Raw genomic sequence first — 226,845 nt, forward strand, 5'->3', positions numbered from 1 at the left:
AAAAAAAAAAAAAAAAAAAAAAAAAGGAAAAAAACAAAGACTTCTTGCCTCCATGTTTCAGGAGACTGACTGTTTCCTTGCTGTCATGTTGCAGGATATGCCGTACCACCGCTCCCAGTTTAAGAAATGTGCAGTGGTGGGGAACGGAGGAATTTTGAAGAACAGCAGATGTGGCCGGGAGATTGACAGTGCAGACTTCGTGTTTCGGTAATCACCACAGCACCATTTCTTTCACCTATTTTAATAACAAATAAAGGATTGCAAAGCTATTCTCTCTCACACTGAAACATGGGATTTGCCAAACTGGCCGAATCAATAGTCTGCTTCTTGAGCAAAATGACACGTTTCAAAAAAAAATCACCCCACTGTATAATATGTATTCAAAAATGACACTTTGGGGGCTTATTTGTCCCTAACTCTGCCTGGTTAATCATTGACTTATGTCGCAAAATTTAATGCCCTTATTCAGCCTGTCCTGTTATTCAGGTTGTGGACATTAGCCACGGGAGCAGCACCATGTGAACATGGCTATATTTTCCCAGGGCTCTTTTCTCCTCTTTTGTGTGGTATGCAGCTTGGCCAGAGCTTAATAACTTGGTTCTGGCGCAGCACACATGCCTTGGACCTGTATTTCTGAAATGGTGCTGTCACTTTGGTTGCATAGCACAAATCCCAGATTATTTATTAAATCAGACTCAGCACTGTCCCTTTCTGTATCTGGCAGCATAAACCCAGGGTCAGGAGAACAGTAGCTCCATGGAAAAAGCTGGAAGGTCGAAGAAGGTGTCTCTATGTTACACTTTCCAAGTCCAGTAAGGTTGATTAGCTCAGATAAGAAAAAAAGTGGCTGCAGAGGGCCAGCTCAGTACTGCCATTGCGGGTTACACTAATCAGTCCGGTAGACTCCAGGGTGTTCAGAGACACCCAAGTGACTTCGAAGATTGGGTGTCTTTCTGCAGCTCTTCCCACCATATCTGGTATTATCCAGGTTTTGTGTTGTCTGGGATGTCCCACTTGTGTCGCCAGATTATGGAGTTTTATCATCCTTAATATATATAGGAAGGATGTTATTATAATTCATATGCATGTCTAATCCCTCTCTGAAACCTGTTAAGCTCTTTGCCTGGGTCATGGCATATGACAGCTAGCTCACAGGTTCATGATGTATTTTGTAAAAAATGAAAAACCTTTTACTTCTGCTGGCCCATTTTCTGACCTTAGGTACACTGCTGTAAKTCTAGAGTAACTGTGCATAGATCAATGAATTTCTCTGGTTTCGTACTAGAAAAATTAGGTCAGATTTTGGCTCATTGCTTTCTTAATTTAATTTGGCATCAGATGAGAAATAAGAATATTTTATAGGTCCTACCTTCACTATTAATATTTTCAGAGCCTTTGTGTTTGCCTCTGGGGCCCTCTTTATAGAAAGCTAGTGTCCTAATTTTAATCTGTAGCGCAGTCCAGGCTTGACATAATTTACTTCAGTTTAAAAGCCTAGTATAAACTATATACATTAAATAATTACAGTAGATTCCCTTCTACTATGCTGGATCATAACTATCGGTGTGGTTGAAATGAAAGGTACATTTTGTCACACATGGAGGTGACAAACTGTTGGGAAGCACCATCTTAGTTGCCAACAAAATGACTCTTTATCATACTTCAAAAACAGTCTATGGAGCACAGCTAAATTCATTGCTACTTTCAGGATGCTTGTGTAAGCCTTTTAATATTGGCAGGAGGCTGGTGGTTAGTAGGATGCAACCAAGATTTTTCTGTAAAACAAATTCGGATAGCAATTAATTATATTACAATAGAATATATAAAATGCATACACATAAATAACATTTACTAGTTGTTATTGTCTATCTCCATCTACTGGCCAGAGTGGAGATTTATGATGAAACATTGGGTACATTTGGAGGCACAACTGCTCCCTTTGCATGGATGAATTTTTTTAAGTTCTAAGACAAAAATACAGTTTATGCAGATTGTATAATTTTTATAATAAATTATCACTTTCAATGAATTTACTGTTTCTTAATCCTGTCATGAGTTGAGTGTTTAACCAATATTGATGCTGAATATTTGAAAACCTTTTTTGAATGTAATCTTATGAATGCAATGCCTGGTGCTAGGTGTAACTGAGGACCTTGAAAGGACATTGCATGAACTAGCAGAGAAAAGTGCTGGAAATAACTTTGCCCTTGAGAAGGACAAGGTGATTTAAAAAAAATTCTCTGGCCTAATAAAGAGGGACTCTCTGGGAGGTAGATGTGAATCKCCTGAGTCTGAGAAGGATGTTGAAGGATTTTTTGCCTTCCTCTGCTCCCCCACTCCCCTCCTCCTAGTGATGGAAGAATTGTATTTTAAGGGCTGGGAGCCAAACTGTAATATTTTGAAAACACTGAGCATCGCTTACTCTAAGTGTCTTCATAGTTCTCTAGTGTCCGTCCCTGATGAAAAGTATTGAGGTGTTTGGGAGTTAGGCATGGTAGTATTTTTGAGATGGATGATGCGGGTGCCTAAGCAATGATGGCTTTTATTGTGGCTTGTAGGAGCACTTCAAAAGGTTTTGAAAATTTCAGTTGAAATCTAACACCAGTTTGAACTGAGTGGAAGACCAGCAGCAAGGCCACTTGTGTTGCTGCTCCTTGTTCTTCCACTGATTGTGCATGCTGAAGATTTTTTTCTAATCCGTGTTTCCTATGGAAGTGGAGCTTGTGTGATAGCTTGTGTGTGTGTTTGTGTGTTTCGATTGCTTCAGCATCTCTTTAGGGATGCTCTAAATTTTGTAAGATGATGCATCTGGGCCAGTGGGTGAGCGGAGGCTGGGCAAGGTCAGGGTTTGCAAACGTTCACAAGTTTGCTCCTAACAACATTGACATCCTTTGGCGAAGCTGTACAGTCAGAATTGCAGCTTTCATACTGTGCTGGGAGATACTTATAAGGGGAAAAGGAGGGAAGCAGATTGTTTTAGTTTAATTAGGGAATTGGACTGGTTTAGTTCTTGTGGAGCATTTCCCATCAATTCACTAGGTTGAGGAAGTCTTTGATTTCAGAGGTTGATTGTCCTTGCGGTTTCTTCCAAACTTTACTGGTAGTAAATTGCCAAACTAAATAGTTGAATTGCTCTTAGGGAAGCAAAATGAGTGAGTATTGGCTATATCTGCAAAAGGGGTCAGCTTTGACAGGCTCAGGGAAGAACGGTGGTCTTCTTACAGCCCCTAAGAACGTGTTACTTTAATACACAGTTTGGGCAGCAATGTGTTTTGCTACAATTATAAATCTGCAAACTGTTTCTAGCTTGAAAGAAATGCTTAAATCAAATCTACTTTCCAGTCCTGAAAAGGTGCAAGGATTTGTTTAACTTTCTCAATAATTTCTTTCCTTTATAGGTGCAATTTGCCTCCTATATCTGAGAAATACATTACGGACGTGGGGGTAAAGACGGATGTGGTGACTGTCAATCCCAGTATAATTACTGAAAGGTCATTTCTCTCTGTTTCTTGTGTTTTCATCTCTTACTGCTTTTCCAAATCTACCTTTCACTAAATTCTAACTCTTACAGAGAAGGTTTTTTCAATATTACTTAAAACTGAAACTGTTAATCATATGTTTCTTTCTGAATTGAAGTTATTCGGTATAAGGAATCAGTAACAACCTATAGAAATGCCTTAATCACTTAGACCTGTACATCGATAATGGAAAGTGGGAAGCTGATGAGCTGAAGTCATACTAGCAGAGCCATCCTTCCCCTGGAAGTCCTGTGTTGTCATGCCTGCAAGCCGCATGCAAATATCTCGCATGTGTTAGCTTGAAAGCAACTGGATGCCACCCTAAATGCTTGAATAAAGTAACACACGTGGTTGTATGTTTTTAAAAAATATCAGTTAACCTTTGTAGCTAGGATTGACAGAGTGATTTTCATTTAAAAATGTTTAATACCATTTTATTTTCTGGGTGGGTACAAGACCTGGAGGCTCCAGGCTGTTGCAGGTTGAGCATYGTGGCCCCAAGGCACCAGACGGGCTAAGCTGATGGCTATGTCCCAGAGCAGGCAAAACCAGATACTAAAACTAGATGGATCCTTGTGCCTTCCTGTGTGCCTAAAGCTAACCAGTGAGCATTTGGGGTCCTGGGGCTAACTAATTTCTGCTGACCTTTCTTGCCAGGGGAGTGTGTTTTCTTGAGCAAAGGGAAGTGATTGCTTGCGTGACAGTTTTGTTTTAAATTCTACAGTTGGACATGTTACAGATGGTTTTGCTTCGGCTACATTTTTATATAGTCCTGCACTGTGAAGTGCACAATAAAGCTGATCAAACCTTGGAAAATTTACATACTTTTGATAATTAAATGAGAGATGAAAAAGGGCCAGAAATGTCTACGAAGTTTGTCCAGTGTTCAATGAGTGTACTGCAAAAAGAGGGGAGAATGTGTTTTTTCTCCCCCTGCATTTTTGCCCTACATTTCATGCTGATGCTTTCTTTTAACTACAGATCTAAGTATATTCCTGTTCTTAACTGAAACATCATTTCAATTACCTCCGCATCAGAAATGTTTCGGTACAAATCCAATGGAAGTTTCTTGTCTGTTGGGTCAAAAGTGAAGTTCATGCTGGTCTGATCCTTCCTTGCATCCTTTTCCTTTTAGATTCCATAAGCTGGAGAAGTGGAGGAAACCTTTCTATGACGTGCTCCAGGTCTATGAAAATGCTTCTGTGTTGCTGCCGGCTTTCTACAACACTCGCAACACAGATGTCTCGATCCGGGTCAAATACGTCCTGGATGATTTTGAATCTCAGCAAGCTGTTTACTACTTTCATCCCCAGTATCTCATCAATGTCTCGCGCTACTGGCTCGGTCTAGGGGTGCGGGCCAAGCGGATTAGCACGGGACTGATCCTGGTGACTGCTGCTCTGGAGCTCTGTGAAGAGGTCCACCTTTTTGGTTTTTGGGCCTTCCCTATGAACCCCTCAGGGATTTTTATAACTCACCACTACTATGACAATGTCAAACCTCGCCCTGGTTTTCATGCGATGCCCTCAGAAATCTTCAACTTTCTCCACATGCACAGCAAGGGGATCCTGCGGGTTCATACGGGGACCTGTAGTTGCTGTTGACAAGGACAGTTCTTCCTCTGACACAAAAGTGCAAAGGGAACTCAATGCCTGTGTACGGTGTAAGAGGTTTTATTACACCCTGAAATTATGCAATAATTGTTTGATATAAATTTCCTCAAGGCATTGCATCCCATAGGATCTAGGATACCAGCATCTTTCCTGCTAGCAGAGTAAGGGTCCGTAACAGTGTGGGTAAAGCATAACTCCTCTGTCCCAGGATATGCACTGCCCTGGAAAGCAAGTCAGATAAGAAGCACATTTCCAATAGGTTTAGCGATATACAGAGCACATTAATATAGCTATCCTTTCACTTTGAGGAAAAGCACCAAACTTTTGAGAAGAATCAGTGGTGGAGAATGTTAGCGTAGACTATTTGACTTCACAAAGGTTTCTGAATTGAATACCTTGGGGCACTGCTAGATTTTATTGAAAGTACTGTTCTCTGGCATTTGGGTTTTTTGAAAATATTCTTTAGCATTATAGTTCTAATGGCAAGTGTATAACTTGAGGTCTGTATTCTGTAATTTCAAAAAGTATTGGTGAAAAATTGCACTTAGATGTGATAGGAATAAACTAGATCACTTTATGAAATTTTTCAGCAGAGGTAGGAGAGAACGTTATACTCCCATTCCCAGCAAAAGGTGACTGTGTTGATCATGGTGTGTAATTGTTTTAGAGCTTCTTCTTTTTTATTTCTTCCTGTGTCTCATAGTTCTGGTCTCCTCTGCTGATGCTGTTTTCTTTCTTATAGTCTGTAATACTTTTCTTCTAGCTAACACACGAGCAATGTGTGTGCTTTCTCCTGCAGTGACCGTCTCAGCTTCAGACAGGAGTCCCTGCTGAAGAACTGTGCTCCTTCCTGCTTCAGCAAGCTTTGCTCAGGCTGAAAAGCAAGGAGACTGCTCTAGTTATATTTCCTGAGTTGGTTTTTGTGTTCAAGTGTCACAGCATAACACAGTAAAAGCTTTTCCTCTTTGTTTTTTATAGAAGTCTTTGTAAGAGTATCTGAATGCTGATCGACTGTTGTGCAGGTCAAGTTAAATATTTTTAGGCATCTGTGATAAGTACTTGCAGGAAATGAAGTTAAAAGATAGTGAATATATTTTGTGGTTTGGATTATGATGCTTGTTTTAAAAGCATGCATCTCAAGACCTCAGATGTCTTAATGTGGCATTTATTTGTGTTGAGAATGTTATTATGGTAGGACAATAAAAGGGCTGGTATATTCTTTAAAAAGTTACCAGCATGACTCCATCAGTTAGGCCAAGCTTCATTTTTCACCTGATATAGTTAAACTGGCAAAATCCTGATGGAGAAAAGATACCACATATGGTTGCAGTTTGTTTTGGGTGCTGAACCACAGTGTGGTAGGCTGCTGGTACATGCCCTTTTGTGCTGGTATGACTGCATGCACGAGGGTGAGGTTTGCTGTTTGAGCTGCACTGACATAGATAAATGAGTGGAGTTTTTTAGTATAAGGTCTTAGACTAAAGCACTTGGGCTGTTGTCCAGTGCCTCGTCTTGTCTTTCTTAGATTATGAGATCTTCGATCAAGGATTTGGAGTTTCAAGTGCTGGTCCTGTATGAAGGATACTTTTCCGTCTCAGGAGAGGGTTTAAATCCAAGTCAGGACTTGGATTTTCATYTTATAATGCATGAATGCACAAGGCTTCTTTAAAAGCCTCTGTGCTATGTTGACAGCTGTGAAAGTTGCTCACACTATGTATAAAGTGATCAGAAAGGAAGCGAAGCACTGTGGTCACCATTTCAGAGTCCCTACTGACCAGTAGTGGCCTGGATGGCATGAGAGTGTGTATTTCTTTAGCTTTACACTGGACTCCAGATTACTTTAAAAGCAGCCCATGTCCTTGATAAAAGTGTCAGAGCTTACTTGGAAAATACCAGCCAGAAGTGAGAGAGGGATCTGCGCTTAAGCTTTTTATATTTGTGYCGTCGTGCTTTTAGTCCTAGAGCTGTACCGTGTGTTAGTAAACACCACTCCGTATTGGCTAGCTGTAAGATAACGCAGCACACTAAGAATGAACTTGTAGATGAAATGTGGTTTCCTTGATTTAATATGCAAAAGAGATCTTTGTCTTTGCTGTGTTTTGTAAGTTAATGTGCAAAGGGCTTTGATAATGAAGTGCTGTAACGAAAGTGCTATATAGAGAGCAATGCGACCCACTGGGTTGGCCATCTTGCTGTGCATTAAGCTTTATAATAATGGGAATGACGCTGAAGCCTGTACCTAGAGCCCTTACTTCTTATTCTGCCTGAGTAAGGATCTGGCAGTGACTTCAGCATTGCTTTGTTGCTGCTGCTTTGCTAAGGATACTTTCTTTGGTAAGGTTTTTTCTTCACTATGTTGATTGAGGTGGACAAAAGTAACGGAAAGGATCCTCTGATGTGTTGCAAGAGATACTTAAAAAAGATGGGAAAGCACGTGAGAAGCATCCACATATTGGAAAGAAATGGTGCAGATCCCTCTTTTAATTGCAAAAATCCTTTTGGACTCTTTGGACAGGAAAAAGGATAAGCAAAACTGTAACAGAGTCACAGACATTTCCTTTCCTTTGTTTGCTTCATACAAACGAGTAATGTAACTTCTCCTAGGCTATACTGTAATAAGTGCGGTTTTACTGTGTTTAGATTTTGATTGGTTATAAGTCTATAGCTACTATATTTTTTTAATGATTTAAAAATGTGTGTGCAGGATACTCACACATACACACCAAAGGCCCAATCCTGCACCGTTTATTTGAAAAGAACTCCCATTCAAGGAGATGGGTGTTTTATTTGCGTAGGAACTGCAGAAACAGGCCCAGACATGTCTGTGAAGATGTATATAGGTGTATAGTTAGATATAGGGAGCGATTTGCAAGCCAGAAAGATCTTCAAAGAAATATATATAAAGTAGTCCTTTAAAAGGCATGCATATTGCGACATGTTTACTTTCTTGTTCATTTTGCAGACATTGCTCAAAAAATGATTGAAGAAAAACTATGGCATTTTTGTCAGAAATGCCATAAGTATAAGCTTTCATATTCTTCTTGGCCTCCGTACTTTGCACTGGGCTCTSTAAAATCAGATTCCTGCTGCCGTGCTGCACCTTCTGTGAAGCACCGTGGAAATGGCATGGTTGCAGCTCGCAGGAGCAAGGTCCCAGGATGGACCCCACCAGCCGTTCTGTTCTCTAGGAACAGCAAACAAATACTGCTGGGGAAATTTCAGCTACGCAGTGTTCGCTACCTGCACAGCGTCACTGCAGGGTGGGTGAGCCAGCATCGACTAGCTCAAGTTTCTGGCTGTCCTGTTTAAAAGGAGGAAAAGAAGGGCTGTTGCAGAGAGGAGGACTCTCCTTGTTTGTCACCATTGAGTACTGAGCTTAAGAAAATGTTCCCTTGAAATCAGGATGTTATCTGAGCTTGAGGCTATTTTGTTTTCCCTTCTCCCACATAGTCAAAGCTCCAAAGGTCCAGTCTTAAAGAACCCTCTTTTTAAAGGTGGGATGCCTGAGTGATAAGAAACCACAGGCAGGAAGCCAAGTGTTTGCGGCACGCTTTTCTGGCACCTAAAAGGCATGCTTAACATGTCGTGATTTCCCACAGGAGAAGCTGCAGGCCCCAGAGAAATATCCCTGGTGCAAAAATCTGTCCGAGAAGAAAGGCTGTCAGCTCTCTGATATCGCTTCCTGAGCTCAGACTGTGATACTGGCTCTACTGCTGGGAATATGAAATCTGAGACAGGGAGAGAGAAAATTGTAATATAATGGGTTAATCACTCACTCCTGGTATTATTGTGGGTTAATCACTCACTCCTGGTATTATTGAGGAGACTCTCTTAGGAAGTTCCTGAGATCTGCGTACACTGGCAATGCAAACTGAGTCAGAAAAACACAGCTAGGACTGCTTCTGCTTTATTGTCAGGTCAACAGAGGAGGCTTATGGATCCGCCAAGGCTGTTATCAAAGGGAGGGAAGTATTTAGCTGAAATAGTATAGCGTCTTGCTTTTGATCTGTGGAATCCAACTCTGCTGTTGGCCAGAATGGATTAAACAGTGATGGGTCCATATTTTAGCATACTTCTGTGGTCGCACAAGAGTTTGGAAAGTCAGCTCATGAACTGCGAAGTGGGGAGCCATGCTGTGGCAGCTCCTCTCATTGGGATTTCTGGGAGGAGACATACCATGGCCGGTTGGTCTGCAAGCTCCTGAAAAAGTCATGTAAGGAGAATAGAGGAGATGATTGCAGTCATGATGCTGCTCCCCAGGCTTTAATAACTTGGCAGGAGGTAGGCTGCCCATGCTAGATTGCAGATGGCAGGAGGAAGCAATCTCTGGTTTGTGTGTAAGGAAAACTGGGGTGGACACGTTGAGACGTGGAGTGGGAGGGAATTTCTCCTTTTAATCTTCTGAGACCTGGAGGCTTGTCGTCGAGGCTCTGATTTTACAGAGCACAAGCTCAGCTAATGAAAATGGAGAGCTCTGAAATGATCCTTTCACCCTATCTGTTTTGCATCCGAGTGTGCAGAGAACCTTGGAGCTTTTACACATAATTTAAGAAGGAAACATTGCAAAATTCAGCAATCCTTAGGGGCAGAACTCCCTGGGAAATACTGGAGAGAGCTGATGTTTTAGGAACGAAGGTCCAGCGCTCAGCTGGAGTCAGTATTTATGCTTAAAGTTTTTTCCAAAATCCAGTGACGTCCATGGAAAGTTTGGTGTACTTCAGAGCAAGCCTCCACAGCTGGGCCCTGATCTTGGGCAGGAAGAGCAGCCTCTTGTTTCTTATTTACTTGTTTTCAAATATATTTTTAATACATTGTAGATATGGTGCAGTAGCAATACTGTGTTTTTAATGGTGTGTGTAAAGAACAAACTTATCTGGAAGCAGAAATGTTGTGACTGTCACGCTCCCTTCCAGATTTCTGCACTTTCATCTTTTCAACAAATCATCTATGCAAAGCATTTCACCGTGGCAGTGTAAATTGCCGTTTCAAATCACAGGCGCTATGAACCCTAATGAACCCTCTGTACCTAACTGTGTGTGTATCTGAATCACATGCCTCGAGAAAAGAGGTGTTTTCCTGCTTGCTTTAAAACATCGGTGTGGAATTCATCAGTGATGTGAATGTTATCAAGGCAGGGTTCAGCCCTGTTCCCTTGGAAGCCAGCTCAAAGTTTGCAGTCGGCTTTGATAGAAAAAATATTGGGCTCAACGCTTGTAAGTCAAGCCAATAACCCGTATCTCTGAAAAGACCCTCCCGGAATATTATCATTTTATGTCTTGTCTAACGTGGGTGAGGCTGCTGGGCGTCACTGTGTTGTCTGCATGGTATTCAAAATCTACAAGCAATTGTTCTTAAGTGCTTTTTTAATAACCTTAAGGGAAATCCAAGCATACGGGAAGCGTTAGAGTGAGGGAGCCTGTGTCCCAGGCCTCGAGCGCCTCGAATGCATCCCGCAGCCCTGAGTATTTGAGGAGCGTCAGAAACGAAGGACGGGGCCTTAGTGGGAAACTTAAAAAAAGACAAAACTGCCTCAACTGTACAAGGGTTGAAAGTTGTAAATATGCTAACGACATGTCTGACTTTCCCTATAGAAGCCATAAATGTTCTTGGTGTTTGATCTTTGGATAAGTTGTACATTTTTAACTGTACCAATCACTGTAAAATGTGTTAGCATGTAGAACGGTAACAAATTAACCCAGCAAAATCAGATACTGTGCTGGCTAGATCTTAAATTGTCTGTTCTAGCAGAAACTATCTGCATTGAGATGGACCAAGACACTTAAGTATCTCCATTGCTCCATACAGCTTATGAAGGCTATGATTATTACCCGTTTCAGTGGTTAGGAGCAAACAGGATTAAATTAATCCCTATCTGTTGTACCACCTGGTGTTGCCAAAGTGATACCCACTTATTCATGTGTGACACTAGAGCTTGTCTCTTTACAGATGAGGAAAACTGCTTGTACCTGCTCTATCTAGGACAGGACAGGGTGATTTTTGCTTCATTTCGGGGTCCTCCTTATTGTAAACCATGAGGTCTCTGATGAGACATCCATATTCAGCCTGTGTAAATTTTACTATGTTCAGCAGAGACCTTCTGTTGAATACGTCCCTCATTTTCACCTGGAAGAAAACAAATTTTTGATTTGCAAATGCTGGAGCAAACCTATGGGTCTTCGTGCTAATGAAGCCTGGGTTATTGCAAAAATAAAGGTTGTTTCATTTTCGTTATTTCYGTATGGTGGTGATGGTGGTGGTGGAGAAATCCAAGGAGAGTCACTCTAGTTTCATGCTGCTGTTAATGCCATCTTGTCCATTAGTTCACCTTTCTTTTTTAAATCTTCCACTGTGTGATTTTTGCTTATTGTTTCTGTAGCTGTATTATGGTTGTAATAGAAAGCCTAACAATTGATGTAAGCCATAACTAAAACAGTAATCAGGGTATTTTTTTTGTCTGTGTCACTGTGTTTGAAAGATGATTTAATTCTATTGAATAAACCACTCAAACAGTTTTATTTGAAAGGCAAGCTCTGAGCCACTTCTTGTGCCTCCAGACTTATTTTGTATCTCCTGCTGTTCTGCATCTCTGCACAGAGAGAGCTCGAAGCTCGGCTGATCGAAATTGGTCCGTATAAGTAGAGACTACCACTGTGGAGTTATATCATCAGCTGAGAATTCGATATTTTGATCGCCGGACCTTGCATGTTAGATTCCGGGTTGTAGTCTACAGTACGTATGGACAAAATAAGGTAATTTATTGTGAGAACTAGCAACCTGTRCACAGACAACCTGTGCGAGCCACATTTTTTTGCCTAACTATGCATTCCTAACAGCTCTGCCCTTTACTGTCTAGGCGCTTTATGTARAGTAACGACTAACATCACTGCTGTGTGCAAAAGTACCATTTTCCTCACCTCTCTCTTGTTCCGGCTCRTTTTCCCGCATGGGATTAACTCCTGGCGGTTGTCCTTGTAGAAAGGAAACTTTCTTCAGGCTGCTGCAGCTGCTGTTAGGGYAGTTGCGTGAAGAAGGGAGGAATTTTGGATTATCCTTCAAAATTAGCACAAGCTGGAAGTGTGCACACCCAAACGATGTCTTTTATATTGCTGTCCTGGCAGGCTTGATCTCATCCTGGTCCTGGACCGGGGATTCACTTAGCTTCAAACTTTTTCCTGAGGGCACCCGCTTCACAGATCACAGAGACTTTCAACCCCGCAGAATAAACTTTGCCTRACTGCCTCTCTTTGCATGGACAATACACCTGTCCCCGTTTCTAGATATYGCCTGGCTCGAGCCAGACTCCTTAGGTTAAATCAGTTCTGGAAATCTGCAGTTCAGCTGTCTGCATTAAAGGGCCTCAAAGCCACGTAATGCTATGAATTAAAATAACACTGAATAGCCTGCAAGATTACCTTGACATGCCTGACAAGTACTGTTTCCTTACAGCACGTCTTTACGGTGACTTGAACTCAGCGCTGCGTGGCAAACATATGAGCAATTTCTAATACAGTGATAAGCAAATAACTGGTTAATGCACAGGTTGGTTTACAGGTTTGGCACCTTAGAGAGAGGAATAATGCAGAGTAAATCCATCTTCCTTGTTTCTGATTTATTTTATCTAGCCACCGTGTTAGAAGCTTACACTTCCATCAGTGTTCTCAGCATCAGGGGAATGAAAACATAATTTTAAAAGCATTTGTGGGAATACAGAATAGTAGCTGGAACAAGCATATATTTTATTGAAATTGGATATTTTCTTGTGGATTTCTATTGTTCCAGATTATAAACCAAAACAGATAGAGGTGATGATAGAAATAATATGATCTTGCTATTAACAGGCTGCACTGCTATAAGGAACATGTAAATTGCTTTGAAGATGCAGAACTGTGGTGAATGCTGGAGGAATCAGCTCTCATTCTTGCTGACATTAAAACTGATGGATGTGCTTCCTTCCTACAGCTGCTTGTGATTATTGTTAGTGATTATTCAATCAAGAAGAGGAAACATGTGGAGAGGGAGAAATGAATAGACAAATTTACACCGTATGATATAATTGCTGTCTATCACATTGCAAATTGCTCAGCTAAGCAAGCAATCAAGAAATGGTTCATTTCCTTAAGATTGCAGCATCCGTCATTTTCCTTAGTGGCGTTTGCAGCCCTTGCTCTGAGAAAGTATAAATAACGGGACCCGGGGACTTAAATCAGTGTTTTGCTCTGTCTCTGACAGTGCCCAGGAGTGGATACTTAAGGTAAGAGTATAAGAATCAGGGAAAATAATGAATGGTCCTTCCGCTGGTATTCCCCCACAGCCTCCCGATTGCTGGGTTATATTTTTGATCTCAGCAGTGTTCTGTAGCAACACATTTCATATTTTAACCCTGCATTTGGGTGACAAAGTGATTCCTTTTGCTTTCTTGGACTGCTGCTTTCTCACTCCCGAGGGCCCCCAGGAAGATGCCTCTGGATTGTGGGAGCTGCTAGATGGAGCCAGCGTAGAGCCTGGCCTCCCTCCTTCCATTGCGGGCATCGGCTCTTAGAAAAGATCTTCTTATGAATATATGTTTCCCTTTTCTGTTTTTTTCCCAGCCAGCTCCAGAGCTGTGATAAGCAGTATTAACCAGAACCTATTCCTAGATAGCGAAGTGCTGGCAGTCAGATAATTTCTGTCATTTAGCTGTTTTACAGCTCCAGGGCTTCACGCATCTCTAAGCCCTCCCAGTGAGTCTGGGCAAAAGAATAAATCATTTAAATCCATAATGGAGCTATAGTTCATCACAGAGAGGGAATCTTACTTCAAAYGCCTATTGCTGCTGCCACGTGCACCTTTTCAGGTGCAGAAGACACTCTGGTTACGAGGACATCAGTGCCAAAGCTGCCTAGACGTAGAAACAGATCCAACTAATCTTCTTCCACACCTAGAAACTATTAAGTTAACAACTTCAGGCCTTAAACAGGAGTTGGGAGCATAAGTATGTTGTTGAGGCTGGGGTGTAGAAAACAGATGACCATACAGACCTCACATACAAAAGCACAGACCTCAAATCATTCCACTGAAACAATATAAATGCTACGTGAGGACATCTCACTAGATACCTTCTAGTAACTGTCACAGGCCCTAAATAGACATCTGTAGATATAAAAGCAGAGATGCAAACCAGAACTCTGCTATCCTCTTCCATGGGACGTCACAGATTTTGAGTTTTGTAAGGCATTCAGCATGGTTTCACATGAGTTTCTCCTCAACGAGCTGGGTAGCTAGATAAATCGGTGGGAGTTGGATAAGTTGGAAACCACTTCTCCAAGCGTGGTCATCAATGACTGGGCAGATTTATGCAGGCTAGTGTTCACCAATATTTGCATTAGCAGCTGGGATAGTGGAAGTACATGTGCAGATGACGCCAAGGGGAGACGTGGAGGACTGCAAGGCTACGAGATAGCCCTCACAGGCTACAAGGAGATCTGTGTTCAACAATTAAAAAAAAAAAGGAAAACTCGGAAAGATGAGGAGAATTCAGCATTGGGAAAGGTTTCTGGGAAGGCATTGGAATTAGTCAGTTCAACATAAGCTTTCTCAGGTCTTCTTTGGATCTTCAGAAAGGAAAAAGGGCTCAAATTCATCATTTTCCTTTCATGGGGCATTTTTTGTTTATTTTTTGCAAGGAGTGGAGGACGTAGAATAGATCTGTCTTCCTTCTTGTGAAATGCACTCACTGCCTCAACTGATACACTGTTGGTTTTAGCAGTCTTGCTGCCTTGCTGGACTTACAGTACATTTCTGGAAAATGAAGTCATTCTTTCCCCAGATGAGGTAAATAAACTGTTCTTAAAATGTCTGAGCTGATGCCTGCAGCTTCACATGGGTGTTTTTCATTTCACTGCCTGTTTGCTTAGCTGAACTTGATTAAACTCTGGGCTGTAGTTGGGTCAGGCAGTCAAATGCCTTTCAGGCAGCGGAAGCTAATCTCGGCAACATCCATGTTTCTGAGCGCGTTATTTCCCTTGAGAAAAGCTGAGGCACTGAGAGAGTCTGTCTGATAATTCTGCAAATAATTTGCCATCTTTGCTGCCTGATGCAAATGTCATCATGTGATAAAATAAAATGTCTTTAATAATTCGCTCCGAAACTTTGCTTCACCTGGCAACGTATTGGAAAGATTATGCAACAACAATGGATTTCAATATCCTACTGTTTGGAAGGCTGATCGAACAGGCTCTTTGAACGATGCTGAGAATGAAGCTTAACCACAATCAGGTATTTTTCTTTCGCCCTTATGGAGTATCAGCCCTTATGCAGAGCTGTTGCTATCCCTGCAACCAGAGATGATCTCCTCCCTTCAGCTTCTGATGATTGAAGTAGCCCATAGATAAAACTGGTTAAATTCAACATACTTTGGAGAAAGGATAAACACGTCTCTGGAGCAACGAGTGAATTTGCTTGAATATCCTTCTCTGCTGTGCCCTTTTTCTCATCTGGGTTGCCTCCACTGAAGGTCCCCCAGATGGTGGGACCCAACTTTGCACCCTGTGGGCAGAGATGCCCCATGGGTGTCAGTGGCTTGTCACTCCTGTGTGTTGAGCCCCTGTAGCCGGGTGCTGAGGCGGCTCCAGGTGCGTGTGGTCTCTCTCGTGCTGAGATTTAGGGTGGGCACCATGTGCTGCTACCCGCGGCGGAGAGGGAATGCTAAGGAAGGCTGCTCTCCCAAGGGGGATATGGTTTTGCTTGTATGATTACATCTGATCAGTGCACACCCTTACTGACCGGTCTGAATAAAGCATAATTAGTAAAAATTAATTTATGCAATATTTTACAGAAAGCAGGTCTAGACTGTGTCTATGTAGGCCTATTGTTATATAAAGTAAACCCTGCTGGCACCACTGTATTTAGATAGCGCCTGCCCATAAAGCACGTACAAAGGGATCCGATAGCTTTTGCACCCACAAACTGAGTTTTGCTGCTCTGCAGATCACAAATCTTCCAAAATTATCACCATCTATTTGCAAATGCATCATTAATGCCTTGTCTCTGGTACCTCCCCCAGATGCCTTTGGGCCACTTTTTTTGGCACTGCTGCCACAGGAGRTGGTGACGGAGCAAGCGGCAAGTCTCCCTGATGCCTGCGGTGCTGCCGGCTGAGCTGCCTGTGATTTGCTTTATCCAGCTTTAACACGGAGCCTCCTGTGAAAGGCTTGCTGGTAGCAGAGTGAAGCGGTCACACCAGGCTTCARCAGGAATCATGCTTGTCTATGAGCTAAAAAAATCTGAAGCGCATCCAAAATAGTCTTGTGAGCAGTGGAGCTGAGGAAAATTGTCTTTCTCTGGATCGTGGTGGGCAGACTTTATTTTTTGTTTTTTTTAATATGCAGCAAGCGCAGCAATGGGCTTATCCCATATTAGACCTTGGAGGACTGACTCCACAGAGAGATGTTACGAATGCCCAAACAGAAGAGCTTAAACCAGATTTTCTGCCATATTAGACACTAGAGAACCCACTCCCCAGCTGAGATTTCTTCCCTCTGCGAGCTCTCCAGTATGTGGTAAAGTAAGYAGCAGCCAGAACAGCTCTTCGTTTTGGACTTTGTCACGTTCCCTATAACTTTTCATAAATGGTATAGGAGAAGGCTGTCTCTGAGGGCGCTAACTGGCTGTCAGCATTCATTGGAATTCAGCATCGGAGCCGGATGGTGCTGGGGAAGGACTGACAGACCTGACAGATGCAGGCAGGGGCCTGACGCCAGCCTCCTTCCCATAAGGGATCCTGCCAAGGAACGCTCGCGACCCTAAACATTAAGCACRCCCACCTAATAACTTCTCTGCTATTTTAACATTCTTTTTCCCAGTGAATTCACAGACACTTTGCTAAGCRGATGCCAAACAATTTGTCACGCAGACCAGGCTGATAACACGCATACAAATATAACTCCGTGGCTTAGTCGCAACCCCTGTTTTCTGTGATTTCAGCTCGTGAAGTAGCAGGCACTTTGCATCTTGGCAGCTCTGATCTTTAAAGGTGCCAGGTGAGGTGCAGAGCGGCTCATCAGAGGCCGAATGTCTTCCGCCAGGTGCTGCGGGCRCCCGGCTCCCGTGCGGGGACCCTCTTTGCGGCACGGGTAGTTCCCATCTTGCGTGCTGAGAGCTCCTCTGACCACCCACGGTGCAAAGTTTTAGTGAGCGTTGCTGAACTTCAGCTTAAAAATATGTATTTTTGTGATTAGCAAACATCGTAATTTCACAGAGCGGTTGAAAGTGGTGGCCACATAAATCAGCTTCTTCCAGAGAAAAGACAGTACAGCAGTAGCTAATGGGGAGGCTTCAAGCATTCCTAATTTTCAGGAGAGTTTTATTTTCTTTAAATGAAACAGAASCATGAATAGCTGAAAAAATAATGTCAAACGTAGCAGTAGATCTAGAGTAAAATACCTTAAGCAACACTTTGTGCTAATGTGTCCATCTCTCTTCTGTGCCCTGGACCAGAACATCTACTGACAGCTTGGCTGTCTCTGCACAGCACTGCGGGAAAAATAGGAGAAACACATTTGGCAGAAGAGAAGAGATTTTGATGTACCGTATTGAGTTGTTTATGCAAAAGCATGTTGATGTGCTCCTGCATTTGCTACAAAATGCTTTTTTCCATCCTCTTTCTGCAGCCTGAATTAAGGGTGCTCAGCCGAGCGAAGGATCCCCACTTCTCAGAGTACTTTGCTAGGAAACCTGGATTGCTCCTCTACAAGAGGCATCTTCCAGCTCTATGAATTACTTTAATTTTGTGCTAAAGAACACTAGAAATATTACGTAAAAATTTTTATTAGCTTTTAAGCTAAGGAATTCCAAAATAGTTACTACTATTTTTGTTAATCTTTGTGTTAATGTTATTTACATTAGCAAAATAGAAGATGACATTTACTGCATGTATTACAGCAAAGTGGCCACTTTGGGGTGAAACACTCATGTCTTTAACAGTAGGCAGCAACATGCTGCAACACTGGAAGATGCCCAGTAAAATGGCATAACGCCTGAACTGTAGGAAGACTTTGTCAAGCAGAAYAGTAACTGGAAGTTGATGAGGAAAGTCATTAATGCCACACTATTGCATTGCAAGGTCTTAACAAATCACAAGCACTGAATGCATCTCGTTTGGACCTCAGAATTACTCTTTTTCTGTTGGTAYGTGTAGGTGCCAAATACTTAACATCAGAACTCATGCTTTCAAAGCAGGGTATTGCATTAATTATCTGATGGAGAGAGAAATAAGCAGATTATTTTTAATGTCAGAGTCTCTAAATCAATAGTTTTCTTCTCCTTTGCAGTCTATGAATATACTTTCCACTTTGGCTATCAAACTCAATTTTTTCAAATATACGGTTGGGTATTTCTTAAACACAAACATGCACTTAATAGAGTTCTCCATTAATATTAATGTGTCTGTGAATACAYATACTTATTTAGAATGGATGCTTCAGAAGCCATTAAAATAGCTTGGCACTACTCCCTTGTCCAAGCCAATATTATTTCTATAACTCTCACTGAGGGGCTTTCTAATTTGTGTTTATTGCTTTCTGCTGCATAATTTTGTACCATGCTTATGGCTAATTAAAACGGCAGGAGGATTATAGGCTTTGCTTGCTGCAAAGGACAGGTATTTGATACAGGCTCCCAGCGATCCATCCATAATTCACTTGGACCAAGACTGGCCCAGTCGGGTTGTCAGCCTTGGGTGCCTCTTTTTAAGCTCAGTCATGATCTTCACACAAGAAGACTGAACAAGGCTCATCTCTGACTGTAAGGTTTCATCACTTTTGAGGGCCAGTTGAGATCTCTGCCAAGTGGCAAAAGGCTTGGGCCAAAGCTGAGGCCAAGACCTCGCTCATTGACTGCATGAAAAACAGCCCCAGCGTGGAAAGGCTCTGAGAAACGATGAGCAAGAACTTGTGTCGTCTTTTTGGCCGGCGGCCTCAAACAGCTGGAACAGCGTTAATGAAATTAGCTGTGCGTTGTATTCATATTCTCGGCTCATAGATGGAAAAAAACAGGAAGAGAAAAGTGTTGAGTCTGCACTTTTTTTTCTCCTGCAATTATGAACCTCTTACAGTAATACTTGCATGAAATTAATCTCTCCCAGTTTTAGGCATCTCCACTGTAGAGCCTGCAGGTGAGCTCCATGCCTGGGCTCTGTTTATAGTCRGTAGGGAGAAAAAGGCCCCAGTTTACCAGTTTTCTCAAATGACTGGCACACATGAATGCTGGTAACTACATTTAGCCAGGTGAACCTATCACTGGAGTCCATGGCAGGCATAAATCCCTACAAAAAATCAAGCCACTCACTTAAATGCTGGAGAAACCTATTTATAGGCTCATGCTTTTTCTGAATTTTGGCCTAACTGTTGGATCATACAGCAAACCCTGCAGATATGGGAACATATCTTTAGCCTATATCTTAGCGATGATGTTGTCTTAATGTTCTTTCTTGCAAATGTTCCTTTTGCTTGTATTTGACACTAAGACTCAACCTTGCAGCTTTTGCCGTGGGAAGCTTGTAGCCAAGTAGAGTTCACGGCACACTAGACTTGGCCAACGTCGGCCTCTTGCGAGATAGTTCGTATGACGGAACTGAATGGTGGAGCTTTCCAAGAAGGCAGGAGACTTGGGGGAGGTTCTGTCTCTGTGTCAAGGATATCAGCTGTGTTTAGGACCTGGTGACTGTTGACATGACTACCTGTCCTTCGGGATTTTTGTCATCGTGGTTTAAGCTGCTGGATTTTACCTCCTAGTTAAGGTAGCAAGTGGGGCCTTCAGCCCTATCACCGAATGGAGCAGCTGGAGCCACCGCAGAGCTGCTGGCGGCAACGAGAGAGGAGACCCAGGAGGCTGCAGCGGGAGCAACTTTGCATCCCTCCTCCAAAAGGGGCTTCAGAAACCTCCCACCTTTTCTTTCAGATCCCTTTTCTGTGACACTGGGGTTTTTAACAGCTATATTATCTTTGTGAATATGAGCTGGGATGGCTGAGCACTTTCTGGTCTCCTGTCTTTGCTGTACTTTTGTATTTCCCCCAAAAAAAGCTTATTTCCAAAGCTCTTGGATGCAAGTCTGGTGCTCCTGCTCAGAGAAATTTGGACCAGCCTGGAGTGAGCCTGTCTAAGGCCAACGTTAGGTTTTGTTTCCCCTGAAAGCCGAGCTCATGTCCTTAGAGAGATCTACTAAAAAAAAAAAAAAATCAGGCTGATATTAAACCTGGAGAAGAGTTTCCTATTTTGCATAACTACAGGAGCAAACTAAACATCTCGCTGCCCTGTAACACTATAATTTTAAAAAGACATTCATCCCAGTAGAGCCGGCTTGTGTTGCAGGGCAGTGTGTGCTCCTGATATGGGCTCCGATATTGGGACTTAATTGCTTTTCTTATATCCATGTATTATTCACACTATGCTACTGTTGCAACCGGTGGCAAACTCCTTTTGACTCCGGATGCGCTGTTACGGTAATGTGTTTATTAAAGCGACGCAAGGTCAGGCCGACCTCAGTTACTTTACTGCAAATGACCCTACTGAAACCAATAGTTTTTGTGCTGTAAAACCAATGTAAGCGAGATCCAAATCAGGACTCTAAAGTCTTAATTTACTTTATTACCGTATCTTGATAGATGATTATTAAGTACATTAAGTATTAATGCTACTGTTTTATTTATAATAGAGATATGTCTTACACGTTTCTTAGGTGTTTCTTTAGATGAAGGGCTTGAAGGGAAAACTGAGCAAGGCGCACTTACCAAAGATAACCATGGCTGAGCAGACATTAGTCTTCAAGCTCTCGCTGGGGTCACTTAAGACCTTTGCAACCCATGCTCCAGAAATTGCTTATATAAAAATATGTCCCTGTGGAAAACTGCGTGGGAGACTACTCTGATTTTGCCCCAAAGGCAGTGAAATTACAGACTGTGATGGGCTGCAGGAACTTGTGAGAGAGGGTCCCACTTCCCACGCAGGTCGGAGCGAAGCTGCCCTAGCTGATGGCCTTTGACCCTTCCACCTTTAAACGTCCGTTCCCATTTTTCTCTTCCCGATTCACTGAGCCGAGGCACCCCCCGTGGTTTGTTTTACTGGACTGTCTTCTCCTCCTGCCTGGCTTTTTTATTTTGTTGGAATTTCTTAAAAACTGAGTGTCAGCGCTAGGAAAAGGGTAACGCCAYGCTATTCTTTTTAAATGTAGTCTGGGCCCTGCTACGCACAAATTTCTCTGCTAGCTTTTTCCCCATGCTTTCTTCCTTTGCTACCAGGACTGCTTTTGCTGTGGTAGCTAGGATCGGTCCCTGGAACAGGGTTACATGGTTTAACTTTGCTCCAGCTCTGCCGAGAGGCTACTCGCCTTCAGTAGTCGCYCTTGCCATCTCCAGCTGTGTCAGGCCGTAGAAGCTTCATTGCTCCTTCTCTTTAGCACGGCTGGACCCACTGTGTTCAGGGAGGTCACTGATGATCTGAGGTCTAGGAGCTGCTTCAGAGCAGTTATGAATGTGCTCCTGGATAAAAATTGCGAGGCGGTCTCCATTTATAACACTCTGAACTGGAAAACACAGGTGCCCTCGTGTCCTTCGCACCTGCCTGCGTGCTCAGCTAAATTTGCATCTACAGTGTGAGCGAATTAAGTGAGTAATTGCAGCATCAAACTTCACCTGCTTGAAATCTAAGGCAAAATATAGCAGTGGCCACCTCTCTGTTAGCTGTGGTAGGAGGTGGCAGGGCTGGCTCAGGCAGTGAGAAGCACAGGGAAGATGGTAGCAGAGAGGGCCAATATGCAGAGATGGTTTTGCAAGGCTCTGAGCGCTGTTGCCAAAGCGTCACATCTGGCTAGTGGACAGCAGAGCAGTTTGCTACCACTATAAAGACAGTCTGTCCTCTAACAGATGCATTTTAATTGCAAAACAAAGCCGCAATCTGCATTCAGCTCTTGCCAAACTGTTGTCCAGATGTTCAGGGAGTCTCCAGAGCTCAGAGATGGTGGACTTCAGGGATTCACACAACCTCACTCTTTTGTTGTAAGTGCTCACGGGTCTGAAGTGTTTGCGGGTTCACAAGATCTGTGTTGTGGCCATCACTTGTAATTTGCCCTGTCCACATTTGAGACAGGTAGTGTCTCTGCTTACCCACCCATAAGCTGCTTTCCTTGCTTTAAGCGCATCTTTCCTGCCTCTGACTTTCCAAGAACACTTCCTTCAGCTTTCTGTGCTACCTAGAGAGCCTTAAATCACACAGTGGCAATCACTGCTGTCATCGTTTGAAGCGTTTGATCATGGCTTAAACTAACTGATGCGCATTCACTGGATATAAATCTTAGGTGGGAAGTCAGATCAGAAATCTTGACTCTTAGCTCAGGTTCAACAGGTCTTTACCAGGTAACCAAAGAGAGATGTCCTATTACGTGCTCCAGCAGTAACAGTAGTTCTCATTGCTGTGGCTACCTGGTAGAGACCATCATGGAGAGGACCTAGTCAGAAGGTCACTGTGCCTGTTCCCTTACTAGCTCTGCTGTAACCTCCTTTGTAAACATCTTCAGCTCCACGCTGAAGCCAGTTGGATGTCATGTCCCATTCCTAAAAGATTGCTCAAAAAATTGATTCTTTTTGTCTCAAACCTTCCCTCTAATTTCCAGTGTGAATCTATTTGTGGGGAGCCGATGCTAAAATTTGCCTTCTGTCTTAAATTACTCTTCTCTCCTTGCTCTACTTAGCAAAAATAATCATATCTCCAGGCAGGAATTACTCAGTTCCTCTCATAAGATGAGCTCTCCCTTCCTCTGATCACCCACTTAGTGCTTTTTGGTGTCTGTCTCAGTGTGAATTAATCGTATTACTTTTCTGTGATCAGAACTGTACGTAGTATTTCTTGCTATTGTCATTGTCAATAGTGGAATTAATACTTGCCTTTCTCATCTGAAAATACCTTGTCTAATATGTCTGGGAGCATGTTTTCATTCAAAGGAATGAAAAGACTTTTTTCTTCATATTGATGATTCCTGTAATTTTCTTAATTAGACCCATATCTTTTATTTTCCCCCTGGCTTCCATAAGCTCTGGCTTATTTATTTTCCTTTCAGCAGAACCCCTTGCTGTCTCCTCTTCCCTGCCTCACAATGCTTGAATAATCAGTCCACACCTTGTACAGCTGAATTAAATGATTTTCCACACAGCAACCTATCCTGTAACATACTGACATGCAAAATATGAGAGCTGCCACATCTTCATTTTTTAAAAATAGCCAATAATCAGAGAGAGAATTCAAGTTAGTTGAGCACCCTCTGTGTTTAGGAAATCCACGTTGCAATTTATCTTATTCTTTATTAACATCCACAGTCCAACTCCGCTTTGGCTTTTGGAATATCTCTCCCATCCTTCCCTTTGCTTGGGATKCATATCTGAAATAATACACTTTGGACTTTCCCACTGAAATTTTAATTTCAGTGGAAACTTTTCCTTTCTAAAAAGAAAGTGCATCTGGTGAGCTGAGGAAGAACTGCAGGAGGTGTCCTCAGACCCAAGTTTCTGGATCAGCTTTTCCTAAGACTTCTCCACTGGCCCAACGTTGTTCCAATTGCAAAGCAATGATGAACTGCCTTTTGGTCTGATGCAGGTGAAGCTGGCCACCATGGGCAGTTCTTTCCAATCATCCATTTATCCCTTTGCCCAAGCAGAAAATGCTCRGGAAAGAGGGAGGAAATATGTAGTTCAGAGAGGTGTGAAGAGCCACTGTGCCAGGCAAGAGGAATTACAGCTGGAAGCAGAGAYGGTGGCTCAGTGCTCAGGTAGGGAATACTGAGCAAATCCAGTAAKTCTGGATACTGAAAAGCAAAATAATAGTCAAATGGACCTCATGGTCCATTTAGCTTCAAGACCCAAGATATTCTTAGTTATGTAGGATGGAATTCATCAAATAAATCTGATCTATGCCTTGAGAAGATGCTTTTACCATTCTCCATACTTATGTTAACTTAAACAAAATATTTTTTCTTTTCTTCCCTTGTACAACTATGGATAAACCCTGTGATGGCAGATCTGCTCAAAGTGCAATTAGTCTCTCTCTCTCTCTTTTTTTTTTTTTTTTTCCTGTTATCATCTTCCCTCTGTGTTTCTGAGGCTGATAGGTCCTTGCTGGCTTCATATTTCTTCAAAGCCCTCATTAAGTCTGAAATGGGTCTCAGCTGACTTAAATGCCCAAGTGCCGGCTGGTGCACCCTGGCTTCCCTCCTGGCTGCCCAAGGTGGCACACCTGTGACCTCAGGAAGAAAGTTTTCTTTCCCAACAGGGTTGATTAAGCAATCTGCAATCAGCACCTGAGTGAGATAAGTTGCAATGCAGGGGGAAAAAAGAGCTTCGGTCTGCTGGTGGGTGTGCTGGTAGGATACAGATTTTCATCTTTTGTCTTTTATGCTCCAAACTGTGGATGCATATGACCCTCTTTTCCCCTCCCTCAGAAACTGTGCAAACAAGATCCAATGGGATCAGTTTGAGGTTTATCTAGAAGCTATAACATGATTTTTTTTTTTGTCCCCAAAATTGCAGAGCTGAAAACCAAATCTCATCTGAAGCTCCTTTTATCTCCATAAAGAAAAAGTAGGTATAATATGCAGATAAAATGTCCTGACATTGAGGTTGGAGGCATGCAAAGAAATGCTGTAAACAGTTTCCATTTATCTTGAGCCTGAAGCCAACATTTTATAGCCAGGTAGAAAACCTAAACTAGCACCACATTGGCTGAGCAGTTCTGCTTGCTCTTCACAGTCTCACCCTGTTACCCTCTGCGGGAGAAAACACATGAGATTAAAAATGAGTGCTGTTCTGTAATGCAGGTGCAGGATATCTGTACTAATATGCATAAATTGGCACAAAGATGGGCAAAGTGCCCTGTTCATTCCCCTACTACAGCTTCACCCACAGAAGAACTGAATTTACCTAAGTTAATAAACAGGAGCTTAAAAGCTAGGTCATGTTTTGGTAGCTTGTGTTTATAATAAACTTCCCTAAGTCCGTATGGGTGTTGGGGGCATCGGCTGTTGCTGCAGTGTGAAATAAGAGGTTTATTGTTTAATAATCTAAATGAAATAGTGCAGAGCATGACAGCTTTGAAGACCTGGCCCTGGTGATGAGGGCAGAACCGTGCTGAAAATCCTGGCAGTAAAACTGAAATGGAGTGAGGAGCCTTTTGTGCTTTTATTGCTTTATTTCTCTTTATTTATTTGCACATGGAGTGGTGAGTTAGTAAATCTTACAAGCCTCTGACAAATGACCAAGAAGATTTATGCTTTCACAAGCCCTTTATTAACTGTATGTTTGAATTGTTCTGCTTTGTAGCTTCTCGTGAAAAGATATATGCCGTTTAAATAGCAGCATGATTAGTCCCTTGTGTGCTGGAGACAAACTGTTGAATTTTGGGACAATGCTTTATTTATTTATTTATTTATTTATTTAAACAGCTCTAATGTCACTGCTGAAATCCCTAATATAGGTTTAGACCCTGAGGTCTGATGCACTAGTGGGCTCCAGAAGCACGGACTTCCCTGGGAACAGCACTGCCAAGCCTGGCTCCTGGGTTAGCCGGGAAGGAAAGACCCGGCAGATCCAAGGTCTTGCTATGAGAGAGAGACATGATGCCCTGGTTCAGGTGATCAATGCTGTTGTCATCCTGACAGAGCAGGAAACTTCTTCCGGAGAGCCCGGGAGCCACCTCCAGCCCCTGCGGCTCTGGCTGCAGGCTTGAAATTAAGCACAGATCCAGTGTGGGCTGGAAACGGTGCTGGGGGCAGAAGCAGGGGGTTGTATGTTCCTAACCAATTACTGCCCCTGCTGGGTGGGATCCGCTTGATCCACCATGATGCTTAAACAGCTTAACTCAGCGTGCCCCTGCTCCAGCGAGACTGCTGGCAGGCTTATGGTGAGGGAGACACTCAAGCGTTTTGGTGGGTTGAGCAAATTAAGCCCCAGGTCACAGGAAGCCACACCTGAGACGCTAAGGTTAGCGACCACGCTGTCCGAGAGCTGCTGGCTTATTGCAGTACGTGTTTGGAGTGGTGGGAGCTGCAGGTGTCCAGCTCTGTTGAAAATGAGCACAAAACATGCCTCGGTTTGGGACACTCGCCTTTGGAAACTTTGGCCTTGTGTGACTTCTTTGAGATGGGAGTAGGAAAAAATCGCATGAACGCTTTCTCTGTTCCTTTCTCATTAGAGCTGAAGTGTCTGTCTGGCTTCAAGGAAGCCCCTAAGCACTCATGATGTCCAACAGGTGAAACCCTGCCTTGATCTGGATCAGTGAGAGATGGCTGTTAAAGCCAGGATTTTACCCTGTGGGTCTAATTACACACGTAGAATTGATCAGCTGTTAAAGTGCTTTCTGAACTGAGCCTTTTTCTCCTAGAAAATGCTGGGAATTAGATTGCTTTCCGTTTGCTTTTCAGTTCAGTTAGTTGGCAGAGCCAGCCTTGGCATGGATTATGACTGACTTAGTGCTCCCAGAATGATAACGGGGTCATAACGTTTCCCTCTTCATCCCTTCTCATAAAGGTGCCCTCTAAATTTTCTGTAGCAAGTTATTTTAGCTGCTTGATATTGTGCTTTTGTCTGGTTCTTTCCTGCTCATCCTTGGTGTGATATAGCCCCTTGCAAAGACAGCGCCAGCAGGGCTGAGTTACTCCTGATTTTTCCTTTATGTTTGTGTGTGTGCTTCAGTTGCTGTTGATCCTTGCTTCCTGAAGTATGCTGGAAGCTATCTTTGGTCCTGTCACGTTGCCCCTTTCTTTTAGCCGGTAGCAAATACGAGTAACTGTGTCACTCTGCTCTTGTTTTTGAAGCTGAGCTACACGGTAACACGGTGCTTCTCAAATGCATGGAGCAGTAGGGATTTCTCCCCAGTTACTCCTGCGTGCAAAGTAGGCCAGGACTGGAAGCAAACCTGGCCAGGAGAGTCCAAGCTTCGAGAGATGTTTTCAGTTAGGGGCTTTTGGCTCTCGATCTACAGTTCATGGGCTGAAAAATCTCTCTCTTTGCTGAATACATGCAGTGACACAAAACAACTTCACAGATGTATAAGCAGGTTAAAAATGGGCCAAGTGCCCTGGTGACCTGGGAGTTATCCCTGACTGGTAATGCTTTCTGGTCCCTGGTTCTGACACATGTGGTGTTTAATCTTCCTGTCCATTGCCTGGAAGAAAACATGAAATAGTGACTTGCAGAAGAAAGTGTAGTAGAAAAACAGAATCAGAGACTAGAGAATAAAAGAGGGCAAACACCGGGAAGGATGATGGGACAATCTATCTCCATGTTACAAGCTGTCATAAGCATCTGCTCTTCATTTTAATAGGAACAAACATCTGGCTGTATAGAAGCAGGGTGCGCTTAGAGAACGAAGCGCTCTCATGGGAAGAAGCGACCGGTGGGAAATTGGAGGACTATCGTAGGTAACCTGCTGACAGTGAGTTCCTGCCGAAGCGTTGGTGCAACGTGTCTAACTAAGGGGAGCCAGAGTGGGAACAGCCCTGCGTGGCTCTGATGTAATGCCCCTGGCACAGTCTCGACGTCAGACATGCAAAATATTAGAGTTCAAAGGAGAAGGATTAAAAGCTTGAAAAATATGCTTGAGAGCTAAGAAATCAAGAACCTGAGTTCGACTCATTGCGGTTGCTGTGTGCCAGCGYCTTCGTGGGGAACCAAACTCAGTAATGCCTCTGTCTAGCAGGCATCCAGCAAGTTGTAAAGTTATAGCTGGAAGTCAAAGTTAGGCAAACTCCAGGAAGAATGAAGGGGAGATTTTGATCACTGGAACTGGTAAATTATTATTGTGACTGTAATGACTTCTCCAACACTGGAAGTTTTGTTTTAAAACAACCATTTAGCTACAATGCGCGTTGCCATCCAATCTAACATGTCTCCATGCTATATGGGCAGCAGGACCTGGGATCACCAGATCAAAATCTAGCTGTTTGCCACTGTAGATAGAAGTGTCAGTGCAGATAAGTGGTATAGCTGGGTTGCCATTCACCAGCACCATAACACAACAGTTATTAAAGTAGTTCTGCTAGCAGAAGATAGGCAAGCATGTGTGCTCTTGACACAGAGAAGATGCTTTATGKCTGGATGGCCCATTCAATATATAACAGTAGAGGATGATTTGTTATCAGAGGGGGCAGGGAAATCAACAGAGCTCAGAAATAAAGATGGAAATGGGCTGCTTTTCTGGTTCACTAATTTTACAGGCAGAACTCAGCACTGACACCCTTCACTGAAACAGGATGGGGAGCTCTTGTGTGGCTGGGGACAGAGGAACCTGTGGACAAATAGCATAGAGGATACTGGGGAGGAATTTCCAGTGATGTGGTGGGTCCTGGGGAAGATTATTTGCATACTTACAGCCACTTGCAGCATATACACATAAGGTATAGCAAGTGGCATCTCCTGCAGGAAATAACTAGATCAACTATGACAGCATGAAAGTAAATCTGTGGCCCAGAGGGATAAGGGGTATTAATATTTCTTGGGTTAGGTCTGGATCCCTGAAACTTGAAGAGCTTTTCTGGTTTTATGTCAGCTTAATAGGAAGTTTTGTATTTATTTTGTGTTATCTGGGCAAATTCAGCTGCAATTATTTTGCTTTCATCCTTTCCCAGGGAGATGTGTACATCCTCACCATCTTGTTTCTTGACAGCCTGTAACAATGTCTCTAAGCCTCTTTGGCAGAAGCTTTCTAAACAAAATAATTCTCTTAGCAAAAATTTTTGTTGGTGATTTTTTTTCCCCCCTCCATCCTTGCATCAAGAATAAGATAGTCTGAGCGAAGAAATGTAGGCTAAAAGATGACTTTCTTTCAGTCCCTGTCTATGCTAGTTTGCTGCAAAGCCTTAATTCTTCTTCGAGATAAGGGTCCTTGGGAGGAGGAAGGGGAAATTGTGCCAGATCAGCAACGCTACAGGGCGACTCTGAGATTCAGTGTGAATAAGAGCCCCAGAAAAGAGGAATGAACTTGCTGGATGACAGCTCTCCARAACAGCCTCCAGCCACCGTTGCGCTGCCTGCCAAGGACAGAAGGATGAGGCAAGGAAACGGTTCATAAATCTTGGTGGCTTTGGGCTGCTTTCAAAGGCCCTGAAGACCAGGAGCAGCTTGTCTTCTTCCAGAGGGATCCTCGTGGTTCCTGGGGGGAATCACCAACCTCTTCATCTGCAGGTGTGCAAGCAGACCTCATAAATACAATGCCAGGAGGTGGCACTTGAAGTGGAGYACCACAGTCTGGGTGGGTTTTGTAGGCTGATAGTGTTTCTAGCCTGTGGAAGCCCTGTAGAAGGCTTCCTTCAGGTCCTTCCTAACAACAGGTCTTTGGAGAGTCAGCTCTTACCTGGGGAATATCCCAGAATCGTAAGCTGGGGATGATTAGTGTTTGAAAGGGTGACAAGATGAAGAGAAAGCAGGCACTTATGCAGAACCCCCAAAACACAGCTTTAACTTTATTTAAAAAAGGGGGRAAAAAATCAGCAGATCTGCAGCTGTTCTCGACTCCTTTCTGCGGTTAGAGCAGAGTTAACAGACAAGATTTTCAGCTGCAGTGTGATCAATGGCTGATGCGTTATGCTGACACCCAGATCTTCAAGAAAGGATGCCAAATGCTCAGTGCACCTCATTTCCAAGGTGCTCTGCAAAGAAATAGTAGTTTTAACAGCAGAAGCAGCTGACAAGAGGATGCMCTGGAAGAGGATGCTAGCTCTGCCCCGGGCTTTAGGCAAGACATTTGGCCTTGCTTCTCTGAGTCCCCTGTCTGGGCAGCAGTGTCATTATTACTGTTTTCATATCTCTAGGATTTAAAGATGACAGTAGCTGTGCAACTCTTGGCCCACTACTGGGTGCCAGCAGATGTGTAAAGTATTTGTAGGATTTTTGACCTTTGCAGAAGTAAGTGACTKCTGAAGCAGGCCTGAGGGAAGGCTCAGTGCTGCCAAGACAGATGGTGGCTGAGAAATCAGTAATGCTGGAGCTGGGGAAAAGCAGCCCTCAAGCCTCCTATGGCGTATTTATTTTGCGAAATACCACGATAATGTCACCTGCTCACAAAGGGATTATTTTTGGAAGGGCTGGAARGGACCGTGTGCATCTAGTCCCAGCTGTGGCACAATGAAGTACTTGGTCCATGGAGGTCCCGAGTCCCTGCGTAATCCAGATGTGGGACTGTGCCTACTTCTGCTTTGGGGAGGCTGTTTGAGAACCTCCCTGCCCTGATGCCTGAAAGCCTTCATCTTGTATGCACCTTAAATTGGCTCAAGACCACTCTGTTCACGTGCCACCACTGCTTGAATCCTGCTTTATTTTGGTGGCACCTGTCTCCTTAGATAGTAACTATGTTCCCTCTGAGCCTGTTCCCCTATGCCCAGGAAGCTGAATGCAACAAAAGATGCCTGAAGGCAGGAAACTCCATTTTTTATTATTATTTTTGGGGGGTGCCTATTTTTTGCTGGCAACCAAGGGCTACTGGAGAAGAACAGGTAGCAGGGCTGGAGCTGGGTCCGTTCCCGGCTCGGCTGCTGGGACCTGCTCAGGATCTTTGCCACGCTCCTAGCCTTGTCCTAGCGGCCCAGCATCTCGCTCGTCTAAACGGGGTCTTTGGGGAAAGGAGCGTCCCTTTCGATGTGGTTGTGTGCAGAGGTTTCTCTGATGCTGACTATGTTGCCAACAACTGTCTTAAAGTAAATCATCGTTTATAGCACAGTCAGGACTTTGGCCGCTATATAGCGATAAAACCCGAGTTGATCTGCGCCTTAATCATTGATCAGGGCCTTAATTATTGCTGCTATTCTGGTCTCTCATACCCAAGTCTGATATGCAGGTCCTGGCTTTTTTCCCGCAGAGGTATAACTCAGTTAAAGCTGGAGGAGACACATCAGGGTCTGTCCATTTAACAGTCATTATATCGATTATGGGTCTGAACTCTGCAAACATTTACTCCTGCTTGCTAATGTCAACAGTGGTATTGGATTCACCGGCAGCGGTAAATCCTCTTAGGGATCATATAGTTTGTATTAAATGTATTTAGATTTAGCAGCCTGTGTGCATAGGTTTAAATAAAAAATTAAAAATAATGTTCTTCAGTTGTATAACGTTAAGTAAACAGAGCGGTAGAAACATCTGCTAGTTTTGATTTTAATTTACTGTATAATAGCTTACATCATAATAAATGATGTGTGATCTGGATGTAATTTTGAATTTGTCAGGAAGCTTGCAGCCAGATCACTGAAGTTAATGGTAGTTCTGCAATCAGCTTCGCTATATGTCAAATCAGAGGAGCCATTATTGAATTTTAAAAGGCTGAATTACTGTGTTGTTAGCATTAAATCTTAATGTTGTTTTGGATAGCGGTAACATTTGCCCTTGGAGGTATGCATGAAATAGGGTTTCTGTTCCCAAATATGAAAACCAAACAAGGCTTCAGTGCGATTGCTTGAATTCCAATTTCAAAGGGGTTAGATGTATCCAAAAGTAATTTCAAATCTGTCCTAAATGAAAGAGTATATTTCCCGTGTTGGATATATTGTTCTAGTGCAGTCTTTTTTGTGAATTAGGAGAATTTAAATCATATGCTGTCATGCTACTCATTGTTCTAAAACTAAATCCCAGCACCAAGATCCACATCACAGATAAAAACCAATGGTTATTAAACCTGACAATTAAAAAAATAATGTACTGACACAGCTGAACTTTTAAAAAATGAAAACATATTTGCATTTCTCCAGGGCTGGCAAATGAAAGGGAATTGTCTTGTTGGACTTGCTTGTCTCTGAGCAGTCTCGCTTCCACTGACTGCTACRGCGTGGGCTGCCAGGGCTCCTTGGATGGGGGGAGAGATAATAGACGGGAATATGCAATACCATTCTTACACTTASGTGTGTGTGTGTGTATATATATCTATATATATAATTTTTTTTTCCAAAGCCTCAATTTGGATTAAATGAAGTCTCTTTTAAAAAGTCGGTGTCCTAGACTGATTGTGCTTCTAGCCCCTTTCTATTTCTAAGCTTATATTTAAAAAAAGAAAAAAAAMCTGATTCCATAAAGTACTTCTGGTGCTGAGACCGTGTAACATCCCAGAGATGCACAGCAAAAATGACTAAGGCCATCTGTCTCCATCACGATTCTTTGTGTTTTATTATTTATTTATTTATTTTTTTATGGAGATGATGTCAACGGGATATTTCGTAAAACAGTTGCCCCGCCTGATCTCCGCTTGTTTCCCTGAATGCAGTCTGGACAGGCTCTCTCTTGGCCAGGATAACTAACCCTCCCTGGGCATTTAATGCTACAAAACAGTCTGAGGTTTTTAAATAATTTTCGTAGCTCTTAGTTAAACCAGCCTTTCATGGGCTGCAACATCTTCTAGTGGGATGTCATTTGGATTTTATTTGCTCGTGATTTCCCGCAGCAAATTGCTAGCTGGTGGGTTTTCCTTTTCGTGCTCTTCCTAAAATTATGAACTTGTTCTAGGTGGCCCTTGGCCCGGGGAAACCTTTAAATCTCCTGGACCGCTTGGTCCCAAGGCGCTGCTGGGAGAGCTGTCCCATATCCCTTGGGCAGAGCGTGGCAGCGATAGGTATAATGGACTCATCTGGATAATTAGTACTTGCCTGGCGTCTCTGGTTTCCCTAGCGGCGCTTCGTTCACGCTTGACTTCCTCACCTCTCATATAATAAAGGAAAGAGGTTTCGCCTTGTTGGCCACGCTGGCTTTCGGCCCGTTACCTCTCCTGCCGTTGTGTCCTCCAGCAATTCAATCACCTAGTTCCCTGGCTCGCTACCTAATGAAAGCCATTAATTAAGGTGCTTTCCTAAAAGAAGAGGTGTTTTTATTCTTAATCCGGGGGAGAAGTGCTGTCGTTGGCGTGCACAGGGAACGGGTGGTTGCTCCGCTCGGCGTTCCTGGTGGGGTCCGCCACGCCGTGCTCTCCTGGGAAGTGTCGCTGGGGGATGTGGGAAGAGCCGAGGGATGCTGGGTGAAACGCAAGTGGCAAGCACCGGCCCATTTCCCCTCTCTTCTTCCTCCCCGCCTTTCTGCATGTCTCCAGGCCTCTGTGGCCAACCCCTGCACTAGCTAGGCCTGCAGGTGATTGACGTTTCTGGCCTCTTGACATCGTTTCTCATAGCCTTTGACATGGAAACCCTATTTTACGCATTCTAGCCTAATGCTGCTGCATGGTCCCTTTGCTGTGTGATCTTCCACCAGYTTTTAAGTGAGAAGGTAAGTTCAGGTGGAACGATCTGCCCACCCTGGTGCTCTCTAAACATGCCCTTGCAGCCCTGCATTGGGTGCTAGRTGGAGAGCATCTGTCTGAGCTCTTAATGTCCTCCCCCTGCGGCAGCCCAGGGTGCAGAGGAGTTGTAAACCCAAGTGCTGATGTTTCTGCTTGTGCTATAAATCTCACTGCGCTCAATGCCTTGCAAAGCTGCCTGCTTTGGGCTCGCCGTGGTGCTCAAAGCCAGCTGCTTCTCTCCTGGTGCCCCCGTCATCTGGGTGCTTCCGCTTTGATCTCTTCTCTGTGGTGTCCTTCAAGGGGGGGAAAAAGTATCCTTTGAAATCCTTAAAGCTAATGTGAGTCACAGTCTTTTTAAAAACAGCGGATTTTATAGCCTTCTGGCAGAATAGATATGTCAGAATAGTCTGGGATTCAAGGAGGTAGGTCGCTCCTTCCTGGGGGCAACTTAAATGAAGTCCTGCACAAGGAATTCATCTGCTCAAAAGGAATAGATGAATTAGTCTTGGGGCCGAATCTCTCATTCTTTTGGAATCAGCAGGGCTCGAACGGCGAGTCTGGAAGGGAAAAGTCCCTCTAATGGGGGAACCACGTGCCTTATTATTAACTGTAGCTCACATGTTAATTAGGGCTGGCTGCACAGCTGGAATAAACAGAAGTAACTTAAGTTATTTAGAGCAGCTGGCAATCTGGTCCCTTACGCGTTGGAGTGCATCTATGTCCACTTGACATAGATGGTCTCTGCAGCGCTAATTTTCCGTTGCTCTCCGAAAAGGCAGTCGGAGAAGCAAGTRAAAAATGCAGTCAGAGCCTTTCACGTTTTCTCACGTTGCAAAACTCCCTTGAAGACGATGACTTGGATTATATTCTTCCCAAATCCATGCTGCACAGCTCCTCTGGTAATTGAGTGTGATGCTCTCTGTAAGCTTTGAGACGCCTCTSTTCATGCAAAAAGCGGCAGATAGAGATTTTGAGCATCTTGTATTTGCTGAGTATGCGTGGGCTCAGCATGACTTCTTAAGGACACATGATAAGCCATAATCACAGTTCAATCTATTTTTAATTGTCGCTAATTAATTCTTAGCCCAGCTTAAACCTTGTGAATTAAATTGATTAGAAAAAAAAAAAAAAGGCATGTCTTTCGCCAGCATTACACATTTGTTCTTGCAAGGGAGCTGTTTTATATCGGCAGCATGAAGAACACTGTTCCTGCCTTGGCTTGTAGCTTTCAAAATAGCTCATGTCTGTGAATAAGCTTTGATGGGTTAGTGCACGCATAACTACTAATGAACCTTGCCAGCTGCAGATATCTGGAGTAGATCCTGGAGTTTGGTAGGTGCCCTCAAAATCGGAGGAAAGCGCTGTCCCCCGGAAAAGCAGCRTAGTAGAGGAGGGCATTGCAGTTTTCCACCTGTTCTCGAGAGACTTGGTATAAATGTCTCGGTTTGGCTTTTTCTGAAGTTTGACTCCTAACGGCGTTGGCGCAAAAGGATGGCGCGATCCCTACCGGTGCAAGGGTCAGAGCCCTCAAGCTTTATCGCCGCTTTTAAGGCTTTTGCTTATGACCTTGGCTAAGGCAGGTTCTCCGCTCTGGAGACGGAGATGCTATAAAAGAAGCCAGGGCTCCGGGTTTGCAAGCGGGTCCCCGTGCCGGAGGTGCCGGAGGGCCCTGGCACCGGGGATGGTGGCTYCTCTCCGGCAGCACCTCTAGCAGCTCCTCCTGGGTTTTGCTAGGAAAACATTTCCCTCGGCTAAACCCCGTTTTTGCCAGCAGAGGCCGTTATGCCCATGCGCTTGGAGGCAGCGCGCTCCCACCGAAGCCTGCGGGCACGTGAAACCGTTTGGAGACGGGTCGGGATCTTACCCCAATATCCCAAACCGCCGTTGGGTGAGCTCGTGGGCCGATGGGATTGCGATGCAGATGCACAGGTAGTTTTTTTTTTGGTTTTTCTTTTGTGTATTTTTTATTATTATTATTATTTGGAAAAAAATTAAAGTGAGTACCGACTGGGGCTGGAAGAAAAAGCAAAGCTCTTGGTCAGCACTGTTAGGTCCGATTCCTACCTGTAAGGACCGGTGCTGCAACACGGGCCAGTGGCTCCCACAGCACCTCCTCTCCCGGTCCTGCACGTTGCTCATGCACATGGGAGGGAAACGAAGCGACTCCACTAAAGGAAACCTTTAGTGTTTACTGCTAAATACACTTATTTTCCAAAGGAGACGTCCTGCATGTGTATGGCATGCTGGGCTGAGTACTTTCAGCCCCATCGCATGATGCCTGGGTCCAGGGTGGCTGGATTTTACAGCTATAATAAGTGCTGCATAGAAAAGAGCGAACTAAAGAAAAGGTATGTTCTTCCCTTGCCTTAAGTAACGTGACTATTGCAGCGCTGTGCAAGTTTTAGCAGCCCAGGCAAAAGGCTACGGGTGAGTCAGGACCTGAAGGAGCCAAATTTTGTTCTCTGGTATTGCAGCAAGTCTTTTGTAATTCAACAAGTCAGCCGCGCTCTGGTGGGTTCTGGCTCTAGTCCTTTATTTTTTCCTCCTTTTTTTTCCCCCTTTTTTTTCTTTTTTAGGGAATCTCTTGCCGCACGCGCAGCAAGAGTATATAGCCTATAAACCCGTATAAATACTGTTGACAGCTTTAACTAATGGTTCTCACCGATGGCTTGGTTGCTTTCCCAGTCGTTCTTTATGCACCAATAAACCCCATTGTTCTGCGCCCAGCTGTTATTCACCAAAAGAACAAAAGCGAGCTGGAACCTTCTCGGCGCGTTTCTTTAATTAAAGGACCAAAAAAAAGGAAACACACGGAACAAAGTTTGAACAAGACAYGGTAAATTCCTTCCCGCTCCGCGTTGTCCGACTGGTGGTTTTAGCGCCCCAGATGTTTCTCCCCAAAACGTGGCTCCAGGACGCGGCGCATCGCTGCAAGCGCCGATGGGGACCGCAGCTGCGGCGCTCGCTGGGGCTGCACGAAAGCTGTTTTGGGCTCGAAGGCACCAACTTTTGAGTTGGGTTCCTCGCTCTGAGTAACCGTAATGCTCCCTTTTGGCCTTAGGCGTCTGCGGCCGTCTGCGTTTCACTGCATAAAGCCGGATTTGGAGCTGCTGGGAGCAGCAGTGTTCAGGGATTCGGTTTTGATGAAGTGTTTTCATCGTAAAAGCACAGCAGAAAGAGATGACTTTTGGCTTTCGCAGATATCCTGTGACTTTTTGTTTGTTTGTTTGTTTGTTTGAAGGCAGATTCTTCTTCTGTTTTTCTTTTTTGGTGGCTTTTCTGCCACCGTGACTTAAACCCAGCTCCCAGTTTTAAGCCGGAAAGCTTGTGCCTGTGGTTTCTGCTGTGGGCTGATGGTTTTCCCAGAGAGGGGGGGTAAAGTAGCGATTATTAATATAACGTGCTGACCTCTTATGCAAAGCTTTTGTGGGGGAAAAACCTGCAGAGGGGGAAAAGCTGCTGTGTGCCTTTCTGCTGTTTTACAGCAAACGGAGACCTGAAAGTCTGAGGTGCAGGCCCTGCAGTGGTGACATCCCAGGCGTCTGGCAAGTGAAAGCGGTGTCATTAGGAAGGACAGTGGTTTTTTTTTAATATATATATGATTTTTTTTTTTTAAGAGAGAGCTTAGAAAAGCCATTCTTCTTGAAAGCTCTCCCTGAATAATTCATGCGGTGATGTTTAAAAGTACAATTTCCTTTCAGTGATAGAAGCAGCGAAGAGTCTGGTGCATTTGTTTTTGTAATTTTTTTTTTTTTTTAAATTTAAAACAAATTGCTGGAGACTGGTGCTGGCTGAACACCCGGTAAGGAGGGCGCCTGCCGGATGGGAACGGAAATATAAAACGCTGCTATTCCACCCAATGGGATGTTAAGGATCGAAGTTGCCCTTGGGTACCACTGCCGAGTTAGTGCGACTGGCTGCTCTTGGAGATGTTGGGTGTTTCTTTTTCTATTATACTTTTAACCCCGTAGCATACGCCGCAATACTTACCGCAGCATTAATTTGGGCAGCGTATCGCCAAGCACGCTGCACCTCATTCATCATTTGAGGAGCTGGTGGGCAGCGCTATGCCCTTAATGGTAGCGGTTGGTAGCAGGAGGCTGCGTATTGTGATCCARCAGCCCTGCCATAAATTCAGCTCTCAGTTCTTCCATTAGCGTGATTTAGTGCCAGGGCAGCTGCCCTGCTTGGTTTACATACACTTGGGCTACGCTGGAGAAATTCAATATAGTTTTCCATATCGCAATTTTTTAATTAAATTCCATTTTCTATGACAAAACCCATCAGAGCACCTTTAAATAAGAAGAGGGATGATTTTTCTTCTTTTCCTCGTCCCATTTGCAGCTAGATTTTAAATCATCCACTCCTGACTGCAGCGGAGATTGACCTAGTCTCATGTTATTTGTCCTCCCCTCCCCTGCCAGGAGAGAGAAAGCATCCTCYGTGGTGGGGCTGGGTGCAACCCAGTGCAAGTGCTCGGAGCTGTACGTCCGTGCCATCGTGCAGCTCGGAGCACGGCTGCGCTGACGGTCCGGATGGGGAAGAGGGGCCGTTACCAGGGTATCTTGGGTAAAGCCAGTGCAGAGTTTCTCTTTTGCCTTTATTGAATGGGGACATTGATTCAGTTGGAAGTATGGCACAGTTTCTAGGGGACAGAGGAGCTGGACCTGGAGTGCGTTGCTGGCACCGTGGAGGTCTCCATGCAGAGATCCTGGAGATGCTTGTTTTCTCTGGTTGCTGACTGGGCTGGCAAAAAAAAAAAAAAAAAAAAAAAAATCCATGTAAAGTTGAGACCTTTGTTATCGGTAAGGTGATCCCGACACCATGAATAATGGAGAGGAAATGCAGACCAGTACGATATGGTTGCTTGGCAGGTCTCCTTTTTCACCTGCCCATCTGTTTTGTAATCACATGACTCAATAACACTAATTTTTCATGAGGCTTCTGAAGCTGCTACAGGTTGCGAGGAGGAGAAATGCCTTTGTTTCCCCCCCTCCGGAGCTGGCGTGTGAAGGACAAGTAGCGACTTGACCATGTGCCCTCCTCTGACCGATTTTCCAGAAAGCTACAACCTTGATTGGCGTGTCCTGATACCGTAGACCCAGATTGTTAACTGACCCCRAGCGGGGTCCGAGGCAGTACTGAAAAAAGAAGAAAGTTGTCAGCACAGAGTGATGAATAAATAATAGTACAAAAAAAAAAAAAAAGAACCCAAAGACAAGAAGAGACAGAAGGACACGAAAAGGAAGGTGCTTCAGTTAAAGAGGGGGAAGGAAGGCAGGACAAGTCAGAAGAAGGAGGTGAGCTGACAGCGCTTGTGGGTCAGGAAGAAAAAGGKAGTCTAGAACATACTTAGACTGCGCTGGGGAGGAGGAAGGGCAGTGAGAAACGAGAGCCTAGGCAGAAGAAAAAGGACAGAAGGACTCTACTGACAGGTGAAGGAGCCAGAGGCAGGTGGCAGAAATCAAGTTGAGGCAACAGTAGTGTGTGTTGTTAAAAGCTTGGGGAGAAAAAACAATAATGACATGAAAGAAAAGGCCAAAAAGAACAAAGCAGAAGAGGAGGAGGAGGAGGAAGAGGAGGTAGTGGAGGAGGAGGAAGAGGAGGTGGTGGAGGAGGAGGAAGAGGAGGTGGTGGAGGAGGAGGAAGAGGAGGTGGTGGAGGAGGTAAAAGAGGAAAAAGAGAAAGATGAAAGCCTAGAGAAAAAGACTGAAAATAAATCAAAGTCTGAGAACTCTGAGGATGATGGGGAAGTGAAGAAGAAAAAGAAGAAGAAGAAAAAAGCCAAGCGAAGAGAGTATAGCAGTGAGGATGAGGATGACTATGGGCACAGAAAGAAAAAGAAGAAAAAAGGCAAAAAAGGCAAAGAAAAGAAGAAGAAGAAAGGTGACAAATCCAAGAAAGTAAAGGATGACAATTTTGTGGAGATGTATGAACAGGAGCTTCGGGACTATCATTCAGACTCCTCCAATGTGACAGAAGATGAGTACAACAAAAAAAAAGGTCAGCTCCATCATTTCTTATCTCTCCTTTTGGGCAGGCAGTTACGGTGCTGGGCTGTTGCGAGCTCTGTGAAYGCCCATCTCAGGACCCTTCCTAGAGGTGCAGGCACTTGTCTTTCCTATGCGGAGAATATCTTTAAATGAGAATTTTTACTATATCAGTGTCACTGCACTGATGGATTGTGCCTGCATGAGCTCTTCAGTTTGTGAAGTCACTTTGCCACATGCATGGTGCTGCCGTAATTACATTCTCCTAATTAATATTATTTGCATTGTGGTGAGGTCCAGAAGCTACAAGCAGCAGTTAGACACCCCTTGTGTAAGCAGGAGACACGGCAAAGGTGCACATCCTTGCTCAAGCATGTGCAGCAGGAATGTGCTGGTGATGGCTGCAGTCGGATGAGCAGGCAGTGGGCCGGTTAGGATTGATGTAGAAGCAGGAGGTGACAGAGCACGGAACAGGTTGCCCAGAGAGGTTGTGGAGTCTCCTTCTCTGGAGGTATTCAAAACCCGCCTGGACGCGATCCTGTGCAACGTGCTCTAGGTGAYCCTGCTTGAGCAGGGCGGTTGGACTAGATGATCTCCTGAGGTCCCTTCCAACCTCAACCATTCTGTGGTTCTGTGAGGTCCAGCCCACCATCTCTCTGGCTGTTGTAAGTAACCAAAGAAACTGGGGATATATAGCTAGTCCTCTAAACCTTAATACTGCCATATTATAAACAGTCCATTTGAAGTATTTTAGAATATTCACCCCATGAATTCAGTTTTCAGAAGATCCACTGATCTGAAGAGCATAGCCTGCAGAAGGACTGTAGCCATCAAACTTGCCTCATCTAATATCTCCCGGATTAAAAAAAAAAAAAAAAAAAGGGCTCTGCTGGGTGGCAGTTAGTAATCCCTCTTGCACTGGGCTGAGTTTTGGTGCTGCCCAGCTCAGCAAACCTACAGTGACGTAGCCAAGAGGCAAGAAGACCACGAGGCAAGTAGTAACAACCCGTGGCGTAGCTCCATGTTTGAACAAGCAGCCCTCAGGAGATGGGAGGGTGCTCCCAGGTGCAGCAAGGTTGTCTCCGTATCAAAGAGGTGGGCGAGGAAAAAGTAATGGCCTGCTAAGGGGTGGCACTGTTCACTACCTGCGCAACTGGATCTTGGCGAGACTGGGGCAAATCACTTAACCTCTCTGCGCTGTGGTTTCCCCATCGGTTAATTAGGGTAATAGCACTTGCGTCTTGTGCGTGGCAATGCTGAGAACCGAGTGCGCCTAACGAGTCTTGCAAAGCATCTCACCCCTGCAGCATGGTTATGGGTTAACTGTAATTGATGACTTCTGTAACGGTGTATGGCTGTACTGGGAAAAGAAAAATGATTYAACCATTCTGATTCAGGAGAAACGAGGCTCTCCTAAATATGCTGATATGAGCGTAATCTGACCTCAATTCTGATGGCTCTTGGTGAGACATCTCCCCTCATACCACAATTTTTTTCGTGGCAGAGGAGCAGTAACAGCTGCACTTTTCAAAGGGAGAAGTTCCAACAAATGCCTGTAATAACCTCTCCATGGTCTTCCGCTCACCTTGTCAACAATTTCTGCAGTGGCGGTGGTACCTTGTGGTTCAAACACACTGGGAAATCACTAAGCAGGGACTTGACTCTCATAGCCTCTATCAGAAATTTAAAAACTTGGACCAAAACCTGTCACGCTCCCTGTGAGAAGGGAAACTGGGAAGAGGGGAAGGGTGCTGTGTAGGAGATATGCAACTGATGAGTAACTGTGGCTTTCCACCAYGGAAAGACTGGTCTTCTGCTGCTGGGGCACTTGGCACCAAAAAAGCAAAAACTTAGGAGCACACTACCTACCTTTTCTCTTTGCTTGAGTTGCAGCTATTCCCTGTACCACGCGCCACGTTGCTTCTCTTCGTATTTTCGTTCAAAGCGGCAAATTCCTATTTTGTGTGATCTGGTTCTGGAGATTATTGCTGCTTTTCATCCATAGGACTATTGACTGAAGGGACCGGTGTCAGTCAGACATCAGAGAAATGTGTAACTTMTGCAAAAAAAAMCACAAAAAAMCCAAAAACAGAACAAAACAAACCTTCCAGGAGTTTTAGGGATGTCAGCTACCTTTGGTACCAGCGAATATTCAGCAGAGATGTCTCTCAGTCCRCAATCAGTGATTCCTTCTGCTGTAAAAAGAAAAGAGGGGTGTTGTAAATGTTTTATAAGCAGGCAGTTGACGGTGTCAGTGTCATCCAAAGTCCTCTTTATCTTATTGTATTGGCAAACAGGAGAAGGGATCCCCCCGCCCCTTTGTCGCCTTCGACTGATGACTGAAGAACAAGGTGAATCCAATTCCTGGGGACAGGAAAACAAAAGATATAAAGTGACTGGGTGATAGTGTACCTGAGGAAATTATAGCAGGGGTAACGGGCATTTTTAACTAAATTGCAGCTATTGTCCATTCCGGTGATCCTGGTGTTAACTAGGTTAGTTATTTATTAATAGGTATTTGCAAAGTTACTTAATACCRTATGTCTTCAATTGACAATAATACTGCAAACAGGGCACGCTGCATAGTTTAAGGTTAATCAGGGCAATCAGTAGCCTTCAAGAGAAGCTGGCAGCCATAAACTATTGATACTACAGCCTAGCTGCCTATCCATGAGACTTTAAAGACTTTATCTATATGTACCAGCTGCCTATGTTCAGCGGGGATGTCTGAGGGCCTGCAACCCAACCCTTTGCAGAAATCCCTCCTTTTTCTCCGTGACTTTCTCCTGATATCTCCAGTCTTGTCTGCAGTAGGGAAGAGAGAGATTGGCATGATTGCTTATCTACCCACTCAGGTTCGGGGGCCAGAGGAACCTGAAGGAAATGGCTAGGTATCACCACCTGCTTTCTGGGTCGCTTTCCCCAAAGCCATGRATGTCTCTGGGTTGGCAGGAAGAAACAAAAGGTTTCCTGCCCCARACCTGCTTTTATGCTATTAACTGAGTCTTCTCTCTGGCTGAGCTGGTAGCTGCTGGCCAGGTGACTGTGGCATTAAGGTGCTGCTGCTCAAGAGCTCCCAGGACTTTTCTTTTTGCGTAGCTGTAGGTTTTTCTTTTTCTTCCAGACCTGCTGYGCAATGCTCGCTTTGTCAACAGCTCCAGGGACACAGTTCCCACCACTGTTTTATTGAGGATGAAAGATAAGGCACTTCCATACATGTAGTCTCCTAAATGACTGGTTCATGTGACAGTAAAGGGCTAGAAAATCTTAGGTGGCTCGTAATAATAAAGACACTGAAGATGTCCATGTAAAATGTATACTTCCATGCCAAGAAGCAAAGCCCTGATTAGCTCCCAGGAATTTAGTACTTTGGGGCTGCAGTGGTCTTTTGCAGGGACAAATTCTGAGTACTTTGTRACTGAAAGAAGATATGTTAGAAATGCATATTTTTGTTGATGTATTGATGTCTTAAATGGTGATATTTAGGGGGGGAATGGCCTGTGTTGATTTGTAGATAGAGGTATAAGCCACTCATCCTTTCCTTCAATGTGCGCCATCAATTTTAYTGTGTTACATTGGGTGCATAATACTCCTTTGGCAACTGCAGCAAAGGTTTAGGACTTAGAAATAAACTCAGTGTGTCCTGAATGCTAGAAAGAACATTCAGGACACACTGAGTTTATTTCTAAGTYCTCTTTTAATGCAGTTTAGCAGTGGAATTGAGAAGGAAAGCAAGCGATGTGCAATTGCAAGCTCTCCCTGTGCCTTGTCCAAAACTGGAGGGACATATCACGCTTTCATGATAGATGATCCTTAGTTGCAAAAATACCTCATCTGGGCCCTGGGCCCAGTGATCCTTCTAAACTGAGGCTTTGATTAATATTCCAAACTGGAATGAGAAAGGAATCTGCCTTGGAAGACAGATTTTATTATTATTATTATTATTTTCCTCCTCCCCACTAAAATGAGCTTTGGTTTTAGGCATAAAACATTCAGTGAAGAGTTTTGTACCGGTGGCAATTTTGTCTTGTGATCCAGTGGGACATCCCTGCTACCGAGGGAAGGTGGTGTCGTACCCGCTGTGAAGTTGTAGYGAACTGCAGGTTTCAAACTGCGGAAAGTGCTGAGATGCAAATGACCTTATTAAACATAATTTTTAAAAAGTATAGATCACTTCTGGAGTGTGTTAGATGAGTCTGTCTAGGAGCTATCGGCTTGTGTGGCAAAACTAGCCAATATTAAACTAGCTGTGATAGTGAAATGCAGATGAAGCTGCAAGAGCATTTGCTAGCATTTTACGTAGGCACCTAAAAATCTTTGGGCCCGGTTTTTAGATACTTGGTGAAGAGTTAAGCTTGCCTGGAAGTGTTGTGTTGAAACGAGGCGTTACTAATTAGAAATTAGCGGAGGAAACTCTGTGGATGGTGCTTTGCAAGCAACCACAGCGGCTCTTCACTGCCGTCCTCTACCACCAGCCATCGCCTAGGGCTGCTGCTAGTAGAAAACCAGCACGGTCRTGCAGGCGAGCGCAATCACGAAACACTTCCGAGCAAGCCCTTGCTGAGACTTTCCAGCCTGTGAGTTTGGGCCCTTGCAGCCCATTCCCGGGTGGGAGCCGAGCTTGCCGGCCGGAGCCGGCCTCCCGGCGCTTGCGCGCGCTCTCGCCTTTCCCTCTCCATCCTCTCCGCGGGCAGGACCCAGCGGTCCTGAACATATGTAGGAGGCGTCCTTGTTACACACATACGAACCATCTGGGGCGGCTTAGCCCAGCTGGCAGCACCAARAGCAGCAGCGAGGAACAGCTGTACRCGTGAGGCTGCCAAACACGTTGTGCAGCTGATATGATGTCCGAGGCCTGGAAAACCTAAGTGAATAAGGGCCAGATTCTTCTTTTTTTTTTCCCCCCTCCCTCCAAGCATTGCTGCCTTCCTCACACCTGAAATATGTAAATCTGAACGGAATTGCAAGTTCTGTTTCATATCCTTAATTGTCTGTGRCTTCTCTGCTTCGTGGCCTTCACCAGAAAATATCTGAAAGTGCCTAAAGAGAAACAGAACGAGACTTCACTGAGAAGCAGCTGTTAAGTAGAGATTTATATATCTTGTTCTAGAAGCATTTCCCTGGATTTAATTATCTGTAGCATCCACGTTGCAGGGCAAGGAGCCTTCCCTGGGGAAGGTGACCTTTAAAGGATGCAGGGCTAGAACTAGATCACACTGGAATAATTCTACGTGTGGGTTTTTTTTTCTTTCCTTTTAAGAAACTAATTCCGATTACCGCATTTTTAGGAAGTCCAAGCTTTGCTCAGGTAATTTTTCATTCTCTGGTTGGAGAGAAGAAAACTGAGCAACTGCTTTTGCTCAGAGGTATGGCAGATCCCTTGTGGGTTCAAACTCCTGATTTCTGGATTGCAGGGTTTTTTGTTTGGTTGTTTGGTGGGTTTTTTTTTAGGATCGTTAGCTCTGTTCCCACTTATACTTTGCCAGATATATGTCTTCCTGGCTTTCCATGGAGCTGTTTATCATCCTGTCCCTGGGCGCTTGGACTAGCATCCAAATACTGTGAAAAAGAGGGAATTGCTTCCAGCTGGATGGAAAGCCTGGAGAGAGGATTTTACTGAGCTCCAATGGACAAAACAGAGAGGGGGAACTGGGACAAACTGTGGGTGTGTTTGTTTGTTTTTGTTYTTGTTTTAATTCTGGCTCAGTTCAACGCCCCACTCTGATCCATTCCTGCCAGTGCTGGTGGGACACGTTGGTGATTCGTCCTTCCTCGCGGGTCCCTGGGCCGCCGTGGTCCAGAGAGCTTCCTGAGGACGCATCGCTGAGCAGTGCCAATGTCGCCAGAGCCTGCAAGGCGATGCTTACTTTAAAAACAGCCTGCCTTATAATAAYTATAATAATAACCCACACGTATTGCGGGACTCATTGGGCAGATATTGGGGTGGCAGTTCGTCATTTCTGTCATCTGCTGTGCTTACTGGGTGCTGTCAGTGTTTCGCATGCTTCACCCCCAGTGTTCAAATCCGGCATATTTTTCAGCATCAGTTTGGTGCAGTCACTTTGCTTTATACGTGTGTGTGATATCTCCACCCATCAGACCTCTCTGTGAGCTCTCAGTGTTAATCGGAAGCTATTTGTAWAGAAGGAAGAAGTAGGAAGTGGGATGGTCATGCTTTACATCCATTCATATTTGTTTTTTTTTTTAAAAGGATTTTTTAAGGTGCTGTTTGAATAGTGACCATTTTTYATAAATGGTTAAGTTAGGATATTTGCTGTTGTGATTCATTTATAAAGACAGGTAACAAAGTGCGTTTAAACTTACGTAAAGCGTGCCACTTGTATTTATAACAAGCTTCTGACGGGTRTCAGTCCTTCCCCGTGCAAAGCATCAACGTGGCTGGAAATCGGGTCTCCTGGGCAAAAGGCGCTGGTTGCTCAGCAGAGAGGTGCAAAGGGCATCGTGTTGCCCTCCCCGGATCCACAGACGGCGTACCTGCGGGTGGGCTGGCTGTCACTGTGTGTGGGGTGACCCACTCCACGGGTGCCCGTGACTTTGCCAGCTGTTAACTCATTGCGCTGACGCTGATCTGGCTGCATTCCTGGCTTCAGGCTGAATGTTTTTGAAACGTGTATTTTTTGGCATGTTTTTGTCAGCAAAAATAACTCCAGACCAAACTGGGAGGAAGTATGTCTCTCTGCCCCTGTTGGAGAACATGAAGGATGTCCCACCTTGTGGTGTCTCCAAGCCCAGACTGGCTGGGGACTGCGGGAGGTTTTTTGTTGAAATTGCTTTTCCTGATACTTGGAGCCTTCTGAATATTGGGTATCAGAGCTGACACAAGGAGAGCCTCTCTCCTTGGTCTCAGTTATTCTGCTGCCAGATCCTAGACCACTAGGAGAAAGTGGGGCTGTTGTGTGAATTGGGTCTATTGCTTTGCTCCAAGACCAAGGCAATTGCTCCCAGTTGCATTTTGCAGACGTATTGCTCTGGCACAGACTTTGTTTGCTCAGTGTTGCAGATAAAAATCAATATCATATTTTATCCAGACTGCATTACACACTTTCCGTTGGGCAGTAATGTCTAATGTCGTTATCCAGAGCCATGATACAGAGACACCCCATGTCCTGGCAGCCCCTATGCTGTCTCCAAAAGGTAATGAAAGAAATGGAGCAGGTTTTTCCTGCAAACGTCTTTCTCCCCTGAGGCCCGGTGTTTTCCTCCAGAGCAATTTCAACGCAAATAACAAAGACGTCGATCACTAAGCTAATTCTTCTTTGTTGTTCCAGCAAAGAACTGAGATGTTTTTTTCTGGTGGTACTAAGGCAAAAGCACTTTTATCTAATAGCTGGAGCGCCAGATGAATTGAGTTTGGCTTCCTACAGTGCATCAGAATGAAACGCTGATTTTGCAATAGCTGATGAAGCATAACAAACTCCAGACTGCAACTATTCTGCCTGTGGGAGCAGGTGGGACCAAACTCAGCTTCAGATTTGTATTTTAAGAGATAAATGATGTTTCAGAATGCAAGATAATGCTATCTCTGTGTACCAGCAGTAAGTTCGCAAGAAACCTCCCTAATTAATGTCTAGGAAGTCTTAAAATCCAAGATATTCTTAATTCTGCAATTCTTTTTATAATCTATGAATAGGAAAAAAATGGATAACAGTGCGTTACTGGTCCAAAGATTCATGGAGAAAAATCCTTCTCCTTTGCTTTGAATAATTAATTTGGCATCCATGCCGGATTCAAAAACTGCTTTTGCTAGAGCATATAAAGAACGAGCAAACTCTCGTAGCGTGTGCGTCCCAAGTCTGTTTGCAGTTATGCCAGTGTGAATACAAAGTCATTGTGCTCAAGTCAATGCAGTTGGTTGGGATTTGCCCCAGAGTGAATGAGAGAAGAATTGGACTTATTTTGTATACGACAAGAGATTATTGCTCAAATTGTGGCCTGATGAAAACAAACAAGTGCTGATTTCAAAGGTCCATCGTCACAGTGGGTAAATGATGATCCCTTTGATAAATATTTACTATGGTTAGTGTTTTAAGTAGTGTGCCTGCACAGAGCATCATCTAGGCAACGGTAACCTTTGATGGCCAGCACAGACCCGTAAAAACTTGCAAGTGCTTTACAGAAATGTCAAGGTATACTTGAGGTGCTCAAAGATAAACGTATGCTGAAGTGCTTCAGGAGGAGCCAGAGTGATTGGTGCTTTGCATGAATCAACATTAAGTGAATATTTAGTATAATGAGTGAATTCCCAACTGGAAATACTGTGAAGTGCAAACAGCTATTACAGCTACCAAGGTAAACGCATCCTGCTAAACAGATGTGTCTCTGAGGGTAACTCCGATAGCCATAATCTCAAAGTCGTTCGTATTTTTTTGGATTTATACTCAAGATGAAGGCAGCATCCTGCCATTTTTTGGTGTTTGAGGGCTTAGTTTTTGCTTACCTTGCACAGGCAGCATTGAAGCACAGGCTAGAGTTTGCAGATCTCTTGGAGGAAGCATGTGATGAGGAGATTGAAGCAGGGGATCAAATAGGCTTGAAACAATCCTGTTTGAACCTTTTTATTTTTATTATTATTATTCCTTCAGCTTTCTTCGGTTTACCTCTAGGTAGACAAAAGCTAGGCAGAGTCATAAGCTCCAGCTCAGCTCTTGATACTCACCATCTAAGTACGTGACCTGAAGGAATCCCTGTTGTAATTGGTGCTAAGCATGTTGTCAGAGTCAGAAAAACCTGACTATATCAGCCAAAGCACTTATCCTCTCGGAAGACGTTCCCTCCTTGCAGAGCTAAGGAAGTTTTGCGTGCTCTTGCCTAGAGGATTTCAGTCTCCGCTTGTCAGTCTGTACGGCATGACAATAATTTCGGGAACAGTTCTGAAGCGAATGTTTCTCTGCTCTAGCCGTTGAATGGCCAGGTTAGTGCTGTCAACTCTTTCTGCAAGACAGGGGAGCAGATGTAACTTCTTCACGTGGTGTTCCAATGTAACTTAATATTGATTTTACGCCGTCTATATCTTGCTCTTGAAACGACCGTGTTTGAATACTTATTTTCAGCAAAGAAGCTACTGAGCTACTGTACTGTCTATTTTGTCTTTTTTTTTTTTTCCTTTTGAGCTTGTGTATGCCCAGGAAAAGCAACAATGGGTTTGCAGTCCATAACAAGTCAGTTCTGTTTAGCCTGCTGAAATTTTCACCGATTTCTGGAGTCTTAATGCCAAATAGCTGAACAATGGAGTCGGCTGGGGATTCAGTGTCTACCAGATGAGATAAATGAACTAAATTCCACTTGATTGAGATAATATTTGGAACAGGAGAGTCTGTATCAGCGTCTATATTAAAAACTGTTCTATTGACTTTGCCTAGCCCACTGGGAGAAAAGCAAAATTTGGAGACTAGCCTGGAAGTCAAGCATTCCCATACGTAATGCTGTAGATTAGCATAACTTGGCCAAGTTCTGGGCACCCAAAATAGACTTACATTGACCTCAGGGGTCATATTCAGTTTCCTGATTAAAAGCACCTAAACGCAGGTGTCTTTCTACACAGACCTGCAGATCTCTTTGAGGAGCTTAATGGTTTCCCATTATAACTCTTACAGATGTCAGACAGCTAAAAGCAATGCTATTACATACAGATGTCCCATCAATTATTAAGGGGAGAGGGAGGTTTTGTGGATACACTTGGAAGCTTCCAGGGTAACCGCAGGAGTCCTACTGATGCTCTCTTTACTTGCCTTCTGTGACTGTTCCCATTGAGCCAGAGTCTAAATAGTAGGATATAGCCAAACCTGGCATGATTTACCAAACCCTCATTCTCTTGCAAAAAACTTTGCTATGGTTTGTCTTCAGCTGTTGGACCAAGCAACAAACCCAAGAGACATCCTGATCTATGAGCACCAGTGTCAAGGATGAGTAAATATCAACCTTTGCAAGTTATTAYTTTGCAGAGAAGTACCGCAGTCTTTGTTTACCCTTCCTTTTGACAAAATAAACTGGATGGTTTGTTCTTCTTTATTCTTCTTTTGCCTGGTAATAAGCATTTATTACATGTGAAACTGATACAAGTGGAGGATAAGAAAAGTGAATAGATAAACAGGTGGCCAGACTTATTTACACAGTGCCCCTGCTCAAAACAAATTGGMAGATTCTGGAGAATTCAGGTGCCTATTTTCCATCAAAAAAAAGGGGTTTTAAAGGCTGACATTTTTGCACCATAGAGGCAAATCTTAGGTGAGCATTAGTCTACTAATGCCACCTGGACAAGAGAAAACAGCCCATGCCCCTAAGSATATTCATACCAGTGATGGTAGGTAATACCATCCTTGGTAGGTAATTCAAACCTATTTGGGGGGGGGGGGGAGCAATTTGGAAAATGGGGCCTGAAAATATGGAGGAGCTTGGAAATCCTGTAAGGACACCCGAGAAGAAAGTAAGGAACTCGATGGGAAGGGAAGACCTCACTTGCACAGTGAAGTGGGTATTAAATTTGAGATATTTAACTTCTGTCTTTTCTGGTACTTAATCTTCCCCTTCACAGCTGAGGCACTAAAGTTGCAAAATTGATCTTTCTGGCCCYGATTCCACCCTTGTTTAGAAGTGTGACTTTCACAAATATCCAATTTCAAGCTTTTTGTCCAATTCAGCTTTATTGTCCCAAACAGCAAGGTACAAGAAGTTTATGCTTGGAATTTGCTAAGGTTGGACGTGTTSTCTCAAAGCCAAAATATCCAATTATTCAGGAGTAAACTCCTGGGGCGGCTAAGACATGTCACTCATCTACAGTTCTCACCTCCTTAGATCCCATGCAACAGTGCCTTRGTGTATAAAATGCTGCCTTGACAGCACTGTGGCCTTTTCTACCTGCTGGGTCCTCGAGCTGCAGAGATATTCCTGGCAAAGATCACAGCCTTCAGCTCATGGCATTTGATCAAAAATAAGAGAAATCCAAAGAAAGGAAATGGACCYGGGCCCAGAGCACTGAGCTTCCAGGCTCAGACCCAGGTCACCTCTCATGTGTCTGTGTTTTCTCACAGCTGTGTGACTCCCATCGTGGGAACTGGAGAAGGGTTTTGGTTTGCAAGGGGGGTGGATTGGGGYTTGTTGACAGTGGTGTTTCAAACACTTAATTTCTTTGCTATCCTGTCATCCCCTGAAACAGGCATCGCCTCCCCCGAAAGCAGGAACGGGGCCAGATTTTGCTTGGCCTCTGTGATGCTACAAATGAGTGCAGCACTATTGCCCAAAATTATGACTTAATTTATGCAAGAATTTTGCAAAATTATTTAATTTAATTTAATTTTTTGCTTTTATTGCAAAATTATGATTTAATTTATCACCTAAGTTTGCTGTATCCCAAATGGGGTTGTTGCAGCACCGAAAACCATGAAGTAATCCGTAGTGAATCACTAGGGGCAAGGTGAATTGCAAGTCATTCTCCTGTTAGTCTCTAATGCAACTATATCATTTGGCTCTTTGCCTTGTGCCAAACATCTCCTGTTGGCACGTGTGAATGCTAATAAGARGAAGGTGAAAAGAAAATATTGTTCGTATATATTACTCATGTGCCTGCCGCGGATTTTTTTTTTTTTTTACACTGCTGCAAAGAAATATCCTTTTTCTTTGAGCTCATAAGTGAAATATGCCAAGCCAAGGGTTTCTTAAAATTTAGCTGAGCATGGATTATATCTTACTACTCATATTATAATACTGTCCATTTTCTGTCCTATTGACATTCACAGCTAGGCGAGGTTAGGAAAATATTACAGTATTTTTTCTTTCTGTCTTGGTGCAATAGAGCTGCTGGAAATGAGTTGTTTCTGATCAACTTTACATGACCAGCCAGGGTTTCACTCCAGCATGCTGTCTCCATGTCTTTCAGCTAAAATAGTGGTTTGATTTCTTCTCTGTGATATTTTGAAGTGTAGAGTGCTAGTGGGCAAAAATTCTGATGCTTAAAGCGGATAGTCCCAATACTTTTTTTTGTCTCTTTTGAATATATGTGTAATGCAGTGAGGAAAAAATGGGCAACAGCACAATGTGTAATAGTGCTGCTGCTTCCACGAAGGACGTTTTTACGGTGTTAGGTCCTAGAAATCACATACATAGCAATCTGGTTGTGCAAGATGAAACGTTAAAAGTTTAGCCATTACTCCAACTTCTAGGTCTAAGCCTGAAATACAGTTATTAGCTAATGACCACCATGTGGTCTAAAGCCAAGAAGGGCCATCAGGATACCTGGTCTGGCCGTTGGCGCAGTTCTATAATTTCACCCAATTCCTTCTATTCTGAGCCAACCACGGCACGTCCTTCAGAAAAGTAACCCGTTGTCAAGCCTTGAGTCTTCTTCCAACTTAACTCATCATCGTCCTTAAGAAATGCGTGTCTGATCATAACTTCAGTTTATTTTGGTCATTGGATTTTGTCATGCTTTCCTCCACTGTAGTAGAAAGGCTCTTTTTACCTGAATTTCTCCCAAGAAGATACTGATGTGTGGTAATAAAGTCACCACTCAATCTACTGCTTGGAAAGATAAATAGATCGAGCTTTAAGACTCTAATTTAAGCATTTTCCTACCATATTCTCATTGTGATTTGCCATTCATTCTTTGGTGAAGTCTGCAGAACAAGTGAAGTGCATACTTTCTGGCTGTAGTGATTTCTAAGCTTTATACAAATATATTAGCAGTGCAAACGGGGACGAGCGCGTTGCATTGACATGTGCACAGATGAATAATGGCTCGGCAGCTTTAATCTAACACGTCACGTAAATTCATCTGTTAGATATAATACATGCACATACTTTGTGGTGGGGGAGACGAGTGTTCACAGAGAAGTGTTGTTTTATTTTCGGTAAAGCCTGTCCTAACTTGATCTCTTTCCATTGTGTGCCTTCAGCAGTTTTAGCTCAACACAGTCATTTTTGCTAGCTGTCCCGATCTCTAGCAGTGGTTACGTCTGCCTGGGAGATGGGCTTTTTCGGTGGTGGGAGCAGAGATCCACCCCRGGGTCTGTATTTCGGCTCAGGTTGGGGAGCGATCTGGATCTTTGAAGTGTAGGATGAGGGATTTCTCCTCTTGTCCTGATCTTTCTTTTCTCCCCTCGCAGTTTACGAGGTGGTGACGGTGACGGGMGATGTCCGGGGAGCAGGAACTGATGCCAACGTCTTCGTTACTCTCTTTGGAGAGTTCGGGATTACTCCTAAGACTCATCTCACGAGCAAGTGAGTATCTGGAATGACATCTGTATTCCTGAGGCCTGTTTTTCAGTAACTTTTTATTGCATTTTGATGAAACATAATATTGTGCTGATGGATGTGGAGGGAATACATCTAACAGGTATTTCAAAATTGTTGGGGAAATCAGGATTTCTGCTGTTGCATGTTTCTTACCCGACACCTTGCAAACCTGCATTCCCTTCTGTAGGCAGAAACGTATATTCAGATCCAGATTATATAAGGCTCACACTTGTGGGRAGTGGGGGTTGACTTGCTTTTCTTAAAGCTTAAATTAGGAGCTCTTGATTTAGGAGCTGAGAACGTTCAGCGCTGTTGGAGTGGGCACGATGGGCCATATTAAGCTGCATAAAATCCCACCAAAGTCTAAAATGCTAAGCCAATTAGATAGGTGTCCTTGAAGCTTTCTGAAGAGTAATTCAGTGGGTCTAAAGTAATGTTGTTAAYGGGTAGCCACCTACACGATTTAGGCTGTTGCCATCCTATGTGCTGCACGAAGACAGCATTTTCATGCCCCGTTCTGAGCCTCCCTCCAGTGATTCTAATGGCATCCTCTGGATGTGGCTTCTCAGTCCTTACCACTGTATTGAACTCCATGAAAGCAGTATTTTATGATTTAATGACCTAAGATGAGGCTTCTGACTGTCTCAGTAGCTTCCTCCCCCAAAAAAGGTGAGCATCAGAGTCAGCAGGTACCCAGCTCCTGGGGAAATGATATGACTTTTAATGAAGTGCCAAACTGTGGAAGCAAAACCCTCCACTTAAGCACCAAAACTAGCAAATGTGGACCTATTCTTTTAAAAACTGGTCCTGAACAGATGTGGAGGRCAGCTTTGGCCAAGGTGTGCAGGACGATGGTCTGCAGAAGTCAGGCAGCAGTGGAGTAGGAGAGCTGGTGGATACGGAGAAGAGGCAGGGTGGCTGCTTTGAGCCGATTGCTACCCATTTCAGCTGAGCCGCGACAGTCCGCCAGCGAAGCCCCAGCTCTGTGCGATCTCGTTGCCCCTTAGGCAGACGATCACGCTAGCAGAGAGCAGAAATCCCTTCTCCGCGGGGTCTAGGAGGAGCTGTGTGTCTCTGGGTTTGGGGGTTCTTACTGTTTTGGTTTTCTTGAAAATGTGCTTCAGAAAATATTAACCCGCTGCTAATGTCACACGGTAACATCCCATTTTCTCCATTTCTACAGCACCGACAAGAGGTACCTGCAACTATTTTAAATTTTACCCTCAAAAGAGCTTCTCTTCCCAGTGAAGCAACTCAAACATGAGAGTCTGTAAAGAAAATGATATGGGAATGGTAAAGAAAATACATGAAATTTCAGCCCTGTTTGCCATATTTGAAATTCTGAAATCAGAGCTAGCAAAAGGAGTTTTGTTAACCCAGCATCCTTAGAAACAGCAGTGAGAACTCGCTGACTGTATATCACGTATCTAATCACAACGCTTTATCTCTATTCTGTGAACTTWATCCAGGCATCCCGAAGGACTTAACATGCCGAGTGCCGTTTCCCTTGATTTTATACAGAAGGAAAGTGAAGCAAGGAGGTAAAAGATGACGTGGCCCCATAGCAGGTCAATGGCAACATCTCTGCTGGGGAAAGAGCTGCTTCCCCAGAGCTGCTCTCAAACCTGCCTAGTAGCACTTGGCAAAGCCATCGAGGAGGTATCTGCTTCCAGGGAGTTTTCTTGCAGTCAGCATTTCTGTAAGGAGCCACTTAATTGGGAGAGAGCTCTTCTGCACGTGRCTATGGAAATAATCCAAATATCACCTTAAAAATGTGGCCTTTGGAGAGGAAGTCAGGAGATCTCAATAGMAGAATTACTATTTCTTAGTCAGCTGTGACCTTAAATGTGTTACCAGCTGCCTAAGTCAGCTTTGCTGGTGCTTCAGTTAATGCCTGCTCCTTCCTCCTGCGCTGGCCTTTTATTTTTGCATTTTGTGTCGAGTCGGAGCCTGTTCAGACCTGGGTTAACGTTTTGGGCTTGGTCCTCTTCGCTGCAGAGAGCAGATGGCTAAGGTGTTTGCAAGCAAAGACRAAAGGCATAGGAAGCCAACCTCCTGCAATTCAGGGCTCTTAAAAATTGGTCCCGTGGGAGGCGACTGCTGGAATTGCAACTACAATTTTCCACCGGGGGTTTCCCAAACCTCAGCGAAATTTCTGCATCTCGGAGCAAAGTCTGGCGCGTTACAGCGCTCCAGCAAACTGCAGCGAGAGAAAAGCTAGTCTCCCTGGGAGCACGGGAATTTCTGCAGTCTCCTGCTTAATTGATAGTCTCATCTTCTAATCAGGAAGCAAACAGTGAGCCAGCCAGTTTGCCCCCTAAATTTGCTRTGCAGCTTTGTGAATATGGCAAAAGGATGGAATCTCATGCATCTTTCAACTTAACGTTTACACGAGTTCACTTATGACATGACTGCAAATGCATGACATTTTATAGGTGTTCCTATTTCCCAGTGTATGATGAAAAGATAAAATACCATGCGTTGCCTAAAGATGGTACTACCATTTCAGCTTCTGGTTAGAATAGGCCTTTCATTTCTTTTGTGATTGTGTGCTGGTGGTGAAATACATGACATTTCGGATCCGTTTGTCATGTGCAGCAACGGGGACGACATGGCAAGCTGATGAAATATCATGTGTTTTTAACATTTGCCGACAATAAGGTAGCTGTGAAAAACGGACACACATCTTCACGGCGGCTTGAACGTGAATTCTGGAAGTGGCAGCACCCAAATTCAGTACCGAAAGAGGTATCTATTTAGGGCAGGCTTAGCCGAGTAGCTCAGCCAGAGAATAAAAGCGATCCTGAAAATCAGTTTTGTTTTTTTCCCGGGCTCCGTTGTGGCACTGGTGGAGGCAGAAGCTGCTCTTGCTCTGTCGCCTGGTGGCATTTTGGCAGCCGCTGGGACCGTTCCTGCAGGCACGAGCTGCTTCTCCCTGGTCCAACGCAGACCCAACGGTGTTGATCCTCCCTAGCAAAAATTTTTTTTTTTTTCCTCCTTGCTCATGATTCCCTGGTCTCGGGCTGAGGTAGGGTAGGACAGATCGTAAAACTCAGCTGGGAACACTGCTGTCCCCCTCCCTGCCCCCCTTCAGGGTTTAATAGCAAAATTATTTATCTGTTGTTAGTGTAAACATCCACTTTTCAATGTCAGGCTTATGCCACCCTGCTTGTGACAAGCATGATAAATATTCATGGTTTTTTTTCCTTAAAAAAAAAAAAAAGAGAGAGAGAGAAAAGATGTAGCAGCAATGACAATCTGAAAGAGAGAAGAAATAATTGGTGAGTGACAGCTAGCTGCTTATGCTGCCACTGAATTTGAGAAGCATGCAACATTTTTTAATATCATATCTGAATGCTTCTGATTGGCAGCTCCTTCCACCTGGTTTTGAGTTGTTATACAGAGCTTTTCTTGCTCCTAATGCCAGCCCATAAAGAGGAGTYGCAGAGTGTCTGTGCAGCGGTCGTTAGTGCAAGTTAATCTTCGTAGCTCTGCTATGGCAGAGCCAGACCAGGTTGCAGAAGATCTGATTTTGTTGTCTGACAGCTCTAGAATAAATAACCAAATACAGGGCCGCAAGCTTATTTAAGCTCAATAGTTAGTATAAAAAGTCAGGAAGTGTTAGAAAGCTGGTATAGAGAAGGCTGTCCAGGCTACTAATTAAAATGAACCAGTTTTATATGAACTATAAAGGCAACGAAAGCCTTCCCACGTCATACCTGCAGACCAAAGCACTTCTTCAGAAAAAGGTTGCAATATTCAAAAGACACAGTGCGTTTACTCTTTTAAAGCAGCTTATGTAGATACTTGTACCCTAATTTATGGCGGTGCAAATCTGTAATGCTTACCTGGCACTCTTTAATCTCAGTCTAAAAAAATGCCTGAGCTCATTTTTATTAACATTTTCCAATATATTTCCCCGCAGGATGGCAATTTTCAGCAAAGAAAAATTTAGCCCCAAATTTGGCAAAGTAGATGCAAGCAACAATGTAATTTGAAATTGGGAAACGTTGAGCAACCTTTGCAAAGTTATCGATGGCGCTATCTGCTTTACCTGTCATTTCTCCGGAAAATAACAGCCGAGCTGTAGATAACAGAAAGATATGCAGCGCTTTAAGGTTGCTATCGTGAAGTGCAATTTTATTTTCTTTATGCCAGTCATCCTGAGCGTCAGTTTTCGGTGTAATATTTTGGTGGCAACGTATTTGCAGGCCAAACCCTCTGGAGCCTTCGTCCCTCCAAGAAGGAGGTGAGCGATGCTGCTGGTGCAGCTCTGCGTCAGGAGCAAATATGGTTTGGCCACACGACCAGCCTAACAAACAAAACCCAAAAGTCCGTCCACCAAAGCTAAGTTCATTCAGGTCACTGCATTAATGCTAACGATCGGGGTTATTATTTTTATGCCTCTGCTGTGATCAGCACCCAAGTTTTCCCTCTGAGCTAAGGGCTCAGCCTTGGAAAGGGTTTTGCTGGCCGATCGGAAGTGCAGACTCTTTTCTGCAAATACTAAAGATTTCAGTTTTAAGCGAGACTTTTCTTTAGGCTCTGGGATTAAATATCTTGTTAATCCCTCTCCCTTGTTTAGAAAAAAAAAGGTGATTTACTAGCGCAGCTGCTCATTTTAAGGCATTTCCAACTGTGGTGTCGATAGGAACGTTTCTCACTCTCGACGTCTCGCGTCGTCATGAAACGCTCGTGGCGTTGGCTCTGCTCTCTGCTCCGGCAGCCTACGGCAGAGGTCCATGTGGAGATCTGTAAATATTGCATGGGAACACGCACCGAGTCTTGCGGTGCTTTTTAGCAACGTGACTTTTCCAGCCGGGGCACAGAGCACCAAAGCAGACAGGTGATGACTTGTACGTTTGCAGAGCTGCGAGCGGTGCAGCCTGCCGGCGGGGAGTTGTTCAACCAGAGAGGTCTGAGAGCAATTTCAGATACCAAATATAACTGAAAATCTCATATCTTCGTCTTTAACGAAGTTCGCTGACTCTCGGATTCCTTGGGTGTCTCTTCCTTAGCTCTATTTTTTTTTTTATAGTCTGTCGCAGTGTTTTGCCCAAGTGCTGTTAAAATCGGTTAAATATGTGCAATAAAAACATGATTGAAACATAGTTCTGAAATTGCCCTAGCCTGATATCCCAGCCAAATGACAGGGCTCCAGGAGAAACTCTGCCAATCTTCGGGCTACGCGTTCGCTCGTGGCTGGCTGCGTCCGAGCCCCGGGTCTGAACCCAGTCGAGCTTGAGCTTGGGAAATTTAGTGCTGCAATTTCCAAGTCAGATTTTTCTCTGCTTTATTTGTCGCTGGAGCTGTGCGATCCAGCGTGCTGCGTTGTTCGGTGTAACGAGCTCCTTCTGCTAATCGGACTATGAATTTCTTACCGCAGCCTTAGCCTGGACCACGCTCTGACTTAGCCCAGCTGTAATTTCTTCTCCTCTCTCTCTCTTTCTCTCTCTCTCTTWTTTTTTTTTTTTTTGGATAAACCTCAGTATCTCTATTCACCATGGGACAGTCTCTCCCTCTCCCTGTTCCCATTTACTTGGCAAGACTAAAGCAATAAGGGTTTGCTTTTTAATTTTTCCTTAAAATGTTCTTTTTCTTTTTTTTTTTTTCCTCCTCGATGCTACATATCCAGCTCGAGCGAAGGGAGACGTATAGATGACGGTTGAATTCTTCCCGCCTTTCGACAGTGACGCTTCCCAGGGTGGCAGTCCCGTTTCCCAATCCTTTCCCAAGCTGCTCCTCGATGCACGGAGCACCGGCTCCGCAGACGCGTCGGGGCAGCGATCGCGGCCRTCCGCTCGGCGCTGCTCGAGCACCAAATTTCCCCTCTGCCTCTCGGAGCCCCGTTCCCGCGCCCCGAGCAGGAAACCGGCTCGGCGCACGGACGCAGTAAACCAGCAGCCGCCGGGGCCGGCGCCGGGAAAGCTTTTGGCTAGTCGGTCCCGCTTAACGCTTTGATGCCGTCTCCGCAGCGCTCTGAGCAGTCGGCGGCGTCACATCGAACCTCCCGAGCGAGCGAGCGTGGGGAGAAACCGCTGCCGTTTCGGTTCGGCTGGGCTGGATTCGGTTGTCTCCCGTCCCCACGGCAAGGTTAACCATCTCGGCCCTTCCGCGTAGTGGCGACGATCCTGGCGGTCCTCAGCCGAGCAAAGCTGAACGCCGGTGCTCGGGTGGTTAATACTCATTAACTTTCCGAGCGCAAGCCGCTTGTCACGGCGGCTTTATGCTGCTGTAGTTTCTCGTCCGTTTTAATGCGGCTTCTGCTTTTCGCTGTATTAATTACCTGCGATAACGCTCAGCAGCCCCGGTGGGACTCGGTCCCACCGGGGAAGGCAGGTGGGAGAGGCTGTGCCCTCAGAGCAAGGACGGGTTTTGCCCTGATGTTATTCGTAGCAGTTTTGGGGGGAAACGGGATCTCAGAAAGGATGAAGCTGCTTGCCGAAGACCGCACCGCGGGGCGGGAGGCAGCGCTGGGAATTAAATCCTCRCTGCCCTCACCCAGGCCAATATACTTTATATTGCCTTCCGCTCGCACCTGCGAAATGCAAACTGCAAGCTTTACCCCCCAAAAAAAGAAAGCGGTCCCTGTCCTTCAGGCATTTTGCTTTGAATCAGATAGAAAACACATGAGAAGGCTGCAAAGGAAGTTTTGACGGCTGTTTCAAAACAAGTTGGAAGAGCGGAGCCTGCGCTGCCGTGGCCTGCTTTTATCTCCGGCTGAGCTCGAGGCGGTGCCGCGGGCAAGGCAGCCGCGAGCCCCTCGGCCGCTCCGCTCTGCGAGGAGAGGACGCCGCTGGGAGCGGGGAACGGAGGCGGAAGACACGCCGAGCCCCCGCGGAACGAGCGAGGAAGGCGTCTCCCGCRCCGCTCCGCCGGCAAGGGCTGAGCGTTCATGCTGGAGGCTCCGTGTTTCAGTAGCCCGTGGGTGGGTTAGCAGAGGTGAGGAGCCGTGGGCGAGGTGCCGTCAAAAAGAGTTGAGGTTCTTAATTTTTGCCTGATTGGTGCTGCCTTGAAATGACCTTACTGCCAATTTATTTATCTCAGAGACCTCTGAAAGCCCCTTGCTAAGGGGAGAGCCTAGCGTGCTCCCACAGCTCTTACGTCGCCCAGTGATTTAGCCGAGGACTTTGAAAGTCTTTGTCCTGCTTTCTTCTTGGAGGAGATATGGAATGTGATCCAAGGTTTGCATCTGCTTGGGCCAGCATTGCATTTCCCCCAAAGTTTCGATCTCGGCTTCTGCAGAGGCTCTTAGGGTTTGAGAAGGGAAAAGGTCTGCTCCCTYGTTAAACGTCAGTACTTAAAGCCACCTGAGGCCTGTCACGAGAAAGAGGACGTTGGAAAGTAGGTTTGGCCAGTGCTAGAGATGGCAGTTCTTCATCCTCGAACGCTAGCGCTCAGGCAAGCCGCGGCGCGCGTTTGCTGGCGAGGTTGCTCTTTTCTTAACCCAGCTTTTGGTGYGTGTGTATTACAGGAGCTGCACGGCCTTCGAGAGGAACAACACAGATGTGTTCCGGGTAAAAACCAACAACGTCGGACAAATAAAGAAAATAAGGTACCTGCATAACATTGCTACCGCAAGACCTGCTCCGCGAGGTGCTAATCGGATGACAGGCAAAGGAGGTTTCAGCATTGCCATGTTTTATTCATTATTCGCGAGTGTGCTCCTATCAAGGTGAAGTTAAGGGGTGGTAAAAGCTTATTTACTGTCTAAGATTTGAACCGGAGCGTGAAATCACCTGCGGTATTGCTTATAACCATCCGCGTTCCCCACCAAGAATTGTATTTCTGTCATACGCAGTCACACAGAAAAGCAGTTAGGACTGTTTTTATGTCTTGTTGAGGGAAATGGGGTTTGCTGTTCCCTTTTGCTGAATTAGGGTAATATAAATAATAATCGTTATGTTTAGTTGCCTCCTGATTGACCTATATAAAATAAAAATTAGTAAGTGATACAGAGAAAGTTGGGAAAATGGGAAGAGGTGGATAAAACRGAGTAAGAAGAGAAGGGAGCACATGGGATATGGGGTGGGGGGAGATTGTCACATATGTTTTAGACATGTAATATAAGGTGAACGAATGCAAATGTTGAATGAACACGCATGTGTGTGTATATGTGCATCCCCTTGCAGGTGATGGCACAAATACACACGTATGACATCTGCCCACAAACACATACGGAAGGTCATTCTTTTACAAAATACCCCGTGGAGGTGCCAGTTGGGGGTATACTTACTCTAATTTTGCCTAAATAAAATATTGCACTAAATTACTGCGCTGGTAGCCAGTCTTAATCAAAATACCAAATCCAGGCCCTCACACGCAGTTTGTTCTTCCTCTAGGATCGAGCATGACAACACCGGACTGAACGCAGGCTGGTTCCTCGACCGCGTGATAGTGACGGACATGAACAGACCTCACCTCCGTTTCTACTTCCCGTGCAACAACTGGCTGAGCAAGGAGGATGGAGATGGGCTGTACGTCAGGGATCTCATCGGCAGCCTGGACCCCATGGACGTGCCCAAAAGTAAGGGTTTCCCCAAAAGCTCCGCTTTCTGGTTCCTTGTCAGGAAGGGCAGGGTTGCTTTCAGATGACCTCAGCCACRTCAGAATTAACCATTTAGCCTAAGCTGATTTATTTGAGTTTTCCCTATGGAGAAAGAGGAGTGGAGAGAGATACAGGAAGATGCCTCCAAAGGGTAAGTCTTTCTTTTGGCATTGGACCTGACATCTTTAGGTAAGATGAATCACCACGTGGAGATGCTTCTCTTATTTGTTGAGTGCAGAATGCACCAAGATGACTACCTTAAATTAGATTAAATGACTAAAGATGCATGAGATGCACCCCACCCCAGAAGATGTAGCCGGTATCACTGTGTGCTGTTGGAAGAGACAGCGCAGTTGCAATCCCACGCATGACGTTAAGTGTTTCCAGGCTCTGGTGACGACCCACAGGAAATTTCCATAAACAAGCCAACCCCCTCTCTATAACTCTACACCAGTTTACTGAATGTGTATGATATCCATATTGAACTGGTGCCTATTTTTCAGAGTGGTTTTAAGCTAATGATGTTGAAACGAAGCCAGGACAGCTTGCAAACCAGACRTACACTCCCAAATTGATATCAGCGTGTAGACCATGTGGTGATGTATGGTGTGTGTAACGTGAGTGGGAAGATGATCGAGATGTGAAAGTTGAGCCAGCAAATCAACCTCAGGTGATATGCTGGCAGTTTAGCTCCAACTGTTAATGAGGAAACCAAGTTGTATTTTCCTCATGACCTCACCAATGCACCACTCCTTTCTGGAAGTCTAATTATGGGCATGGAAAGCAAAGCGTTCCCATCGTTAGCCACAAATCTGAGGGAAAGGAAAGGCACAGTTTGGTGGAAAAGAGGGGAAGCTCGTGCTTTTGATAGTATCACATCTTTCTGAGAATTTGTAGTAAATTTTTTGCGCTAGTGCTGTCAGCATGAACGCTTCAGGCCTTTTTTTTTTTTTGTAAAAATAGTTTCATGCCAACTGCAGTACAGTGCTTTGGGCACTGATAGATGCTTTGGAAAGGCAAAGAATTGCTGTTTTTATTAAGATTCTGTTTAAAGTTAACATTGAAACAATATGCCGTGATGCTGTTTGTCCATGGATTGTTAGACAATTCCCCCTCCCCCCCCCAACTAGTAAGATGCAACCTCCTAAGGCAGTTTTAATATGTTGAAGATGGAACTATTAAAGGATATTGCATGAGCTGGCATGCGCTAATAATATCCATTGACAAAAAAATGTGTGTGGAAGCATTTTATAGGCACAGAACTCTCCAGGGTGGTTGCCATAGGGGAATGAGATAACGTCTGGAGATGCTCTGCCAAAAACCCACCCAGTGAATGCTGGGGCTGAGTGCTTTACTGCTCTTTTACCAATTCAGCCTGCGAAATGGAAGAGTTAAAGATACTTGAGGGGCGGGAGGGGTCAGGAGGAGGCTGTGTATGARTCAAAGCAATATACAATTAAAGAGAGGTCCCTTGAGGAGGAAGTCAGCTACTCAATAGATCTTTAAATGACACAACAATTTATTTGAATTTATTATTGTTTCTGCCTGGGAGAGCTGATTCAAATGAATGCAAGTGGTTTCCTCCATCCTGTTCAACACCTGTCTCTCGGCAGGAAAAAAACTGTGGGCTAAACCTTCAACTGGTAAAAATCAGTGTAGCTCCAATGAAATTGCTGGAGCAACTTTGTATTTTGCCAGCTGTGAACCTAGTCCCAAGTGCTCGTTCTTCTGGAGAAGTGGTTTGATGTTATATACCAACCGCTGATGACTACGCTTGGTGCTGTATATCCAGGACAAAGACAGATAAGATTGTCCCCTGCCTTAAGAGTACAAAAGAAGAGATGCAACCAGATATTTGTCAGAAACGTGTGTGTTCACATCACCCTGACTGGGTTGAAAATCCTGCTTTGAAGCACCACAGTTTTGCAGCCCTTCYGGGGAAACATGGGGAGTTGGGCTGAGGCCAGAGACACGGGCGAAGGGTTGGATGCCTTCCAGGTGGCAGGTACGAATCTGTAAGAGGAGAGGGTTCGCTCAGCTCTCTCGGGTTGCCGTTCCCCTTGAGCCATAATTAATGAAAGATAAACATTCCCGGGCTGAGGTGAACTGTCAACTGCAAATGTAAATTTGTCTGAACTCCTTTTGGCTCCTTCTGAATCTGTAAAGGTCTGAAATGAGATGGTGAGATGATTTCCTTTGTACGTGCAAGCTGTTTGCCCTAAATTTGTTTCTTTCTTTCAGATGGATTAAACAGAGGTGTTTACTTTGAGAGTACTCATATTTTCCAGGCTGCTAGACAAATGCATAATTTTGTGGTTTGGTGATTTTTATGTGCCTGTAGCTATGTGCCTTGCTCCCCCTTAAGGCTGTGTTCTGATTAGCAGGGTTCAGTGCCCCTCTCGTCTCCTTTTCGCTCGTGTTTCTTGAGTCATTGTTTCCCTTTTTTCTTTAGTTCTTCTCTGTGAACCATCTGGGCATCGATGTTACAGACTTTAGCCTTGTGCTTTGCTTTCATGCTCCATTTCCTGCCGCAGTCTGGTACATCTTTGGAGGTAACCAAAAAACTTTTTTTCCATGTTCCCTCACCTACAACCTCTTCAGCTTTTGATCTCCCAGAGAGCTCTGTCATCTTTGTCCTGAGGATTTATCTTCCTACCTTGAACCGGAGGTCACTGTTGGGATGTGCATGTTTTCTGTGATACGTTTCGGAGGTGGACTGGAGAAAAATACACTGATTTTGTTTTGTTAAGTGTTTGCTTTGCCGAAGCTCTGTAGAAGCTTTGTATTTGAAGGGGTTYGTTGGTGTGTGGACCAAAACCTGCCCAAATCATGGGGAGACTCGGCCCCTTTCTTGGTGAGGAGAACAGGTGAGCCAGTGGATCCCCATAGGGCTATGAGCTTTGAAGAAGTTCATTTAAGGGAGAAAATAGAAATGTTATAAAAAAGGCAGAAAACAATACGTTCCCCAGCAATAGCCAGCATACAATTGAAAAATTGGACAAAAAAGAGAAAAAAAAAAAAAAAGAAAAGGTGGAGTGCTTTTCATGAGCCAGACGGACCTACTGGGGATGGCAGGAAGACTTAATGATTGCAGACAGCTGAGTGACTGCATTTACTTATTTGAATAATACAGCTCCTGCCTTTTCCCTGTTGAACGCCACGCATTTCTCAAGGAGAGCAGGTTACATTTTAAGCGCTCCTGCTTGAATGCTCTTCTATTCCCCGCATTCGTATGCGCAGCATCGTATGCCCGCGGCCCTTCGACGGCGATAATGCCGCAGACTTATTTACCCAGCAGCTGCTATTGGCAGCCAGGATTAACTTACRTTACAGGTATTAATTACAAGGAAGGGCTGTTGTGGGGCCTTACACTGCTTGCCTTGAGCTTCCGAAGCCTTCGGTTTGCCTGACTGTGGCCGAATCCTTATGCTGGGGACCTGCTGGAAGCTGAAGGCTTTCCTTGGAGGGCTGCGGGTTTGGGATCAGGACCTCTGAGGGTGTCCGAGGTCCTGCCAAAGTGAACAGTGGCTGGGGGAGGACAGTGCTTGCAATAACTTTTAGTTGCACTAATAAGACCTACAGACCTGAGGACGTGCAAAACCCGATAAAATGTGGGAGCTCGTTCCCCGTCTGTGGCCTGATACCTGCAGCCTGCTCTGTTCTCAGCCCAGTTTGCTTGTGGTGGGAAGTTTTATCAGCCTATGGGAAAAATTAAGTGATAGTCCGTGTGATTATTAGTGTAGGCATGCCACCAAAAACACGACCAAATTTAGAATAAGTTGGCAGTTAACCAGGCTCAGGAGAGAGCTGATGATGGAACTGGCAAAGATGTTAATCTGCCTCTCCCATTTTGGCACGGTCTTCTAAAATCGTGGCTGAGAAATAAGGATGAAGGAAGAGAAACAGGACATTCCTGTCACTATGTGCTCTGCAGGCTCTGGGTTAAAAGCCTTCAGGTCATCCCGCAGGAGGACTCTCGTGTCTCCCACACTCATGGTCCACGCCATGGTGGTTCCCGCACTGTGGCAAAAGATGTCCCTCAGAGCCRGGCTTGACACTGCCTGCAGGAACTGCTAAGGGGATATTTCTCCACCCCTGCATGTGATGTATACAGCTTTAACTCCCAGCTGGAAAGCAGGGAGTCCTGAGATTTGGGGTTGAGCTGGACTGAAGGGTCTCAGGATCTAGTGCTGGAATCTATTCTTCAAGGCTATATTTTGTCTGCATTTGCAAAAGAGGCTGAGGTTAGCTAGGACCAGATGATATGTTTGTTAGTCATGAGCACAGATTGAAAGATTGAAATCTCTCCCTTACCGAAACAATTCTCTGCATGCACTCTCTGACAGAGAGAAAGCAGCAACATTCATTTCCAAAGGGGGATTTTACTCGCCTGGTGCTTAAAACTATTTGCAAGGGCTCAAATACCTGAAAATGAATTTAGACTTTTGTGTGATTGAAATGAATGTTGACCTGTCAAATTTTCATCAAGTCTTGCCAACCTGGCTGTTGCAAACAAAGTTCAGAGCCAAGGACTGATTTCCAGCTGGCTCCTTGGCCATCGGCACTCCTAAATTGTTCAAGACTGGACACAATAGGCCATAAATGTGCATCAGACAGCAGTTCATATCCAACTCTTTCAAGGCTGTGTATTCACAATAAGACAGAACTGCGTGTGTCTGACCTCAGACTGTGTAACTACTCCATTCACTTCAATGGTAATAACATCTTTTCTGGGTAAAGTTTAATCTTATCTGGCCTATTAATAATGACGGTGTTTACAGTGGATGTGTTATCCAGCACAGTTCTGAAGAGCAGGGCAGACACAACACATTGCGCACCCGGACCTTGAGAATGGGAGCACTCAACTCAGTTGCACTGCATTTATTATTCCACAACTTAGAAGTGCCAGGCATTGGTCACTGGTTATTTTTAATTTTTAGTAGTCATATGGCAAAAATGGATCCCAAGTCCAGGTTAGGTGTAGCTGTGCTGTGTCCCGGGGTAAGTGTGCATGGTCTTTTAGCGGGCAGACATGGGCTTTCTGCCTCACTGTGACAAGAACCAGCTTTGAATGGGAAGACTGGCGGTCGCATTAATTCTGGCCTGATCCAGAGCTGAGACTCCCTCTCTTTTGGAGAGGTTGCACCCTGCGCTGTTATGACTATGAATATATGCCTAGAAGGTCACACCGAGCAACTGGGAGCTGAATACTTCTAAAGGCAGATTAGAGATGAGATGTGCCTGTGTGCTTATGCATGGAGAGGGTAGTCTGGTCTTTAAAAAAACCAATATTTATTACAATTACAAAAGAGAGAAGTTCAGTTCATCAAGTTGCAGGTCAGCCCCAATCCATTAGTCTTTCATGAGTTTCCTTGAATAATTGGTCTGTCCTCATGTAGGAGAGGGGTAATGAGATCACCCAAGGAGATGGGGATGGTCTGTGTTCATGGTGGGTCAGAGGAGAACACCACAGGCAAAGAGAACCGGAGAACAGTTTCCTTAAAATGCTGTTATGAAGGCAGTTTGTCCATACAAAGGAGCAGGCTACACTGACTTCTCTGCCTGGTGTGCTTTTGAGAGCATCTATGTGAGTGCACATAGAGTTAACAAGCCATAGATATTCTCTAAGTTTTTTTAGGTCCACTAGGACCTAAAACTCATATCTTTGAGCTGGGAATATGAGTTGTTTTATTTCTTTCTTCTGGGAAGGAAGCATGTGTTAAGACTTCACAGTTCATTGTCCAAAGTTTTGATGTTGGCTGAGTTGAAGACTTATGAGCGACTGACCTGGCTCGGGTTTGAGAAAACACTTGGGGCACCAGGTATTGATGCACACGCTTGACTTTGAGTCAGTAGCTAAGTCCATCCTGTCCCAATGGGAGATGCATGTGCCTAAGGGCTGGACTGGATCTGAGCTGAAGCTGCAGCCAATATTTCTCAGTAATGTACTGGTGTTGGAAGCTATGATAAAAACCAGCATTTTGGATGTGAGACACCAGCAGATGMCATCTGATGGGCTTTGTAGCCTTGTTTCACAAAGCCTCAGATCTGAAGAGTCTTGTGTACTTGGAGTGGGACTTTTTCTGCCGCCCTTGGGTCATGATTCAAAATGTGCTGTCATGTTCTGGAAACTTTAATGAGCAAAAAACCAAAAAGTTGTTTCTGAGGATTTGGAGGGTCAGGAAAAAAGGAGAAGATCTGGGGTAGGGGGAACAAAATATTAACTGATGTAACCTGCTCATCAAAACTCAACTTTATTTATGTTGAGAACAGGAAGTGTATAACTAGCACAGGCAAATGCAGCTAAATATATTATGTAATAAATATAAATTCTTTATTTTTGAATAATGACAAATGCCCATATTAAGGATGAAGCTTTGCTGCGCACTGATATTCAATAAATAAGGTTTTTAGATGGAGGAATATCTTCTTCTACACAACTAATACTGTTGGAAGAAAGCTGTGATGTTACCAGGCACATCATGCACCCAAAAATGTCTTTTTTTTTTTTTCTGACTAGATCAGTTGGTCTTATAAGGATTTTACTCTCCCTACAAACTTTACCCTGTCTGTACCCTCAGGCCATGATGCCTAAAACAATTCAGCTATGGAGGGTTTTGTAGTGTACTTTTTGCCTGATGTTTTATCTCTAAAACTGGGCAAGAGCAAGGAGGAACTGAAAAGCTAGAAATGAAAAGAAACGCTGATGACTTGTAAACCAGAAGGAAGAAAAGATGCACAGAGCTCAGAAATGGGATGTAAACAGGGACCTGTAATTCACATAAATAAGGACCTCTTGTTTCAAGAGAAAAAAGTTTGGAAATGAATGAGCCATCTCTTGTGTGCAGCTGGTATACAGATCTACGTGTATCCAGTATAAAACAGATAAAGAATGGCTCTGAAGATGGGCATAAATTTGACCAATTATATCCAGATATTGTAATTATTTTACACTGTCAGTTTTGAAATAAAGTAACTTTATTTAAAAAGTATTACATATAAAAAGTGAGACTGAAGTACAGTGCTAATATAATTTTGAACAACACTGTAAAATTATTTTACTCTTCATTTTGAGCAAAAATATTTTACCCAAGAGCTTCTTTTCAATGATTTCCCCAATTTCGAATATACCAGGCTCAGGGAAGCAGGAGGGAAGGGAAATGGATATTTCTTTTGTGAAATGTCTGGGTTTTGGGGGGGTTTTTTGTTCTTTTTTTTTTTCATGGGCTCCCATCCTGGGGCTGAGCTAATCAAAAACAATGAGAAATCTTGGAGAATTAAGTGAACAGGGATTTCCATGGCGCTGTCACGAGGTGGGTTGCCCCGTGCCAAGCTCCATGCCTCTGCAACTAAACCGCAATTGTCCCCTGAGCAAGGTCGTTTAAAGCTCACTTCAATATGTCATCATCGCTTTGAAGGCGCAGTAGGAACATCAGTTTAGCATATCCTACAAGCAAAGACTCCTGCATGGGGTAGATTGCCTCTCACAGGCTCTGCGGAGGGATGATCCGGGCTGAATCCTAATATATTAACCATCTTGATGCATGCTTTGATTTCGTGTAAAAATTGCTCTTAATGGGGCTGAATCTTGCGGTCTCCGGGCTGGACGGGGAGACTCAGCAGCTGAGCTGATGGCAGGAAAAGCAGGAGACAACGGTTGAGAATAATGTAATATTCAGGAGAGCAAACCTAATCATCTCCCTTTCCCATGCGTTACGCTTCCTTGGCAGTAGCAATAATCCCTCTTAAGAGCAGGCTCGCGGAGAGAGCTGCTGCCCGGGGTGGCGGTGGTGGCTCGCAGGCTCAGCGCTGCCCGGGACAACGCGCACCACCGCCACGCAAACGCGCCTGGCGTTTCCCCCACTCGCACCGCGCTTTGGGCAGCGCGCTTGTGGCCGAAAGCAATGTGGAGCTCTTCCTTCATCAGCATCCCCTGCGCTCCAAGGGTGCTTGTAATCTGAATTTCCAATCTGAACCCTCCATTTAAGAAGCTGTTCTTCGCCTCTGAAAGTGCAGCTCGTTAGGAAGGATAGCTGTCGATTACTCTTGACAGAGATTAATTACTCTTGAGCACTAGACCTCCCGACCGATCTTTTCAATTCCACTCTTTCCTTGAGGGGCAGAAAGATCTTCCCTAACCATGTGCAATTGTTTTATGCAACAACGAGCCGCGTTTTAGAGGCAGAGCTGACTCTTGTTGAGCTCAACAGGATTCCTCGGTTTGCTTTAATAGGGGTAGCTTCAGTTCCCCGTTACGTTTTCCTCTGCCTTGTTATCTCTAGGGTCACCGCTGCTGCAGAAGAGAGAGGTGTAATGATTAGGGCTAGGTGGGTTTTATTCTCTTTGCAGCATTCGTAGAGACTCCAGAGATAGCGCGGTGTTGTATGAAAATGATATAAGACGTTTCCACCAGCAGGCCAGGAGAAGCTCGTGTAGGTGTTAGCCTGGTGGGGGTGGGCTCTCTCCTAGGAAGGAAGAGAATTAAATTGCAATTCTTAGCCTGAATCAGGCATGTTGGATAGAGGACTCCGGGTCCCAGCTGTCTGCCCTAACCATGGGCTGTCCAACCTTTTTAATGGTTGCACTAACCAATAAGTCCAGCTGTCGCTGWGAAAAATGTTGTCTGAAGTGGTATAAAAGAGCTTCTATTTTGATGAAGCAATGCTTTCCATCAAGGAGATATTTCATCAGAGGGTTTCTAGTGGGCGGGAATTACTGGCTTGATCTGACAGCGAGGAATTGAGGCACAGGGAAGTTAAACCACATTCCCAGGGTCATGCAAAAAGACTGCGGTGGAGCCAGGCATTGAAACTGTGTCTTGCCTCCTCCTCTAGCACCAGTTCTTCTGCTTTTCATACTAACCACAGATTTATTCCTTTGGCAGCTGTAACAATTCAGAGACAGTAGCAATGCCTCCTCCCTGCCCATTCCACCCTCTCTGGTCCAAAATCCGCCTGTTCAGTGCTGAGTAGCACAGGGTGGATCTTAAACATTGCTACCCTTGGGAGCACTTTGCAAACAGAAAGATAATTGCTAAAAGTTGCCTTACAAGGAGAATTCGGGGCTGCCTACAATTTAGTCTCCTGCTTTTAACCCAGTGCATGTTACCTCTGATGGCTGTGATGTTTCTTAGCTGTTGGATGCTGTGCTGCCAACCTGCTTCACCGCAGGTCGTGCATGAGGGAGACGGGCAGAGATGCCTACAGAGAACTCGCTGTGCCCTGCGGGAGGTAGTAGCTCTCTGTAATGGAGCATGACCGGCTTTGTTTCCCTGCCTGGATCTGTTGCTCCTGCTGCTATGAATTCATCAGCTTGTCCATGAAGGCCCCGTCTAGTGCCCCAAATAATACTCGCCACAAGATTTCCTCAGGCAACTCCATCCTGCAGTATTTCAAGCGACAATGATATCATATTGCTAAATAAATTGCATTAACAGATGAATATTGCACAGCTGAGCAGTCAGCTGAAGTTTGAAGGTGGAAGGAAGGCCTGAGTTTAACCAAAGGGGGAAACAACAAATTGGCCCTCAGATTTGGCTGGGAGGTGTCCATGCGTTTTCCATGGTCGTGGGCAGGAGGGAAGGTGGATGAGAGCACCCGGGGGTGGTGTGGGCTGGATGAGAAGAACCTGGGCAGGGTGTTCTGTTGGTGCTGCACCCCACGTCCTCGGGATGGAGACATCAGGGGGGCAGGCGTAGGAGGGGGTGCTGCAGCCCCATGGTCTTCCTCCCGGGTGCAGTGCCACGCTGTGTGTCCCTGCAGCGTCTCAACCCTCCACTGTTCTCCTCCACGAAAATAAACCCCTCAGCTCTCGGTGGAAAGGAACTGAATCTGGCTCACGGTGGAATATTAATCTTCCCTTTCAGCTGCTGAAAGCTGTGGCTGAGTTGATTAGTGACAGACAAGCCGCTCGCCTGTCACACCTCTGCTAAATTAGTGCAGCGGGGTCATATCAGTTAGTGCCGCCCCGCTGCTTCCCRGGGACGGCGTCTTGGCACCGACCGCCAGTGCCCTCCTGGGACGGCCGGGCTGGAGGAGAGAGGATGGACAGGAGAAAACAGTTACGGCTCTTGCTACTACATTTTTGCGAGCTGTCGGGCTTGCAGCATCTTGCAGTTCTTGCCTCTGATGCTGCTAATTTCAGTTCGAGAAAAGCTCCCTTCCCCACGCCCGTGCYGCAGTGAGCCTGCACAGCTAGATGGAGTCACAGCTTTTATCAGCCGCTCATTAGCATTTTGCATGTTCCCGGTGCTAGGAGAAGCATCCAGAGAAAATCTCCAGGCAACATCTCGATCTCTGTTTTACGGATGAACTCTGAGCCGTGCACTGAGATTAAAAAAAGCCAAGTGGATATTTTTGAAAAAGATGATGTTACTGTTTTAAATAATGCAAGATTAAGAGCTTGCAGAATAAGGAACAACATCCACCCATGCTTAAAATGAAGAGTACTTGACTTCAGCCAGATCGCTGCCTGGCTGTGATGAGAGCCTTTTCCTGCATGCTTCTAGCAGCTGAATCCTCACCGCCTTTTCAAGATGTAGCATCCCTTTCTATTTAAATTTGCACCTCCACCATTTAATTCTGGAAGATGTGCTGATATGCGAAGTCCAAAAGGACCCCTGGGCAGAGTGAAGTGCTACTCTATCCGCCGTGGCTAAGTCTTGAATTGCTCAGAGCTGTGCGGGGCAGGTGTGGGGACTGGTTTGTGTGGATATTGTTTCAGAGTTGGGAACATGAAAAAGGGGACAACTTCTTAGTAAAAATATTTCCCTTGTACTGCAAATGCTCCTGCAGTAGCTTTGCAAAACATCTGCAAGGAGAAGAGGCATCCAAGCTTAGTGCTGTGCACTCCAGCCCCACTCATGTTTTAGGGGACAGAGTGAAGCCCTTGTAGCACAATAATACTTGGTTTTCCAAGCAGGTTGTCAATTCATGACACTGTACACCTTAGATTTGAACTATAGAGCTGTTGGCAAAACCTTTCAAGCTTTGGACCTGGCACAGAATTATACCAGTGTTTCTCTGTTCTCTGCATGTCCTCCTTGATGCTCTGCATGTGTTCAGGTATCCTTCTGGTCTATATTTTAGAGACATAAAGCCTGATCCTACAGTGGCAATCTAACTTCACCAACTGATGCTTTTCCTTTTGTGGATCTTTTTATCCCATCAGGCTCTTCTGGCCCCTGAAAAGAAGAGTAGAAGATTAATCGCTGACAGCAGAATAAATATTGCAGAGGAGGTGCATGGAGCAAAGTGTTTTAAAAAATGTGGTCTGTGATTGAAGATCCCACAGTACAAAGAGTCACTTTTAGTTAGAGCGGTTTAGTAGTCAAATGGGAGTTGTAAATTGTACTATCTCCATCCTTGGCTAATGCAAATAAGATCCTTTGAGGTTGGCACGTCTCTAGAAGGTTGTTAGAGCTCCACGGAGTGAAGGAAAAGAGAAATGTTAAGGTATTTTCTGAGCCCAACTCTACCCTTCTTCTTGTTATTCAGTATTTATTGCATTTTTATCATTTTTATTTTATCTGTGTTGGCTGGTTTTGTGCCAGGGTGCCAAGAAGGTCAGATCGATTTTTAGCCTTTTCAGAGCACGTTCATTAAGCCATGACAGGTGATTTTCTCTTCTGTTTGGGGTCTGCCCTTGTAGCCCTCACCCCAGGAGCTGAGTGCATGCTGTAATTCAGGGAATGGTCCAACAGCTGCTTCTCATACGTTTGTTCTTGCAACCTTTGCTTCAGGGTGATCATGTGCACCAAAGGGTCTGCTGCTTTTTAGCATGATTTTTTAACATACGCTAGGGTTCGTTTATGGTGGAGGAGGCAGGTGCCTCGCTCTGCGAGTGGTAACCCAGGGGTTTGTGATGGTCCATAGCTCCTGAGAAAACTTATTCCCAGTGCTGGCCAGGAAGCTCAGACATGCTTCTCCCCTAACTGTGGGTGGATGCACCTGGCAAAGGAGTTTCCAGCCTGAGCCATGACTGGGCACGACACATGGGAAATGGGATGGGTGGCTGAGGCAGCCAGGGAAAGCTTCTTCCCAAGAATGTGCCTAGCGAAAACAGACCTGGTGTATGCTGGTATCTTCAGAGAAGACCATGCCATCAGATGTTGGCTTTTCAAAATGCTGCTCTGTACACATCCTCTGGGAGATATATATATATATATATATATATATATGTATTTATATTCATGCTTCATTTTCCACCCCTTCTCTTTAAGAGGCTCAGAAGGCCACAGAACTTTGTGGGGATGATGGGACAAAACAGTTCATTTGAGAGTGAGCGTTGCTTGCTGAAGATAGGATGCAAAGAACATATTATTTGCCAAGGGCTGTGTTTCTRTAGGACTTGAATAAACTTTGCAGTTTGCTGGCGCTCTTAGGTGAACAGTTGGAAATTTCTGCTTCCCTGGAAGGTAGAATCTCTCTTATCATTATTGTAAGAAGATGATGATCTAGCCAAGACTCGGGCTGAATTTTAATGTCCTCTGTCATCTATCTAGGCTAAAGAACAGGTCCAGTGAGTAACTGGTTTCCTGAATTGAATTGCCCTAAGGCAGGAAGTGATTTTTGAAGCTTTAGCATTTGTAGCTGTGTTTATTGAAATCTCCAAGGAAAATGAGCCAGTAAAGTTAGCTGAGACAGTTCATACTTCAGTTGGTATGATCAGTAAATGAGGGTAAAAATTTTGATTAGCTCTGGATTTGGTCTCTACAATCAGATGAACATTGCAATGAAATTGCCTTACTTACGGCAGATGCTTTGAATTTTATTTTTGCAGGGGAGATAAGCGAGATGTGGCCTGTGCACTTGTCCTTTCTGCACACGCAGTGTGCCCAAGAGTCAGAAGGGAAGAGGTGACGTATCCCAGAGCTTGCTGCATCGTCTAACCAGGCCTCAGTAACACAGGGTATAGCAGATTCTTCATTGAGGGCATATGTGGAGTCATGTATGGTTCATTGGTAGATCTTGCATTTCTCTTTACTGCTTTTGGTTTGTGTTTAGCTGTCCGTCTCCAGCATTGTGACTGGCTCTGTGCAGGGTTGAGTCTGCTTGAAGGAACAAGGTAGTCAGACAGCCAGGCACATAGACTTCAGGGGTAGACTTTGAAAGTCGTTCATGTTTGCCCTAAATGTAGTCATGCTGAAGGCCATGGGAGATTTCTCACTGATTTCAAAAGAAGCTGAGGTCACCCTTGCCGTCCTTTGGAGCCAGCTTAGTCCTGTCCTGATTCCTCCAAGAACCCACCTCTCAAACTCACTGATGTGGAGCAGGTGAAATGGTTGTGTGTACGGCCCACCGGGGGGATTTTTGCATTCCTTAGTGCCACGCATCATGTAGCCTTGTAACGTCACAGCACGTGGGCTTTATTCCTGCTTTTTCATAAAATGCAAAGTACTGGATTTTTATTTATTTATTTTTAACTAGACAGAGTAACAGGGTTGGCCCCTTCAAATTTTTGTGATTGTGCAGTGTGGCTGACCTTTCCTCAAAACATTTGCTGTCACCAGCCAGACTTAACGTCGCCTAAGATGCAAAAAATACCTCTAGGACAACATTCAGCCTGGAGAGGCCAGGCCTGAACCTGGGCAGATGTCTGGCTGCGTGACTCAAAGATGTTTTGAAAAAAGCAAGGCCGGTGTGTAGGTCTGGGTTCATTCAATGGCTATGTATCAACATCAAAATTTGCACCTTTCTCTCATCTATTTGAACTTTCAGCATCAAGGCCAGGAGCTGAGTGATCTGTTCCCCTTGCTCTGGGCAGTGAATACCCAAAGTGTCAGAGCTGTCTATGGATTTTATTCATCTTGAGGAGAATGGGGGTCAGCGTACACGATCCGGGAGAYGTGGTTCAGACATGCTTCCAAGACAGTAGAGCACAACATGAATTGATTTGTACTGTTATGTTTTGTATCAAATCATAGTTTGCGTTATTAATGTACTGGGATTTCTGCCTCTCTCCTTGCAGTAAACAAATATGTGGTCCGAGTTTTTACTGGTGATGTTAGCGGCAGCGGAACAGATGCAGATGTCTTCATTAATATCTTCGGTGAGAAAGGAGACACAGGTATTCAAATGCAAATCGTTTCCTAAAATATTTCTTCCTGCTCTGCAGGCCTGTGATCTGAACAACACACAGCAGCAATCTGGCAATTGCAGAATAATTTGGCTGAGCGAAAGGCACAACAAATGGTGGTGTTGGCTCTAGCGTTTCTCACATCCGCGGTTCCCCCAAGCTGCGTCTGCAGAGGAGCAGTCGTAGCTGGACTGTGAGCGTGTCTGTGATCACCCATCATCAGGAAACAAATCCTAGGAAAAAGCATAAGCCGGTGCGATAGGTGCCAGTCCACTAAGGGATCTGATACAGATGTGTTGTTTATAGCGCATGCAGTGAGAGCTGAGTGTCAGACCCTTTCTGCGAAGCAGGAGGGATGATGTCCTTTCAGTGTGGCACAGGTTGTGGCGGAGCCTGCCTGGCCATTTTGAAGGATAATCTAACCAACATTCATGTCATCTGGCTTTAATTTAATAGTGGTAGTTACTGCTTTTTTTGTTTTTGTGTACATTAGATTAAAACAGGGATCCAGGCACTTGAATTTAATCTTTTTAAATGATGTTTTTTAACTGAATAGTAGTAAAAGATGTGCCCAGACCAAAATCTCTGGGTTCTGCCATGGAAAGAAGCAGGTGGAAAGTCCTGGAGACCCAACTAGCAAACACTCTCTCTTCTATCATGTCAAGTTCAAGGAATAATGATATTATGTCTGCCAAGTGTCCTTGAGCAGATTATAAAACCTAGTGGATGGGTTTCACCCTTAATTAAGTCGACAGTCTTTTACAAGGGGATTTATCTGATCTCACTTGAGACATCTGAAGGTGGGTGTCTAAATCCATGCTGGTTGTCCAGGTCCCTTGTCAGATTAATATAGAGAAGCGACATCTCTAAAAAATGATTCATCCCCTTCAGAGGGAGGTGGGATGAATTGCCCTCTGCCGCCTTTCCCTGCACCGATTCTGCAGGGTGCCTTGGGCAGATTCGATCCCACTCGTACTGTAACCGTGTTGGTTGCATCGAGGTCAGCACTTTAATACTTTTCATAAAGGCAAGCTCCTGTGAGGTCAGGAAAAGCCAATATCCCAGGCTGGATCCTAATTTTTCAATAAATTCTTCCCATATARCACAGCCAAATAAAAATATCCTGTGTCCTCAAATGTCAAAATCTTCAGCTTGTGGCCAAACCCTTTTTAAACAGTTGAGAAATTTTTGAAGACATTAAAAATAAAAGGAGTATGTGATGGTAGGAAAAAATGTAAGAGCCATCTGGATATATATTTTTGAAAACTCTGAGGGCTGTAAGTAATTGTGATATTAGCGTGAAAATTCTGGTCTTTTGTGCGCTTGAGAAAAGGTGCCTTTTTATTAGAATATAAAGTCCTGTGCATTTACCTTGAAGCTTGGTTGGAGAAAGTCAGTACCTGGAAGGTGTTTGGTCCAGTCATAGTGGTGGCATTCATAAATATTTCTTTATTTACAAACATTCACGCGCCAATGACTTTTTCTTTCCTCCTTGGCTATTTTACTGTTATTACTTTTTAGGTGTGAGGAAACTGGACAATGACAAAGACAACTTCGAGAAAGGAGCAGAGGACAAGTTCACGCTTGATGCTCCGAATTTGGGAAGGTTAAGGAAAATTAACATAGGTCATAATAACAAGGGTGGCTCTGCCGGCTGGTTCCTTGCAAAGGTTAGTTATTCCTTAGGAAATAAGGGTGTTCTGGGATCAAAGTGTCTCACTTTTTACCCTCTCAGTGGACTGATGCCAAGAAACGTAAGGATGTTTGCCAGAAGGCTGCTGACAGAGGGGGATGGCTGGGTCTACAGCGTGCTCTGTGTATCCRGAGTGCAGCTTTCCTTTACCAGTGTGTGCCCACTGCTTCTGTGCACTGGTTTAAAATGGGGTAGCTAGAAAATAAGGGACATTCGGGCTTAAGTAAATTGCCCATCATCTCAGGGTATGTTACAGCAGCGAGAAAATCCAGTTCTTAGGACTTGAATTTATCTGCTTTAATCTTGTTTCTCCTGCATCAGTTGCTGCACAGCTTCTGTAACAGATGAGGGGTCACTCTCAAAGCTGGGGTCTCCAAGCCTTTGTGACTTTATCAGCTTAACTCACTACCAACAGAGCAAAGATACCAGACTCTAAGAAATACCTACCGAGTTTGTTCACATTGGAAATTTGCAAAGTCTTATAGCTTGGCCAAATTTAAGTGATTTATCATTGGCACAGCAAAAGAAATATCCCTGCCACAGGGACGCCTGTCTTCCATGCCCACTTTCCTCCACATTTTAATCTCCTGCTTTAAGGCATGAAGGCATTGCAGCTTTTAGTGAAATGGCTGGAAAAATATTGTAAAAGGAGCAATCAATGAGTCTTTCCTCTAATCTCATTTTCTTTCCTGTGCCGGTGTCATTTAACACAGTTGGTTGYAATCCATTGAAGATCTGACCCCAGATTTGTAAAACCTCGATAACAGGATGGTTTGATGTATTACAGATGCAAATATTAGCACATGCTTTTCTACCAACCCCATGCGCTGCACTAAAAGTTATTATGTTGACTGTCCATGAAAAATGCAAAAGATGAAGAACAGAGCCGCTGGGCTTCCCGTAGGAAGCAGGGGGGAAAAAAAAAACCACAGAAAAAGAACCCTGTTCTCACAGTACAAATGAAGTCTGAACGACATGATTTTGATGCTAATTAGGTCACTTTAGTCCCAAAGTCCAAAGCAGTGACTAGTTGCAGCCAAAATATTAATCCTATGCTCTGCCACAGTAACCAGAGAAGTTTGTGATTAAGTAAAAGGCAGCTCTTGCCTTGTAAGTACAGCTGAAAGTTTGGAGGAACCAGCTAAACCATAGCCCAGTTGTTTTGAACAATTGGCAGATGTTTTTCTCTAACTTGCTCCAGGACCTGGGGACTCCAGCGTTGTTACTCCTGGAGGAACTTGCTAAGCATCACTAGAGGTTCTTCTCATGTTTCTTGTGCCTTCAGTGTAGCTTATACTCAGAGCTGGTGTTCTGCCCCTAAATATATGAATAAAGACAATAACACGAATGCAAAGTGGATCAGCTGGTAGAGGGGAATCTGAGTGTTGATATTGCTCCTAAACCTCATTTAGTTTAGTCTTTAACACTCCAGCACAGCACTGCCCTCTCATGCTGACAGTCCCGACCCTGGCAGACACCGTGGTCCGTGTCCACAGAGGTGCAATGAGAAACTGTAATGCTACAGGTGATAGTACAGTGTGAGATGAGTGGCAGGTTGGGAAGTTCAGGTTCCCAAAGAATGGTTTCACAAATATTTCACAAAGGATAGGTTTCAGATTCTCCCTGTTAGCTCTGAAGGTAGAGAAATGTGGCAATGACGTTCTACCCCAATAGTGAATTTTCATTCTCTGAGCCATAGAGGCAAGCAGAGGTTTCGAGTTCTTCATTTCTGGCTGAAGATCTCTGGGACTCTGCACTGCTTGTCTAAAATACTGCAGTCATTCTACAGAAAGCTTCAGGAACCCAGATGTATGGTGGTAACAAATGCTTCAACAGGAGGTGGAAGAAAATCCAAGTGGGTAACACTAGCCTAATCTGGTGTTACAAGAGAAGATGTTCCCTGGCTTTTTTCAGTAGAACATCTCTCTAGAGTAGGGCCAAGAGCCTAGTCCTTCTAAATTAGAAACTATCCCTACACAAGGTTTCATGGCTGTCTTTGCATGTGATTCCAGACTGGGAACTGAGTGGAATTAGCAGATATTACTAGCTCACACAAGCTGATCCAGTGGTCTTGATTTGTCCTAAAATTCATTGATACTGTTTCATAACATGGCCCTAAAACCGAGTGAGAATGAAGACAGGCTGTTCCCAGAGCAGAACGAAGAGCTGCCGTTCAGTTGAACGGAGAGGAGTAGCCAGCAAACTGACTCGAGAGAGAACGAAGACAGGCCAGCCAGCTGGTCTTGGTAGCAGAAACATTTGGTCTTGTACACTGTGAGAGATGCAGATTGAGTTCACTAGAGAAAAAAAAGAAAAGAAAAAAACCACCATTTTTTACTAGCTGATTGTCTGAAATTCTATCAGTTCTAATTAGGGAGCGGAGAGGGATGTGCTTGAATATTAAATATCAGGTGAAATGGTCAATATACATAAGCTTCTGCTCTTCTCTCACCTCCTCCTGCAACACCTTTGCTTTTTCTGCACATATTTTGCAAAGAGCTGTTTCTTTTCTCTTAGGTGATCATTGAAGATATCGGCAACAAATGTGTGTACCAGTTCCCAGTTGGACGCTGGTTTGCTTTAGATGAGGATGACGGAAAAATCCAGAGGGATATTCTTGTAGGAGGCACTGAAGCCACAGGTAAAGTCATGGGCTGAATCCGTGGTGGGAAATGCAAAGGTACAAAGGCCTAATTGATGTTTCTAGCCATGTCTTCCTTAGAAGGTTAAATGTCCTGGCCTCAGGGAGACCTAGAGTGGACCAGCTGTTGGTGACAGGCAGTTTCATGCAAGGGTCCCTCAACTATCACCGCATTTCCCACTTCCACATCTCACTGGCGAAGCTGTGCAGGGCATTCCTGCTGATTTGTGACCTGATGCACCTGGATAAGGGGCTGATGGGCAAAGGGTGAAAGATCCAGCACGTACTTCAGCAGGTCACTCGCCAGCCTTCAGAAAGTGGATTGCCATTCCCAAAGTCTCAAAGGTGCCACACAATAATCCATATTAGGCTTCAGGTTATGGGCTGGGGAATGATGGATCCTTTTACAAAACAAGAGAGGCAGTGCCAAGCCCTAAAACCGGCTTTTTGATTATCCAACCTGATTAGAGCAGAGGCAGACAAATGTTATGTCTCTGTTAAGGGAAACCTGGATATAAAGTCAGTAAAACAAATTACCACTAGGCAGAAGATGATTTGGATAGTGTTTTGCCTGTATTTATTCATTAACAGAAAGGTAAACACTGTGACTATGCATTTAACAGGTGCTCTTTACTTCATTTCAAGGTCTATAACATCTGCAGTCTTCATATGCCTGCCTGTGTGTGCACTGGAAAGTGGCCTGGGTGTGGAAACCTGATTACACGATGCATGTTGTGAAAAACAGAAAGATAGGGGAAAGAAATCTTCTAACTAAAAGATTGCAGCTCCCTTACTAAAAACTTTCCTTGTTGTTTTGCATTTGTCAATGTGCATTTTTTCTGCTCTCCTAAGTTCTGTTGAAGATATTCCATCTGCACAGTAAAATGTGCCTGAATGCAGTTTTTGATGAAAACTTTAAAGAAAGACAGGATTGTTTATAAGACAGTGAGTTCTGATATTCCTACTTTTTCCAAGGTCCCTATGAGAGTTATGAGTGGTTTAGGCTACAGCAGGACTTAGCTTGGGCCCTCACGGTATAGACATGCTCCCTAAAACACTGTTATGGTTACAGAAGTGTCTCCTTATTCAATACCATAACACAGGCCTAAGATTTGCCTGTCAGTGAGCCCTCTGGGAAGCAAGGCATGTAGGAAGAGGTCATACCTTTCTTAGACCAACAGATAGAGCTGGAAAAAACAGAGGGTTTTTTGTACATATAAATTCTGTTTCAGAAAACATTTCTCTTCCATTTGGGGCTAAAAAAGGACATTACCTCTCCCAGAGCTTGCTTTGCTGAGATCTTTAAAGTCGCACAGTGGCAGTGCGGGTCCTGCTGGCTTCTGCAGCGTTAGAGGCTGCCAACCCTGCGTTCCCAGAGCGTGGTGGTGTTACACATCTTGCCCCAGCTGCTGAGAGCAACACCCCTGTCCTCTCAGCATCCTTTGACACTTCTGGTACCTCTGAAAATCAAGCAACTTAGCTGCCAATTCAACTTTTTGCATGCTTTCAGCAAATTATCACTACAGTAAGGACGTCAAAACACCACAGCTACAGTCTCAGGCTTTCTTCCAGTGAGCCATGTGATAGCAAGTTTGTGACCATGAACCTGTTTCTCTTGGACAGTATGAAATCAGCTATGTGTTTCTCAGATGTATGTGTGGAATGAAAACAAAAAGTTTTGCACTGTGTCCAAGTTGAAAACTAAAAAAGACCCGTGGGAAATCAGTACAACCCAATGTAAAACCAATCAAGAATTGTGACTTTCAGACTTTTTTTCCTCCTATTTTCTTCCTAACTGAACTCCTGATTCCTTCAGGTATTGTGTACAACGTTGCTGTAGTGACAGGAGATATCAGAGGGGCTGGCACAAACTCCAAGATCCACGTAATCCTTCACGGCTCCAAAGGTTCAAAGAACAGTGGGAAGATTTTCTTGGAAGGAGGTGAATTTGAGCGCGCCAGGACAGATCTCTTTAACGTGGAGATAGCAGCTCTTCTCAGCCCTCTCAGCAGAGTCACCATTGGGCATGATAACTGCGGTGTCAGTTCTGGCTGGTATTGTGAAAAGGTGAGACTAGGTTGTTGGTCTGTAGGCAGCTGTCAGGTTGTTTCCTATTCACAACCTGACCCCAGCAACCAAATAAGTTTAAAAATTCTGCCTTTATTTGGATGACAATATCCCCAGTTTAGCAAGTCAGTGTTATACATAATGCATGGTAGTAGTGATTGCCTCGAAGGCACATTAAACACATAAATCAATCACTCACTAATTGAGTTGATTGCCCTTTGCAGTCACAAAGATAGGTATTATTTTCTGCTCAGCGCCAAAAGCACCTTCAGATGTTTGCCCAGAGGGCCAGACAGAAACATGGTCTTGGATCGCGCTGAGCATTTCAAAGTTATCGTCTATACTCAGATGTTCCTGAAGTTTTTTAGATGCTGCCAGGGAAAAAGTGGCTGACCACAGCTGTCCCTGGGAGGCGGTGGAGCAGCGTGGGGTTGTGTGCAGCGCCAGCAGGGCCAAGAGGAGGGAGGAAAGTGCGGCAGCTGCCTACCCCTCTGGCGGACTCATGCCTGCTATTACACTCTGAAGTCGGGAGGGCATGCAGTTTTCTTGGAAAGCAAAGCTGGCTTAGGATGCATCTGGASGTTTTCTGTACCTTGTGTTCCCCACAAAACACTGCAGTGTGGCGCAGGGCGTGTGTTGTGCACTGGCACAACGTGAACTCCTGCGACCGCACTGCCTGTTCTCGTTGCCTTCCCCTGGTGGTGTTTTGCCACTTCTTGGTAGACCTGTTTTGGTGTGCTCTGGAGGAGTGGGAATAACAAGACAGGAGGGTCCTGAACATACTCCTAATGGGGAACCATGCGACAACCTGGGCTTGTTCATGCAGACTTGTTCAGGGAACCTGGCTCTGAGAGCAGGACCAATATCCCCCACTCTGTCATTGCTTCAGTTGCTTAAGATGTCAGGATCAGGGTCCTGTGGGCTGCCAGTGACAGAATATTCAAATTCACATCTCTGGTTTCTTTCTCTAGGTGGTGGTTTACTGCCCGTTTACTGGTATTGAGCAAACCTTCCCGTGTGGGAAATGGCTGGATGAAGATGAAGGAGATGGCCTCATAGAGCGGGAGCTCTATGAAATGGTCTCCCTACGCCAGAAAAGACTAAAAAGTACGTACAAGCATGCAATAGCCTCCTGTGACCCCACTCCATGGCAGTGCCCTGCATGCCACCCACACAACGCAACATGGGTAGATGAAGCGAATTCGCTGAAGAGAATCAGGTCCTGCTTGAGTTTCATCTTTGAACATCCTGGTTTGGAAAGTTGAATAAAAAATGAAACCTTTAAAGTATTTTGAAGAACTGCGCCCATTTCCTAATGGGAAGGAAATGGGGTCTAGCAGCCTTCTGAGGTTCGCTAGGCTTACGACTGCTACGTCCTCACCTTTGCAGACAAGCCAGGAGGTTTCTTCTCAYTATAGCATTAAAACCTGCTTGGTCCCAAGGGAAACTAAACCTAAATATATTAAAAAGACAGATCTGGGGGAAAACAGGAAGAAAAAACAAACTCTTCCCACTAACTTTAATTTTTTTTACTCTGGGCCTTAGAGAGAAAACAAGGTATTAGTCCTGTCCAGCTGCCAAACGTGCCTCCCAAGGTGAACGAGCACTGCATTTGAAGCCTTTTCTTTAGAGGGAAGCGCATGCATTTGTTCGGAGGTGCTGCTCGGTGCCGTGCAGGGCAGTGCATCAGCACGGTTCATTCACACGAGCCTTGCTGGCAGCATTTGCACCAAGCGATGGATCGCTGCTGTCTTGTCCGTGTTAGTGTGTGTGTGTAAGCAGAATGTTTTAATTAGGATAATAGATGCAGTTTAATCAGAATGCTTCGGGTGGGCTCCTGCTTAAGCAGCAGTTCATTTAAATAAGCTTTATCTAAATGTTAGTCAGTGTTATAACCACATTACGTCTCTGCCTCGGTCCATTTAACTAAAGCATCTGCAACCTTTAACCCTCTATTATCAGCTCTGATTGTTATTGACAGGCTAATTCCCCTGCTGCTGCAGTGCAGGAGATAGACGGAGAGCATTAGCCTTGAGAAATCTGTGACCTTTAGCTGCCAGATTAGAGAAGCGTAAGACTTGGAGTTAGAAAGGACCTATTATGTCATCTCGCCTATCGCTCTGTGCATGCAGGACCGTCCTTTTCTGAGAGTCGATCAAAGCTCGGTTCAASCTCACTTTGGGTATCCATGGTGAAACGGCTCCCTGCACAGCGTTTGCAAGCTGTTCCCCCAGCGAGCTGTAGCTCGACATGTAGCTTGTTTTTATTCTCAGCCTTGTTTTTCCCCCCTCTCCTTATCTTGCATGTTATCCTAGGAACCCTTGTGTCAGGTCTCACTCTCCTTGGCGTTTGTACCCTGGGGGAGAATTGCTTTGGCTCGGAGAATTTCCGAACTGCCCAGATYGCTTGATGTGAAGGGGAGTTTGGGTGAGACACGGGGGAATTTGTCCACCCAACCCTGTGAGGATGATGATGGGTGCTTGGGGAATGCCTGGTCTCCCCTAGCAGCTGCAGWCCTAGCTCACCCAGGTTTCTCCTGGTGTGGTTTCTCCCTGCCAGCCCTCTGTCGGCATATACTCCTGATATAAGGTTCCCTCTCCTCCTCCCTATACATGCATCGTTCCTCTTCTCCTTCCCTTCAGCAGCAGAGGTCAGGGAGGCMAAGCAGGAAAGATGAAAGAAGTCTCTGGTGTCCAGTTTGGCTTTGCTCTTTTCCCTGGCCACTATATCACATGCCAGGAGCAAATTTGCCTCAGCTCCATTTCTGCTCGGATGAAGCTCCTTGGTGCTTTTCAGAAGACAGTGTTCATGAACATTTTGAATACTATTTAAATAGGGGAGAAACTTTTTCTGAAGAAGAGTTTCCTTTCCCCCCTCACTTTTTGGGTAGCTCAGTCCCCTCCCTTTTATAATTACATACTGAGCAAATCAGTAAAAAGCTAATTTATATGCACGTCATCGTATTTTTATATTCCATTCTGGGCTCTGAAGGTCAAGCTGCGCTCATGTGGGCTCAGGCATACCAAAAGGGTTAGCAATTCTTTCATTAGAATTTGTTAATAATTCAGCCGATGTCTGAATCAGGAAAGAAACTTGTTTCCTCTCCTGTAGGTGCTGCAAGGCCTGCAGAAGTGAAACAGATTATTATAAATAAAGTGAGAATGCAGATGAGGGGCTCTGTAAAGGAAATAATGTCACCTTTACATATGCAACCATTCCCTTATATGTAAACCAATGTGAATTTGCTTCATGCGGGCTCCTCTTATAGTTAAAATGCTGGGTGAGGACTTAAAGGCAAATTCAGCTTGTAGCTTTGCTGCAGACTTTGAGCACTTCACTTGGAGTAACACAAGCGCTAATTGAAATTGGGTGGGRTTTAGGCATTTAAATCATATAAACACTTTTGAAAAACACCTTCACCTCCCTTTGAGCGTGTTTGTCCCACATAATGCAACATGGGGAGAGATACCTGAACTGGATCCAAGCAAGGGTTACCTGAGCATAGTACCTGTCCTGCAAGAAGCATATTTGGACTAATTGGCCTGATATATCAGGAAAGCTCATTAGCTCAGGGTGAAGTGATATGTGCTTGCATCCATATTGCTGCYTGTTGTAGAAGCAGCTCATCTAGAGCAAGTTTTGGGAGCTACCTGGAGCTGTATTGCACAGTATCAGGTACTTGGAGYGTCTTTCCCATTGACAAAAAGAAAGATTACACTATTTCCCTGCATTAAAAATGGTCTTTGAAGCTAGAATTATGRGTGTTGGAGAAGTATACTGAAACTATAGAGATGGAGCAATTCCCTAGATTACCCTGTTACTAATGTATGACATATAATAATGTGATTCACCTAAGAAGTGATGATTTATGTGTTTTCTCATTTTATTTTAAAGAGARACACATTATTATTATATTTTCAGGCACCCTCATTCCAGTACGTCATGTAGCAGCTGATGATGTTTGTGCAGAAAAGGATAAAATGTCCGCATTTTCTTTCATCCAGCCCTCTCTACCATCCAAGGGAAATGATGAGAATTATGTTTTTAATGCTTTTAATGTTTTTAATTATGTTTAAAAATTAACTTTTAAACAAAATGCCTTGAACCTTTTTTTGTAGAAAATCCTTGGTCACTGTGGATCTGGACAAGTGACATTAAGAATGCAGGGACAGATGCCACCATCTTTTTCCAGGTTTATGGAGACAAGGGAAAGTCAGATGAAATGAAGCTGGACAACAATTCAGACAACTTTGAAACTGGACAGACTGACAAGTTCATGGTATGGATCTTGTGTGAGTGGTCARTTTGGCATAGTATGGTTTTTCAAGACATGAGTTTTAGCCCTGTATGGAAAGCCAACAGCATGAGATCTTTATATCAGCATGAGATCTCAATAGAGCCTTCTTAAGTAGAGGAGAAGTCATTCAGTTTGGTRGTGATGCAAATGATTTCCCAACCTGAAGATCTGTCCTGCCTTCTCCAAACAGGGCTTAGGCTGATATTCCAGGGTGCTCAGGTGGCAATGACCTCAAGTCAGGGTGGCATTAAGTACTTCATCTCCTCCTGAAGTAGATAGCCTTTACCCTCAGGCACAGCTCCATCCCCATCAGARACCTGCTGCACCCACTTAGACCATTTTAAAGGAGAAATGGGCTTAATATTRCCTGCCAAGAGTGTTTTCTGAGACCACAAGGAGCAACACTGCAACCTTGGAAAGAAGCAGGCAGCCACATTCCCTGTGGGACTGCTTCTTAGAYGTCATGGTCTTTGGGAATTTTGGAGTAAGGTAATACTTTACCTCTTCCCCTCCCACCCCCACCCCAACCCCAGTGTTTCAGTGAGCATTAGCTATTTACAGAGGTGTTTCCTGTCCTGAGTGATCAGGTCTTCACCCTCCCTGGACATGAGCCTCTGAGCTTAAGCAGCATGCTGTGTTTGAAGGCTGGGGAGGGTCATCTTGTGTTCTCAACTTCCCTTTCCCCATTCTCAAGTATGTTCCTAAAAGTTAACTAGGGACTGGTCAGAGAAAAGTTGAGAAGCAAAGGATTTTAATTCATGGCTGTAGTTAAAACATTCACCCCTTTTGCATCAGAATCCATAACCATTTTCTGGAAAAAGTGTGGCTGTGTTTTGCAGGTCCTGTCTGAGAAAAAGCTGGAGCTTGACATGAGCCTTTAGTTGTTATTTGGAAGAACAGTTTCAAGGAGCTCTCATGATCAAGGGTGTCTGGATTCAGCCCATATGTTGTCCTCTCATGAAAAGAGAGGCATCAAGCTATCTTTGCAGACTAGGGTTTAGTACTTTTTAAGAACTTTAGTTTTTTACTCCTCTCTGACTTGGCTCTTAAAAGAAGTTTTGTGGCATGCTTTGTGTACATGCTTTGCTGATCTACAGAAATGGGTAATGCTCTTTTTTTTCCTCTGCAGATCGAACTCCCTGATCTCGGCACATTTTATAAGCTTCGGATATGGCATGAGAAGAGGAACCCCTTTGCAGGCTGGCATCTGAATAAGGTGAGAGGACGTCAAGGAAAGCTAAGCCTGAAAAGTCACACCGATCACAAAAGCGTACATTGTCAGTCATGCATCACTGCCTTTGCCAGCTGGCAGCTGAGTTTGACATGCAGTGGTCAAAGGTGCCTCCATTCACAGACTGTGCTGAGTGAAGAGCGGAAGTGGAGATCCCATGTGAGCATGGGGCATGAAGGAGGAGACACTGTAGCCTCTGCAAAAAGGTGTGGAGAGAGAAGAATTCATTGCATGCTTTTTGGAGGAAATTCCTTCTCCTACCCATCCCTGCCAGTTCAGTCTGGTGGACAGCACCTCTTATGCATGCTGTGCAGAAGTGGAGGTTGTCTCCTTTATGGAGCCACACCTGTAGTTTCAGGCCCTGATGAAGGGAGGGAGAGAGCATTTCCCAGCACTGATTGACACTCTTCCAACAAAGCTCTTGGCTTAGAGGGCTGTCCCTATGCTGAGCCCTAGCAGTTCTCTTCCACCAGGGTCTTAGCCCTTGTGCTAGGACTTTGGAAAAATGTGTGAAAGCAGTGAAGGCTGCTGCAGGCAGGTGGGTGTACAGGATGTAAATCCTCCCAACTAGCAACAGCAGATCCCAGCTCCTTTTCTTGCTTTCATAGCCCCAGAAACCTGGGGCTTCACACGCAGTTCTTGCTGTACTAGGCAAGCTAGGAGCTGAACTGGTCTTTGTGATGTGAGACCTGGGTTTTAGGTTCAGCTAGGCAGGGATGAGGTGGCAGGCATAAGGAGAGGAGTAGCAACAAGTCATCCCGTCCTGTAGCACTTGGGGTTGCCAAGAATAAGGCTGTAATTAGTGGCAAATGTGATGCTCGCGTTTGTGTTGGAACATGTGGGAAAGGAGAGCAATGTGAAATGGCAGCTTCCTGCAGCCCGGATTGGTGCTAAAAAGCACATTCCCTTATCATCTTGATGTCCCGCTGCTCTCATCCCCCTCCCCCCACCACACACAAACTTCTCTCTGCCCCTCAGAAACCTTCTTGCTCTCAGAGACCATTATTGTACAGAGAAAGAGAGGCAAACAAGTCCTTTCCTGGCCTATTTAGGCTGGTCATAAATAAGGAGAAGAAAAACTGCTAAAGGAGGACACCTATGGTACAGTGCAGTGTAGCCTGTCCTGACGGGCTGACAGCTCCRTTGCTGGAGTTGGACTCGTGCAGACTGGAGGAACCAGCGGAGGCTGTGCAGGAGGGAGCCCCAATGTGCTGCCTGGGAGATATATAAGGTGATCTTCTTAATCTTCATTCATATTTCCTTTGTTCCACCTGCAATGATTACTATGCTGTCAGCCCTTGCCTGGGTCTGGAAGGCAGGTAGTTCATCTCCGAGCTTCACCCGTATTCCTTCTGCCAGTCTTGAGGACTTTCTCTGCACTTAAGAAAACATTCACTTTTTTCTGCAGCCATAAATAACTGTGATGATAAATCACAATTTACCACTTAGAGATTTTTCTCCTGTGTCTCTAACGTGCTTTGACAGACTCTGTTCTCCTGCATTGTCACGGAGCTGCGAAGGCAAATGCAACTCAACACCTCTCCAGTGGGGAGAGGGCATCAAGTATTGCTGCATTCACCACACTGCAGGAGAGGGTTTAAAGACCTTTTTGGCTGTGGTCGTTAGCAAAGAGAAAGTGCCGGTCAGACTTTGGACCACCACAGTCATCTTTATTAGTTTGTTCACAAACGGTGACCAAGAATGCCTTGTCCTTCCATACATTTCCCTGGAGTTATCTTCTTTTCCCTCATGGAAACTGGGTTCAGACAGGAGTGATCTGCCCACGGGGATTCAGTTTGGACCAAACTGCCTGACTGAACGTGGCCATGATGCATGAAGGCAACCTGCCTGTGTACAGCAAGTCCGACACTTTTTAGGTGTATCAGGCTCACATGCACATTAATCCCATCACTCATGCATCCGTTTTATCGTTCAGGAACTCCGGATGAAGCCTTAAGAATGCCTTGTTCCATTCCTTACACATTTCATGCTGAGCTTACTTCATATCTGGATAAGGGTCCATTTTCTACTACAAGAATGTAAGAACAGCCATTACTTGTCAGACTGAAAGCTGCCTAGCCCAACGTCTTCTCTCCTATGGGACCTAAGTGGGTGATTAGAGAACAATATGAAAAGGACAAGCATTTTTGATACTTCCCCCTAATATTGTTCCAGCACGAAATTATTTCCAGCTCAGGCACTTAATTCCTGATCAGACCTACTAAATAACATGAATTTAGTAGGTTTATTTATTTTCRATTTACTTGCTCAAAAGTTCCAGTCTTCCTTTGAATTTTAAAACTTTTAGCAACCATAACAGCTTTTGGCAAGGAGTTCACAGTCTGATTATCTCCTTTTGTTTGTTTTGAACTTTTGCTCTACAAGCATCGTTTGATGCCCTCTATTTCTTGTACCAGAAGAGAGAGCATTGTACCAGAAGAGAGAGTGAACGGTTGACCTCCTCCGCCTTCTCCATACCAACTGTGATTTTGTAGACCTTCATCATATCCTCCCTTCCCCTGCTCCTCCAGCCATCTGCAGAGTCCCAACTTATTACTCATACAGAAGCTACTCCAGATCTTTGATCATCCTTGTTACCATTTTCAGAGTGTTTTCCTAAATTTGCTATGCACTTTTTTGAGAAGAGGGCACCCAAATTGCACTTGCTATCCAAGATGTGCTCTAACTGTAGCTTTATACAGTAGAATAATGATGGTTTCTGTCCTGATGTCTGTTTCTTTCCTAATAATCTCCCCATTTTTTTTCTTTTTTTACCTCCACTCAATACTGAGCTGATGTTTCCATCCTGCTGCTCAGCCTGATGGCTGAAGACTAGAACCAAGGTCCTGACTTGTCGGTGGAAACAAGCAGTGCTAGAGGGACAGGACCATAAAGTTGCAAAGAAGCCAGAAAACTGCATTTTACATAAGATTTTTGTATTGTTTTTGTCTTTCACTTTGGATAGGGTAAATGTTAGTGACCCTGCGTGGCAGTGATAAATGCATCGGTCATCGTGGCCTGCTTGAAAGGTAGAAGGTTCCTCTCTGCAAAGTTCATTCTCTTCTGTGATAAACCAAGTCATCATGACAACTATGATTTAAAAAGAAATGCGCTTGCTCCTCTGCGCTTCCCAGCGTGCCCTGCCTGCTCTGTGGCGTCCCATCTTCACCTGAGGACGCAGATTATCTGTGTTTTGTCTGGGAACAGTGTGGCACGTGGTGAGCAGTTACTGAGAGCCACGGTATCGATCAAAACTTTCACAACATGCGGTTGCGGTCGGCCCACGAGATCCGCCTGCGGAGAAAGAAGGAAGGAAAAGGCGTCAGATATGACAGCCTTTCGTCGGTACCCGGCGGCCTCGCTCTGCAAGGCGTTCAGGCGCGCCGCGGCGTGCGAGTCTCAAAGACCTCCTCCTTATTCATGTGCGCTATTTCTTTGCTGTGACCTACTCTGGCTTCCCGGGCCAAAAAAAAAAAAAAAAAAGTGTCAGGAACTTGTTGCTTTTCGTCTCTAAGCCTCTGAACTCACGCGGTGTTTTGGTTTAACGAAGGTAACTCTGCTGAAAACGGTGACAAAAGAAAAATACTCCTTCAACTGCGGCCGCTGGCTGGATATAAATGAAGACGACAACGAGATCGTGCGGGAGCTCCCTGCGGAGGGGTCTCTAGTGACTGAAGTCATGCCAGGTGAGAGCCGCGGGCTCCGTACGGGGGCTCGCTAAGGCCTGGAGCGGGAAGAAACCTTCTTTGTGCCAGTGATGCACGGGCAAGACCCCTGCAATTCAATTAGCTTCCCTTTCTGGCACCTTCTCTCTGCAGTATTTTCTGTGTGCATCATTAGCTGCAGGAAGCATCAGAAATCCCAGACGCGTATTCTGTGCAGATTTCTTTGTGGCGGGAGATGGGAGAGATCTGGCCGTAGCACAATTGTTTTCAGTGGCATACTTTTTTTCAACTTCTTTTTTTTTTTTTCAACTCGTGGGCTTTTTTCCAACTTGTATTTTTTCTCGTCTCCCTTAAAAAGTGGAATGCCAGGCTCGAATGAATGCTCATGAAAAGCATGCTTAGCTGAAATGCAGCTTAAAATTTAACAATCATTTTTGCACTTAGAAGTTTTGTTTAATTACATGTGCCTTTACGCAGCTATATGTATAAAGATATATATGGTTGAACAGAGCAATGTGTGCAAGGGCATAGGGACCTTTCATTACCTGTAAGCAATCAGACACATTTTTCCGTTAACTAAACCCAAACTGGAGGGTTAATTAAGGAAAGCCACAGAGCTTCCCATTGGCTTTCTGAAGTCCGTCTTTCCATCTTGACCTTGTACCACAAGAATTAAACGTACTTGGAGGGACAATTTTGGAGAGCAGAATAGCCCAAGACAGCCACTGGGGTTTCTTTTACTTCCACGGATGTGTCCAATGCTGACTGCTTTCAGAGATGGGGCTCCACGCTCTGCAGACCACGAGTCTCCTGTTTTCTGAAATTTCCTATAAACTCAGTGATCTGCATGCAGCTGAGCTGTTCTGCAGAAGAGGAAGAGTAATTGTAATTGCAGATCTTATTAAAATGTAAATAAACTTGTTTTTGAAATGTATTTTTAATCAGTTGTGGAGAGGGTTGCTCGAGTTCGAATGCAGGCGCTTCCCCATAAGGAGCAATTGTGCTGAGTGGAGGCAAGAAGCAGCACCCAAGTGTCGGGCTTGCAAGCAGGTTGGGGAGGCTGGATCGTAGCTTCTCGCCTTGCCTTGAGGAGAGGCAAATGCAGTTGTGGTTTAACCTGCAGAACGCCCCGAGTCATGGTTTGTGCCAGGCTTCCTTCCTGCATGCTTTGTGGACATCAGCCACTCCTTCCTTGGAAATGTGGTGGAAAGATGACTCTGCGGGTTTTACACAAAGGGGAGGGTGTTTCTGTGTGGTTGCTTGGAGGGATTTTATCTTATTATTAACATTTCAGGCCTTGCAATTTTGTTTTTCCTTTTACTAGTGATAATGTGAAATACAGAAGTCAATACATTGGCAGAATTGCCAACAGAAAGTGAACCTGAAATTAATTGCGAGTCGGTGGAAAATGCAGTAAATGTAAACGACAATTAATTGTGTTGCCAAAATTAATAAATTTCTGTCTTCACAGTGATAAAATACCGAGTGACAGTCTGCACTGGGACGGTGAGCGGGAGCGGCACGGACGCCAACGTCTTCATCTGCCTCATTGGCGACCAGGGAGACACCGGCGAGCGGGTGCTGTACAACTGCATCAACACCGTTAATAAATTCGAAAAAGGCAACGTAAGTTCACGCGCCGAACGGGCTGGAACGTACCAATTAAAGCGTGCGACGGTTTGCGGATTTTTCTGAAATACGCGTTTGCAAGCTTGGCTGATTTGTCTGCTGGTTTGGCCTCGGGGAACAGGGAGACGTAAATTGTACACGTAAGGTGTCTTAGCTGGTTGCAGCTGGAGGCCAGGCACAGCGTGCCCTTGCTTGGCCATAGTAGATTCGTAAAAGAGTCCGCTGGTTTCCTCCCCAGCTAAGTATCAACTGCTGAAATTGTGACTTCAGATTGGGGAAGGATTCCAGGAAATCCGTCCATCTTCCAAGAACAAGTGGGAGCCTTTCCTCCTCCATCTGACAGTGGAAAATTTTGGTTTTTATGGCAAAGGAGGGAAAAGTTGTCGTATTTAATGCACAAAGCAGAAGCTCAACATGTTTCCTTTTTAAATTTCCTTCGCTCTCCCCTCCACAGTGCCGCACTCAATTTTCATGTCTTGTTCACAATCTGTTTTTCAACATGTTTTTGTATGCTTGTGTCCCAAATGAGTGGGATGGAAAAGGCCTGAAATGGAGGCTGAGTCTCTTCATGGAAAGCAGGAGATAATGAAGAGGTCAAACTGTAGCTAATGCCCTTGCTGCATTAACAGCAAATCGTGTGCTGATCTGATCCATGGGGTCAGCCTACTTTATATATATTCAATTATGATGCACATTTTGGATCTCTAGGGTCCAACTTAAACTAATAAAGTCTAGTCAGTATCTCCTAAAGGAGAGTTTGAGAATCTGATCATAGAGCTCTGCAAATTGTCTATCTTTTGTGTTATGATTTGATTGAAAATTTTGAATGGAAAGAAAATGAGGATAAGAGGAGGCCACGTTTTCAACACTGACCATTGAATTTAGGCTTGTGAAATATGCATTAACACTTTGGATTTTCCTTTGAGTGTCTAGAAGTTCCAGTTCTACACTGAAATCACTGAGATTTTTTAGTCTTTAGAAGAACTTTCATTAAGTTTTTCTTGTGCTCGTAAGACGTGTGTCTATGGAAACGCATGGCATTTACACAGTGAGAAGTTCATTCTGATTGGAAATGATGTAAAGGTTTGCAGGCGGGGACAGTGCAAGCCTGAAATTTTTGCCCGTTGCATTTACACTATAGATTTTGATAAACCTGGATCTAAAAAGTAGGTCCAAACTCTAAAGGATCACATTTGTCGTTTGGGGAATTCTTGTTTTGTCAGGATGGTAGCAAAGCGAGTCATGTTGAAGACTGTTTCTGTGAAGTTCCAAAAAAAGATGTTTGGTTCACAGGAAACAGAAGTATTTTAAACACAGATGATCACTATTTTATTTTCACTTTTGAAAATGAGTTATAGGGTAACTTGCATGAAGTAAACAAAGGAAAATAGGAAAAATAATTTTGGAAATCAATTCATGTGAGTAATTGCATCCAGACGATGGAAACCAAAATGGGATCTGTTAATGAATAACCGTTCTTTTGGCATGAAGAGCTGAAAGCTGGTGAGTGAATTGGAAGCAGTTAAAGGATTGATTCTGACAAACTTAGAGCTTGTATATTTAAAAGACTGAATGAGTATATCTACAGTGATTAACTCAGATATACTGTTAAAAAGAAAGGCAGCTAAGTCAGCACGGTCTCTAATCTACAGCCACTTAAACCAATAGCACCTTGATTACCAATTTAACTTGAAAAGTTGGCTTACAGATTCAAATTAACTGTCTATCCAGAAGGTAAAATTTAAAGATGCCTCTAAATTAGGTGTTTACTTTGCGACAATCCCATTCATTTACTTACTCATTAATTTATACCAGCCGTTAATAAGTAAAATGAGCATCAGGCCTAGTGAAACAGACTTCATTGACTTTGTCTGACTCAGTGAGGTTTTGATAACTTAAGGCCCTGATTCAGCAGTCTTGAGTTTGTAAGTAATGCCAGTTCATGCATGTAAGCCCACCCTTAGCACTTAAAAAAGTGGCAGTATTTTTTAGTTGTCCTTATTTTAAAGGCCAGTTTTGAGGTTGCTTAAGTATTCTTCCCTCAACGACAGAAAAATTCAGGAATACTTTTATCCATATTTGAAAATTATAAAATGTATTTTTATAAATATTCTTCCCCAATTCAACCCCATTACCTTCCTGCCGTGTTTCCTGGGAGCTAACTTGGTATATGCTACCCACATATGTGCTGCACAGACTTTTGGGAGGTGACGAAGAATGAATGAATGAATCACAGCATTCTGCTGGCTTTCTCTTACCTGATGGTAACCATAGCAGTCGTGTCTGTATGTTGGTCTGTATGCTTCAGATACACTGAGTGTTCATACAGGCAGTTCCCATGCATATGTTTGTATCTGTACATGTACCATAGATATTTATCTGGCCTTGATTCCTGTAGGGGTAACTCACTCTTAATACATCTCTCTTCCTTCAGTGGAAGGAACTGCTTCTCCCAGTTTGCTTTTGGGTAAGAGAATAAGCTGTGGTCCTGAGGGGCCATCACTTAGATTACTCTGCAGGTTGCTGGTTTGAGTCCTTTTCCAGGAGAGAAAGACCTAAAATTAAGGTCTTTTGTGGGGTATTAACAGAAAGAAGGCACCACTGCTACCATTACATCCTTGGTTAGGTTCACACCAGCCTCTGAATACAACTGACGGACCAGGCTCCTGAGCGGCTGGAGATACCTCAGTGCAGCCATGCCCAGATGCCTGCATGCCAGGGAGCGGCTGGAATTCAAGTCGTGCTTGGGAGTCCGTGCTGTCTGAATTGAATGTGGTGTAATGTCTTCAAATTGTATCTCTAAACACTTCTGTGGCTTTGGTCTGAACGTATGAGTGCCCAAGGTCACTCAGAAAGCTTATATTAGAGCAGGGGTTTGAACTTGGATTTTCTGCCTCCCTGTGTGAACTTCTTAATAACCAAATTACTTTTCTTCTTTGCAGTTGTGGAGGGCAGGCAATGACGTGGGAGATTTAAAATGCTGGCAGATCATATATTTGTAAATCTAATGTTATACTTCTAGCACAAATATTCAAACTTTCATTCTTTGGTAAATTAATTTGTACTTACTCCTTCATCTTGTGAAGAATTATCTTGCAGCATGCTGATGAGGTTGGTTTGATTGTGACAATAAATTTGGTTGGTTTGTTCATTTTTAAAGAGAAATACTGCCTTATCATTTTTTTTTTCTCCTTGCCAAAGGCTGACGAATTCTTCGTGGAAGCAGTGACGCTGAAGCAGGTGAGGAGGGTGAGGATAGGGCATGATGGCAAAGGAGGAAGCAGTGGCTGGTACCTTGACAAAGTGATAGTGAGGGAAGAAGGACAGCCAGAAAGTGAGGCTCTGGAATTCCCCTGCTACAGGTACTGGAAATAATGCTTGCAAATTATGCCTCCATCTAGTCATTTGTCACACTTCGAAGATCCTAGCTATTATTCCAAGACTGTGATTTTCTGAGCACAGCTTAATCCTTTTTAGCTATTCATTCATTTATTTTTGCTAAGCCTGAAAGCAAAATGTGTGGATTGGGAGGTTTGAGATAATGTTAACTCCCCTTACCAAATGAACAGCAGTCTGAATTGTGAACTTTGCAACAATTAGTAATATAGAGAATTTCCTGAAGATTAAATGCAACCTTCCAGTACCACATCAAGTGTCACTGCAATTGCCTGCTGCAGAAACACACTCTGAGATCTATTGCAATCTCCTAGTTTTATTGCATGTGTGGGACAAGGTCCTGGTCCCCCACATGCACGTCCCATCTTCCCAAGAGCAATGGGATGCTATTTTCATGTTGGGAGAGTGCAAGATTGTTATGCTGTCATCTCGAGAGCTCCTTGCATGAAGGGAAATGCATCTCATGCAGAGAGAGAGAGAGYTGCAGGGCACAGGGCTGTAACTCACCCTCATGGGCGAGTTACAAATGTATTCTTCTCTTTCCTAGACAATCAAGTGGCCAGAAGGAATGTGCTGTAGTGAGGCTACCCATGGGGAAGCCGGAGGCACCATCTGTCCCGGCGCTAACCAGGGTCTGCCTCAACATCTTAGCACAAACCAGTGAGAACCGGGTGAAAACACAAGAGACCAACTTAATGTAGTTCAGTGTCCTGTAGAGTCCAGCCACCCTTGCAGGACATGCAGCCCTGTAGGTTGGAAGCCCATTGAGCTCCGCTGAACAACATTGAGTTCCTGTTCTAAAAAGCCATCTCCTGGGAGACAAGCAGAATCGTAAAATGCAAACACAATTATTCTTAAATTGCCAACAAGGGTAAAACTGCTAAGTTGGTTACTTGTCGCTTGTCACTATAAATCAGGAAGAATTCCACTATGATCAGGAGAGTCAGCCTAATATAAAACAGCGTGGAGCCAGACCCACACCCTCTGCATTGCTAAAGCACATCAGAGAGCAGGCAAACTCACTGGGGAGACAGCACTGAGCAGCAGATGCAATGCCATCTTGATTGTGAAAAGCAGGCAAGTCTCTCCCTTTTTTGAGAACAAACCACCACGTTATGTCATTGCTGTCTTTGCTGTCTTTTGATACATATTTAACAACCATATGTTTTACTGAGTTAAGCAACCAAGCTAGGTTTTTACTTGGGCATGAAGTGTCCASGTGAAGAGCTGTTTTGCTGAGGCTCTTCAGAGATATTTCTGTGTCTTAACTGCACTGTGCAGCTGGTTCATGTTAAAGATTTTTCTGAATTGTCTCCTTACTTGGCCGTTTAACTAGCTGCCTTCCCTCAGCTCCAAGGGATGAACCCATTCCCCTAAGGGTGACATATGTGGAAGTGTTCCCCTGAGCCCAGGGGCTGAAAGGAGGGAGAACCCCCCCACCAAGACCTTAGCCCCAAAGTATCCATGGGGTACGTTCAAGTCACAAGTGATGGGATTCCACTCTTCTTACCTTTCTCAAGTGACAACAGTGTCATTCGTGTAGCTGCATTTGCTGTCCTTGTACCGGCATTATCCCTTCCTCTCAGATTGAGAAGGTAACATGACTGATCACCTCCACACAAGGGGAAAGCTGCTCCCTACCACCATCTTTGGTGCCCGTGTCTCCTGAGAGACTGGGGCATCATCGCAGTCTACAGGTGTCGTCATGGAGTCTGGAGATATCTGAGGGCAAAGGTGCTCACCCACTGCATCCTCCAYATACATCTCCATGACCTGCAGTGTTTGGATGTTTCCCTCCAGTCCTGTGGGCCAAGGACAGCTTTTAATCCTTGCTGCATTGGCAAGTGCTCAGAGGGGCTTGCTTTGCCTGCTTCTTCAGAAGCGAGACATTGATAAAGACTTGGCCAAGAAGAGCAGCCCTCTCTTAGTGAGCCGGTGCAAGCAAGGTTAGTTAGAGACTCCATCCTGGGGACACCGGGGAAGCTTCCATTTCTGCTCGGTCAGTCTGTGACCAGCCAGTGGATATGCTGATGTTCTCATTGCCTTCATCTCCGAGACCTGATCAACTTCTACTCTTCTACGCAGCACAGTCACATGGTCTGGAGAAAATAACTTCTGCTGCCGTGTCCTTATTGAAAACTACTTCATTGATTTGCTGTCACTTAGCCACTGCTGTGAATGAGCTGGAGGACAAAATGCCTTCCAACAGCAACACATCTAACCTGTGCAGAAACCTCCAGAGGGTCCTTACCTCTGTAAGAACTAGGCTGTACTGGGCTGTGGAGAGTGAATACTACAGTGGAGAGCTGGCTAAACAGCTCCCCTAGCATCAAACTTCCCAAGGATACCAGTATAGGTCTCCACTGCATATAACTCTTTGAAGTCTCTGTTATTATTTATGTACTCATAAACATGGCTCTGTTTTTTCTTTTAATTTAAAGGCTTTTCTATGACTCTATAAGGGCATCTTTTACCTAATAGTCACAACAGTGCTCTGAGACAAACTATCTTTGTTTTACAAGGGAGCCAGCAGAGATAAAGAGAAACTAAGTGGATTAATTGTGATTTGGTGTCAGATTCAGGAAGAGAAGCCAGGAGCAATGATTCCCAGGCCTGTGCTTGCAACTCCTAAAGTAGCTGGCTGTAAAGAGAATGGCTTGTAACTCTTCTTGGAGTAAGTGATTTTTAAAGCGGTCATCTGAACTGTGCTTCCAAAAGAAATGTAAGTAACCTCCCCATGTGTTCTTGGCAGAATTAGGAGTTCATCACACGGGTGCATTGCAGTATTATTCCTGCCTGATGACCACATGACATTATAATCGTCAGGCTTTTTTCAGACTGAACACTGAATCACTCAGTGATACAGCTGAACCATTTATACCTTATAATGCCTGAGGTGGTTTAAGTATTGTATTTATGAACACCACTGTAAAGTTCAAAATGAGGAAGTTCACCTTTCACCCCAGAATTGGAGCCAAACCTTTCTGAAACTTAGAACTGAGTTCCTCAGTTTTCATTTTCTCCTCAAGGCTCTGTGGAAGTCTGGGAATGGACGAGCTGACATTCTCTAAAATAGCCTATTTTTCATAACATTTATATCCCAGACAGAAAAGAATTTTCAATCAGGCAAAGTCGTGAGTTCATGATAGGATAGAATTTTATATGCTATAAATCATTACAGCTCTGCTGAAATCTTCAATGATGCTTTGTTACATATTTCTAAGCATATGGACTGCAACATCCTAATTTTTCTCCAGCACAAGCATATGGGAACGTCGTTAATTCTCTAAAGAACAACAGACAAGCCGTGAATGGAATGATGCACTACGAATTCCTCAGGCCCCTGTGGAAGAACATTTATTCAGTCAAATGCCAAAAGTGCTCCTCATACAAAGGATCCAGAGAAACCTTCTTCTGTTTTATAGAATCCCCTCTAATGTCTAGACATTTTGTATATACTTATATATATGCTATACATACAGGCACACATACATAAATACAAATGGATGTCTGAGTCTGTCTAGATGTGCTATTCATTCTAGTTGCACACAGACTATCATCTACTAAATAAAAAAATATTATATGTGGTCATATAACCACATACCAGATCCATACCAGACCATAACCAAATCATACTAGATTTTTTGCAGTGTTTCCTTGACTCTTTGAACCCCTGTTTAGACATTCTCTCTGAAATAACTTTCATGTGGTCATTGCATCAGCTGGGGGTTATTGGGTGTGCAGCATCTTTCTAGAACCAAGTGGGTGATACAGGACGCACGAACACCTTGTAAAAGGTATAGTGACATGTGTTACACGCATCAAAATTGTATGGAAGCTAATCAAAGATAACTAAGGATCTGGTAAAATGAAAGAAGATTTCTATGGGTCTTTTGTACTAGGAATATGATGGCTCTACTGAAAAATTCTATTTGCTGTCGAGTGATGTGTTCATAATATGTCAATCCATTTGTGTTCAGCATAAGACTGCAAACCCTTGGTTGCAATCTGCTGCTCAATGATATGCTATTGGAATTACATTTGAGCAAAATTAGGACGTTGCAGCATATGTGCTGGAGAAAAGGAACACAATTGCATTGCTCATCCAAATGCTTCCTTTGTCACTGAAGCCATCTTCTTGAGAGAATAATGCTCCTGCCACATCTGGCTATTCTTTTGGCTCAAATGAAGGAAGCAGCCTTTTCAAGAGCAGCTGCCTTAAGTCACTTCTGTTGATGATCCCCTATCTTCCTCTTCCAGTCCAAGAAAAACTCCTTCCCTTGCCATCAGCAGCTGCCAACACTGGTAGAGGGAAGTTATTTATCTAGGGATGCGATCTCCTTTTTGGATTCATTTTTCTCATCCATCTTCAGAGATGAAGCAGGTAGAAATTGCCCTCCTGCACACAGAGATCTGTTTCTGGTGGAATGTATTTTGATCCTGCCACCTTCACATGTGAATATCCCACATTTCCCTAAGGCATCAGCAATGGTGAAGGTGACAGAAACAACAAAATGTGCACCGGGAGCAGAATCAGCAGCTTGCAGGACACAAAAACCAGCAGCAGGAGAGCAGAAGTAGCACCTTGTGGACTTCTGCCTTCCTGAAGGTCATGCTGAATTTGGTGTGTCCTGGGGTGGTGGAGTTTAGCCTCTGATTTTGTGGGTCCTCCCAGTTAACTTCCATGTATGCAGAAGCACCTTGACTTTTGTAATGACTTAAYCCCTGGTCATCGGATACCTGTCCAAGGATGTGAACCCTGAGCCAGCATCAAGAACCACATGATACAAAGGTATTAAGGACCAGTTCTAACAGGTAAACAGTCCCCCCCCCAACCCCAAAACATCAGTTCTTATAAAGCCTTCCTTTCCTAAGACGACATGACATCTTGGCATGCTCCTCTTCTGCCCTTACGCTCCACCCTTGCTCAATTCCTGACATCAGTTTCACAGGCTTCCCCACTGATTTTTCTGCTCCTCTGTCCCTGCTACATCCCTCAGCCTCTGCTGAGGCACAGCATCGCATCTGATGACTTCATGTGGTGTTAAACCTCATGCTGATCCCCTTAGCTTTTAACCCTTTCCAAGCAGCCTGCTTTAGAGAGTGAAAGGGAAGAATACGGGGTAGACTGCGTACCCGACAACCAGCAAAAGCCTATAGGGGAAATGGGAACCATGTGTGTGTCTGTGTCTGTGTGATGGGTGGTTTATGCACCTCTCTTTTGCATGGTGACTTTGTTGCTGGAGTTTTGGGGATCGGCCTGCTCTAGCTCATGTTTGGCATCCTTTCCCAGTGCTATTTTTTTCTGCATGGTTTCTTTGYGCATACTGTTTTCCTGTGTGTGGGAAGGAAGAGGAGGAATCTGAAAAGATGGCATTTCTTCAGATGGAGGAAATGGAGATGTGTCATCCTCTGTCTTCCAATATATCGGGCTACCTCTTGGTCACCATTGCCAAGTCCAAGTGATCATGACTACAAGCTGTGGTGGCTCATTGCCAGTGAGATACCAAAGAGGGGTTAGATGCAGCTGTTAGCAGGCATTTGTTTCCATCCCCAAAACATTGTTGTGAGGGTTGTTCGCCGGTGTCCTTGTGCAGTGGCTCATCAGCAAAATCAAAGGTGAAAAATTAACAGGGAATCCCCGCTTTTTTGGTGTGAGGGTCTATCAAGGAGAAAGTGCGTGGCAAGGCAACATTGCAGGTGGCTGGCAGTGCGTGTKTTGCTTGTGTTTGTGCAGGAGCAGATCTTCAGCCTGCTGTTGTTCACATAGCTGTGTGGCCTTTTTTAAAAAGAAACATCTTCTGGGGCTTTGTTTTTCCCTTTCTAGTTGTGGGAATTATTACAGCAATTTAAATACTCTGCAGGACCTGCCAGAGCCTGATCCCTTGTCCTTTTTTCACCCTGCACTGATGCTAAGCAGTATTTTTAATGGCAAAAGACGGTGCTGCAGATAGCTGTATACCTGAGAACAACAGGCTTTCCGCGAACTGCCTCTGCCCTGATGATGTGCCGCTCAAACACTGAAATAGTCCCCCTGCACTGCTGCGGGAAACCTCACCTTAAATGCATACTTGCAGGAATATCTTGCGTGCTGCTGCAGTAAGCTGGGAAAAAGGGTTGGAAGTAAATAGTGAGAAACTTGTACCAGGGCCTTTGCTGTATGCCKTACGCCAATTGCTGTGTGCCACACGATGTGTTCTGGGCTGTTCTTCCCTCCCCAAGGCTCAAGGAGTAGCTCTGATGGTTACCAGAGCAGCAATTGGTTCCTCTCCATTTTCCTTTCAAATTCCTTCATTTGAGATTATGACCACACTCAGCTTTGTGCCGGAGCTCTTCTCATTAATTAATCTAGTTGGATCATTACATTAATGCCGAGAAACAAAGGAAATTCTTCCTTCCACTAGCGTCAGCTATCTCCACATGTCCAGCCCTGCAGCTGGGAACAATATTATTCAGYTCCTCCCTGGTGGAGGAGAAAGGGTTATCTGGTTATCCGTAGGGGAGAGAAGAGAGATYGGGAGCTAGAGAAAACAAATATTAAATAAAAAAAGAGAGATTTCAGTAAGTTTGCTGCCATAAAGATTGTAATCAAGGCAGTAAGTAATAAAGTCAGTAATTATAAAGGCAGTAAGTATTTAGGTCAAGAAAGGTCAGTAGTTTCAAGAGATTCAGAGTTTACAGGAGTAACTCACACCTATTGAGATTGCATTTGCAGTTTCCAGACAAATGGAAATCACCGGAGACGCTTATCTACGGAGCTGCAAGCAGGGCTTTGGTAATCTTTATTCTAGGAAAACTGCAGGTTTAAAGTGCGCCTGCTGTAGGGCCGGGTCACATTCCCGCAACCTTAATAGAGATAGAGGCACCTAAAAATATCATTCTGACTATGGTGTGGATTTTTATTAGGTCCAGACCAGCCTAGACTTTAAGAGGCCTAATAGGTCCTAATTATTCAAAGATAACTTGCTTCTGTTTGTAAACCAGATGGCTTGACAAAAATGAGGATGATGGTCAGATTGTCCGAGAATTAGTGCCTGCTGGGGAGTCACCGATGCTAAAAAGTGAGTTTATCTTGGGAAGAAGAAGGTCTGGGTTTGAACTTTGTATGCATGTATTTACTTGTTTTGTTCTACTTATTAATTCCTGTCAGTTCACAGTAAATATACTTTTTTTTTACATGCTTATCTAGGAAAACGCAGGGGGTCATTTGGGGGGAAATGCCTCTGACCCTTAAATCCTAGTTTATGAGCAGGATTAATCTGCATAGAAGAGAATATTTGCAAAATTGTATATGTAAAAAGAAACTTTGCTTTATAATGCTGTGATTTGTTTAAAAATTGCTTTTTTTATAGCTGTCTCTGAAGGATCTTGAATTGCCACTGCCTCGATAGAGTAAAGTCTATCGAATAATATTGTTTTCCTGGAAAAGAATTGCTAAAAGGATTAGACCCTCCTTTTCTGGAGAACTGGGGCTCCAATACTACAATTTTCCTTAGAAAACGGTGCTTACTGAACTCAGGTTGAGATACTTTTTTGTYGATTTTCTTGTTACAGATAAAAAGGTCAAATTATTTAATTAAATTGCAAGTATAAAAATAGGTGAAATCACCTCAGTTGCCTAAGCTCATTTGTATGGCTTGGTACACATCTAATGGCGAGGGGGAGGAACATAAGATATCTTCTGTTAAATTAGTGCATCTGTTGCATCTCTCATATTTTGGTGAATAACTCCAAGGAATGGCAGCTTCTTCAGCGTGGCACAGAGATGCTGGATGCATGAATGGAGGACCAAAGCCATAGCTGTGGCTATAGCTAGTGTCCCCCTCCCCTCTCTCTATATATATATGTTTGAAGCTGGTTACCTTGCTGAGTATTTGAAATACCAGTCACGTGTGTGAATTTTGTACGTTGATCTCACTTCAGATGTCAGTTATCACATCAGTGTGAAGACGGGAGATATTCCAGGTGCCAGCTCAGACTCCAAAGTTTTCATCAAACTCTATGGGGAAAAAGCCGACACCAGCAAACAGCCTCTGTTAGTCTCCGATAATGATCTAGGCAACTATTTTGAACGTGGGCGAGTGGATGAATTTACCCTAGATATGATGGATATTGGAAAGGTAAGAATTAGTTGCAGGTGGCTCTGTGCTTCATGCCAGTGGTTGCATCAGAATCAATATATTGCTAAGGAACGTATGTGATGTACAAGACTGACCTTTGCGTAGGAGATTAAGAAACACATTTTGTACAGGCTATTACATTCGCAATCTATAGTATCTGCTGGCATGTGAAGTGCCTGCTTTAAGTTTATTGTCAAATTTATAGAAATTACTTATGTGTACACAGTGGAAGAACAGACTGCCAGGGGAAGTAGATTTTAATGTATTGAGTAAATGTCTTTGTTTTGTTTGTTTTTTCTGCCCTCCTGGTTTTGTTTGTGGTGTTTTTTTTAAAGATCAACCGAATACTGATTGGGCATGACAACGTGGGTCTCCGATCCGGGTGGTTCCTGGCCAGTGTCCAGATCACGGTTCCAGTCCAGGGAAAGCAGTACATGTTCCCCTGCAACCGGTGGCTGGACAAAGATGAGGCTGACGGCAGGGTAGAGGTGGAGGTCTACCCAAGTGAGATTGTTCCCATTGAGAAATGTGAGGAAAGACACATTGAGAAACGTGTGGTTTTTATATATATGACTATGTTTGTATTATTGGCTCTCTTAAGGACCAGCCCACCACAGTAAACAAAAAGTGCCTGTCCCAACCCGCTTACATTGATGAAGAAAGGAAATTATTCTGCTGTTTTGGTTTTAGGAAAACAGCACTTGGAGAAACATTACTGAGTTCTCCATCTCCGGTTTCTATGCCTGGAGGAGGAATTTGCATTCTGGCAGTCTAACCCAGTGTGAGGCACTGCACTTCTTCATTACTATATCAGTGGGTTTGGCCTTTTCACCTTCATGTGCCCGTCCATTTGACTTATGTCGGTGGATTCACGTTCTTTAAGTTTATGGTTAAAACTTGCCTTGGGGTCCTGAGGAAGAAAGATGTTCTTTTGTTCCCTTTGCTCTGCTTAACTCCCTCCCTAGATCATCCCTAAATGATCTCCAATATTATGGAGATCATTTAACCACTCTATAGCTAATAGTGAACTGAAAGTCCCTTTTAAGGCTCTATTTTGCTCCTCTCTGATACTGCTTTAATTCTTGTAGAAGGGAAAACTATCAGGTTAGTCCTCAATGAATAGTCATGTTATCTCACACACCRTTTGGATAAGAGCAAACACACAGTCTCCTCAGCTACACAGTCATTTGTTAAGACAGGGTAATTTCATTTTGAGTCTGAGCCCTCAGGAATGTTGTATCTGAACTTCTCTGCTGATTTAATTGATTTATTTTTGGAATAGTGATAAACTACGAGGTGTCTGTAGTTACCGGAGACGTGCGGGCCGCAGGCACCAATGCCAAAGTCTTCATGCAGATTTATGGTGAGACTGGCAAAACTGAATTGCTCACGCTGGAAAACAGATCGAACAACTTTGAACGGGGAGCAACGGATACCTTCAAGGTATGATGAAGGCAGCCTTTGATGCTTCTATGAGAGGAAAAAAATGACCAGCCAAAATTTAGACATCAACAAAATAACTGGGCCGGTTATCAAAATAATTGACTTCAACAAAATTGCCAAGTCTATTTTGTATCCTCTGTCCTTTATCCAGCTTTTTTTGCTTTTTGCACTTCATGGAGCGATTTTCATAATCACAGCAACTCATAGCAAAGGTGTCATACAAGAGGATAGTCCAGCAACTGCTTTCATTCACCTTTCCTTTCTAAAGGAGATACTCATTCTAGGTTTCAAAAGACTTTAAGCTTATATTTTGCGCCTGACCATATGATATTGTCCTTTTTCTTAATCTAGTTGGGCAAAAAGGAACCCCATACAGAATATAAGGAACTGCTCACTTCTGACTTTGCCTCTAGTCACACATGCCATTGCCAGAGGTACTTGTCATCAGCCCAATCCTGCAAACATTTGCTGTTTTGATTTTTGCAAAGGTGCGACTTCCCTATGGAGGATACTACCTTTATACCGTAGAGGTCACACTTCTTTCTAAGCAACCCCACAATGAGCAGGGCTGAAAAGCTTTGAGTCTAACATGAGCATGTGAGCCTGGACCTGGCTATCCAGCAAGAGCTCCTGGGCTCACAAGGCTGAGTAGTGGGTGGGCACCACAGCGGGGTCTAACATCGTCTCCTGCGTGGGGCTTGGCTACTCTGTGCTGTGGTCCACTTCTGCCCTGCTTGCTTGGGTTTCTCTCCAGAGAAACCAAGAACTGGAAGGCAGGAGTGTATTTGGTTATTGCCCTGATGTGGGGTCAGAACGGGGAGAGGACATGCTGTCAGGACGTGTCACAGCCACATCCTTTTGTATGGAAGAAAACTCAGCAGATGCCAACGTCTGGACAGTAAAGTGCAGAATCCAGATGGAAGCAGGATTTAAGACACATCTGTCATATGTGCTAACAGCACAAGGCTCAGCACTGAAGTGCCTTGAGCTCTCTTCGTGGATTTGTAGTCCCACAGAAGTGAAATCTGTCTCATCTCACAGTCAAGCATCTACTTGGAGCTAGTCTTGTACGCTTCCCCCCACCATCAAGACTGGGAGATCTTTTCCATTGCCACTTGTCAAATGGAGGTGTCTTCTACCAGAGCTTTGCCACAGTTTTGAACTATATATTTTTTAGATCAATTCATCTCCTCCTGCCTTAGTTTCTTGCTTTATAAAGTGGTGTTAGTGAAGTTTATCCATTTTTATTGAGTTCTTTGTGATTTAAGATTGCTAGCGCTTTATAAATGCTTACTTTTTAAAGACTATTTATAATTTTAAGATTAGATTTCTCTCATTTTAAAGGAAATAAGCTTTCCAAAATTTATAAGCAAAAGCTATTAACCAATATCAGATTTATAATAAAGCCATATGTACAATGTTCTGTTTACATAGCCATGTTTATGTCCTCTCCTGGATGTTTATTGCTGGACTTTAAAGTTCTGCTCATTTTCTGTGATTTTTTTCTGAGAGTACAAGGCAGAAGCTGTAAAGCATTTATAGACAGATCCTCTGTCTCTCTCATGATATGAATATTTACAGGAAGATATGGGCAGGAATAAGATTGTGTGAGCTACATGTTAATAGGAAATACCATCAGTTATAGACAGAGCATGCTAGATGATTATAGCAAGTTTAAGGGTGAAGCAGTATAGAGGAAGACACATTCTTTAGGCCTGGACAGCTGGATCAATTTTAGTTTTCTGATAAGCATCCTGTGTGCAATTGATTTTGTTTTAATCTACTCAGAAAAAAAAACGCTTCTAGACTGAAACCTTCCATGCCAAGTTGTCAAATCTCAGCCTGAAGCAAATGTTTCCAAGTTTTATAACATAAACACTGCCTATCGGCATAGGCAATCATCAGAAACAAGTCATTGGTTGTTGAGCGGCTGCGTGCAGTAAAACCTTCTATTCAACTTCATTAGTAGTAATCTGGACAAATAATCTAAAACAACAATCTGGACGAATAATCTAAAACAATCTATCTCCTGTATTTACTAGAGAGATGGAAATCTTCCTACTTATATAGCCTTCTGCCACTGATGCATCATAGTGACTAATGGATTTTATCCTCTCTACACCCTAGTGAAGTGAGAAGATACTCTTCTCATTTTCTAGATGACAAGTAAGGAGAAGGGCAGACCAAGCCCAAGGTCACACAGGAAATCTGTGTCAGAGATTAGGTTTTCTGAGTCCTAGTCTAGTGCCTTATCCCTATACAGTTATTGCTTTTTGCCTGGTTTGTGTCTCATACTATATATTGAACATATTTTATTATTCATTCAGAAAAGAATTAATGCACTGAAAATCTCATAAGCTAGTTCAATATTTGGTATTCACTCTTAATGCCAACATGGAGACAATAATACTGGTGACGAGAGCGACAGAGAAGTGGGGAGCCCAGTAAATATGAATTCAACTCCTATCTCTGCCATAGTTGTTCTGTATGTCTTCAGTTCAGTCTGTTCAGATGAGATTTGGTGATGGGAAGTACGAAAGAGTAAAATAGGAAGGAAAAAGTAAAGGTAAACTTGTTTAAAAAATGACCTTATCCTTGCTTCTCCAGTCAGATGTTTTGGGTGATAGAGGCGATGCTCCTCATTTTTAAGACAGCACTGGTGACAGTTCTTTCTGAAGTGAAGATGTCTTATATTCTGTTGGGTGTTGACTTTCTCTTGGTGGCAGATAGAGGCTGCAGATGTTGGCAAGATCTATAAGATTCGGATAGGCCATGATGGGAAAGGCATCGGGGATGGCTGGTTTCTGGAAAGCGTCACACTGAAGCGGCTCTCCATGAAGGTGAAGGAGCCTGAGAAGAAGAAGAAAAAGAAAAAGTCTGATGAGGAGGAAGAGGAGGAGGCCAAGGCAGAAGAAGTAACAGATGTCTATACGTTTGTGGCACACCGCTGGTTGGCTAGAGATGAAGGGGACAAGGAGCTTGTGGTGGAGCTGGTACCTGATGGAGAATCTGCCCTAGAGGGTAAACATCAGAGTGAATGTGCATGTGTGTGTGGATATAATGGTCGCATGAAGGATGATAACCACCTCATGTGCTTCGTGTGAGTGTGTGTGGCCCCTCAGCCATCCCACTGCCCCAGGCCTGCAGTGTAGCTTAAACTATGGATTGGTCTGTCAGCTCTGCTGAGGAAGAGGACGGTGGTTAACCTCAGGCAGAGGATGGAAGAAACAGCCTGAAATGGGAATATCCTAGAACACTGCTGTATCTTTCGCCAGGACTGGTCTGGGGAAGACCAGAAAGTACACAGTAAGCTCTCAGAAGCTGAAATGTTCAAAATTTACCTCTGCCCTTTTCCTGCACTTGTGATATTAAAGGCTATAGCTGTGACTGCCTTCTTCACTGTTTCCCTGCCCCTTGCCTGCAGGACCATTGGCCCCCAACACCCTTCCCTGCAAAACAAGAGGAATGGATGTTTCACAAAAGATCTTGTGCCATGTGTAATGAACTTGGGTAATGAGTTCCCCAAGTTACCACTGTGGCTGAGTTTAGTAGGCTTTAGCTATTTATATGGCTAATGAGAAGGCTGAAAGAAGATACAGATTTTTTTTAACAAACTCCAAACAAAACCTTGGAGAACCACAGATCTAGTGCAATATGGCTGTTTCTTATCATCTCCATGTTTCTCCATATACATCTTCACATTTCTTATTATCTTATTATCTTTGCACTTTCACTTGCAGAGAACACGTACGAAGTCCATGTTCTTACTGGGAGTGTGTGGGGGGCTGGGACTGACGCTAATGTCTTCTTGAACATCTATGGTGTAGGAAGAGGAGACACGGGTGAACGCCAGCTAAAAAGGTCCAGTTGCCTCGACAAGTTTGAAAAGGGCCAGGTAATGCATGAGCTCACCTCACTCAAGCAAAGAGAAAGCTGGCAGAGCTCTCTCTCAGTTATCAAGCTGGTCATTCATTACAGCTTCTTCTCAGTAAGGCTTGGCTTCTTCTTCTGAGTTTGAAGCTCAAATGTGTTTTATTTCTTAAATATATTATCTAAAGCAAAATGCCTCAAAACATTTTCCAGAGGAAATTCATTTGAATAATAAGCTCAACACTCTTCTGCACTGGAGCCACCTTTTGCGCCTGCTTCCTGTAAGCATTCTGGTAATAACATTTCCTGCCAGGAATACTTGAAAACCACAAACTTTAAATTAATATTGGAGAGCGTTTGTTAGGCAGTTCAAGTACGTCAGTATTTAGATTGCAAATATGGTTCTAAATGTTCTACTCAACCAGTCAGGGAAAAAAAGCAATATCACATGGTGTGCTATAATTACATTATAATCCAATCCAATTAAACAACATCTCTTGTAGATTTAATATTTGCCATAAAAATGCTTATGAACAATTAACAAGCAACTATTACTGGCAGAAATTATTCAAGGAATAATTTTGAGTAACGAAAAATTACAGAAACAATAAGCAGCTGTGGAAAACTTGCAATCAGTAGAAAGACCCTAAGGCTGTTAACTAAGCTATTAGTTGTGATTTATGAGTTTGGCACTGAAGAAACTGCAACCTGCACATGGTTCTTCATTCAGTGGGAAGAATTCCAAGCTGCAAAGATAACGCCCTCTGCTCTTGGGAGTAGAAACCCAAAGTCTACCAACAAGTTAATCACATTAAGGTGTTTAGGGTATTATGATAACAAGGCCCATCCTGTCATGTTAATACTGCTAATGAATGAACCTCATGGTTGTGGTAAATGACAAAAGGAAAAATTTCTGTGATTTGAAATAAAGCACATGGAGGCACACAGGAGAGTTTCTATAGAGTTAGTACATTTGTAGTCAGTCCCAGATTCAAACTAGGAGGGAGAATGCTAACCCTGGAAGGACGAAGATTTAGGAGAGGTGAGTTAAACCTAGAGGAAGCTGATGTGTGGATGAGGTAAAGAAAGAAGAGAAGGGCTGTGTGGCTGTTACTGCCTTGCAGGAGCGAAGCGCAAGTGCTAATGGGAGAGCTCACAGCTCTGTAACTCTATTAGTACATCCAGCCTTAGGAAAACAAGAGACACTTACAGATACCCTTTGTTTTAATGGGAAATAAATTACCGTGGCCCAGCTACTGCCTTTTTTCCCCCCTTTCTGGGAAACACAGTCATTTGCCTCTTGTCTCCTGTGCAGGAGGACGTGTTCACCATCAAGGCCATTGACCTGGGTGAGCTGAAGAAGCTGCGGATCCGCCACGATAACTCTGGTGGTAGCCCAAGCTGGTTCCTGGAGAGAGTAGAGATTGTTGATCTCAAGGAGAGCACCACGTGAGCAGCCTGTCGCACCCCTTTCATGTGGTCAGAAACGGGGGTTCGTTCTCCTAAGGAGCCTGCAGAACCACAGGAAGGCAGAGGAGATGCAGAAGGGCATAGTTGTACCTCCTCACTAACTCAAAGGGAGTGTGCATCCTTTGGGAGTCTTGTGATACTTGGGCTGTTAGGTTGAGTGTAGGATCACTCCTGGGCACCTCTATGTGGGGTTTTGCTGTTCCAGCTTCCCTGAAGTTTAGGAACCAGCAGTGTTTGGAAGGAAAACTCAGCTTTTCCTCTGTTTTTCCTGGGAGGGACTCTCCATCCTGGAGAGCTCCCCTTGCAGAATCTGCACCCACAAGCCTCCTTCGAGGCTCCCCTCTGGAGGCACCCGACCTCCCACCTTGTGTTTTATCTCTATACAAAGAGCTGCACCAAAGCCAAGTCCTGATCCAAGCAAACTCCCATGAACTTCACAGGCAGCCAGGGGAGCAAGCCTGGGCTGTTACAAACCTTAAATACAAGCTTGCCTTTGAGCTGCAACATGCTTGAAGTCACATGCTTAAAGTTGCACAATGCTTTGGTGGGTGGGACTGTTGGTAAGGTTCTCAAGAGGGGTCGGCTGTTCGTAAACATACACTGCCTGGGAGACTGGAGTTTCCTTTGAATTATTTAACTTCTCCCGGGACCGAAAACTAAAGGGAGTTGGGTATATGGGGCTCGCAGGTCACTAGGAGCATTTGTCAGTAAGTGCTCGCTAAAGTATTTCAGGGTAAAGTTCACACAAACAATACCAAAACTCAAGGAGGAGAGCAAATGTATTGTTCAGCTTTGAGTAATTTTGTTGTTTTTTTTAAGTATCCTCTGGTTTGTGCTTATTTATGTCATTAAAGCTGTGAAGTCCTGTGTAAGTGCTGGGTGCTGCTGTCATTCTTGTAGGTATTATTTTCCATGCCAACGGTGGTTAGCAGTTGAGGAAGATGACGGTCAGATTGTCAGGGAGCTGGTCCCAGTGGATGAAGCATTTGTAAAGAAAGATACGGAAAATGATGGCCAGTCTCTTGCAACGCTGGGCCTGGAACAGAAAGGTTTATGTTAGCCTTGTATTTCTTCCAGTATGGGGTTGAAGAGAAACCAAGTTATTAGTAGTGCTAAGGGCATTAGCTGTTAGTTTTCACTGGGCTATAATTCTGCCCCAGATCACAAAGATCTCAGCTGTGAATGAAATGTGAAGTGCGGTGTCAGCCAGCGAGGAGTGGACACTCCTCATTTTTAGGTGATTTAATCATCTTGCAAGATTGGACCCAAAGTGCAAAAGCTAAGAAGATGACTAATACATTTGGTCATCATCTTTTGCAAAGCAGCTCATGGAATAAACCTCAAATGAAATGCATATTTGTCATTAAAGTCCAAGCCATAAATCCCAGCCATTTCATGTCGTTAAACATTTGGACATGAAACTGAGCAGAGAGCAAACATTATCAGAGAAAGGGAAGGAACCTAAATCCGTCTTGCTTTCCATCTTGCTGCTTATGTCTGTCATTCTCTGAAACAACTTTGTGCCTCTTGCTCCTGGGTCTGATGCTGCAAGGTGCCGAGTGCCCAGCACTTCCACTGGCTTCAGTGGCAGTGAAAGGTCTTAAACTCTCCCTTAACACCTCCCACCATGGGCTTTTGAATACATGAATAACTTCCATAAATGCTGGATAGTCAGCAGTTCATTTCAGGAGGACCTGCTGGATGAACAGTGTCTTCGAAAGCCATGCATGTGCCTAAATATGGCAGCAGGATACTATTCTGGAAATCTTGAGCAGGCTTTTGTTGTGCAGTAAAGACTATACTTGAATTTTCCATAATTTTTATGTGTGCTGCACTTCCTAGATGATGGAGTGACAGGAACCTCCCTAATGATGCTATTGTGAAGGGTGTGTTTGTGAACATGAGCTATGTATGTCAAAGTGCACATGCTTTCTGATATGTGGTATATGCACTTGTATTATTTGGTGCTACTAGAATAAAGAGTTTTCTTTTTTAAGTTAAATAGTATTGAAGGCAGAGGCAGCTTTGAGGAGTCTTCAAGATTCCCAGGAAGCAAATGGGAAGTCTGAGCACATTTCTTATCTGTAGAGATGCAGACTATGTACTGCATGACAGGAGCAGGAGAGGACTGTGCAACCAGATAGCCCAGCTCACCCCAGTAACCATCACAGCATGTGACAAGAATCAGAGATTACAATATGGCTGTTTTATCTGTCAAAATAAAACCCGAACGGAACACACATATGCAAAGAAAAGTAGAATTAATTCCTGCTCAGACTTCACATTCTTAAACTGATATTTTATTTGACAGCTAAATCAACAACGTACACTGTGAAAGTGAAAACTGGGGACAAGAAGCACGGTGGGACAGATGCCAATGTCTTCATCATTCTCTATGGAAGTAAAGATGATACAGGTATGACTACTATGTGATGGAAAGGGATGGGACCTCACTGCCAGATATAACTGCCTGAAAAGGCTGGGCAGTTTTCTTCTGTTCCCTCAATACCTGCTCCTCCTTCCTTTTTAGGACAACCACATGTTCTTGCTGTCTCCACATACATTATGATAGCTGGGAACATACCATCAGCTGCTGTAAATTGCTGTCAAACTTTGAGATGCTGATTTGCACCAGCTGGTGATCTAAAGGCTTTAATTTCAATTACAGAAACAGCGCAGTTGACTGGGACTGCATCCCTGAGTGGTGAATGTGGTGAATGATTTGCTTTCCTCAGCAGTGAATCAGCGTGCTCCTGCAATCCAGCCCTCCTCTGCCTCTCTGAGTGGCCCAGAAGTATTTAATCAGCTGAAGAGCAAATCCTCTTGGAAGCAGCCAAGCTGTGTGTGCAGTGACTGTGGTGACTGTGAGAGTGGCAGTGAATTAATGGGTTTTCCTTACCTGTAACAGCAACCGCAACAGTGCTGGCTCTGTGGCCCTGCCAGTGCATCACTCAAGAAAGGGATGTGCGTATTTTGGGCCAGGGATGCTGCTACAGCTATAGATCTAGGGTTCAGAGTGAGGGAGGAACAAAGCTAAGATCTTGTGGTGAAAAGCCATTTCTTTACATTTTAGCCGCTTCCCTCATTCCACTGGTGACATTCCCAAAGGATTTGTTTCATACACTAAACAATGTCTGTTTGCATCTCTACAACAGGGACCATCAGCCTAAAGGCCTCAAAGATTAACAAGAACAAATTTGAGCGTGGGAAGGTAGATGAGTTTACAGTAGAGTCTGTGGACATTGGAGACCTGAAAAAAATCAAGATAGGCCATGACAACAAAGGTAAGATGACCTGCTTTGTTATGTGGTTTTCCTAGTGCGTTAGGCACATGGCTGTATAAGATAGTGTTCCTCCAAAACCCTAAAGGTAACTTAACCTTTTGGTGACAGATCCTTGCTGTCCCCTCAGCTGTTGCAGTCACTATCACTGCCATTAATGCCATTGCCATGACTGTGGCAGTAAGAGCACAGTGGTGGCAGCTGCAGGTAGCTTTATCTCTCTACAAGAGACTCTTTAATTTTGCAAGCGCTTTTCTGGAGAGAATTCTCATATGTATCAAACCTGGTGGCTTTTTGTGTTCCATGTAGGATCTGTAGACTTGAAATTACTGTCTCATTTGTTTGTTAACAGTTTTGTTGTTTCCATCGTCAAGCATTAGCTGCTTTTTAGACATAGGTACAGCTCTTCTACAGACAAGGGAAGCAGTGATAGGACATATGGATTCCTTCCCTATGGGGCATGAAGGGACATCTTTGTTGGTAACTTCTCTGTCTTATTACAAGGGCAAATTAATCCAAGTGATGGAGTAATTATCCCTTCCACATACACATCTTTAGCCTGTTGCAAATACAAATGTAAAGCACATTAGTTCAGACTTGGAGAGTCACTATCATCTTTATGATTTCTATTCTATTCTTCCATTGGCAAAAGAGAGTAAGATTTATTTCTCAGCGGCCTGGAGTGCAAAGATTCATTTGCTGTTGTCTGTAAAGGCCTTGTGAGTTAATCCCTGTATCCCTCCTGCCACAGGTAGTTCAACCGGCTGGTTCCTGGAGTGGGTGGAAATCGATGCCCCATCCCTGGGACTGTGCCTCAAGTTCCCTTGTGGCCGTTGGCTGGATAAATCAGAGGATGATGGAGCCATTGAGAGAGTTATCTTCCCTGCAGAACTGCAGACAACGGAATATGTCCCATGTGAGCAGAATGCCATTTTCCCAGGGTACACCCGTCACTACAGAAGATAAAACTCCATGAGCTAGTGAGGTTTTATAGACTTGGCCTCTCCCTGGAATTTGCTCTGAGAAATTTATAAATACATCACATGCCAATTACTCCTGTTACTACAAGAAAGTTCCTCTGGGTGCTCTAGACTAACATTTCCTGCCTCCATGTGTTGTATTTGCCAAATCAGAGAGGAGTTAGAAGCCATGTGGCTATCTATGATTGTCCTTTTGCTCCCTTTTGCACTATCTTCTCCAAGTCCTTAGTCCGTTCCCGAGCTGGCTTCCTTGTCTCCAGTTTTCCCTTTGATCCTGCTCCATTCTAATATTTATGTTTCTGTTGTTAAAGCAGACACTTGTGGTCTCTCTTCCAAGCTAATTCTCCTTGGTTGCCCAGTGCTGTTGGCACTGTGCATCCCTCTCTTGCTGAAAGATCCTCTTGCAGAATTTCTTCAATGTTGTGCTTTTCTGATAGAGTGTTGCACTAGTCTCTCTGTTTTGGCATTCTCCGATTTTTCCTTTATCTTCACTTCACTTCCTTCTAAATTAATATTTGGTGTAAACCCAGTGTCTTTTGATGGCTCTTTGTGAGTGCTAAGCTGATAATTTTCAAGTATACCACAACACCCCAAACTTCTCTGTTCAGGCAAATTCTTGTGCTGTCTCCAGGACATCAAGAATCAGATAAAACAGCTTTCTTTAAATAAATTACTTGAAACACTGGTTTTCTTATTCTTAAGCCCTCCCTTTCCCTTGTTTATGTGTGCATCCATGAATGTGTGTAGGGAACTCACAGCTCTGGGACTATATTTGGCTCCTGCCTCCCTGACCTGCCCTATTTCAAGTTGTTGGCAAATTCTTCCTAGCCCACCTTCAGGCGACTATCAAAGTTGGCTCTTCCCTTCATTAAGTAAGACATCATGATGGCGAGGGCCCAGGCCAAGGACTCAGGAGTTGATTTCCACCTCAAGCCCTGCCAGATGCTTCCTGGCTCGCTGTAGGCAAGTGATAAGTCATTTGCACCATCATACTTAAGGGCCTAGAGCCTGAAATCCCCAAATAGTTGCTAGGAAAAGTCTCCTATTTTCATCATATTCCTCAGAGTATGTATGGACTCTATCAAGAGTCTTACCCCCCATCCCCTGTTTAGATATCAAAAGTTAGAGCATATGCCTCCCTCTGCTGCCCAATCTCTCTTCTTCTGCCTCTGTTTCCTGCTTTATAAGTAATTGCAAAAATAACTGTGTAGAAGACTGTCAGCTGCTTTGGATCCTTCTTCTTCTTCTTCTTCTTTTTTTTTTTTTTTTAACTGCAAACACCCTGGTTAATGCTGAAGGTTCTCTTACACACTGGATGGCCTACCCTCCAGTCTCCAGATCCTCACACCCAGCAGTCTAAACTAAAATCATCTCTCTTTTCTGACGATCTGCCGTTGATCTCTCTTTGTGCCTCCCCTATGCTTTGACCAAGGGATTATTTATTTCTCAGTAGGTCTTGATTTCTTTCCCTAAAATCTCTGGAGCAGAAGAATGGGTGCTCTTTGCTGCCTTCTGCACTTTCGTCAGTCTGCTGGAAGACACAACAGTCTTTATGGTTGAAAGAAGAAAYTGCTATGAAGTGAATATATTCACAGGAGTCAATGTTACTCACAGAACTTGCATGTACTTCTCACTAGGCTTTTCCCTATGTGTCATCCCAGTCAATATATATTTTGATGCATATGTTGGCTATATCATTTATTAATGCCTCAGTATATCACAGGACGTAAGAGTTTCTGGAATGCCATGCCTTTGAGTACACAGTGTGTGGAAACCTGTTTTTTTCCAGCAGAAAATAGTCAGGCCTCTCTGGCAAACAGGTTGCCCCAGCCTCTGTGTCAGCCTAGGTTGTTTCTCCAATTAAACTGTTCCCATCATGCTATTTACTATACTCTAGTTTCCTAATTATTGGCCTGATGGTTTCAGTTTGCCAGAGGTAACTAAGATGGTCTGACTTTTTTTATGATGACTTGCACCAGAATTGTTTTGCTAGGAACAGATGATGAAAACATGTCATCGGCATCCCAATTAAAATCATGCCTGTGGAGATACAATCTTAAAAGTGCCATGTAAATGAAATGGGAGTCTGACAGCTGAAAGTTGTGCTGCTAGAGACCTTGTTATGGTGCTGCTTTGCTGATTCAGTTCTAAGCTGATGTTAAAATTCAAGCAACAAGAGCAAGCACCACAGACTTCAGTGGAGGAGATCATTTTTAATTCAAAGTGCATAGCATGTGATTTTGGTCTCCAGGATTTTTTTTTCCTTGCATACTGGAGAAACTATTCCAGTTTACCTGCAGCACAGCAGAGTGGATTACATTGGGGCTGGGCAGAAAGAATATTGAATACCTTCAGGCTTACTCTCTGTAGAAGAAAATTTCTTCATCACTCTTTTCCTGAGAGCTGTGTCTAAAGAGTCTGGATTTTAATGAATGATTAGCCTCTGATATGCATAATCGGAGTTACTCCAGCAGCAACAGATATGGTGCCAGAAACAGTCCCTCCACCCTAACGGAGATGCTGAATCTGAAATAAAGCTCAAAGTACTGTAGTGTAAAGAATAGCAAAGATGACTAAAGCGACTGCAGCGTAGGAGGGTGCAGGATGACAAGCAGCTGAAAAGGATTGGATCGAGGGACAGGAAACGGTGGAAACTGGGTAGGCGGTGTATGGGAGAGGGGTGGCAGGGGATGGATCCTGATGGTGGTGCTGGGTGTCAAATGCTGTGCTCATGGGTAGCCATGTGGAGCACAGAGATTTTTGTCCGGATGAGKTAAAGAGAAGTCCCTGCCATAAATGAGTGGTGCCCAAGTCTCACCTAGCATTTTTCTTCTATGGATTTCAGACAGGAATTAGGAGAGATAGGGGTAAGATTCAGTTTACCGACCGACACACCTGAATTTATGYGTCTTCATGTCAGCAAAGTGTTTAATCTCCCACTATTATCAATTGATATTTGGTCATTCACAGAACGTTCCAGAATCTGGAGAATGTTTCAGCTAACCCTGAGGAAGATACCCCCATTTGCTCATCTGACTCATTCTCCAAACTACATTGACTTTAGTGGTTAGATCTCATTTGAGTATAATGGAGCTTTATATACTTATCAGATGTGCAGGCATTTGAACATAGGTTTCCTGCTCTGTGAGCTGAATGCTGTCTCACTTTGGAGACTGAGGTGGGAAATGACTTGACTAAGGATACTCTGCAAATTGGTAGCAGAGCCCAGAGCAGAGCCTTGATCTAATTCCTGGGTGAGGCTTGTTATTCCTCAGTCATGCTCCAATGGGACACTGGATTGAGAAGCTATGAAAATAGAAAAAGACAAGAGGAGGCATCAGATTTTTGGGCAGTGGGACATTCTGGAGGAACCAAATGAACCGAGTAAGGAAGTACGTAAGGGCTTGATCCTTATTGTCCTGCATTCAGAGCTGATCTGGCAGTATTTTACCTAGTACACCTTGGTCTTAAGGACTATATGCTGTCAGAGCAGAATGTGCTACTGTGAGAACACTAGATCAAAGAGTGGCCAGCAGAGGCTTTTATTTCTTTTCCTTGGATTGATTTTTGTCACTTGTTCAGTGATGAAAGTAATAGTGGAATTTTTACCAACAAGGCTATCTTGAATATTTATATACTGCCTCCAGTTGGCTTAGCTTCATCTGTCAGCCTTGTTGCTCAAAAACTTGTGAATTCATGATTTGCTCTAAGACTTGAGCTGTTGAAATAAATCATGTTTCAATAACTTTAGATGACAGGTATAAATATACTGAGCATTTTCTGATCCAGTGATTGAACCCAAAATCTCAGTAAATGAACATGGATGTAGGTCAGTTGGCTATATAGGGTTAAATGAAATTTCTCTGAAATTTTATAGGAGTGACCAAAGTCAGAATCTGACTTGCAGCATGATAACCCTTATAACCACAGGTGTGATTCCTACCCCATCCTCTTTAACTGTTGAGTTTTCTAACCCAGATTTTGTTTCATTAAAATGTTCTTAGGAGCGTTGGTCTGCTGCTTACAGACTTTTGTTGGTTTTGTTTTTATTTTCTGGCACTTCCTGAATCAGTTGTCCCTTACGAGATCACGGTGTACACCAGCGATATCTTTGGAGCTGGCACAGATGCAGATGTCTTCATCGTTCTCTATGGAAGTGATGGGATCTGCACTCAACAGAAATCCCTGTGCCTCAACAAGAGAGAGCAAAGGATGTATTTTGAAAGGAACTCGGTGAATCAGTTCATTGTGGAGGTAAAATCAAAGTTGCYTCCTTGCACTTATCTTAGAGCAGAGGTTTCCCTAAGGGGTTTAGGAAGACAAAATGGAGTGAAGTGGAAAATTTCCCTCTTTTAGGGAAAGCAAAAGGGAACTGGAAGGGGTTGTCTGCTTGTGGAACTTGGGTTCAATTCTCTGCTCTTAGTGGCTTCTGGAGCAAATCTTTTCTCACTGGGCTCCAGTTAGCAGCAACTCCAAATTATCGTCATACAGTGTCCCTGTGGCCTAACATTGTGCTAAGCATTGCAAGGACTGGTGCAATCTTATCATGGAACTGAGATGTCCTAATACATGGATATGGAGACTTGCCYTTCCATACAGAGCTGAGAGGCACTTTGGAAGGTCCACACGTAGGAGAGTTTACCTCTTCCATTTCCTAGACCATACATGATCTTTAGATAAAGAGAAGGTCTTAGTCTCTGTGGCTACTGGATGTAATATGTCTCTCTGTCCTTCACACCCTTAGGTGCTTGCACATTTGCTTCCTTCACAGTTCACAATATTTTTAAAGGAGGCATGAACCAAATGTTTGTGATATTGCTGAAACTACATGCCTTCATTTAAGGTCTCCAAGTGTCATTTCATGTTATAGTTTCAGAAGATCTTGTTGAAGGGCCTGGTTCGTAGTGCTTTCTACTTATGGAGTACTTCATCTGAGGTGGATGGTTTGTTCATTTGTTCCAACTCTGTGGCAACCTCAGTCTTCTTGGACAGAGACTGTTACTGTGCTGTAGACACCATGATTTTTGGCTACCTGGGGTTAAATTTTTGAAAGACCCTATCAAGTGTTTCCTGAAGCATTTGCACATGCATATGCAGGTAGTGAACCTGTGCATATAGGTCAGGGTGCTCATCTACACCTACGATACTCAACAATTCCTTTTCATAATAAGTTTCTATTGTTGAGAATTTGTGAGAAGTGAAAATACAGCAGTCCTGCTCTGGCCTACTCTTTTGGCACTGCTTAATGTCCTCCCCTTCCCTCCCTGGGTGCAACACTGACACTGACTTCACCGAGCACCTTAGAGCCTGCCTATGTTTTAAGTTTGGTTTGTTTTTGTAAAATAATTGAAGGGAAATATTAAAACAAACTTTTTAACAAATTAAAATACTTCCAGCCCACAAGGGCATGAATCATAAAATGAAGCCCCAGCGTGATTCCATAAAAACAGAGAATAAGACTTAATTTGGTGGGGTTTCCACAGAGACTTTCATGACAGAAGTTGCAGTTATCCGTAGGTATAAATCTTAAACTGTTATTGTTATTTCTTTATTTCATAAGATTTATTTTGGTTTTGATAGATTCTGAAACATCAGTACTTTTCTTAGATGTAGCAAGTGGAAATGCAGTTTGCTCTCTAGATTTATAACATCATATTAACCTGTCCCCAAACTTCATTTTTTCTTCACCAATTCCTCTTGCTGCAGGAGGGGGGATAAAGCAAAATATATTCTTCTCTCACCTAAATGTGTAGAGCCATAATTTGGAGCTCAGTAGACCTTGAAAACAATTTAGRGATCTCAGGAAATCCAGGCTGAGAATTGCCTGTTTGTCTTAGTGCTTTTATTACCCTGCATTTTGTATTTGCAAAAGAGGCACAAAAAGTCAGAGATGGGTCTCAGCTATGCTCCCAAGTGATGATTTGCAGAAGATGCCTATAGCAGAGTGAAAAACACTCATTTTTTAACAAGAATATTATTGCTATGTGTTGATTGAAAGCCTCATTGAAAGATGAATATTTGGACAGGACAGAGGAGGAATAACATCATTTCCCCAAGTGTATACGTGTGTACATGCATGAATTTTAGAAATGAATTTGGAACATTTAATTATTTTGCAGTTGGTGTTGATGCTGTCTAAAGCCAGGGCAAGATCTGTGAAACCAAATCAGATCTGTTGGAGTGGGAACTCCTTGAGTACTACGGTCAGCCCTAATGAGTCCAGGAGTCTCCTAAAATCACTGATGTCTTTGCTTCAGGATGTGGCAATTTTGTCAGCTGGGAAGTGAAGCAGGGAGTGGTGTCCAGTGGTATAAATTGAGAAGTTCATTTTTTTAAAAGTTTGCAAGAACAAAAGATTTCAAGCCCTTACGGACAGAAAGACAGCTGAGCATGCTTCTCCTACGTGCAAAGGAGTTTTGCAGCCAGCTTTGGATTTTTAAAGCCCAAGTGTACAAAAGCTTGCACAAAAATAATCAAAAGATGCTGCATAGGAGCAAATGCTATTTTTCCTATTGAAGCCTTTGGAAGGGAGGTGGCTTAAAAGTAATGAAATAGTGACAAGTTACTTAAGTAATAAGGTGAGGCATAAAAAATAATAGCCACTTCCTAAGATACTGATCTTATTGGCTTGCTCAGAACGGCACTTGGATTCTGTGGCAGAACAAGAGCAAGACTATAAAATGCCAGGCTGTGAATACTGTGCTTTGGTCTCAAAGCTATTCTTCCAGTGTTATAACTGTGCACAACCGTCTAATCATATAATTGTTTAAAAAGGAGGGATATATAAAAAGAAAATTCAAGATGCAATAACATTGCAGTTTCTAAAAATTACCTCCTCTCCCACTGCTACAAAGGAGCTTGAGATGCAGGATTGCTGCCATGCAACCGAATCCATCTCCTACAGTGGGTAAGCTGTGTAGTGCAACACAAAACTTTGTTTTTCAGATAAACGTTCAGGAGGACCCATTAGCTAAATGCAAGTTAGGGCATAAGTAGTGCTGTTTTTAATGTTTACTCCTTCTGGGACTTCATATAGACTGGAAATAGGAAATAAGCTAAAAAAATAATGTCTTGAAAGTCACCTATTGTTCATGCCGTAGTTTTTCCTTTTTTTTTTTCTGTAGCTGGAGGATGTTGGTGACATTATTGAAAAGATTCGCATAGGACACAATGGTGGAGGGCTGAATTCCGGATGGCATTTGGATCGTGTGACGATTCGGAGACTGTTACCAAACGGAAAGGTAGGCTGTGATTCATGGCACTCTGCAATATATTTCCATTGGCAGCTGCTTCCATTTCCCAAAGTAGATCTTCAGTATACAAAACTTGATTAACAGTGAAAAATGAATCCCTAAAGAACAATGCACACTAATGAACTTGCTAGAGCTTAGAGATCTGGGGACAAGCATTTATTATCGTGTTTTATTCTTCAAATGTTCATTATAARACTATGCAATTGTTATTTCTAAAAAGTGCTTTTCTCATTGTACCTGTTGACTAGAATAAATGTATTTCCTCCTGGCAGTGGATGGTGGCAAGGCACTGATGCTATTACTCAGCCTTTTTGGTGTCTTTGCTGCTGTTCATCTTTGGTGGGGAGCAGTGATCTGCATGCTGGATTTGAGGGCAGTGTTGTCACAGCTGGCTTGGTGGACTGGGAGTCCAGAAATCAGTCCCTTAGTTCTGGAAGGATAAATACAGGCAGTCAGTACAATTAGGGCAAGCAAAATGCCCATCAGTGCAAGTCCCTGAATTGGTCATAGAAAACCCATCAAGTCAGGTCCTAGGACTTTTGGTTGCACATGTCAACAGGATTAAGGCAAAGTAGCCAAACTGGTTATCTTTATCCTACCCACATAAAAAGCTCTTCCTTGGCCCTGCTTTAGGGTGTTGGCTGTAGTGATAGGAATGAGTCTGGCTGCAGGTGAGTGAAAGCTGAGAAGAAAATCACCTCTTCAGAATCAGTTTAGGATTGGAGGAGTAGCTGTATTTGGGAACAGCTGGGCTCTCTCCTCTGATTTGTCTTTTCTCCTCTTTTTCTGAGATGATTTCATCTTTCACCCATGCTGACAGGAGACAACTTCTCCACCCTCATTGCTCAGATCTACTGCTTCCTCAAGTGGCTTCTGATATCTAATGTTGGTGAACCCACAGCTTGCTCAGGTGTGGTGAACCTATTTCTCATCTTGCTTCTTCCCTCAAAATTTCAGGGATATGCTTTACTCTCTTTGCCTCACTGAATGACTTAAAGGTCTGCTTTGGACCTTCCTCATCACATTCAAGGCTGTATCCTCCTGTACAAGTTTCTACACTAGTAAATATCTTTTGCTTGCTTCTGATGATCACATTTTTGCCAGTCCACTATTGTCAGACCTGTTATCTGCCTATTGGTGCACCCTTATCTTGTACGGCTTGATTAGGTTAAGGAACAAGATGATACTGTTATTGGTGATATTGCTATTGGTCATGGGCTAGGAAGGATGAAGAGGAGGATCTGCAAAGGCATGGAAACCAAGGGAAAAGAGATTCCTGGGCTGCCTGGCCTCTTTTCTACAGCCACATTTGACTGAGCACTTTGAGCAGCTCCCAGAGTTCAGTGTTGGGTCCTCTGCAATCAGCCCAGAAATGGGCTTGGGGCTGCGTGGCTGCACAGTCATTACAGCAATTTTTGAAAGACAGATAGTGAGAAATCTGGGAGGCTAGAGGAAGGGAGGAAAACGATGAACACCTTGAAATGGAAAGATTTACAATTCTGCTGATCTTTTGATTATGGCATGGGAAAAAAAGAAGAAAGCAGAGCACTGCATGATGCTGCTGATCAGCCGCAGGATATTATGACCTGCTACAGGACAGCAATATGCTGCCAACGCTTCTAAAAGCTGTGCTACCTGATTAGACTGTTAAGATGTGTCTAGGTGTATCTGTAATGCTGCAAAAGAAAAATGAGGTCAGTAACTTTTCAGATTAAATTGAAAGCACTTGGATAGCAAACTTGAATTGTTGCATGCCAATAAAGCTCTGTCTAGGCATGCCAATTATATCTGATAATTGTATTTCATTTGTCACAACTTGGAGAGGGCAAAGCACTGACTTTTAGCACACTATCATACCCTGCCTAGAGCTTAAGGCCAGAGTCAAACTTTAATGAAGCAAATTCTGTTCCTAGCTACAAGAGGATTTTACCGTGGGTAACACAAAATAGTGCACTTTATGTCACTTAAATATTAATGCAATCACTAACAAGGAAACTCCAATAAAAACTGTGGCAATGACGTGGTGATTAACAATAATGACACAACTCTTGCAGCAGCTGTACATTATTCACCATTGTGCAGGCACTTGAGTCCCTAGATATCCCATTACCAAATAAACAGTGTTCCTATCAATGGCACGTACAACCAACATTATCAACACTAAGGAGCAGTTAAAAGCTTCAGTGAGAGATGAGACTGAAGAGGAGTCTCTAATGGGAGGAGTGAGTTTCAGCACTGAAATGTATTGCTCTGGAGAGCCCCTCGCTTGCCAGGCTGTAGTGGGGAAGATAACCACTGCAATTGCTGTTCATCAGCCTGGCATACAGGAAGATAATATAGGTTACGTGGTCAGACACCAGCACAGAAATGAGGAACATAGTACAAATAACCCCTGAAGGCAAAATACTTGCAACTCTGGGGTTAATTGCAAGTCTCATATATTGCAAGTCTGGGGTTARATAACAGCAGTACAGAGAGCATCAAAGAAGAAAATTGTGTGTGTTTGACAGCAAAAGAGTTGGGCTACTTGGGTTCAAAGGATGGTTCTGCTGCAAACACGAGCAAGTCACCCAAAGCCTGTATTTGAAAAGGCCCATAACTCCAGCAGATCACCTTTTCTGGGATATGGTATGATGGTAAGTGGTATGGCTCTGTGGTATGATGTCTGGTTCATACCATGTTAGCAGTGACTGCAATGGGCTGCTGGTCTTAGGTGCACAACCAACTTCTCCCCAGCGACTGCGGCAGGGAGGGCAAGATCCAGCAACTCATGATAGTACCGTGCGGTGCTATACAGTGATAACAGTATTCAGTATTGCTACAGGGAGATCTATTCCCTTCTTTTATTATATATCAACTTTTTAATACTTAAATAGCAAAAAGAAGGGGGCCCTGCATTCGTTTGATAAGTAATTATGTGCAAGTAATTAAGGTGGATGGTATTCTTATATATGTTTACATAAAGGCAGTGGCATGTGGAGTTCTGGAGGTAACAGAAAGCCTCCGTGTTACTTAAGGAGAGAAATGCTGAAGTTGTCAGTAGGGGAAAGGCCATTTTTTCTTCCTTTGCCTAGTTACTGTGAGCTTAAAATTAACTTTTTTCTGTTCAGACTTGTGGGCTCTGCGAGTTCCATGATGGCTCATGCCCATTTCTTTATGGAGACATAGCCTGGGGTGGCCAGCACACAGAGAGCCTCCTGCCTCTTACCATTTTGGAGGTCTTAAAGTAGTCTATTCTTAATGAGTAGTCTGGGATTGATTTTATTTACTAAGCAGAAAACACATGTTCTATTGTTTTTGCTCCTTTGATGATAGAAATCATGTTTGTTTCTGCCAAAGTAAAGTCAAAACAAAGGATCAAAAGTTAAATCAGTATTCTTCTCCTCTTAATGCACCTATGGGAATTGCCTGGAAACCAGCTTGAGTCACAGAATTACAGGACAAAATCTTGAAGCATGGACTCAGAAGAAAAACACCTACTGACTTCAAAGGGAATGTTGCCTGAGTAAAGACTGAAGAGGGGTCACGGAGTCTCAATAAACCATGGCTTCAGCAGGAACAGTGCAGTCCTGATTAGGAATTTGCAGCATCTAAAACTGGAGCCCACTGAAATGAGAAAGGGAAAAGTCTATTGGATCGTATAGCCAGTCTCACTTACCCGTTGAGAATGTTTTTCTCTGTTCGGTGCTTTTTTTCTCTCTCTCTGAATGTCTTTTTCTTGTACTTTGAGTGACTGAAATATTCTGTTACATAAAGATATATTCTGTTCTGCTCTGTCCCATGCCTGTGTGGCTTGGTTGTTGCAGCGCATACTGTTTCAAGTCTGCATATGCATACACATGCATACGTACATGAACTGAAATTCCTCGTTTGCATATCAGAGGGTGCTCAAAGTAGAAATTCTGAGGTGCGATCAGCTTGCTTTGAAGAGTTTCTCTCTGTTGTGTTTACTTCAGGGTTCGGAAACTGTCACATTTCCATGTGAAAGATGGCTTGCAAAGTCTGAAGATGATGGCGAGATCATCAGAGAGCTGGTACCGTCTGATATTTTTACTGAAAAACTCATGAAGGATGGAACTCTAAAGCAGATAGAAGAAGAAGTTGAAGACCCATTAGAAGGTAATATAATCCTAGGAGTATGTAGAGACCTATTTACCCAATCTTTTAGAGCAAAGCACGGTTCAAGCAGATGCAAAGTTAGTACCACCTGTTCACATTTATTTCACTTTCCATTTTCTGACCTCTCTGATACCTGAAGCACTTCCATGAAGCTTCATCCTAAGATCCTTGTTTCCCTATAAGCCTGGCTGTTTCTAACTTTTTCCTCCAGGACCTCCTTTCTCCACCCTGAGCTCCTTCTGCCCTTGCAAGAAATTGTGAAACTTCTTACATCCTGGGTAGAGCAAATTGAATTCAGCTGCCATCTTCATTCATGGTCCTTGCATCTGGTAACAAGATGATTCAACAGAGAAAATCATTCATTTCTATGTTTCTTTTCTCTCAGAATCTGATTTGCATTTACAGTACACCATTGTCAGGGTGGAATTTATATGAATTTTAAGTGCTTTTCATTGCCAGGGAAGTGAAAAGGGGCTTTGCTGTAAAGGAGAACTGAGCCTTTATGCTGTGCCTCTAGCAGAGGAAGGTATGCTCTTTCCTCTATTAGGAACCACGTGGTAGCTCATGTGAGACCTTTTCCCAGGGAGAGAGAAGCAGTTTTAATAACAGTAAGTGGCAAAACTGCTAGATGCCTATGTAATATTTTCTTTGATCTCTTAACTCATGTCACTTTACCTTGCATTAGTTACTGGGCGTTAACCAGCATCCCCATCTTATTTTTTCCTTCTAAAGACAAAGCCTTAAAACAAGTTTTGCAAATTGTGGAGTAGGATTTCTGGATAACTGAAGGCTTCTTTTGGCTAAGAGCTAGGGCTAAGTTTGGGAAGTCCTCTTTTAGATATAAATAATTTGGGACAGAAGTGTTCTATATCTCTATGAGTCCTCGTACATTTTGGGCACTAACACAGTGTAAATGACAGCAACAGAAACTCCAACTCATGTTATTATAATGATAATCTTTTACACAGTAGACTTTATTTCAGTCCTGAAGGTCTCCAGAACTGGCAAGCAAAGACGAAAGAGGAATGAACTGATTAACCGGAATATACACATTGATTCCTTCATTACTAATGTAGCAGTTGTCTCTCAAGTGCAAAGCCATAACTCTGTACAGCAGTTAACGACATAATGAGAAGAGGCAAAGTAGAAAACCCAGAATTGCACCTAACTTGATGAATAGCGTCAAATGACGATCCTGATCCATTTCTCAGAGAAATCAGTGAAAGTCCTTCATGGATTACCAAGCAGATTAGGCCCCATTTTATTGAGAGAGCTAGGTATGGAAGGGACAATACAAACATTTTCTTTGATACTATTAATGTACAGAGAATAATATTAACAACATCTGTAGTACACCTCCATAACTAAGGCTTTGTGCCTCTTCCTCATTTGTAATGCCCTGGGATTTGCAAGGAGACGTTCTCTAAGGCTCGTATGCCACCAGGGTAATCAGAGCCTTGCACGGTTCCTAATTGTTTTCCTGGGAAGGATGCTTTCAGTTACTGTTTGTTTTCCCTGTGTAATTGGGACAAGAGCAGCAATATAAAAATAGGAGTATTTAGCAGGTTTAGTAAAGCACATTACTAAAGATTTGATGGGATTTTATTGAATCATCATTGAGCAAGCTAAACAGAAAGGGTACTTAAACAGTACAGCTCCAATACTTCCTTAATTAAATACCGTCTGAGCAAAAGGATTCAGCAACCTGTTCTCGTTCTGTTTTAGGAATCTATACAGATACATGCCATTAACTCCGGTAGTAATTGCACATCTGAATCCCTGGAGTTTGTTTATGGAAGATGGAGTACTAAGAATTCACAACACTGAATCACTTGTTCCCAGATGTAGGTCCCTTGAGCCTCAGTATGAAAAGGTGCTGAGTTCCCTCACCTCTCATTGACTTCACATCTAGTAATAACTCTAATGATTCTTTGCATTTTTAATTATACGCTATGTGATCAAAGCAATACATAGGCATTGATTAGATATAGAAAAGGAAAGTCAGCAAATTTCAGTCCAGTGGTTCCCTAACCTTGGGGTTGTCATCAGAAGCCTGGAAGGATAAAGGAATCAGCATTTTAACCCCCAATAACTGACCGATGAGTAGAACAGTTGGGGACCATTTTCTTTGGTAAATTCAGTGTCTAATATAGAACTTGATAATCCACCTGTCCAGAAATTGCATGTCTTTATTTCTTTCTGCAGTTCACACATACAAGATAAGTGTGTTCACTGGAGATATCTATGGTGCTGGGACAGACGCTAATGTTTTCCTAAATATCTATGGAGATCTGGGGGACACAGGAGAGAGAAAACTCAGCAAATCTGAAACAAACTTCAACAAGTTTGAAAGAGGACAGGTACAAATGCAACGGGTTGATAACACTTTCCATTTTGCAGTCCTTAACCTGACAAGTGCATGACTGCCTTTACAGGCTGAGTTTTCCTGTGAGGGATGAATTGATTGATTCCATTTATGATGTTCATTACCTCTTAAAATGCTATCTATGGTTTGTCACCTGTGTATTATGACAGACAGGCACTGCAGCAAATGAGTAGATCTTTCTTTCTGTGAAGTTACTGATACAGAGGCGAATTTTGAGCATACATAGACAAATTTTTTCCATACAAACCTGCTTGAATTTGTTAGTTGCAGGTTTGAGAGCACAAAAAACATGAAGTCTTTCCTTCCCATAGACTCTGTGCAATTGATTTTCACATACATAGTATATACTATAATTCATCTCAGAGCATGATAAATGAACACGTCTTAAGCTGTGACTGTGTTTTACAAAATGACTCCAAAAGTGGCACCCTGTGGTCAATCCATGAATCATATTCATAGTCTCTTATGGTGCTCCTCAGATATAATGATGGCAAAGATTGTCTTATCCAGATTGTCTGTACAAACCTAACTGGATTAAAAAGGGAACTTTTTGACTTAAAAATCAGGAGGTAAAATGACAGGAATTCAACACTCTAATTGTTTGTAAAAGCAGCATTTTGCACAGCCCCTTTCATAGCAGAAGCACACCTCAGAGTGCTCCCCTGCAGAATGGTTTTAATGCACAGAGATGCCTGCATAGCCTGTTGTAAAGCTTTTAATCAAGCACTGTCCAGTGAGACTGGATTTAAACACATGTTGTGCTCTATAGTTATCATTTGCTTTTGTCCGGTAGATGATCTGTTGAGAGCTCATTAACTGAACCGATTGCCATTGAACACCCTGCAGGAGGATACATTTACAATGCAGGCTGTGGACCTTGGCATTATATACAAGATCAAGATTCGCCATGACAATACTATGTTCAGTCCTGACTGGTTCCTGGAAAAAGTAGAAATCCTGGACGAGGACACGGAAGAATCATTCGTGTTCCTGTGTGAACGCTGGCTCTCTAAAAAGAAGGAGGACAAAAAGATAGATCGTACGTTTTATGAACAGGTACAGTGATCCCAACTAATGACTACTAATAAAAATATAAAACAGACCTTTCATGTGATTGAAGCCCAAGACAGCTCTTTAGAGACTTAACTTGTCTGAAATCAATTTGTGACTTTCAGACAAGTACCCAAAGTATGGCCCATCTCAGCCCAGCATCACTAGGTCTGCATTTTGAAGTCTCAGTAGAAAAATCAAAGACTGCAAGTGAAACTCTTCATTTGAGAGCCAAAGCAAAGCCTTGCTGATGCACAGTAGAGAATTTTGCCCTGATGCCATCCTCACTGTGCCCGCAACGTGCATTGGTAACAGGTTCCACTATGCAAAGTTCTCAAGCCAAAATATTGGTCCTTTGACCTCATCCTCACTGGACTGGGTGGGCTTCCTCTTCTCAGCTCCTTTTTCCACCCATGCCCAACATCAAAAGTCTAGTTTCTCTGTCAACACTCAAAGCGCAAAATGTTTTTTAATGAAATGCCCTTTGTACTTGCACATTCTCTATTGCTTTATCAGGCTGGTATAGCTAATTGGAATTCAAGGTACATGCAGTAATTAAAATTAGCAAACAAGATTAATAGACCTCTCCTGCTTCTATACAGTGAGGCATAATACAAAAGCTGATTATAAGTCCATTGTATTTAAGAAGTCCACTTTACAAAATACAGTGACATTTTAATTGAAAGTTACTGCTGAAATTATCATTAATGAAACTGGGCCAAACTCATCCTGGGTATAACAGAATGGTTGTAAGAAGAGTTACACCATGGAGGAGTATTGCCATATGCCCCCTCATAAAACTGCAGCAGACAATGCTATGAATTTTTGCAGTCGTGCCTACCCAGTTGCTCATATTAATTCCCTCATAATGAGGGAAAACTAATCTTTTTCTTTTAATTAAGTGACTGTGTGGTAAGAGCCTCACATTAATTGGACAATGACACCAAACGCATCTGCAGTAATTCCTCTAATGTAATAGATGTTTAGTATCATTCAACTTTGCAGCACTCTCTTTACAGTCTGACCTATACTAGGTGGATTAGTCTAACAGCACTATATATGCCCTGATAAGCAAATCTGCTGTTCCATCTGCCTGAATTTTCTGTGATTATGGCTCATACAAATAGCAGAGAAAAGTCACAACACACCGTTAATGTCTGTTAGGTCCACTGCATTGTAACACACATCCAAAATGGCCTGTCAAGGTTACTATGATGAGGTAAATGAATGACCTGCAATAAATTATAAGAAGTCATGTTTATTTGAGCTTCACTGAGCAAAATGCTACCTGGAAAACTGCAGGGATTTCTTGTAAAGTTGTTCTTTGAGGCACATAGGAACAGCTGACAACGTTGTGAGCACTGAACCTCATTACCCTCCTGTACATGTAATTAGAGCTATGACGGTGAACGGAACAGCCTGGACAACTCATCTGTCAGCCTGTCGAGCCAGGATAGCAACGCAAACTTGAAGGAGATGAAGAAATCCAGCTTGGTCAAGATGGCAGAAGAAGGATCATGTGAGAGAGCAGCATGTTWGGTGCATGCATGCGTGTGTTCTTGGCTTTCAGGTCTCAAAAAGATGCATTCGTCCTGGTGAAGAGCATGGAGAAGTAGAAAAGCAAATTGCTGCTTTTCACCTTGGGTTGTGACGACTTTGGGAAAGGCTGTATCAGGTGCTTGTGCATTTGTTGCTTTTCCTGTAGCTCTCAGGCCTTAACAGTGGAATAAGCCATGAAGTTAACAGCAATTTGAGCGTTTCTAAACCTCTTCTTGCTCTTCTGTGGAAATCTATAACACACTAGAGTGTCAGAGTTAACTTCCCTACTGCCAACAGATGTGAGTCCTACAAACACTGTGGTGCTTTGAACAGTATGAAAATAGGTAGATGGTTATTCAAGGATATGCTGTTTGCTGTCACAGCAATATAAATGTATAGGAGACTTCTACAGGCAACTACAACCCCAAATCTCATCCCTCAGATGTCCAAAGATAGGTGAGTGCATCCAGACCATTGAACTGGGAAAAGGAACTAGTCAACAACCTCCCTAGGGCCTCTTCAGAAAGAAATACACTGTCCTAAAGAATCATACTCGCTTTTGTTTTTCCTCCTCCACCACTGACTTCATCACATACAGCACTTAAAAGGTGAGGAGAAGTGACAGCTCTCTGAACAAGAGACTGGCAGAATTAAGGGAAGAATTTATGCAAGCTTTGTATAATTTTGTCTGAAGTATCCCTTAAAGTATGCAACACTTTTTGCAGTGAAAGGGACCGTGGGCAAGGCAGACATGTTATCACCAATACCAGCCTCCCCTGGACTGTTGGGAGCTCTTTTCCCCATGATTCCTTAATGTAGCTCTTGCTGCTGACACCAGCTGTCTTTTTCCTCCTACATGTTTTCTTTAGCCTACTCAATATGTAGCATATTAGACCTAAATTTACAAAGGAGACTTTGAATTTCTTGAGACCTTATTTGACATGCCTGAACCGCCTCCCCTTTTCGGGATCATGCTGGTAGTGCCTCATCATCAGGGATGTCTGTTTGACATGAATTTAAATGTGATTTATTTTACAGTTCTGCAGTTTTTTTCTTACAGCACATAGCTGCATCACAGCTGCTGTGAAGTTGGGAGGGGACTGGGACACTGGGAGCTGAGCAAGAACTAAGCATAAGTCTCTTGGCTCTCAGAAAACAAGCTTTGATTTTGAGCACTCAGGAGGATTTGTTCTTTTCTAGAACGTGGATGGTCTTAGATGTGCAGAGGGGAGATGAGTCTGCAGAGGCTTTTAGACACTCAAAGCCTGGGAACCCTGGATTGAGGTTTCATSTGAAATGACTGACAGAAACAGTTGATGGCTCTAGCATGTGGAGTTTCATCACTAGGCTCTGTCTCTTGAGACAAATAAAGCAAAGCTAAAGATAAAAGTCAGTTTCTGGATTACAACTTTTAAAAATTGAAATGTTCTGGACTGTGTTTACAAAAGCCAGCATTAGTGCAGGGAAGCTAATCTTGGTAGATTGCTGCTGGTAGGAAGTGGGAAAGAAGTTGGTGTCTTCAGAGGACAATCCAGAGGAGATAGAGCTGGGGCCCTGCTGTACCACCCTCTTGTGCAGTCCGTGTTTCTGTCCTGACTGTGATGGAAGCCCAGAAGATCAGTGTCAGTCAGCTGAATTGGAAACTTTGAGGAAAACTTCTGAATTCATTGATTTATGTATTTATATAGCTTTTGATCAGCTATCTCTGATACCTTGACTTACCATTTAAATTGCAGCTATTGTTCCTTGTTATCCTTCATTGGGTCTTCTAGTTTTAGTTTAAGGGTTTAGAGGTACGGTTAAGATACTATGTTTTAACAAGTAACTCAGCATCAGCCAAGTCACAAGTACTGTCTGTGAATGCTCTCATAACCCACAGCGAGTGCAAAACAATGAATGTTATCTTAAACTTCTACAGTGGGCCAGTTGCAGAATGGTAGAATTTAGCTTAGGAGTTTAAGACAGCTTGCGCTGACATGGGCCAAGGGGACTCACATATACAATCACTGCAGCTCTGCTGATGCCCAGTAGCTTGTTGTGATGTGATATCTGGGTCGCATGTCCCAGGCCTTTAAGTTCTGAACAACATGTAATGCTGTGCATTGTTTGACCTGCTCTGTAACCCATGTGTCTCGGGGCCACCCTTCTTTTGTAATCCCGTATTGTGCTCAAATGAAAAATAAGTGATTCCCATGTTCTTTCTGATATTACTTCTGCGGCGAGACAATGGATACCATCTGCCAGGCTTGCATTCCATGTAATTTCACAAATAATGGGTAAACCATCAGCATCTCCCGCGTGAACCCGTCTCCAACAGAGCAGGGATAGTTCCCGTCATCCCCATTGTGCCAGGGTGGTCTTTCTTCTCTGAGTCCTGGAGCTTGTCATCACCTCCGTCCCTGTTGCGGTGACACGGCCTCATTAAGGAGAATTGCATCTCAAAGGAACTTCAGATAAGATGGATTGTGAGAGCCAGACAGCTGCCTCCCCAGCTAGATAAAAAGGCAGCTGTTAGCTAGTTGATTAGGGAAGGCTCCACTAGGACGTGGCATTGGGACTTTTCTGGGAAAGGGAGGGGCAGTTTGAGCATCCCCATCCTGAGTTTCCTGTGCCCAAGGCGGGTCAATACTTCTGAGGGGCAGGAGGTGATGTGAGGATGGAGCACAGAGAAAAGTCCTGTCAACTAGGAAGCTCCGTGGGGCCTGGCCTGGGGACCTTGCTCCGTACTGGAAGGTGGCGTGGGAGGCGGTGCYGTGTTCATACATCCCTTATGAAACTCAGACCTCTGCGACGGGCACGTGTGCCTTTTAACAGCCTGAGCTCTGCCACAGGTATTCAAGGAACCAGGGAGAAGGTCTGAGGGATCTGCAATATGCCCTGGGCAGAAGGGTCATTTTTCTACTTTTTATAGGAAAGAACAGCAAACTGTTTCTCCCTACCCAACAGCAAGTCACTCCATGTGTCTGCATCCATTATTTAGAGTGGAAAATGCTAACAATTTCACATAGTTCTCTCATATTTAATATAGGTGCTTCAAGCACTTTCGCTCAGGGATGCAACATGAGCTGGAAATGCTGGTAGACCTGTGAACTTAGTCTGTGCCAGCAGAACAGGATAAGAAGTGTGTAAAAGAAACACCATTTTCTCCTAATTTCAAATATGCTTTATTTAAAGGAGGAATGTGGAGTTGTTTTGAATGTGACCCCCCTTGACATATTCTTATAAAATGTGTCCTTCCTACAAACCTTTACTTGGGCTCTTTATTTGCTGCTAGTGGCAGCAGCTCCAGTGGTTACTTCATGAAGAATGCATTGCCTAGTATTTTGTTGACGTGCACAGTTAAATGCGAATGCTGCCCTATAGGGGAGAATAATTCTTGCCTAATCTTTAGTTCACTTCTGTGCTGGTACACAGATGCTGAAAGTTTGGGTTGAATGAAACTCTTTGGGTTCTGGTCAGTCCAGAGGTAAGAACAGATTTGGTCTCCATGAATTTATGCCTTCCCTGACGTGTATACATATTCTGATCTTGCTGCAAGTTTCTAGTACAGCTCCCCGCTCCTCAAAATCGTCTCCGTCTCCATGAATGAAAATTAGATATCAGTCCCAAATGATCTGAAACTTAACCAAGTTTTAGTCAAGGTTTGTGAACCTTTTTGAAAGTGAAAAGGCGATAATGAAATCTCAGGCTGAGTCTGGAGCTTGTGACGTGGCAAGTTTCAGAGCTTTGAGTTTTGTCAGAACGTTTTGAACAGCCCTGCACAAATGTTCTGAGAAATCAGACGAGTATTCATCATCTAATTCTGCACCATCCGCTCGGCCTACCCAAATGAGCTTTTGGAAAGCACTTGAAAAGCAGTCTGGCACTTCCTCCTTTTTAACAGCTGAACTGAGATTTCTGAAAACCACATAAAACCCAGTTAGCTAATTCCCAAACCTTGGCCTGAAGGTTTTTCCCCAATAAATATCATCATGTGATGTATAAAATTGCTGAGTGTCCTCCCTTTAATACAGAGGGGCTTCACGGTTGGCCTGCATCCTACAAAGGGATGCTGAAACCCTGAGCTACCCTATAGATCAGTGCAAGCCTTGAATAAAGCACGAGAGAGAACATTTGTAGCTGTACAGGGACGCTCAGGTGCTGACGGTTTACCTTGAAGTCAGCATAGATTTATTTGCCTTCACTGAACTGTGAGTGTAAGATCATTTTGGTCCAATCGCCTATTTAAGATTAGGACACTCTGTCTCATCTCCAGGAAGGTCTCTTAGTGTAAATAAAGATTCAAGCTCTTTGTTGTTCTGTTATCTATTGGGGGAAATCAGGCCTGTGTTGTACCCCCATAGCCTCATAGCAGCCAGGAAGGTTGTCTGGGGAAATTAACCCTTGCAGACTTCCAGAAGTAATTTCCCATACACCTTTATAGCCCAATCCAGCACGGTGTTATCCCTTCTCCGACTGAATTCGACGGGATGTGAAACTGTTTAGCATGCAATAGTGCTTCCTCTCTCGGGACGAGACTTTCATTTTCTGAAGGCTGGTGAACGCAGGCAGGTTTGCTGATGACTAAACCTCTCTCTCTCTCTTGCAGTGATCCCGTATCACATCACTGTCACGACGGGCACGGAGTTCGACTCCAGCACTGACAGCCGGGTGTACATCATCATCATGGGTCCTCAGAATGTGCAGACGGAGAGGCTGTGGCTGGATCTCCCAGAAGGAAAAGACGAATTTGCGGATGGTTCCGTGGAGAAATTCTCCGTTTGGGGCCTAGATGTTGGGGAGATCAAAAAAGTGGAGGTACTTTACGAATGCAGCGTGATCACTGGAGACATGGATGAAGCACGTGGCCAAGGAGGGCACATGTTTCTGTTATACTTAGCAGTGAATAAAAGGCACTTGGGTTTAAAATGAATGTAAACAGGGATGTGTTAATGAGATTTCACATGCATCCAAACCTGAAAATAAGTACCCCTAATGGCCGGCAAAACCAACAACCTTGGGAGGCAGAAGATAATTCTGAAATACCAGAAAGTTGTAACATGTCTCACTTTTGTCCCATCTCTTAACATTGTTTTTTCTTAGCCCAGCCTTGTTACTGACAGACACCATGAACATTCCCAGGATGCAGTCTTCCATCAGTCTTTTTCCTAGTTGATTTTTACAGTACTTCCAGTTGGGTTTCATAAATTGCCTGCAGTGAGAAACACATCTTGTATAATTTTCTAGCTAAACATGAAAATTGTTTTCACAGCTTGGAGGACCCAGGCTTAGAGAACAAAATTAATCATCGTTCATAAGTAACGTGCACAAACAGATTTCAGTATAGGAACCATTTTTTCCACTGTGGCTCAGGGAGACAGAATTTGCATAGACTTTCTATCACTGAGCTTAAACTTAGCATGAATCTTCCAGACCTTCTGTGAACATCATTCTTGTTTCACATGGCAGTTCTGTCTCCTGAAAGCCTGTTCCAGCCCCCAAGTGCTGAAACCCCCAGGGCCTGATGACTTGGAGAGCCAATTTTATTTTATTTTCACGCCATGCCCTTTGTTGCAGTAAACCTAACTATTTGTGCGTGCACTTGTGTATTCAGCAGGAGAGAACTGGAAGAAATATAAAGAGAGAAATATTAACTAATTAAAAAAATCTTTGCAGTTGTACATCCTGTTGCAGCAGGTGATGGTTAAGCTGAAATGCTCCCATTAGCTTTCATTCAAGTGACAGATTCTGACACCTTGAGAAGTCTCCAGAACAGATTTGAGTTTATTACCAAGCCATTTTCTTAATGCACTCCAAGTGCCTAGTTATTATGAGTGTTAGTAGCGCTTTCTGTCTAGCCATCTCAGAGTCAAATTTTGAAAGTGAAGCAAGGACATAAATCCTTCCCTTCCATCCTGTGTACATGTGGAAACAGCCTGGTCATGCCAGGACAGAGAGGGTGGAAAAAGCCAGCATAACCCCTCAGTGTCGGAGAGGGAGGGAGAGCTGGCTGGAGAAGAAAATGGGCYGGGATGCTGGAAAGCAGAGAGTGAGCAAGGGGAGGAAAGGACAGAGAATAGGGGAAAATAGGGGCAGACACTTGGAAATGGAGGTGGCCAGGGAAAAGATATAATAGAGAGAAAAACAGTATGAATGGGAGACAAGAAAAAGGTTGCAAATGAAATTGGGAGAGTTAGGGAAAAAAGATAACAGAGATTTCAAGCTGAATAATGTTCTTCGGCACTCTTTCACCCCTAGCCTCAGTGATCCTGCCACTGTGCTGCTCACCTCTCGTTCGTTTTTCCCTTTTAGTTTGCAGTCCCACGGCTCGTGGCTGGAGGAGCCATCTGCTCCTGGCTTTCTGCCTTCTTTCACGCAGCGCCCCGCGCTTGGAAGGTCTCTTCTTGTTAATCCACGTCCCAGCGATGATATCTATGTGCCAGTCTGCCTTGGTTGCCATGGAAGCAGTCCATATTTTCCTTGCAGAAAATTGCAGTGTTCAGGGACATCGCAGTAAATTGCTAGTTATGTGCTTGGGAAAAATGAGGAACAGTTCGTTCTCGGATTTGGCATTTGGCTGCTTCTAGAAGAAGGAGAGAGGTTCTGAATGTGAGCTCCTATGTGGAAATAGCATACATGGGGATTAAGTTTCCAGAAGCCCTCCGTATTTTAGAGCAACTCAGGCAGTGGGTTGCAGGATTTAGTAGGATCGTAAGATTTGCAGCATGATGCCACTTTTAGTTTGGTATTATTCTCCTGTTGCAAATATGCTATAGTGAAAGCAGAAACAGTGGAACATGAAGTAATTTAAAAGGGGCCCATTTATACTTGTCTTGTAAGCTTACAGCTATAAAATTTACTATTTGTGTACTTTAAGAGACACGCTGGCATGAAAATAAATAACCCAAGTTATCAGGCATAGGCACTTTATAGTGTGGTCTTAACATCAGTTTAATATTTCTTCTCCTAATGAAAAAAATATCTCTATTCTTAGACTGCTGCTGCTGCAGAGAGATGCATTCAAAAGAGTCCTGCATCCATCTGTGTATCTTTAAACCACTTCGGGTCCAGAGTCTTTCTTGTTCACCAGCACAGAGTAGAGCCAAGGACATGCAACTACTGCAGGTCCTGTCCCTCACTGAGTAGGGCCCTGATCCTGGAAAACCCTCTGGTCTGTTAATATTCTCAGCACCTTCCAGAATATGCAGGAAGTCCCATGTTTTTGCATCTTTTTCTACTTTTCTAACTCTATTCCATTTTTTCTGCTACTGTGTTCAGTTTAAATGTGATTGTGAGCTGTTCAGTGCAAACTGTGTCTTATTCCTTGTGATGTGCAGCACCCAATGGTCCCCCAAGGACAGTGGGAATGAGCTAGAAAGATTTGCAGAATCTTTCAGAATAGCCCGAGGATCTGTCTGCCTTTGAAATTCCACCATTTTAACTGGGTTCAAACACCTCAACCCAAAAAACTCATCTTGATATTGGTATGCATGGCCAAGTCTACACTGCTGGCATGACCATAGCTTCAGATTATTCACTGTATTGGCATGGCCTAACGCTTTGCTTTGCATTGAAAGACAGTCGTCTCAGCCATTTGCTCTTATTGGGCTTAAAAATAAACTCAGAAACGAGCTCACTAATTAAATGAATCCTGGCGTTCTGCTCTAAAAGCCCAGCCGTAAGGATGATTCAACACCGAACAAAATTCTACTGAATGAAATTTCTACGGCTTTATAACGTTGTCCTGGGGGCCCTTGGGAGTCTGCTCGAATGCAGGTTCTCAAGGGCAGCCTGCGGTGCAGGGTGCTTTCTCCTGGCACGTCGCCGATACCGAAGGAGGTGACGGTTGCTGTGACAAATCTGGTGTCTGGCGATGTCTTGGAACGACACTTTAGGAGGTGGCGGTAATGAACCCAGAGGAGCAGCGGGCTTTGATGGGCCCCGACAGGATTCTCCCTCCAGCTGCTCTGTCCCTGCTTCACTGCCGAGCCGTTGCCCCGAACTTTCTTTGCTGTGTCATCCTGCGACCGGTTCAGAGAGGCCGTGCACGGCTTCTCAGAGGGGCTTCGGGTGCGGAGAAGGGCAGCCAGGCTAGCAGAGGGGGGCTGGAGAAGCAAGTGTTATATTCCCATTCACCTCACACCCCTGGAATCGGAGGATTAATGCATCAGTTGCGGATTTGAATTTCCCCAGTGGTTAACTCTAATTTTCTGCAGCTGCACAGACATTAGTATAGTAATAATGCTCCTAATAGCAGTGATGGCTGAGACAGTCAGACAGAAAAGAACAAGTTTTGGGGCAGAAAAGATACAACAGATCTATCACGTTAGGTGAAGTTGTTATTAAAAAAATATTTCCTGAGCAACCCTATATATCCTGGTAATATTTTAAAAAACGGAGAGCTAAGGACCTTTTTTTCCCTGTACTGACACAAACAACACTTGCTCTGAAAATAATGAACTGTAGGTAGTTCTTACACCCAACCTTTTATGTGCAGATAATTCATTGCAATAACTGGCTGACTGAGAGAGTTGCTTACAGTAGCTGGAATATGTAATTATGCTGATAAGACTGCTCTCAAGTTCTTTAAGAAGAATGGCACTATTTGGGTTCTTGGAGAAGTTTGCACCATCGGTGGTTACCTGAAATGGCCTCTCACATTGGGTCCTGGCTCAGTCTTGCAGAGTAAGCGGGGTCCAGCTGAGTCAAGACTTTTTTGGGAGACCTCTGAGGGAAACTCATGGTGCCATGGAAAGAAAGGCCATCAGCAGCACTTGGGCTGTGCTTCACGCCAAACGGCATTGGAGCGATGCCCGGCGCCGAGCTGCGGGATACGGTGTTATTCAGATGCCATTTTCAGCTGCCTGACTGAGCACTCCTTTGTCACTGAGTCTCCTGCCCCTTTCAGCAGTGGGCCTGTGTTTTTCCTGCTCTTCCTTTTGCTGCTGATGTACCTGTGAAAGCCTTTCTTGTYGCTCTTCGCATCCCTAGCCAGATTCAACTCCAGATGGKCTTTGACTTTCCTAGCCCCATCCCTGTGCACTTGGACAGTGGCTCTATGTTCTTCCCAGGTCACCTGTCCCTTCTGCCATCCCTTGTATGCTTCCTTTTTACTCAAGTTTTCCGAGCAGCTCCTTGTTCATTCATGCAGGCATCTTGCCACTCTTGCTTGACTTCCTGCTCATTGGGATGGACCATTCTTGAGCTTGGTGGAGGTGATCCTTGAAAATCGACCAGCTATAGGTATAAGCTCCACCTGTTGGGTCCTATACAGACAAGGAGCTTTTACAGTTTAAGGAGCTGGGGAGCAGAGAAGCAGCCCAATACATACAGTTTGCTTATATAGATACGCATCTGTGAGGGAAGAGTGCTTGAATAACACATGTGGGTGTTCCCTTGGCTGCATATTTCATCTTGGCYGTGAAGCTTTGGATAGTTACTTCTAAGTGCTGCTACAGTGCTGGAAGGGGGTGGAAGGAGGGGAAAATGGCTCTGCAGAGATCAGCTTGGAGAGCTAACTAGCTCTACTCAATGGAGTAGAGGTAGAGCAGTAAGACGGTGGACGTGTTTTCATGTAGGCTGTTGCTGTCTGCCTGTTTCACGTTTCCCTTGCTTACATGTGGGGCTGGTAGTGTCCTCCCTTCCCTCATGCTCAGCAGCAGATGCCTGAGCTTCCTTGCCCCCATCAGCCACCACAGATACTAACATCCCTCCTTTGGGGCAGCAATGGCATGCACTGTTTTACAGCTCACTCTGTTCCACTGTGGAAGTGGTTTGCGTGATGGTGTGTGTAGTCAACAGTCTTAGTCCCCCATAACCAGTCCTGTCCCTGCCCTGTCAGGGCCTCTCCTCTGAAAAAAAATCCCCTTTAACCAGGGAATGTTTTTGGACTCTCGCAGGTGGGGCATGATGGTGCTACCCCTGAGAGCTGCTGGCTGGTGGAAGAGCTCAACATCGTGGTACCCACCAAAGGCGTCATGTATAACTTTGTCTGTAAATGCTGGCTGGCCAGAGACAAAGGTGATGGTCTCACCTCACGAATCCTCAATATCTTAGATGCAGACTGTGTTAACATTGGAATCAAGGTAGGCTCTAAGCTCATCTTGTACCTTTAGCAGTTGCATGGACCTATGTTGATATAGTTTGTGCATCAGCAGTACCAAAAAAGGCACAGAAAATCCTCATGCRTTGACCTCTTCATGTGGCTTGAGTCTTTTATTTTCTGAAGGTTGATTTATTATTTCTTTAGGGTTGGCTTAGCATCGTTAGCACCAAGAACACTGGGTAATAACGAGGGTTGAATGCAGCCGTAGCATGGGCAGAAGGACAGGGTAGGGTGGAATGGGTAGGAAACAGTTCAGCAGCACATCCACATCTTCATCACTGGACTCGGAGCACCCTCTGCATCACCTGGCACCCCTGGAGGGGGGCAGCCACAAGGTAAACRCCTTGGTGCAATCCACCTCCATCGTGATTTGTTCAGAGAGGGATATTTCATACTGATCAAGTTAGTACAGTGGAGATATAGTTTAATTTCTGCAGAGTGTGGCTATACATCAGCTTTTCTAGTTTGGGATAGGGAAATCTTAATTCAGGTATAAAATAATAATAATAGTAAATTGCCAAAACATGCAGAAATTTGTAAGTTTGATCTTTGAAATGAATAAATGATTAAAGCTGAATATACAACAGAAAAATATACAGTCTTTTCTTCAATATGTATGAAAGTGTTGTAATGCGCTCTATGCCGTATTTCAGACAAGTACAAATTGGAAAGCTGAGCTATGCTGATTTTGGGTGTAAGATTTATAATAGAAATAACAGTCTGGATGAATGGGGCAATGTAGTGTTTAATGTCTATATGGCAATTTAAAAATCTCTTCAGTTGTATTTCTATTTACAGTGAGGTTACACTTCCATAGTACATGAATTTTTCTTTATGTTATTGATTGATTCCCAAGTCAAAGATATTCTCCTGAAATCTTTTTTATTCTCCAGACCTACAGAAGAGTGATAACGTTTTTAGCATCTGTGAAATATTCAACAACTCAACACAAGTTTCAGCAGAAGAATTTACCTAAGAGGGAAAATAAACTCCCTCAGGCTGAATACCAAAGTTAAAACCTAATCTCTTTGAAACTTCCCATCAATTGTTTAACCTCCTAGGTAACGTCTGAAAACTCCTACCAGTGATCTCATGGCTTGCCCATAGATTGAGACGGATGCTAACAAAGATTTCTGTTCAGTGTTCCTTTAAAAGCCCAATTCTGAAAATTTACTTTCATAAGTATGCCAAAAATAAACACATCCAACTAAAAATTTTTTGTGGTGTTGTGCCAGAAACTTCTCGAAAGGTCTGAGGAAAATCAGGGGAGATGTTTGAGACATGAAATCAGAGGTGTGTATTTCACTTTCTGATCAGTTTCCTAGTAAATTTGGGGCTCTTTCCTCATAAATAACTGTTGTTAGGAAACGGAGTTTGTTTTAATTTCTTTTAGCGTTCAAAGAAGGCTAATACCTTTAATGGCTTGAGGAAATGTCATGCTTTTTTATTCTGCTTTTTTTTTTTTTACTCTTGCACAGCCATATGTACCCATTTCATATCCTTTTCAATTTAACTTTTTCTTGGCTTGATTTGTCATATTTGTGTTTTAAACTGAGCATCTAACTTCCCAGAAATAGAGAATACAGTTAATATGTCTACCACAGTAATTAAAAACTTTAATGCACTTGTAAAATAGTTTTTCTTCTCCCACCTGTGGCAAACATGATGCTGTGCCATAGTTTAAAATGTATGCGGATGAATGTGGGATGAACAAGTTAGTCAAGGATGAACAAACATGAAAAATAGTTTTTCCATGATATTATTCCTTTGCACTGCTAATTTATGTGGCATCTACAATTCAATCCAATAAAACCTGCATAACAGCTCACTATTTGAAATATGTTTTGTTGGGGCTGTTTTTGATGTTCTTCTACCTCTTAAATCTGAGGTCTTGTTACCATAGGTACAATCTTGAAAGCATCCAAGTGGCCCAGAAGTCTTAATGCCACTGACAGCCACTGGGGCTTGCATGCTTTTGAAATATTTTTTTCTGAATCTTATTACTCAAATGTCAGAAGAAAAGAACAAAGTTAGGCTAATAAGGTGGAACTGTTACAAAATAGTTTTCCCCAAACTGGCATACCTTTAAAGTATGAGATCTTGGGACATTCTGGGCGAGATGCAGCACTGTGCATCCCATTGGGAAACTGGATATCTGCATTTTCCTACCATATAAAGCATTTAGATGTATAGACTTAAAAGCCGTTAGTGATATTGGATTAAATGTTGCCCATATGGACATTGCACACTTGGGGGAAATGTTTTGCAATCCAGGGAGAGAAACAATTGAGTTGGCTGCTGTTCAGAGGTCTGGAGTGTCGGAAGGTGACTGCAAGGACAGACCGTGGTAGCAGAGAGATGGTAGATGGACGATGGAGACCTCTGACCATCGGAGCTACATGATGGTTGACTCCCGTGGCCCAGCAGTTTATTAGGTGTTCATTGCTCCTCAAGCATGTGTTCATCGTAATGAACATCTCTTGCTTTCAGAGCGTGCGTAGGCTGAAAATCTACCAAAAGAAACCTAGGGGATGCGAAGGGGAAGGTCCTGCAGCAAGGTTCATCCTCTAACTTTGCCTCATAAAACTTCAGTGCGGGGAGAACCCAAGAAGCTGGGTTGTAATGAGAAGCTGATCCTGGCAGAGCCTGTCCAGCCTTTTGCCGAGGCTTTCGTGTGGGGTAAGGACCCACATAGCTATTTTGAATGAGACATTCTGACTGTTTGAAATCCTCACAGGTCCTGTACGAAGTTACGGTTGTGACTGGAGACACTGAAAGCAGTGGTACTGATGCCAATATTTACATGACTGTCTTTGGATCCAATGGGAAGACCGAGGAGTTGCAGCTGCAAAAGAATGGAGACAGGTACAGTAACTATGTCATTGTTGTCGCTTAGAAGCAGAGTCATACCAGATTCTGGTGTCAAGTCTGGAAGCACTTAGGGCTTTGATCATGCTCCCACTGAAATAAATAGATAAACTCTCACTGATTTTATAGATTCAGAACTGGGTGCCATTGGAAGTGTTATTGTAAGGCTTTTAGCAGAGCAGAAGGAGCATATTATGTAGCTAGTGAAATAATCCTGTGTCATTTATAGAAGTTTTGTTTAACCTCTTCTCCTGCGGCTTTGGAGCTAAGTATTGTGAGCAAAAATATGAACTGTGAAGTCCTGCATCAACTCCGCGAGGAACTGTGGGCATTGCATGAAAACCACAGCTGCAGGATTTCTGCAGAATGCATCATTTGTGGAAAATAAATAACTTAATTTAGACATTATTTAACAGCTGTGATGGGAATAAATGTATATATACATTAGTGACTGCATAATGAATGGCATACAAACCAACATGCGCATACCTGCCTCGGGAAGTGCCTACGATAGGGAGGTGCTGCCCATCCTGATTTGGCYCCCCTCTTTCACTGAGCTGGCCAGATGTGAGCCAGCTTTGGTCCAGAAGCCACGTGAGGGTTCCCAGAGATGGTAAGCCCTGCTCAGAACCGGGACTTCTTAGCTTGGGCTCTGTGCCATGCTAATGTAACCATGTGGTTTGGGAGCTGGAGCTGGCTTGTATGCAGCTGGCACAAAGAGGACATGCCATGACATCTGTCTTTGCAGATGTGGCCTTAGCTTGCAGAAAGCCCCAAACAGTCAATGAACTGTGTGGAGTGCTGTACTGTGTGCTGTGGAACCTGAAGATTATACTAAAAGGTGAAATCTCTCATTTTCTTCAGCAGAAACAGCCAACAAAGACTGCAGCCCTAGTCTTATGCCAGCACTTCTGTAAGCCAAAAAAACCCCACACGCCATCTATCCGTTTCCTAAAGCTTTCCTTTTCCTCTCCAACACCWCCCTCAGTAAGCTTTGGCATGCTCCAGAATGAACATAGCACAAAACATCTTTTAGAAACAGGCTTCATCAAGCTTAAACTCAATTAACTGATGATCTCTGATCTTGATATTCCCAGCAAAGCATCTACAGAATAACAAGAGAGCATCTGGCCGTGCAATTTGAGTCCGGCTTGCTGAGGTGACGCTGGACTTTCACCTCAGCCTCCCGGCAATGCACTTCCTCCGCCGCAGCTTTGGGTATCGCGTGTGGGCTGGGTAATTGCAGATAAGGCTCTCAGCGTAGAGGTGTTTGCTCAGGGGATGTTTTACTTGCAGCTATCACAGCAGAGTGGGTGTTTGGGCCAGCATGATCAGCTAGGCTTGAATCTTTTCTGTGTTTAGTTACATAACAAGCGTGAGTGCTGCTTGCTCTGAGAAAAACGTAGCAGAGGTGCTAACTAAAATCTCCGGGCTATTTCCGTGATGAACGCGGCTGAATCGTGCAGGCCACAGAAAGCCTTAGCTCTTGGCCCCGTTCCCACCATGGAGAGACAAATGCACCTAGGTTACTGGTGTGTCTGGGCATTAGTGGCACCCCCTTTCCAGGACAATCCTGAACTGGTCTGTCTTCCACTATTTGAAGTCCAACATTTAATTCTATAGATGGGAAAATGGACTGTCACTGATCTCATTTAAAAGTAAAGCAGAATTCACATCAGGGTCAGGCAACCAAAAGTCTCCAAAGGGGACTGAGACAGCTCCAGCCCCTCAAGAGAGGGATTGCAATTTTGCTCCATGTAGTGGAGCAAGTGACACCCCTAAACCGTGTGGCCTACAAAAAAATGGTCAGATTTGTCTCTGCAGATGGGGTGAATAATCTATACTATAATGATACGAAGACATGGCAAAGGAGGGCCACACAGTTTATGTGGTATTAGTTGCTTGAGATGTCTTCTATCAGCATAGGACCTGCAAAAGAAGGTGAAAACTCATCGGGGTTGTATCAAGAAGGACATATAAAACCCAGCCATTAATATGTTAATAACCCCAGGATGCTGTGCTATTCTTTGGGGACATCCTGGCACACCTCCACTAGCTGGAGGAGCTCTGTATCCCACCTCATCCACCAGCAACACAGAGCTCGCATAGTCCTGTTAGCACCCTCCGCAGAGGACGTGCATGCCCCTAAATATATGTATTGCCTGTTTGCACACTGCTGCAGCCTGTCTCGATCCAGCTGTCAGCAGCACAGGCTTCCCCGGCTCCTGCTTTGCATGGAAATCTCACCAGCCTTCACACCCACAGCAAGGGACAGGGAAGAGCCGCCGCAACCAAGCGGGTAGACGGCACTTCATCTTTATTGGGGCCATCCAGTGCCAATTCACTCACAGCAGCTTAGTGCATTACGGAGAACTGACTCTCTAACCTGCCACAGATTTAAGGCAATTTTAGCTACATTACTGTTATTGCCAAGACCTCTGGGCAATAGAAATATTTATAAGTGCAGGCATGGGTAAGAAAGCTTAATGAAATCCCTCAGATAAATGTTTCAGTGTCCTGGAAATGGCATAGTGCCAGACAGCTCCTCTGAATACTTCTTCCCTTCTCAGTTTTTTTTCAGGCTTATAGGTTTTACGTTCCTGTTCATATAAATTAGGGTTGGAAAAGAGATCTTGGGTCACCCTGTTTGTCACTTTAGCAGTTGTTTCCCTGTAATATGAAGCCTTCTTGGGAGTTACAGGTGAAYAACAGCCTTGCAAACTGTAAACAGGATATTTACTGAAGAAAAATAATGGTTTATTTTGTTGATAGACTGTTTAGCCTAGGGTTGCTCAGCCTGGAAAGGAACTGAGTGAGAGACCTCTGTGCAGCTTTGTAGGTAATAGTGGTTGTAATGAAAACCGATCAGAGGATCTTAGGATAATTCACGTTGGAAGGGGCACACCTTTTTCTTAAGTAGAAATGAAAATCCATCCACTTATGGCACAAACGCACACTTTCTCGCAGTAAAACAGGCTGTCTCACTATTGAGTACYGCAGAAAGACAAAAAACAGAGAGGAGTTTTTCTGAAGAGCAAACATAACCATTAATAACTGGAAATGGACCTGGACCAAAACGCCCTACCCAAATGCCTCTGGGAACGTGGGGAAGTGAATGCCTGGATGAAAACTCAGAGCCTGGTGCCAATCCCTATTGCTAACATCTGCAGCTATGCAGGCTCGGATAATGGTGTGAGGATAATCACATTCAGGCTACAGGGTGTAATCTGAGCAGAGGTTGACAAAGAAATGGCTTTTTCTTCATACCCTGGCACTGCACAGCTGGTAGGAGGCCGAGAACTTTGCCAGGAACGAGATATCATCATTATGTATTATCTACATGATGGTAGTGCCCGCAGTTTGCAGAGCTCCTTCCAAAGTTCTCCGAGGACACAGGCCCTGCTTTGTGGCTCACTCACAGAGAGATGTTTGCACGAAGGAGAAACACCAACAGCAGAGTGGTCAGGGTGTGGTCCAGTAGATCCACTGCATTTGGGTGCCCTTCTACCCAGCAAATGTTGGATTTCCATCTTCCAAGCTTGCAGCACGTCTGCCAGCCAGCGTATTTTGGGGCAAGCTCCAAAGCTTCTGTCCTGGAAGATGCATTTGCTCTAAACAGAGTAATGTCATATTCTGTAGGTGTGGTTCACTGGAGCCAGGGTTTCTTTCTAGCATCATTGATATTAGTAAGGAGGGAAGCTAACTGCATTCCTGGCCAGCGTAATGTGTTCTTCAAGAAGTACATGCTAGCTGTCTTTTTCCTGTTTGTTTCTTTTCTGCTCATTGCTATGGACTAGCAGTTCCTACACCTCCTTGTGCCTGTATACAGCAGCCAAACGTAGGGCAAGATGCTTCAAGCAATGTTACACGAACCTGCCCTGGTTCTTATCAAAGATGGAGCTAGGCTGAAGATCCAAACTCCCCAAATTCAGGAGGGGAGTGAGGAAYCGTTGGTTTGGGCCCCTCTCTAGCACAGTTTGCCTCTGCTTGCTAAACTTACTTAGGCTTTGGGCTCTGACTCGCGATCAGGTTGCCATATTTAGCTGAGCTGCAGGAACTGTCTGTCACCACAGCAAATGCAAAGTTATGTGATGCATCACAGTGAAAGAAGATTAAGCAAAATTGCTTTGCCTTCTAGCTGGGGTGGGCTGCAGGCAAGCACATGGGTAGATGCCAGGAGGAAGGGGATGTGCAGTAACCTGACCGTGAGTCTCTGCYTATTGTTCTGGTTTCAATCAGAATGATAATACATGCTACAGACTGCCTGGAACGGCTCCAGAAACTTCGTATGGGCTTGATTTTCCAGGGGAGGAGGAATCCCTGTCAAATCTGGACAGAGGTGTCTTGCCAAAAACACAGTAGCTGTTGACTGCAGGATAGAAAAGCTCAAGTCCAATAAAATGCACTCATAAACTTTAAATGAGGCTGTTGGCAGGGTCTGAGTTGCAGCATGGACAGGAGATCRACATGCAATGGCTCTGTGAAGCAGTGGGAAACCTCCCTGGTCTTTCAATCCCTCCAGATTTGAGCGAGGCCAAGAGGACAGTTTCATCATGGAGATTGCTGACATTGCGCCCCTGAGGAAGATGAGGATCCAGACGGATGGAAAGGGGACTCGCCCTCACTGGTTCCTGGAAAGGGTAATGTGCTTCACATCATGTGTCTCATTGTAACCTGCTTGCGTTGAGGCCTGCCAGCACTCAGGAAAGAGGAGAAATGCAGCAAGTGCCTCGCTTTTGTTCCTTTCCTGCTTCTTTCCGTTTGGTGTCTCATGCTTTTCTCCTGCAGGACTTGAGTCCAAGAAGGAGGGAGCAAGGGCAAAAGCTGTGCTGTGTGACTTTACTGCAGTCCCTGCTGTTAGACCTCGCTCTCCTTCCCTGCGGAAGAGCCTTGGCTTGCCACCAGGGCACCTGCAATATCTTCTGGTCCCCAGATTGTACCCTCAGCTCCTGCAATCCCCTGCCCGGCTCTGACTCCACGAGAGAGTGGATTTCTCTCTGCCAGGCAGGGGCAGCTAATGTGGGCCTCGGCTGGGTGGGAAATTTCCAAAGGAATCCATCCTTTCAGGCAAAACTGTCAATCTCTCCCCTTCCCGTCTCCCTCTAGCATGCAGGCAGATTTCTTTCTTTACCTGTTCGTACAAGCAGGGTGCCCTTCTTTTCTTGTATTTTGAATACAGCATGCAAAATGGCTCCAACTATTCCTGTCGATTGTATTTTTCCCCAGTGTCCTATCTTGCAAAAAAGCACCGCGCTTGCCTTTATCTTCTCTACAGAACCATCAGCTCTATGTAAACTGCACTTATGTTTGGGCACTGAGATGTAATTTCCTTGTTATGGGTCCTATAATTTTATTTCTAAGATAGAGGTGGAGCGACATGCTGATTCCACACCGTCAGATGTCATTAAGGGAGGAGCACATCTCTGCCATGTTTATTTAGCATGCTATTTCAGTAGATATACTGTTGGATTTTTGTAGCTTAACTTTTAGATAAAAATAGGTAAAGAGTCAGTGGCTTAACCTATAGTCAGAAGGAATAATGCACGATTTTTTTATTGTCCCCTATCCTTTTTGACTAGTCTGAAGCTGTCCTTCATTTTTCCAGAAGTAATGCACTTCTAATCACTGGTTCTAGGTGGCCACCAGCTTCCAGGCCAGTGATGAACTGTTCTTCACCTGCCATAGTATAGTCCAAAAAGTTACAGTGAGCCAGCTGCAGTTCCTTTTTGTACTTGGACATTAGCACTTCGAACTTTTTTTCTTAACAACTCTTGGGCCTCTTTAGAAAGCATTAGACCTCCAGTGTATATCTGCCAAATAGATGCCACAGACACACAATTTTTCTCTCTGTGCCTAAGGAATAACTCAGCCTGTTCTCTGATTCAATTCAGTCATCTTGGTCAAACTCCCCTGGCCAGTTCCCCTATACCTTCCCCTGAGTTTTATAAATCATATTCATACAAAATGAAATCATATAAAGCGTATTCACCCAGAGACATTCCAAATCTTGTGGTCATGAATTAGCAATAGCTCGAAGTCAAGGGGCTGCACCTTTGGTGGCGAGTGCCACTTCCCCATGGTCCCGTTCCCTGCTCTTCCTGGCCATTCCAGCACCTGAGTCTGGTGGATYGTCCCTCCCAGCAAGCCCTTCACAGAGATATGGGCAAAGAGGAGTCTCTGATCTGGACAGCTGATGGGTTTAAAGCCCTCCTCTAGATGGGCAGAAGCAACAGACCATGCACACAACTTATTGAAGATGGGGTTTTAGCTGCTTTTGAAAATTGTGCCTGTAGTTTCCAGGACAGAGGACAGACGCCCTTCTAGCTCCAGTGGTATGCACAGAACTTTATTTATTAGTTTCCTTTCCCACCTTCCCTGAGATGGTAAAAATAATATTTGCATTGCCAGGCAGTGAGTCAGGACAGGAGTGCTCTGGAAAAGGGGAGGAAGGAGCCATTGTGTTCTCTGATTTGTATTCCAGCCTTGAAAACTTATGTAGCTTGGTGTGACATGAAAACTGATCTGAGCCCATTTCCATTTCTGTCAAAAGTGCATATTAAAACTGCATAATGAAATACTTGTGGGGGTAGTGCTAAACTCTCAGACAGATGGTTCACAGTTAGTGCTAACTAGCACAGTGAAATGAGAAGCTAGATTAAGCCATCAACCCCGTAATTAACCATTTGTTGCTCCATTTATCTACAGGATATTCTCAGTTTTCTTGTTCTATTAAAATAACAATAAATGATCTTTCTAATTCTCTTTGGTCTTTTTGCAAACAGTTTGCTGGCCATAATTTATACTGTTTTTAGTTTACCAGAAATAGAAGTGCCTAAATACCAATTAAAATGCACGAATTATCAATGATGTTGTACACAGCCAAAAGATTCAATTTACAGGCAGGGAGGTAGTCATATTTTTTCTTTGTCTAGATAAAATACATTGAAATTTCATTCAGAATCTCAGTGAAGTAATGACTTGGTACTAAAGATTCAAACTGCATCAACAGGGGGAATAAGTTTTAAATGCTGATACTTAATCTACTAGAGGGACCAAAATTTGATTTGTGATGTGTCAGGCCAGAATGAATATTGTTGAGTATTCTTATTTTTACTACTACTGTCTATGTCTGTGTGCCCATGTGTGGCATTTTATAGACATGGTGCCCAGTTCTGCAAACAGAATATCCCTTTGCCCACACAAGGCAGTTCGAAGGGCTGGAGCATGCACAAAAAGACATATTGGAAGCTCTGAAAAGCTGAGGAGAAGTTTCTGATCTCACCACTGTTGGGAGAGACATGGACTTTGGTTTTTTTCTTCTGACCTAATGCTAAATCTCCTGTTCCACCATGTCAAGCTACCATCAGGCTCTGGGTGCTCGGTGTTTGAAAGAACAGAATAGGTGACTTCTAATTAGGAGACTTATTAAAATGCATGCTTTAGAAACCTCCTTTTGGGGTAGCCTGCTCCTCAGACCACATGATGATTTCACCTGCTGTCCAGTGCTTTAGATATAAGATAGAAAAGCTGGAAATAAGAAGGGATGAGAGCTCACTGAGTGAAACAACAGGGAACTGTAAGACTGTTGAATTCTGCTGAGTTGGTTCTCAGAATTTTAATATTACTTTGTGCTGTCAAGACCAGGCAGATAAGAAGCTGTCTTAATGAAGTACTAATTGCATTGCATTCAGACATCACAAATAATCCTGAATACGGGAGTTTGTCTTTATTCAGTTCTTTTTCCTTTATATAAAGGAGATTAAGAGAGTTTGAGACAATTCATTTTAGCAGGAGCTGATTGTTGTTCTTGGCAGCAGAGTCTTTTTGTTTTACAATCAGGTGACCCTGTTTTTAAGTGAAGACTAATGACATGCAACAGAACCATAGAAAACTGTGGTTAAGCTTTTAAAGATGAAATCCAGGACCCATTTATTCCAGTGCTGGTGGGGTGCATGCGTGCCCATGGGGAGGATGTTTTACACTGTGGCTCAGAGAAAGGTGGGCAGACATAAACCAAAATGAACTGACATGTCAAACCTTTCTGTTACAGCACGCAGTGCACAATTAATTGCAAGTTGCTGGTTGAAGGTTCCTGTCAGCTACCATTTTTGCTCAGCTACAAAGCAAGTCATCAACATTTTATTCATATACACTGCTCCAACTTTCTTTTTATTTTTAAAAGCATTCTACAGCCCAATTAAAATCTATGCATAATTAGTGATAATGCTTAGACTTAAAAGTATGCAGGATGTCCACAGCAAGTTTTAAGTGTCCTAAATAATAGTTTAGATGCAATGTAAAACAGCATCCTTATTGTCAAGCAGAAGCTAAATCTTTCAAGAGGAACAACAGACAGAAAATAAAAATAGTCCCAGCCCAGGTCCTGAGATCACTTTTTTCACTCTCCTGATCCCAACCAAAATCCCACATCATCCTAATGTGTGTACAGCACCCAGAAACTTCTCATTCTAGGATGGGATTCATCTCATGCAATTTTAGTCACTGAAAAGCTGCATTCAGCTTTTGCCTCTTCTACCAAATTATTAGGCCTGTTTTATAGTCAGTGGAGAGACACCATCTGTGAGATGCCTTCAGCGACTATGTACCTGTCCCCAGCTTAGGTAACTGCACCGGGATGGGGTCAGTTGCTTTCCTGGTGGTACCCATCTCTGTCCATTGACCCTAAGGAGAGCCACCACGGTGCGCTTGGGCTAGATGCCCAGTGTTTAGGTGGCCCATACTAGGTAAGGCAAATCCCACTCCTCAGAGCCATAGTCTGACTTAGCAGTCAGCTGGCCAAAGGTTTCCTGTTACCTCTAGGTCTCTTCTACTCCTCTCTGGAGCAGTGTTCAAGAGTGAGATAGCGGAGGCTGTTGTTTCTGCCTATGCTAACTGCTTACATGAAGCTACATRTGGATGAAACCATTCATTCTAGGTGAGGGACTGAAGATGGAAATAGACGGTATTTTACTCTTGTGGTTTTAGTAGCCTGACAGTTTTTCCCAGACAGCATCTGGAGCATTGGACATGGCTGGTTATTTGTGTGAGGTCTGATCTCGCTGGCTGCAAGTGCACTCCAGCTGGCAACTCTAATCTGCTTCTATCCCCTGCCATTTTCTTGTCATTTCCCTGTAAGCTTTTCTCAGGACATTTTGCTACTAACAATATTGCTGTTGTGCCTGAGCAGGACAGAAAAGGTAGAGCTGATTGAGGCTTCTCCAGCAAAGAGTTTATGTATCAATGGAAAAAAAGGGCATTTTCCATTAACCTGGGATTATTAATGATTTGCAAATTTTAGCCAAAAAAATGTTTCTATATTGGACTCTTAGCGAAGAGGATGTAGACATCTTTCACACAGCCCTGAGAATGAAAAGACTTCCTTCTGTTGTATACCCTGGCAGAGAGGGCACCAGCCAGGGGTGGTGAAGACCTGAGCTCTGCTTGGTTTAAAGCAGGGATTCAATTCAGCCTCCCTGAATCACAAAGCTGTTCTCTAAGCACAAAATAGTAGTGTCACTGGCTGAGAATAGGCAGTTTTATAGAAAAGTGGGACAGCTTTAACAATCCATAATGTCCTGTACCTCTGGGAGGAAGATGCTGCGTTACAGATCCCTGCTTAGCATCAGTCAGAGAGAAAAATCTCGAATGAGTGTCCTACCCACAAAACTGTACAATGCACAAATAGTACTGCTGCTGCTTCAGCAGTGGTGTAGCTATTGCCCTCTTTTAAGTCATTTTTTTTAAAACCTTGAGCAATGTTCTTCTTTTGAACTCTTAAAGGTTCCAGTGAAGTTTGACTGAGGTCAACAGAAGGCCATAGGCCGGGAGACATGCAGTTTGAGGACAGAATTTGAGCATATTTTCTCTCAAGATAAGTTTCCTGAATTTCTTAGGCTGACACATGCTGGTGCAGTTGAAGGTCACTAAGGTAGTCAAGTGGTGGAGCATGTGACTTACTAGGAAAGGCTAAGGTAATTGGCGGTTTTAAGCCTTGAGAAGACAAGGTTAAGGGGGAATCGAATGTTGTCTTCTACCTAAAGGGAGGTTACAGAGAAGACTGAGCAAGCCTCTTCTCAGAGGTGAACAGTGAAAGGGCAAGAACAACGGACAAAATTTGCAACAAGGAAAATCCTGATGGGACGTAAGGAGAAAACTCATTGTGAAGAGAATGGTCAGAGGCCCAGAGTGCTGGGGGGATATCCATCCTTGAACCTTTTCAAAACTCAGCTGCACAAGACCCTGCGGTTAGCCCTGCTTGGAGCAGGAGGTTGGGCTAAAGTCCCTTTCAACCTAACGTTTTCTACGATTCCATGATTCTTTTCTTCCCAACATCATGTACGCTTCTCTGACATATGTCTGGGCTCATGTCCACATGGCCTTTGCAGAAATGTGTGTAGCAAGTCATTGTTTCTTGATACACTGCTTCACTCAGGTTCGGTCTCTGTTTCTGTTAGATGGTAACAGAAATGGTAATTTGCAGCCCTGTCTCCTCCCTTCTCCCCATTTCCCCCAGTTTAATGACAATTTACTGCCAGATTTTTGCTGCAGGCTAGTGGAATGCTTTCCTCCCAGTAGACTGAGGTTCCATCAAGGCCACTTTGATCAGGACACAAAAAGGAGGATATTTTATTAGGTGTTCACCGGAGCAGCTCTCTGGTTTGTTCTAAACAGGCTTCTATTCTGTTCTTACCACCTATCACCACAGCATCTGAGCTCCTTCCAGTAACACATTAGGCAGTGTGACTAATATCTGTTGCATGTTGTTTGTTCTATCACCCTTTCCCAGAGGGAAAAGTGTGTGAAGTTTTGCTGGCCTAATTTTTGCCTGTGCATTTTTTTTTTAGACTTGTTTGGGGTTGTTTAGGATATCTATATAATGATTGCTGTGTGTTTGCACAAAAGAGGCAGATGAAAGAAAGGTACTGTGTACTTCAAGGAGAGGCAATGAGGTTTTTAATAACTGTCTGTTCCTTCTTCTTTGAAGTTAATTCCAGACCAGCTTCCAGGAAAGGTCTGACCCTCATAGAGGTGAACTTTGTCCATACCATATTTCAGAGGAGCAAAGTTCTTCCTGTGCTTTACCCCATGCAGGAAAAGGTCCAGTATTATGAAGACCATTTCTCAGGACAAGCAAAGTATTGTCCATTCGAAAGTGCTCAGATTACCCCAGAAGAGCTCGGTATAGTTTTTCAGACTATGACAAGACTTTGCTGAGAATGACATGCTGCCCATGTCTAACCAGACCATGTGCTTCGTACGTGCCCTCATTCAAATGGTAGCTGATTTTTTTCCCCTTGTTTTGACTCTCCACAGATTGTCTTGAAGAACCTGACTAATAAAGAAGTGGCTACATTTACATATGGTGAATGGCTGTCAAAGCTGAAAAATGCCACGGGAAGTCTTGTGTGTGAAATGCCAGCCATGATAAATGATGAGCAGATGATGGAGGACACAACATACACTATTCAGGTTAAAACCAGTGATATTGGAGGTAGGTGTATGGTCGATATTTTAAATCTTTTCTAGCATGAAGTTCATTTTTTTAGCAATGAAAAACATCTCATGCGTAATTTGAAATTATGCAAAAAAGCATAATTTAGCCCTACTATGTTGGAACACTGCCATTTTGGCTGTTTGTCGTGAGAGTGTTACTCTGTGGGATCCATTCTCATCTGATCAGTGGACATGAAATATTTAGACACCTGGCCTAGATTTGACTGCTAACTGCTTCCTCGGAGAAACCCTAATCAGAAGCTATCACCAGAATATGTTGCTACTGTCAGGAGCCCCCTTTTTCTTTCTGGTCAGGTCTGTGACCACATAGGGTGGAAAATTAGGCTATGGTCAAAGCTGGTGGGTTCTAGATTTTAGGTCTGCAGTGTCTGCCTTGGCCAAAGAGGACAGCAGCTTTTCACCCTCCTTTTTAAAGTGTTTTGAGGCCATTTGTCTCGTGAAAAAGCATCCCATAAGTACACACCAGTCAGAAGAGATAAAACAGAGTTAAAAGAAACCTACAGAGCTTCAAGAGCCAAGAAATGGGATTTCTATGTCATTTCCTGGGATCGCTGCCTCTTTGCATAAGAACTTCTGTCAGGCTGCTGAATGAAAGCTACAACCGTTATGCACAACTGCCACATGCCAAATGGGTGCAAGCTGCCCATTATCATGAAGATACCTTGTTCGAAAGCTTGACCCTCAGAGGGAGTTCTGCCACGCCAGGGTGCATATCACCTTCTGATCTTTACCTCTCCTTCTTAAATTTACCAGTGGTAATTTTTGCAGCTTGTGAGGTTTGAGCTGAGAATGTCAAATTTCCCTGGCAAAGTATCTTAGGACCACCTCACTATTTTTTTATCTGCTCTGTCTGCTGCTTGTCTGAAAAAGCATGTTGTGAAATACTAAAAACAAAAGAGAGAAAGGAAGATTTGTTTATGTATTTGACAATCCATCTAGTATAATGGTAGATCTTTCGGTGACCTTTTTGTGAAATTCAGCCCTAGCTCAAAGGCGATGGAAATAGACATGAGAGGAGAATAGAAGATGACAGCAACAGCAGACAGATATGCCCTTCCCATCGAATGAAGGATGACGGGTATTAATGATGAAACATTTTATTTCATTATGAGCCACGACAACCAGTAGGAAAGAATGGATTACAGAGAGATTTCAGAGAGTCTGGTTATGATTAGATCATATGGCACCCTGACATAATGCTGAACTTCATCCAGTTTATCTAAAAGACGGTACAGGTCATGAACCATCTCCCCTCTTTGATCACTACACATTCCATGATTACTCCTGGTTGGACCACTTCAGGAAAAAAAGACCTTTTATCCTTGACAGTTATTTTAAACATGTTATATCATCTCCTGTCACACTGATACTGTCTAGGGATAGCAATATTCCACTGTGAATAGAGTCAGACGTGTTTATTTCTATGTATAAGGTTTTTCTCTGCAATAGCTTTGAACTTTCCAGTGCATCAGAGGCATTGAAAAAAAAGAAAACGTAGAGTAGGATTCATCTCATCTGTTTGTCACTCTCCAAAAAAATTGACACTTCTGGTCTAAACTCTTTCTAGTCCAGGCTCTCTCTAATCAATTCATCCAAGAAAGGAGTCATTAATCTGGACTGGATCATCCTCTGGAGGGTCTCCCCTTGCTCTTCCCTCCATCCAAGACAGGCAGAGCCAGGACAGTTAACTTAAACTAGATGATTAAAGTTAGGGAAAATGAATCCCAACAAAACTGTTCTACAGTAAATTAGAAAGCAGCAGTTATTCCGCCCCCTTCCTCCCCACACACTTAAGAATAGTTTTATTTTACTTTTCCTCAAAAAAGCTTTGAGTTACAGTTTGGCTTTCCAGAAGTCATCCAACCTAGATGATCACATAGTGTACAGATTGTATCAGAGAAAGTATATTCTCCTGCAAACAGACTGATTCCACTCTTTCAAAGATCAAATCTAGAGGCCACCAGAAGCACCTCAGATGTCAGCTCTCAGAGTACACTAGATAAGGGGAGAAGAGAGTGTCACAGGACAGATGGGTACTCTTTGGTTAAAACCAAGATTTTGATTTATTTTAGCCCTTAAAAGAAAATTAAAGCATAAACTTACTTTCCTCGAAGTATGACTCACAGATAGAGCTACAACGGAACCAGAGTACATGATGGCTCTTTCTGTGGCACAAAAACATCTTTTAATTTTGATTCACACAGCCTCTTTGTATTCTACTTGCAGGCATCATATACATGACAATGCAATAAAGATTGAGAAAGAATAAATACTGCTTTCTCATTTTCCAAGCATTAACGAAGCAGGAGGTTTTTATCTCTCTGGTTATAAGATTAATTAGTATGTTGTCAGCTCAGCTACAGCCTACAAATTACATAATTTAAGACAACCGGTGTCAGTGCCTAATGGCCTATCCAAGTCTCTGTTAAGTCAAAAGAAGGATGTTCTTTGGCCTCAGAGGGCTGTGATTCAAACCCACAGTTTGGCTAAAAATGATGCAGCTGCTCCAGTAGGAATTGTAAAATCTTAGACACTTTAGTTGGAAGGGGCCTCTGGAGGTTATTTCATCCAGCTTGCTGCTCAAAGGGCAATTGCTAGCACTAGGTCAGATCAGGCATGGTTTTGCCCAGCCAAGTCTTGGACACCTTCAGGAACAATGGTGCCACCTCTTCTCTGGGTACCTGTTCCATGGCTGCACCATTTTCTTAGGAAAGTTTTTTTTTTCCTGATACCAAAACTGAGCCTCCCCAGCTGCAATTTGTAGCCGTGGCTCTTAGTTTATGGTCCGGCACCTCTGCCATGTGTGGCTTTGCCACAGTTATCGCTCCCACCGCTTGACCACAGGCCTCCCCCTTGCCTGCCTGCCCCAGCCCAGCTCCCTCAACTTCTTCTTGTGGCTGCGTGCCCCAGCCCCTGCCCATCTTAGCAGGTGTCTGCTGGGCCCTTCACAGTGTCTCCACATTGCCCTTGACCCAGGGCCCCAGACTGGTGCAATGGTCTAAGTGTGGCCTCCCCAGTGCTTAGCAAAGGGAATAACATCTTCCCTCTGCTGGCAGTGCTCCTCCTAATGTAGCCCAGTACATGGTCTGCACTGGTCACAGTGAGAGCTCACTGTTAGCTCAGATTCAACCTAAACGTGAATTTTACTGCTATAATTTCTGGGTCTTGCCCAGGTGCAGAGGTTCCACCGCAGGTGCAGAGCTTTGCACTTCTCCTCATTGAGCTTCATGAGGTTTCTGGTTGCCCAGTCCTCAAATTTCTCAGGGCCCAGCTGGGTTGAAACTCTGCTCTTCATTGTGTCTGTCACTGCCCCAAATTTAGTGCCATCTGCAAATTTGCTTAGCATGCACTCTCTGTCATCGTTTAGGGTGTCAATGAAGACATCCAACGGTATAGACCGCTGAACTGACCCCACTGAGATTGCCCTCATTGCTAGCCAGATCTTGTGCAATAACAGTGCCTTCAGCCCTTCATTTGTCAAATTTGTTATAGTTCCTAAATGTGCTTGACAGTTTCCTGGAATTAAAAAAAAAAAAAAAAAAAAAAAAAGGACCCAGATAGGTGAACTGTACATTGATTCAGCAATTTCTGTTCTTTTCTTTCCCATCTCCTGCTAATTGCTTGTGAGGGAAATGTCACGGCATGAGGCCTTCATAAGCTTCTTCCTGACGGGAAGGTTTTGCTCAGAAACAGTTGGTTCTTTGCTTTTTGAGACCTTGCATTAATTGGGAGCCTGCTCCTTGTAAGAAAATGGACTTTGGTCTGCTTTGTTCCTCACCTCAGCAAGCTTTAGGGTCATAAAAGGTACTGCCAGATGAACTGCCTGCATCCCTGATGCTTTCTCTTCCTTCTTAAGTTCTTCCCAGGGAACTGCTGAAAATTAGCCCCAGTTTAACACAGGCAATTTTTCACATGGACATCAAATGTTGCTTTGCCGTTCCTCTGTATAGCTCTTTTTTTCCTCTTTCATGTTCTTTCAGTCCTTCTTTAAGGAGGGATGTGATTTCTTCCTAATTTCTGTATTCAAATAATTATCCTGAAGAAGTGGTGGTTTTCTCACAAAGTTTTTAGTCCTTTCTTTGTCTCCACATTGTGTTGTGAATGGAGCTGCGGGAAATACTGTCCATGTGGTCCAAAATAGATTTACGATACTCTTGTATAAGAAATGGCTTGGCAGGCAGCTAGCATTTTCAAAGCCGGGATATCTAACCAAGGGCAGCAGACACTGAGTTGCTTTGTAATCCAGATTTGGGTTTGATGATCTCGTTTTCATTTGCCAGAATTTAAGGACCTCACTTCTGACACAGCAATAAATGTCTGCCCACGTGGAATCAAATTTCCTTCTACAAATATGCTCTTTTATTATGCCATCAAAAATAAAAAGCAATAAGGAGAGAGTTCATAAATCTGGTCAAATTATAAATATTGCAAGCAAAATCGTTGAGACACCTTTAGCTAAAATGTTCATAAGGTCATCACAGGTGATGGTACAGCCTTGAACTCTCCAAAAGTATGGAAAAAAGACAACATGGCTGTTTTCTTCCACAACACATGAGCAGTCATGGGCACGTGCAATTCAGTGTCAGGTAACAAAGATCACCTTAGAAATGCTTCTTTTCCAAGCACAAACATGAGGCAGGGTGGGAGCTGGTGGGGCAAGCTATTGTATGAGAATTTGGGACTTTTTGCATGAATGTAACATGAGCAATATTGTGAGAAGCAGGAATATAGAAAGACGACTCATGGGAAGGGGCTGGGGAGAGGGGCTCACACGATGCCGCACTGGTTTGGCTCATGGTCTGCACTTTACTCTGCCTTCGAACCCCTGCACCTCACAGAGGAAGGGAGAGCAGCACGAGGAGGACCACGGCTGAAGTGTCCTGGTGCAACAGGACAGCTTGGGGGAGCTTGTGGTACCATGACAAGTCTGCAGGAGACCACAGTCTAGAAAAGGGACTGTGGCAGTGCTTGAATCGCCTGTGACCCAGTGGGAAGCCTAGGACAGTGGGTACTAATACTTTGACTGTAGCTAGAAAAGTTAAAATACGTTCTTTAATGTTCTTCCATAGATTGCTGGATGATGCTGTATAAATCACTTTGCTTCCCAAGCCATCCTGGGAAAATGGGCATCACGACACTGACATCCTCTGTAAAGCAGTGTGATGCACAGTGCAATGTCAGGAGTAGATACTTCTGCTTTCTATGAGTATTGTTATCATCACGGTCACCATCCCTTAAATGCCAGGGCAAAGCGTTCCAGCTGTGGTTACAGGAAAGGGCTGGCTTGTTAGCTACCACGAGGAGTCCTCCTTGCAGGCTCCTGCACTAATTCACTGTAACCTGTTGGCAGTGCCCAGAGGAACCTGGACATTACTGCAGCCACCTCCAGCCTGCCTCTGCTGCCTCCATTTCCATGCATTTGGTGGCTGGGTGACAGTCTTATAAGGCAGGGTAGCTCATGACAGTGTGCCCTGCTCTCTCCTTCCAGGAGCAGGTACCGATGCCAATGTGTGCTTGATTCTGTTTGGGGAGAACGGGGACAGCGGGACCCTCGCTCTGAAGGAGTCCAACAAGTCTAACAAGTTTGAGAGGAACCAGATGGATGAATTTACCTTTTCTGACATGCTCAGCCTGGGAGAACTCTGCAAAGTGCGGATCTGGCATGACAACAAAGGTCAGTGCGGTGATATGGGTGGGGTGGGAGAAGTTGGGACAGTGTTTGCACTTGAGCAAAGCAAGACGCATGCATGGACATGGTGCAGGCTGAGGACACTGTTCCCAGCTCTGCTGTGGACAGGGCAACCTCAAGCATTTTGCTTGGCCTCCTGTGTCTCTCTTCAGGCAGGAGACTCTCTCCCTGCCTGCTGGTATAGGAGCTGCTATAACAGGTCCCCAGCTTTGGTCAGAGCTTATAGCCACCACTGCAGGACAGATAATGGTAACTCCTCCTAAGCAGAGGCATCCAGCCCATTATCCCAACACAGCAGCTCTGTTAATGCAATACGTTTGTCACAGGCCAGTATTGCACTCTCTGAGCAATTTAACACGATCAGCCTGACACCGACACACAGGGTAATGCAGCCTGGCATCACGTAGCGAGCTGTAGAAGATAGAAATCAAGATCTGTGTCTGTCTTTATTACAATCCCTCCATCATACGGCGAGCGCGCAGTGCCCTGCCAAGAGAGATTCTGGCATTTCCCTGCTGCTGGACACTGTTACTGGTTTCATAAATGGTAGCAGTCATTTGTGCTGTTAGTCAGGTACCAAGCAGCGTCTTGTGACAAATGCCTCACCTGCACTGCTGTCATGATATCTCTTCTCACCCCCGGCCTCTCTCTTTCAGACTTAGAGATCTAAAAGAGATGATCTTGCATTAACAATGCACCAGTTGTGGGTGATGGCAGGCCCTTGCTGCAGCCCAAAGGTGAAGCTTGAGGGCTCCCGTAGACCCACCTGGGTTGGTATTAGCTACGTGGTTTGGGCAGCAGTGTTTATGCAAAGTCCTGGGAGGATTTGCAGCAGGACTGCCCGGTCCTTCTCTGACTGGACTGCTGTCCGTGCTGAGGCAGCTGGCTTATGGCTGCGTTGAGGCTATACTGCGGTGTAGACATTCCCCGGCAATCCTCTTTTTGACTTCTCCACGTTGTGGCAGGTGGGGAAGGCTGCAGCTCACACAGTATTCATGTAAGATGCTATCTCTGTATCAGACTCTCCCGCTGGAATTTTGTTTCCTTACTGTTATCCAGAAAAAAAAGATGAAAAGAAACCTCACTGCAGTCTCTGTCTGTTGTGAAATGATGGAAATACGACCATCCATCTAACCTGGCTTTGTTATTGTTTATTCCGAGTCACTGCAGGCTTTGGGCCCACATTTTTTTCACTCCTACAACATAGGACAATTTAGTCAATTAACCTCTGTGGTTATACATAGCTGGTACTGAATGCAGTAAGGGAGCTGATTTTACCTAGTTTTGATTTTAGTTGCCTAAGCCCCTTTTCTTTAAATCTGGATTGAGGATGCTGAAATGAAAAGTCCACCAAATATCCACTAGAGTTTTAGCTCAACAAAAAGGCATCTCTGCAGCTGCAAGTGAGGTTTGGACGTCATTCCAAGATCAGCAAGTGGTCAACACAGACTTGCACATTCGTTTTCAAATATATTACCAACTAAAAGTACTATGAAGAGAACATTTGCCTTAGGAGACCTTGCAGCTCCCCAGTGCTGGGTCACACTAAGAGAACGAAACATACCCATCAGATTCAGAGCTAACGCTTAGGGCTCAGGCAAGGGAAAGGGTTGGAAAATAGGAATATAAGACCAGGGTTAGACCAAGGGTCTGTCGAGGCTGGTGGCTGTTTCCACCAGAAGCCATAACCGGATGCCTGAGGAAGAGACAGAACTGAGCAAGCAGATATAATCTTTCCCCAGTCCTCAGCATCTCACTATTTGTAGCTCAGGGGATTTCCTGAGCAGGACGTCATTTTTGGCTGTTAAGTAACTTTCCATGCATTTTTTTCATCCAAGTGCTTGCCCAGACTCTCAGGTAGACATTTGGCATCCGCAGCGTCCCATGGCAATGGTTCATCTTGCACCGGGCTCCTGCGTGCCGTTTTGGTGTCCTTTCCTTCTTGCACAAGTAATCGTGATTCACTTTTTCCATGCTATTGATGATGTTGTTGCCACAGGTTAGGGAGTTACCACATTGCAGCTGAGCCGTGGTGATTGCTAGCTGAATGCTCTTGGTTAGTGGCAAAGGGAGGTAACAGAGCTTAGCCTTAGGCTAAGCAGTAAATGGGCTCAATTAGTTTAAATTTGCCGTGGGCTAAGAGTAGGTGCCCAGACAGTCAGCACAGGTCAGCTAAAATAGCAGTTCCTGTGTTCAGACCCTGAGAAAATTGTTCATATTTATGAATAACAGTACACATTGCAACTTCAGGTTTTTCTTCCTTATTTCCCTCACATCACCCTTTTTCATTTATAGATAATAATTAATAGGGACTTTACCAGCCTTAGCTGACTGTAGGGTTAAGCCTTGGACAAGCAACATGCTCAGGTTTTGTTCAGCATAAATGTACTTGTTTTTCCCCCTGTAAGAAGGACAACTGTGGTTTAAATCATAGCATATGTTGTCTTCATTGTTCTTGCATTAGTCATGTGAAAGGCATATCCTATGTAAAACTTCACGCAATGAAGCATGACAGTTTTTTGGGTGGGTAAAGTATTTATTGCTGCTGGGATCCCAAGCTATAGCTGTCCTTCGTGTATATGCCTGCTATCTCTATATAATTTATATAAATTGGCTGTGCCACTGGTTAGAAATTCCTGGCTCTGATTTTTGGAAAGGAGTAGTAGGGTCAGGGGTTGAGGGTCATGTATGGTTTTTATCAGACACTTGGGGGACTTTGAGTTTTAAACAAAAATGCACTTATTTTTACCATTACTTTGAGGCAGCAGCTCTTGATCATTCTTTCTTCACTTTTTTCTTTTTTGGAGCTATTAATGATTCTCTGTCGATGCTGTGGAAGACCCAGCCTCTCACTTTACTACCCCATTGCCCTTCCCGTGATGAATATTTGGAATGTGGATGATGTTCTTTTCCAGAATTTCTTAATAGCCATAATAGCAGCATCACCCTGCTTTGACTCACATTAGGTGCTTCTAGCATAGCACAAAGGCTAGTTAAGGAAATAGCTAACCCTTACATGTCTCCTTTTCCTTTCAAACATGACCTGGTCCCAGCAATAAGTCAGCCAGCCTGTCTCCATTTCCGAATGAAATGCATTTAAATGACTTGCCCAAGGTGGCTAGTTTGCCATGAAATCCAGCTCAACATCTGGCCCATGGGCTCCAGCAAAGCTCCAGCTGACCACCACCCCTCAGCGAAGTTTTACTGCAGAGGATTTGCCTCCAGGTCACATCCCACTTTTGTTTATCCTTTCACTGAAATTTGACTCTGCTGGGGTATGCAGAGTGGAAGAGACAGCAATTGCAGTGGGAAAGACTGTCAAATAGTCTAAGCCATAAGCATTGCATTTGTCTCTTCTGGAGAAGCACGTCAGAGTGTCAGTTTTATGGTCTTACTTTAATGTCTTGAGGTGTCATTCTCCCCATAAAAACTGCTGAGTGGCACCTCTGTATTTGATATAAAGGAGGAATTTAGCCCCCATCTAATTCCTCTGACTTCAGTAAAATTGATTAGGGAGGAAGTCAGCATTCATTTGAAAACAGGCAGTTTACAGACTCCACGACTGTAGTTTCAAGTAACTTGTTCCTGATTTTTAAATATTTAGAGCTCACCAGCAAACTCTGGTAACAATGAATTGATGTGAATGAAATTTAGGTTTAAGTTTTGCTACATGTCTTTTTATCCTGAACCTGCTTACTTTGAGATACTGATGTTTGGCCTAATATATTTAGACTCCTGGAGCAAGTTTAATCATTTTTAGACTCCCCATCTCCTGATCTCAGATAGACACTGTGTATTTTTCTCATATCTTTGTTCATTTACTTCTACATTTATGCAAGATCAGTGTCTGCAGGTCTGTACAAATGCTGGCTTTCTAAATATAGGCCTCAATTTTTTCTCTGGTTTAGGGACTAAATCACCATTCTGGAAGAATGGTTAAAAGTTTCTCAGTATCTCAGTAATGGAATTATTTACCTATAAAAGACTCTTTTTTTTTTTTTTTGGCCTTTTTCCTCTCACTACAAGGAGATGTGGGAAATCTGGGTTTAGCTCTTCATCTGCCTGAGTAGATTTGAACCCACACGATAAACAGTCTTTATAAAGTCATTAATTTCAGATTCTTGATTATCTCAGTTGCCATCAGCCAAGGGGAGCCAGGAAGAGTCTAATTACCCATAAAACAGACTTCTCTGTGTTATTATAGAAGCAAAAGTTAGAAGTAAATAACCAGGTTATGCAGTCCAACTGCTTCTCTGCCTGAACAGGGCCCTTCTCTCAATTACACCAACCGCTAGTGCGTTGTCTAATTGAGTCTTAAATAGCCTAACCGCCCCAATGAATCCTTTTGAGTGGCTCTTCCAAAGTATCTTATTCCCCTTTCTTGAGCTGGACGCAACTCAAGAAGAAGAGTATGTCCTTGTTTTTGCTTCCCTTTCTCTGAAGGAGCTGCCTTTTGAAGGAGCAGCATCTTGGATCAGAGCTCAGATTGCCCAGGCCTTCAACTCACAGCATTTTGCATTTCTGGAGATATGTTTCTGCAACTCAGAGACATGATTCCAAGCCTTTTGGATGCTAGCAGAGCATAAATTATTAAAAGAAACAAAAAGATCTGCTTTCTCTGCTCTTTGTAGGGATTTGTTTGGCTATCAGACTCCAAAACAGGTCTTCTTTAAGCCCATTTCTCAGAGCTTCATAAACCCTGTAGATCCATGGGACACACTGGCTGAATAGCTTCTGCTTTAAATAAAAAGTGTGGGAAGGACAAATAGCTGCATAAACCTCCCCGAGAAGAGGAGCTGGCATCTTCCCCCCTCTCTGGTTCGGTGGCTCGGTGGAGAGGAACATGGCTTTGACTCCTGCATCGTCCTGCACGGGTTGCATTTGGTGCTGTGGACAAGGCAGAGGCGCCAATGCAAGCTGCAGACCTTCGTGTCGCACACCAGCACCCCTGCCATGGCCTCTCAGTCCTTCAGCTTTGCCAAATCCATCCTCAGCCCCTCGGGAGACCCCAGCACAGACCCGATGGTCCCCCCTGTGGAACTGGGCGAACGCACCACGCGCCTTCCTCTCTCTTCGGCGGCAGATTTCTTACGCTCATCTGTCTGTCTGTCACAGAAGTGTGCTACCGGCGTTGCAGCACAAGCAGAAGACACAGCAGAGATCTCGGTCTGGAGCTGAGATGAAGTAGAAAAAAAAAAGAAGATGTAAGCAAAGAAAACGGGAGACTTGGAGAGAAGACAAAGGCCCCAGCACTAACCTTGCACAGTTATTCATTTCTTCCCTATCATCTTCTGTAATTGCAGAATCCTTCACCACAGAGTAGAGAAGCCCACTAGGCCAGCTAGTAGCTGCAAAATTATCAATTCTGTAAAAGCTTCTCTTTGCTATGAGCCTCCTTTGCTCCTCTTGGCAACAAATTATCCTGCACCCTCGCTAAATGCTTTTGAATCAAGCATGCCTCAATAAAACACGAAATATGCTTCAATCACAAGAATATCCTTTGAGCAACTGTTATATCTTCACTCTGAGCCGTTAAGTGTTTTTGCACTTAGTAGTAGTTTATCAGTAGGATGTGGGGGGTTTTTTGTCTGAGAGTAATTTATTGGTGGTTTTGACCCAAGTCAAATCCTGAAGTGAACAAGTTGCATAGACAATGCAGGAGGGACATTTTTTCTGAAACTGTCCCAAGTGCTAAGCTTTTTCTTTGTCAAAGGTTGTGAGAGGCATTTCATTGCCTGTCAGCTCTGATGAGAAACCTTGTTGTGTGAACTAACATGATCCTAAAGGAGAGAGATACAAATGCATCTATTTTTACTCTGCCACTGGCTTGCTGGATGACCTTGCGTAAATCACATCCCCGTACCTCATTTTCATTTATGTAAATTAGGGATAAAAATATATTCACCTTCTTAAAGTGTTTTGAGATGTACTGATGCAGAGCTAGATGCTATTATTTTAACACCTCACAATTAACACACCATTTCTAGCAATCTGACACTTCTATCGAAACTCCCACCACTTTCTGGGTGATGTCTCATGTGATGGGGTACAAGGATGGATGGTCACCTAACCAGGCTAGAGATAAATAGCATCAGAGGATGTGAGGCTGATGAACTGTCTTTGCAATGGTCTTTACTTTATATTTCAGAGGAACACATGAGAAGAAAAGGAAAAAAAAATGCAGTTAGGGAGTTGAGCAGTACCTGAGCTAGCTGTGAGTGGTTGGGCAGCAGAAAGTCTTTACTGGTGCCTGAGCAGTCAATGTCCTGAGCATGAGTTTTCTTTTCCTCCTATGTGAACATAAGCACCAGCAATGACAACTATTATCCTTGATCAGACATCAAGTGCTTTCAAAACCAAACCGAAGCAGACGTGCTAGAGACAGGTTGGCTGCAGAGAACACCAGCTAGGTTGCCCAGCATGTGAAATAACACTTGTTTGCATTTGCTACACAGCTCACAAAACAGACAGACATTTCTGACGATTTGCCAAACAATAATTTGCATGAAATTTGGTGAATGCTTCCTGCCTCAAACTAAAGAGAGGAAAATAGAGGCATGTGGCTGCAAAGAGAGGAGACAGTTTCACTTCCACAGGGATGTGTGTCTCCAAGCCTGGATGTGGTTCATCTCCCTGGTCTGCCAGCAGGGATTTGCATCCACCAGCTCTCACTTTGCAAGGAATAGTTAATATTCACTAAAGCAAAGATGGGGATCAAATGCCTGGTGAAGAATGAACCCACCAGACTAGATTCATTCTCACTCTCTTTCTCCAAGCCTCAGTAAATGCTTGTGCATCTGTCTAACATCAGTAAAGCACGGGCTTTTCAGCATCACTTGGGAAAAAGTCAAGATGGTCCTGTGAAGACCTTGCAGACATACACAGAGGACCCCTGCCCAACATTGCTCAGTTGTCTGCTTGGGTCCTTTTGGAAAGGAGGATAAATGGACAACTAACTGCTCTTTTCGATGAAGACGCTTGGGAAGAGAATGCATTTCGCTACATGACACTAAATTACACAACTGCCAGAATCAAGCAAGCAAAGTGATTCTGTTTTCCCCAAAGCTCTTCTCTTCCTCTAATTACATTTGAAATGTTTTGCATGCTATTGAAAATGTCACTTCCAACTGTGGGACCATTAAGGAGCCTACGTGGCATAGCCACGGGTTTTATTAGGGCAGGTTTGCTGCTGGGGATTTTGATGGCAGCAGAACAGGCCGGGAATGAAGTACCTTTTGTTACGAACACTGAACACTAGTTATAGTGATAGGGGATCATCCACAAAAGCACAGCAGTGGACAGACTATTTTAAAGACCAAGACCTTGTACAATCAAGCAGGGACTTGCAGATTTTTGCTATTTCTTCCCTCCTGCTCCAAAGCGGTAATGGAGATAAATGGAGGCCCAGTTTGTCCCTGGAGTCACTGTATTTTCTGAGGCATTTGTGCAGCTGATTTGGGTTTGAGCCCTTGTGCTCTGGGTGCTGTCAGTCGAAGTGCCTAAGGGCTGCAGAGCAGACCAGCTCTGGCCGCTATGCAAACACTGGAAGTTGAGTGACAGAGCAGCCCCAGCCTTTTACAGGGGATCAGGATCCCCCATCCAGCAGGATCCCAGCTCCCGGGGGAAATCCTGGGACCTTGATGACCCATCACTGCTCAGATCCTCCAGTTTCTCCTGCATGGCCAGGCTGTGCTAGCAGTGGCCAGGCACTAGGAAATTCATTTCACCCCACTATGCCCACACCGCCTCGCTGGTTCCTATCTCTCTCTCTCCTTCACTGACACCCAGTCCATAAACCAGTTTGTGCTGAGGATCTGAAGCCTCCTGAGATACCTCCATACAGGATGTTTTTCCCAGTCCTGTCAATTCTCAAGTGCTGTAACACACCTGAGCCCATTACTCTGCAAAGGCCATGTAGGAGCAGAAAGTTGAAATAAGGTAAAATCCTGAAAACAGGTTTTTATGACCTGAAAAGTGTTTCTGCAAACTTGGTTTTATCTCCTTCCATTGGTGTGCTCATGAGCACACAGAGCCAGACCGTCTGAGTGAAACAAAGTCAGACTCTGTGAATAACTGGGTTTTGCGTTTTTTTCTAGTCTAATACAAAAGACCAATATTTTCAGTGTGATCAAACAGAATAATTTCTGTAGTCCTGAAAAAATCCTTCCATTTCCATATCAGCTTTTGAACAGAGTTTAATGCTGTGGCAGTGAAGGGCTGGATGTGAGAACCGCTCCTGGAGCCGGGGAAGAGGGATGGGGCAGGAAGATGTGCTGCCCTGGACATAGCCGGTACAGCATTCACCTGGGATGAATTCATTTCTCTCCAGAAATGGAAAGCAATATAAGATACTTCTACAGCTTCCAGGTCTCTCAGTGTAATTTAAATTGCTGAACACAAGGAAGGAAAAAAAAAAGAAAAGACTGATTCTAGCGAGAAGGAAAAGAAATTTCTTTAAAGCAAACAGGAGGAGGCTTTGAAGCAGTAGCACCGTTTTTCTGAGAGTGTCCAGCCAGCTCCTTAACTTGCAGTACCCCTGGCAGTAAGGGACATCCTGCTGGGTTTTGCTTTTCAGTGCTGACACCCTGACAGAGCCCAGAGCTCGTTCTTTAAATAGCCCATAGCTGACAGAGGCATCTTTTGCAGGGAACACCAGGAAAAGCTGCACTTTGCACTTGCTTTGCCTTCAGCTCCAATAGGTGCTGGAAATTCGGCTCTGGTCCATCTCTCCCTGTGACAAAAGTGCAGGTTTCTGTGGCAGCTGTCGTGGTGAAGGGTTGCTGAGACCAGGCTGGAGAAGAGGGCGTAGGGTATGTGCATCTTGCTCCTGGTACCGCTGCTTAGCCCTGACCCATCCTGAGCAGGCTGCTCTCTGCTGCGCTCAGGACTGAGACCACTAATTTATTCAATCCCAGTCTGCAGTCATCGATCTCTCTTGCTGGAGAGGGAAGGCATATTTTCTTTTTTCATCCTGTACTGTTTTAACTGAAGGTTTGATGGAAGCAAAGCAGTCTCCTGAATATCCCGCAGAGGCATTCATTGAGCTTAAATGGAAATGAGCCTGCCAGCAAGATTAACAGCTAACCCCACCAACATGTTTAGAATAAATTTCCAGACAGTTCCAAAGGGTAAAAGTTGCTCTTGCTAGAGCATGGTGGGAGCCTTGGGGACCTTGATCAGCTCTGCCCCGGAGGCATTAACTGGTGAGGATTTGCAAGGGTGCCATGTGCCAGTCCACCCAAAACCCCCTGCATGCCTTTGTCCTGCTGCTGAAGCTGGGACAGGGACACGAGTGTCTGAGCAGTGCATCCAGCGCCCGTGCCTGGGTGCCCCATCCTTGGTGTTTGCAAAGGTCTTGTCACTGACACGTGGCACTGTCCTCCCAGTACAGAGATACATGGACTTATTGGAGCGAGTACAGCATAGGATCAGGAAGACGATTGAGGGACTGGAGCACCTCCCGTATGGGGAGGTGCTTAGGGGGCTGGGGCTGTTTAGCCAGGAGAAGAGAGGACTCAGGGGGATCTTATCAATGTGTATAAATATCTGATGGGGGCAGGGTGTAAAGAAAACAGAGCCAGACACTTCTCAGTGGTGCCCAGGGGTTGTAATAGACGATGTCCAGAGGTGCCTTCCAACCCCAAGGATTTAAGGAATCACTTAAATTGGAATTTAAGGGGCAAGCGGTGTATTTGGTTGAGGACTGTGCTTTGTAGCAGGTGATTTCCTATCTTGGAGAAGGTTCAGGAAGCCGAGGTACCCAGCAAGAATGCCTGTAGCCAGTAAGGAATAGCTGACATGCACGCTGTGGATTGTCCACAGGAGCAGGGTGACCTGTTGACATAACTCAGAAAGGTGCCATCATTTTTTTTTTCAGTGCTCAATGTTATTTCTTGCAAACTAAGGAGGTAGGCACATAGCAGCGAGTTCTTGGAAGAGCAAGAGCTATCTAATGCCTCTGGGGTGTAAATAATAAGACAGCAGAGATCTCCCTTTGTGAACACAACCTTTCTTTGTGTGGCTAACAACAGAACTTGTAAGTAGAACTGTCAGAACCTGCTGTCCGCCCAGCTCAGCAAGGGCTCCTTCTATTCCAAGAAATAAATCAGGAAATTGTTCCCAAATGCCCTTTTCTTGATTTTTCCAGTTGCTTTTCCTCTGCAAAAAAAAATAAATAGAAAACTAAGAGGCGCTAAAAATCCTCAGAAGGAACCAAGGCAAAAGCTAGGTGAGCTGGTGGTATCTCCTTGAGCAATCATCACTCAGTGCCACATTCATGTCCGGTCACAGCATTAGTGAATTCACCATGGGTGCTTGGAGAGAGGAGGACAGCATGGGTAATTTCCCTGTGTGTGCTGTCTGATAGGGTCAAAGGACATTTATTTGTGCAATCTCTCAAAACTCAGCATTTTCCAATAAAGGATTTTATCTGACCTCTGTGAAAGGGCAGAGTTGGGCCCATTAGGAGGAAAGGATTGATGTTATAAGACACTGAAAAGACTCATATCCTTCTTTTTGGCTTTAATGTTTCCCTTAAAATGGAAGGAAGAATCCACAGCTGTTTCTATAACAGAGCTGTTCAATTAACTTTTGCCCCAAACCTCTCTAATTTCCAGGAGATTTTGTTCTTCTGGCTCCGGCAAACAGCTCTGCCAGGCCCTGATTACCCTGGGGCTTTGCCATGCGATACCATCCCTAAGTTGCAATAGTGCTTCTTCCTGGGATGGTTTTCCAGGCTTGGTGTGTCAACAAGGCACGTGCTGGCCCTGGCTCTCCCTGCTCGGTGCTGTGGCTGCTCATATCGCAGAAGCCGCTACGCACTTCAGAGCCCCTCTCGTGCAAAGAGCTGGGCCGGGACAAAAGATGGCCCACTGCCCATCGAGCCTGCAATCTAGCTTGTCCGAGATGACACTTCAGCACCCCTACATCTGGTCAAAAGCCAGTGAGTCCCTCAAAAGCATGGTCCTGCCTGAGTCTAGAAGGGGGATCAGATTGTGGTCTTGAGCTGGTTAGCATTGCTTTTGGTATCAGAAGAGCATCATGTTCATTGGTGACATTATCTGAAATAAATACCAAGCATTTCCAGCACCAGCAGGGTGCTTCTGGGAAGGAGTATATCACCTACTTACCCAAGAGATGTGAAAATATCCACTTTTTTATTATTATTTTTTTTTAAGGAATTGCACCAGGCTGGCACCTGGAATATATTGATGTGACGGACTCCACCACGGACAAGACTTTTCGCTTCCAGTGTGATCGCTGGCTGGCTAAAGGTGAAGATGATGGACAGCTCATAAGAGAACTGGCTTGTGCCAATAATAACATCCTGGAACTGAAGGAACGGACTGGTAAGTTCAGAGCTGACTTGTGCCATTTCCTAAGGGGTCTCCGAGGCCATAAGACCACATCTGCAAGCTGCTCTGCAGAGGTTTCCCATACAGCCAGGCTTTGCGTTCACAGGCTCTCAAGGTTGAATTACTGAAAGTACTGTTTACTTCAGAAGTGCAGTACTGTGATAAGAAAGAAACAAATCAGGATTTATGAGGAAGAAAAATGTCTCATTCTAGGTTGAAATGTAAGAGGGACCCATCTGCAGCAGTTCAATCCAGCAGTGAGCCATAAGGATACATGGTTATGTTCTCATTAGAAATAATGGGCTTAAACCTTTGAGGTGGAAAATAAGTTCAGTCCTTAAAGCTTTGTAAGCAACATTGCTCCAGCTTCCTTCTTAATACGCTCTGGGCTACAGGCTCACGTATCCCAGCTGAACATGATGGCTGAGTTTAACACTCCATAGCCCTGGTTCTGCACTGGGTAATTCCACCGAGTCCAAGGTAATTATGCTGGAGTCTAATGTAGTGAGGGGGAGAAAGACCAGTGTTATTTAACCACACTGACAAGTATGTTAAGCGCATCTCAGCACTCCCATAAAAGCAGCACTCTGCTTCAGGAGAGTCTTGGAGAGTCAAGAATCACGTTCCTTCAGTGTGATTTCACACTGCCACTGCCAAAAGACAACCTTGTGATTGCCATCTTGCTTGTCTTGGATACTTAAACACACATACTTGGTATCACCATAGCATCTGAGCACATTCTGTTGGGTGTATAGATGCCCTTGCTATCCCTTTAAGGCTGGACAACCTTACTGTTAGGAACAGTGGCACAAAAACCAGAAGGAAATTGGGCCATCTTAAATAGGCAGACCTTAGCACAGCAGGGAGCTGGACACAGCTTGTTCGAGAGCAGCTCCATCCACTCATGCTAGTTGATCAAGCAGTACTCATATTTTCCATGTACTCTATCCTAGGCAGTCAGAAGTCAGAAGTCTCACAGATTCCAGTGTGGTTCCATCCTTATTTTGTAAATGCTTTCTTGTGTGCTGTGATAAATATTGGGAAAAGGGTTTTTAGCCAAAATGACAGTTAAATAAAGAGATGTCTCTGACCATCTGCTCTTCCTCTGCTGTTTAACATGTGTGTTAATTATACTTTAAAGCCTATGAGATTGTCACAGTAACAAGCGACAGAGAGGATGCAGAGACCAAGGAAAACATCTGGATCATCTTAGAAGGAAAGCTGGGTCGCTCGAAAGAATTCCTTATGGAAAACTCCTCCAAGAAAAGGAGATTTGAAAGGTAGTGGGACTGGATGATGGGCTAGAAGACTTCCTCACCAGCTGTGCCTCTTCCACAAATGCCATCTCTTCACCAGACGGTCTATTAGAGTTGCATTTGTGTCATGCTGTTTCCCATCCCCCTTCCAAAAGGCCTAATGGGTCCTCACCTGGAGTAAAAGGAACATGTAAAATTAGCTTCTGATATGCAAACACAGAGCAGGCTTAAAAGTGATGGGAAAAAGGCATTTGGTAAAGGAAATGTAGATGATATGTGTGTCCTTTTGCATTAGTACAAATAAAAGGGCTTCTGGTGAGCCTAAGGGGAGCCTGTGATTTTTTGAGCTGGGAGGAGCAGAAGGAAGCTGGAGGTGGTTTTAGTTCCTTTTACAGCATCTCGCTGGCAGTGGGAGTCAGAGAAAGAGTAAAAATAGTTGGAGGCTAAATGTTGTCAGAGCTGCTGAGATTTGACTTTCCAGCTGAATCTGGGGGTAGGGCTGAAAGATCACTGTCGCGTGAGGAAAGCCAAATGCCAGCCTTGCGCGCAGATGAGCTGGAGGCACATCTATGCAACGTGGGGCAAATTCCTCTTCCCATGCGGGGCCAAAGTGCTCCAGATGTGAGCTGGGGTTTTCATGTTGCTTACGGAGACAGCACGCCATTAGGAGAGAGGAACCTATCCAAAGTCATGGACGCTGCTRATGTTTGGTTGCTTTGCAGGGAAGAAATGTCTTTCTTAAGGCTGTATAAAGGAAGGAAAAATTATAACTGATTTGGATGCTGAATGACTGAGATTTCATGTGAAACATGACAGATTGGGAGGCACTTCCACCTGACACTCAACTGACGGAGAGTAAAATAGAGTTAGAGGCACCGTCCTCTGAAGCATTAGTCACAGTCCCTCCTTGGAGGCAGGTTGGAGTAATGACCCAGGCCAAGGAGGCAGGCCTAAAAGATATGTAGGGGACACGACGGGGGAGCCAGCCAAGTGTTTGACAGAGACTTATTGTTTAACTAAGCTATTTTCAAGCTGGGCTTCTAAAGCAGGAAGGGTGGCTGAACTAGCAAATTTAAAACAGCTATGGTGGGTAGATGTGTAACAGATACAGTATCTGTCAAGAATGAATGAATGAATGCTGGAGAGGAAATTAGTCATTCTTTAGCTTTATCTATAATGAGGCAAATTGATTTTGTATGTGGAACAGCTCAAGTTTATCCTGGAGAGTCCTAGTGGCAGTAATTTAAAGTGTCACCCCTAATCAGAGGAAAAACTGAATTTAAATATGGAAATTATACTTTGTGTTGAATGATTGTGGGTTAAATCAAATGGCTTTAAATGGATGATTATCTTCTATCTTCCGTAGCCATGTGCAAATTACTTAATGTCCATATGAGACAAGTCACTGCCAGCCCTCAAGATATTAATTGAAATGGTTCCCTGTTTCCTGTAGGGGGGCAACAGACACATTTCAGTTTTCTTCAAAGAACGTTGGTGATGTTGCAGCCATCTGTGTCGGTCACTGTCCAAAAGATGGAAAGAAGTCGTCCGCAAAAGCTGATGTGTACTGGCATGTCCAAGAGATTATCATAACAGAGATGGAGCTTTGCAACAAGTAAGTGTCTTCTTATCTGCAAGGAGCAACTCCAGGAGGGCATGGGGAAGCTAAGTGGCTCTGCATGCGTCTTCCTGCAGTATTTCAAACTTACTTACACAGTGCTGGAAAGTCTCACCAATTCTTAATCCCTTTCTGAAAGCTAAGGGCGAGTTGTTTGGTGTCAGATGTATAGATGCCTGATTTGGCTGTGCAATTTCTGAGCTGTTAGAGAAGGTTCTTGCACAGCTGCGTTCACAAACAGGTCTGTTTTGGGTGAATTTTGCACCAACTACAAACTAACACCTCAGCTTGCAGAAAATATTGATACTGACTGGAATTTAAAGGGGATTGTAGGATGCTCTGCACAGACTGGCCTCTAGGTAACTTGTAAAAACAGCTCCTAGAAAAAAGTTGAGTACAAATCAAAGCTTGAACCTCCAGTTCAAATCACTTTGGATGAGAGAGACGTATAGGATGGTCTGAAAGGTCTACTGTAAAGGTTGCAGTTAGCTACCAAATCAGAAGTATTCAGTTGCTCCAGCGTGAATATGACTGAAATCTTCTATACCCGAAGAATGAAAATGTCTGAAGATCTCAGGAAATCTCTGAGCACTTCAGCTCCTACAAGCAGTGGTCTGAGCCCTGCCTTTGCAAGGGGTGACGTCCATGGGCTCAGTTAGCACAGGGAATATGCAGAAACTAGAGAAGAGCAGCCATCTGGAGAACAAACTCCTCTTCAGAGGAAATAACCATACCATCAATGGATTTCTTTTCTTCTCCAAGATATTTCCATTGCTGCTAAAGAATTTAACTTTAAGGGCTTTGTTCCAGCTGAGACAATTGAGTGTTTGAGAAGAAATCCTTGAAGTGTTTTTTTTTTTTTTTTAATGTTAAGAGTCTCTCCTAGAAAATTAATCAGCCAACAGAAGAGCCACAATACTATTTGCTGAATGAAAACTCAGTCAATTATATATTAAAACATGTTCTTTTCTCCTGGTGGGGAAAAATCTAGGATCCTTAATGCCCAACTGTGCAATCAAATCCATGCATCAAGCTCATTGGGAGCATGGAGATCTCTGCTGAGACAGTACATTTTGAAGGGGACAAAGATCCTCTCATAAAGTCTCAGTTATGTTGTTTTAAATTAAAGAGGGTAACCAGGAGATGCCAGGGAAGCCTGCAACCTGCTCTGCCCTCTGAAGTGGGGCTTTGGCTCTGCGGACACGGTGCTTCATCACAGCGGTGTTTGCTCTCTGAATAATCAACTGGACCAGATCTTACCATGAGATCGAGCTCTCACTTTGGGTATTGCCAATCCCAAATGTCAAAAAAAATCTTGGGTTAAGCCAAATTAAAAGAATTATGAGATTGGTTTAACAGTAGTTCTCATGATATTTTTTTTTTTTGCCTTTGGCTTCTAGATCTGATAGCATGCAAAACGGCTGTGTTTAAATGCCTTTTATTGCAAATCCCAGGACTAGAAAGGTCGTCCTTCACAAGGTTTTCTTTCCCCCACCTTGTGAAGATTGTCATGCTCCATCACAATGCCAAAACACCAGATATTATGTCACCCAGGAAATAAAACTGCAGCATCAGACAATCTCCCCCATTTTCACGTAGTTGTTTTCCTGGCCCTAAAATTTTGCCCTCGCCAGCATTTCTCATTTACAAAGCTTCTTTCCAGAGCAAGGAGAGCTTTTCTCTGGCTGCAGAAAATGCCAAAAGCATTGTGAGACCTTAAGAAATGCAGTACTACTCAAATTGCAGTAACCCTTCCTTCAGGTGTTTATTTTACACACACGCAATTGAGCTACACTCCTTCCGGGAGGATCTGCTGCAGTTTGACGAGGGGGGGGGTGGGGGGAAAAAAAAACTCATTTGGAAATGATCTGCATCGTTGGAAATGAAATACATCATTAAAAGCACAGTGCTCCAACCCCTGGCTGGGTGCCAGGTGTGCAGTAATTTATGAATGTGTTATGTGCTCCCTGCACATCACCGGAGGCAGCACTGCAGCGCGACGGGTTTTCGGCATCTGGTACCTATCATTTGTGTGCTTGATGCTTTTCTTGCCTGCTCGGGATGGGCTGACAGATCGCGATGAGGAAAAGCCGAGGATATATAAACCTCCAATTTGTCACGGTGCCTTTTTGCTTGTTCTCCCTAACTCTTAGCTCATCCTGTACTGTACCGCTGGTGAGGATCGTTGCACGTCTCCCCTCCAAGCGCAGTTGCATAGGCGAAACCCTGTTCTGAAATCAGTTTAAATTCGGTCATGACGGGTGGTGTTATGTGCTGGGCCGCCTGCTTGTCTTGCCTCAGTGCTTCTGTAAATGGACATGCCATTTCATGGGCAGAAGAGGTGACAGGTGCCCGAATTCAACCCGAGCATGTGCAGGGTGTCTGTGTCCGTCTGGGGATATATCGGATTTTCCAGCAGTTGCAGCGTTCAATCAAGGCTGTCTTCCTAAACAGAAACTCTAGTGTTAGCGCATATGTGGAAAAGCACTGAAACGGCGTCGTTACTGCGTGGTTGAGTAGCACACCCGGCCCATAACGCACAACGGAGAGCCCGTCCACACCTTTAACCCGCCGTTAACTTTCCTTCGGCAGGTACTTCTTCAGGTGCAACGCGAAAATCCCTCTGCGTTACAAGAGACGGGACTACAAAGTCTTCGAGTGTGCCAAGGTCACCGAGAGCTTCGCCAGCAAAGCCCGGAGCTTGGTGCCGGTCCGATACGAGACCATTGTGGTCACGGGCTTCGAGAAGGGAGCYGGTACCGACGCCAACGTGTTCATCACCATCTTCGGGTTGAATGGGGACTCGGGAAAGCGCGCGCTGAAGCAGAAGTTCAGGAACCTCTTCGAGCGGGGCAAAACCAACCGCTTCTACCTGGAAACGCTGGACATGGGGGAGCTGAAGAAAGTCCGGATTGAACACGACAACAACGGGCTGGCGCCCGGCTGGCTGGTAGAGAGGGTGGAGATCACCAACTCGGCTACCGGGGTGACCACCATATTTCCCTGCGGGAAGTGGCTGGATGAGAACCGGGGGGATGGCTTAATCTGGAGAGAGCTCTTTCCTAGCTACTGAACAAGATGGACTCGCAACACATAACCACAGGAGGGTTTTAGGCCCTTCTGCATGTGCATTTTTCTTGTTATATGGTTTTGTAGCACATTTTACTTTTTAAAACGTTGCCTTTTATACTGAAGGATTTTTAGTAGTAAGATGTGGTTCCTGGGTCAACATTTTGTAAAAGTCATGCTGCTTTTTTTAAATTGTCTATAAAATTGTGAATGAAATACATTTCTTTCTTATTTATGATTAGRCGCCAYAAACAGTAGATCCATAAACTATCTYGGTAGCAGCTCAAAAGCTGCCTCCTGCTTTCACCACCTTGCCGCTGCCAGGGCTGGAGGGGCCAGGTGGCCTCCACCATTGACCGGCTCCCCTTTCAGATGAACAAAAAGAATCAGAAAACGGAGCTGATGCRGTAACGCACTGAAAGCAGCAGGATTTTCTGCAGGGAGGTTTGGGAAAGGGGAGGGCTGATCTTGGGCGATGGGACCTGAGAGGTGCCAAGGCCTCCCCTGGGCTTTCCCTCTGCGCTGGACCCAGCTCCTGGATGAGGGCTGGACTCGGCCGGCTCTAGCGCAGAGACACCATGATCTGAGGGCTGCGGCAGCCGGTGCGATTCCTAGGAATACGTTAAGCAAAGGACCTAAGAGCTAATCAATTCTCCTTCAGGGAAGCTGTCTGGCTATACTCTAAGYTGTCTCGGGATACTTTTACCCTATATGGCCTGAATACCAATCCCTTTTCAGAGCAGCTGCCGTTCATTTTACTTTTTTTGTGTGTGTGTGAAATATCCTTATTTGATTTTTCATGGTGGGAGGAATTTCTCAGCCGCAATAAGAGCCAGTGCTCCCGTATGCGAGCTCTTCCCAGGTGCTCACCTCTCCCTACAGGTACCAACAAGAACAGCTCTTTAAACGTCATTAATTCTGGAGCCCCATCTCCCACCCCGGAGAGCAAAGGAATGGCTCCAGTGTGCTCCAGGCTTCGCTCACCAGTTGGAAAAATTCCCATCACCTCCAGCGGGACGAGGTTCTCCCGGGGAGTCTGGTTTGAGCAAGGAGGAGGAGGAAGAGGAGGCTGCACTAACAAGATGGCGCTGGCTGCTGCAGGCTAACAAGRCAGTTTGTAAACAAGCATTCTGTATGAAAAGGAGTTAAACACACTGAGCCCACCACCCCATCAGGCCCCAGCAYCCTGGTGTCCCACCACCGTAGGCAGCAGGCTTGCGATGCTGCTGCAGTTGGGGACATGAGCCAGCTGGCCCCACTCCTCAGTCCCTACCTGGTCGTGGGAAAAGGTCATGGTCTTGAAAAGCAAGCTGCTTAAATGAACCAACCTCGTCAGTGATCAGAAAAACCCACTGATGGGAATAATGATAGTCGCCTTCAGTATCTGTGTTGTCCCTCTGCTGCATCCCCCACCGCAGGCTGCCGCTGCCACGCATGGAGGGAGGACCGAGCCGGACCTGGGAGCTCGCAGGAGCAGCTCCAGCTCCAGGAGGATTGCAGGCAGGTGCTGGTGTTAGCAGGCACGTTCCTGGGGCCATGCTGGGCTGGCTGCACGTTCCCCAGCCGGTTGGGGGGCACGCGCACAGCCCAGCGCCTTTGCTTTCGCCACGCTTGTGCAGCATCACTGCAAAGCGGCGATTCCCTGGTGGGCGTTTTGAAACAAGAAGGTCAGGCTTTGGAGATCTCTGCCGTCTCTCCCGTCCCAGGGGACCAGGGCTGTGAGAAACCTTCCTGTCCATAGATTTGTCAGATTTTAGCAAAATGCTTGTGCTGCAGGGAAATAGGAGCTCTTCCATTAAAGTGCTGTGGTCCCAGCTTTGCCAGTCGGCTCCACTAAGCACCCGCTTGGTGCTGAGATGCCAGTTTGACAGCACAATGTAGCCGCACTGCAACACTTCAACTCCTACCAACTATTGCCCTGCAAAATAACGGGCAGCAAGGGGCTGGAGACAGCACTGCTACCTGCTCCCAGCCCTTGGGGCAATGGGTGCACTTCCCCATGCATCCACGCTCCCTCCGCACAAGGCAAGCAGACTGCTAAAAATCCCTTAGTTGCATATGAAATGTGCTTGTGGGACCTCATGGCCTCAGTACAAATTCATAGCTGGGAGGATTCACAGATTTTTTGATACAGGATTAGCTACAGCCACGGATCAAGGTCGCTTTGAAGCAGGAGTGTGCGATTTTGGGGTCGCCAAATTTTTTTTGGTGCATTGCTGCACTGCAATTTTGCAATTTGCTGCATTGGTGAGCGATGGGATTGAAAATCCCAGGCTTCACGTCAAAAACATTACCATCCCTGGACAAAAACAGTCACATGCCTGTTGTGCCCCTGCTAAGGCAGCCTGAGAGCTGTGCTGAACTCCAGGCAAAGCTTCCTGAAAAAGGGCCAAAGGGGACTTTGCTAATATGGGGTCAGCAACCCCACTGTCTCCCAGGAAGAAAGCCTTGGCAAGGCATGAAAAAAACATGCTTTTTTTCTCCTAAAGACTTAAAAAATGCCCCTTGTTTGTGCAAAGCACAACTCCACCCTGGCTCTGGGGAGTCCTTCTGTTGCTACAACAACTAATGCTATAAAAGTAATAAGGCTGAGTGGAATTTTTCCAAGGGCCGGATTTGCATTAAGCTGCTAAAAGCAACACGGCCTTGGCCAAGCGGAGAACTTGTGAAAAAGAAGTCAAAATTGTCCTTGCGCTGTGCCTTCTGCAGGGCCCAGGCAATTTCTACCTGCAGGCGTATAGTGCCCCGAAGCTGCACACTGGGCAAATGTACACCTCCTGCTCATGGCCCTGACCCTCTAGCTTTTTCTGATCTTTATTTCTTAATAGGTATACTCTTAACACACGTGCCTTCAGCCAAAAATTGTAAATGGGGATGACAGGAAAGAGCTAAAGACAAAGGTGGTGGCACCCAGTGGGAGTCTCGCTTTGGGAGCCTGGTGGAGCGCTGTGTTGATGAAGGCGCTTTGGTGCTGTCGGTGAAAATGAGTCTAGCCAAGGAGTCCTCTGCAATATGGGTGAAGATGGAATAACCCAAGGCTGAGAAGGATCCAGGCTGTGATCTCCCCCCGCCCTGACTTTATGCATAGAGACCCATTTTAACAAGCAAAAGATGCCCCATAAAAACCAAGAGCAAATTTGATACCTACCGCTAGGACCGTACAGCTGCGAGCTGGAGCCAGTGGGCCGGCCGGCGACCTAGACACCACAAGACACRAGTCAAGGCCAACCTTCCCAGCGCCGGGAGGCCACTGTGAGAGCACACGCTAGCAGGGAAGACAGACGGTGCCTCTTGGCCCTTGCTGTCACAAGGCAGTGGGCGCAGTCCCCCCTCCCCAACCCGTCCCCTCGCTCCTCTTCGCTGTTCTCRGCACTGCCGTTACCAGGTCCCCGTGGCGTGTTCGTGGTTTGCGGCAGCAGCTTGAAGGCAAAAACAACTGTGATCTCCAGCGATAGCTCTCAGCTCTGTTACCCCTTCGAAGGACATCAGCAAGATCTCTGCGAGGGAYTCCCCAGCTGGACCAGGTGATCATCTTTAACCCATTTAGTTTTTAAAGTTTCCTCTAACCAGAGCTTCATATGGCCTGAAAATGGTGCATCCCTAGTCCCTGGAGCAGCCAGCAATCCCCTGCTGCAGCAACCCAACTCCCTACGAGAGCAGCTGCCTCGCTGCAAGGTGTATTTAGCCTGATCACGGAGTCCAAGCCAGGCACTGGGCACMTCTAAACAGGGCTGCAGAGGGTGCAGGGTTGGGTGTAGGTCCCCTTGGATCCTCCAGCAGGTGACAAAGGATTGGAAACACCTTCAAATGCTTTTGGTTTGGAGGACCCTTATTTTTGTTTTTACAGTAAGTTTTGCTTGCCTTAGTTATTAAAAATAAAAAACAAAAAACAACACGGAAGTACACGGTCCTCCATTGGGAGGATGCCAGATCCCTCAGGATCTCTGCAGGACCCCCTAGGATAKCCTAGAGGCAACGTGGGCTGCAGTTAGAGGACAAATCTGTCTTTAACAGGCAGTTTCCAGGCTGGCTCTAGAAAATAATTTTGGTGCCAAGTCACCAAATTGAGGCACCGACCTGGGATGTATCTGGAGTCCACGAGGACCTCAGGTCCAGCCGATAACATCCCAGAGCTATTTAAAGGCTTGACCCCACAGTGCCGTGAGCACCCAGGTGGTGGCTGCCCCAGGGAACCCATGTGCCCCCACCACGCGTCGTGGGCCATCACCACAGCCTGTGCAAACCAGCTAAGGGAGAGTATTTTGTTGGGTTTTTTTTAACCTCGACAGCGCCTCATCTACATTTCCGAGTCCAAGCACATAAGCTGTGAAAGAAGAATTTACTTCGATCCAAAGAAACAAGGATACGGTCACAAATCACTGCTTTTCACTGGGTGATGGACAAGGAGAAACGTGTCCTCGCGCACCGACGTGCCGCTCCCGTTCAGGAGGAGGCACAAACGCTTCACCAAAAGCGAAGGGCTTCATCCTCAACTGCCTGGTTTTGCCAGGAAGGCTTTAGGCACCGACTTTGGTGGGGTTAAAACGTGGCTGTTGCCTCACAGGGCTTCAGCAAACCTCCGCTGGGGACGGAAAGCTGAGGAACGACAGGGGGACGAGGTAAATGAAGACACGGCGAGCGCCCTACCAAGTCACTTCTGCGTGGCACAGGTGTATAGTTAGCAATGCAATTCATTTTATTAGTTATAAATAAAGTACAAAAAATCCACCAAAAGTGAATCTAAGCATTTACACAATTTCTAATGTCTTTTTCATTTCTTCAATGCACTATTGCTTTAATATTAATAATAAATATTTTTCTAGCTTTCTTCTATAAAATAGTCTATGTAGCAAAATGTTGCACAGCACAACAGAACAGCAGTAGGAGTACAAAAATGTGGGTGATCCTTTCACTAGCCCGTGCCATTAAAGGAGAGGATTTTTGCTCGCTCGCTCCTCGCTTCACACATCCCTTTCACGGTGTCTTTGCGGGGGGGGAACAACCGACCCGGGTCCCCGCACGACTCAAACCGTCGCTCCAGGCTGCGGGGGGAGGAGCGTTATAAAGCAGCAAGGGAAAACACGGAGGGGTTTTTAACCGCGGGGTAAGACAAAGGCGACAAAGCGGAGCAGCACCCTGAAGGGACAAAGAGGAAAAATTAAGGTACAGGCACGTCGGTGCCCTCCTACCCCCCCCCCCCCAAAAATTGCATCCAAGCCCTGGCGGGGTTGGTTAAGACGCGCGTCCCACCCCGTTCCCTCTCCTGCCTTCTCGTGCAGCTGTGCTGACCGAGCGGGCAGCTATGGCTTAAAGGTTAAAATATCGTCGAGGGTCTCGCGCCGGTTTTGTAGGAGCCTTTTCCGAGGCCGCCGCCACCGCCGGGGACGAGCGGCACGGCGGGCGCTGCGCAGCCCCGCTGCCTTCGGGCATCTCCGGCGCGGCCAGCCCAGGGCGCCGGGCTCCCCCGYGACGCGACGTCCGGGCTTTAAAGAAGCGACCGAAGCGTTTTGGTTCTGCGCGGCGCCGTTCCTCGCCCTCAGTGCGCAAGGACGCGAGTGGAAGGATCACCGGAGTTTGATTATGAGTGCAAATAATATTCATATATATGTGCTAAACACCGTCACTATATTGCAGTTTTCCACTATGTCACAGCATACAGAATCAAAGGTTTGCATTTTTATGGAATGTATCCAAGGTAACAGCACCACAGTAATACAGTTTGTAATCACACACCCTGATTTTTTTTTTTTCTTTTTTGACAAGAGAAGCATTACCCCCCACACACATCCCATGTTTAATTTTTTTTTTAAAGTACCGACGCATGCAAAGCATTCCATTCCCAGAAACAATGCAAAAATGAGGTAATAGGAGTAATAAAAAAAATTAGTATTAATTTCTAAATAAATAAATTATAATTAAAAATGCAAAAAACAACTATAAAAATAATTAAATAAGAACCCACAATATCTACAAGTTAGTCATAAATTATGATTGTTAAATATAAGGCATTTAAACTCACAAAACCCTGTAAACTATCAACGTTTTGTTTCTAGAGAATTTTTTTTTGTTTCTGTTTTGAACTCATTCTATTACCGCAATCTACTCGTACAAATTATTTAAACGCAAAGGAACCTGACACACCGACGCAACTTCAGACGCTGCAAGTTCTCACGCACCGCGGCATCCGCCATTCACACGAGACCATGGGAGTTTGGTGCTTTTCTTCACCAATTTTAAAAACTGTGCTTGTTCGTTAGGCAAAGAGTAATACTTTCGCATAGGCTTTAAAAAAAAAAAAAAAGAGGAAAGAAGAAAGGAAAAAGGAAAAGAAGAAAAGCCCGCGTGGGTCGGAGCCGCTCGCCTCCTCCCCACCGCGCGGCTCRCCCCAAGCGAGGGCTTGGATTCGCTCTGCTCCTTYCCCTGCTTCGCCCCCGGGACAGCCCGGCTTACAGTGTATATTAAGAGCAACGTCTTGTTCTGCTTCAATACGAGCAGCCGTATCGGTGGCGGTTTTAACGCCGTTTGCATCTGCTGCTGCTGGAGCGAGAGCCGCCGTTGCCTACGGAGCCGCGTCTCGCCCCGCGGCTCCCGACCGCCCCGGGCTCGGGCCGCCCGGCGCAGGGGCTGCGGAGCTCGGCGCTTCCCCCTTGCAGCTCGCGCGACTCCTGCGATCTCCCYGACGGTGGTTTATGCGCGGTTCTGCTCCGAGAGTGAAGCAGATGCTCGCGGGAACTAGAAATCATCCCCTCCGCATAAGTGTTTAAATATTTAAAGTTTCTGATTTCTGATTAATTCCCCTTGTTTCTCCGCATCTCTCTTTTGCTCCCTTACTACATTAAAAAAAAAAAGATGCATTATTTAAAAAAAAAACCAAAAGAAACAGGCTTTTCAGTTGCCAATATTGATTCTCYGGAGGGTTTTCAGAGAGAGGAGGGAGAGGCCAGCTCTAACCCGGGCTGCCGCTCAGTCCTCGGGTCTGCTAGTCTGCGTGTCACAGACCCACTCCCTTGGCACTTCAGGGATTGATTCCTAACTCTATTTTGTGCATGATTATAATGAGACTGACAAATTAGCACTGGTTCCTTTTTAATACTCACTCTATGTTCCGTATGGATACAGAGTGAAATACGTGTATACATATAAAAAAGCGTGTGTGTGTGTGTGTGTGTGTGTACTGATAGCGTACTCTGACATGGTTTTAAAATCCAGCCCCTGCAGAAAGCAGCAAATCCTCCCTTGAAACTGCGTTCCCTTCCTGTGCAGAAATGCTCCCGTCGTCAGCATTTTTCTACCAACGAAGCGAATTCTCCCTTTTTTTTTCCCATCCTGTTATCAGAACTGCTCTGAGAGATTTTCCACAGCAGCCCATGAGCCAGAGTGGATTAAAATAATAATAATAATAGACTTCTGAATTCCACCTGAGCTGCACTCTCCTTCTCTTATTCTTTCTAAGCCCTCAAACGCTGCAATTTTTCACCAGGGAGGATGCAAAGTGCAGAAGACGCGAGCTCTCCGCTTGCCCATCCCTCCGGGAGCCAGAAAAGAGGGACGCGCGGAAAGGACCGCGGCMCTGGGAATTTCGCACAAAGTCTGCCGGGTTGGGTTTTCTCCATTTTGAACACCACCTTCAGTTAGCGCATCGGCTTGTGCTTTTGCGTTGCAGAGGAGGGGGCCCCATCGCCTTCCTAACGTGGTTTCCGAGCAGCTATGCTCCAAAGCCCAGCTACGGGAGCGGACCCCTATAATCATCTTTTGTGACCGGCAAAGAGTCTAGGAGCTCTCGAACCCACGGGTGGACCCGCACCATGGTGCATCCGTTACGGCAAGCGCGGTAATGGGTCAATACAGCGTCCCGCGTTCGCGCAGGGGGTCCACGCCACGGCGGGCGAAACGCGGAGCACCAGCAAGAGCCGTCAAAGCCAACAGGCCTTAGAGCGCACAGGAGAAAGTGGTATGGAAAATTACAATCGTAAAGACAGCCCGTGGCCTTCCTCGGATTTGGTATGTCAAGCTACTTCATTAAGATATAGAAATAAAAGAAACAGAACGCATGTCAATATTGTGCCCCTACAGAAAGTGTCCAGCACCAGCAGATAAGCAAGAACGAAGCGTCTCCCTATTGCTTCATTCATTTCATTCCCAATTTTTTTCTTTTTTTTTTCTTTTTTTTTTTTTAGGCGTCTCTAAATTTGCAACACACTGTAAACACAAGGAAAGGAAGTACATGCGACTGAGGCAAAGAGCGCAACCCTTCTGACTGTAAACAGGATTTTGCTTTTTCGCCTCTTCCCCCCTGAGGGTGGGAAAGTTCGACCTCTCTATTCCCCCTCTGCAATGTATTAATCAGGCACCAAAATAAGGAATCTATGAAAAAATATTTGGTGCAAATTAGGTAACAGCAACATGTCCACCACAAGATGAGYAGGGCATCAAACACAACATTTCTTAAGCTAACATGCTCCAGCTGCCATCCATAGAAATAGCTAAAGAACCCCTAACGTGTTTCTACTTATTCGAGAGGTATATATACAATCCTCATGAAATGCAGGATTGACAGGCCAGACTACCACAACTAGTTCCTTCATGTTCAAGACTAAATCTTCTGCAGCACGGGGTCTCTGAGCTCTGGGAACGCCAGCTCCCTTTCACTGGGCCAGTATCCTGCACGTGCAATATCTCCTACCGCTAGATATCGTACCGCCAGTTCCTCCTTCTTGCTAACGTGCCTGCAGACTTTTCCTCTCAATCAAATGGCTCAGAAGGCAAAATTTTGCTGCAAGGGTTGATGGCCATACGACCTGATAAGGAAAAATGGTGCGTCCAGCCAGTTCTTTCAGCTGTCCGAGCCGAGCTGTGTTTCAATGTCCACCCTGCAGATCGGGCACTTCTTGCTGGTGGCCAGCCACTGATCCACGCACACTTGGTGGAAGAGATGCATACACGGTAAACGCCTGTGGAAGGAAGAGTGCCTTGCTGTTAGGGTCACATGGCCGGAGGAGGTCCATGGGATTAGCCTCGGGCCGCAGGAGAGCAGGAAAGAGCCACTGTGGGGGTGGCAGGTTGGAGATGGCAGTGTCCTTCTAGGCTAAAAACCACTCGGAAAAAACAACGTGCTCCCGAAGCAGGTTGTTCCCATGATTAATGACACTGACTGCTGCAGGCAGACAGCCATGAAGAGGGGGGATCTCTGCATCCTTCCCAGTGGATGGAAGCTGGAGACCGTGGCCCAGGGTCATGGGCTTTTACCATAATTTGGTCATCCTTGAAGCCTGGATGCTAACGTCCCTCAGCTCCTCACAGCTGTCTCAGGGTCCTCAGACCCATCCTCCTCTGCCACTTGTAATGTGGCCCATCGCCACCCAATTAYGTGACCTTCATGCAGGCGATCCAAACATGGAAAATACTATTTAAAACAGCCCTCCTGCTGTTGCAGAGCTCTTTCTATTCATGGTCCATACCAACGTCCATGCAATAACATTTGTTCGCCTGGACCTGCAGAGCTCCAGTGGGGTTCGGCAGGACAAGAGCAGGTACCACCCTCCACAACTCACCGCAGCAAGTTACCCCCAAAAACCACAGCTGGGATCGCGTGGAGAGGTGGTGGAGAGGGGGGAAAAGGGAAGCRGGGGGAGGATCATACCTCACGTCTTCTCCATCTTCAAGCATGGACAGACAGATTGTGCATTTCTCATCAGTGTCTGACTCCTCGCCATCCTCTTGCTCAGCTTTGCCCTCCTGCGGTCTTCTCTGTGGCAAGGTGAAAGAAATATTTTGGTTAGGACTGGACTTTCTAGYGCTTGCCCAGAATGTGGAGTCGGAGGAAGGCGAATGACGTGGACTTCATCTGTTGGCTGGATCCACCAGGCTAGGGAAGTCTGGCCGGGCAAAATATCCAGAGTGGAAAGGATGCCAGCTCTTGGGAACATCCCACTGGCCCCAGGGATGGTGGCAGCACCCCCAGGAGCCAGGAAGCCCCAGGGGAGTGCTGCTGCTGGGAACGGCAGCCACAGGGCTTGTCTGCAGGCTCAGTCCCGTGAGGCAGGACTTCACCTGYGAGCTCCCCGCTTTTTTCCCCTGTACACACATCCAGTCTTATTAACATCATTTTTTTTCATCCARGGGAGGAGCACTCCAAGACAGACACAGAGGGATTGACTCGCTTCCAACCTGGGCAATGCAAGGTACCTTCAGCAAGCAGGTGAGGTTACTACACAAAAAAGCGTTTCTCCCCTTTTCTATTTAGCTCTAGCCAACTCAATCCAAGCCCAGGCTGGAGAAGACTTTCRGCCCCAAGTTCCTTCAGTTCAGGGGAGGGGACGCCCTGGTGAAGCAAGGGCATCAAGCAAGCGCTGGCGCAGTGGAAGGGCTCCCTYGCATGTGGACAGCAGCACCTGCATGCAGACAGGTGTGGGCTGGTGTGCAGGGAGCCCCCTCGGTGCGTGCACTTTCTTACCATGGGCAGATAAGTCATAGAGGGGGGAAAGTGCATGCACTGGGTGGGAGAAAGCTGAGACCCTTTTGAAAATTTGGCCCACAGCTTCCTAACCTAGAAGCAAGAAACAGCCAGCTGAGCTCCACCAACATGTCAGCCTGGGACCCCCGCAATATATCCAATACCCAACGAGAGACAGGACCCGACAGGCCTGTATTTTATTCCCAAAACTGGGCAGGAATGTATCTTGATTTACAGCATTTGTTGGCCATCCCTGAGGTTGGTGACCCACTGACGTCCTTCCTCTGTCCCCTCCGTGCCTACAACTCTTGGCCGCGAGCACTGTGACTTCTCAGCTCACCTTCTTGTACTTGTGCGGGAAGGTGAACCTCTCGATGGTGTTCTGCACGGCGCCCCGGCTCACGCTGCCCAGCCTGTCCTCCAGCTGCAGCAGCTCCTTCAGCAGAGAAACAGCAGCAAAAAGCCATCAGGAGAGTGCCCGGGACATGGACCCCAGGGGCAAGTGGGAGCCACCAGCAGGAACCACCAGGCACCAGGTCTTGGCCTGTGAGGCTCCTTCCCCACCGTTTCGTCCAGGGAAATTTCCATGGAAAGCAATTTGGTTGGGCTTTAATGATGGATTTGAGCCCTGGAGCCTGAGCTGATAAGCTCAAGTCTTGAGCTAGGGGCTCAAGGCACAGAGCTGAGAGCTGGGTGTCAAATACTGCAGAAATTAGGAATTTGATCTCCATTTGACAGGCGGGGAAACAAAGGCCCAGAAAAAGTTCAGCACTTCATTTATAGACGTAAACCAAGCCAGAGTCAACCTTGGGCAGACCCAGACTAGACCATCTTTTACCAAAACCGTTCAACTCCTTTGCCTCTCGGTTAACACTAAAACTGCTGGGGGCCTCAATCTGCTCGTGAGCATTTCATCGAATCAGTGCTACCTCCCCAGCGTTTCCCAGTCAATGCAGGAACGGGGATGATATTTCCAAGCTGGCCCTGTCTCGGCCCCTCTCTTTGGCTGACCCAAGGGACCTGAGCAGAGCCCGTATCTCCATCCCTGTCCTTCCCGCATCACCTCTGCAATTGCTGTGCCGCAAAGTGGAGCTGTACAAATTTACATCAAAGCTTGCATGCYTTCCCAGGGTTTAGAAATTTAATAATAATTCCAGTCCGTGAGATACGTACTTCATAGCTTTCCCGCACAGCGGATGTGTGCCTGTTTGGGTTCAGGCCCTGRAGAGCAAGTAGCTGAAGCTGAGGATAAGGGTAATTTCTGATTTCGTGAACAACCTGCAAGAAGCAAGGAAGAAAGATAAAGCCRCCTGTATTAGTACAGCAAAAATCCCTCATGTATCCTGATTTAAAATAAGYACTTTAAACATTCAAAATTAAAGAGCAGACTGACACCTTCACCAATGGAAGCCTTTTAATAAACAAGAAAAAATGAGGTTTATTAAATAGATCTCTTATGAACTGATAATTAAGAACATACATGTCGTCTGAACAAACTACTTGTAATAATTTCTGCTGCATTTATAACACTGTGGTTCCAAGTCCTCAACACAGGTTAGCTTAAAAAGAGAAATTTTTTAAAAGGGCAGATTCCTCTTCAACTGAGCTCTGATTTTTTAGCCCTGCTGTGGGGCTCAGGTGTCAMGATCTGACTCCGAGAGCTGCAGGCATGAGGAAATAACACCACTGTGGGGTTTCCAAGGATGCCGTAAGGACTAGCAGAGACCTGTGTGGCTTGACTCAAAATACAACACCCTGCTAGGAGATGGGCCCCTAAATAACCCTGGTCTCTGCCCGTGCAACAGATCATGCAAAAACTTTACAGACAACGCTGAGGCCAATGCAGCCAGCAGTTGCATGACGGGGACAGACCCAAATGAGACACCTCCCATGAAGCCATCTGCATGCGGGAGCCTTTTCCCAAGGATCAGGGCCAAATTTACCCTCAGTTACAACAAGCACCTGTCTGGAGTAACAGCACCGACCGCATCTTTCCAGAGCAGCCGAACATCCTCCCTTGCAATTTTTTCCCCTCCCTTTCTCTAATCCAGAGCGCACTGATGCAATACGATCCTTTCAGACGCTCCCTCCCACGGCCAGAGATAAGTGGGATCCTCAGCAGACAGGTGATAGAGAGATAGCAGCCTTTATTTTGACTGCCTGCTGGCAGACAATGCATAAAACATTTCTCGGTGAAAAGCGTTTCGCTTACCATCTGCGTCGAGGATGTGCTCCTGGGGAAGTGGTGCATCCTCGGCGTAGCCAAGTAATGCTGATAGGGCTGCGGGACCGGCCGAACCTGGAACTGGGCGTGAGTCAGGCCCGCGTCGACGCTGAGGTCCCTGCGGGCGCAAGACCAAAAAATACGCAATTTTGATAGTGTGTTTTTTATTCCCAGTTCCCCCAGCTGTTGCCTTTGACAAGTTAGATCATGCTCGCAGCAGAAGAGAGCAACATCCCCCCAGTGGGATCTCGGCTGCCACGGGTGCCTCCATCTCAATGCCCCAATCCAGGGCGATGCTACTGCTTTAAAGTGAGTTTCCTTGGATTTATATGGTCACCTTTCCCCAGCTAGCACAAAGAGCAAGGGTAGTGCCAGTTAGCATATGCGTTAGCTGGGGTTGAGAGCTTTACAGACACAGTCTAACTTCAGAGCAAGAGGAATACCATTTTGGTGGCTCTGATTGATCCCTCAGGTTCAGTAATGGCACCCAGCCAGACCAGGTCCGGCTCGTGCTGACATCACTGCAAACAATTACATTTTGCCTCCAAGGTTTTGTAGGAATATGCCTAAGCGTGTTGGGGCAGAGCAGCAATGAACTTTTCTGGACAGTTACTGGGATTTTGCTGGGTGTTTTTTGACAAGCTTGTGCTTTCCTTGGAGATCTCCCAGGCAAGGTCAAAGGAGGACTCAGGAAGACAAAAGCAGTGGTCCTGGAGCCCACGGACCACTGTCTGTCCAGAAAACGTAATGGGTTTAAGATATTTCTGGATGAGCCCCGTGCTCCTGTTGGTCCCCCTCCTGCATCCTGTTCTGGGCAAGCAGAAGAGGAGCTTTGCCCAGGCACCTGGGCCAGGACTTGGGTTGGTGGGTTTGGGCACTTCAGCCCTCCCAGAAAAAACAACCTGTCTCAACGGCGAGACTTCAAATGACCGACAACCGTGCTGCCACCCGAGGGAGAGCTCCCAGCTTGTGGTACTGCACTTCAGACTCCTCCATCAGACAGAAATCCCTGACGAGCCTGCAAACGCCTCAGCTCCGCGCAGGTGCCATCCAGCAGGCAAAGACTCCATGCAAACTCTTTCCCCTCGCTGCCGGGAGTGGAGACCCAACACAGCATCTCCATCTCTAATCCAATTAGTCGATCCCTTGTCGCGCCAGCCGAAGAATCTCTCAGCAAACAAGTGCTGTGAATGTCATTCGCTTTATCATAATTACAAAAGCCGGCGCTCTAATAGCCATTGTCTTCACATTTGCCAAAGCAAAGCTAATTAGAGCGCAGGGTTTGTTTCCCATTTCAGCGTCAAACTTCTTTTCCCCTCCATGGAGAACAGCGGCAGCAAGTGCCGTGGCTTGTCGGGAGCCATGCAGATGGGTCCTCAAGCAGCTGTGAAACTGCTTCTGCTCAGCAGCAGATAATGGATGTGAAGGGACAGTAAATGTGGAAATCTTCTACCCAGAACTGCCTGTGCGGTAGGCAACAAATCCAGTATTTTGGTGCCCCCTAGTAAGTCCCCCTGCAGCAAGTTCAAGCAAAGAGAGAGACTCTCATTGCTTGCCCTGTGCTAGCTGGAGCAAGCTAGCCAGATAGACAGACAAACCCTGGCCATGATAAAACTCAGGAGACAACCAACAGGAGCACAACTGGGGTGCAAATCCACAGGACGGGGCATTTTCCATCTCCCATGTCACATTTTCAGAGATTTATCCCATCATTCAAGACTGTTCCCAGATGGACGGAGGGCTCAGCTGGAAATCAGGAGACCTTGGGTCTGTTCCCAGCCTTGCTGCTGACCCAGTGCATGACCTTGGCTGTCTCCTCTCTGCCTTCTCAATTCCCTGCCTGCAAAATAGCCGTGATAATACCTCTGTCCACAAAGTGCTTTGAGATCAAGGGGTGAAGAGGTCTCTCAAAGACTAATGGCAATTATTAACTTGTGCAAGCCATTTCAGCAACAGCACGGCTGAACCGTTCATGCAGTTGTGCATGCAGTTCTTAAAATCTGATATTTAGGATCTTAAAGTGACGCCATATGTTTGCAGAAAGGTCYGCAGCAGAACATTGCATGGAACACTGTTTTCCCAGTGTTTTGCCATGGATAAGCAGAGTGCATTAGCCGAAGAAAACCAAAACCAACCATCATTTCCCAGCCTGTGCTCCACGCACAGCACCTTGATGCTCAGTTGTGAGATCCAAGAGCTGCAACGCCTGCATTGCACAGGCTGCCAACAACTAATAACTGACAGATAAGGCCCAAGATAAAAGATTGGATAGTAGTCACTAAATGTCTATTCAGAAGATCATTTAAGGAGCCAACCAAGAGTTTATTGCTTCTTTGCCAGAAAGTTTTAATCAAGGTTTGGCTGTCTGAGATGACTGATCACCTCCAGCTCTTCCTGCCGTCCCCACTTCACGTGAGGGTGCACGCTACCACCTTTGAGCCAGCGCCAGCACCACTGACGYGGTGATACATTAGACGAGTGTTTTCATGTCGGTCACTGGGCAAAATTGTACAAGTGCCCCGAGGAGAAGTGAGTTGCCCAAATATGTATATTTACAGTATATGCTTTCCTGCCATCCCCACTCCTTAGGTTTTACAAGGCTGTGGAGCAACATGGGTGGGCAGGAAGGAGGGAGGAGGAGGGAAACATTAAATGATGCTTTATCAGATTCTTCTAATGATTATAATTAAACACAAGACACGCCAAGAGAGACAGAAAGACAAACTCCATCCAAATTGAACATCAACCGCTTTGCAAACTGATCTGAACAATGTCGTATTGGCCTAATTCAGATCACAGTGGTGCAAGTAATGGGAACACCTGAGAAAAAAATGTCAGAAGGATCTGGTCATATTTTAGTCTGTGTATTATTATCCCTGGAGGGGGAAAAACCCTGTGTTCAAAGAACTCTCTATTTGCAGAGTGAAGCACTCAGATGTTCAGAAATGCCATAACTGAGATTTCCTGTGCCGTTTTATTTTGGCCCCCTTGTGCATACGCATTATGATTGTCTCTACGTGTTCACATGCTATTTTTTCCATTCACTGCACAGAACAGACTTTGCTCAGCTAACAAGCAGCTACTCAAAAATTTGTTTTTATTTTCTCATTTGCAAAGTAGGGTCTCATACCTTTGCAATCGTGCAAGAGCTCAAAACCTGCTCTGAGAACAGAACAACCAATTCCCCGTTTTGGCTTTTCCAGGATTTCAAACACTATGGTGTGAAAACAACTAACAAATATTAATTCATTTACCCCTATGGGTTAGTGCAGCATTGCCCTCCCTAATTTAGACCTTGGGGAGGGTTGTGGCTGCTCTTTTTGATCGCTGTTGGACCGCAGAAGATCTTGCTCAGCCAGAGATGTCGGTCTGCAGGAAAAAGAGCCTGGATGATGCTTTGCCGGAGGTGATGCTCTACAGATGGAAAATCCCCTGGGGAAGGTTGCTATTTAAGGTGCACCCTGCATCCGTGGGTGGAGAGAGCCTGGGAATGCTGATGCCTTGACGTTATCACACAAGTCTAGCAGAACATTTGCAAAAAACGACTATGCTGAAACTATGCACTTGCTCGGTCTGCACAGGACCTTAGCATGTACTCATGGCCCTCCCAGTGATGAGTTTTCCCTCTTTGCATGCTACTGGCGTTATATCTAATGAGTACAAGCATTAGCTTTTTACAAAAGCTTTGASACAAAATGACATTGGTTAACTCCACCAGCCCGCTTAGGATTTTTTCAAAAAACATCATTCAAAAGACTAGGTGGAAGGAAAGGTGGAAGACTTACCAGTCCGTGCCTTCGGCTAAGTACCTGGGCTGGGGCCCCATGGGCTGTGGAGTTTGCAGTTGGTGGCTGAAGTCGAAGCTGGGGTGCAAGCGGTGAGGCTGGACAGAGATGCGCTCTTGAGCCCGCCTGCAGGAGGAGGAGATGAGCAAGTGTTAGAGGCACGGAGGACGCCGCGAGTGTCCTCCTTTCTCCATCCAGCCTTTCTCTGGACAATGGACCAGGCTCCAGCTCCTCCTCCCCTGCCTCTGCTGCCTTTGGGAGGAAAGCGGTAGAAAATATTGCAAGGTTTTTCTAGGGACTCCAGTCCCGCCTCATGATTTTGTCCTTTAGGACTACCTTCACTCAGGGRAAGAACGTGTGCTACTTGATCAACATCAGATACCAAAATCTCTATATTTAGAGAAATGCAAGCTGGATGCACAAGCAGGATTTGCATTGTGGAGTCATACCCTGAGCTCCCTACCGAGTCCCTGCTTACTGATGGGGATGGAGCCGTCACAAAGTAAATCTCCAGGAAAACGCTGGAGCAAATGGAGCAGCAAACTGCTAGATAAAAAATTTCTCAGGCAGCCACAGCACAGAGGCTCCTCTCTTGAAGGCACGACCCAGGTTCCTGTTACCAGGACCGTGTCCCCCACCACTGTAAGGTTTCAGACACCTTTCTCCGATGCAGCTGGTGCTGGCTGCTTGCAGAAATGAGCCTTGGGACTGGGCAAGACCTTTTCTACAGCGGGATCTCTTTTCTCTGAGAACCTGCTTGCAGATAAAACACTGACAGCACTTACAGAAGCAGTTTCTGCATGGAATTGTACTCTGTGGTTTTATTTGAATTTGGCTTATGACTAAGAGGTAAACACTTGTATCATCAGCGCCTCAGCCTTGCATATATTTGCTACCCAATTATTAACTAATCATTAAATCCACCTAAAATCCAGCTTATGCAAAACAAAACAAGGATGAGAAGAATGCACAATTTGCAGACAGAAAGCATAGGGGAGGAAAGACTTTTCCATCTGCAGCAGCCTTCCCAAACGCAGCATTACAGCAGAGACTCATTCACCGGCCCTTGACCGATGGGCACAACCCACAAGCCGCTTCCACGTTTCCAAAAACGTCTTCCTGTCCTACTTATTATCTAAATCTCTTGCTCAAGAGGCAGACTCAGAACAAGGCCAGACATCCATTTCCACCTCTGTGGAGAAACAGTAAATCTCTTTGCAGTCATCAGCCCAGTGTGAATTTAGGCTGCTTTTTTGACTGAACATGCTTCAGAAGATCAACAGCATCCTTCTCTCCTCAAGCAGCCAGAGCACAGCCAGGAAGCCTAGAACAGAGTAGCGAGCTCTTCATGTAGAAAACCAAACACTTATGGGACATGCGGATAAAATCTCTTATGTGGTTTTGAAACAAGAGCTACAAAAGCGTAGCTTGTGCATGCAGTCTACTGCTTTCTCTGTGATCCAGGGCAGGTTCACTACAAAACCAAGGCATGATGGTTGCCATTCTCCTATGAGTGACAATGGCAGTTGACCCTGGGAGAAATCAGATGTGCATAGCATGTATCCCCATGGGAAAGGCATAGCTAGAGGTAACAGCTGGCCTGCAGCTGTTGGCAAAAGTCCTCTGGAGGTCCACAGCCCAACTTGCCAAAGTCCCAGCACACTCAGCAAGCACCGCGCCAACGTTGCACCCTTGGCCAAAGACGCTTCGCAGGAGCGAGGACCACAAGCCTGCCAGAGATCCCCCGGAAAACCAGTTTTCCAGCTGTCCGAGTGCAAAACRCCCTTACCTGGGATGGGGCATGAGCCGGCGGTGCTGGGCCTCGAGGAGCTGCTGCTGGAGGAGGTATTGCTGGTGTAGCGCCTGAGGTAGGAAGGAGGGTCCCGCCACATCCTGGAAGGGCAGGGCTGGCACCGGTGCCAAGGGCTGGTGCAGRGGGCCGCTGTGCTGGTGCGTGGGGGCCATGTGGGGCGTCAGCCCCGGCTGGGGCTGCACCGCGGGAGGCAGGGCGAAGTCGGCCGAGAGCTGAGCTTGGGGACCCAGGTGGAAGTGCCGGCAGGAGGTAGCATGGGGATGCTGAGACCTTTGAAAAGGAGCACCTGGAAGAGAAGAGCGTGGCCGTCATGGCAGGTCATCCAGCTGCCAAGCCGGGGCAAGAGTTAGGCGGATGGTTGTTGCTCTCTTCCACCGGAAAGGGAAAAAAAAAGGACAGGTCAGTTAGCCGAAATCAGAGCAACTCACAGGGAAATGTCAATTTTGATTAATAGTTTTCCTCCTCCAAAAAGCATTGTGGGGAAAATCGTTGGCTTTTTGATTCAAAGTGACTTTTTGACACAAAATTGAAATGCATATTAATTAAAACTTTGCTTCGGCTTGGTTTGGTTTGTCTTTCTTAAATAGAAGAAGGAAAAAAAAGTCTCAGCATTTTAGAGAAGGAAAAAAGTCAGTTGTCTAAACTATGCTCTTGCAGGTTATTGGCTCACAGAATTTTTTCAAAGGTTGTTGACTTTTTGTACAATGCAAGGTGTTTCTTTGTCCATCTAAAAATGTCTCATAGGCAAGAAAATAATCTCTGCTTTAAGAAACTGTCTTTCACTGACTGCAGGGCATGAATTTGACACCTTCCACCTCTGAGAGCAGGGATTAAGATCATGGGTATTTGCAGAGACCCCTTTTCAATAGCCGAGCCTCATAATCTGCGTGCACAGAGAAACTGGCTACAGAAAACCCAGCACAAACTGCTATGAGATCAGTCACTAAAGTGATGGGAATGAGGAAGAAATGAGGTGTGAAAGATATCCATAGCAGAGGCTTTTTTCAAAACATCTGGCACTGACTTTCATCTCCCTTGAGATCCTTGCTTAAACGGGCCCTTGGCTCAATCCGGCGCATTAATTCCTACATTTCTGGAGCATTTACAGGCGTCATGGCAAAACTTTTGGGCTCTTAAACTAGAAAGGCAGTTCAGAGCTGAAGGCTGAGACTACTCAAGCGAACTACTAGAGATGCATCTCTACCGATGATCAGCCCCAGAACAGGAGACCTGCAATTTATGCAGTCTTTTGAATACCTAAACTTCTCAAAAATTCTTATAAGGTGCTTTTTTTTTTTTTCTTTTTTAATCTTTGGGACTGGCACAAAATATCCAGCAGCAACAGCACCATGAGACATTGAGTGTCATCCCTGCTTGCACACAGTGTCTTGACCCAGATCCCCAAAACCCTTCTGCCTGCATCTCCTGCCTGCCCGCAGACAGGGCCAGCCAAGCACGGTAGCCCTCGGAGCCCTCAGCACTTTCTGTTTGCATCCTTGTGGAAACCGAAGATGCACAAACAAAGCCAGATGCCAGCAAGAGAAATAACGGGAGAGGAGCTAGCAGAAACAAATGGTTTGCAAAACAGTGCATAAGTAATTATACGCAGCAGCTCTTAAATACAAACTAATCCTCCGTAATGCCCCTCTGAGAGAGCCAGCGTGTRACAAACGCACGTGCCACCAACAGCAGAACTTCTGAAGGTGATAATCTCTCGCGCTGTCAGCTAACGGCACGATTCGACTACCCTGTTAATTAAAACTGGAGGAGCTGGAATCAGACCCACTGTTCTACCATGACAGAGCTACAAACCCAGACCCTTGAACCATCCGCATACTTCTCCCCCCGGTATCATAGATTATATTTGCTGTCTCAGACCCGTGCCCAGTTCACTGTGCCCTGCTGGGTGGTAAAGGCTGAGTCTCCAAGGGAAAAAATGAAATTGGGATTCTGAGTCACGCCAGGCAGTGCCACGCGATGGTGGGGAGATGCCCCTTAGCTGATGTATTTGCTGGGCACTTGCAGAGTGACTCCAGTGATTTACTTAACCTCTAACAGCCACAAAGTGTCCAAAAGGAGAACAGCTTTGGCAAGACGATTCTCCCAGGTGAGCCATTAACCCTCCCTGAGGTCTGAAGGACAGGTGTGAGAGTAGTTTAAAGTGCTAATCCTGGTATGCACCCAAACACACAAACCTTTGCCATCGGACAGCAGTTTGGTTGTATTTCGGACAAGACTGGCTTAGCACAACACAGGCTAACAAAGCTTAGTGATATCCCCCTACATTTCATGGGAGAAATCTTGCAGCCCATAAGAAAAGCAGAAAAAAGGTAACATCTCATTCTCTGCAGCTATTTCTTCTCTTGAAACAAAGTGGAACATTGCCCAAGGATTTCACAGAATGGTTGAGGTTGGAAGGGACCTCAGGAGATCATCTAGTCCACCCCTCCTGCTCAAGCAGGGTCACCTAGGGCACATTGCACAGGATCGCGTCCAGGCGGGTTTTGAATATCTCCAGAGAAGGAAACTTCACAACCTCTCTGGGCAACCTGTTTCAGTGCTCTGTCACCTCCTGCCTTTTGGTTGTGTTTTGGAAGGCTTTAAGATGATTTAGTAAAATGCCTGCAGGACCCTTTCTGAGCTTCCAGCAAACCTGAAAGTCTGTGAGGGAACTGTAGCCCTCCCATCAGTGAGGGCAAATGCAGAGTGATGGGATTTGGTTCCTAGAGCAAGGATGGGGGCTGGGATTTGGTTTTCTTCTCTCTGCAGACTGAATGACCTAAAGCCCTCTACTAATCCTTAATCCTCTATTGATTGAAATGACTGAACAGGAGACACCTGCTTTCTAGCTAAAATTTAGACATCCAAGCCAAAGATGGTCAGTCTACTCTTCCTCAAGAGAGAGTGTGGAGAGAAGAACCTCCAGTGCGTGATTCATCTCATCCTAAAAATGACATCTAAGTGAGTGGTGGCTGTGCTTACATAGATATGAAGCACGATCTAAGACCAATAGGTGAATCCCCCTTTGGAGGCACATGTTTCTCAGGCACCTACAGTTGGTGAGATGGACTCAGCTCTCAGAAACCAGAAGACAAAGAAGAAAAAGGATTTTCACAGTTTGGATTTTTTTTATTACCTTTTAGGTGGCCAATTCATGATTTTTAAGTGTCTAGAGTAAGCAACGCTGCGTGAAGCTCATCCCCTTGAGTGGTTAAACGAGACACAGCTGCCCAGTGCAACACAGGAGCCAGCTGCACTTAGTATCCTAAGAGAAATGTGAGAACAGAGGACACCAGGCAGGAAAGGGACAAGAAGATCAACCATTTTAACTGGGGGAAATCCTGCCAGATCACTTCTTCCAAGAGTAAGTTCCTGATTGCTCCTAATGGAAGGCTAATGGACTGGTCCCTTTCCCAGGCCAGGAGCCATGATGAGCCAAGGGGTGCAGGGTGGGCAGATCACGTCATAAGAGCCTTTGAACCTGAATTTTTCCTCCCGCACCAAGATAGTCCTGGCAAGGGACTTGATCATACAGTTCCCTGTGGTCCAGAAAGCGGAGGCAATCTAAAGGGAACGCAACATTTAGACTGCTGAAGGTGAGAGAAATGCCTGTTTTGAAGACTGTTGGTGCACTGCTGTGCTCGTGTTCATGGGCCTGTTTGCAACCTGATTTTACCCACATTCCAATGAATCTCTCTGTCTAAAGCAGCCGAATGGACAAATTTAGAGTTTTCAGGGAGGCAAGTAGTTTTTACCAGCTTTTTTCTGGTACCCACTAGTTCACCAATATCTTTCCCTCTGTAGGAAAGGTACTATCAAGATGCAACTGGGACCATATGATTAAATAAAAACCAGCATCTCATCTTAACATAATTCACCATCCTGTGTTAAAGCTGTTTATTTCCCCATGACTAATCCATTTGTTGATGAGGATGTTGAAGGAAAAACAGAGACTTTGGGGAACACTTGAGCAAATCTACACTTATTAGCAGTGATCCAATCCCAGAGTAGAATAAAACCAGCTGGCATAGCTGAACCAGCATGCACAACAAAGAGCAAATACTTGCCAGACATGGGAGTGGTAGACCCCAGAAAGCCCCAGCAAACAAATAACAGTACAAAACACAGAACATTTCATCCCTGTGTTATCTATCACTAAGTTTACCCAATTCCATTCATTGTGTCTAACCACAAGGGGTCTTGGTGGAGACTCCTTTACAAGGGCACACGCTGATCTCACACACAAAGCAAATTCAGTGTCACTCTGCTGACGCCAGCTAAGCAATGTTACTCCAGATAACTCACTACGACCAAGCCCCGAATCTGCCTTGCAGGCAGCTGACCTTTGCTCAACACAGCTGAAGATCTCACATTAGTAGGGCCTGTTAATGATTAATCCACTAGCACATCTTCCTTCTCTTCCCTGAGCCACAGCTTGATCCTAGATCATATTTGCATTGGAACAGAAAAATCACTGCCCATAAAATGCTTCAAGAAAATTTGATTCATGTATTTAATCAGCCTTTTGTGTGGATACTAATGTCTGGCACAGCACAGAGTAATCTGTAATTGAACATCAGTCCAGATACATCAGCCCAGCTTCTGTTTTTACTCCCTGTAAAAGCAGGGCTGACACTTTCACTAAGCCCAGAGAACATTTCTACAGCAGAGGCAACAAGGTTGGAAACTATGCACATCGAGCTCCAGAGCTGCTAAGCACATCCTCCACAAGCCACATTTCCCACCAGAGGCTGCAGGAAGACAGAACCCACTCCAGGATCAGCGAGGCAGAGACCTCTGCATCCATCACAACAGGCTCCAAAGTTTTGGTCCTCATGCTACTGAGGGTTGTCTTTCTCCACTGGGATACTTTGATCTTACAGGAAATAATATTGGCCAGTTCTTGGATGGCTTTTTATGGCCTACCTCCAAAGTCAGCTAATGGGCTTATTAGCTGCAAGTACTTATCTTCTTCAGCTGTGCAAGTAGGAGGAAAGCCCAGTGCCCTTGCTGCAGGGGCAGTGTGGTCCTCATGGCTCCAAGGCTGCAGGCAGCACCGTGCCTCTGCAGCAGGAGGAGGCTTTTGACCTGAGGCCAGTCTGGAGCTTATGCTCCTGTGTCCAGCCAGCTGGGCGGATCAAAGCACCAGAAGGAGAGGATCCTTCTTGCTGTGTAAGGCTTGTTGAGGTGCTCCTCTCGCCTGGAACCACTAGCCCTGCTCTCATGTGTCCAGGGCTCTGGAGAACCGGTTTCTTTGTGCTCTCTGTCTGGCTGCCTACCAGCCAGAAATCCTTTTTTCCTTGCCTTGTTGCTTCTTCCTTTTATTTACATGCTATTTCTGTGGCAGATGATGGCAGCTCAAAGCAACATCAGATCAGCAGCTCCGAGATGAGCCACATGTCACATCTATGTCAGCAAAGGAAATAACTTACTCCAAATTCTGGAGTCTCCCATTAACTGGTAGAGGCCAAACGTCATGGGGATCAGAGATGCCCGTCTCAACGCAAGCATCTTAACTGTGAATTATTTTTAGAAAACTAGGGGGGCTATTTCCCTCTTTGTTTGTCTTTTCCTCCCAGTGTAACTGGAAATACCTGATTTCACACAGCTGCTTTCTCTGGAGAATATGGTAGTGCAAAACAGTTGGGTGGTTTCAGACGGGTAAAAAAGAAATAAGCAATGTGGGCCTTTTTTCGTGATCCTGGTTTGATCTAGAGGTTGCTCTGTATTTTCTGCGGGTGTGAACCTCAGCTACTCCACAGCCCGGTTTCCCTACCTGTGCCTAAATGGAAAAGCCTGCTGGGAAGACGGTTTAACAGCTATTTACAAAGCACCCGATATTTAGCTGGAAGATGGCATTATAGTCTGCAGTCTCAAATTTTGGAGCTACCAATTTGTTTTTAGAAAGTTTAACAGATGATGCCAAAGCTTGGATGGTTGCACTTGTTCGGCCGCTTGCCATCGCGGAGGGGGGAGCAGCGCAACAGAGTTTCCGCCCTGCCACTCACGCCGCACTCAAATTTGGTGGAAAACTGCGTGGAAATTCATCACTTCCTCCTCTCTGTTGCTTTCTCCTTTCCACAGTTTTTTCCCCACAGCTCTACAGTTATATTTGTTGTTTCTATACATTATTTGAAGCAGCTTGGACGTTTTTTCATTAAAAGGAATGCTCAGGATTCCTTAGCGCTACCAGTGGACCATTAGAAGTGACACGTTCATATATTTTTACAGGTTTCTAGGTGACATCTAATCACAGAAACGTGCTGGGGAATTCTGTCATTGGGAATTCTCCGGCACTGAGAGAATGGCTGGTCCTTTAGCATCCATCAAGATTAGGCGATGTATATGCACATGCAAATTCACCCATTTGCCAATATTTTCCCCAGTAAGGCTCAAAGGATACTGGGATTTATGTGCTCATTAAAACCTGATCCATCGTGGAGATGTAAAGCTCACGGGTAATCCTCTCAAAGAGACGGGGATACTAGAAAAAGAAAAAAAAACGCTGAAATGGGAATAATTTCTTTCCGCTGCCTTTCTTCCCGGGAGCAGTATTTTTGGAGAAAGGGGGCCGCGCGTGCAAAGGAGGGGGACRCAGGATCAGGCCCCGCGCTCGCGCCGGAGATGGGTATCTCGAGCAGACAGCTGCCGCCCAGGGAGCGCCGGCGCGGGGGAAAGGAAAACAAAATCTGTCTCATATCATTAAGCCGCCTGCGACGCGTGCGAATTTTTCCCCGGGGTAAGGCAACCTGGTCTGCTTGCCGAGGCATGAGCAGCCTGCGCGCGAGCGTGCACCCGAGCTATTTTAATAGCACCGCCGCGAGAGCGGCCCCGGGTTGCATCCCGGGATGGGTGCACGGCTTTCCGTGCAAATCCCCCTTGGAGACGTTCGGAAGATAACATCGGTTCCAAGGTCCTACGACACCGGAAGGCAAAAATTGTGGGAACGACCTTGGTTTTCGGGGGGCCGTAAGCCCACAAAGAGCCGCTGCCACGGGGGACGCGTGCCGTGTTTGCAAGCACGCTACTAATCCCCCGGCGCCGTGCGTTAGGGCCACCGGTCATGTATCAACCCTTTGCAAATTATTTATAAATATACCCTTATTAAATGGGTTAAATCAACTTGCTAAGAGGGAGCGGGCGACGATGATGTGTATGGGAGGAGAGAAAAAATAGAAATCCCCAGACCAAACCCAGCCAAACCCACAGACACATAAAAATCCAGCTGTCTTGCACAGACATAGATCTTACACGTTTAATACAGCCATCTGCCTCAGGCTAGAGGATAGCAAGCTGCAAGGCAAGGAGAACAGGGAGGGGAGGAAAAGGAGAGGAGGAGGAAAGAACTTGGGAGGAAGAGATCAGATGGGAAGGAATCCGACTCGATTTCAGCACCTTCCCCAACAGCTTTGTCATTCCGTTTAGGAAATTGGGAGAAACGTGCCAAAAATAATACGCAATCCMGCTCAACTCCAGCCCGGGGCGAAGCCTGCTGCCCTACACGTCTAGTGCTGCGCTGCGGCGAGCAAACCCRAGCCGCAGCCCCGGCGCACGCCAGCGAGAGGTGAACCGCATGTTTTACCCCTTATTTTGCTTGCAGTTACAAGCAAAAAGTTTCTGCTTCTGGCTAAAAGCCAGAAAAAAWATATATATATACCAAGCCAGCATTTAYGAGGCACATCTCTAAATGGAGGGGGCACGCGAGCCTCCRGGGTCCGCGCAGGACCCCAACATAACCAAAAAAAGGGCTGAGGTTCGATTCCTTCCAGAGCCCAAACCGCGCGTTCAACGAGCARTACTTAAAATTGGCAGCAAGTAACATTTATCAGCACGTTTCCACCTGAGAGGAGYGAAAAGGCCGAGGCGAACGCCGAGCGGTGGGAATTGGGAGCAGGGAGGGATGGYGATGAGATAGGGCCTGGCAGCCGTCGCGGGAGCCTGCGACAGCGATGTCTGCTTATACGGACATGGTTTTTTCAAGGAACCATTTTCCGCTAGCTTTGAGGGACCAAAAAAAATAATAATAATAAATACAGTTTTGTTGAAGGATGATATTTCACAGGAACGGGTTGAATTCAGCAATATTTTCAGCGGGGAAAGGAGAAACACTTCAGCAGCGCCGACGTGTTTTAATTTGTTGGGGTTTTTGCTTTTGTGCTGCACCCTCTGTTTTAATTAGAGCTTTATTCTAAAGTATGGTATTCGACGGCATATTTGTGATTTTCGGCTCATTGCGCAAAAAGTCAAAATGCGCTGGAAGAAAAGATTTAATGGTCCCAATTTCATTCCTCCTTTCCCAGGCTTTCACCTCTGTTTCAACATGTCCGGAGGGACGGGTGGTGCTCGTTCCCACCCAGCCCAGCTCGTCCTCCCCAAACGGCCGCGTTTCTCACAGTTTCGTGAAATCCTGGCACTTTTCCCCAATCCCCGGGGGCTCGTCCGTGCCCGGCGTCGCCCCAGGAAGAGCCGGCTTGCTGGAGCTTTCCTCCGGCCGCCGCTTTGCCCCGAGTCCCCAGGCACGCGGACACAAGCGGTGGGCTCCCGGCTCCGCCGGACGGACACGCACGGGACGGGCAGCGAAACGCAGAGGCGTTTCGGGGTGAGGGGGGGGGGTCTGGCCGCCGGCCACCCGCCCACTCGGGTTACCTCACCTGTGCCTTCGTCGCAGCCGGCGYGCGGCCGTAACGCGAGCCCGCTTTGCACGTGTCGCGCCGGCAGATGCACGCCAGCAGCCGGGCTTTTCGGCCGGCTCCCGGGCTCCAAGACTCTTCCCCGGGCTTTGGCCTGTCAGCCCGATTTGCAAGCAAAATGCAAAAAAAAAAGAAGGAATTAGAGGGGGCCTGGGGTCCCCTTGGCCAGAAGATGCAAGAGTCCCATCAGATGACGCTGGCCTGGCCAAAGGACTCTTGCATCTTCTGGCCAAGAGGACCCCAGGCCCCCTCTTAATTCCTCTTTGCGCCTGCATATTGCTCGTGGGGCCACGTGTCCCCACGGACTAGGGGCAGGGATCTGTCTTTAAACGCCGCTGTGTTAAGAGCAGCTCCGGAGCCACCAGCCTGTGCTGGGGACGCCTGGAGCAGCTTTCGAGCACGGAGAGTAAGTGCTCCTTGCCTTTCCCCAACCTGGAAATGGGAAAAATCAGCTGGGGGAAAGGGATTCATTCCTTAACTCAGAAAAAACAAAATCCTGGCGTGCCAGACGGCTTTCAACGGGACCTGCCTGCAGAGAGCAGCCGGGTAAGACGAAGCCGCCTGCATCCCGGGGGGAGGCACTCGGAGCGAGTCCTCTCCCTGCCGGGGCCTCGGGAATGTGCAAACGTGCTGACTTGTGCACGCAGGAGCCCTCGGCTTTGACAGGCAACAAGAAGCCGCAACCAGTTGTCTGGAAAGGGAAATTCAATACGTGGGCTTCCAAGGCTGCCTCGCTCCTGCAGCGTCTGAAACGCTCGCCAGCCACTTGGAGTTGCTGAGGACCTGACTTAAAACATCCTTAACTGCTTCTAACCACCCGCCGTGGACWGTTGGTAACCAGCGTTTAACGGAAGTCCTGGAGATGGGACCCCAGGAACACCCCCAAGACAATGCCAGAGTCATGCCCTCACTCCGTGCCTCAGTTTCCCTGTRGGATGGGGCATTTGACTGAATTTAAATAGGTGGCTCCCACTGCAGTCTCCATCAGCTCTCAGAGGGGTGAATCCAGGGATCTGATTTAGCCAATGCTGGAATTTGGGATCAGCCTTATAGTCCTCYTTATATATGAGCTGTCATCATCGGAGCAGGTCAGGCTCCCTCATCCAGCTCCCCCCAGGGCCACCAGACCCCCGGTGACCTACCAACCTTGTCCAGTGTTGGCACAAACCAGACATCAAGGAGAGGGAGGAAAACCTGACCTTTATGGGGACACAAGCCCAGCCTGGTCTGACCCACCATCATCTGAAGAGCCTCCTTCTCCCCAGGGCATCGCTCTTTCCCCATCAAGGGGAGAGAGGTGCTCTGGGGCATGAATTGTCTCACCTGGTTTAGATCTCCCTGCCAGGAAGAGGTTGGAGCAGCACTTCAAAGGGCTCCTAAAAACCCAGAGGACACCATTTTGCAGGGGGTTATCCTGCACTGATCTCRTCTGTCTCCATTTTTTCACCCTGTGCTTCAGAGGCAGCTGTAACTCCCAGCTGGCTTCTCCTGCTTTATTTATTTATTTGCAGCTGAAGGCCAGAGTGGTAGGTCCCACCCAGCACGTCAGCACAGCTCCAGAGTGACTGGCAGTGATTTGGGCGGGGGGGTTCAGGAAGCTGGTGGTGCATCTCAGCTTTTCTGGGAACTGCCCATTAGGTTGGACAGGGGACGCTTTTGCAGCCCAGCCTTTCTCCTTTGCTAGCTTCCCATGGCTCTCTGGCAAATCAACCCCAAAGCCCCAAATTTTTGACAGTAGTGCACAGCTCCAAGCCTTTTCCCCTGCAGAAATGCGCCACTGAAAACATCTGTCGGATCTCGCGGAGAGAGCAGTCCTAGGACAAGCAAGAAGCCAGGCAGGCAATTAAAGAAAGGGCTGTGGCAAGTGCCTGCTGTGTAATTATTGCCACTATTAATGCTGAGGGCTAACGAGTTCCATAGCAGTGAGAGGGAAGGACAGAAGTCAGGGCCAAGGATACGCTCTTGCAAAGGGACCAGTTGTGCCACCCTCTAGATTTCCTCTGAAACCCTGCTGAGACATGCCAGCTGTGGGGCATAACTTTTCCCAGGGATATTGTAATTGATTTTTATCCATGAGCAATCTGAGATGCTAATCGGAATTAAAGCCGTCGTACGGAGCAGCCCCGCAGCTGCTCACCTGACTTGAACTGGAGCCCAGGAAAACCCCGGCTAGCATGAGCCCTGCCACTCCGCGTCCCGGCAATTCCTCTTTTACCCTCCGAGAATAAGTAGTTTCTGTAGCTGAAACAAAAAAGCCTGCTGGAAGCCTATTCCCTGTTAAGCCCAATATCCTGAAGTTTATAGGTGTGTGTCATTCCAGGAGAGAGAGGGAGCTGTGTTCCAAGTACACGCATGAGTTTCTCGATGCAGAAATAGCTCTTGCTGTACATTTCTGCATGCTGTCCTGGCATTAGTTAGCGCCACTAAGCCTTGCTGTAATAATACATAAAGAAAAGCTCTGTGCAGACAGCAAGAAATAGGGATTTTATAGGGTCAAATGTAAAGTCATCCCTACAGGTCCCATTTGCAGGTGGCAGGCTATCCAAGGGAAAGCGATCTGGGGAAAGTGCTGGGAGAAAGGTCGATAGTCAGCAAAACCAGAGCTCCCCRAGCACCAGCCCAAGCCTTCTGCTGTGTCACCTGGAAGCCAGGGCTTATCCTGGTGGGATGTCACCTTGGGCCGGAGCCGGGAAGGAGGCAGAAAATGTGGAGAGGGCCCCAAAGACACTGCAAAAGCCAGGACCAGCACGTCCAGGCTGTGTCCCAGCAGCTGTGAACGTGTCCTACTCCCAGACCCTTAAAGCTAAGGCTGGATGTTCTCCTGACGGACGTCCCCCGGCTTTGGCAGGAATTAGTTTAGGGGAGTCCCATGGAGGAGGACGGAGTGGATGACAGCATCTGTCCCTTCTGGCCTGAAAATCCACCCGTTTACGAATGATTTACCCTCCCGTTGCAGTCCAAGGAKGCTAACGGCAAGGGGCTTGCTTTGCCACCGCCAGGGGAATAGAAATCAGATTCCTGCTTATGCCATCAAGAGTATCCAATTTCTGTATTGCTGCATGCACAATGCTTTAGAAATAAATGCATAATTTTATCGGTAAATACGATACCGAGAAGCGGCCATCAGGGAATAAGTGATAATGTCATAGGCAGAAGCAGTAAGACCGGAGGTGGCTCAGTGAAAACCGAGTGGGATGCTGCAGGTATGGCTCCATGTCACGGGCAGCGTCTTATTTCCCTTATTTCCCAGCTTCTGAAATGTTCTAACAACATCCGGCAGCCCCTACAGAGTTAAGCCTAAGTCAACATTTCCATCATAAACCTCACTTTTGAGGGGCTCATAACTCTCRACATTTGTGCTCTCACGAGGCCAAAACTTGGCATAGAAGCACACAGACCAGATGCAGTTTTATTTGGTAATAAATAGCTTAAATCTCATAAGCTTTTTTTTTTTTTTYYCCAGCTTAAGAATGTAAAATGAGAAAAGAAAAATGTTTGGGATTTGTTTTCCTACCTTCAGATAATTCTGAAAAAGCAGCTTATACTGAAGGAATGGCGGCTTTTTTCTTTTTTTCCCGGATACACACAATCCACAGTGCTGTTTCTCAAATATCTTGCCTTTTTAATCTCAGCTCTTTAAAAGGATCAACGCCTTTTGTGCAGGACTGGCATTGCAGCCAGCTCTGTTCACCCAGCTGGGATTTCCAGAGGTGACTTGCAATGCCAGATTATTCGGTCTTTGGCACATTAAGCAAAGGCCTGACGTCCAGCAAGGGCTGAACCACCGGAAAATTCCCCAAGCCCTTTAATCAACGTCGGCAGCGTTTCGAGGACGGATTGCTGTTTTAATTGTGCCCCTGTGACATCCTGTTTTTCAGATGTTCACACAGTTAGTGCATCCCGGCGCTGTCTAAGCAACCCTGGGACCCACCGCGCTGCCCGCAGATGGTGTAGATGTGCACTGGCAGCAGGTCCAGGTGACTCACCCAACCAGGTAGCGGGCAACCAGAAGCAAACGGCCCGAAGACACAGGTATGCTTTTGGATGTCTGCCCTCGGATAACGCTAGCCACGAGTGACACTAAAGCGAGGAGATGTCACAGCAAGAAGGCTCTGATGTGAAACTACCCCAGCGTGGCATAGCAACTGCATGCAGCCACCCAAGAAAGGAAGACCCGCTTGGTGGCAATGATGCCCTTGCGAGGATTTTTAGATGAGCAAATTGCAACGCTATATCCAAGCTACGTTCAACCGAAAGGTGTCCACACCTCTCATTTGGAGGGGAAATAACCCAGCTCCCGCTCTTTGGTTCCTGGAGAAAGTGCCCGTCATGGTCCAAGGCTGGGAAACATTTGCTTACCAGCAGCTCAATACACCAGGTGTGTCCACACTGCAAAACTACCCGTACTAGCTTCAATCTGTCTGAAAGAGAGAAGACRGTCCATCTGCACCCCATGGGCTTGTCTTCACTGGAGGGCCTGTTTTTTCCTTTTAGACCTAAAGGCAATAGGGCATCAGTAATTAAAATAGCATAAAGAAGCAAATGACACCACCTTGACCAAAAGAAGTGTTGCAGAGCTGCCCGTGAACATCAAAGACTGAGAGACTACTGGCAAATCCAGAACGAAACTAGCCGGTGACAAGGGAGACCCATATTTAAGCTGTAGTCCAAAGTGGWCCTACAATTTTTTATTTTGTTTCTTTTTCGGGTATGGCCAACCACTGCACGAGGAATAAGGAGCTCAGCAAGATGAGGAAATTGCAGGAGGAAGGAGGAGCGGGAACTTGGCTGCAAAATCCTCTCTCTTCCTCAAGCAAGACGAGACCTCCAGAAGCTTGCTCCCTGCCAGCCTAGTTCAAGAGCTAAACTGGGTGGCACAGGGTGAGAAACCAGCCTGAACGTGGAGCTCTTGCCTTAAATCAACCACAGGGTATGTGGTCATGTGTGGTGGGGACCTCGCAGTACGGGGAGCACCAGGGACCCAGAAGAGCAGCTGGGAAAAGAAGGGGCCCCATCGTGGGGGACACAGCGCAGGAGAGGGGACATGTTAAACCAGGTGGCCCTAACACAGCTGAAGGTAGGCTTGCCAAGCTAATGGCAGGATGGTTTATCTCCTTTAACATTTTTTTTTTTTAAAGTACTGTCTTCTCTTATTGTGTGCAGGAACAAATAGCCTGGATGGGACCCGAACTGACCTCCTGTTATGATTTTTACCATTCCTGACAGTGGCTTTGCAGAGCCTGTTCAGACCGAAACATTCCCCTCTCTCAAGTGGATGCTGTTTTATTACATCTACCTTGGAAACCTGCACGCTGCCATTTAACATAACCAGCAGGCGCAGCGGGTGCACAGAGGTTATGCAGCCCTCAGTGCTGCTGGACTAATTCTTCGACCAGCAAACTCCCTTGGAGAAGCCTGTTAACGGCACCGGGTCACCTCCATTACCTTGTTTTCCAAAGCCGGCCTTGCTGTTGAGAAACAAAATTGGAATTCAGGAGGAATTCAGTGCTYAGGGCCACGCGCACAGAAACAAAGAAATAAAGAAGGTTTTCGTTCTCATCCCTTTTGAGTAGCTCGCTCAGGTTACGGAGTAACCTATAAACCATTTATACAGCTGGTTAAGTGCCCTGTAAACACAGCTAGTGGCAATGCCTGCAGTAGGGTGAGCTGTCAGGCAGAGGCAAGGAAAGGAAGGATGCCACAGCCGGGAAAATGTGTTTTTCCAGCATTTTTGGCACTGCTCCTGCTCTCCCTGGAGATCTGGGCACCAGGGTGCCCTGACGGCACTGGCACCTTAGCAGCCCCCCAAAAGCAGCGAAACACCCAGCCGATGGCAACTGCGCACCCACACGCACAGCTGTGCACCAGCTTTCCTGGGTGTGAGACTCAGCTGCTCCCTGACCTCCTGGTCATGGACCTCTGGAGGTCATAGGAGATCCAGTGCTGGATACCAGCAACTGGACTAGGGGAGAATTACTGAACCCAGTTAGACCAGCAACCCACGTCATCACAAGAGCCAAGGAATTTGCCAGATAAATTAGCATGGTATTGTCAGAAGAAGGCTGGTGACCTTGGTAAGAAATCTGCAGTCTCATTGAACTTTTTCCGTAAGAGTTTAACTCCTAGCTAAACTGATTCCTTGACTCTGCTGTTCCTCTTTCCCAGATAAAATTTGGGTTTGGCACAGTTCCTGCACTGACAGACAGCAGTGATGTCAGATGAAGCCTTTAAAAAGCCAGCTTTTTCAAGCAAATACAGGATCTGGTGATGTATCTAATGGATATTCAGAAATGGCCAAGCAGATCCAACTATACAGCACAGCCCAACTAAGGACTGCTTTTCCCACCTCAGTGCAGGCCTACATAAGCAGTTAATAAATCCCAAACTGGCTCAAGGTTTCCTCCACCCTCCATCCCATGAAATTCATYCTTCAAAGTGGTTGTCCCTCCATTCAAGCTGTATGAGGTGTGTTGCACCTGTCCCCAGGAGCTGGRACATAAGACTGGCAGACGGACAATGTTCCACTTCACAGCTGCTGATTAAACAGGGATGACGGCCCTTGGCAAAATGCCAAATTAATTAGCACTAGCCACATGATCTCCAGGTCCCTTTTGGCCTTAAAAACCTACGAATCTTCCAAATTCATTTTCACATWCCTCACCAGCCTGATATTTTCCCTTGAATTTGCTGTTCCTGAAGTTGTATCTCCCTTTGATAGGTGGTTTGTGCCGTTTTTAGACACCATGGGTCTGAACACATGCAGCAGGAATTCAGAGTCTTTATAGCTCTTGGCCTTTCAGAGAGGATGGACTAATCTTTGGTTGATATTTAGCAGAGGCTTGTCGTACAACACATGACCCCTCGCTTGATATCGTTGTGACCTTTCAGCTTCATTTGTGAGACCATTTGGAATTTGTTTGATTTCGGTTCCTCGGCAGAGCCTTCAAGCAGACTTTTCGTGTCATGGTGAATCACAGCGCTCCCGAGGTAGCGAACTCTGTAGTTAAACAGCATGCGGGGACCGCAAAGCACTCACCCAGCACGGTGAGAACTGAGCTGGTTGACACACCCCATTTTACAAAGGAAGAAATTGGAAGGGGAAAGAGAACAAACTTGGCTTTGGATGGCAGAACCGGGACCAGATCCTCTCCTCTACCTGCCTCCCGCAGAAAGGCGTTTTGCACACCTGCATGTTCCTCACCAGGAGCCTGCATCCTTGCTGGCTCTTGGTGAGCCATTAGGGACCATACCATCGTTTCTCATATGACCAGCAAGGTCTCCCGTGCCACCTGATGCTTGCAAGGTATTTACAGTTACAGCCTCAGCAGGGATCCCAGGCTGATTAGTGCATTGCCAAAGAAGATCCGCAGGGCTGAGTTTCTACCAGGAGCTACAGCCTCACAGACCATCAGACAGCTCAGGGCTAAGCTGCATGTGTGGAGGTCACTCTTGCATCTGAGCCTGGAGACCTTCCCAAAGGATCTCAAAATGCTTTTTACTAAGCGATGGCCCTGGACCTTCAGGAGGCATTTAGGAGACTATAATTAGAGAGGGGAGGACCAGCTCCTGAATCCAGTGGGGAGGGAACTCGCATGACAAAAGGCCAGTTTGGGGTCCCAGCTGTGACACCTCCTCCTACCTTCTGTCTTCAGCACTCATGGGGCAGGATCTGTCCGAAATTGGGACAGAGACCCACGGCGTCCCCTCGATGAGGTGCCCCAGCTCTGGGGTGCCCCTCTCCTGCTTTTCCTTCTCTTGCTCCTGATGCTGGGTATATCTGCACCCAGAGAGTCCCCATGGATCTGGGTCCCAGGGCACATCAGCCTGGTGAACCGAAGGTGGCTGAGAGGGCAATGGTGACGGCTACAGTACGGGGACACGCACCCATGGGACCACCACAGAATTTTCCCCCAGTCCAAGGTGAACAGACTGTGCTGCCTCCTCCCCATGGTACCCAAGAGCCTGCCAGGAATCTGTGCAGTTTCAAAGAAGAAAAAAATCCACCTTTTTTAGCTCCAGATGTGACCTCGAAGCCCCAAGGATTTCTGCTAATTATTAAATTTAATTTATTTTGATGTCTTCTTGGGGTTGAGGCTGTGCGTTGCGGGGCCAATATTGTTTCTGTTGCAGCCTGCCAGCATTCGGAGAAACTTCAAATTAAATATCAGTCACACATTAAGGTCAGGTAGCTCAATTCCATTAACGGGTGGCTCGATTCAGCCTCCACATAATGAAAGCAGCCCTAGCATCTTAATGATCCTGCAAGAGGAACCGGGCAGCACGGTCAACGCCAGCACACAGTGATTGGCACCCCGCAGACACAGGGGACCACAAAATTGATTTTAAAAGTCCATTCATCTTCTACAAATCACAGCTTAAGTTTTTTAAGCAGAGCTCATAAAAAAGATGAGATCTGAGTCACTGTTCTCACTATTGTAGTATGTAGCCTTGGGAGAATACCTGACCCCGGATTAAAGCAGAAGAACATTAAAACCATTCTTAAAAAAAAAAAAAAAGATATGTATGTATGTCCATGACACTAAAAAAAGAATTGAGTTTTTTATTTTTGGTCAAAAGTCTCAACTCTGTCAGCTTTTTGTTTTGTTTCTAGATATGACAATTTCCTAAAGAAAGCAGAGATGTTTGAACATGCTTTTGCAGTTCTAAAGACATCTCCTGGAACACGTTTCCTTAATAGGAACCACAGAAAAGAGAATGAAAACCAGCAATCCACTTTTCTCTATCTACATTTACATTTTTTGCAGTAATTTTACCGACAAAGGAGCGGAATGATACACATTTGTACTATTCCCAGAACTTTACACCTGGTGGCAGCTCCTTCTTCCGCCTGCCTGCGGGACGGGTATCGCTGCTTGCACAGACAGAGAAACGAAGGCAGGAGACCAAAGGCACTTGCTCAATGTTAGGGGAGGCCACAGGGTCCGAGATGGGATCATCATGTTGTGTGAGCACGTTCACTGCCCACCCAGACCCACATGTGCCTTTTCAACACTTCTTCACCTAGGAGCACCCAAGAGAAAAGTGTCGGCCAGGCAGTTGGCCGCATGGCCAGCCATGCCATGCCACCCATGGAGACACCTCGAATAACAGCTCAACCAGAAGAAAAAGGCCCAGAAGGCAACAGCTCACTGCTCTTCCGTGACTCATTTTCCCTCCTGCTCAGACCTGAAATTGGCAAATGCTTCAGGGGCAGCTTGGCCGAGGGAAGTGGGAGCGTGTCCAGCATTTTGGGGACAGTGGGTTTCTACTCCTGGCCATGGACGCAGACTGGCTGCGTGACCACAGGCAGACCCATGGTGGTTGTGGACCTTCCCCACGCAGATGCCTGGGAGATGYGGCCAGGAAAGCGGCGCTCCCTTCCCACAGAAAGTCCCCTTTTTTGGTGGGGGAGACTCCACTGGAGAGCAGAAGGAAAGTGTCTAGAGCTGAATGTTGTGGAAGGGTATGGGAGAAGGGAGAGCTCTGTTTTGGCAGTGGGTAGGGGGAATATCATTGTTTTTCCTTTGTGCTCCTGGTTTTGGGAAGCTGCCCCGGGGTGCAATAAGGTTCAGCAAAGGCAAACGCAAAGTCCGGCATTGGGGCTGAAATAGCCCCGTGCAACAGCACGAGAAAGCAGCTTTGCAGAAAAGCACCTGGGGGTCCTGGTGGACATCACATGGAAGAGGACTCAGCAGCATGAAATAATACTGCATGAATAGTACTAACCTACATAATGCTCATCGATCAGTGGTTCTGGCAGATATCAAATATAAGAGAGGAAAAGTAGTAATTATAAAGGTATATTTCAGATTCACCCCAGCACTAGGGAAAAATAAAATCTGCTCCCAAGCCACAAACTCTGTYGACTCCACAGAGCTCTTGGTGACAAACAAAAAGGAATTAAAGTGAGGATCCAAGCTTTTAAGTTTATGTTTGTCTAAGCCTGGCATCTCCAGAATACAAGCTGAGATGCATGTGGCACTTCTGAAATTTCCCTTGTGGTTTTAAGAGAGAGATACTACAAAACCATACCCCATCTAGCCCCAGAGAGGAGTTTGCAGGCACCCCCCAAGCCCTGAACACCTCCCCCCACCCCGAGTTAGCTGGATGGGTGAATTTTGATTTTTGACATTTCACAACAGGAACTGTTCTTATTTTTTAGAGAAACAACAGCAGCTGTACAGATGGAAAACTTCCTCCTGAGGACCCCAGGTTCAGGTGATTTACTCTTCTGCTCGATGGAGCATATGGATTTCGGCTATCTGTGTTTCTAGCTAGTAGCACAGCAGTGTAACACCCTACTAGCATTAACCTCAATATAGCTTTAAAGGCATAGGAGCCCTCGTATTACAGATACAGCTTGGGCAGAGTTGACGCACTCCTAAATCCCTGATTTTCCCTCTGAAAATAGGTGTCGTGTTCAACCAAATTGCCCAGAACTTCAGAGCAGTCTGGCAGAACTGAGGTTCAGCTAAACTTGCTTGACAAAAGTCTTCTTTTCCCTGCATTTTGCAAAAGCCCACCCAGGGCCACCTCTCCCCGCCCAGCTCAGACGCGGCTGGGTTCCCACAGCACTGCAAAYGGTTGCGGAGGGCTGTGGCCTTCAGCAGGAGACCACAAATATTGCTAGGACCTCTCTTCACGCTGRTGAGCCTCCCCAACCCGCGGCACGGCCCTCCTCTCCTCATTGCTGGTTTTCCCCTCCACTTTCTGACACCTTCCGGGTCTGGCCCATGGCACCGTGGCCCACCTCTCTTGGGGAAGGCTGGCAAAGGGGATCACCCACTGCTTCCTTCCCCCTGACCCAAGCTTCAAGGAAATCACACCCTAGCACAGGTATTCCCACCAGTGATGTGTCTCTGTGTGCTTTGTGCATCAGCACAGGAGAGAGAGGGTGGTCACGAGGCTCTTGCAGCTGGGCCCCCAGCCGCCAAGCCACAGGGGAATCTCAGCTTTCATTCAAAGACAAGAATAAGTATCATTTTTATCAGCAAGGTTGAAAAGAAAGCTTGAAAACGAGCTGCAAAAAGCTCCCCTCCCCCCTCACAAAAAGAAGTTTCTAAAATCTCCCAAATGTGTTCTTTTTAGCAATCCTCTTGCTTTTGCCAACCCTGCRGTGCCAAGCGTGAAGCTGACAGCGCCTTTCACCTTTGCATCACCACCAACCCAGAAAAGATGCTCCCGGGAGCCAGCTGGCCTTCACGAAGAGGTGGTTTTGTTCTCATCCTCCCTACGAGGTGTCACTTAGTCTGAAGCAATTACCAAGTGGTCCGAAACCACGAGGGAGTTTATCATGCAAGAGTTAATAAASAGGGCAGGCCAAGAAGCCAGAAAGGGGCTAGAGCTGAATTACAGTTCATCTCGTGTAGACAGGCCCATCAATCAGTGGATGGGAGCTAATGGAGAGGATGCATCACTGTCGTTACTGGTGTCGGCATGTGTATTGCACAGGGAGCTTTATCTTTCATTGCCAAGCGCTCTTCGGGGCTGCAGGCAACTGTACAATATCATAAAACAATCTCACTCTCTTAGGGAYTCAAGCGCGGATAGATGTTCACCAAAAACAGATGTTTCAGCCTACACTCGACGCGCAGCTTTGGCCAGGGCCAAATCATATGCACCCTGTTCCTTTGCCTCTTCAGGATTTTTCTTGCTTAGTAACCCATTTCCCGTCACCCTGATGCATGAACAAGCCGATGCAAGGCAGCTTGCTCTAAGAGGCGCTAGGCAATGCTCAGAGCCGCGGAGAGCAGTCCACCAGCCACGCTTCCTGCCGCGAGCCCCAGCCACCGAGGAAGAGCTCCTCTCGGACATGTGTTTSCCAGGCTGCAGGGCTTCAAGAGGTGGACAAAAATTGGGCTTTCCTCTCCCCTCTGCATGCATTTCCCCCCTTCCCAGTGCTCCTCAGTCCCCAGGCAAGAGGATACTTAGGAGGCCTAAACCCCTTGTCTTKTATTTCTTAAGCAATCCTGATAATTTCTAAACCGGTTGTCTTAGACATAGCCTGAACTGGCTGACCAAGCCCTACCAGATAGGTGCACAGATCCTTAACCTGTCAGGCAAATTTGGCCTCCGGAAGGAGCCAATGASCAGACACTCAGCCCAGGTACACCCATGGGACATTGGTGAGACCCACCAGCAAGGGCTGCCATGCAGGAGAGCGCTGCTCGGACAGCAGGCATTGATACTCCTCATTTGGATTTAGCTGAGAGGATTCCACCCATTTTGGCCACTTAAGTGATTTCTGCCCCCTGCCTTTTCCTAATTTGATYGTAAACATTCAAGCACCCACGGTCCACCATGGAGATAAGCGTCTTGGTCCATAGCCAGCTACCCTGAAAGCCACCTGGGCTTAYAGATGTGCTGTGCGTGCCTCTCCTCTGCCATCACCCAGCACTTCCACACCTGAGCTCCACCAAAATCTATGCTTCGGGAGCAAATGTCCGACACAAGCCTCTGCTAACCTGCAAGGATAAAAAAGAGGGAGGAGASATCAGCTTAAAGGCTGTGCCACAGCCAGCCTCAAACTGTGGGGCGATGTGGGGAGCAGGCCCTCCGTGGGAGGCCTGAATAAGAACAAAGCACCTTTTCTTTAGCCTTTTGGTGTCTGGACCTTGGCAAACGCTTTGCATTTTCATGTCACTGTTGTGTTGGGGGCTTTTTGTGTGGCTGTTGTTTAAATCACAAAGTCTCATTATACTTGCTGGCTTTCTAAAAGCTCCAGCTTCCTGGAGCGACGCGAATGGGCGTGCGTCACGGCAGCGCTAGGAACGGACTTGTTCTTTATGCCGAAACACGGAGAAAGAAAAGCAACCAGGAGCTGGGTCTATTCAGGGGCTGGAAAGAAGCGTTTCAGCTCCTGGGGCAGGATGCCAGCTCCGCACACCCACCCGCTCCATCCAACTTACCTCTGAAGGGCTGGGTTCGGAGAGGACTCGCCCAAGGTCCTCTGCGGAGGAGGCAGCTCCAGATGGAGGGGTTGAAGCCCCGGCACGTCCCTCCTCCCCGTCGGCACCCGCTCGCCCAGCCCTGCCTTGCAGGAGGCGCCCAGTGCCACCGCGAGGGCGTCCAGCTCCAGAGCTGGCCTGGACGGCAGCTCTCCCCCAGGGATGTTTTCAAGGACTGGGTTTCCGTAAAGCATTTTCATCCCCCTGTTGTTCTGTTTGAGCTGTGAGGCCTCCGTGAGCTTCTACAGGATGAGCCCTTGCTGCCTCCACAGCCCCCTCAGGCAGGCCAGGTGCTGGCATTAATTTTGGAAAGCATCTGTCAAACAACCCCCCCCTAAACACAGTAATTTCCGGAAGGATCGAGGCCAGACAACGGACCTGCACCCCGTCCCGTCGGCACCGCGGCGTGGACGGAGGGGCGCTGGGGCAGACAGYCCCACTCACGCGCCCCGCTGCGGTGTCACCTCCCCGCGCTCCCTTCTCCTGGCCAAGTGCTCTCTGCATGAGAAGTGCTGCTTCAAAGCTAATGCTCCTCATCACTGYGCTCCCAGCACCAGCTGTTATTATGGTATAAATCACAGCTGCCCTCCCGGGGCGGCGAGGAGAGGACAGAGCTCGTTCTTCAGCTTCCACCAGCACAGCCTCCTGGTCCTGGCAGCGAATGCAGAGCACCTAAGGAGGTTCTTCATCTTCTGGGCGTGCTATCCCACGGAGAGCAGCGCCTTTCTCCCCGCTAAACCCCCACAAGCACCCAACCAGCATGCCTGAGCACCTCCAGCATTCCCAACAAGTTGGGCCCCGGAGTCAGCTCCAGCCCTGATAAAGACTAGATGGTCTCCAGAGGTCCCTCCAAACCTCAACCGTTGTGTGATTCTGTGGCTTTGGTGCCTGGAGAATGAATGTGAGGAAGGAGCAATTCAAACAAACCACCACACACAAGGGGAAAAGCATGGCAGATGTCTAAAACGACGAGAGAAAGCACATGGTGGGAAAGGAACMCGGTAAAGGTAGAGAAGTCAAATGAATACGGTGCAAACAGCAGTGCTGGCCAGGAKYACTTCTGGGTCTTGCATGTAACAGRCTTGATGCAGAAATGATGGGCTTTGATGGGGGAATGACCAGGTTTGGTTTACAGCCTATTTAGTCTGATTCCCTGCACTAATTGATGGTAATGATCTCTTCTGGCCTTAAGATCTGGGATCGGCCTCATAGTGTGTTTGCTGAAGAACAGCAGATGTTGCTTCTCTGCGGATGGAAGATGAGGGGGTTGTGCCCGTGTCCCCCAGCATAGAGGTCAGCCCAGGTTTAGTGCCGTCGATAAGGAGCTCTCAGGACAGGGGAGGGGGTTCAGCACAGCTCAGACCGAACCCTGAGCCCACATGGTCCAGATGAATGCATGAGCCAGCATAACACATCCCAAAAACCACTTTCTGGATATTATTGAGGTCTGGCCCTTGATTTTATTAACGGTGCTCAAAACCATTTGTTATGGGAGAAGAAAGTATCAAATCTGGCTCTTAACAAGCGCACGTTGGCTTCCCTCGTGTCACCTCGCCCTTCTCCACCCCAACTCCTGACAGGAGGACCCTGCCACTGGCCAAGGGAGGAGGAATTGGGTTCATCTCCCATCCCCTTGGCCTACGTCCCATTCTTCCATGCTTGTAATTGCCCATGGATAAWTTTTTCCTCTCGGGTCCCTGGTGTAACCCTTCCAGGCTTGCCTGGTTGCTTTTTCTAAGAGTTTTAGAGGAGAAGCACCTGGATAGCTGACCAGGCCATAGAGATCTGGCAATAGAGGGTTTCCTTGCTGATGACTCATAACAAGATGAAAYGATCTCCTCTCCAGGGCGCCTGCATTACGTCCTTTGGCAAAACACTCAGGGTTTCCACAGGCAAGCTTTTAATCACGTGTGGCACAGCTGTTTTCCTGTGCAAATCAAACAAGGCCACAGAGAACATGTCACTTGTCCCTTCACGCCAAAGCAACTTACATGAGTGAGCCCACCGTTACTGAAGGATGTGCGGACGGAGGATGAAGGACGTGCGGATGGAGAATGAAGGACGCAGAGAGGGGCCAAAGGACCCTCGTAGCCATTCAGTGTGACCAGCCAGATGCCACCCCAGGCTCACAGACCCCGGTGTCACCAGCTCACTGCAGAAATACCCGGGAAAGCATCTGCTATTGCCTCTTGCCTTGCAAACCTCTTCCCCAGCATTGGCTCCTGGGCATGGTCCAAGACAGGGCCCCAGGGCAGTCTCTTTGCCCGACCACGTCATTCTGCCCCAGTGAGTACGAAATACTTACTCCATCTCTCCAACAAGAAAAAAATCACAGCTAGCTGAAGTGTTTCGCTATGAATAACCTGCCTGAGAGATTATGACAAAGTTTTTATTCTTTACCTCCAGCTGATGCTGTTTTAGACTTTGCCATAAGATCATGTTTCACTTCTGGGGCTGTGGCCTGTTTCATCTCAGTTCAAATGAACCATTTAAAAGCTCTTTTTTTCCCCCCCATTTTGCTGAGAAACCCCAAAACAATATAAAGCCAGGAAAGTAAATTTTCAGCCAGGGAACTGGAAAATAATAATCACGATCAAAAACAGATATATTTGTTTTCACATAGCTCCAGTCTCAAGCAATTCAGGGCAAGAGAAGTGCCATCAGCTGAGCTGCTAATCCGACAGCCACCACTAACCCGCGCATCCCCTGGCTACCGCTTTGGACACCACATCCCTCGCTGCGGGGCTCGATTCCCACGCAACATTCCCGCGCGCTGCCAATGAGCTGCCATTTTTCAGCTCGTAGGTTCAAGAAGCCACCTCAAAGACCAAAGTTCAGCCGCCACAAGTTAATGCAATAAATGAAGAAGTGGAAGACGGAGCCAAGCGGCAGAGCGAAGAAGGATGGACGATGGGTTTTGGGGCTGCCTGCGTTGCTGGCACCCAACCTTGTGTACGCAGGAGCCGTCCACGCGCAAAGGCACCCTCTGCAAATGGGGCATCGCGCTTCCGGGGCTGCCGGTCATCCCTCAGCCTTTGCAGCCCAAACCACGTTCGTTATCATCTCCAGACCTTCCCCAGGGTGGCATTTGAAACGCAATACACTCTTATTTCCGATTAATACTGAAGTTCCCATTTAGGTCAGCGAGGGCTGAACGGAAGCCACCAAAGAAGAACTTTGGGTACATTAGGGATGAAGTCCCAGCCACTCCAGCTGCAAAGAGCAACCCGCAGGATTTATTGGATCACACCACCCTGAGATATTAAACGCTGACAAGAACCCACGTTCTCCAGCAAGTACCGCGAAGCCCATTCACGCCAAGGCACAGCAACGTCCACACCTGCAGTAGGCACTGTTAGACAGAAAGAAAGTTCACAAGTTTTGGCACCTTTCTCCACCCCTCCGAAAACACGCCACGGCACTCCCGCTGCAATTACGCCAGCAATAAAAGCCGCGTGCTCTGAGCCTTTCTTTTTTTTTCCTCCCCCTTGCATTTGGCAACTGCACACACTTCCTCACTATTGCTGTGCAGAAAGCAGCCTCCTTCCTTATCTCGGCCCCGGGAGATTTGTGGGATATCACAGATAGCGCCTGGACAAGATAAGGCTTTTTCCAACGTGCCCTRGCGCGTAGCGCTGCCTGCCTTGAGCCGTGGGCCTGAAAGGGTCGGTACCGGGGGATGCTACATCTCCTCYGTTTGAGTCCAGCCCTGCTCTTTGCTTTCTTCTGAGCAAACGTTGAGTTTTTCCCACCATCGTGCCCTGGACACCCACCTCCAAAAGCCACCAACACCCTCATGTCCCACCACACGGAGACCGAGGACACTCGATTTTGGCCAAGCAAAGCTTCATCCGCTCTCRGTTTCTCCTCGCGCTGAGCTTTGAGGGAGCCTCCTAATTTCAATTAGCTACTTGTGCTGTCAAACACAATCTCCGAGGAGATGAGCAGGCAGGATCTGGCCCTTCAGGGCTTACCAGCGTGGTAAAGCAAATCCAGGAAACAAGATGTTCATAGACCAGTGATTCATAACGCTGCAGAGCGTGCAGGCAATGCAACACCATTCATGATTAAGAAATACTCTTATTTTCTGCTAAATATATAAAATAATCACTCATTTCCCTGAGCAGCAGATGCAAATTATACATAGTATTAGCCTCATATGCCAAGCRGTATAATTCTGGTACAGAACGAAGCCATTTCCCAAGGCTCTAGAAGTCCCTTAATCTGCCTTTTGACGTCAAATGAAAAATTTTCTTGCCTAGGATCATTAACGGGATGACTAAYGAAAGCTGATAAGTGAATTTATAAATGAAATTAAGATATTAATATTAAAGGCCAGGCCACAAGAAAGAGGAATGTGGATTTAGTGACAACAACAAGAAGTGCAGTAATCTGCACGAGATTTACAGCTCCTTTCCCGCCAGGCAAATAAGAGGTGTGATATTTGCCACCCGGAGGCTGAGGAAATTGCCGGGCTTGACGGACACCTCTTCGGCAGCGTTGGCACCCCGATTACCTCCAGACGCCGGCTGAGATTTAGAAAGCCGCCGCTCGGGCACCTCTGCACAAATCTGCCAGCAAACGTCGCACGAGGGCTGGAGAGAGGCTGATGGGCTCATAAAGATGGTAACGGCAGCACCAAACTCTAATAAAAACAAAGACACTTTTGGACTATGGCCATTTTGCTACCAATTCCCTTTTTTAAACACCTCAGGTGTCAATACCTCAGCGTACGGTATAAACCCCAGGATAAATCCCAAGCAACTCGCTCAAAGCCGGTRGATTAATTTGGGGCTCATGCAGGTGTGAGCAAGAGTAGACCTGTAGGATTTGGGGTCTGTTCTTGCATCCTGGCAGCTTCACCGCGCATCTGAGACTCCTTCCTCACGCCAGCTCCTCCTCACTGCCGAAAAGCAAGGTTTTGGGAAAACCCAGGTAACACCACAGCGGAGATGTGGACATGCCAAGTAAGGCCCAACCCAACGCTGGTTGGGGGGCACAAGAGCAAGTAACTTCTCTGCTATCAAAAGAAGAAGAAAAGCTCCCTTGTATAGATGTTTCCAAGCAGTCACATCATGGAAACAAGACGGGGCAGGTCTCAAYCTATTTGAGAAACCGGCAATGAATCCTCCACTGCCCCAGGGCGGTTCCTCCTAAAACGTCCATAGCTTCAGGGGAACAAAGACTTGTTTAGAGACGTCAGCACAGGAGCAACCTGCGCAGCCGGAGGCAGGGAGGTGGGTACCACCAAAAAGCAAACAAGAAAGCCCAGACACGCACCGCGAGAGCCCCGTGGGAAGCGGTCCGTTTGGGGGCACAGGGGTGCTTCCCAGCGCCCAGGCGCAATGGGTGCCCGAGGGACCGGGCGCTGGTAGCTCTTTCAAAGGCAGCAACACATATTGGGGTTGAAGGAGAAAGAGCAAAAAAATCATTGCCTGCTTTCCAGGCACGTTAGCATGCACACAGCAAGCGTTACGCCTCTTCTTTAAAAGGGTTGCTGCGGAGAGAAGAAAATCCAAGGCTTCGTTTAGGTAGCGGATGGAGAGGTACGCGAGGAAGCCRTTTGCCAAAAATCCCTCTCAAACAGCCCAAACAGATGCCCGAGTTCATCAAACCAGCAGTGCGGGAGAGCGAAGACACAGAAGAGCCCTTCCCGCACGGAGACCTAAGGAAGCCGATCCCTGCAGGGCTGCCGGCCCTTCCCGGCGAAGATGCTCTTCCCTTGGCTTCCCCTTCCCGCTCGCGCCGGGAAGCCGCCACATAATAGGCACCGAGCGGCGGGGCGATAAGTTCGGGAGCGTCTCCTCGACTCTGGGGGCCGCGCTCGGCGCGGAGCCCTTGGCATGACGGGAAGCCGCGCAAAGGAACAATGCCGAAATRAGTCTCATTTTCCTGTTTTCCAGCAGGGAAAGCCCTGGTGGCTCAAGTGCGCTGCTGACCGCGGTAGCCTGGGTCGCCCCGGCACACGAGCCCCGTCTGTACCTCAGGCTGAGAAACGCCTCGGGGCTTTTTAAGACGGAGAATTTGGACATTCCCCAGATTACCAAACTTTTTAAGCTTTGGGTCCTAGCCACGCTCTTGCTGCCCAGCTGCGGCTGCCGCTCGGAGCCCCGCGGCCGTGCAAAGGTCTCCCAAATCACTGCGTTGCCTTCAAAAACTCGCCTTATAGCCGATTTCCGAGTTCAGCACTCAGTTTCACTAAGTTYTGCACTTCCGTTGAATCAAAAAAACAAAGTCTTAGGCTATCACCCGCCTCTGGGAGCTGCAGGTTTATGGAAAAAACACCAAATCCCGCGAGGTTCCYGAGCAAGTTGCAACGCTTGGCGTCACTTCAGGGACTCCCGGGTGCAAAAGCGACGCCAGTATTGGCGCCGACAGATATTTCAGGCGATCGAGATACAGGAAAAGAGCTTCTGCCATGGCTTTTTGGTGGGTTTTGGAAATAAAGCCCAGGGCCCCGGGGAGCAGCAGCATGCCTCGGGAGCACTGCGCGTGCAATGAGTTTGCGGGGGCTCAGCCCGGCCACCTGCGCGAAACCCGTCCCGACACGAGGCAGCTGCAGGGTCGGGACTAAAATCGGCACGGAAAGTCCGATTTTCGGCCGAGGGGCTGCTCGGCTGGAGAGGAGGCTCTCGGTCCCCAGTGCCTGCGGCCTGCGGGACCCCGAATAAAGCCRTTTCCCCCCCCTCCACCCCCGTTTTCTCTCCTGCTCTGTCCGGTTTCTCTGAGGGGAGGATCAAGCCTAGCAGAAACAGGCAGGATTTGGGGCTCCGGGCTGGAGCCGGCCGTTCCYGCGGCCTCGGAGGAGACGGCGATGCCGAAGGGTTTGGCTAAAGGGCGAGACGGGGAAGCAGGGAGCGYCGGCAGGGCCGGGTCCCGCTCCCACCTCCCAGCCTCTTGCCAGCACCTCCCAATCCCCCCCCCCCGACTCCTCGCAGCATCTTCCGCTTCCCCCCTTGGACCCCGCGGTGCTTAAATACCCCATTTCCCCGGGCCCCCAGCAYGGTAAATCGGGACCAACTTGCGTTGGACTTTGCCGGTTATCCCCGAGATGAAGCAGAATAAGGCGGAGCAGGATTCGCCCACCGTTGGTTTACCTGTTCCTCAAAAGCAACCCGACCGGCGACATCGCCCCAACCCCCCCCCCCGTGCGAGACCCAGGGATGGCGTCAGCGGGGTCCGAGTCCTCCGTGGCGGCGTCATTTCTGCATTCGCCCAGGGGCGTTTACGCCCTTTCCCCGACCCTTAAGCAAACCCCGCTCGGCGCCCGTTTCAGCCGCGCCGGGCGTTATACCGCTCCCTGTAATAATAAAGTGATTTAAAGCAGCCCGGGAAAAGCAGAAACGGCRGCGCCCGCTTCCGTGCCGGCACGCGCCTCGTCTTGCATTTCCCCAGCCCRTGAAGCGAAAATAAAAGCGATTATTTTCTTGGTGCAGGTGGCTTTTCAGGACGAGGGTGTCGRAGGAATTAAGGCAATAAGTCGCGGGTGCAGTTATGAGCTATGGAAGGGTGTCGGACACTAATAAGGCAGGTGGGAGCAGGGGGGAGAAATGTTTCCTCCCGGAAGAAACGTGTTTCCAACGGGGCAGGGCAGACTGYGTTGCAGCTGATAAATCGCTCGATCCGCGTTGCCACCAACCCGGCGGCTTTGCGCATTATTAGATTGCTCTGGTATGCTCMGAGTATATTGACCCGCACCGTTTCGCTCCGATTTGGCACTAATTTGCAGAATAAAGAGCTCAGGGGCTTATTGCGCTGGCCGCGCGGCAAGTTCCCCCCCTCACCCTCCCCCCCAGTAAGCGAGGGGCAGCTGCTGGCGGATTTGGGTGTATATAGACCATTTATCTGGGTCGGTGGGGAGTCAAGGGGGGGGGATTTTTTTTTTTTTCCGTGAACAAAATCATGTTGCAGGAGGGGAGGGAAATAGAAAATAATAATAATCAAATGGGAAACGATCAGCCCCGGGCAGGCATGCACGTCTGCCGTCATGCAAGCGAGCAGCCGAGCCTCCCCCCTTCCCTGCGCGGGGACACGCGCGGGAGGGACACGTGTGCCGCCGGCGCGGGGACAAAGGGCGGCGGCGGCGGCGCGGGGGGAC

At 45.4% G+C, this 226,845-nt stretch overlaps 3 protein-coding genes across 5 annotated transcripts in view; 2 read left to right on the top strand and 1 right to left on the bottom strand.

Annotated features, from left to right (window-relative positions):
- ST8SIA5 (ST8 alpha-N-acetyl-neuraminide alpha-2,8-sialyltransferase 5) overlaps positions 1-5,336 on the top strand; it is a 40,483-nt gene extending 35,147 nt beyond the window's left edge. For 2 of the 3 annotated variants that reach the window (XM_026086435.1, XM_026086437.1), the window contains 3 exons: positions 95-207; positions 3,399-3,491; positions 4,654-5,122. In XM_026086435.1, coding sequence (XP_025942220.1) covers positions 95-207; positions 3,399-3,491; positions 4,654-5,122 — 675 coding nt within the window. Of the gene's footprint in view, positions 1-94; positions 208-3,398; positions 3,492-4,653 lie in introns of all 3 variants that reach the window. The other variant, XM_026086436.1, reaches the window with a different exon arrangement.
- Positions 5,337-52,507: 47,171 nt separating this feature from the next.
- On the top strand, positions 52,508-178,839 carry LOXHD1 (lipoxygenase homology domains 1). Its single transcript, XM_026086443.1, has 40 exons — positions 52,508-52,614; positions 60,104-60,184; positions 60,972-61,156; positions 75,146-75,244; positions 76,775-76,923; positions 79,464-79,587; positions 81,404-81,654; positions 82,626-82,761; positions 85,773-85,933; positions 87,081-87,167; positions 90,733-90,868; positions 92,319-92,473; positions 95,678-95,838; positions 102,857-102,933; positions 103,796-103,992; positions 104,328-104,520; positions 105,275-105,435; positions 108,162-108,456; positions 109,176-109,330; positions 110,621-110,754; positions 111,676-111,824; positions 113,087-113,191; positions 113,931-114,059; positions 114,808-114,972; positions 119,109-119,290; positions 122,161-122,277; positions 126,246-126,408; positions 128,614-128,768; positions 129,641-129,850; positions 131,240-131,363; positions 135,972-136,180; positions 141,262-141,447; positions 144,205-144,332; positions 148,858-148,975; positions 155,649-155,826; positions 161,338-161,523; positions 172,716-172,886; positions 174,034-174,172; positions 175,602-175,763; positions 178,359-178,839. The coding sequence occupies exons 3-40, from the start codon at positions 61,036-61,038 to the stop codon at positions 178,837-178,839; spliced, it is 6,249 nt and encodes a 2,082-aa protein (XP_025942228.1). The 5' UTR covers positions 52,508-52,614; positions 60,104-60,184; positions 60,972-61,035.
- An 8,829-nt stretch (positions 178,840-187,668) lies between these two features.
- Positions 187,669-202,588, bottom strand: RNF165 (ring finger protein 165). The gene is made up of 8 exons (XM_026086433.1): positions 202,543-202,588; positions 197,087-197,396; positions 195,298-195,423; positions 191,501-191,630; positions 190,462-190,566; positions 189,629-189,724; positions 188,476-188,582; positions 187,669-187,786 (listed from the first exon to the last, which is right to left on the bottom strand). Exons 1-8 carry the CDS (start codon positions 202,586-202,588, stop codon positions 187,669-187,671), a joined length of 1,038 nt encoding a protein of 345 aa, XP_025942218.1.
- Between the last annotated feature and the right edge of the window lie 24,257 nt (positions 202,589-226,845).

This window comes from Apteryx rowi, unplaced genomic scaffold (assembly GCF_003343035.1).
Source record: "Apteryx rowi isolate R43461 unplaced genomic scaffold, aptRow1 scaffold_694, whole genome shotgun sequence".
Lineage (NCBI taxonomy): Eukaryota > Metazoa > Chordata > Aves > Apterygiformes > Apterygidae > Apteryx > Apteryx rowi.